Source organism: Notamacropus eugenii, chromosome 2 (genome assembly GCF_028372415.1).
Source record: "Notamacropus eugenii isolate mMacEug1 chromosome 2, mMacEug1.pri_v2, whole genome shotgun sequence".
NCBI lineage: Eukaryota > Metazoa > Chordata > Mammalia > Diprotodontia > Macropodidae > Notamacropus > Notamacropus eugenii.
This window is the reverse complement of record NC_092873.1, coordinates 465776709-465983106: the sequence shown is the minus strand read 5'-3', so window position 1 is coordinate 465983106 and position 206398 is coordinate 465776709. Positions and strand designations below refer to the sequence as shown.

General features: G+C 40.8%; 2 protein-coding genes across 5 annotated transcripts; one reads left to right on the top strand and one right to left on the bottom strand.

The window, feature by feature from the left end:
• The first annotated feature begins 41782 nt into the window (after positions 1-41782).
• On the top strand, positions 41783-164171 carry LOC140529685 (protein FAM163A-like). 4 transcript variants are annotated; one of them, XM_072648512.1, is made up of 3 exons: positions 41783-42027; positions 158118-158232; positions 162920-164171. In XM_072648512.1, the coding sequence occupies exons 2-3, from the start codon at positions 158140-158142 to the stop codon at positions 163313-163315; spliced, it is 489 nt and encodes a 162-aa protein (XP_072504613.1). In that variant the 5' UTR covers positions 41783-42027; positions 158118-158139; the 3' UTR covers positions 163316-164171. The 4 variants fall into 4 exon arrangements, with proteins under 4 accessions (XP_072504613.1, XP_072504612.1, XP_072504611.1 ...); XM_072648511.1 differs by lacking the exon at positions 41783-42027 and adding an exon at positions 42845-42932; XM_072648510.1 differs by lacking the exons at positions 41783-42027; positions 158118-158232; positions 162920-164171 and adding exons at positions 42850-42932; positions 122039-122124; positions 123839-126288.
• Positions 164172-166696: 2525 nt separating this feature from the next.
• Positions 166697-202068, bottom strand: LOC140523184 (ADAMTS-like protein 2). Its single transcript, XM_072638183.1, has 18 exons — positions 201789-202068; positions 197468-197610; positions 194982-195057; positions 193826-193928; positions 192711-192856; positions 189866-189989; positions 187424-187504; positions 186727-186902; positions 185169-185589; positions 181224-181665; positions 180137-180203; positions 179624-179817; positions 173961-174174; positions 173311-173466; positions 172724-172894; positions 169447-169623; positions 167561-167705; positions 166697-167465 (listed from the first exon to the last, which is right to left on the bottom strand). Exons 1-18 carry the CDS (start codon positions 201900-201902, stop codon positions 167347-167349), a joined length of 3069 nt encoding a protein of 1022 aa, XP_072494284.1. The 5' UTR covers positions 201903-202068; the 3' UTR covers positions 166697-167346.
• Between the last annotated feature and the right edge of the window lie 4330 nt (positions 202069-206398).

The following is a 206398-nucleotide window of genomic DNA, read 5'->3' as shown; positions in this document are numbered from 1 at the left end:
TCAGACATTAGGTCTCTGAATTCCATTTTCATTGATAAAACCCCTTGTCTTCCTATACAGTTTTAGTTGAAGATATATAATTGTTAGACATTTAAAAGTACACTATGGTTCACTAATAAAATTTCAGATAGACTACCAAATCACAAAAACTTGCCAAAAAAGTTCGTAGTGTGACTCTCTCACTCCATCACCAGCAGGCATCATCACTGCCTGAGCACCTAAAGCACTTTGCCATGGTATGGAGACTTGGGCTGGGTTCTTACTGAATCCAAGAGGGTAAGATAGTCTTCGTGTATTCATTAAAACAAGTGTTAACTATTTAGAACTTTCTATATGCCAGGTATTTCTGACTACAGACTCAGAAATTAAGCAGACCCTCCTGCAAAGGAAGGTGTTCTTTGAAGGGAAGCAATATGCACACATGTAAACATATGTACGTAGATGTATGTGTGTAGGCACCTATACACACATGTACACCAAACTGTACCCTAATCAATGGGCACTTCATTTCCAGTTATTTCCTACCACAAGAAAGACTGCTGTGAATATTTTGGCATATATGGGACTTCTCTTTCTGTCTCCAATATCTTTAAAGATTTGCCTAAAAATGTGATCTCCTGTTCTAGGGTATGGACATTTTAGACACTCTTTAACAATTCCAAATTGCTTTCCAGAAGAGTTGGACTAATTTGTCAACAGGGCTAAGTGTACATGACTTATATTACAGCACCTTTAATATTTACTGTTATGATCTTTTGTCAGTTTGCTGGATGTGAGTTGAAACCTCAGAGATTTTAATTTGCATTGCTTTTATTAGCTATTTGGAGCAATCCTTCATATGGCTGCTAATAGTTTGCTGTTCTTTTTTGAGAACTTTGTTCATACCCTCTGATTGCATGGTACTTGGTCATATAAATGTAATTTCCCTATACATTAATCAGGCACCATTTATTAAACCTGTGTTCTTGACTAGGTACTGTAACAAAATAATTCCCTCATTAGTTTCTGAGTGTTACTACTTTTCCAACTTTATGAGCCCTTACTAATTTTTTGCTAGTTCATGATACAAATTTTGTAAATGACAAGATTATCTATGTGTGCTATAATTACTAAGCTTTTCCTCCTTTTTCTCCTTCCCCTACTTCCTTTTCATTTTCTCCTTCCTCATTATCCTTGACTTTTCTGAGTCTTTCTTCTTGCTTGATTTGCTTCTGTCCGGGTTCTCCTCCTTCTCATCTATCTTCCAGTTCCTTAGCTGTCATCTGTCTCCTCCTGTTCCACCAAGTACAAGTGCCTCCCAAGGTCCTAAATTTGACCATCATCTCTTTATTCTTTCCTTTGGATTCAGTTACCACCTCCATGCAGATGACTAAAGAACACTAGATATGCATGAGAATATCTCTGAGTTTCAGGCCTATATTTCTACCCACATGTGCACTCAAACTCAACGTGTCCCAAACACCTCACCCCCAAATTTGCCTCTATCTTTTTGATGGTACCCCCACTCCTTTCCACACCCTGGCTTAAAACCTGGCTCCTTGATTTTTCTTTGATCTTCATCCCTCACAGCCAATCAGTTGTTGAGACTGTTAACTCTATACTTTGACAGTATCTCTTACATCCATAGCATCTCACCACTGCTATGGCTGCTATCCTTTTTCAGGCTTGTCTTTGACTCCTTGTGACTCCCTTTGGGTTTTCTTGGCAAAAAACTGGAGCAGTTTGCCATTTCCTTTCCAGCTCATCTTATAGATGAGGAAACTGAGTCACACAGGGTTAAGTGACTTGCCCAGGGTCGCACAGCTAGTAAGTTTCTGAGGCTGGATTCGAACTCAAGTCTTCCTGACTCCAAGCCCAGCACTCTATTCACTGCTTCTCACCTAGACTATTGTAATAGCTTTCTAACTGCCCTTCTTACCTCTACTTTTCCTTCTCTCCACCAATTCCTTCTGGGTGGCAAAGTGATCTTTTTAATATACACATCTGATTCCCTTGCCCAAACACCTATGATATCTACGATCTGTGAACTTAGGTTTTTTTGTTTTTTTTAATATTTTGACAACTGAATTTCAGCTTACTTGGTTTACTTTGGAATCTTGTGTTTTATGCATTTAAAAACATTTTCCTGAGGAGTTTGTCCATAAGGCTGCCATGACACACCAAAGATATATATAGCTTATTAGGCCCTAGCCCTATTAAATCATTGGCTCTACTAACTACATGTGCTCTATAGAGCAGAGGTCATGTAACCCTCAGGGAATCTGAAACGTTTGTGGATGAGACTGAAAAAACAAAAGCTTGGCATAGATTTAGAACTGGCAGGGACTTGCATTGAATCCAGTCCCCTCATTTCACAGATGAGGAAACAGTGGAAATTGAGTGACTTACCCAAGGTCACAGAATTGGTAAGTCGCAGAGGCAGGATTTGAACCCATATTTGCAGTCTTCTGACTCCAATTCTAATGTTTTTTTCCAGTGTAGCACATAGCCTGTGCCCTTGCCCTGAGATAAAAATTTAGAGGGGGTTGTTAGCTTATGTAAATTCTGTTTCTGTAAAATTATTTTTAGTTTCTCCCTCTCTGCTATGGAGACAATATCTGACTGTCCTTCATTTCATAATGTGTTTTGAATTCCAAGGGATTGTTTTACTGACCCTAGAAACTTACTACTGCCCCAATCTCATGCTTAAATTCCATATGCTTTCCCATCCTCTTAGTGTATGTCTGAGCTACTTACACTCCATCCAAGCATCAAAGGACTAAGCACCCTTCTCCTTCTTAGCAATTTTAGCTCTGTTCCAGGGCTTAAAAATTAAATTAGATCAGGCATGAGAGTAATCAACTTAAGGATTAGTGAGCCTACAAGAATGGAAGAATTCCAACAAAAACAACAAAACAATATTTGGTTGTGTTAAAGCTTCAAAGCTCACTGAGGAGAGGGGAGAATGACTTCTGAAAAAAATATTATTTCTAAATCTCCTTGAGCTAAAATTTCAGAAATAAGTTGCACCATTTGGTACACCTCTGCAGGAGGTCCCATCTGCCATTTGGGGGAATAAGGTGTCCAAGGAGCATCTTGCTCCTGTCTTGTCCTCGTGGTTCGTATGAAGATCCTTCCTCTCCCTTGTCCTTTCTGCTCTCCTCCCCACCCCAAGGTTATACCCAGGAAAAGGGGCGAATTCCAGGAAAGTCTGAGGAACAGTGAACATCGTGGAGATGAAGCGCCTCCTGCATGCCCACCACGCGTGACCTCGTGTGAAGGCGGCGGAGGGTGCGGAGGGCAGCGCGGGGTCCGCAGGGCAAAGCTTGGCACCAGGATGGGTCGGGAAGGGGTCAAGGAGCAGGTGGCTGATGATCGGAGCTAAAAGGGAGGGGCGGGAATTAGAGAGGGCAGAAAAACAGTGCTCCGAGGTGAGCCCGGCCAGACGGAGGGGACGGGTGCTAAGGGTCCTCGGTGCCAGCCAGGGAACGGGAACCTTTCTGAGAAGCGATGGGAAGGCTGGATCGGAGCGGAGCGCGGGGCCCCGGCTTCTCCGGCCCCTACCGCCTCCAGCCTCCTCCACCGCGCCTGGGACTGCAGAGCGAGGACTACACGTCCCGGCATGCCTCGGGGCCCCTTCCGCCTCCATTCCCGCCGCGCTTTTCCAGCTCGAACGCAAGTGCTTCGACCAGGACGACGTTGCCCCGCCCTTCTCGAAGTTTCCCGGTCCCCCGGGTTTGGCGTGAACGCCGCGGAAGCCGCTTCCTGCCGAGCCTGGCCTGTGGCCGCCAAAAGCCGGAAGAGAAGAGGCCTCCCATGTGTTGGGGCCGTTTGGAAGAGAAGGGGCGGGGAGGCGGAGGCGGAATGGAGGCCGCAGAGAGGAAGCCAGCCGCAGGGCGGAAGCGCGGCCCCGCGGGAGGGAGGGAAGCGGGGCCTGTGCTGGGGCGGGGGGGGGGGCAAGGACCGAGGGACAGAAGTGCCCTCCCCGTGGGTGGCACGGAAAGACTGAAATGGAAGCTAGCCAAGCCCCGGCCCTTGAAGCGCGTCCCCAACCTCGGACTCCGGAGACGCTGGCACTCCCCACAAGGGGGCACGCGCAGACCTCCCCCCAGCCTGGAGATGAGCGGCCCGTCTCCCAGTGTGAGAGCGACCGCGCACACTCGGGCCTGCCCCAGACGGTAGCCTCCTGCGCCGCTCCAGGGTTAATGGTCTGCACCCCGACTCCGCCGGTCCCTTGGACGAGCAGCCTGGCACCCTCACCTCTGTGAAACTCGAGTCTACAGAGTGATGAGCCTGGGGAAGACACGGACGGCAGTTTAGTTGGAGCGGTGGGTGACGTGCCTCAGCCCCGCCTGCCGTGACCGTCCGTGGTACCCGTGGGGCTGGAGGCCCAGGGAGAGAGGCTGCACCTGGAGAGTCACGGCAGCATTGCCTTGCACCAAGGCCGGGGGCCTGGATTGCGCGCAGGATGGTGCGTCCTAGAGGGCCACCGAGAGGAGACTGGTGACGTCAGCTTCTCCCCACGTGGGCACCGTAACGTGACTGGCAGTGGTGACGCTCCGTGCACAGTGTGGGGCCGGAAGCAATGGCTTTGTGTCTGACGGTACCATTCCCCAGGGCTAACGTGTCAGTGTTCCAAGTTACCTTCCTGTACAGATGTGGCAGACACAGTAAGTGTCGGGTTCGGGAGCCTGCGGTAAACCCAAAGCCTTGCTCTGTCCCAGGTGCCTTTGTTAGTGTGTGCTGGCTGACCTTGCTGAGCTGTGCACCTCACACCTGCTTCAACCAGCCTTGTGATGGACTGTGTCTGCAAAACATCCTGCTTCCGGGTCCCGTCTGTTCCTGGAGAAGACTGTCCACTCTCCGTACTGACCCTTCCCAAGGCTTGCCTTTGTTGTTTTCAAGCATAAATTGCCCCTGCCTCTCCTAGGCTGTGGGTCCCATTGTACTTTGGTAATTGGTTACCTCAGCATGTGTATCTAACCTCTTTCCCTTTTAATAAATAATTGTGTTTTGTTTCCTCCAACTCCACAAGAAATCTTTTATATTTGAGACGTGGGTTTTCACAGTTGACACATCTACACCATCTTCATCCACTAGAACTTTGTGACTGGAGTCAAGTTTGAGCCTATCCATGAGAGCTTCCTGCTCTCACAGCTTGACAACAAAACCAAGATCTGGATGCACCCTGGATGGTCCCCACTGAAGACCCTGGCTGGCGATGAGGGAAAAGTGATGGGCCTAGACATTTTCTCTAATGGTCAGTTTATAGCCACCTGTTCCTATGAGAGGACCTTCAAACTTTGGGATGGCTGAATAGAACAAGTTCATTGACTTGAACTTATATGAGTTATATATGAGTCTATAACTCAGATGTCTGCTTCTGAGCATTCCATTTCCTGCCAAGTTGGTCAGAAGAGGGGAGTCACTGTGCAATGTAAAAACTCCAACTTTGCCACTCACTGTGTGTACTAGGGGATAGGTTTGCCCCAAGGCAGTCAGTTCATTTCCCTAACTGGTCCTGGGCTATTCCACCCCAACTTTCAGAGACTCTGCAATGGACCATGTCAGCGTTACCATTAGTTTTACTTCTACTATACTGAATTCTTCCCTATCAGCTTCTGTTTCTGTGCCCTATTCCCTTCTCTACACCCCTGGATTATGCTTCCTTTTTTTCCTTTAACAGAGCCTCCATCATGGCCCCTGAAACCTGGCCCTCCAAGTCATGGTCCTCTTGTATATAGTTGGAAGTGACCTCCAAGACCACTTTCTGTCCTTTCCCTGAAAAGTAAAGGATGAACCAAAGGAACACAGAAAACTTCCAAGAGACTCTACAGTCAAGGAAAGTCATCCTTTTCCTTTTGAAGTCACATGGAATGCTGAAGCAAGTTACAAATTTGCCTGGGAATTCTGTCTTCCCTGCTTGTCCCCATGTGGCTCTAGAGCTGGGTCTTCCTTTTGTATCCCTACCTTACCCTCCAAGCAGGGGATTTTGTCAGGAATGAATAGTAACAAAAAAGATAACCAATGAAGCTTCAAAAAAAAAAGAAAAGATAGCCATTTAATAGTCCATTAAGGTACTGAGGAGGACCTGTAGTAGATTGGTAGGAATGGGAGGGGACAGATTGGAAAAATGTTCTAGAGAAATCAGTAATAAGTGGTGAGAATTTGGATTTGAGAGGTGGAGAGGAACCATTCAGACATACTACTAATTACATAGGTGACTAGATGAACTGGGGTGGGAGTGGAGATCACTCCAGGTAGAAGTGAAGTCAGAAGAAGTAGCACATTTAAGGAGAAAAGGCACTGGACTTGAAGTCAAAGAACCTGACCTTGAAGTCAAATTCTACCATAACTTACTACTCCTGTGACAAATTACTTTACCTCTTCAGGTTTCAATGTTTTCATATAAAATGAGGAAGTTGGATTACATGCTCTCTTAAGGGGCCTTCCAGTTTTAAATCCTCTGATAACTAAGATTAGTTTGGGCATATTTGCATTGCTGGTGAGACTTTCCACAGCATGCCCACAGCATCCCACAGATGATCATCCTTGATTCTGGTGGGTGGTTGAGGGCCCCCCCCCCCCCGCCCCCAAAGCTTTCACTATATTGTGTGAGAAAAACCAGACCTCTATCATTATTTGTTGACCATTTCCAAACCACCCTGCCACATATCTCCCAACTCCCTCTTGTCAAGCTTCCCTTTATGGGTTGTCATCTGCAATTAGAATATAAGCTCCTTGAGGGAAAGGAATCCTTGTTTGCTTGTATTGGGTGTTGCGAAACAGCCAGTTAAGGTTTATTCTACTAAAGCTCAAAACTGCACTAAGACTTTGGGCATAACATTTATATAGCCTCCTGCATGCTAGACACTGTGTTAAATACTTTACAGATATTATCTCATGTGATCCTCACAACAGTCATGTAAAGGAGGTGCTATCATTATTCCCATTTTACACATAAGGAAAGCAAGACAAGTGACTTACCTAGGGTAATACAGTAGATGTATGATGCTGGATTTGAAGGCAAATCTTTCTGACTCCAAGCCTAGCATTTTACCCATTGTACCACCAGCTGCCTCCTAGTGAAGTGAGCAGTCCATACAGAGATGCATGTTATTTACTATGTATTTATATCCCCAGTATTTAGCAAAGTGCCTGGAACATAGTAAATAATAAATGCTTTATCATATATTCATTCGTGTCCTGTAAGCAATTGGAAACATAGGTGTAGAGCTCAGAAGAAAAGTCAGTGCTGAAAATAGAAATTTCACAGTCAGCTGTGTTAAGGTACTTGAAACTATGGGAGTAAATGAGATTGCCGAGGTGAGAGAAGATAAAGAGAGAAGAGAATAGGATCAAAGATAGAACCTTGAGGAACTCCAACCTTAAAGTATCAAAAAGAGGTGCTAGCAAAGGAAAAACGGAGAACTCTAAAAGACAACCAAGAGAGCATAGAGTCTCTGAAGTCAAGGGAGTAGGAATGGTCAGTAAAGTTTAATGCTGCAACGAGATCAAGGGTAAAGAATGAAAGAGACCACTGGATTTAGAAATTGAGTCATTGACAGAATGTTGCCTAGCATCTAGTAGGTGTTTAATAAATGTTTGTTGACTTTGTGGTCTTTGAGAGTGCAATTTTAATAGAGTGGTGGGAGGTGTCAAATAAATTATCAGGGTTTTTGATGAGAGGTGTGGTTAGAAAGGGGAGGAATGCTATTGTGTAGATATCTTTATTCAGAAGTTTAGCTGTGTACAAGAGGAGAGAAATGAGACAAGTAGATGGAGATAAAAAAGTATTAGGAATTTTTTAAAGATTTGGGAGATGTCCATGTTTAGAGGCAATTTGGAAGGAACTAGTGACCAGAAATTAAAAATGCATAAAGGAGGGGGCGTGATGGTTTGAGCAAAGTCCCCCCTCCCCCAAAAAAAGGAGGATGAGAAGGTGAAGGAAAGGTCAGAAAGGTGCAGGTTAAAGGATTTAGTAAGAAGTAGGTGTACTTCTTAGATCACTGGGCTCATGGCATGACTTTGTAAGATCATAGAGTCCTCGATCTAGAGCTGGAAAGACTTCAAAGGCCATTTAGCCCAGACCCCTCATTTTATATGAGAAAACTAAAGCCAGTGAAGGTTAGTTGACTTGCCCAGCGTCCCACAGGCAGAACCAGATGTGGAGCTCATATCTGTTCATGGTACCATGCTGCTTCCAAGGAAAGGAGAGAATTAAAGAGCTGAAGCATTCTTGGATCATTTTTAAGGTGATTGGAATGACCATCCCCAGTGAAGACAATATCAATGTCATGGGGAGCAAGAGTAGAGGCAGGAAGAGAACCCCTGACGTTTTGGATGGGACAAGGAGAGAGAAGACTAGAAAGCCCATGAGGTAGCCCTGAGAAAGTCACTCTTTACTTCAGCTCTGCTTCCTCTAAGACTTCATGGGCATGCTACTAGTATGGTGCTGAACAAGGTAGGGGGAAAGAACAGATGCCTTCAGATTTCTTGAAGTAGAAAGAAAGCTGAATTTGAAGACAGTTGGATCTAGGTTCAAATCCTTGCTCTTCTTTTTACTTCCTATATGACCTTGGATTTGTCAGCTTCTGTGAGTCTGTTTCCTCAATATAAAATTAGAGGTTTGGACTAGATAACCTCAAAGGTCCCTTCTATCCCTAAATCTATGATCCTATAATCATTTTTATCCTTGATAGGACTCAAGTTTTTACCAAAAGGATTATTTTTGAATGAATGAAAGTACAAAGGAAAAAGTATACTCTCTCATTCTGATGCATCAATTAAACTTAATAGATACAGATTCCATTTTTCTTTGACACCTAAGGATGTTGCCTAACCTTTTCTTTGCCTATTTTTAATAAATAAATAAACAAAAACCCTTTGCTTTTTTTTAAGGTTTGGATTGGAGATTGTAATGTTAATGAGATGTAAGATCTTCCTCACCAATTAATAAGCCTCACATGGAGCCCATTAAGGGAAGCCTGCTTAGGGGAAGCTTGCTTGTAGGAAGACTTTCACACCTTTTGCCAATTTCTAATTAGGTACTGAGTCACAAGGGTTATGATGCCTTTTGGCTCTGAACCTATTAACTGAAAGAGTATACATTCTGACAGGTGAGGTTTTGCTTTGGGGTTTTGCTTATGAGAAGGATTTTGTGATTCCCTGGTCGAGACTCTGAGTGACCATATGTTCAGAGCTCCCTGACTGCCCAGAAGTAAAGGCTCTCTCAGTGCAGGGATTTAAGTAAAATGTACAGCAATATTGCTTTGATTCAGGCAGTAGAGTACTGTCTATTGATATTTATTTCTCTGCTTGTATTTTCTCTGTTTGTATTTCTCTGAAATTCAGGGTGCTGACTTTTCCCTTAATCTAGTGAATGTAATTAAAGAAGATTGTTGACCTCTTAAACAGGTATCTTTGCTAGTAAAGCAGATCTAAGAACCTGTTCTAGCAGCCATCATGAGTATGCCAGTGTGGTTGTCATTAAGAGATTCTTTCTGAAGTCTTGTACAGGATGCTTGAAGACAGGGTCTTCCAGAGTTGTTATGAATGATGATTCCTTTGGCAGTTGCAGGCAGTAGTTATATTGCAGGGATTGTAAATAAAAGTGCTTGGGCTTTAAATGGCCTGTCAGAAAGCATTTGGTGTTGGCAGGATGAGATTAGATGATAGCTCTTTCAGCCTAAAAAAGTTCTTTGGAAGAGGCTGCCAAGTGCTGGGTATTGCTCAGAAAGAACTGAAAAGATCACTTTCCTTTTGGCAGTTTTTCTCTGCTGTTTCTGCTTCATCCTCTTATGAGATTCAGATCAAATAGAGTGTGGCTGCCAGGACCCCTTGGGAATTTATTTTTGTTCAGGACAGATTATCTAGAGGTTCCATTTTCTTCATTAACAACTGGGGTTTTTTTTAACTACAGGTTTAAAAAGCCCTTTAAAAAACACAGTGTCCCACAGTGGAGGGTATGTGGGGAAACTGGGACACTAATGCACTATTGGTGGAGTTGTGAATTGATCCAGCCATTCTGGAAAACAATTTTCAACTATGCCCAAAGGACTATAAAATGGTGCATACCCTTTGATCCAGTAATACCACTGATTACAGCAAATGGAGAAGTTTTGAATGCCGGGAATAAGTTCACTTACCTTGGTAGTGTACTTTCCAGGGATGTACATGTTGATAATGAGGTTGATGCACTCATTGGTAGAGTTAGCTCAATGTTTGGGAGGCTCTGAAGGAAAGTATGAGAAAAGAGGTATTAGACTGACTACTAAACTGAAGATCTATAGAGCTATTATACTGACTTCATTGTTGTGTACCTGTGAAACCTGGATAGTATACCAGTGCCATGCCAGGAAACTGAATCGCTGAATTGTCTTAGGAAGATTCTGAAGATCACCTGACAGGATAAGGTATCGGACACTGTAGTCCTTACATGAACTAAACTGCCAAGTGTTCAAACTCTGCTTCAGAGAGTTCAACTCCAATGGGCTGGCCACATTGTTCGAATGCAAAATGTATGCTTGCCAAAAAGACTATTTTATGGAGAACTCAAACAGGGCCAACATTCACATGGTGGTCAGAAAAGATGCAAGAACACTCTCAAGGTCTCTCTAAAGAACTTTGGACTTGTGTGATGGGAGACACTGGCACAGATCCACTCAGCATGGTGTACCCACATCAAAGCAGTGTTCCCATGGACTAGTTGTGCATTCCAAGCTCATATTGGTTTGATCAGTCACAGTCATGCGCATTGAAACTTGACTCTGGCATACTGGTATCATTTTGGTTCTCCTTGAGAATGAAGGACAACCACCACCAACCACCACCACTACTGGCTCTGTATCCCAAAGAAAAAATTTTTTTTAAAAGGAGAGGTGGGAACGAAGGACCTATTTGTACAAAATTGTTTATAGCTGCTCTTTTGGTGGTTGCAAAAAATTGGAAATTGAGAGGATGCCTATTAAGTGGGGAATGACTGAACAAGTTGTGGTAGTGTGATTGTAAAGGAATATGATTGTGTTATAAGAAATGAAAAATAAGATGGTTTCAAAAGAACCTGGAAGACTTACATGAACTGATGCAAGGTGAATTTAGCAGAACGAGGAGAGAACATTGTACACAATAAAAGCAATATTATACAATAAATAATTATGAATGACTTAGCTATTCTCAGTAATACAGTGATCCAAGACAGTCCCAAAGGACTCATGTTGAAAAATAGGATCTACCTCCATAGAAAGAACTGATGATGTCTGAATGCAGACCAAAACCTTCTCCCCCTTCTCCCCTTTCTCCCCTTCTTATTTTCCTTCCTTCCTTTTTTGAGTTTTCTTTCACAAAACAACTAATATAGAAATATGCTGTACAGGTATAGCCTTTATTGGATTGCTTACTGTCTTAGAAAGGGATAGAATTTAGAACTCAGAACTTTTTTTTTAAAAAAAGAATGTTAAAAATTGTTTTTACATGTAATTGGGGAAAATATTACAACACTTGGCACACAGTAGGCACTTAATAAATGCCAATTGTCTGGCTGACTCTAACAAACTTTACAAATAAGTAAAAAGGACAAATTTTTCCTGACTACATCCTTGTAGATATGCTTAAAAGCACTTAATGGACCAAAATGAAGCCACTCTGAAGAAGAATGGAGAAAAAGGAAGAGATCTAGATAATCCCCAGATAAAATAATCAATTGCTGGGTAACTAAGAGTTAGTCATGACTTTTTTTCTTTACTAAGTTACTAGATTTTCCTTACCCAATGACATACAACAGCACATTTCCATGATCAATAAAACACATAAATGAAACTATAGACAATTTTAAAGCAAGATAATTAATGAGATAATAAGAGCACTTAGCTAATCTTTATAAATTCAAGTCACCAGGCCCAGATAAACAACAATCTAGGGTATGAAAAGAACAAGGAGCTGTGATTTCTGAGCCACTGTCAGTATTCTTTGAAATATCATGGAGGATGTGAAAGATGTCCCCTAATGCAGAAAGGTAGATGTTCTGATTTTTTTTAAAATTTATTTTCAGTTTTCAACCTTCACTTCCACAAAATTTTGAATTTCAAATTTTCTCCCCATCTTCCCCCCTCTCCCCACCCCAGGACAGCATGTATTCTGATTATCTTTTCCTCCAATCTGCTCTTCCTTCTATACCCCTCTGCCCCCATCCCTTTCCCTTCTATTTTCCTGTAGGATAAGATAGATTTCTATACCCCATTGCTTATATATCTTTTATCCTAGTTGCATGTGAAAACAATTTTTAACATTCATTTTCAAAGTGTTGAGTTCCACATTCTCTCCATTCTCCCTCCCCATCCACCCTCACTGAGAAGGCAAGCAATTCAATGTAGGTTATACATGTGTAGTCATGTAAAACACTTCCATAACAGTAATGTTATGAAAAACTATGTTTCCCTCTATCCTGTTCTGCCCTCCATTTATTTTATTCTCTATTTTTACCCTGTCCCTCCTCAAAAGAGTTTGTCTAATTGTCCCCTCCTCCCATTTGCCTTCCCTTCTATCATCCCCCACACCACTTTATCCCTGTCCCCCCTACTTTCCTATAGAGTAAGATAATTTTCATACCAAATTGAGTGTGCATGTTATTCCCTCCACAAGCCAAATCCTATGAGAGTAAGATTCATTCTTTTTCTCTCATCTCCTCCTTCTTCCCCTCCATTGAAAAAGCTTTTTCTTGCCTATTTTATGTGAGAGATAATTTACCCCATTCTATTTCTCCTTTTCTCCTTCTCCCAACATATTCCTCTCACTCCTTAATCTCCTTAATTTTATTTTTTTTAGATATCATCCCTTTACATTCAACTCACTCTGTGCCGTCTCTCTCTATATATACATAAATACATATAAAATCCCTCCAACTACCTTAATATTGAGAAAAGTCTCAAGAGTTATAAATATTATCTTTCCATGTAGTAATGTAATCAGTTCAACTTTAGTAGATCCCTTATGATTTCTGTTTAGCTATTCATGCTTCTCTTGATTATTGTATTTGAAAGTCAAATTTTCTATTCAGCTCTGAACTTTTCATCAAGAACACTTGAAAGTCTTCTATTCATTGAATGACCATTTTTTTCTCCCTGAAGTATTATACTCAGTTTTGCTGGGTAGGTGATTCTTGGTTTTAATCTTATCTCCTTTGACATCTGGAATATCATATTCCAAGCCTTCTGATCCCATAATATAGATCCTGCTAGATCTTATGTTATCCTGGTTGTATTTCCACAATATTCAAATTGTTTCTTTCTGGCTGCTTGCAATATTTTCTCCTTGACCTGGCAGCTCTGGAACTTGGCTACAATATTCCTAGGAGTTTTCCTTTTGGGACCTCTTTCAGGAGGGATTGGTGGATTCTTTCATTGTCTTTTTTACCCTCTAGTTCTAGAATATCAGGACAGTTTTCCTTGATAATTTCTTGAAAGATGATGTCTAGGTTCTTTTTTTAATCATGGCTTTCAGGTATCCAATGATCTTAAAATTGTGTCTCCTCGATCTATTTTCCAGGTCAGTTGTTTTTCCAATGAGATATTTTGCATTGTCTTCTGTTTTTTCATTCATTTGGTTTTGTTTTATAATTTCTTGATTTTTCATAAAGTCGTTAGCTTCCATCTGCTCCATTCTAATCTTTAAGGAATTATTTTCTTCAGTGAGCTTTTTTGGACCTCCTTTTCCATTTGGCCAGTTCTGCTTTTTAAGGCATTCTTCTCCTCATTGGCTTTTTAGATCTCTTTTGCCATTTTGGTTAATTTACTTTTTAAAGTGTTATTTTCTTCAGCATTTTTGGGTCCCCTTTGGCAAGCAATTGACTCGTTTTTCATGATTTTCTTGCATCACTCTCACTTTCCCCAATTTTTCCTGTGCTTCTCTTGATTTTCAAAATCCTTTATGAGCTCTTCCATGACCTGAGACCAATTCATATTTTTCTTGGAGGCTTTGGATGTAGGAGTTTTGACTTTGTTGTCTCCTTCTGGTTGTATGTTTTGATCTTCCTTGTCACCAAAGTAATATTCTATAGTCTGATTTTTTTCCTGTTTTTGCTCATTTCCCCAGCCAATTACTTGACTTTTGAGCTCTTTGTCAAGGTAGTTCTCAGTTTCCAGTGGGGGGGGGGGGGGGTACTGTCACCTGATCAATCTCCCCCCACAATCTGTGGGCCTAGAGCTCCAGAAACAACTGTGGCTTCCCCTGCTGCTGCTGCGACTGCCACAGTCTCCTATACCCCCTCTGCTGCCCTGGGGCTGGGGCCGAACCACTGTACTCTTTCACATAGGTCTTGCAGGTTTTTTCTAGTGATCTTCCAATTTGTCCTCAGCCTTTTGGGGTCATGAAGACTGGAAACTACCACAGGTGCCTGTGATTCAATCCTCCTGAGGCCTTCTCAGGTCTCATCCATGCCAGTGTGGCCCACACTGGACTTTGCTCTGTTTTCAACCTGAAGTGACAGACTCTTCCAGTTGACCTTCCAGAGTGTCTTGGTCTGGAGATTTCCTTCACTCCATCATTCTGTGGGTTCTGCAGCTCCAAAATTTGTTTAGAATCATTTTTTACAGGTATTTGGCTGGATCTGGGGGGAAAGCTCTAGAAAGTCTCTGCGTTTACCCCACCATCTTGGCTCCACCAGAGATATCCTGATGTTCAAAAAAAGGGAAGAGAGTGGTATCTACAAATTATAGTCCAGGGACTTCAACTTTCTAGAAAAATTTTAGAGTATATTATAGTATATAAAGAATATAGGTTTGTAAACATCTAGGAAAGCAAATAATGATAGCATTAAGTAGCAAAAAATAGCATCAAAGGAAGGGTGTAGATATAGTTTACTTAGTTATTAACAAAGTCTTTGCTATTCTCATGCTGGATGAGGGCTTGATTTGATACCTCCAACCCTGAGAGAGGAGACCTTTGCCCCTCTCCACTCATCCTCCCATGGGTCCACCACCATGTATCTGTCCTCACTTGTCTCCTATCTGTGTCTGTGTCAGACCCCCAGATATCTGCTGCCCCATCCCCCTAATCCTGACATCCTGCTCTTGCTTCTCTTTCTCCACTTGACCCTCACCTATCCTTGAACAGTGTGCTGACCCCTCCCTCCACAGGCCCCCTCCCCCCTTCCTGCCTCCCTCTGTCCCTCCCTTCCTCACATCAGCCAAATTCAAATGATTAAAATTAAATGGAGGTTTGTGGAAGGATCTATTTAGGTAAAGCAAAAACTCTCTGTAATAATGAAAGTAAATTTGAGGCAGATTGAATGACCAGACCCAAAGAGGAGTCATTACTGGCTTGATTTCAGCCTGGAAAAACATCTTCACTGGTATGCCCCAGGGATCTTTACTTGGTCCAATCCTAGACCTGAATGAAGGTGTAAATGGCATGCATGCCAAATATTCTGATGACAAAAATTTAGGAAACATAGCTAATACAATGGATGTTAGGACAAAAGAAAAAATACAGTGAGGAAGATCCAATAAGATTTAGTAGAGTTAAGGTAATATTCCAATTTTACTTCATAACATTCTAAATAACATAGTAGGAATTAAATTTAATGACTGAATAGGGATAAATAAGTCTTATATTTGGGTTAAAAAAATAAGCTTTACTAGTACAAGATGGGCAACTTATACCTCTACCACAGTTCATCTGCAAAAGATCTAGGTTATTTAGTGCATTAAATGCTCAGTATGAATGAGCAGGATGGTAACCAAAAATCCAGTACTAACTTAGACTACAATAGGAAAGACAGAGTTTCCAGGAATTGAGGGATGATAATACTGCTGTATTCTGTCTTAGTCAAACCGCACCTGGAATGGTTCAGTTCTTGGCACCATGTTGTAGGAAGGAGTTTGGCCATCTGGAGTGTGTCCAGAGGAGAGTGATCAAAGTGGCTAAGATCATACTATATGATGATTGGTTGAAAGAACTAGGCCTGTTTAGCCTGGAGATGAGAAAATTTAGGGGAAACATTCTCATTTTCAAGTATGTGAGGACTTATGTCAAAGAAGGAATAGACTTTTTGTGTTCAGCCCACAGTAGATAGAAATGGAAACAGTGGACAGAAATTGTAGGAAAGTTGTTGTTAGTCCTTTGCTCTCATCCTTGAAGAGGACCAATGACATCTCAAGGGTGATAGCTTGACTTACAAGTGAATTGGATTGGACAGAGCTGCACAAAGTTTTCAGCCTTCCTCTTTCCTCCACAGTCAGTCATAGCAAGTAGATTTCAGCTCAGAGTAAAGAATAACTTCCATACAAATAGGCTTATCCAGAGATAGAATGAGCTATCTCACCAAATATAGGCAGTTCTTACTTTACATAGGGTGAATTTGTCTGCAAATGTGGGGAAGGGACAGAGGGAAGCAGTAAGGGAGGGGATCATGAGCCCATGGAGGAAACTTGGTTCTGGGCCTGAACATGATTTAAGGATACTCGGGGGTTTGGGGGGAAAGCAAGAACAGGAGGAGGAACATGCCTGCCCAGAACCAAGAGGAAGGACACATGGGAGGCAGACATAGACAGGAGATAACAGGTGACACATAGGGCCGGGTGCAGATACATGGTACCTGAGGGAGGAGGGATGGAAGACAGAGATATTAGGGCAGGATACACCAGAGTATGGGCTGAGCAGAGCAAAGGTCTCCCCTCTCCAGGTCCAGAGAAGCCAAGTTTCCAATCCTACACAGGCAGCAGGGGTCTCTGCATGTATCTGTCCTTTTGCATTCACTTGGAGAGGGGTTTTTTGGGAGTTTTAAAAAAGTTTTGTTTAGGGGAGAGGTGGAGGCTACCTAGCTCTGAGTAGAGGGAGAGGGAGAGGGAGAGGGAGAGGGAGAGGGAGAGGGAGAGGGAGAGGGAGAGAGAGAGGGAGAGAGAGAGAGAGAGAGAGAGAGAGAGAGAGAGAGAGAGAGAGAGAGAGAGAGAGAGACCTACACAATAAAAGTTAAGGTGTTTTTTTTGGAATGAAGATTTCTTTTAAAATTCTTTCCATAAAGTCGATTTTGTAATGCAAATTTACATAAAGCAAAAACTATTTGTATTGAGTTTTCTCTGTCAAAGGGTTCTAGAAAAGGCTGGATGATCACTTACCAAGAAGGTTGTAGAAAAGATGTTTAGTCAGGTACAGCTTAAACTGGATTGCCTCTCAAGTCCCTTTTAATGCTAAGATTAGATGAACATGTGAGGTTTCATTCATTAAAAGACTGAAGCCAGATTTTCCAATATAATTCCTATTTTTCAGATCAAACACATGTCATTAGCCATTTCTCATTATTAAAAAAGATCTGTTTGGGTTGTTGGCCCTTTGCCCATCAGCTAAAAAGCAATGTTTCACTGTGTCTTTCCTGCTCTATAGCTTCTCAAAGCTACCTCTTATCTGTCTTATTCTTCTAACAAGTTTATTTTTCTTACAATAGAATTATTTTCTGAAAGAAACTAGGTTTCAGACACTACTTAGCATATTCTGCTTTGTAATTATTTGTTATCTTAAAATATATGGATCTTTATTCCAAATATACTGCAAGCTGCTTGAAGTCAGAGTCCATATCTTCGACTTTTTTACAACCTTCATATCACTTAAGACAGTGCTGGACACATAGTTGGGCACAGGAAATATTAGATTTATTGTGATAGACATGATAGGCAATCACATTGTTGTACCAATAATCACAATAAGAATTTTTGATACAATGGTTCCTTCCTAAGTGAGGAGGGGAGACCTCTGAGAAATCTCTCTGGGAAGAGAAAATATACATACTCATTCAATTAAACTTAGCATTTGTCCATTTCCTAATATGGATAAGGCATTTTACTAGATTCTGGTGTAACAGAGGCTGGGGAGGGGATACTATCCTGTCTTCCCTGTCCATAAAGAGTTTACATTTTGCTCAAATGAGTTAAATTAACCTTTTCCTGTCTTCAGGGAACCTAGAAAGATACCTTTCCACTGTGCTGTCTCTGCCTTATCTCCTGGTCTAGCCTGTTCCTGTCTGCCTGGACAAGAAAAAAGGCATTCTACTATGCTACCCCTCCCAATGTGGCCTAACACCCAAACTTCTGAGGATGTTGAAAAGCCACCTCAGGTCAGTCTTCAATGGTTAACAAACTCCCATTCAGTCATACCCTCCCTCTCCCAGTGACTCTGAATCTCCCTTGCCCTTGGCCATTATTCAAGCCTGTTCTCCACTGTCAGTGCCCTTATTCTCATCCTTCTGAAGCTAACCTTGCTAATGTCCTCCTTTAATACTCCCCACCCACTCCTTCCATTGTGCTCTCTGGAGTGCTTGCTCCATGGATGATGAGACTGGCTTCTCTTTTCAGCACCATGGCCACTTCCAGGTTCTCCTGCCACCATCACTCAGTAACTTCTTTGATGTTCACTCAATCCTTTATCTACTACCCAATCAAAATTCTGGTAGTTGTTGTCTACTGACCTCCAGGATACTGCTCTTCTTTCCTCAATGAATTCAGTGCCTGGTTCCAACTTGTCTTCGTCTCCAACTCCTACTTTCACGCTAGGGGACAACGACTTATATGTTAATACTCCTTCAAACACATTAAACTCCCATTTCCTCAACTTATTCATTTCTCATGACCTCCTCCACTCCACCCCAGCTACACAAAGAGGTGGTCATACTTGCTATCACTCACTAATACAGCACTTTTATGTTCATGAACTCTGAGATTACCTTGCTAATAATAATATGTTGTCATTTTGCCTTTTCCTATGTCTCATAACTCCAAATTCTGTTCTTTTTCCTCCAATCTTTCCTAGGTCATCACCACTACAATTTGTTACACTCTCCTTTCCCCATCTTGACCCTTGGTGAACCAGTTCAACTCTACATTGCCCTCTTTATCTCTTGTCTCTTTGTCCTCTTGCTAATCTTGCCCTGTCAAGCCTAGGCCTTGGATCACTCCCACTACCTGCACTTTCACTCCTCGTGTGCTGTTGTATAGAACTGGAGAAAATTACAGAATTGTGATGACTAGGTCCCCTACAAATTTGTGTTACATAATCTCAACTGGACCTTCCCTGCTGCAACATAATCCTTTTACACTTCACTAAACAATTCACTATCCCACTTACCAGAGTGGTTTTTCCAAAGTTTTCATCCCTCCTCAAACCTCCCATAACTCCCCGTCACCCCTACCCTCTCAACTTTGCCTCAGAACTTTGCCTCAGTTTCGCTAAAGTGAGACCATTCAATGAGAGGTCCTCTTCTTCCCTCCTCTTTTCACATCATTCAGAGGCCCTCTACCATTATGTCTTCTTTTATCCTTTTCTCATGTGAATAAATGGCTTTTCTTCTAACTCCTCCTGAATGCACAAATGATCTTATCACATCCTGTCTTCTTCAGCAGATTGTCCTCGCTGTTATTCCCATTCTCATTTATCTTCACTCTTTCCCTGTCTATTGGCTGCTTCCCTACTACCTACAAACGATGACCACCTACAATGTCTCCCCCATCTTCAAAAAAAAAAACAAAAAACAAACCCTTACCTGATCCCTCCATCCCAGTTATTGTCTCATATCTTTCCTGTCCTTGTGGATACCATCTACAATAGGGGCCTCCACTTCCTTTTCTCTCTTTCTCTTCTTACCCCTCTACAATCTGCCTTCTGATCTCATTAGTCAGTCACAAAGCTACTTTCTCCAAAGTGATCAGTGATCTCTTAATTGCTGAATCCAATGACTTTTTCTCAATCCTCATCCTTCTTGACCTCTATTCAGCCTTTAACACTGCTGATCACACTCTCCTCCTTGATAGTCTCTTCCCTTTAGGTTTCCATGACATTGTTCTATCCTGGTTCTCCTCCTACCTATAGGACTCTTCTCTCTCTTTTTGGATCTTGGAATTGATGAGAACTGCTCACAGTGGATATCCCCCAGGGATATGTCCTGTGGCTTCTCTTCTCCTTCTATACCATTTCACTTGGTGATCTTAGCTCTCACAGATTCAATTATCATCTCTATGCTTTTGATTCTCCAAATCTACTCATCCAGCCTTAACCTCTCGTTATCTCTAGTGCCACATCTTCAATGTGAACATGTCAAACTAAATGTCTTGTAGACATCTTAAACTCAACATATTCAAAACTGAACTCATTACCTTTTCCCCAGGAGTCAACCTGTCTTTCTAATTTTCTGATTGCTATCTAGGGCATCACTAACCTCTAAGTTATTCAGGCTCACAACCTAGGTGTCATCTTTCTCTCCTCACTCTCACCTCCCATATCCAATCATTTATCAAATCTAGTTCTTTCCACTTTCATAACATCTCTCATATAGGCCCCCTTCTCTCTTCTGACATCGCCACCACCCTCCTGAGGGCCCTTAAGTTCTCACACCTAGAATACTGCAATAGTCTTTTGGTTGCTTTCCCTGCCTCAAGTGTCTCCCCATTACATAACACTCTGCTGTCAAATTGATATTCCTAAAGCACAGATCTCATCATATCACACCCTTCCTCCCAAATATTGAACTCCAGGAATTTCCTGTTACCTTCAATATCAAATATGAAATCTGTTTGACATTCAGCGACTCTGGCAACCTGGGCAGTCTTTTTATACTGTACATTCTCTGGGATCCAGTGATACTACACTTGCTATTCTTTTTTCCTGACTCCACGTATTTTTTATTTTAAGATGAAAGTGGAATTTATTTACTATTTTAAAAAATATTTATTTTAAAACTTTTCTTTTTAAATTTTGAGTTCCAAATTCTTTCCGTCTCCCATTCCTGCCACACCCACCAAGAAGGCAAACAATGTATCAATTATATATGTGAAATCAAGCAAAACATCTTTTCATATTAACCATATTTCATAAAAAGCAAAAAAAATTATACTTCAACTTGCACTCAGAGTTCAACAGCTCTCTCTTTATAGGTAGATAGCATTTCTTCTCAGTGAGGCCTTTGGAATTATCTTGGATCACTGTATTGATCAGAATAGCCAAGTATTTCTCAGCTGATCATCATTACATTGTTGGTACTGTGCACAATGATCTCTCCCTTCTCATTTCACTTTGCATCAGTTCAAACAGATCTTGCCATGTTTTTATGAAACTACATCCCCTGTTATTTCTCCACCACAATGATATGCCACAACTTGTTCAGCCATTCCACAATTGATGAGCCTCCCCTCAGTTTCCAATTCTTTGCCACCACAAAAAGAGCTGCTATAAATATTTTTGTATGTGTAGGCCCTTTTCCTTTTTCTTTGATCTCTTTGAGGTACAGTCGTAATAGTGGTATTGTTGGATCATAGAGTATGTACAGTTTTACAATCCTTTGAACATAGTTCCAGATTGTTCTCCAGAATGGCTGGACCAGTTCACTATTCCACCAAGAGTGCATTAAAGAAGCTATTTTCTCTCATCCCCTCCAGCACTTTTCACTTTTGATAGGTGTGTGGTGGTATCTCACAGCTGTTTTAATTTGTCTTTCTCTAATCAATAGTGATGTAGGGGCTTTTTTCTTATGACAATAGATAACTTTGAATTCTACTTCTGAAAACTGCATGTTCATATCCTTTGATCATTTATGAATTGAGGAATTATCAATTGTCTCTTATTTTTATAACTTTGACTCACTTCCCCATATGTATGAGAAGTGATGTCTTTATCAGAGACACTTACTGTATATTTTAAAAATATTATTTCGTTATGGTACCTTTTATCAAAATGTAGTTTTGCTGATTATCTCTTTCAATGAAGTCTGGTTTTGCTTTTACTTTGTCTGAGATCATGATCGCCAACCCTGCCCTCTTCAGTTCAGCTGAAGCATAACATATTCTGCTCCAGCTATTTGTTTTACCTCTGTGTGTGTCTTTCTGTCCCAAGTGTGTCTCTGTATAGAATTGTAAACAGTTTAATTCCATTGAGACCTTTATGACTACTCTTTTATGTTTACCTTTTTATTATTCTCTTGAGTCTTTGAATGTCAAATTTTCTATTCAGCTCTGGTCTTTTCATCAGGAATACTTGAAAGTCAGCTATTTCATTCAATATTTTTATTCAATTTTTTCTCCTGAAGGATTCTACTCAGTTTTGCTGGATAGGTGATTTTTGGTTGTAATCCTACCTCCTTTGCCCTCTTAAATATCATATTCCAAGTCCTCTGCTCCTTTAATGTGGAAGCTGCTAAATCCTGTGTAATTCTGACTGTGGCTCCACAGTATTTCAATTCTTCCTTTCTGGTAGCTTGCAATATTTTTCTTCTTGACCAAGGAGCTCTAGGATTTGACTATAATATTCCTGGAAGTTTTCAATTTTGGGATTCCTTTCAGGAAGTGATCAGTGGACTCTTTCAATTTTCATTCCTCACTTGGGATCTAAGATTTGGGAGAGAGCAGTTTTTCTTTATAATTTCTTGAAATATGATGTCTAGACTCTATTTGATCATGACTTTCGGGTAGTCCAATAATTTTTAAATTATCTTTCCTTGATCTCTTTTCCAATTCAGTTGTTTTTCCAATGAATCTTGCATATTTTCTTCAATTTTTTCATTCTTTTGATTTTGTTGTATTGTTTTTTGAAGTCATATGGAGTCATTAGTTTCCACTTGTGTCTTTGAGGTACATTATTACAAATATTACCAAATATGTACCTCTTTGAGGTATATTACAAATAATAAAGAATTATTTTCTTCAGTGAGCTTTTGTACCTCTATTTTTCACTGGTCAATTTTTTAAGTTATTTCCTTCAGTGAATTTTTGTGCCTCTTTTACCAAGTTGTTAATTCTCTTTTCATAATTTTCTTGCATCACTCTCATTTCTTTTCCCAATTTTTCTTCTACTATTACCTCTTTCTTTAACTCTTCTAGGAATTCTTACTAGCCTTGAGTTCAATTAACATTTTTCTGTGAGGCTTTTCTTGTAGCTCTTTTCACATTGTTGTCTTATTCTAAGTTAATTTCTTAGTCTTCCCTGCCATTGTAGTAACTTTTTTATGATCAGATTCTTTCTTCATTGTTTGCTCATTTTCCCAGCTTCTTTCTTCACTTTGAACTTTATGTTAAAGTAGCTTCAGGCTTTTTTATGCTGCTCTTTTCAGAGCTAGTTCTGGGATTCCACAAGTTTTTGGTGCTTCTGAGATGGTGTTATCCTAGAAAAGGTGTGGTCACTCTTTTCCTGGTCTGAATTCTGGTCTTTACACAGGAAGGACTCCTGCAAGTACTGGTATTCCTATTGGTCCTGGAACTATGACTAGGTTCCCTGATCTCCTGTAGCCACAAGTACTACCACTTCTCTTGGCTCTGGAACTATGACCAGGGCCCCTGCTCCCTTGTGATCAATCACAAGCATTCATCTCCATATTAGAAATGCAACCCAGAACTGCTCATGGGCAATAGAGTTGCTGAGGAACACCAGCTGAACCCAGTGCCAGCAAAGGGTCCCCTGTAATTTCCTTCTGACCAGTTGTCTGACCCCTTAGCATCTCCAGGTTGAGAGCTTCTGAAGATGCTGCTGCTGTTGTTGGGATGGCTGCCTAGTGGTATAGACCTCTCCTGCAGACCCCCCAAATTTGTCTCCCTCTGGAACATGTCTCCCTCTGATCTTTTGTTGGCTCTACTGCTCCAAAATTTGATTTGAGGCATTATTTTAAAGTTGTTCAGAGGGGAATGTTGAGAGAATTCAGCTGGGTCCTGGACTATATACTCTGCCATCTTAGCTCCCCCAAATCACTCCATGTACTTTCACTGTCTGTCCCCAATGCCTTTCATTCAAAAGAATGAAAAAATTGAAGAAAATATGCAATTTTCATTGGAAAAACAACTGAATTGAAAAAGAGATCAAGGAAAGATAATTTAAGAATTATTGGACTACCCGAAAGTCATGATCAAATAGAGTCTAGACATCATATTTCAAGAAATTATAAAGGAAAACTGCTCTCCCCTAAATCTTAGATCCCAAGTGAGGAGTGAAAATTGAAAGAGTCCAAATTTCCTTGGGAAAATTCCCCCTCCTTATCTCTGCCTCCTGGTTTCTCTGATTTCCTTCACATCACAGCTAAAATCCCAACTTCTATAAGAAGTATCTCTCAGTTCCACTTAATGATAGTGCCTTCCCTCTGTGATTGCCTCCAGCTGATCCTGGATATATTTTTGTTTATACATAGTCATTTGGATGGATTTTATACATAGTCATTTGCATGTTGGATTCTCATTAGACTATGAGTTTTTGAGAGAGTGGACTGTCTTGGCCTTTGTAGCTCCAGCTTACTACAGTGCTTGGTACATAATAGGCACTTAATAAACAAATGTTTTATTTTGCTTTTTTAAAGTGAGGCTACAAGGTGGAATGTTGTTACGTACCAGAGACACAGAAAATGAGAGATGGATGGACTCTCAGCCAAAACAGCAAAGGCTTCATGGGACAGGTGGGACTGAAGAACAGGTGGATCCTCCAACTTTCTTAGCTGCTTGCCAGACTACGTAAAAGATCCTGAGAGAATGGATCAGTCATCTCTTTGGAGTCTGAAATAATTCTGCATATGAAACAAGAGCAGAATGACTCCTACAGACTATGACTTCTTAAATAATTATTTCTGTTGTACCAAACACACACACATACATGTATGTGTGTATGAACACATATGTATGTATGCATGTGTGTATGTGTATATATACGTATTTATGTATGTGTGTGCATGTAACTATATATAATTATATATATAACTACATATATATGTATATATACATATATATATATAAAACTATACACACATATCTATAGTTTAGGTAAATACAGCTTTGAATCTCCCCCTGCTGGCTCCTATAAAATATTGCAGTATGTTTACTGCTATCATCTTCCTTTCTGCCCCATCCACAATCCTCTATTATTCCCTTCTGTGTTTGGCTTTTGGTTATTGTTTAATGTTTTTTGAATGTGAAAATGCTTATATATTTTTCAAATTATATGTAAAAGTCATTTTTAACTTTCATTTTTTTAAATGTTTGAATTTTTTTACCTTTGCGAAAGTAAAAAAAAAACAATCTTAATTAACAGTCTATCTCCAATAAGGATAGGGCTGATAGCAATGGGGCTGGGAACAAGGAGGTGGAGGAAAAAGGAAATCTGCTTTTTCTGATACTTTCTGGGGACCTTGCTTGTGCTTTTCAATTCTGTTGCTGTCAAGCTCCATTAGGAGATTTAGGCATCATCCTGCTACCTCTGAGGCCTGGCCTCCCACTGGCCCCAGCTGAAATGAGGCCAGCACCAGGGCTCTGTAACCAGAAAAATTGATATAGAGCTCTTAAAACAGTCCTAGTTCACCTCATTGTCCTCTGGACCTATTTGTCTTTCACCTCATACTGGGTCCTTATCCTCCCCACATCAATCCTTCTCTGTCATTAGGCCGTTGGGTTGTACTGCCAGTAGGTATTCCTGTATAATATAGTTGCTATATAATATAGTATAGTATATATTACTATATAATATAGGTATTATAGTGTGGTTTTTGTGACAGGGTTAAAATATGTTGCTACGTGACCAAGGCTCAGCCTCTGGCATAGCTTTTTTGGTATACTCAGTGGAAAAGACTAGTAAAAATCAACATGTTGCAAATGAAATGGAAAAACAGGTGCCTACTATGTGTCAAGTACTGTACTAATAAGTGGAGATACAAATAGGAAATTAGACAGTCCCCTAGCTCAAGGAGCTTACATTCTAATTGCAAAAGACAACACAAAGAGACGGTGGATAGAGTGTTAAGTGTGGAATGAGAAGGACTTGAGTTCAAATCTGCCCTCGGACATTTACTACCTCTGTGACCCTGGGCAATTCATTTAACCTCTGTTTGTCTTGGTTTCCTTAGCTGTAAAATGGGAATTGTAACAGCACCTATCTTGATGGGTTGTTGTGAGAATTAAACGAGAAAATAAATAAACGCATAACAGTTCAGATCTTTGCAAAGGGACAGGCAGCACTTAGCTTGTGGCAGAGAAAGCAATGGGTCACATGATGAAGACTTCAGAAGTACTAGGATAGGTGGTTCCCAACTGAGAGGATAGTGGGTCTCAGAGTCAGAGTGGAATGGGTATGGAATACCTCCAGCAGAAGTAGGGCTATAAGGGACATCTAACTGACAATGGGTATCCATTGCTGGTTGGAATTAGTCAATGGGGTACTGAGGATTGGGTTGAGGAAGGGATAGGTCTGTGGTTCCACTCAGGGGTGGCAAGTGGTGGTAGTCTGTCTTGTTTGCTACTTGTTCACAGGCTAATGGGGGAAGGAAAGAAGAAAGTCCCAGCACCTTACCTTGGTACCAGTGGTGGTAGCTGATTTTGGCCATTGATTTTCCTATTGTCAAATAAATGAGGATATATTAATTTCCTTTTTTCTTTCTATTTCCAAAGCTAATGGTTTAAGTAAGAGATTCTGAGTTGCTCAAGGCATAACATTTTATGAGGTGATCCTAGTTGTCTGATATGTCCAACTTACATGAAATTAAAGCAAGTTTGGAAATTTTAGTTCAGTAAGTACAAGATATTATGCTAAAGCTAAATATCCTTTTATCTATTACTCTCAGTAATTAGCCTGGGAGAGGGAATCGATGGAGACTTTGGGGCAGAGTTTGACAAATACTAGCTGTGTGATACTAAGCAATTTATTTCACCTCTCAGTGTCCCCTCCAAAATTATCTTAAACAGTAAATGGCAGAATAGGTGTTGATCTGCATTTGTAAACTCTCTAGACCAATGACATCTGGTCCTAGATGGATGGATGGATGGATGAATGAATGGATAGCCTTAGCAACAAAAGCCAAAACAGAAACTGATTTTGTGAATGTGCTAAAGATTTTGACAAACTCACTCTGACACTTGCTAATGTGGTTCCGTACAGGTGTATTTCTTAGGATACTCATCCTCCTAACAAAGCTACGCAGCTCTGTCTCTCTTGTTCTCAGTATCTTCCAGTCTGTGGAGGGCTTGGCAGTGTAGGCATTGGTGCAAAGATGGCTAAGTTTAAGATCCATACCACCCACAAGCAGTCCCAGAAATGACATCATAATGGCATCAAGAAATTGGGTTGCAGAGATACATCTCTGAAAGAAAGTGACCCCAAGTTTCTGAGAAACACAAGGACTGATAGAGATCCAGTGCAACATTACTAAAAGCATCCATTTCCAAGCAGAAGTCTTCAAGGTCCTTACCACCCAAGTCCATAAATCCAAGTTCCTCAGGACCCAAATCACCAAGCTACCAGGCCCAAGACCACCTAGAGGCACTGGTCCTAAGATTGCCTCCAAACTCACAGGTCCCAAGAACAGCATTAGATCTGTAGGTCCCAAGATCTCCAAGTTTTATCTGAGGTTTTAAAGCCCCAACCAAACATCACTAAGTCTACTGTCCCTAAAGTCAAGGTTACCAAGTCTGACTCTAGTGACCTCAAGATTGCTGAGTCCACTGACCTCAAAACTGCCAAGACCCTCAACCCTAAGGGGATCAAATCTAAGTTAGCTACTTAGTTAGCCCTTGAGGCAAAGGCTATTAATCCTAAGCATTCAAAATAGATGCTTCATGACAGAAGAACCTGATTAAACACTAAACCATAGTTTTTCTTAGCCAAGTTAGTGAGTCACAAAAACAGGCAGAGAATAAACAGACAAAACCGTATTTTCAACAAAGACCTTCATACAAGACTTATAAAGAGATACTGAGGAAATGTGTGATCAGGGAAAAAGAGATGAGTCAGTCAGTCAATAAGAGTTTATTAGGTGTGTGTCATGTGCCAGGCATAGTGCAAAGCACTGGGACTGTAAGAAAGGCAAAAACATAGTCACTGTTCTCAAGGAGCCCACATTCTAAAGCGTAATAAAACATGCAAACAATGTACATACAAAATTATACACTGTAGATGGAAGGGATCTCAAAGGAAGGCACTGGCCACATAGGAGGAGGAAGGTGATCCAGAAAGGTCTCTTATGGAAGTTTGAGTGGAGTCTTGAAAGAGGTCAGGGAAGCCAGGAGGTACAGTTGAGGAGGGAGAGTATTCCAGGCATGAGATATTTACAGTGAAAAGTCACAGAATCAGGGAATGAAGTGTCATGTTTGAAGAACAGCAAAGAGTACGTGGCCAACTGGAAAGAGTAAGAACATTGGAAAGGAAGGAAGGAAGGGGTCAGGTTGCTATTTATCCCAGACATATTACATGGCATAGGTCTTCATATCAATGAAGTAGAGGAAACACATGCTGCTTTGCCTCAATTATACTCCATTGTAGATTACCACCAATCCCCCATTCCTCCCATCCCTATCTTCTGCTTTACATGTCACCTGTGCCCTCTCACCCTCTCCTCAACTGTGGTGCTATGGGGAAATTACTGGATTTAGAATTAGGAGACCCAAGACTGAATTCTGGATCTACCACTCAATTACTGGTTATATGATTTTAGTAAGTAACTTCTCTCTGGACCTTCATTTCATTACTTGTAAAATGAAAGGTTTTGGATGAGATGGTCTCTAACATCCTTTCCAACTCCAAATCTATGATATTATGATCCTAGAATACTTCCTCTCACATTCTTTCCATCTTCTGTTGTTCTCTGAAAGCAGGCTTTCTTCTGAAGATATGTCTCTTAGAACCCTTTCCAGGAACAGCTTCTTTCAGAAGGCATTGTTGAAAACGTAGTATTAGCCTCCTTGCTTCCCAGTACTTCTGACCTTCTCTCTGCAACCATTACTCAGCACCCACCTTTAAAGTTTACTCTGTCTTCTCCAGACTCTTGTTGCTGTCATATATAAATCTTTGAATCATTCTCTATCCTCCCCAATAAAAAACAGGTACATGATCATCAAGGCTACCACAATCCCTGTCTCCCTTCAAGAACTATTGATTCCTAGTACTATAGCCTCTGTTTGCAATTTCCTTCAACCACACACAGGAATAGTCATGCCTTATAAACCCCCACCCACTAAACTGAATGTCTCAGGATTCCAAGTTATATCTTTACCAATCACAACCAACCCCTAATTTAGTAGATAAGTCTTAGATTGTTGCCTGAGGTTCATAGAAGTTGAATGTTTTGTTCATGGTTATATACCCAAGTAAGACTTAGGATTACAAAGTCAGCACTCCGTTCACTATACCACATGCCTCTCATACAAATAGTGAGGAATATAAATTTGGTACGAAAAAATATAGACAGATGCTGAGAGGCAGACTGTATTACCATCCTCCAATACAGCACACTAAGAAGTAATCCTGAACTCAACACGTTAGCACCAACTATAAAGCGGTTATTGCTCATGTTATTTTTAGGCTCCAGCTCTGGTCTCAAGTCTGTCCTCTCCAGGCAGGTAGAAAGATGGCAATCTGAAGGAATGTGTGCTTCTACTGTGACTCTCAAAAAGATATTCTGCATTGGGGAAAATGGAGGGATATATGCCAGTAATACGAGTGGAAAATAAATGAGGAGTCAGATGCTCAATAGTACTTTGTAATTATAATTGGTTCTGAATTATAGTCATTTGAAATTCAATGAAAAAAATAATGCTGTACTCTCAAATAATGAAATATTGGGGAGGGGATTGCTGTGCTGCCAAGCTCCTGTCTCTAGGAAGAGTCACATTTCATTCCTATTAGGGAAATTGCAAAAGAGAGGAAATTGCCATAGAGGTTATCTGAAGAATTGAAAGTAATGTTTAAAAAATACAAGTATTGTTTCATTCTAAAAAAAAGTTTAATGGTATATATAAAATTTTGAACCTCCAAAATTGGCAAATGACCTTTATACATGGAGGCACCTACTGCTGAAGTGTTTTTTTTCCAATTTAGTTCCTATAAAGAAGATGGAGAAATTTGAGTAGTTAAGAAATGCCAAAGCATAAGAAAGTGTCTTAGCATCAAAGACAGGGGCAAAATGAATTTAAAACAGAGGGGAGATCCCTGGATCTGCCACGTGTTACAGAAGAAAAAAGGAAGGGCTGTGTGCAAGTTACAGTCATAGCCCTACTGCTGTACTGCAATGCCCAGGGTGACATAGGAATGGCCACTCAGGGCCATTGAGTCCAACCTGTGAATGAACAAGAATCCTCTCCTTGCTCACATTTCATCTCTGCTGGAACACTTCCTTATTATTCTAGTTTATTACCACTAACTTTTATATATGTAATGGAGCCCCCCTCCATTTTTACAATAGTGCTAATTACTATTTTTGCCTTAATCTGAGTTAAAATGTGCCTTTCTGTAATTACACCAAATCAAAAAGTTGGAAGGGGCCTCAGGCCATCTGATTCAACCCATTCTTGAGTAGGAATCCTCTCTTCAACATCCCAAACAAGTATAGTTATCTAACTTCTACAAGAAGACTTGTAGTAATAGGGGAGCTCTTGGCCTTCCAAGACAGTTCATTCCACTGGTTTTATCTTTTCTTCAACAAAATTTTTATACTCATTTTATTGAGAATTTCTTTCATGGGAATACATTTCCAATTTTACAATGGAAGTCTACAGAAAAATGGGTTTTATATCTAAAGATGCACTTTAAAATCAACTTTACTTTAGTGTACCCATTTCATAAAGTAAGGAGTACTTAGAGAAACCTTTTCCCTTGACCGAATCCTTCTTAAATGCTTCTTTTATTCAAAATAAAAGGGTTGATCTAAAAATAAGCATGTCTTCTTGCTTTTAAAAAAAAATGATGCAAGCAATTCTTTTACCTCTCCTTCTCTACCTCCCCCCGCCTTGCCTTCAAGAAGAGAAAAAGATGAGGAAGAAATGTGTCCTAGATTGTTTCTGGTTAAAGAAGAAGATATCACATCAAAAGTCTTAGCTCACCATTTAAACTAACAAGGGAAATAGGGACACGTTTGCAGGAATAAAGTCTATTGGACTGATTAGACACATAGTTTATCTTGTGAAAATGACTTTAGAAAAAAAGTAATGTATTACAAATTAAAGGACCACCCCAGATTCTGAATATATTTGCTATGATAATGACAATGGTGACTGTCACTACAACTGCTATGACTACTTCTCTTATTAATTTGTTATTATTCTACTTAATGTATGATCTAAAAAGAAATTAGACTGGTCATATGATGAGAGTGAGAGATAACTAATGGACAATTTATGTGCTCTGCTAGTTTCTTCATGATATCAAGAGAAATAAAGGGAGATCCCTAGAATGGTGGGTAGACCTTGAGTAGTAAACTTATGAGAGAACAGGGATGAGTTGCAGAGGTGTGATGAATTCATTTCATATCAGCTCCCAAGAACCAATTGTTAAATTTTCAATGTAAGTATTTACACCTTGGAAATCACCAAATACTATAAGTCAGAGCTTGAGTTATTATTTTGTTTGTTTTCCAGCTTAAGAGATAGAGAAAATGTTGAAAATGAAAATTAAACTTAAAAGTGTGTCATGCATTTTTGGAGAGCCAGATGTTGAACACTCCCAGGTAAGAATCTTGCAGGGTGGACAGACATGGATGGGTTGCAAAATTAGGAGAAACCTAATAGGGTCACACAATTAGTAAATGAGACTATGAGGACCAAAACCCAGATCTTTTGGTCCCTGGACCCATACTCCTTCTGCTGTACCATAGTAACTGTTGTGGGTTATTTTTTCATTCACTTCCATAAGAAGATGAGACTTTTTATCTTTGCATTTTAATTATAAGGACAGAAGCATCTAATGCCCCATGGGCATAGTTTTTCCAAGAGGGAGAATGCCATGGACTTTCATTATGGATGCCTTGATCACCTTGACCTCAAGTCATCACTCCTAGAAGCATTAAAGAAAAGAAAAGAAGAGAAGAAAAAAGAAAAGGAAAGAATACGGAACACTGATCCCCAAACAGAGGTGATGGAAACAGCACTGCCACGTGGAAAACCAACTTGGAGTGGAGTTAGGGAGGAGAGAAAGAGAAAAGTGTGGCTAAAGTATCACACTTGAGCACTGTGTGACAGAGGTAATGAAGATACAATATGTGCACAAAAAGTAAATAAAAAGGAAATTGAGAATGGAAAGTAATGGAGTGGGGTGGGGATGGTTAAATTAGAGAAAGTTTCATGGGGGAGGTGACTCTAGAACTGAAGGAAGATAAGGATTTTGAGAGGCAGAGAAGAGGAGCAAATGCATTACAGGTATAGACAGTGTGTAATACAGAGCAAGGTGTCAAGCTCAAGTAGAAAGGAGGGTCCATAAAAGTTTATAAGGATCCTTGGAGGCACATATTGACTTAGAAAACCACCTGTTATCATAACCTGTGCTTTATTGTGTATTTATTTTATTAAATGTTTCCCAATTATATTTTAATCTGGTTCAGTGGCACTTGGATGTATGCCTTGTGTGGTTCTCCACTGCTGTATGTAGAGAATGTGTCAGTTGGGGCACAGGGCTTGGAGTCTGAGAATAGTATTTCTGTAGGAGCTGCCAGTACCTAGGGCACTTTCTAGTTGACTTTGGTGCCAGGGTGGACCAAATTTGTTTGATCATGGTATTCACTTGGCATAGTGCATGAAGTTCAGAAGGCAAAGGATTGGAGACGTTACAGTGGGGTCTGCAGAGAGATTTAGTTGGAGAGCTTTGTGCTTGGTTGGTTGGTTGTTGTCCTTTGTTCTCGATGAGGACCAAAATGACATCATCAAGTTTCAACGTGTCTGACTGTGGCTTATCAGACCAATATGAGTTTGAAATGCTCTGCCACAGATTGGGCATAGATAGTACGTGTGAACATTTGGGGTGGATACTCCAAATTTGCACATCCTATAGTTACTTTGTGCTATCTCAGTTCTGCTTTTCTCATAGAGCACAGCACCCTTTCTGATGTGGGCACACCATGGTGAGCGGTCCTGTGTCAGTGTCTCCCATGTCCCACAAGAGACCTTGAGAGTGTACCTGTATCACTTCTTCTGACCACCATATGATTGCCTGACCCATGTGAGTTTTCCATAAGGGTACCATGGAGTCAATATAGAGTCTTTGCCCCATTTCTGGTGAGTGGCATCGGCCACTGTAGCAATCTAATTCTGATCTTCCAACCATAAGGAAGCAAGAGACAATGATGACTCAGATGAAGAAACTCAGTGTCCAGTCATGTATTTACCCACTGCTAAACTGTGATCCTCCTCCACGCACTTGATCACCCACTTCCTTAGCATGAGAGAAGGCTGTCACCACCTATCCCCTCTACTTGAGGTGGTAAGAGACAGATGAATATTCAGAAGGCAAGCTTCCTGATTTCTCCCTCTTTTAGCTTAGCAGGCTGAAGAGTTAAGACTGACTCCAACCTGAAAGAGAGGTAGCAGCTGGGAAATGACCAGTAATGTCAAAAATCTGGGGTACATGTGCCTAGTGCTGCTTGATTTTTCAACTGCTTTTTCCTAAAGTATTTAAAAGCAATTGCTATGAAATTGACTCTGAAGAGATTTGTGAACAACATACTAGATTCAGAAGGAGTTGGGGATTTATCAGGAAGATGGAGACCCACAAGTCAATAAGAGTGATAATGCAATGTGACCTCCATTGCATTTGTAGGACCCCAACCTGCTACAAAGGCATGGGGGGGGTGGCTTGTGTAAATGAATGGGCTATTTCCCATACTCATCACAAAGCCTCTCCATGCCATGCTTAGATCAATATTTGGAAGTAGGTCCTTTTTAGGAGAATCCTTCTTGACTCTTGTGGACCCTCATCAACTCTGATTGGATTCTGGGGCCCAAGACTGAGAACAACTCTAGTGCACAGACCCTTAACCTGGAGTTTGTGAATTTAATTTTTAAAGAACTTCGATAACGAAATGTCCTTTTTTATTTATTATTAACATTCATTTAAAAAATTTTTGAGTTTCAGACTCTCTCCTTTCCCCCCTCTTCCATTCAGAAGGCGAGCAATATGATACTCATTATACATATGAAGTCATGCAAAACATATTTCTAGATTAGCCGTGGATAATTATATTTCAACTTAATTTATTTCCTTCATATCCCTTATGGTTTTATGCATTTAAAAATATTATTCTGATGTTTCATTAGCCTGTCAAAGGAGTCCATAACACACAAAAAGGTTAAACCTCTGCTCTCAAGTGGCATTCCCAAACTTAGCATCATTTAAGCATAGAATGTGAGAGCTGGAAAGGACCTGAATGTTCTTGCCCAAGACAACATAAGAAGGGATTGATCAAGCATTTGAACCCAGACCTTTTGATTCCAAATACAGGACTCTTGACACTATCTCCTAGCCTCTTGTCCTCTCAGACACTTGTCCTGTCTCCTAGCCTCTGGGTTAAATTTTAAATACCTTGGCAAAACTTTTCTTGGCAAAGCCCCAAATGCCTCAAAAATTATAAACTTTATTTTTTAGTACTTTATTTGTTTTTTGTTTTCAACATTCACTTCCATAAGATTTTGAGTTTTAAATTTTCTTCCCCTCTTTCTCCCCCTCCCCTCCCCAAGATGGTGTGTAATCTGATACAGGCTCTATTTATACATTAATATTAAACATATTTTCACATTAGTCATGATATAAAGAAGAATTGGAATTAATGGGAGGAACCATGTGAAAGAAGAAACAAAACCAAACAACAAAAGAAAAGGAGAGCAAATAGTATGCTTCCATCTGCATTCAGACTCCAGAGTTCTTTCTCTGGATGTAGATAGTAAAAAATTATAAACTTAAAAACAATTAAAAACCCTCTTGTTTCTTTTCCTTCCCCTTAGCATCCAATTTCTTCTTCCTTGGCACCTTTCTTCCCCTAGTTTTGTCTTTGATCTCCAATGATAGTTCCTATTTCCCTGATGCACAGAGACTGCAAAGAATCAAACTGTCCACTGAAGAGCATGTAGATATGTAGATGTTTTATACAATATGGTCTGGAATGGGAAACACTGCTTTAGAGCATTTTCTCACTCCAATCCTTTTTAAGTCACTAGAGAGGCAGCTGGGTGGTATACTAGTAGATTGAGGACTGGGTCCAGAGGCAGGAAGACCTGAATTCAAATCTGCCCTCAAACACTTAGCAGTGTGATCCTGGGGCAAGTCACTTAACCTTAATTTCCTTCAGTTTTCCCAGTTGCAAAATGGGGATAATAATAGTACCTACCTCCCAGAGTTATTATGAGGATAAAATGATGTTTATAAAGCTCCTGGCATACAGAAAGTGTTTAATAAATGCATGTTTCCTTCCTTCCTCAAGGTCCATCATCTACATGAAGCCTTTCTTTATTCACCTAGCTGCTAGTGCCCTCTCTATCTGTATTGTATTTATTTTGTCTCATGACTTTTAAAAGATTTTTATGTATATTATATATACTATGTATTATATATGTTATATATAAAATATATATTATAGCATATAAGATATATTTTATATACATAAAACACAGTTCCTGAGACTGGGATTATTCACTTGTATGCTGAATTGTCACTTGTTGAAGATATTGTATCAGGGAATCAAGCATTAGACAACTTCCAAGCATTCCTGATGAAAAGTCCAGAGCTGATCAGAACTTTGAAATTAAAATTCAAGAGTCAAGAGGAACATAAAGAAATAAATACATTGAACAACTGGAAGGGACAGTGTGATGAGGATTTGTTTACAATCTAATGGGAAAGAATAAAGAAGTGTCTTTTCAAAACCCTAACGTCTTCAAGGATCGTAGGGAAAGTTTAAAACAAGGGACCTGGAGATAGTTTTGTTCTGTTTTGATGGTCTTAGAAAAATGATGAAAAGAGAGGGAAGGGGAAATATTCTGAAGAGGAAAGGAATCTTTATATGACATAATAAGATTCATGAGATTATAAGTATACAAACATGAAGAAAGGAGTTGTGGGGAAATGCGAATTTCACTTTCATCTGAACCACACAAAGGAAAGATGAAATCTCTCTCTCTCCTCTCCCTCTCTCTCTCTCTTTCTTCCTCTCTTTCTCTCACTGTCTCTCTCTCTCTCTCTCTCTCTCTCTCTCTCTGTCTCTCTCTCCCTCCTTTCCCTCCTCCCTTTCTCTCTCCTTCCCTCCCCCCCCCACACCCTCATGCATGTATATATACAAAGCTTGATGTAGATACACACTGAACTTAATATGGAAATAGATGGAGACAGGGTTTAAGAGGAAGGTCAGGATAGGTGAGGGATTGCTCATAAGGAAAACAAAGTCCAACACTGGAGAGTAGAGCAGGAAGTGAGGATGAAAAGGAATGGAAGAGTAAAAAGCTGTACTTTAGAATCTTAGGAAGAGAAGTGGGGCAATGGAATGGAAACATTGTTAAGTAAATTCTTCTTTCACCACATTCTTTTTTCTAAAGAAGTAGACAGAGATCAAAGAGAAGAAAAGTACAAGAGAACAAGATGAAGGAAAATATTCAATAACAGTCATACCCATAAACATGAATGAGATTAAGTCATTAATAACATAGAAATGCATAGAAGATTAGAAAGAAGACTCCAACAATATATTGTTTACAAGCAACACACTTAAAGCATAAAGATTCACATAGTGTTAAAACAAGGGGCTAGATCAAAAGCTATTATGATCCATATAAATTCAGAAAGTCAGGGGGTATCAATCATTATTTCAGATGAGACAGAAGCAAAAATAAGACATAAAAAGAGATAATCAGGAAAATTGTATTACGTTTAAAGGCACCATCAACAAAAATTATTACCAATCCTTAATGTACATGCACCAAATGACATGGTACCTAACTACTTAGAAGAAAAGGTCATTGAATTATAAGAAGAACTAAACAGTGAAACCATAACAGAGGAGTACCTCAATATACCCTTTTCATACCTAGACAAATCTTACCATGATCAATAAAGAACTTAAGAACCTATTGAATAGAACCTTAGGAAAGTAGACATGATAGATCTCCAGCGATTACTTGATGAAAATTGAAAAAAATATTTGCATATTTTCCAGCTGTGCATAGTATCTTTACAAAAATTGACCTTGTTTTGAGGTATAAAAGCCTCACAAACCAATTCATAAAAGCAGAAAAATTAAACATGTCCTTTGTTGACAACAATGAAATTAAAACATTAGTCAATAAAGGGTCTTTGAAGAATTATTAAAATTAATTGGAGATTAATTTGATCCTAAAGAATTGATGGCTCAAAGAACAAATCACAGAAACAATAGAAAATTTTATCAAAGGAAATGACAAAAATAGGACAACATACCAGAACTTAAAGAATACAGGTAAGGTGATGGTTTAAAATTTTTTATTTTTAAATACCTTTAACAGCAAGAGAGAAATAGATCAGTGAACTGGACATGGCAATTTAAAAATTAGAAGACCAATACATCCAAAAATACAAAAATATTTTAAAAATCAAAGAGGAAATTAATAAAATGAATTCTCCAACTAGGAGTTATACTTTTTGGCAGGGGTCAGGGAAGCACTTCTCTAGCCTAGCCTCCTAGAACTCTTGGTCACTTCTGTGCCACAAATGTATCAGTATAAGACATATGCATGTAGCTCATATTTTTAAAGGGTCTTCACACAATCCTTAGTTTTAAAACTTGAATTTAGGTTGTAAAAATGACCAAAATTTATAGGCAGATAATGGATAGATAGACATATAGATGTATTTGTATATTATATGTATGTGTGAATGTATGTATGTATAAACTGAGCAGTGAAGTTTCTTTTAGGTGAACTAAGATTTCAGTTCTACTAGCCGTAGTACAGTATCTCAGATAAGAATACATTTTGTACAATTTTGCATTGAAAACATTACTAAATTTGTTTTTAAATGCCACTTAAAGATGGTCTCTGTCATACCTACATCATAAGTTATTTTTTAAACTGCACAGGGATTTAATAACAACACTACACCTAATATTTTATAGATATAGATCTAACTATAGAAATAAATAACTATAGATATAAATTTTGTATAGATATAAACTATAGATAAAACAGATATTACCTGTCTATCTCTCAATCTATCTGTCTGTCTGTCTATGGAGAGGTTCTATAATCTATGATTTCATTGGTATAAGGAACTCCCAGGTCAGGGAACTTTCTACTCCCAATGCAGTTTGGCACTTATGTAATATATAGTCTTAAAAAGTTGTCTATGGTGCTGAGAGTTTTAAGTGACTTGTTCATTGGTGTTGTGTTTGTCCTTCATTCTCAAAGAGGACCATGACATCAAGATGATGACATGACTTGCAGCTGACTTTGATTTGAGTGAAGGGGGGCTGTGCAAGGTCACCAACCTCACTTTCTTCTCTTGAGCCATCTGGGTTCAGTGGTCTGATATTGATCAGGGCGACTGGATATGGACCAGGATGCAGTGTGAGACCCTAGTCCTTTCAGGCTAAGGTCTTATCACATTCTTACTTTGAGTGAGATACACCCATGCAATGAATAGCCTTAAGTAGTTACTCAAGGGATGGCCCCTTTAATAAAAAAAAAAATCAAACTGGGAAGGTAAAAGAGTAACAATTACTATTTAGTAATTACATTCACTCTGTGCTAGGTGGATGGGGACTTGTCGTCCAGTCCATGAGCTTCAGAGTGAATTGGGCTTAAGGCTTGATCTTTGTTCATTATGTATTAGAGAAAGAACTTGATCCCAGATCTTTCTTATTTTAAGGTCAGCAGTTATCCATCAATTATGCCATGCTGCCTCTATGGATACATGGAAATATGATATATTTAAATGTGAATTTTTTTCTAAATGTTGCTAAAAATTGGCCAAGAGATGCAGTTTAAAAATAAGGAGGAATCTGTTCACATGAAAGGTGGACATTGAAAGTGGCTATGCCAGGAGACAAGAGATAGGAGGCTAATACATTTAGAGATTTAGATTGCATTTAGAGAATAATTTCCTAACTCTATGGATCATAGAATTCTTTGTTCCATTACCAAGGGGTCCTGTGAGGCCATCCTTATTTGAGAATATTAAAGAACAGGATAGATAATGATCTTCCTAAGGTGACCTGAGCACATTTCTCCTTGAATACAAAGAATTCACTCCTTAAACCTCTCCCAGTTTTAAAATTCAATAATTCTTGAGGCCATGTTTAATGTTGGTCAGTAAAGTAAATTATTTGGAAGGTAAAATTCACATATTGCTTTCTCATGTCTTCATATCAAATATCGTATTAGAACTGTTACTTTCCTTTTTTCCACATAGGCTAATATAACTCATTATATGAGACAGGAACATAAACCACCTTAGGGCATTTAAAACTTTAAATATATGTGGGAGACTGACAATTTCAGGAGAAAAGAAGGAGCTCTGAAAGTATGTTTTTGGGAGACTTTAAAGTGCATCAGGGTTTGACTAGAGATGTCATATTTCAAAATTATGGTTTGACTGCATATTAATTACAAGGTTTTTTTTTCCTATTGGGGGGGTGGGAGAGAAATTTTTTTTAAAATTCTTGATTTTAAAAATGCATGCTTGTTAATTTTAAAAATAAAAAATAAAGTAAAATAGAGGGGAAAGCACTTAGGTATTGCTTTGTCTGCCTTCTTTTTCCCATAGTCTTGTCACCAAAATTCAGACAAATGACCACTTCTTTCCAACCTCTGGTTTCCATCAGTCAAACAAACATACTGAACTTGTGAACCTGCCATCCTTCCATCCCTTCCATGACAAGGAACTAAACAGAGGGCTGTATATAACTTCCTTGAGAGGCCAGACAACAGCAGAAATGGAATATCCAAGGTGTAGATGATAATGTGTCATCAGATATTCTGAAGCTTTCCAGGAAGCTGAAACCTGTTAAAGTGAACAAAAAAGGGGGAGGAGAAGGGGCAGGAATAAAATCAGATTGGAAAATGTATTTCCTTTAGTCATGTTCCACAAGAAAAGCACATTTTCTTTTTATTAAATAAATTTGATACTGTTTGTTTCAGCATCTCCTAGATTTCCCACTGTATCCCTACCCTTTCCATTCTTTGAAAGTCAGTCTATATAACAAAGAATTAAAAGAGAAAAAATAAAAATAGGAAGAAGAGGAAAAATCACCCAAACTGGTCAATTCATAGAAAAAACTGAAATTATATTCAAAGTTGCACATCTTTGGATTCCCTGCCTTTGCAAAGGAATGGGAAGAAGTATCTTCACAGCTCTTCTTTGGGACCAAGTTTGTTTTTTCTTATTTTACAACATTTTTTTTGTTCATTTATTTTGTGGTTGCTGTTTTTTCCATTTATGTTGTTGTAATCATTGTGTGTTTTTGAGGGTGCATGCTTACTTCGCTTTGCAACAGTTCATGTAAGTCTCTCCATCTTTCTCCATATTTATGTATTTGTCGTTTGTTATAACACAATGACATTCCATTACGTTCATGTTCCACAATTTGTTTAGCCATTCTCTAGGTGAATAGGTGTCTACTTTGTTTATGATTCTTTGCTAACACACATACATATACTGCTATAAATATTTTGGCATAAATGGAGCCTTCCTTTTTGCCAATGACTTCCTTGGCTATAGACATTTTAATGACTTCATTTTATATTCCAAATTGTTTTCCAGAACATTTGTATTAGTTCATAGCTCCATCAACAATTCATCAGTATATCTGTCTTTCCACAACTTCTCCATCATTATGTATTCCCATACTTTGTCATTTTTACCAGTTTCTTAGGTGTGAGGTGAAACTTCATTTCTGTTATTAGTGAATCAGAGCATTCTTTTATATAATTGTTTGTAGTCTACATTTTTGAGAGTTCATATCCTCTGACCATTTATCTCGGGGGGGAAGAGGGAATAAGCATTTATATAGCAGTTACTATATTCCAGGCACCATGCTAGGTACATTTTACAAATATATCTCATTTGATCTTCACAACGACCCTGGGAGGCAGATGCTATTACTCCTATTTTACAGTTGATAAAACTGAGGCAAATTGACTGTGAAGTGTTCTCACAACCAAATTCATAGTCACTAGCAGCTTAAATCTACTCTACAAAGGGGCAATAATAGAGCTAGAGTTGTCTTCTGTGGATGACACCAGCCCTTATACTTTCTTCTCCTTTTTTCCATTTGCCCTTCTCCTTCCAGTTGCCTGGGAATTCATCCAGGGGCTCCACCAGCACCAATCATGCTGTACAATACCTGTCCTCAGTCCAAGTCACCTGGAGGTATTACTGGGTTGTCACCATAGCATGCAAAATCAAGTAGTACTTGGGAATAGAGGAAGACTTCACTGTATTGACAAAGTGAAGGAAAGAGAAGAACACTTTGGATCTCTCTGAGTCCCCAGTGAATTTGTCTCTGAAAACTCGCAGAGTTCCAACCTTGCTAAGGTAAGGGATCTTCAGAACTATCGCCTGAATCCCCTTCCCTTTTCCCCATCCTTTATGGCCCACAGGGAGTTCCTTTCGAGGGAGAAGAAGCTGGATGTCTAAGGGCAGGGAGTCAGAGTAGAGAGAAGAGGGAAACGGGCAAAAGGAGCGTGGTAAACTGCTCTGGAGGTTGGGTTGTGGTTTGAAGAGCCTGAGCATTCGGGTTCGACCCAATACCATGGACAGCTCCAACTGGATTGAGTTTTTGGTAATCCCTGTCTCCTCCCTCAACCTCTCCATTCCTATCACTTTGCCAAATTTGTGTGTGTGTATGTGTGTGTGTGCGTGTGTGTGTGTGTGTGTGTGTGTGAGAGAGAGAGAGAGAGACAGACAGACAGACAGACAGACAGACAGACTGAGAATCTTGCTGGGAGCTCTTAGTTGATCCTTCGATTTCCATTAGTGCCCCGAAGGTGTCTCTCTCTCTTTCCTCGGATTCGGCCCTGGCTGTTGGCTGCAGGTCTCCCTCATCCCCCAGAGGACACGGGATGGACTTGGCTCTCCTTTCCCCGCCCCCAGACCACGACACTGTTTCTCCTCCTTCCCTCAACCGCCTGGCTGAGCCGGGGAAGGTGGGTGTGTGCCAAGGAAGAGAAAGAAGCCCCTCCGTCTCTTGGCTGCCTGTGCCCTGCCCCCAACCCCCGCCCCCTGCCTTTGAGCTCTGCGGTTCTGCTTCTGGCCAACCCCGACTGTCCGTGCGTCTGTCTGCTGGAGGAGATGCGGCAACACAGACGGCTGAGCGCTCAAGTTTTACGGAATAGCCAGGTGTGTGGGTGAGGGTACGCTCGCTGTTCATAGAGATAGTAGGGGCGGAGAGTAACCAGGTCTGTCAATCCTTAATCTCTCCTTCCCTCCTCTCTGTCCGCCTTTCTGTCTGCCAGTCTATCCATCCTGTCTCTCTCTCCCTCCCTCCTCCCTTCTATTTCTCATATCCATCTGTCTGTGCTCACTGAGAGTTTACGTCCCCACCCGCCCTAGGGAATCCTGCTGTAGTCAGATCTTCGTTTACCTTGAAGTTTTGTGCATTAGCCCAACGTCGGGACCGAAGTCTGTTTGTGTTGCTGGTTGCTGTGTCTCCCTTTCTGCGCGCTTGTGTCCCTCTCTGTCCCGATCCGGTCTCAGGGCGTCTTCCTGGGCGTGTTGACCCGGACTGTGCCTGTTGGCCGGCCGGCCTGCCTGTCAGTCTGCGCCCTGGGCGCAGAGCACAGCAGAAGGTGGGGCAACTAGGACCAACTCCGTTACAAAGTGTTTTCATGCAGATCACCCCCTTTTGCCTTGGGAGTCACTTCTCTCCCCCAAGCTACAGGGTCCATCACCCTACTGTGCCTTGCATCTCCACCCACCCACCCATCCCTGCCAGCCAATGCCCATTGTGAGCTCCCGGGCGTAAAACTGAATTCAGCCTGCTTGGGATGGGAGGGGGGGATAGGAGGGGGATATGGCCACTGGGTTGCAAGACTTAGCGGGGCGGGAGCCGGAGGGAGGCACTGGCCACAGCCAGAAACCCCGCGTTCCCCCTCCCTCTTTCCCCTCCCTTCTAGTTATCCAATTCGTCCGCCGCCTCTCAAGCGCTGCTGCCTGGACCGAGTTTGACTGGGCTGGGGAAGGGGAAAGAGGAGGGAAAGGGAGGAGGTAGGGACAGCTGCTCTCAGAAAACTAGAGCTTCCAGGGTAAGTAACTCATTCTCCTCCCTCCCGTCCCTTTGTCCTCTTGTCCCTTAACACGTCGGGGGGTGGGGGGGAGGGCGGTAAGAGGTGGACTGGGAGAACAGAAAAGAAACCTTTTCTATGCTAACTATGAAATGTTTCCATTTGCTGAGGGGTAGAGGTCGGAGGTAGCGGGGGAAGAAGGGAGGAGGACCTAACCTAGGGAAATGATGTTGTTCTATGATTTGTCCCTTTCCCCCTCCCCCTCCAGCATTTCTCTCCTATATTTCAACGCGTGGCTGTTGAGGTTCCCTGCCCCCCATCCCATATGAAACCCCGATGCCCTTGAATTTTGCATTTCGTGTCAAGTCTGACGTGTTTCGTGAGAGGTTGGGAGGAGAGGGAGGTGACAACAAAATATTCCCACCTGTTTTCATTCTGAAGCCCACAGTCAACCGCTGCCCATTCTCGGGTCCTTTCCTCTTCTCTCCTCTGCCCAGTCTACTGCCCTTGCCCAACCCCACTCCTTTCTGCCTAATGTCTAGTCACCCTCTCTGCTTGAGAGTTTTCTGCTGTGGTGGTGTTTTAAATTGTCTCTGTTATTTCTAATGAGAATTGTCCAAGGGCTGAGTTTTAGCCAGGCAAATTTCAGGGCCGTGCTTTACCCAGGCACTGCTGTTAATATCGTTCACACTTCAAAAGAGTGGGGGGAGGAGGAGGGGAAGTAAGTGATGGACAGAAGGAATCAAATAGGGAATGAGATTGCTTCAGGATTATGTTTGCTTTGACTGAAGGCAGGTTGGATTTAGAGTCGTCTGGGGAAAAGGAAGGATGTGCTCAGATGTGTTCTGTATTGACAAAGTGCTTGGAAGTGACACATATTTATACCCTTGTTTGGAGTCCTAGGGCTTTCCTGGAGAATGATTATGCCCCTTCGGGGAGGGGAAGGAAGGATGAGTCAGACTTTGTAGAAACTTGAGGAAGGTTGTGAATAGGTGGGGAATGGGGAAGTGAGAAAGGAATGGGATAAGCTGGATAGTATTCTCAAAGAATAGTTTTGAATTCCCTAGATCTCTGCTTGAAGAGGCCAGCTTTTATATTATACAGAACCTTTTCCAGGTTTGGGAGATTTACCTAATGATGATGAAGGCAGAACTCTCTTAGGCATCCAGAGAAAAGTGCAGTCCTGCCTCAGCTATGACATCAAACAAGTCAGTATTGACACATGCCTTTATGTCCCTATCCGTGTTAGAAAAATGGCAATACCTCTTCCCTCACCACGAGACTGGAGGAGTGAGGGGGTTATGTATATGCAATTAAAATGGTTGGTGATCTATGACCAGGAGAGTCCAATGTAAGAAGAAAAGTGATATGGTGACATCATCAATATTGCAGTAAGTACTAATAACCTGGGTCCATTTTAACCTTGGAATGTCTCCCCAGCCCCCTCCAAGGAAGCAACAAAATAGTCTGTTGATGTGGATCAAATAAAATCCCTTGTGTGTTTTGCCCAGAACTCTCTGCTTAGCTTCTGGTTTGCCCATGCATAATTAGAAATGAGAGTTGCTTTGTCCAGAAAGCACACATTAGTCTGGGCGTGAACATCTCCAGGCAACGGATGTACCATCCTGATTAGTACTGGGTTTAGATAAGAATCATCCTGTAGATGAGAGGTAGTTTCCGTCACCAAGGGACAGAGGGTTAACATTTTGACTGACTATGAATTTGATTTTGGAAGGGAGAAACAGGAATCTGTTGGACACCCACGAGCAGTTAGATACACCTAGCCTTCCACAATTTAATGTATGAGCCAAAGTGATACAAGGCCACTTAAAGAGATCAGCAAAATGAGTCGTTTAAGACTAAACTAAAATTATGTTTGGACAATCAAGACAGACAGATTTGGGAAGCAAGATATTTAAATTGTTTAACGTGAATGTAAGGAGGTATACATGGTCTTAAAAGAAAAGAAGGTCATTAAGACAAAGATCTCTGTTTTTGTCAATGTGGGAAGCATTCCATTCACTATGCCAGGTCTCCTCTCTACAAAAGACCACATGTGGGAGATGATACCTAAGCTATGCTTTGAAGAAAACTGGGGATTCTATGAGACAAAAATTGAAGGGGTGTATTCCAAAAGATTTCTTAGGCAAAGGTTTGCCATTAGGAAATTGGATCTGCTTCTGATTCTGTTGCTTCCAATTCTAAACCCTATGACTAAATTAATTTTTTAAAGATTACATAGCTAGAAAACATTGGATTCAGGACTTGAACCTAGGTCTCCTGATTTCAGATCTAGTGTTCTCTCTAACATAACATATTACCTTTGAAAAGATCATTGGGTTCCTAAATATACTTTTGAGGATTCCTTTCCCATGAGCCCAGATTTTCAGATAGTTGCTGTGTCTCTTCCAAAATTCCCCTCTGCTGATTTCCCAACTTGAAAGCAGAATAGTCAGTGAACAGATATTTGAAAGGTGCATAATAGGGTGCTAGGCACTATTTTCATTCCCTTGTGTATAGAAGGAGCCAAGGAGATGAAAGATTTGCTCCCAGGCAGAACAAGTCTGGTCCCTCAAACACCTTCAGATCACCACGTCAGCTCGGAAAAGACCTTTCTTCTCTGACTTCTCATATTAGTTCTGTCTCTCCACTAACTACATAATAGCCAATGATTTCCACCAAGCCAATTTCACAATATCCCACTAAATTAACCTTACCCATAGCAGTTTGTGCCAGCTCACTTTTATGGCTTTAAAGAACTCCGAGGACTTTCTTCCCCTTCCCCTTTTGCCAAGCCTTTGCTAAGTATAATCAAGTAAAAAGACCAGATTCTTTTGGATCTGAAATTTCATATTCTCTTGTGGCTTTATGTGTATACCTTATAGCAGGTGGTGTGTGTGTGTGTGTGTGTGTGTGTGTGTGTGTGTGTCTTGTTTCCTTTGGGCTTGACAGTTATTAAGACTAATGTGATGATGAACAGGTCTGTTGTGAAGCATTTGTGGTTTCATGTAGGCTGAAACCATTTTTAAGCCTAGGAGCTATTTGCTACTTTGTAAAAACCAACTCTAAAGGTGGTTGTTTCACTGCAAGCTTTCCTTTTCCCACACAGCTCATCTACAAAGACTCACCTTTGACTCTCCCTCAGATTCAAAGGGAAGAGGTTTGAATTCCCCCCCCAGCCTATAAATCCTGGAATAGACAGGGCAGCTGCATCATCTGGCTGCTGTTTGGTCCCGATGATGGACATGAAGTAGCACTGGACCCTAAGCAAATGCCAGAGCAGTGATGGCTGAAAGCTTCCACCCCATTAGCAATGTTGCTACTGACAGTGAACTCGTGTGTTTTTAAGTCATTTCTCTTAAAGTACCGCCTGACTCAGAAATGATCACTCACTTGTCTGCCTAATAACCTGGCACTATGGGAATTTGCCAGGTGATCTTTGTAAAGGGCATCCTGCCCCAATTCATGACACCTTTGTTCTTCCATTGTTAACATAGAAAGAAGGAATTAATGCATTTTATCTTATACTATTGAAACAAAAAGAGCAGCTGCAGCATTATAGTTATCCACACATACCCCAACACAGGATGGTCTTTGAAAATCCTTAGCAGTTTAGTGGCTTACTTTTAGGTGGATAGTCACAGTAATATTAGTGATGACTTCTTAGTTCTGATAACAAGATATCAAATTTTGACAGTAGCGCATAGTAGTGCACAGTAGGCATTGCTTCCTGACCCTTGTCAAATCACCAAGAGATTGTGGCTACACACAATAATAATACCAGTTCACATTTATATGGCACTTTACAGTTTATGAAGCATTTCCCTCACAAAAATCCTGTGGTATACATGGTGCAAGGATTCTTATCCCCATTTTATAGACGGGGAAAATGGTGATCAGAGAGTCTTGGTAATTTGCTTAAGGTCACATAGCAAGTTAATGTGAGTGCCAGAACTGAGACCCAGGTCTCCTGGCCTATATCTGGGGCTCTTCCCTACACTAACCTGCCTGGTCAATAAAAATTAACTCAAAATGGTTTTAGAAAAAATTCATTTTAGCATACAAATATTTACTATATGTATATGCTATTTTCATCTATTCTTGATCAATAAGAACAATTCAACATTGATTTGGAAAAGATTCTTTTTAACTTAAGATTCAATTTAACACACACACACACACACACACACACACACACACACGTGCTGCATTTTAAATGTGTTAAGCCAGTTATTTCACTCTATCTTAGATCTCCCTCAGTGCCTAGCATAGAAGACATTCAGTCAATCTGGAGCCAATAGATGGTTAACACCTTAGAAGTTTTAAAGTTATCCTGTACACTTTTCAGACTAGTTCATGCAACAAGATAAATTCCCTCCCAGTTTGATCATTTATTGAGGAATGACTTTTGGTGAGACTTGCATTTTCAAACCAGATGTCAAATCCACCTCAGAATGTTAGAGGCACGTGTAAAGATATATTTTATTTATCCTTTCCACCTCTAGCTTTCCCCTGCTGCCTGTTATGGTTAGTGATGGGGACCAAACAGCTCTATCATTTTTGCTTTCTTTGAATGCACTGCATGTCCTCCTCTACAGTAAGCTGTTAGGTTTACTGGGACTTTGTTTTTGAAAGGGGCTCAAGACAATCTTTTCCCCATTCAACAAATATTCAATTTTTTGTGTGCAGGAAACTGTGCTAGATTCTGGGAAAGAACCACAGTTCTGTTTTTATCCTTATGGAGTCCATGATCTAGAACAGAGATAAGATATCAATTTAAAAAGCAACTGTAATAATGATAGCAGCTAGATTACATAGCTGCAAGGTTTTACAAGTGCTCATTTGATCCTTACAAACAATCCTGGAAGGTAGGTGTTATTTCTCTCATTTTACAGATGAGAAAACTGAGTCACAGAGAGGTTAAATGACTTGCCTACAGTCATTCAACCAGCTAGTTCTCAGGGTTTCATGAGAGATGGATTAGAGAGGTAGGAAAATAGGGTTCTGTGAAAGGTACCAGGTAAAAACCATCACAGAGGAGGAGCCAGGGAGGAAATCTTTGAGGAGGCATTATTTAATTTGAGTTTTAAAAGATAGGTAATAATTCAAGTGGCAAACCTGGAGACATCACATTCTAGCCCTAAGGAATAACCTGATCAAGGGCTTGACAGCAAGAGAACAAAAAAGTGTGTCTGAGAGACAAAAACAGCAGCGTTATTTGGTCCAGGCCTGAGTGGCTTGAAAGAGTATAATAGGAAATAAAGCTGAAAGGGTGGAGTTCTGGACCTTTGCCTGCCTCGGTTACAAACGGGAGAGTCTGAACATACATGAGAGGAGCTTTTCAGGAGGACAGTAGGGTGGCCGATAGATCTAGGCATGAAGAATGGCAGAAACAAGTATTTATTAGGCACCTATTATGTTCCAGGTACTGTGCTAAGCACCTACAACTATTATCTCATTTAATTGTCACCACAACCCTGGGAGGTAGGTGCTATTATTATCTCCACTTTACAGATGAGGAAACTGAGACAGAGAGAGGTAAAATGACTTACCTAGGGTCACACAGCTAGTGAGTGTCTGAGGACAGATTTGAACTTCCCTTCCTGACCCCCGGCTTAGCCCTCTATCTACTGTGCAGCCAGCTGCCTCAGAGCTAGGGACCCTCAGAGACCAGAGCTGACCAAGAGTTACTTCTACAAAATCCTCCACAAGTGGTCATTCAGGCTTCACTGGAAAAACCCTCTCAAGGGGAACTTAAGACTTTCTGCAATAGCTCATTACTCTCTAGGGCCGCTTGGTTAAGGAGTTTTTCTTCACGTTAAAACAAAATCTGTCTCTTTGCAAATTCTTCCCATGGCTACTAGGTCTGCCTCCTGTGGCCAACTGGAACCAGTCTCTTCTCCACAATAGTCCTTACAGTCAAGTCAAGGCAAGTTATCACTTTTTAAGGATCTACTGTGTGCCAGGCACTGGGCTAAGAGCTAGAGACCTAGAGGAAGGCAAAAAAGAGTCCCCAGTCCCAAAGAGATCCCAGTCTAATGGGAAAGGAAACATGCAAACAACTATGTACACATTGTACATAGAGACATATGACATTATCTATGTATATTACAGGGTAAATTAGGGATAATCTCAAAGGGAAAGCAATAGTATTGAGAAGGATCAGGAAAAGGCTTTCTTGTAGAAGGTGGGGTTTTAGGTGGGACTTGAAGGAAGCCAGAGAAGTCCAGAGACAGAAATGAGGAGGGAGAGAATGCCAGGCATATGGGACAGCCAATGAAAATGCATGCAGTGGGGACATGGAGCGTCACATTCAAGGCCATGTGGGAAGTGAAGTGTGAGAATTCTGCAAAGGTAGGAGGGGGCAGATTAGGAAGGGCTTTGAATGCCAAACAGAGGATCTTATATTTGATTCTGGAGGCGAAAGGGGGCCACTGAACTTTATTGAATAGAAGGGATGCATGGTCAGATCTCTGTTTTAGGAACATCAGTTTGACACCTGAATGGAGGCTGGAGTGGAGTGAAGAGAAATCTGGGGCAGAAGACTGTTGCAGTCGTCTATGTGTGAGATGATGAGGGTCTGTACCAGGGGGGTGGCTATGCCAGAAGAGAGAAAGGGGCATAGGCAAGAGAAGTTATGAAGGTAGAACAGTAAAACTTTAAGAGACAGCAGATGAGTGATATGGGGCAAAGAGAGTGAGGATTTGAGGATGACAACTAGCTTTTAAGCCTGGGTGACTGGGAAGATGATGGTTCCATAGAGAGTAATGGAAACTTAGGAAGAAGACATGGCCTTAGGGCAAAGATGAGTTCCCTATCCATCCTGTTTCAATTCAACATGATTCAACAAATATTTAGAAAAGTCTGTGTGCAAGACACCGTGATAAAGCCTGCCCGTTGGAAGACAAAAATGAAATAGTCTTTACCTTTGAAGACCTTACATTCTATTGCTATGATAAAAATTTCACTCAGGGTCATTTGACATAGGAGAGAGCATCAGAGAAGGCTTCATGGAAGAGGTGGTATCTTGAAAGAAGAAAAGGATGCCCAAGAGGTAGAAATGAAGAGGGAATTCATTTGGAACATAACCTGTGTAAAGGAGAGGAGACCAAGAATGGAATGCTCAGTTCCAGGTAGTAATCCAATTTGGCTGGAATTCATAGTGCATAAAGGGAAATTTCATGAACTAAGACTGAAAGGGTGTACCCAAAAAGATCAATGGGCTTTTCTATTTCCCGGTGACTGAAATACCCTACATCTTTTTTATGTCCCCCTATTAAAATGTGAACTCCTTCAGAATAGGGATTGCTTTGCTTTTCTACTGCTGTATATAGTAAGTGCTTAATAAATGCTTCTTAATTCATTTGTTCAAAGATAGATTAGGGCCTATTACAGAGAGTCTTGACAGACAAGTTAAGGAGTTATTTCTGAATTTTAAGACTGTAAGGTCCATAAGGACAGGAGCTATGTTTTATGTAAATTTTGCATCTTCTCCCATCACCTTGCATGGTATTCTACAGGCAGCTGGTACTTAATACCTGTCTGTTGAATTAAACCGAATTTCAGGTGCCAATTACTTTTTTCTCTAAGCAGTTGGAAGCCCTTCCACTATATCCTGCAGAAGGAATTTGTACGTGGGGCTTTTAGCCAGGGAAGATTCTGTTAGGGATTCAGCAAGTAGGGCACTAGTCCAGGGCAGAAAGAAAGAAGCAGTTCAGTTAGTTCCATAGATCTCAGTCACAGCCTCCTCTGACCTGTTTCATCCAGAAATGGGAAAGGGGCTTCATCTGAATCTAATCCCCCAAAACAGACAAGGCTCACGAATATTGGAATCAATGATTTACACATGTCCACAGTCACCACTGGAGTGCCTTGGGACATCTTCCCCTTTACACATGTTCAGTGCAGTCAGTGCTGGTCTTCCTGTTCTTCTTATAACATTCCATCATTCTAGGGGAAATGTGTTCCTCTCCTCAGCTCAGTCTCATGGAATGCCCCCTTCCCACCAAAACTTCACCACCACCTTCTACATGTGGCCTTTCCTGATCTCCCCTCCCCCATCTGATGGAGCTTCTCCTCAGAATTCTACCTTGTATTGTCTATATATGTATCTATGTGTAAGTATGTATACATGTGCATATATGTATGTCTACATGCAAAATCTATACACACACATATATATATACATACATCTCTCTCAATAGAATGTTAACACTCTGAGGACAGGGACTGTTTCATTTTTGTCTTGTATACCCAGTGCTTAACACAGTACTGGTACATGGTAGATCCTTAATAGATGCTTAATTAATAATGATGATAGTGGTGATGATGGTGACGACAATACCTCACATGATTGTTTTCAGAAGTAAGAGTATAGGCCAGGATGAGAGAAACTTTTCCAGCTCTTTTTCAAGGTGACCTATGGAAGATCTCTTCTATTTTCAGGTCCTCCATCCCTCCACCCATAAGTAGGAATAATCATTGCCTCTGTTCAGATCTTGAAAATGTGTTGGGTTGATTGGCAAGCTTGCAGAGGGAACAGGAGGAGGACATCAATGCCACATGCCTGCCCAACTTCTGTCAGGCCTTCTCTTATCTCTTAACAGATAGAGTAACCCCAGGTTCCAGCTGCTACCAGTATGGCAGGTTCAATTTAGTCTATTCACTAAGCATCACCTTATGCACTAGGCACCGAGGGGATGGCAGAAGAACAAGGCACAGTCCGTCCACTCAAGGAGTTTATGATGTAGGTCAGGGGACAAGACCTAGAAACCAATTGGGAGAGTATAAATGGCAGTATATTATCCAGAGGTATGGCAAAGAGAATGTATCATAGAAATTCAACAAGGGAGAAATGGTGGAGAGGGGAGGTAGTGAGAGGTCTAGGTACTGAAGGATAGGTAAGATTTGATTAGGGCACTCTGCCTAGAAGCAGGAAGACGAGTTAAAATATAGCCTCAGACACTTTCCAGCTGTGTGTCCCTGGGTAAGTCATTTAACTGCTGTTTGCCTCAGTTTCCTTAACTGTAAAATGGGGATAATAATAGTATCTACCTCCCAGAGTCATTGTGAGAATCAGATGAGATAATTATTGTAAAACACTTGGCACATAGTCGGCGCCATAGAAGTTTTATTGTTGTTCTTAGATAGAGAGAAGGGGAGGGATTGCTAGGAAGCAGAATGAACATGGTCCATGTGGCAAGATGTGGAGGATGTGGCTAAAAGAATAATAACAAGATATGTATGACACTTACACTTTGTCTTCTTTGATGCTCACTTCCCCATGAGACAAAGTACAAGGATGATTATCTCCAATTTATAGATATAGAAACTGATGTATAGAGAAGTGGAGTCAGTTACCTAAGGTCTCTCAGTTAGTAAGTATCCAAAGTAGGACTGGAAAAGAGAACTTGCCTCTAAATTAGGTCAATTCAATAAATATGCTTATTAAAAACTTATTATGAGCAAGACATTGTGTTAAGGTCTAGAGAGACAAAGACAAAAATGAGAAGGAAAACAGAAGCCCAATTCCTACCCACAAGGTGCTTATCCTCTTTGGGGGAATACAACATCCAAACAGATGAGTAAATAAGAAATAATTTGAGGTGAGAACACTTGTAACTAGGGGTATCACTGAGATAATGATCCTGAAAGTGCTTTGGAATTATAAAACCCTATTTGAATATAGTAGTAATAGTAGTAGTAGTAGCAGCAGCAGCAACAGTAGTAACCCATGGTCCAGAACTCATGCTCTGGGTTTACCCAGACTAGGTTCACTCTTGGAGGTATCTCACAAATCATTCTTTTTGCCTTGTATCCCTGCTTAGAATCTTCCCTTGGAACACTGGAATATGGCTTGTATCTATGTACTAATGAATGGTAATTCTGTCTCTTGCTACTCCAAATTCTGTCTCCTATTTGATCCAAGAACGCCTCTCTGAGAGCCTTGGTCTGGGCATTCCTCCAATGGATAGTTCCCCCTCCAGGAATTCCTTCACTACTCTGCCATAGGCTTTTCTGGGCTGCTACCCTGAGTGCCAAGTCATTCTCCAAGTTATTAAACCATAATGATGTACTTTAGAAGGGTCTGAACACCTGTAGAGGCAGCCTTGTTATTGTTGTTTAGGATGTCATTTCAGCTCTTCTTATTACATGTTATTTTAATTTGTGGACAGACTGTAGTGTTAGAATGCCCTTGAGATCCATGGGGATGACCATGGCCCTGGATCTCTTTCAAGATTATATTAAGAAAAGGTACCATCCTGGAGATCCCTCTAGGTTTTACTGAGGAATTTGTAGGCTCTGAAACACCCTGGTGGTCACTATGGACATTGGAGAATAATCAATTAAAATAAAATCCTACCTTGATATCCGGCTCTTGAAGTCTATGCCAACAGAGTAGAAGCTTTGACAGGACACACATATTGAGTTTCAGAGTTGGCAAAACCCTCAGAGGTCATCTAGTTCAATGCAAACTTAAATAGGTCAAAATCCTTGGTTTTGTTTGAAGACTTTCTGTGAAAGAAGCTTCCTCCCCTTCCCCAAGCAGCCTTAACATGGTTAAGAAGTTCTGACACCAAGGCTAAATCTGATTCTGTGTAAACTTTAACTCACTGCTTCAAACTACACCCTCTAGGGCCAAGTAGAATACATCTAATCCTTCTTTCAAGGGACATTTTTTCAAATACTTGAAAATAGCCATCTCATTCCCCCTAAGTCCTTTTCTCTTGGGGCCAGACCTTCCCGTTTCCTCGAACTACCTCTCACAGGGCATGATCTCCCTTATCTTGTTCACTCTCAATTTGTATCCATCTGCAAAATGGTAGCCAGAACTGAGGACAATACTTTGATGTAGTCTGACCTAGATGCTATGCCTCCCTGTGCAGTTTAAGATCTAGTTGGATTTCTAGGTTGCCATGTTGACACTGCTCACTCATAATGAGTACTCTTGAGAGGCCCAAATCTTTCTCTGATGAAATGCTATCTAATCACTCCTCCCGCCTTTTGTTTTTCAAAGCCAAACATAAGTATTTACACTATTCTTACTTATTATATCCAGTAAATGCCAATGGGAAAGTTCTCTACTACCTTCAGGATCAAATACAAAAACCTCTTTTTGGTCTTAAAGCTCTTCATAACTAAGCTCTTTCACAACTTTCTGGTCTTCTCAAACTTCCTTCCCCTCCACTTCACTGCCATCCAGTGACACTGGCTTCATTGTCATTCTTCACACAAGACACTACATCTTCCAATTCTTCATTTTCTCTGCCTTTCCGCATGCCTAGAATTCTCTTCCTCATCTTCCTCCTGCCTTCCTTCAAATATCAGCAAAAAAAAATCTCACCTTCTACAAGAAGACTTTTTCAATCCTCCTTCCTTCTAGTGCCTACTCTCTGAGATTATCTCCAAGTTATCCCTTATCTATCTCATTTATGGTTGTCTCTATCATTAGATTGTGAAGTCCTCAAAGAGTTTGGTTTGTTTTGGTATCTAGCACTTAGCACAGTGTCTGGTACATAGTAAGCACTTAAAAAATAATTCTTTGCTTGACATTAGATTTGTCCCACTCTTCTAGCCTGTTGTTCTGACTCTGTTATCCAGCGTATTAGCTATATTTCCTAGGGTTGTATCCTATCTGTAAATCTGGAAAACATGCTAGCTATACCTTCATTAAGGTCTCTGATTAAAAACATTAAACTAACACAATGACACCCAAAAATCATACAACCAAACATGTCCCTGGAGTATTCAAGTGGAGACTGATTTTACGTGGACATTTAATCACTCATGAGACCTCTTTGGGTCTAGCCCTTCAACCAGTTCCAAAGCCACCCAACTTTATAGTCATCTAATTGACAGAATGAGTGCTTGGGAAGGAAAGGAAAGTCAAACATAGTCTGATGGGCCCTCTAGATTTTGAGAGCACATTTCAAAGAGTTCAGTGAATTGGTAGGATCTGATAGGTTACTATTCTGCAAAGGAAGTTGCCCCAAGACGGATTGAAAGCTTTCAAGAATGAAATATCAAAGACAAACTGAAATTATTCTAATAAGGAAAAGAGGGGGGAATCCACTTACAATGATGTGGCTGGCTACACAGAGAACGCAGCTTCACTCAGACTACTGCTAAGTCTATACCCAGAAGAGATCCAAGAAAGAGGAAAAGGAACCAAATGTGCAGAAATATTTATAGCAGCTCTTTTTGTGGTGGCAAAGAACTGGAAACTGAAGGGAGAATGATTGAAAATGTTATGGTATATGGATGTGATAGAATGTTAATTTACTGTAAGAAATGATGAAGGGGACAGTTTCAGAGAAAGCTGGGAAGACTTGCATGAACTGATGAAAAACAAAGTGAGAGAAGAGCCAGGAGAACAATTTCTACAGTAATAACAATATTGTAAATCTAATCATTTGAAAGACTTAGTAATGCTGATCAACACAATAGCCAACCATAATCTCAAAGGACTCTTGATGAAGCATATCATTCACCTTCAGAAAGAGAACAGATAGACTCAGAGTGCAGATTGAAGAGTATTTTTTCCCTTTCTTTTCCTTCCTTCCTTTCTTTTTTTTTGAACATAGCTAATGCAAGAACTTTTTTCAAAACTATACATATTGGCAATGGGTTTTGTTTTTCTTCTCAATGGAGAGAATTCAGAACTGAAAATCAAATAAAATTGAGTCATTAGGGAAAAAACTGGGAATTCAGCAACCAACATAGATTGTTAAAAGAATTCTATAGACGTAGAACAGACCAGCAAAAAATAATGTCAGGAACATTAAAGTCAAAACAACATAAAAACTCCTGATGAATGCTAAGCATGAAAATGGTATGTATGTTAAAAGCTATATTGAGGGCAAGAAAAGGATCAAAACAAACTTAGGACTAATAATAAAGGTGGCTCGGTGATTGTGCTGAATTATAGCAAGGAGGCTGAACCACGCTGATGTTATTTTGCTCCTGTTTTATCTTCTGAGGAGAAGGATCTTTGGATTAAGAAGGGAAGAACCAAATGATGAACAGTGAAATGAAAACAAAGACAGGTAAAGATGAAAAAGGAGCATTTCTCTGAATGGGTTACAGACAGAGGCTACAGCTGTAGCCATAGTCTTTTGCAACAGTGATTTCAGCTTTCCCATGTGTTTAGAAGGTAAATTTGCCTGGGATACAGAGCTTAAAGATGATGTGACTGAAGAATGTCACAGATGTGGAGGAGTCATCCATATTTATGTTGACTGCATCACTGTGCCTAGGTGAACTAAGTCCTAGGGTACAGAAAGTAATCACAGATCTTGTTCCTAAGCCAGTGATAAAAAAAAATCTGAAGAATCGTTAATGTCCCAGTTTTCAAAAGAAGGAAGAGAATGGAATCTGCAAACCATAGACCAATGAGCTTGATTTTTAATCCTGTTATAATTCAAAGACATATTTTAAAGGGAGATTTGTAAGCATATAGAAAGGGAAGCAGTGATCCCCCAAAGCCAGTATGACTAACAGGTCATGCTAGATTAACCTCATTTCCCTTTTTTGACAGGGTTACTCAGCTGGTAGATCAAGGGAGTTCAGTAGTTTTAGTAAACCTAGATTTCTGGGAAGCATTGGACAAAGTCCCTCAGGTCAGCCTTGTGTACAAAATTGGTAATATGGGCTAGACTAGGGACCAAAAGCAGATGCCATTTTTGTATCACCAGTGAACTAAGAATGGTTTTTACATTTAAAAAAAATAAAGTTTTGTTATGTTTAAAAATATGAAAACCACACTTAGCTTGGGACCCTGCCAAAAAAGGTGGCCAGAATTGACCCTTCAGTAGGAGTTGCTGACCCCTGGGCTAGAGGACAGTACAGTTAGGTGGAATTGAAACTAGTAGAATGTCTACAACCAAAGAGTGGCCATTACAGCAGAGGCACTACAAGATTGAATAAGGAAAAATGTTAACCTAAATTTCAAAAAAGGGAAGAAAAAAGAATTTGAAAACTGTAGGTTAAGGGACTTGACTTTGATTCCTTGGGAAATTTGGCAAATTAAAGTGAGAGTTGGAAAAAGGGAAGCAGTAATTACAAGGAGGCAATATGGCTTCAACAAGAACAGGTCATGTCTGACTAACCTTATTTAATTTTTTAAAAGTGTTACTAAACTAAAGGACTGGAGATTTCACCAAAGCCTTTGCTAAAGTACCTCACACTATTTTTGTGGAGAATATGGAGAACTGTGGATTGGATGATATTACAATTAGATTTCAGACTTCATTGGATGTCCTGATGCAAACAGTATTCAGTAATAGTTCAATGTCAACGTAGCCGGCAGTCTTTAGTGGAATACCCAATGGATATATCTTTGACCCTTACCCTATAACATTTTTATCATTAATTCTGATGAAAATACAGAAAACATTCATTGAATTTGCAGATAGTACAGTAGGAATAGAGCCAGCATGGAGAATTAAACCTGGACTTAGGAAGACTTTAGTTCCTCTGAGACCTGCTACCTATGTAACTGTGGCTAAGCCTCTCTGAGCTTCAATTTCTCATATGTAAAGTAGCACTCAATCTGCCTGCAGTATCATCCCCCCAGAGTTGCTGCCTTCTTCTCTAAGATTATTTTCCATTAATTCTACATATTGTAAGTGAACCTATTTATTTACATGATGTCTCCTCCTTGAAAACAGGGATTATCTTTTGTCTTTCTTTGCATTTCCAGCATTTAATGAGCACTGTCCCTGGCACATAGTAGGCACCCTATAATGTTTTATACCTCCCTTTTAAATTGATTTATTGTTTTGAATCTTAAATGAAGTTGTGTAGTTCAAATACTTTATAAATGCTAAAATACTTATAAATGTCATTTCCTGTTGTGAGAATTCCCAAAGATCTTCACTGGTTTGAATAATAGACCAAATTAATAAGATAAAATTTACTTAGGATAAAGATAAAATTCTACATTTAGGTTCCAAAAAGCAGCTTCACTGTTATAGCAGGGCTAAGCTATGACTTAGATAACAGATCCCCTGGGGGAAAATAATCTAGGGATTTTCATGGACTACAAGCTCAATACGAGTCAACAGTATGACTTGAAAGTCAGAAACCAAAATGTTACCTTCCATTGTGCTATGAAGCATAATGATAACGAAGATGAGAATCCGACTGTACTCTGCCTGGACAATTGTGCCAAACTGTAGGCACCACATTTTTAAAAGGACATTGATACACTAGAGCACATATAGAGGAGGGTAATAGAAATAGAGATTTTGTTTTACAAGGATTGTTGAAAGAAATTGGAGTTATTTATTCTAAAGAAGAAAAGACTATGGGGCAAAGAGGAGGACATGATGGTTAGCTTCAAATATTTGAAGGGCCATCAATGAAAGAACAATTAGATTTATTCTGCTGCCCCTCCTAGGGCAGAACTAGAACGCCTGGTAGAATTGGAAAGAGAAAGATTTAGTTTTGATCTAAGGAAAACATCCTGACCTTTGGTGGCATCCAACAGTGGAATGAGATGCCGCAGGAGGCATAGCTTGCATATATCTATATATACATATTTCAGTACACACACATCACATATATCATTATATATTGCTTTACACTACTGTCATTTAATCCTCAGCAACCATGAGAAGTAAATGCCACTATTGCCCTCATTTTACAAATAAGGAAACTGAGCTTAGAACGCTTAAGTGACTTGCCCGGGATTGCATGACTATAAAGTGTTGGGGGCGAGGCAGGGAAAGCGGTAGGATTCAAACTCAGGTCTTCCTGACTCTAAGCACTTGTACTGTTAATGGTATATAAAATTTTCCCTGCCCATTAGTAGACCTCACATGGAGCCCTGAGGCAGAGCCAATTAGACTCTGGGCCATAGGGACTCCCATACCTTCTCAATTAAGTGCTGATTTCCAAACTTCTCTAAGCCAATCAAGTGCCCAGTCTTTGACTGCAAACAGTATATATTGTATTGCTTGGAAGGAAAGGTGTGGGTGGAGAGAGAAATAGGCTGAGGGAAGAACTTGCGATGTTGGGGCTCCCTGGATTGGCGATGAGTACCATACTACATCTTGCCTTCTGGTATCCTAATAGCAATGTTCCAAATAAATGTTTTGGTTTTGTCTTGGAGGAGGAGAGTTTGTTATATTTTATGAACCAGTCATGGAGATATGCAGGTATATTCATAGGAGCTGCTATGGGTATCACTTTAGTGTTATAGCACTCTATCCACCTAGCTTCCAAATGAGTTTTCTTCCCCTCCTCCCCCATGAAAGTCTTTAAATGGAGGCCTGATGGTCACTTATTGGATTGGCGCAGAGTTGTCTTTTGCAGGTTTGGCTCAGATAGGCTTTGAAGCTCCTCCAGTTCAGAGAATTGGTGCTTCCAGGATTATGTGAGTCAGTAACTTTGATGTCTCTTTATTTATTTACTTGTGGGACTTTATATATCTGTCATCCCATGAGTTCTACTACAGGTAAATGTTACTGAACTTCTGGGTCTTGGTTTTAATCTCACTGGATTCAGTTCAGCCCAAAATTCAGCCCTGGGTGCAAGGTACCTTGGTAGATGTAAGGAAGGAAACTAACAGACTTACAATCTGTCCTGTGCAGCCTGGCCTAACCTAGGGATTGGGTTCATGGAAGGATGAAAGCAAGCATTAAGTCTCCAATATATGCCGGGCACTGTGCCAAACACTTTACAAATATTATTTCATTTGATCCTTACAACAATCCTGGGAGATTAGTACTATTTTTATCCTGATTTTGTAGATGTAGAAACTAAGGCAGACAGAGGTTAAATGATTTGCCCAAGGTTACACAGTGAGTGTCTGAGGCTGAATCTGAACTCAGGCTATTTCTAATTCCAGACCCAGCATTCTATCCTGTGCTGCCCAACTGCCTTATGGCAAAAGGGGCTAATGGTCATTCAGGCTGGTAACTAAGTCATTAAAGTTATATAGTCTCTGTTTTTTTTGAGGACACAGCCATTCTTTTAATCTTCCAAGCTCACAATCTCAACCATTCTAGACTCCTCAATTTTTTTTCACATGTCCAGTCAGCTACCAAGTATTGTCTAGTACCCTATAGTGTTTTTAGAATTTGTCCCCTTCTTTCTAGACACCAAGCTATCCCCTCCTCATTTCAGACTCTCACCACTTGTCTTCTGAACTATTGCAATAGCTTTCATATTGGCTTCTTGACCACGAGTATCACCCTACCATTCACACAGAACTGATAGAGTCCTATTCTTAAAGCGCAAATTTGACTACATTATTTAATAAACTACAGTCATTTCCTATTGGTGATAAAGTGGAAAGTGTTCCTGGAGTCAGGAAGACTCATCTTCCTGAGTTCAAATCCAGCCTCAGACATTTACTAGCTGTGTGACCCTGGGTAAGTCATTTAATCCTTTTTACTTCAGTTCCCTCATCTATAAAATGAGCTGAAGAAAGAAATGGCAAACCACTCCAGTATCTTTGCCAAGAAAACCCCAAACGAAGTCATGAAGAGTTGGACATTACTGAAAACAACTGAACAATAATTCTCTATTGCCTCTAGAATTAAAGTCAAAATTAAAGCCCTTCATAACCGAGTTCTACTCTATCTTTATAGGTTTATTGCATGTTACAATCCCTTTTCCCCTTTGTGTGCCAATGATCTAGAACAGAGGTATCATACTACCATGCCCCTGAAAAACTCCTGAGTGTCCCAACCAGATTCAAATGCAACTGGGAAATGCTTAGCAATAAATAAATAAAAATACAACACCACATAGATAATGTTAATCATAGTTTTGTAAAGCAATATGCCACCCACAGGGACTCGTTTCTATTTGAGCTTGACGCCACTGATCTGGACAAACTGACCTTGCTGCTTCGAATACCCAACCTTCCATCTCCTGTCTCATGTCCTTGCACAGGCTTGTTTCTCATCCCTGCCATGCACTCCTTTCTTACCTCCACTTATTGTTCCCACTGCATCTGGGGCCATCTCTAGTTGTCCTGATCTATAAGTTGTGGAGAAAAAGTGAAGTTGGTGACTTTGCACAGCCCTCTCTCACTTAAATCCAGTTCACTTGCATGTCATAGCATCACCTCCCTGATGTCATGGTCCTCTTCAAGATTGAACAACAAATAAAAACAACAATCTCCACCTATTAGAATTTCTGGTTTCCTCCAAGGATCAGCTGTATGAAGCCTTTCCTGATCCTTCCAGGTGCTAGTATTCTCCTCTACAAAGAATTTACTTTGTGTTCACTTTATAACCTTTCCTCTAACCTCTGGAGTAGAACTGGGTTTGTGTGTGCATGTAGGTGAGTATTTGTATGTATGTATAATGGTGTGTGTGTGTGGGTATAAAATATTGTTAGAATGAATGAAAAAGTACATATGCCAGGCACTCTACAGAAGCACAGGGGACATGAAAAAACTAGGCAGTCTCTTCTCTCAAGGATCTCACTCTCTAATTGGGAGAGAAGATGCATAACAGGAATTTTAGCATCCAGGTAAATGGAAAAGCCCACAAATCCTTAGGGAGTAGGGGAAGGGCTAATAGAAAGATCCAGGGGTACTTAGGTTGTTACCTCACTAAACCAGGTTACAAAGCCTAGGGTCTGCAGAGCATAGAGTAGGGGCAAATGAAAAGTCTTGAAAGACCTTTCGAGACTGTGGCAGTCAGAGGGTAAGACCTGGTGGTCTCTCCATCTTATCCGAAGAAATAGTTGGTGACTCCTAACATGGGAATCCAGGACAACATTCATAGAGAAGGAGGTGAAGGGGAAGACAGGGAGGAGGCTGTGAGGGCAGAAACTATTTCCTTTTTTCTTTTTTTGTCTTTGCATTTCTGGTCCCTGGCATATAGCAAGCACTTAGTAAATGCTTGCTGATTTATTGATTGATGTGATATTGCAATGACTTGGAACAGACCAGATGACAGCCCACTGAAGAAAGAGAAGATGCTGGGGCTTCCCTGCCACAACTAGGTTGAGAACCAATCAGCCAAAGTGAGTTTGAAAGCAGCAGAGGCACAAGGGCAAGTCCTTGTAACTCAGTCAAATGGCTCTGAATGCCAGGCAACAGCAGGATCCAGGAGCAGAGATGAACACGGTATCCTTGGCCAAAGCAGTAAATCAGTAAGACAGGAAATGAGGAGGGTTGAGAGCTGGTGCCAGCTGGAGCAGTTTCAAAGTGCTCAGGGCGACTGGTTGGGCTCAGTTCCTCAGGAGCCACTGCAGCATCGAGAGTTGGAGGCAGCAGGGGAAAGAACACTGATTCCAGTTATTCCCAGCTGTGTATCCTCGGGCAAGTGACAACCTCTCTGAGGCTCAGTTTCCTTGTCTGTAAAATGGGGATAATAAGCATGACTTGAACTACCTACTTACTTCCCCAGGAGTAAATTTTACAGTGCTATGTAAATGAGTGTTGTTCTTCCCAAGGCATGGATGCTAACCTGAGCCCCCTGATGAATGGTTGCCCCAGTCTTGAATAACATGGGTTAGGATTGCGTTAAGGTCAGTGGTATTTGACAACCACTAAATTTAGAGGAAAAAATATGCATAGACTAAAACTTTCCAAACCGTGCATAACACAACTGTTTTAATATTGCCTACAAAATGTATTCTTGTCTCTGAAGTAGTGTAATGTTAATTAGAGTTAAAAGGTCCCCACCCTAATAGGCCTTATCTGAAGCTCGTTAAGGGAATCTTTTGTTAATTTCTATGAGGCATTGGGTCAGGAGGGTCATGATGCCCTCCAGCTCTGAAAAGTGTTCGTATACTCCGAGATGAGGTTTTGCTTTGGGGGCTTGGAAGAAGGTTCATGTGCCAGCGGAGACTCTGGGTAGCCATTAAGGAGGCCCCCCACTTTGAAAACCCAGATGCTGTGCTGGTGCTTCTCTCTCTGGTAACCATGTATGTATATAACAGTCAGACAGTTGGATCTCTCTGTTGATGTGTGATGCATGTGCTGCTTATGGTCAGGCAGCTGGAAGCCCTGTGTATTGATCTTTATTTCTCTGTATTTTCTCTGAAATTCAGGTGCTGACTTTTTCCCCTGAACTAAGTGAATGATATATGTTCTTGATTAAGGTGATTGTTGACCCCTCAAAAGTTGCCTTTCCCTTTAGAAAAACAGGTCTAGGAACCTGTACAGCAGGCCCTTCTGTGTATGCCGGGGTGCTTGCTGTTACAAGTAGGGAAAACTCTGATTTCTCCCAGCCTACTTTATGATTAATCAGGGATTGGTGAGACATTATGATATAGAGCAGAGAATGCTCGACTGTAGTAATCAGGAACACTTGGATATAATCCTGCCTTGTTTGTTGTTGTAGAAATGTTTCAGTCATGTCTGATTCTTCATTACCCCATCTGGGATTTTCTGGGCAAAAATACTGGACTGGTTTGCCATTTCCTTCTCCAGCTCATTTCACAGATGAGGAAACTGAGACAAGCAGGGTTAGGTGGCTTGTCCAAGGTCATGAAGATAGTAAAGTGTCTGAAGTCAAATTTGAATTCAGGTCTTACTGATTTCAGGCCTAGTAGAGCTCTGTCTACTACACATGACCCAGCTGTCCAATCCTACCTTAGACAATAATAATAACATATAGTACTTAGAGGGTATATTAAGGCATATTTGAAAAGTACTTTACATGTATCTCACTTGATCCTCACGATAAATAGATCCAATTATCTACTTAGTTTATTAATAATCTGATATCTAATAAATAGATCCTATTATCACCCTCACTTAAAAGATAAGGAAACTGAAAGGTTAAATGTATTGCTTTAGGTCACACAACTAAGCGTTGTTTGAGGCAGGATTCAAACTCACTTTTTCCTGTCTCCAGATACAGTTCTCTTGACTGTGCCACCTACAAGCAAGTGAGCAAGTCACATAACCTCTCAGCCTCAGTTTATTTATCTGGAAGATGGGAATAATAAGTAGGTGCAGCACTCTTTCTAGGTTGTTGCAGCATTCAAATGATAAGGTCGGTTGTGATTAGAGGTGGACTGGAAGGTCAGTGATCAAATGTTGACAATTGGCAGCTCAGAAATCATCAAATGCTACATTTACTGTTTTGCTGATTGTCAAGATTTATTGTTTTGTTGATTGTCAACACTAAGAAAGTAATGGAGAAAATGTTAATGATATAAATTTAAAGAGTGTCACATAGAAAGTCAATTAAGTTTTCAGTGGAAATATTTGCATCTCAAAAACCAACAAATGCTGCAAATCAGGACTTGATGTGTTTATTTTTATTGATTATGGAGACTTAAGAAAGCACTGGAAAAAACTTTAATAATGCAGATTAAGTTTAAAAGCATCTCCTACACATACACCCCTGGTTATGATTCTAAGGGCTCTTGGCTTGATATAGAGGAAAGCCCATTGCTTCTGGAGTCAGAGGATCTAGGTTCATGTCCTTTCTCTGGGGCAAGACTGACCTCAGTTACCCCATCTGTAGAATGAGGGATTGGGATGAGATGGCCCCCAAGTCTCTTCATTCTCTAGATTGATGATCTGATAATCCTATTGTACAGTATTTCAAAGGACATCCTCAAACTGATAGAGATTAGGTCTTCTATTTGTTACCACTGGAGAACAGAAATTCTCATGGGATCTTCCTCCTCCTGCCCATTTGCCTAGCATGGGGGTAGAGAGGAAGGAGGAAAGGAGAGCCCCTCAAATGTCAGACAACCTGGCTCCTGGGAGGGAAGTTTAGGGGACTCATGGCAAGTGGCCCCACATAAAGGGACTGCCTTATTGTTAAGACTGCTCTTGCAGACACCAGAGCATTTTTCTTGAGAAGGGCTGTGAGCAAGGCTAATTCATTAAGTGCTCTCAAGTCCTGAAGATAGCATGAGCCAGGAAAGCATAAAGTCTTGTTACTAGGACAGCTGGTAGCCTTGATGTCTGTTAGCTTATTTATTAATTGAACTTTATGTATCCATCTTCCCTTGAGTTCAAAAAGCTCTTTGGAGGACTTTGAATCAGAGATTTTCCAAATGCTATAAGCTCTCAGGAAGAGGACAGGACATGCAGGCAAAAGTCATAAGTTATGGGGAGTTGGGAATCAGAGAAGGGAGCAGAAGGGGAAACAGAGGACAAAGGGGAGCTATAGAAAACTGGACATAGAATGGACAAGGCCAGGCCCAAATGGTCATTTCTCTAGGCCTTCTGATTCAATAGTTGCTGAGAGTCATTGTTGGGAAAGGAAACGGGAACAAAGAAGAATTCTGTGTACTTTTGCATATTAGTCACTTAGTTTAATTTTTGCAATGAATGCCAATGTCATGGAAATTTGCACCTGCTGATGCGGCCCATTTTAAGAATGCCTAATATATCAAAATCTGAATTTACAAGAATAGGTTTCCATCAGGAGATGGCTTTTCATGTTAATAAAATATTCCATTTCTCCCCCAAGAAACTTTGCTCGTGAGGTCTTTTTAGTGTTTTACTGATATCTTTTGTTTGTAACAAATAGTCATTTTCTAATTTGACACTTCCCCTTCCCCTCCCTCCTCCTCCTTTTCTTCCTCTCCCATTCAGTAATACAGGGAAGGACAAGGGGAAAGTGTTTCAATGCCTGGTCTTCATAGTGTCTTCAGATGGACAGCTCCCTTCCTTCTAGACTTCAGGTTAAGGGAAGGTCGTGAGAAACCTTCCTACTCCTCTGTATTAAAGCCCATATTGAACAATTGCCTCATCTTTCATATTTCTTGTCCTTCTTTCCAACAGACTCTATTAGAGTTCCCAGCCAATAGGATAGATGCCTTCCACTGGTACCTTTTATATGTATTTCTTAAGTACCAGGCTACGGGGTAGGGAGGAGAAATCTTTTATTCTTTACTTTTGTCATATGACCACAGTATCTTTTTCTTTTTTCTTGAGAAATATTTACTTACTATGTGTAAGTACCTATTATGTGTAAGTCACTGTGGCTTGGCCCTGTAGATACAAAGATTAACCAATCCCCTTCTCGAGTAGTTTATGTTTATGTGGGGGTGGGGGAAGGGCAAGGGGGAGTTTTACATGTATATATTGGAATAAATAAGTGAATAGAAAATAATTTCTTTTTAACCTTTAGACTGTGATTTCCCTGAGAGCAGGGACTATCTTTTTCTTTCTTTGTGTCCCCAATGCTTAGCACATTGCCTAGCACATAGTAGGCACTTAATAAATTCTCATTAACTTGACTTGATACCTTTTGTTTTTACATCACAGTCATTTTGGGGACATACTCTCTCTTCCATCCTCACACATACGCCTCCTCCACCCACAGATTGACTCTTCCCTTGTGACACAGAAAAACAGTTAAACAACTACAACTGATTTATTGACTATGTATGATAGTGTAACATCATTCTGCCTTATAGTTGGGTCCTCCTTCTCCTTCCGCATTTCTGCCAAGGGAAAGGTAGTATATTTCATTATCTGTTCTTTGGACCATTATTCATTTTTCAGTTATTCAAAGTTTGGCTTCCTTTTAATAATCTTTTCATTTCCATTGCGGTCAGCATGATGCATGTTGCTTTTCTAGTTCTGCTTATTTCATTCTGAAATTCCCATGTTTCTCTGAATTTCTTTCTTCATATCCCTTCATACATGGTACCTTATATGTATCTTTTATCCTGTTGCTTGGGTTCAGGTCACAATTGGCAATATTATGGAACCTACTTATACATGGGCATGCATCTTTCCATGGCCCATTGGGTACAGTTGTGTTTCTTTTAATATCATAGTCTTCCAGAATTTGACTTTCTTTTGTAAATGCCAGGGCAGCTGGAGTTGCCTGATTGTGAATTGTCAAGGATGACGCTGAGATTGCAAACCTGGGTTATTGGAAGGCCAGTGATGTCCTGAAGAGAAAGGGGGAAATTTGGAAAAAGGGATGCTTTGGGGGAGGGGGGGAGAGAACCAAAAGAATTTTTGATATTCATAAAAAGGGCTTTTATAACAATTAGGAGCGTGGAATTATTGAGAGTACTTGACTATTTCCCAAATGCAATTTAGCTCTTTTTCCTCTCCAATTCTGATATATGCTTATTGCTCAACTGTAGGGCTTGTCCAGGATATATATGATATCTGACTAACTCAATCTTCTTCCATTCAACTTGGTTCACAGTCTGGGCAATAGGCATTCTTCATCAGCTTTGTTTTTCCTGCATGGCTGACTAAACCGCCGTCTTTTCTTTTTCATGGAAATCCATAAAAACTCCCTTGGTACATTTAAAATAGGGTTCCATTTAGAAAAATTCTATCAAGACACAACTTCTTGTATCTGTTGAGTTAAGTGAATTACATCATACTTGGGTTCTAGTCTACTATACTTTAAAGGGTCATCCCTTGAGGTCACTGATTTTTTCCAGGGCCTTTTAAACAGATGCTATGACTTCTCAGACAGGAGAGAAGCTGCCAGAGTTTAAGTAGTAAGGAGACTATAATTTGGTCCAACCATTCTGGAAAACAATTTGAAATTAATCCACCATTTATTCAAGGTTAGTATCAATGAAATAGTGAATCACTGTGTGCCAGGCACTGTGCTAAGCACCAGAAATACAAAGACAAAGGCAAAACAATCTTTACCCTCAAAAAGCTGTCATTCTGATGGGAGAAGTAACATGTATACACACACATACACATACACACGCATTCATTCCTATGTACGTATATATATATGAATATGTATTATTATATGAAAAACTCATATAGCACAGATACAGTAAAAAAAAAAAAGTGGCTAAGATTTATATAACACTTTAAGGTTTGCAAAGCACAATAGAAATTATCTTATTTTACCCTCACAACCCTAGGAGTTTGGTGCTATCATTCTACCCATTTTACAGACTAGGAAACTGATGCAGGGATTAAGTGACTTGCCTAAGGTTGCATAGAGAGTGCTGAGGCTACTTTTGAACTCAGATGCTCTTTGACTCCAGGACCCAGTACTCTTTACTGTGCCTCCTTGCTTCCTCTGTTCACTAGATTTACTGCCTACTATGTTCCAGAAACTGTGTGCTAAGAGCTTCTTCCAGGTGGGAAAACCTGCTCTGATCAATGGAGATCAGCACCTACTCTACAAAGCATAGTCTGAGTCTTGGAGAGTTGTTTGAAGCATTGATTAGTTAAGGAGTCGACAAAGGGTCACAGGGCCAGTCAGGGTGTGTTATAAACAGGACCCAATCAGGGGTGGGGAAACTGCTGCTTGAGGCCACATGTGGCCCTGTAAGTCCTTTAAGTACAGCCCTTTGACTGAATCTGAATTTCACAGAACAAAGTTCTGTCAAAGGGCCACACTTGAGGACCTAGAGGGCCACATGTGGTCTTGAGGCCACAGCTTCCCCACCCTTGACCTGAGTGAACCTAGGGTTTCAGGGCCAGCTCTCTATTTTATGGAGATGAGAAAGTGGCCATAAGGGTAGGGAATTTTTGATGTCTTCCCCGTCATTTTATTTTTAATAACAATATTGTTCCTTATGTAGGGTGCTTAATTTTAGATGAGAGTGACAGCACTGGAATCCTTCCACGGGAAAGAAATAACTCAGTTTAGCACCTAATTTGAAGCATAATTAGGAAAGTAGGAAATTCAGAAAATACGAAATTCCAACTGCTTCCTCCTCATAACCTACCAATGATTTTGCCCCAGCTAAACATACAGTATTCATTCTTCCTTAATACAATGTCTAGTGCTGTTTTCTCCAGAGACAGAAATTTCTAGACAATAATACTGGGTTCAGAATACACAGGAAGGTGATCTGAGTTTTGTCCACTAGAAGATGCCCAACCAAGGAGCCAAGAGGGTCCAGTAGGATGCCAAAAGCTTAATAAAACAAGACTTAGTCAATTTCTAGCCTGGGAGAAAGTAACAACAGTGGCATCTACTTCTGGGACCTCATCTTGATATGTTGGCATTGGTTGATGAGTGCAGAATTGAAGTGAAAGTATAAACCAGACAGGGATAGTAAATTTAAAAAAAAATTTAATGCATTATTTATTTTAAACATGCTTTTCTTTTTAAGTTTTTGAGTTCCAAAATCTCTTCCTGCCTCTCACCCCTTTCCCTATTCACTGAGAAGGCAAACAGTGTATCAGTTATACATGTGAAATAATGTAAAACATCTCCATATTGGTCATATTTTTTAAAACAAGAAAAATAAAGTGAGAAAATGCTACTTCAATGTGCACTCAGAGTTCATCAGTTCTCTGGGAGGGAGGGGGAAATAGCATTTTTTTCATCATGAGTCCTTTGGAATTATCTTGGGTCATTATTGATCAGAGTAGCCAAGTCTTACATAGTTATTACAAAATTGCTATTACTGTGCAGAAGAACTACCGGTTCTTCTCACTTCACTTTGCATCAGTTCATATTGCCATGTTTTCCTGAACCTCCCACCCCTTGTCATTTCTTAGAGCACAGTAGTACTCCATCCCAATCATATGCCACAACTTGTTCAGCTGTTCCCCATATGATGGGCATCCCTCAGTTTCCAGTTCTTTGCCACTACAAAAAGAGCCGCTATAAATATCCAACATTTGTCATTTCTGATAGTTGTGAGATGATATCTTAGAGTTGCTTTAATTTTCCTTTTTCTAATTAGTAATGATTTAAGGCATTTTTTAATATGACTGTAGATAGCTTTGATATCTTCTTCTGAAAAGTGCCTATCCTTTGACCATTTATCAGTTGGGGAATGGTTCTTATTTTTATAAATTTGACTCAGTTCATTACTCATATATATACTCCAGAAATGAGGCTTTTATCAGAAAAAATTGGTATGAATTTTTTTGTATTTATTGTCTGTGGTACCTTTTAGTAAAATGTCGTTTCCCTGACTATCTCTTTTAATTAGGTCTAATTTTGATTTTGCTTTGTCTTAGGTCATGATTACCATGCTTACCTTTTTAACTTCAACTGGAGCATATTAGATTTTGCTTCAACTCTTTATTTTAACTCTGTGTGTGAATTTTTCTTTCAAGTCTATCTCTTGTAAACAACATATTGTTGGATTCTGGTTTCTAATTCATTCTGCTGTCTGCTTTGGTTTTATGGGTGAGCTCATCCCATTCACATTCATAGATATGATTGCTAACTGTATACTTCCTTCCCTACTATTATCTTCTGTTTCTTCCTCTCACTTCCTCTCTTCCTTTTTATCCTGTCCCTTGTCAAAAGTCAATTTTGCTGCTAATCACTGCTTCCCTTAATCCACCCTCCCCTTCATCCTCTCCCACTTTCTCTTACCCCTTTCTCCTCCTATTTTCCTATTGGATAAGTTACATTTCTATACACAACGGTGAATAGATATATTCTTCTCTCTTTGAACCAATTTCAGATGAGAGTCATGTTTCAGCATTGCTTGCTAACCTCTCTATTTTCCCCTCCATTATAAAAGCTCTTCCTTGTGTGCCTCTTTTATGAAAGAAAATTTTCCCCATTGTACTTTTCTCTACCCCCTTCTCCCAGTGCATCTCTCTTTCTCACTTTATTGACTCTGCTGCTCCAAAATTTATTTGAGACATTATTTTAAAATTGTTTGGAGAAGAATGTTGGAAGAGTCCAGTTGCCCCTAATCTGCCATCTTGGCTCCATCCTATCCTTTGACAGTAAATTTTCAGGAAGATTTTGTTGAGACTGTAGACTCAACTTTAGGGAGTTAAACCAGTAGTTTTCAAAGTGTGAAATTCCAATGCCTGGGGGTGACCAAAACCTTTCTAGGGGATCCTCAAGGTAAAAACTATTTTCATAATGGTAAGAAGACATTTGCCTATTAAAATCCTCTTCCCTTTTCCAACTACATACCTGTGTAAGGTCAAATTTTCTTCATATACTTCACCCAAAATAATATCACAACCAAAATTGAATGTAGAAGCAGATAGGTGAATGAATACAACTGTCTTCTATTAAATCAGACAATAAAGATCCATAAAAATATGTAAAGCATTGCCACTCTTCTCACTAATTTTTTTAAGAAAATATAGCTATTTTTGTGAAAAATATATTATGTTAACATGTAATAGGTTTATTATTATTTTTAAATGAGTTGAGAAATATTTCTAATTTATCAGTTTTACTTTCTAATATGGCAAATATTGATTGATATAACTAAAATATTAAAAAGGCTTTTTAGAGGGTACTCAATCATTTTTAAGAGTATAGAAATCCCTGAGTCCCAAAAGTTTGAGAACCAACTGCTGAGTTAGAGGATCCTAACAGGAAAGATGATGTTGCCTATGATGAAGATGATGGTGATGATGACGATGATTCTGAAAGTGTTTCAGAGGCTGAAAAAGAAGAAATCTGAAAAATTAAAAGCTGCTGGCCAGAGAAAACAGAGGACTTCAAATCTAAAAAGGATGCAAAAAAGCAATTATAAAACCTTACCTATTAAGTCCAGTGGGTCATAACTCCTAATAAGTTTTTTAAAAGAAGTGTTGTTATAATGCATAGTGGAGAACAGCTTCTATAACATAGTCCTTTGTATCATAATTATAATTCTTTTAAAAGAGTTTTCTTTTAAAGAATTGTAAGGAACATTTGCTTTCAAATGCTACAGATTATGATTGGGGGGGTTGATTATATCCATTTTGTAAAATGTAAGATTAGCATTGTACCAAAAACAAATAACCATGATTCCTAACTATCTTTCACATTGTTGTCATCTACCCTCTAACAATACCCTTCACAGGTTTAAAAAAACCCAAAAAACTTCCAGTACAATTTGGGGATCACAGTGTTAAAATTTCTTAGTAATATTTTGTGGGTATTTTGTTAGATTGACAGCTATATGTTACATTCTTTTGTCATTGTTCCTTCATGGCTTCTCTTATGAAAGATAATTTGGTTTTCTTAAAAGAGAAGAAGAAGAAGGAATAATTGATAAAGCAGACATGAGGGCAAAGGATCATGGGAACAGACATTGAGGCTAGTCAGGGAAAGGAGGAAGGATACCTCTTTAAGGAGGTTAGGACGTAAGAAAATGCATAGAGTTTTGAAGTAGGGAGGAAAGAAGTTGAGAGAACTCAAATCAGATCTCTTTTAGTTTCTCAGAGAAATAGGAGGCAAAGTCAATATGCTAAGGGGGGGTTAGGTTGGAATGCTAGAGGGCAGGAATTACTTCATTTTCCTTTCAGAATTCCCAGTGCCTAGGATAGTGGTGTTTAAAAATGCTTCTTGATTGGTTGGTTGATTGAAGCTAGAAAGCATTAATTTATAGTGGACTCAATCAACAATTTTGCAACTTTCTCCAATAAAACCTTATAGTCCAGCTGTGAGAGAAGAGAAAACAGATGATGGAAATTTCCTAAGGTTAGGATCATAAACGAGGTCAAAGTTAAGGGGACAAAGAAATCCAGGGTGTTAGGGTGAAGAGCATTGAAGTGACTGAAATGAAGTCCAGGATGGATTGGAAGACAAATAGAGAGGGGATTGGGCTGGTGGGCTAGGATAATAGATGGAAGGTAAGGGATATTGATGAAGGCTTGTTGAGTACGAGGCTCAGAATCCCAGAGTCACAAAATTCTAAGTTGAAAGGAACCTCTTTATTGTTCAGTCCTTTCAGTCGAGTTTGGCGCTTTGTGACCCCATTTAGGGTTTTGTTGGCAAAATTACTAGAGTGGTTTGCCATTCCTTCTCCATATCATTTTACAGATGAAGAAACTGAGGCAAACAGGGTTAATTAAGTGTCTGACCCAGGATCACACAGCTAGAGTAAGGGTCTGAGGCCAGATTTGAACTCAAGAAGATGGGTCTTCCTGACTTCAGCCCCAGCACTCTATCCAGTGTACCACCTAGCAGCCCCTGGAAGGAACCTCAGAGATCATTTTAATCTGACCCATTTCTACCCCCAAATCTCCCTTACAACACTGACAGCCTTCACTATTGAAAAGGAACCCACCTTCTCCAAAGGCATCTCATTCCACTTTTGGATAGCTCTAACTGTAAGGAAGTTTTTCCTTATATCAAACCTAAATCTGTCTCTAAAATTTCCAGCCATTGTTCCTCTTTCTACCCTCTGGCCTCAGGCAGAACAAGACTGATCCCTTTTTCATATTCAAATACTTGAAGACAGTTCTCATGCTCCAGTAAGTTGTTTCTAGGTAAAACCTTTCCAGTTCCTTGTATAGCATGATCCCTAGGCTCCCTCATGCACCTGGGAACTTCCCTCTGGAAGTCAATTCAATGAACATTTATTATGGACCTACTGGATGCAGTACGTATGCTAATTGCCAGGGACATAAAGTCCAAAACTAAAATCAGTTTGAGGCGCTGTGCCTGGTATACAGTAGGTGCTTAATAAATATTTATTGGTTGATTGACCAATAAAAGGAGGGAGACAAAACCTATAATGTAGTGGAAGCCAAGAGAGGAGGTTTCAGTCTGGGAAATCACAGGGGGCTGAAGGGAATCATGGAGTGACCAAGTGAAGAAGCTTTCTCAGAGGCAACGAGAGTGTTCATCTGCTCATATCTCTCAAAACAAGGGGCGAGAGCGGTGATGGTGGAGGGAGTGGCTGGGTGTGTGTGAGTGTGTGTGTGTGTGTGTGTGTGTGTATGAATGTGTGTGAGTGTGTATGTGTGTGAGCATGAGTGTGAGTGTGCATGAGTGTGTGTATGTGTGTGAGTGTGTGCATGTCAGTGTGAGTGTGTATGTGTGTGTGTATGTGTGAGTGTGTGTGTGAGTGTGTGTGAGAGTGTGTGTGTCAGTGTGAGTGTATGTGTGTGTGTGAGTGTGTGCGTGTGAGCATGTGTTTGTGTATGGTGTGAGTGTGAGTGTGAGCGTGTGTGTGAGTGTGTGAGCATGAGTGTGAGTGTGTGAGAGTGTTTGTGTATGTGTGTGAGTGTGTGTGCATGTCAGTGTGAGTGTATGTGTGAGTGTGTGAGAGTGTGTGTGTCAATGTGAGTGTATGTGTGTGTGTGAGAGTCTGTGTGAGTGTGAGTGTGTGTGAGAGTGTGTGTGTAAGTGTGAGAGTGTGTGTGTGAGTGTGAGAGTGTGTGTGTGAGTGTGTGTGTGAGTGTGTATGTGTGAATTAAATAGCAACGGTAGGGCAGAAAAAGGGGAGAAAGGATGAGAGAGTGCCCTGGAATTTGATAGATGACAGGTGTGTCGAATCAAGCAGGCAGTAAGGACTTCAGAAGAGGAGACCCAATGGCATGGTGGGTAAAGCACTGGTTTAGAAGCAACTCTGGGGAACAAGGAAGTGCTACTGACCTCCCCTCTGTAGCCAAAGGGAAGAAGTAATTTTCATTGGAGTTATGAGAAAAGTATTAAGAAAGAGAAGACAAATCTTACAGTGGATAGAGTGCCAACCCTGGACTCAGGGTTTGAACCTGAGTTCAAATTTGGCCTCAGACACTTACTAGCTGTGTGGCCCTGGCCAAGTCACTTAATCCTGTTTGCCTCAGTTTCCTCATCTGTAAAATGAGCTGGAGAAGGAAATGGCAAATCAGTCCAGTATCTTGGCCAAGAAAACCCCAAATCGGGTCACAGAGAGTCAGCCTCGACTAAAACGACGCAACAACAACGAGCCAAATTTCAGTTAAGGCAAATAAGTGAGAAGAGAACACGAGTGCAAAAGGCAGATTTGGTGGGGCTTGCTTGAAGGAAAATAAATGCCATTTTGTTTGTCCTTCATTCTCATGACATCAGGGAGATGATGTCACGACTTCATGACCTGCAAGTAAATTGGATTGAAGTGAGGCAGGACTGTACAAAGTCATCAACCTCACCCTGTCCTCCAGCACCATCTGGGGCCAGTGGCAAGACAGATCAGGACAACTGGAGATGACCTTGGATGCAGTGGGAGACCTTGGCTTCCTTGAAGGAAAACAGATGGCATAGGATCTTGAGAAAGGAACTCTTAGTGGGGTGGACTCTTGAGCCTTGGGAGACAGAGGCTAATATTGGTTAGGGCTGAGAATTACAGTGGAGATAAGAAGGAATAGGGGGGAAGGAAGGGCAGAGGAAACTTGTACTCAGTTTGATGATTTTTGATAAGCATAAAGGAAGCAGAAAGATGGGAAGTAGGCTTCAAAAGCTTAGTGACAGCAGAGAATTTAGTTACCTGAGTGAAACTATTGTTTGGCCATTATTGGCTGGCCTCTTCACTGCATGATCCCACCTTGCCTAATTCCTGGACAAAGATGACTTCTAAAGGGTGGTCCCCATGAGTCAGGACCATGCATACTACAGCATCCATTCTATCTGCTTTTAGCCTGAAGGGCTAGTGGTTCAGTACTTACTTATTGGGTTTCAGAATAAAAGAGGGATATATTTCTTCTAAAATAAAAGAGTTGGCCTCGGTGCTCTCAGAGCTTCCTCCTAGCTCTAACCTTCTGTGGTTACAGACTTTTCTCATCATAATTTGGTGGGGTTCATCAGGAAAGCCTCCCTGAAAAAGATTAGCTCCAAAAAAGGTACCAGGGACTGTGATGAAAAGATCTCTGAATTTGAAGTAAGGGAAAAGCATTTGAGTTCTGAAGCTGCTAATTCTTAATTTTGTGACCTTGGGCTAGTTCACCTAATTTCTCTGTGTCTCCACTTCCTCATCTTTAAAAAATGAGGGAGTTAGTCTAGCTGACTTCCCAGATCTCTTCCAACTCTAAATCTATGGTCGTATAAGGGGTGGCATGATTTTTGTAAGAGCTAGAGTTTGTAAAAGCTAGATATATTAAGTGACAGGTTATATAATGAATATCATTTTTCAGATGTGGAAATTAAGGTCCAGAGGGATGGTATATCTTACACAGGGTATTGATAATAAGCCAATCCAGAGTCCAAAAGCAAACATGGAAAAACCTAGAAGTTAGCCCAGTATTAAAAACCATTTGTCACATTGTCTTCCATTTACTAAAAAGAGATTGGCTTTCCATAAAAATTCCAAGAGTACTGTGGATCCCAGGCTGTTCATGGCCACTTTTCAGTCCCCTTGCCATTGCCCCTGACTGTCTCCCACCAGCCAATTTCAGTTTTGATTCAGGAACTGGTTTTAAAGTGTCATTTAAAAAACCCACACATATACTCTCTGAACAAGATCTTTTTCATTTTATTTTGGAAATCATCATGGCTCAAGGGCTAAATAGAAGCTTGAACCAATCAAAGAGCCTTCCCAGGGGCTCAAAAGAAACAGGAATCACAGAGCTGGCTGGCAGCACTGCAGAAAATAGACCTCATGGAAAGACCCATACGTGGATTTTGGGTGACCTTGACAATGGCAAAAATGGTTGTATTTTTATCTGGCCTCTTTCTCCAAGAAGCCCTAACTGTATTCTACAGACATGATTTCATGTATACCTATAGCATGGGAGAACAGTGAGGCAGAAAGGACTATACGCATTTGTGGAGTGGAGAAACTAAGATCCCTCAGTGTGGATAGGGAAAACAACTTGTTTAAAGTCATGCACCAGGCTTAGTTGTCCTGGAAATAGCAACAGCAAAAAGAAAACAATTAATAATAGTAACTACCAACATATACACAGGGCTTTAAGATTTACAAAGGGATTTTCCTGTATTATCTCATTTGATCTTCACAACAACCCTGTAAGAGAGACACTATTATCCCCATTTTCCAGATGACAAAACTGACCTCCCCAGGGTCATACAGCTAGTGAGTGTCAAATTCAAGGTTGGAACTTAGCTGCTCCTGATTCCAAATCCAGCACTCTGTCTGATTTCCATAAAATACTATAGCAACTGAGGTGCCATTGGTGATGCCCTGGGATTCCCCAAAGACTACAGCCTCAAGGATTTCAAAGTCCAGTGCCTTCTCTTTCGTTCTTTTTTTAAGCTTTCTTTTTCTCCTCCTTCCGCCCTCTGGGAATCATCAAATCAGAAGAAATTTCAGTGAGAACAGTGTTCTGACCAAGACAGGTTAGGTCAATGCTGCCTGATCTCCCCCAAAGCAGCCAGGGTGGTTTTTTGTCCTTATTTATCTTAGTCCCCCTGGATTAATCAGTGCAACTGAATTTCTCTTTGGCTATAAGGTACAACCTGTTCAGAACCTGAATGCTAGCTTCATGCCTCTCAACTAATCTTTCAAACAAACATCTCAAGAAATGTTCAAGCCATCTAGCCTACCTAAGTCTATTAGAACTTAGGGGAAAATAGAAGTTCAGGGAGCCAAAATGTCTTCCCTATAGTCATTAAGAGTGGCATAGATCTAAAAGAGACCTTAGAGGCCAAAAAAAAAAAATCTAACCTCCTTATTTTAAAGAAGCGGAAACTGAGCCCCACCAAAGTGCTCTAGTGGAAATACATGCTTGATTTAGGATCTGAGGACCTGCATTTGAACGCTGGATGTTATTGTATATGTGACTGTGAGCAAGTCATTTCATTTTTTGGGGACTAAGTGTGCCTCTCTGTGAATGAGAGGATTGAACTCAGTAGCCTTTGAGGTCTCTTCCATCTCTAGATGTATGATCCTATCAATGACATGCTTATAGTTATGTTGTTGGTAAATGTCAGAGACAGCACTCAAACCTCATTCTTCTGAAAGAAACTTCCAAGGAACTTAGAAGAAATAAGATTCCCTGAGAGGGAGCATCATATCAAGGAAAGTATCCTGGGAATAGACTAACAAGGTGAGGATGCAAATCTCAACTTTGCTCCTTCCTATCTTGACATAGACAAGTTGTAACTGTCCAGAAAAGGATTATCAGCATAATTCTTATTGTTATTCTTGTTTGTCCTTGGTTGTCGAAGAGAAGCAATGATATCAGGAAGGTGAGGCCATGAGTTGCAAGTGAATTGGACTTAAGTGAGGCAGAAGTGTGCCAAGTTATCAGCCTTGTCTTCTCCAGAGCCATCAGAGTCCAATGGCAAGACATAAGTCAAGATGACTGGCGATGGCCCCAGATGCAATGGGAGACCTGGGTTTTTTTTTTTCCATCATAATAAGAAGAGTAAGGTGGACCTCTTCTTTGCATAATCTATAGTTCAGCTATTACTGGCCTCAAATTCCATCTCCTGTCTTCATGCCTTTCACTGGCTGCCCTTCCTTTCTAGAATGCTCTGACCCCTCACCTTTGCGGTGTGATTTCCTTGGCCTTCTTCTAGGCTCAACCCCTTCTCCGCAGAAGGCTTTTCCTGGTCCTCCCAGCTTTCTTTGCAACAAACTCAAGAGCCACTAGATAAAGAATATTCCAGCTAATCTACATATATCTTATAAATAACTGGTTATTTACATATCATCTCCCTTACTAGAATGTACTCTTCTGGAATGCATAAGGACTGTTCTTTGTTTTTCCTTGTGTCTCCAGGGTGCCTAGTAAATAAGTACTTAATAAACGCTAGTTGGCTGACTTGACAACTAGAAGGAGTTCTTGGTCAGGTGCAGATTGAACTAGGCCTATTCCTGCTCTTAGATTTGGGGATTCTGACAAACTTGTGTGACTTCCAACAAATCACTTAACCTCTCTGAGTTCCAATTTCCCCATTCATAAATTAAAAATCTTGGACTGGATTGTCTCTATGGTTCCTTTTTGAGCCTATGAACTAGCTGGCACACTGCAGAAAATAAATCTGATGTAGACTCTGAGGAGGAGGCAGTCAGAGGCTTCAGGCTGGAAGGTCTCATTTTTATACATGAGGAGAGATTAAAGGACTTACCAATTGCCCCATGCTGGAGAATCCACATGGAAAGAAGAAGATAATTGAGTGACCATGTCTACTGCTCTTTAAATCAAGTCAAATGCAGTAGCCCCCAACAGGCTTCCCTACCTCAACTTTTCTTCTTCTTCCAGTCCTTCTCTTACCTGCTATGCTAAGCACATGCAGATAAATTATAATGGTCATACTACTTCCAGGGAAATTGGGCCAGATGTTTATTCTCCAGTTTTTTTGTTTCCTAGTAGATAAACTTTCAAATTCTATGCCTAGTTACCTCTGTACTCTCTGTGCTCTTTCTGAGGATGTCTTAGGACAGAAACAGGTGCCATTAATTTTTTGGATCTGTCCCCAAAGGAGTGCTGACCAGATCAAAGGATATTGGAGCTTATTGCAAGTTTCATTGTGGCAAAAGTTAGTTACAAACTAAGCTAAGACTCTTTTGAATGTCAACCCAGCAGAGGTCCTTGAAATGAGAGAGCCTAGCAAGAGGAGGGGTGATTTTCAGCATTTATTTTTCCTTTGGTCTTTCACTCAGTAAATGGGAGAATTCTTGAAATTTTTGAGGTGACCCTGGCAGAGAATAGAAAGAAATCCTGACTGAGATTTGCAAAGAACTAATTTGTCTTTTGCACTGCCTGGAGGGATGCTGAACTAAACATAAATGGCCTTCCTAAGGCATCACCCACGAAAAAAGAGAACCATCCTCTGAGGGGGCCCATTAAGAAAATATCACCTGGCCTGCTGAGCTACATGCCTGTCACCCCAGAAGGTGACTGAGGAGATTAGCCCTACTGGGCAAAAGGATGAAAAAATATAAGGAACACTGATAACACATTTTTATTGTAGCTTTTTAGAACTGGAAGAACCTCAGAAATCACAAAGTGTAAAGGCTGAAGGAGATCTTGGAGATCATCAGAAGTTTTCATTGTTTAGCCTGAGGACCCTGAGCATGCCCAAAATAGTTTTGGGGAATCTGCATGGTCAAAGCTATTTTTGTAATAATACTGAATTGTTTTCATTTCCATTATGGTAAATATGACCTATACTAACAAAAGCACTTGGGGGTTCCCCAATAATTTTGAAGAAATCTGAGAATTGCTAGTCTAGTTGCAAGCCTTCTTTTTACAAATGAGGATACTGAGGACCAAAAAGTCAAGTGAGTTGAGCAAAGTCACTACACAGGAAATAAATGGCAGAGTCGGGATATGATTCTATGTCTTCTGACTCTATTCGTAGGTTTTCTTAGTTCTGGGTCATTTGAGCTTACACATAGCTAATGGCAGAATTGTGACTTCAATCAATCAAACATGTATTAAGTGCTTACTATGCGCCAGGTACTGTGTTAAGTGATAGAGATGCAAAAACAGGCAAAAGATAGTCCCTGCCCTCAGGGAGTTCATTCTCTGATGGGGGAGACAGCCTGCAAGTCTATACAAAACAAGCTTTATACAAGATAAGTAGGAAATAATTGACAGAGGGAAAACACTAGAATTACGTGAGTGCGGGAGAGGCTTCCTGAAGGAGGTAGGTTTTTAGTTGGGACTTAAAAAGCCAGGGAAGCCAAGGGTAGAGATTAGGAGGGAGAGCACTGCAGCATAAGGGACAGCCAGGGAAAATGTCTGGAGCAGAGAAATGGAGAGGCTTGTTCATAGAACATCCAGGAGGCCAGTGTCACTGGATCGAAAAGTACGTGTCTGGGAATAAGATGTAAGAAGACTGGAAAGGGAAAAGAAGGCTAGGTTATGAAGGACTTTGAATCCCCAAAAGCATTTTGTATTTGATCCTGGAGGCAATAGGAAGCCATTAGAATTTATTAAGTGCAGGGGCAGGGGAAGGAGGGAGATTATGATCAGACTTGCCTTTTAGGATAATCACTTTTGTGGTGAATGGAGAATAAATTGGAGAGGAGAGACTTGAGTCAGGCAAATCCACCAACAGCCTCAAGGTGAGGAGAGGGGTCAAGGACCTACGCTTACCCCATTTTTCTGTTTCCCAGTCTTCTGCTCTTTCCAATATATCAAATTTCCCTTGGATAACAGGTGGTAACATTTTACCAGTCCCAGAATCCAAGAGGTAGTAAGGCCAAGGTCTCACTCTGTATCTGAGACCATCTCCAGTTGTCCTGCCACTGAACCCAGATGGCTTGGGAGGAGAAAGTGAGGCTGGTGATTTGGCATAGCCCTCCCTTAAATTCAATTTCCTCACAAGCCATGGCATCACTTTCCTGATATCATGGTGCTCTTTGACAATAAAGGACAAGCAACAGCTAGCTGCATTCCCTTCTAGTCCCCCATGTTCACAGGCTCAGTGAACATCATTGTTTCCTATGCAATCAATGTTCTTCCCTCCCTGAAAACTCTCCAGGAGAGAAATTGCGGAACAAGGCCAAGCTTGTTAGATTTCTTTTAGGTCTGATGTTGGAATTCCCTTAGGTCTATTGCTTGTGCTAATTCGCAAAATGGACTGACTCTCTTCTGAGAGTTCTGAGTACTCTTCAATCATTGTCTGGAGCTGGGATTGAGGGATTTAGTTCTTCTCCATCTCAGCCTCCACTCCTCACCTCCTCCCCCCGCAGAATCCATGCCCTTTTAATCTCCCCCATGTCCACAGAGTGTAGTACACATTTGTATCTGCCACATTGGATCCCCCGCATGGTTGCTTCCTGGTCAACTGGGAGCTTTCTCCTTACTTCCCAGAATGTTCCCTGAGGATATCTCATTATTTAGTAAAGGTTTTATGCTTTATCTTTTTTTTTCTCTTCCATTTTCCTCCTTCCATCAAACTATAACTCTCATCTTGCTGCACTCTATCCTTCTTTCAGGAGCTTTCTGATAGGAGTGAACTGGGAACATCAAATATGGAGGAGATCCAGAGAGAAGGAGGTACCTGGCTGAGACTTCAGCACAGCTGCCTACACACTCATTTCTTCAGACTATTCCCCCAGAAGCTGGCCAGTCATTTTCCAAGATCATCACCTAGCCTTCCCTTCTTCCAACTAGCCATGGGGATGAATTGGGACAATGTTGTAGAATCATACCTTAGTCAGACTTGAAGGGCTTCACCCCAGTACTCCAATGGACAGATTATTTTCTTTCAGTGATGTAACAGTGCTATCCATCAACCGGGCCTTACTAAAAGCCTCCTATGTACCAGGTATTATTCTAAGTATTGGGAATAAAAACATCAGCAGCAGCAGATGGCAGCCTCATCCACACCTGTCCTACCTGTATGACTGCTGTCCATGTCTTCCTATGAATTTGCAGTAGAAGGTCTACCCAATATGCTAGGGGCCTTCCCTCTTTTCTCTTTTTATGAGCCCTCTATAACCTAGCCCCATCTTGTCTTTCCAGTCCTCATAAATCTTAGCTCCTCCCCCAACATACTCTTAGATCCAGTGACAACACTGGCCTTCTTACTGTTCCTTGAGCAAGACACTCCATCTCTTAACTCTGAGCATTTTCCCTGGTGGTTCCTCATGTTTGGAATGGTCTCCCTCCTCCTGGCTTTCCTGGCTTTCTTCAGGTCCCAGCTAAAATCCCACTTTCTAGAGCAAGCCTTTCCCAAATTTTCACTTAATTCTACTAATCATTTCCAACTTACCCTGTATACAGCTTGTTTGTACATATTTGTTTGCATGTTGTCTCCCCATTAGATTATAGGCTCCTTAAACACTGTGAACAGTAACAGTGAGATTGTAAGAATGATTAACTGTGAAAGACTTAGCTACTTTGATCAAGACAATGATCCAAGAAAATTCCAAAGGACCCATCATGCAAAATGCTCTCTGCCTTCAGAGAGAACGGCTGAACTCTGAATAGAGATTGAGGCATACTTTTAAGCATTTCTTTAATTTTGTTTTATTTTGTTTTTATTTTCTTTTGCAACATGCCTAATATGGAAATATGTTTCATATGACCTCATATGTATAATCAAAATTAAATTGCTTGCCTTCTTATAGAGGGGGAGGGAAAGAATTTCAAACTCAAAATTTTAAAAAATTATTGCCAAAATTTCTTTACATGTAATTGGGAAATATTCAATGAAATAAAAATAATTTTTAAAAATTAAGATTAAAAAATTTTAAAACTCTACTAGCTAAAAGAAAAAAAGATTATAAGGCCCTTGAGAGCAGGATGTGTCTTTTGCCTTTTTTGTATCCCCAGTGCTTAGCACAATGCCTGGCACATACATGTTTGTTGACTGACTGAATAAATGCGATGATGATGCCAATGGAGCATGTGGACTGTCTATCAGCTTGTTAAATCCAACCTGCTATTTGTTTGTTTGTTTGTTTTTAAGACCAGATGTTCTCACATCTTCTGGGCTAGAACTGGATCTCTCTGCTGACTGGCACAGAAATTTTGACTTGCATTCTTTTCAGCCTGGTCCAGCTGACTCCTCCCTAGACAACCTGGTGGCATCCTGCTCCCAGGGACTCATCATATTAGTACTAGATAGTAGAGATATCCAGTTAGCTTCATTGCAGCTCAGGATTCCAGAGATAACCCACCAGCCTCAGCATTCCCTGTAAAAGGGACTACAGGTGTGTGCTACTAGAGCCAGCTTAAATCATTCATTTCACAGACAAGAAAACTGAAGGGAAATTTGGAGAGTGAGCGACTTGTGCAAGGTCATGTCGTTGAACTCTTGTGCTTCGTGGGGCCCTACTGGTGCCTCTGTTGTTCTAGCATGATCAGTCTCATTATATCCACATTTCCTGGGAACAGCTAAGACGCCCATGACAGGCAGGCCCAACAGCTGTTGTAGTTACAGGACATTTACAGAAGCTTGAGCCTCAATAATCAGCTCACGTACAGAAGAGTCCATACTAAACTACACAACAAAAATGGACATGTGCTAGGCTTTGCGGGCTTTACCCTGGGAATCCATGCCTGCTGCTCTCAGGCTCTATGCCTTGGATGGAAGTCTGCATCCCCATGTTACATTCTCTGGACACCCCCCACGGTGTCTTGCATCTCAGGGGAGCACCATGGCTATCCCTTGCAACGAGGTTCTCCCTCCTCAGACATCTTTGCAAATGGACTTGCTTGAACCCTGCCCCCAGACTCAGTGCAGTGCTTGAAGGTTCTTATGGCGGCTAATCACTTCCCATTCTAGGGCATCCTCATCCAGCGCTTGACACATGATCCAAGACTTCTGTGGATCACAGAGTGGGCTCAGGATCAGTGGGAGGGAGTGGTTGTATAAGTCATAGAATAGTTTGATTCCCTCCATGTTTGTTGTTGTTTTCAGTTTGGTCACTTCAATATACAGAGTGTCCCCAAAGTCTTAGTGCATTTAAAGTTCATTAAAGCATAAAATGGCACTAAGACTTTTGAGACACCCTGTATTTAGAGGGACCATGGCTGTACTTCCTGTAGTTTGTGTAGCACTTGCTACGTTATTAGTGTTCAGTGAAGACAAAAGCAAATAATTATTATTTCCTAGGTGTATGATTTCATAGAAGGGAAAGGAAGCATTTATATAGCACCTATTATGGGCCAGGCATTGTACTGAGTGTTTTTATAAATATTCTCATTGGACCCTCATCACATCACTTTGAGTTAGGTGCTGTTATTGTCTGGGACTGGATTTGAATTTTAGACTCAGAGTGCTATTCCACTGTATCACATAGCTGTCTATAAGAAGGAAGGAAGGAAGGAAGGAAGGAAGGAAGGAAGGAAGGAAGGAAGGAAGGAAGGAAGGAAGGAAGGAAGGAAGGAAGGAAGGAAGGAAGAGGAAAAAAGGGGGAAGGAGGAAGCAAGGAAGGAAAAGAAAGAAAAAGAGAGGAAAGAAAGGAGGGAGGAAGGAAAGGAAAAGGAAGGAAGGAAGTGAGAAAGAAAGAAAGGAAAGGAGGGAGAGAGAGAAGAAAGGAAGGAAGAAAGAAAAGAAGGGAAGGGAGGAAAGGAGGAAGGCTTTTTAAAGTACTTACTATGTGCCAGGCACTGTGCTAAATGCTGGGATATAAATACAGCAAAAAGACAATGAAGATCCCTGGCATGGGGTCATAGTTTGAACTCCAGGAAATCAGGAGCAGGGCAGGGAGAGAAATGAAGGCAAGAAGGCAAATTGAAAGTCCAGGAGGAATTCACAGATGGAAGAATGGGGCAGTCTGGATAGAGGGATATTCCAAGGTGAGTGGGCTAAAGGGCAAGGAAGCTTGGACCTGGCACTGAGGAAAGTCCCAGGATGAGCCAGCAGTTAGAGGGGTCATAGTTCTGAAGTCCAGAGAGACTCAGGAACAGGACCAGGAAGGCCTGGTACAGATGTTCCCCAACTACACCCTCTCATTCTGTGTAGTTTCTTTTCTACGTCTTGCTTTAAATCCTCTGCAAAGGATCCACCCAAAATGCTAGAGGCCTTCACTAGTTCTTTTAATATTTCATGGATCCCAGGCCTACACTCAAGCTCTCCATGTGTTATCTCATCCTTTAACTATATAATTGACCTACCTCCTATCCCAATTAAAAAGGCGTCTGATATTGTCTTTTCACCACATCCAATGCACAAGTCAATAATAGGTTATCAGCCGTAGATACTTTACTAGCTGTGACATCCTGGGCAAGTCACTTAACCTCTTTCTGCTTCAGTTTCCTCATTTGTAAAAAAAGAGGATAATAATAGTTCCTACCTCCCAGGGTTGTTATGAGGATAAAATGAGATAATATTTGTAAAGTGCTTTGTGAGCCTTAAAGAAGTATAGAAATGCTACTTGTTTTATTACTGTTACTATTGGCAGTATTTTTCTGATGCGACTCCATGGCTACAATTGATAAAATACCTGAATAATTTAATAACTGAATTAAATATCTAAATAATTTAAGGTGCAGTGCACCCAAAGGACAAGGGAGAAGTATATCATGGGTATGAGGAAGACTGAAACATATCACTAATGAGTTATATAAAGCAGCATCAAGGATGTAATCAAATAGGTGTGTGATTGGAAAAGCAGGTAGGTTGCCCATGTAGGGAAAGGGATGAGCAATGATGACTCTCCTGGAGGAGACAGAGGGGAGGGGAAATCCAGGGGTGATCAGGTAGAGCAGGAGGGGTGGCCGGGCAAGGGGAGGCAGAGGATAAAACATAGAGGAGAGAATGAAAGGGAGACCAGAGTTGGGATAATGGGCTGGGAGAGCAGGGAGGGAGGGATGATGTGACTGGAAGTTCCCATTGTTTAGGAAGAATGAAGGAAAAGAGAAGAGAGAGGGAAAGGGCGGTAGCTAGTTGGGATAGAAAGAAAGGCAAAAAACAGTCCCTACCATCAGAATGCACATTCTAATAGAGAAGAAAACATGTAAAAAGACATACAGAGCAGATGAAATTAATCTGAGAGAGGCGAGCATTAGCATTTAGGGGAGAGGAAAAGTTTCATGCAGAAGATGATGTTTCAGCTGCATCTTTGGTAAATTTTTTGTATATATTTGTTTAAGGTTTAATCTATTTTATTTATTTTGTTTTTAAAAATTCCCAATTAAATTTAGAAAAAAATTTGATATCTATTTTTTTAAATTTTAAGTTCCAAATTCTCTCCTTCCCTCCTGCCTTTCCTTCACCTCTTGAGAAGGCAAGCAATATATCAATTATACATATGAAGGTTGAGTTGCATCTTAAAGGAAAAGAGGGAATCTGAAGCAAAAAAAAGGGCAGGCTGTGCAGAGCTTTAAAAGCCAAACAAGAGTTTTTATTTTATTCTAGAAGCCACTAGATTTGATTGACTATGGGAATCACATGGTTAGGTATGTGTTTAGGGAAAATCATTTTGGCAGCAGCGTGGAGGGTAGACTGGAGTGAGGAGAGACTTGGGGCACAGAGAAAGAACAACCAGGATTTCAACAAAGTTATCTGGCAAAGTTTCTCCTGTTAATCTTGTGGACAAGATGGAAAGATATTGGCTAGATGATAACACACTTAGTTACATACAGAACTGGTTGAGTGGCTAGACTCAAAGAGTAGCCATTATTGACTTGATGTCGATTTGTAAGGAGGTCTCTAGTGTTGACCAGGGTTGTTGAGTAATCTAGGCAAGTGGTGGTGAGGGCCCGAATTAAGGTGGTAGCTGTGTGAGAAATGATACATAAAGGCAGAAGTAGCAAGATTTACAACTGATTAGATGGGGAAGGTAAAGAATCAGATATATATCAAGACTGAGACCCTGAGATGCTAAAAGGATGGTGGTGCTTTCTACAGAAATTGTTGTTTGTCCTTGGTTCTTGAAGAAGATTGTGATATCAGGAAAACAATGCAATGGCTTTGAATTTAAGTGATACAGGACTGTATAAAGTCACCAGCCTCATTTTCTCCTATAGCACCATCTGGGTCCAATGGCAAGATATAGATCAGAATAACTGGAGATGGTCCCCTTTCTCCAGAAATAAAGAAGTTTGGAAGAGGGGAGAATTTAGGACGAGTTCTTAACATTTTTTACATCATGGACCCCTTCGGCAATCTGGTAAATCCTATGGTCTCCTCAGAATAATGTTTTTAAATAATTGAAGGAAATGTCAAATTTCAATCAAAAGTTAGTGAAAATAGAGATGTAATTTTTTCCCCATTCAAGTTCGTGAAATCTGAATCTATTCTTGGGCTTAGAAGTTAAGAACCTATCACTTAGGAGGAAAGAGAATAAGTTTAGCTTGAGGTATATTGAGTTTTAAATATTTCTCTGGGACATCCAGGTTGAAAACTATTTCCTGTTTCTTTTGACATCGCTATCATCCTTCGAGTCACCCAGTTTTGCACACTTGGTGTCCTCCTCAATTCTTCACTCTCCATCACCCCAAATATCTACTCACTTGCCAAATCTTGCTATTTTTCCTTCCCAATGTCTTGAATCTGACACTATCTCACTACTCACAAATCACTTCCTTAGTTTGGGGCCTCATCACTTCTCAAATGGACTATTGCAATGGGCTCCCATTTCCCTAAATGAGAACATTTTAGGTAACTTGGAGGAGGAAGAGAACCTAGCAACTGGAGGACCAGGAAAAGCTTCATTCAGAAGGTGGTGCTTGAACTGAGTTCTGAAGGAAACTAGGAATTCCAAGAGATGGAGGTGAGAAGTGAGAATATTTCAGGCATAAGGAATGGTAAGAACAAAGACACCGTGTATAAGGAACAGTGAGTTGACCAATATAGCTGGACCATCAAGTAAGTGAAGAGTAATTCTGTAATAAGGCAGCAAAGGCAGGATGAGGATTGTGAAAAACTTTCATTGACAAACAGGAATATTGACCCAGGAGTTAATAGTGAACTTGTGAAGTTTACTGAGTTAGGAAGGGAGAGCATGATATGGTTTTCAGCTATTTTTCAGTCATGTCCAACTCTTCATCACCCCATTTGGGGTTTTTTTGGCAGAGATACTGAAGTGACTTGCAGTTTCCTTCTCCACCTTATTTTGCAGATGAGGAAATTAAGGCAAACAGGGTTAAGTGACTTGCCCAGTGTCACACAGCTAGTAAGTGACTGAGATTGGATTTGAATTCAGGGAGATGAGTCTTCCTGACTCCAGGTCAAATACTCAATCCACTGTGCTAATTAGCTGTCTGCCAGCATGTCCTGCATGACATGGCAGACCTATGTTTTAAGAAAATCACTTTGGAAGCTGAGTGGAGGATGGACTGGGGAAGGGGAGATACTTAAGACAAGAACACAAATAGGATGCTATGGCAATAAACAGTTCAGGTAGGTGGTGGTGGTGGTCTAGACTAGGATGATATCTATAAGAGTGGATAAAAGGGAATAGATATGTGTCATAGAAAGGATCAGATCTATCAATTGATTGGCATGAGCAAAAGTAAGAATTTAGGATAGTGTCAAAGTTGCAACCATGGGTAACTGGAAGGAGAGGGTTGGACAATAATAGGAAAAACTTGAGGGTAAGACTTTACATATACTTCTACTAAATTTCATCTTATGTGATTTCCTATGTGGCATCTTATGTGACATCCTAGACTGGGAAGATATTTTTGAATCAGGCTATGTCATCTACTGTGTTAGTTGTATTTCTTATACTTCTAGCTTCAAATCTTCTGCAAATTTGATAAGCACTCCACCTATTCCTTTAGGTGAATCATTGATAAAAATGGTCATCAGGATAGGGCCATGCCTTGATCCCTGGTCACTGCACTGGAGACCTCCTTGCAAACTGACATCAAACCAATAATGACTACTCTTTGGGTCTAGCTGTTCAACCAGTTCTGTATGTAACTAAATGTCCTATCATCTAGTCAATATCTTTCCATCTTGTCCACAAGATTAACAGGAGAAACTTTGTCAGATAACTTTGTTGAAATCCAACTATAACATTCCCATCATATATTGGTGTGTTCACTTGAAAAAAAATAGTTAATGATCATACTGAGATTATGAGCCTGAGGCATAGCAATTGGAGCTGTCCACAGCTGAAAAGGGCTGCCTTGGGAGAAAATGGGTACATTCTCATTAGTGGCCTTGAAGCTAAGGCTGAATGACTACTTGTATATTGTAAGGGGAATTTTTGTTCAGGTATAGTTTGGACTATATGTCTTCTGAGACCAACTCTTAAATTCTGTGAATTTAAGGAGCTAGAAGGACATGGTAATTGTGTATACCTAGTGGGCCACTGGAAATCCAGACTAGAGTTCAGGGGAGAGGTTAGAAATGATTACTGGAGCTATTGTAGTTGATTAAATCACCAAGGGAGAAAAGGGGGGAGGGGTCAAAGGTAAGAGGAGGACCCAAAGAGCAAGCAGCACAGAAGTCAAACAAGGAAAGAAGGTGGAATGGTACAGTGTCCAAAACTACAGAGAGGGTAAGGAGAATGAGGTCTCAGAAAAAGGCTGCTGGATTTAGCTATGAGAAAGTATTTAGTGACCTTGGATAAAAACTGTTTCAGTAGAATTAAGGTGATATAAGCCAGACTGAAAGGGGTCAAAGAGAGAGTAGATTATGGCAAAAGGAACTTTGTTCTTAGAAAAGCTGTCAACTGAAGTATTACTGTAGTGGGTTAGTTTAACTAGAATTTCAAAATATCCCTGTCTCCATAAGCTCATAGAGAAGACTGTGCAACTTGTTTTGTGGTGTATCTAATATTACTATGCACTTGATACATAATTTTTATAATGATGAAGTGAGTATATACAGACAATGTATATACTATATTTTTCATTATTTTCCTCAGCATTTATGAAGCCATTTATTTACTATTATGCATGTATCCTTGCACAAAACAAATTAAGCACATGGGCACAGCTGTCTAGATGCTTACTTACAGTCTGAGGCAGCACCAACATGGACATACGTATTAGGAAGCAATAGAAACAATTAAACCAATTTAATGGATAACTAAAAGGTGGCAGTGCATTATGTCTGATCCAAGGGGGAAATGCACTTAGTGGGCTATTGAGTGAAGAAGAAATAGTCATTGGAGGGTTTGCAGTAGAGGAATGACTAGAGCTGTGTAAAGGATGGTTTGGAAAGGGGACAGATTTTTTTCATTCTTTGTATTTGTATTTCTAGCCTGGCATATAGAAGACAAGAAATGCTTCGAATACAAATGGTGTCTTGGGATAAGTTTGTTCTAGGATGGTGATAGAGATTACGTAAAAAAAAAAAAAAAAGGTATCAGAGACATTTTGAAATGAAAATGGAGAGATCTTTAATTCCAGTTAAAAATCCAGAAAGCCCAGTCCTTATCTTGCAAATTTTCCCCTTTCTATATAACCCTGGTGCATCAGCTTGTGGGAATGCTATTCTCTCCATTCAGTCCTCTATCCTGGAAGGGCAAAGCTGAATTGCACCCAGACCCATCAACCAGACTTTGCTTGTCTCTAACCATGGTGTCTTTTCTTCTCACATTGGAGGCTGGAGCTTTAATTAATCACACTATCACAACAATCAGCTTGCTTGTTAGCCTGAGTCAAGATGATGGCCCTCAAGTCCATGGGGTCCTCTCTTCTTCTATTTTAGGGAGTTGATACTAAATGAAACAATTTTGTACAATCACAAAGCCTCAGAGCCCCCATTTAGGAAAATTCCTAACATTCAGACAAGGGTTTATTTCTCTTTATTGTTCTTCGGTCATGTCCAACTCTTCTATGGCCCTGTGGACCACAGTGTTCATGGTGTTTTATTGACAAAGATACTGGAATGTTTTTGTCATTTCTTTCTCTGATGAATTAAGACAAACAGAGGTTAAGTGACTGGCCCAGGGTCACACTGCAATAAGTGTCTGAGACCAGATTTAAACTCAGGTCTTCCTGACTCCAAGCCTAGCACCCTATCCACTGAGCCACCTCTGCCTTCATTTACATTTTTAGTATCTCCTGCTAACACCTGATCTCTATATTTGAAGCAATTGGAGCATACCAGAAACATTTAAGTAAAAGAAGCAAGCTATGTATATTCCAATGTCTATTCCTAGTCAGAGATTCCTGGTCAGAGCCTACCTCCTACCACCTTTTTAAAAAATTAAAAAATTACCTAAGTCCTTGCTTAAAGTGAGTACCACTAATAGGTTCAGCCTGGGTCTTCCATTCCAAGATGGTGGCAGAATTCTGATGGTCCAACTTGATTCCCCCTTCTCTGCCGCAGTCCCACCCTCTTTTCAACTTCTTCTTTGGTTGATTCTATTGGCTGTTATCCCTTGTGCTTTCAAGGCTTAGCTCAACTCATCCATTCTCAAGCAGAGCTGAGGGTCCTCGCTCTTACTCACTGCTCTCAGTCTATCTTCTTACAGACTGTTCCTATTTTTTCAAAACTCCAAAGCATAACTCAAGTTCATCTTCCAGCTCAAAGATCGCAATAGTCCAAATCACTCTGACGACTCAGAGGGAATTCTTGCGTCTTTGAACTACAAATCTCAGAATCCCAGTTGATTCTCAAATCTCCATTACACTGTGAGTACTACTTTTAGAGGAAGCAACCATATATATTGGAGTTATTAGAAGATAGCTAAGATCCAGGCTTCCCAGCTGTTACTAAATTGACACTACATGCCAACCTTGTTGCCTTTGGGATATACATTTTTGTGGCATATCAAAATGGACTCCCTTGGAAGATTGTGGGTCCTCTTCTCACTGGAGGTCTTCAGACAAAACTTGATGTCAGATATATTATAGGATGAATTCTTGTTCCAGTACAGTTTGAAGTAAAGAGCCTCTGGAGACCCTTTCTGTGATACCCTTATTTACCATAATAGTTATCCTTGTAGGTTGAGCAGAAAAATCAACCATATTTGCCCCCATTTTATACTTTAGTATATTTTATTTGGGACCAGATGATAATGCAGATGTCATATTAATGCATCTTTGTTTTCCATGTGGAATTAGGTTAGTAAATTAAAGGATATGGATACCGTATCCTTTCTAACTTAGCCAGGAGTAGGATAGGAATATATGTTATTATTCAGTCATTTCCATAATGTCCAACTTTTCATGACCCCATTTAGGGTTTTCTTGGCAAAGATACTAGAGTGGTTTGCCATTTCCTTCTCCAGTAGGAATGTATAAAATATTCCTAAATTACTAAAGAATATTTTTTAAGTGACGTTGTAAAATTACCTATGAACTTCATACATTCCTACCATTTTCCCCTGAATTTCTTTTTCTTCTCAGTGTTGCTTTTTTTTCTTGCAGTATTACCTGGCACCAGCTGTTTTCATCCTCTGAGGGCTTTGGGAAGCTTAGTCATAGGCCCCTAAGGGCTTTTGTTCAATCAGAACCCCCCTTCTCTTTCCCAGCATTGCCTCAGGGTTCCTTGGGAATGCTCTAGAGGTGAACTGTTTTGAAGATTTTGGAGGATGTAAAGGATATAGGGAAATTAGCCAAAGGAAAGGGAGCCCTTTGGGCTTCGAGTGCATGAAAATGATCAGTGCATGAAAGGATCAAGAATGCTGAGAGAAATGGAAAGGGAACCTATGGCGAAAGAAATGAGTGGGAAGGAAACAAGGGATGGGGGTTGAGGGGGAAGGATGGAAGATTAGGTTAAGCAAAGCCAGTGATGAATACCCTGCCAAAGACTGGCTAAAGAGCATCTGAATCCCATCTAGCAGTGATATCTGCTAAATGAACTATAAATTAAATCAGAGGCCTCAAAGCAGGCTTCCAAGCACATTCCAGGGCAGGTCTGGATAGCCAAGGTGAGCTGCTTAGGCAGGATGGCTCAATGGAAAATTTATCAATTCGGGGGAGAAGAGGCTGTGACAGTGAGGGGCCCCAGCAGCAGGAAGTGCCTTACCTGTCTCCCTGCCCAAGCAGCCAAGGGAAGAAGCAAGTGTGAGTCACCCCAAGATTTCAGCACAATGACTGTGTTTTAGGCTATGCTGGGGGCAGTTAATGCCATTTCTCAGCTAAGGGCATCAGGCAGTCATTGACCTGTCATGGGAGAGGCGATAGAGATGAGGTCCCCTGCAGAAGAGACCTTATACTAACCCAGGAACCTGTTTCTGATAGTAAAGGTAAAGGTACCTGAATACCTCTGCCTTGTGGGCCACCTCTGACAAATACAGGCTGTGTGACCCTTGATAAGTCACTTAACCTCTTGGTGGTCCCAGGCAACTGTCACTTTAAAGAGCAGAAGAGTCACTGATGGAAATTGGTAGAAAAAATTTCTTCCATCGGGGTCTCCTACACTGTCAAATCCCAGGTCCAATCCGCCCCCCACCCAGAGAAAAAAATGAACAAGGAATGACATTTAATATTACAGAGAGAAAAGGGAGAAAGTAGATTAGAAACAGTAGTACTTTTAGTAAGGCTTCTAGCAAAGCTGAGTAAGCACTTGTTAAATATATGTATAGCAGATGGTGCTTTTATGGTTCAGGTTGGATTCTATGACCTGTGGGCCTATCATGTAAGGCAAGAAATTGTCATTAGGTGGGCTTGTGGTGACTTTGGTCACTGATTTGGAATTGGAATTCAAGAAAAGAAAGGGCACTTTCATTGAGATTTTGCAAAAGACCCATCCTTTGTCAGACAACATACCCTATTTTAGACATTCGTTATCATGGGGAAGGGGGATAGGGAGGAAAGACAAACATGAAGGTATCAGGAAGTGGGGAAAATTGGGGGCAAATAGCAAAAACTGTTGTTGGCAGAGAATTGTTTTTTGACCTAGACCTATGATTTCATCAAATTTCCCAGAAAAGCTACTTTCATCAGAATTCCTAGTATGGAAACTCCCTCCAGAGATGCAGATCAGCAACTCATCCCTAATTTACAGTCTCAGAATAGAAAGGGAATAAGAATTTATATAGTGCTTACTATAAGCTTAGCATTGTGTGTGTATGTATGTATGTATGTATGTATATATACATATATGCAGATATATATGCAAGTATATGTATATATATGTATGTGTATATATGTATATATGTGGGTCTGTATGTGTATGTGTGTACATCTATATCTATCTAGGTAAAATTTGATCCTTACAAAAACCCCAGGAGGTAGGTGCTGTTACTATCCCCATTTTAGAGTTAAGGAAACTGAGACAAACAGAGGTTAACTGATTTGCCCAGGGTTACATAAGTTATTAAGAGTCTGAGGCTGCATTTGAACGCAGATGTTCCTGATTCCAGGACCACTGTGGAACCTACCTGCCTGAAGAAGGCTCAGGAAAGGCTTCTTATAGTAGGTGGAATTTTAGTGGGAACTTGAAGGAAGCCAGAGAAAGCAGAAGGCAGAGATGAGGAAGAATATTGCGTGAATGGGGGACAGCCAGTAAAAATGCTCAGGGTCAGGAGATGGAGTGTCTTGTTCTGTCCCCCTGGGATAATAAGAGTAGTGATAGCTAACATTTATAAAGCCCTTCCCAGTTTGTAAAATACCTTACATGCTATCTCATTTGATCTTTATAACAATCTTGGGAAGTAGGTGCTATTATATCCCCATTTCACAGATGAAACTGAGGTCCAAAGAAGCTAAGTAACTTGCCCAGGGTCATACAATTAGTAAGTGTCAGGATTCAAATTCAAATCTTCCTTACTCCAAGTCCAGCGCCATTAGATGGTGAGATCCTTGAGACTAGAGACTGGCTTCTTGTTTGTTTGTCTGGTTGGTTTTTTGGCCTTTCTTTGTACCCCCTACAAACGTCCTACTGGCCTGTGTTCTCGTCTATGCATTTAAATAAATGTTTTAATTATTCTCTTTCCTTATTTTTTCACTTTTTTCTTTTTGGTAACCCTGTCACTAGCCTCTTGCTCTGCCCTCAAGTCCCCTCAATTAAAAAAATTACACAAAAGAGAAAGAAATCCTTGATATCAGATATGTATAATCAAGCAAAACAGATCCCCACATTGACCATTTCCAAAAATGTATGAATCATTCTAAACCTTGAATCCATCACCTCTCTGACAAGAAGTTGGTAGTATTTCATCACCAGTCCTTTGGAATTGTGGTTGATCATTACATGGATCAGAATTCTTAAGTCTTACAGTGTTAACAGTTAAATAAAATCTCCAGGTTCTGCTCACTTCACTCTGCATCATTTCATGCAAACCTTCCCAGGTTTTTCTGAAACTGCACCTTTCACTGTTTCTTAGGACGCAATAATTCCATTACCTTTACATGCCATAATTTGTTCATCAATTCCTCAATTGATGGGCACTCCCTGAGTTTCCAATTCTTTATCACTACAAAAAGAGCTACTATAAATATTTTTGCACATATGGGTCTTTTCCCTCTTTCTTTGATTTCTTTGAGGCATCTTCCTAGTAGTGGTATCACTGGTTTAAAGAGTACGCATGTATGCATTGTTTAGTGACTTTGAGAATATAGTTCTAAATTGCTTTCCAGAAGGATTGAATCAATTTACAGCTCCACAAGGATACCTGTTTTCCCATAGCCCTTGCAACATTCATCATTTTCCTTTTTTGTTATCTTTGCCAATCAAATAGATGTGAGATGAAACCTCAGACTTATTTTGATTTGTGTTTCTCCTGTTATTAGTAATATGGAACATTTTTCACATGATTGTTGATAGCTTGGATTTCCTCCCTTGAAAACTGCCTATCCATATTCTTTGACCATTTATCAATTGGAGAATGGCTCTTGTTGATATATATTTGAATCACTTACCCTTTGTATCAAAACCCTTCTGGATTTTCAGACTGGGTTCTATAAAAGGTTCTTAGGGGCCAGTAGAGGCATTGCACAATTACAGTGAGGTTTTTAGTATTTGGAGGAAACAACGTTTTCCATTTGTGTGAGGATGCTATTTCTGACTCCAATTCCTTTCTTTCATCTTCAACCTGTAACAGTGTATTTGCTCCAAAGTGCAAAGACCATCCTGGGGAAAAAACAGTGAAAGTGTTGCCACCCACGAGTGGAAAATGATTTATGTTTATTTTATCATGACCTTAATATGAAACAACATGAAAAAGAAACAGAGGCATTCTGTTGTAAACCCTGACCCCAGCTTCCATTCCCAGCCTTAGTATACCATAATAACCCACATTTCTATCACAGTTTAGAGCTTACACAACAGTAGAGGCACATTACCTCTCCCATCAGATTTGTGGGGCCAGTCTTGTAAATACAAGTATCCTTGTTAATGTTCCTGTTTATTGGTGTTTGTCAAGTTCAGAAAAAGTAAACCTATTTTTGCAACATAATAAGATAATAAGGGAGTGTTGTGCTAATTGGCCTGTGAGATTCCTTGCAGCTCCAGATCTGTGATATTCCGTAAATCAAGGATTTTTAGGCTATTTTTGCATCATGGCCCCTCTTTGGTAGGCTGCAGACCTTTTGTCAGAATAATAACTTTTAAATTAAATTAAATGAATAACAAAATATATAGGATTGCAAAAACTAAGTGAGTGTAGTGGATAGAGTGGGAGTTTGCAGTCAGGAAGATCAGAGTCCAAATGCTGCCTCAGACACTAACTGTGTGACCTGAGGCAAATCACTTAACTTCTGTTTGCCTCAGTTTCCTCATATGTAAGATGAGCAGGAGAGAGAAATGGCAAACCACTCCAGTATCTTTGTGAAGAAAGCCCCAATTGGGGTCATGAAGAGTCAAATATGACTAAAACAACTACCTCAATAGATATTTTGATATTTTTTTTAAAAAAACAAGTTTATGGACCTCTGGCTCTAATCTAGATGATTGTTTTGATTTTTTTATAATTCTAGAGTCCTTGAATATTCCCACTCAAAAAGAGAAGATTAATATTTGTATTTTATACGTGATTAAACTGGCAGGGCACAAAAGTTAATCAATGAACAAAGTATGTATTAAGGATCCATGATTTGTCAGACACACTCAGAACTAGTTACACCAATTAAAAAGTTAAACAGTCCCAGTCCTCAGGGGGATTACAGTCAAATAGGAGAAACAACATATACATATAGAAATATAGGTAAGATGTATACAAAATTAGTATAAAGTAATTTGGAGACAGAAGACATTAGCCTCTGGCTAGTAGGTTTCAGGAAAAGTCTCATAAAGGAGGTGGCTCTGAAGATGGGTTTTGCAGGAAACTTGTCTGAAGTCACAGACTTGTTAAATTTTTTGACAGTTAGAACCCAACTCTAGTCTTGGATTCTAGCGCCCCCTTTCAGACATGTCATGGGCCATAAGCTAGTAAAAATTTTGCTTTATTACCATTGGCTTTGTCTTTGTCATCAAAGCTTATCCATTTAACCGTTACAAATAATTTGTTCATCTGTTGCCCAATCAATGAGCTCCCCTTTGGTTTCTAATTCTTTATCACTACAAAAAAAGCGCTACTAGAAATATTTTGATACAGATGTATCCTTTTCCTCTTTCTCTGGTTTCTTTGGAGTACAGGCCTAGTATCACTGGTTCAAACACAGTTTAGTGACTTTGGGGGTATAGTTCTCCCAAAATTGCTTTCTAGAATGACTGGACCAGTTCGCAGCTCCACAGTCATCCCTGTTTAAAGGTTCTGTGAATTTGCTTCTCTAACAAAAAGGTTCTCAATTGAGTCACCTAGGTAGTGCAGTGGATAGAGTGCTAGACCAGGAGTCAGGAAGACCTGATTCTAGATCTAGCCTCAGACACTTAACTGCTAGGTGACTCGGGGCAAGTCACCTAATCACTGTTTGCCTCAGTTTCCTCGACAGTAAAATGGCAATAATAATAGCACCTTCCTCCCAGGTTTGTTGTGAGAATCAAATGAGATATATTGGCAAAGCACTTAGCATAGCGCCTGGCACTTAGTAAGTGCTATGTTGTTGTTTGGTCAATCAGCTGTGTCTGACTCTTCCATGACTCTGTGGAACAATTGTCCATTGGCTTTTCTTGGCAAAAATACTAGAGTGGTTTGTCATTTCCTTCTCCAGTGGATCCTTTTGTCAGGCAATCAGAGGTTAAATGGCTTGCCCAGGGTCACACAGCTAGAAAGTCTCTGAGGCTGGAATTGAACTTAGGTCTTCCCAATAGAGACCAGTGCTCTATCCAGTGAGCCACCAGTTGCCTCAAGTGTTATACAAAAGTTAACTATTAATATCATTATTATAATTTCCTAAAGTTACAAACTGGCTAAGCTGCATAGAGCACAGAGTGAGATACCAAGAGCAAGGTGAAGGGTGAAGAACCATAGTGAGGCCCACTAAAAAAAAACCTGTGGGGTCCAGCCCAATTGTGTAGGGTAGGCCACACAAGTCAACCAATGAATGTTTATACAGCTCCTATCATGTGTAAGATACTGGCACTAGAAACGTAAAAATGTAAAACATAGAACTGTAAAATCTTGCTTATTTTTTGGACACAGCCAATGTGAGAATTTTTTTTTTTTGCTTGACTATGCATATTTATTACAAGGATTTGATTTTTCTTTCTTTTTTTCCTAATAGAGGACACAGTAGTAGGGAGAGAAAATAGATTCATTGAAAAAATGAAATTTTAATTTAAAAAAAGACAATGAAAATAAGCAAAAATAAGCAAAAATAAGCAAAAAATAATCAAAAAAAGGTCTTATAAGTTCTTTGAGTTTAGGGACTATTTCATTTTTGCCTCTGTATTTATATTCCTGGAACCTAGCATAGCAATTTGCGCATAGGAGGCATGTAATAATGCTTTTTGAATGCTACATAGAATATGTGACCAAAAAATTCTCTGGTTAGAATCTGGGGGTTCCAACTCCCTAACAGTCTTCTTACTATGTTTGCTACAGAACTAGAAGTTGCACTGAAGAGAAAGAGGGGAGTGATAGAGTTAAGAGATTGTGGATGATGTGATGGCAGACTTCATCACTATTACCGTATTCAGTCTATCAATTGACGAGTATTTTTAAATGCCAGCTATATGACAGATATTGTTCTAGAAACTGGGAAAGCTTCCCAAATGGCGAGGCCCAAGTAATGAGAGGAGCTGATTTATTAAGTTCTGTCTCTGGTTCGCCATTTTCCCTCTTTCCCTCCATAATAATCCAAAGTGAAGGAAGTTTTGAGGTCAAGGACAAATCAGCTAGCCAGGAGAGATAATTCCTCTGTAAAGGAAACCTAGTAAAACCCTAGAAATACCACTAGGATCTAGTCAGAGGATTTAGGTAATGAAGTCCATACAGAGACAAGATTGAATTTCAGCTAAATGAACAGACAAAATTGTTGTTGGGAACATTGTCTTGACTTCCAGAAACTGAAAGCTAGAAGTCTTACATGGCCATACACTGATGTTTTCCTACTGTCCTATTCCCAATGGACTTCATGCATCATTGAGGGAAAGTAATACATTAGATATAGCTTGTTGTAAATCACTATACCTAAACTTTCCATAAAAATAATCATCATTAACTCTAATTTTTAAAAAGTCATATGGTATCGTGGAAAAAGTGATGAATGTTGAGTTGAAGGAATTGGGTTCGAACCGCAGTTCTGATTCTTAATTACCACCATTAAGCCATGTGCTGCTTAAGAGCAGGGATTGTTTTTGATTTTTCTTATTTCCAAGTGCTAAGTCACAATATCTCTGGACCTTAGTTTCCACATCTGTAAAATGAAATGGTTGGACTAGATGAACACTAAGGTCCCTTTCAAGTTTGGAAGTTTGTATATATCTTTTATATAGTTCTTTGCTCCATTAGAATTTAAATTCCTTGAGAGTGGAAAGTGTTTTTACCTTTCTTAATAGTGCAGTACCCAGCACATAGTAGGTGTTTTAAAAATGCTTCCTCACCCAATGGAGTCTTGAGGTAAAACACCTTCCCATCTAGAGAAAGAACTATGGAACTGAATCGCAGATAGAAGCAGACCATTTTCTTTTGTATTATGTTTTGTTTTGTTTTATGGTTTCTCCCATTCATTTTAATTCTTCTATGTAACATGTATTTAATAGGAATGTACATGTAGAAGCTATATAAGATTGTACGCCATCACAGGGAGGAAGTGGGGAGGGAGGGGGAATGAGGGGGAGGGGGAAAAATCTAAGATATATGGAAGTGATTGTCAAACACTGAAAACAAATAAAATTATTTAATTAAAAAATGCTTCCTCACTAAATGAAAATGACTGACTAGAAGTGATTCTTGGGCAGAGGAAAGTTGCCTAATTCTACTTCTTCTCTCCGATTCTAGCTACTTGTGTGACCTCTCACAAATCTTTGAACCTTACTGGCTTCCAGTTTCCTCATCTATAAATTGAAAGAATCAAGCTGGATTATCTCTCAAGTCCCTTCCTGATCCAAAAAACTAGCTGGCAGCTGTGTAGAAACAGAAACTAGACTCTCTCTGTCTGTCTCTTTCTTCGTGTGTATGTGTGTGTCTCTGTCTTTGCTCTCTGTCTCTGTTTCTGTCTCGGTCTTTTTCTCTGCGTTTCTGTCTCTCTCTCTTTATCTCTCTGTCTCTGTCTTTGTCTCTCTCTTTTCATATAGATAGATACATAGATACATAGGTGTATGTATATATACGTATATGTATATATGTACATATATACATATACGTATATATACACAAATATCCAAGAAAGGATCATAGACTTAGCCCTGGAAGGGACATTAGAAGTCTCATAGTCTAGTCCCCACACTTTTTCATTTGAGGATCCTAAGGCCTAGAGAGATTAGGGGATTTGCCTGACTGACAAATATTTAGGTATTCTGAGATAATGCAAGGTTTGGATAAGAAAGATTCCCAGGTTCAGAGTGTAAAAGTGATGGAATTGGGGACGGCTGGGATATTGCCTTGATTTTGGTAGCAGTAGCTAAGCCATCTCCATATAGAACAGGGATTCTTACCTTTTTGTGTGCCATGGACCCCTTTGGCCCTCTGGTGAAGCCTATGGCCCCCTTTTCAGAACAATGGTGTTAAATGCACAAAATTAAATACACAGGAATTTGTACAAAGGAATTTTATAAAGGAAATTGATTATATTAAAATGCAGTTATCAAAAAAACTTTTTTAACAGGTTCCTGGCTCCTGGGTTCAGAATCTCTGATATAAAGGCTACTGCCGAGGAGAAGGTTCTGGTGCTGACTCGGGTTCTGACCTCCAGAGGTCTTCTTGTTATTTTGTCCAGTGGACCAAAGGACAGGGTAGGAGGGGCAGAGGAGGGCAGTAATGATGCCAGTGTGGATGGTGCAATGCTAGACCTCATTGCCACCACCATCTCCGATGGAAAGCTCCCCAGATATGGAGACAAAAAAATAACAAAGGCGTGGTTGTGTAGAATGATGGTAACAATGATAACACATCCACCTCATTCACAAACTCTCTCTTCCTTGCACAGCAGCTGCCTTGTTAGGAAATGTACATACTATTGTCCTCCTTTTGCAGATGATTCAGAGATGGTAAGTGGCTCACAGAGCTAGGACTCCCAGCCAGGTCTTCAGAGTACAAGGTTTGTTGGTTTTATGCCATGCTCCTTCTTCTGTGGGCACAACATATCAGTCATGCTTTAGCCTTAGGAAAAGTTTGAAAATCCCACCCCCTTTGTGTCTATTCCTGGAACCTGTCACTGTAACATGCAATTTATTGCAAAGAAAATCTCAATGTAACATGGATAGCAGACTTTTCCAGCATAAAGTATATGTGCATTTATTTAAAAAGCTAAGAAATATCCCACTTTTGCCTCCCTCTTACCTTGTATACTCCAAGCCCCACTCCTGACTCTACGTTCTAATAAAAGTGGACATCAGAACAGATGAGGAAAATAATTAACCAATTCATTAATTGTGCTTTTGTTCACATTTCTCATTTGAAAGCTAATTATGTGTTATTTAAGGGTTTCTGCCAAACCTATTAAAGAATTGCTGATCCTGACCCCTTAATGTGAAATAGAAGACTTTTGAAAGTCAGATATATTTGTGACATATCTTTATTTACAGAAATAAAAATAGAACTTCTTGCATAGACAATTGAATTTATAACAGAATCCTAAACAAATAGCACAGATCATGAAATGCTATTGATTCTTATGGCCATGGACCCACTAAACTGTGAGGTATATTCACATTATTGACCAATCATTTTATATCTTTCTTTAGCCCCATCTCTGACATATACTGGCTGTGTGACCCTGGGCATATCACTTGATCTCTCAATACAATAAGCAGTTATTTAAGGCTATAATTTACAATTCATAGCAACTCTTTTTTGGTGTTGGCACAGAACTGGAAACAACTTAAGGGGTACTCCTAAATTGAGGAATGATTGAATAAATTATGGTCTATTAATGTGATGGAATGCTACTGTGCTATAAGAAATGATGAAGAGGATGGTTTCAGAGAAACCTGGGAAGAGCTATATGAACTGATGTAAAGTAAGAATCAGGAGAAAGATTTATACAATAACAACAAGACTGTAAAACAACTTTGAAAAACTTAGGATCTCTCATCAGGACAACCTTGGAGCCATTTTGACTCTTCATTCTCCCTCACATCCATATCCAATCATGCTTAGGTCTTATCCCCAAAGAAGAGATATGGGAGGATAAACCCTGCCCCGTCCCCTATTCCTTTGCAGAGATGGGAGGTCAATGGGTATGGAACATTGTCAGATTTCTTTTCAATGCAATGATTGGTTTTACTGATTTTTTTTCTCTTCTCTTCTTCAGTAAAAAATTTCTTTGTACATTGGATGACTCTGGGAGGGGAGAAGTGTATTTGAAGAGAAATGAAATAGCTATGTAACCAATGAGTTTATCAACCAAGGACTGATAAAAAATACCTACAAAAATGTCTTGAGACATTTCTCAGAGACATTATCTCTGAACTAAAGGCATCTTACAAATACCATGTAAATGACTTTTGCTTGTTTGTAAATAGATTTGAAGAAAAGGCAGTAAGAGTGTAAAAGGCTTTCAGATCCAGAGATTTTAGGGAGCTCAATGAGAACTGGTACCATCTCCAACTTTTCTTGTATTCTGCAGAGCACCTACAGCAGTGTTGGTTACACAGTAGGTAATGATTGTTGAATGCAGTGACCTCTGAAGTTATGAATATGAATTAATCCTGAATCATGAATGTGATTTGGAGAGCTCACTACTCAACAGATCAGTCCTTCCCTATCAGAGATGTCCAAAAATGGAATGGATTATGTTTTCAGGCAGTGAATTCCCTATTACTGGAGGTATTCAAGCCAAGTGGGACAAGCATTGTCTGATTCAATAGCACTCAGTCAGAGAAATGAGGAACAGAGGGAACTGGAGCAGGATATGTGTATGTCTGTGTGGCACTCCACTAAGCCTGAGAGAAAGAGTCTAGCATCCATATAAGGCCAACTCTGTCCTCCTAAAAGTCACTTGGAACAGAGACTGTGAAACAGTGTAGTAACAGGTTGAGATGACTTTGAGATCTAGCCCTCAAGGAGACCACCATCAAAGTGGAAGAAATCAGAAAGTTAGCAATAGGAGAATATAAGGGAAAAGACTGAAATTACCAAAGATCTAAGAAGGAAGAAAACTCAGTTGAAGATCTTGAGCGTATGCAGATAACCCAAAAGGGGAGATATCAATAATGAAAGGGAATATAGCCTCCAGATCAACTAAAAGAATACAGGCATGAATGAATGAATGAATGAATGAATGAATGAATGAATGAATGAATGTTGTTAGACAAAAGAAAATTAACCATCCTGATAAGGCATTAATAATAATAATAAATTAATCAACCTGAAGACCCTAAGGATTTCCAAGATACCATGGAACCACAAAAAGGTATTCCTGAAAGGTTTATAAGTATTGTAAGAAGCAGAATTAATGGCTTACAAGGGTAGAAATAATGGCAGAATTCAAACACTTGAATCCATCGTGTCAAATCTCCCAAAAGAAAAAAGAGAATAATTAGGAATGCAAATACACAGAAATTAAGGACAATCTAAAAGAAAAGCAAAAGCCAATAACATTTAAAGGAAAGATCTCCAATACAAGCAAAGCAAATTGATCTTGATAAAAGGAAGTTTAGAAACAACTTAAGGATTATAAGGTCTCCCAGAAAAACATGGCAAATCAAAAAAAAAAAAAAAAGCCAAACAAACAAACCTTAAGTACAACGATGCAAGAAATAATAAAATTGCCCAGAATTTCTAAATACAGAAAACAATACCAGTTAAAAGAATCTACAAGCTGCCTCTGGAGAAACAAAACAAACAAAAGCACCATGCTGCAAACTCCAAGACACATAATGGTTAAATTTAATAATTCCCACGACAAATAATTCTGCTGGAAAGAGAATGCTTTGTTGCCTAAGAACTACATTTCTTTCCCTCCCCCCAATGAGTATTATTTTATTTTTTCCAATTACATGTAAAGATAGCTTTCAGCATTCACTTTTATAAGGTTTTGAGTTCCAAAATTTTTTCTCTCTCTCTCTTTCCCTTCCCCCCTATTCAAGATGGCAAGCAATATACATATATAATCATATTAAACATATTTCCACATTAGTCATGTTGTGAAAGAAGAATCAGAACAAAAGGGAAAAACCATGAGAAAGAAAAAAAGACTGAGAAAATAGTATGCTTCGATCTGCATTAAGACTCCATAGTTCTTTCTTTGAATGTGGATAGCATTTTCCATCATGAGTCCTTTGGAATTGTCTTAGATCATCGTATTACTGAGAAGAGCTAAGTCTATCAAAGTTTATCATTGCACAGTGTTTCTATTACTGTGTACAATGTTCTACTGGTTCTGCTCATTTCAGTCAGCATCAAGAACAACGTTTCTTAAAGTGATGAGCCTTCTAGCCCACATCTAGCTGTACTAACAAAAGCTTCATTTTTGAGGTTACACTAAAAACTTTAGGGTTCAATCAATAAATAAACATTTATTAAGCACTAACCATATGTGTCATATGTTTATGTAGTATTTTAAGGATTGCAAAGCACTTTATGAATATTCTTATTTGATCCTGACAACCACCCTGTGAAATAGGTGCAATAGATCAGGAAATTGAGGCAAGTGGAGGTAAAGTAACTTGCCCAAGGTGACACAGCTAGTAAGTGTCTGAGGTAGAATCTGAACTTAGTTCTTCCAGTCTCCAAGTCTAGCACTCCATCAACCACCTAGTTACTTAGGGTGTCAAGCATCAAGTAAGATACTGGCAATAACGAGTCCAAGAGTAATGACTAGGAATGGCCACTATGACCCAGTTAAGTATCCTGTCCTTATGTAGAAGTACACTGAAGGAGAAGGAGTACTCAGAAGGTAGCTCTCCAAGGTATCTATCCAACCAGGGCTGGTGCTGAGGAGGAAGGGCAAAGAATTTACTATTAGTTGGGTTTTCTGATTGCCTTACTCTAGTCCTAGGTGTACCTGACTTCCATCAGCCCTCTGCTTTCACCCAGTGTCCTCCTCTCAGGAATCTATGTGAAGGATGACTTGTGATTTCTTTGGTGAAGGGAAGTAGATATGGTGCAGTGGATGGAACACAGAGTCTGGAGTCAGGATGCCTCCTCTTCATGAGTTCAAATCTGGCCTCAGACACTAACTGTGTGACCCTGGACAAGTCACATAACCACGTTTGCTTCAGTTTCCTCATCTGTAAAATGAACTAGAAAAGGAAATGGCAAATTGCTCCAATATCTCTGCCAAGAAAACCTCAAATGAGTCACAAAGATTCGGATATGAGGGAACAACAATTCTACCACAGCCATTCCTCAAGTGTTCTGTAACCTAAAATCTTTTGAGAGTTGCCTGGGGCACAGAGAGTTGAAGTACCTGACTCCAGGGTCACACAGCCATTTTGTCTTAGAGGCAGCAAGTTTTTCTGACTCCAAAGTCAGCTCTCCATTCACTATGGATCCACAGTGGCAGTTACCCTGACAGTCACAATGTCCAAAGAAGTTCAGAAGAAACAGTCATTGGTGGTTGGGGGTGGGAGAGCAGGGATTGGTTTCTTCATTTGCTATCCCTAGGGGGAAAAAACCATAAGAAAACCCCTAGTTCAATGACAAACATCATGTGTTTAGTCCCACCTCAGGATAAAACTCCAAAAGAAGAGATTAATTTTATGCCTGGAACATAGTAGGTGCTTCATAAATGCTTGTTGTGTGGTTGATTGCAATATTCCCCAGGAAAGGGAATTGATCAGCCACAAAGGCTTGGAGAGTGGATGAAAGGAACACAAAAAGAAATAAATTACCTTAGAAGGCTGGTGATGAAATATGCTGCCCACCTCTTGGCAGAGATGATGGACTACAGATCTAGACAGAGAGACATAGCCAATAAAGACATAACCAATGGGTTACTTTGTTTTGCTTGACAATTTTTTGGATATGAGGGAGAGTTGGAATTGGTAGATTGTGATAGTGGGACATGGAAAGAGGGAAAGAGAAGGGACATCAATGAAGTATTTAAAAATACATGAGAGAGCAAAAGAAAGTTCAAGAAGTGACACCAACAAGCAGGATAGTTTTGTCACTATTATATTAAATTTAGCACATAATTCTAAAAAAAACCTACATGTAGCATGAGTTCACAGATTTATATATGATTATCTTTTTTATTCTTTGCCTGTGGAAATGTTGACGTCTATTAAGTTGATAATACTCAAATAGATCTCTCATCTCATTCATTCAGGAGTTCTCCCCAACCATGCCTTCCTATCCAGTGAGACTATGGTTCATGTCCTTTCATAAGTACTTCATGTGGAGTTCACCCAACATTCTGGAGTCCTTCCTTGCTTCCCTGATATTGCAAATGTGCAAGTGGAACCCTCTAGCTAACCACTTGTCATCCCTCATTCTTGACACAGGACCATCCTATCTTTTCCCATTATACAATTCCTTAATGATGCCTTTTCCTCTAGTTCTTCATTACTTTTTTGATGAATAAATGCCACAGCCTGCTCCCACTCTCCATGTGCCTTTCTGTTGCCTTCTAAGTGATACTCATTTTAAGAAGGTAGCACCTTGGATATAGTACTGGACTTGGAGTCCCAAGTTTAAATCTAGCCTCAGATACTTTCTAGCCCTGTGATCCTGGGCTAGCCACTTAACTCTATCTACCTCAGTTTCCTCATCTGTAAAATGAGCTGGAGAAGGAAATGGCAAACCACTCCAGCATCTTTGCCAAGAAAACCCCAGATGGGGTCATGAAGAGTCAGACATGACTAAAATGACTGAATGAAAACAACAGAAAATTAAAGTAAGAAATGTAGGAAGAGGTACAAGAATAAATGAGTGCATTTAGAGCGCTTAAGGTAAGGGATTGGGCCTGATGTATAAAGACATAAAGTCCTTTTGACTCCAACCTTCCACCAAGGGGTCTTATCTCTGTCCTTGGAGGTATTCTTGTGGTGTAATAAGTGGGAAGCCACTCAGGGTAGGCTCAGCTGTGTTTAGCAGGGGAAATGAATGAAGGACTGAGAGAAAATTGCTTGCTGTGAGCCAACAATGTCCAGCTCTTCTTCATTTTCCTCTGCCAATTCCTCCAGCTTTGGTTTGCTGAGGGCCTGCCAAGGTTCTCTTTGGGGCTAATTCCTTTGTAGCAGGCAGAAGGCACCCAAGAGTAAGGGCTGAGATGATATCACTGAGGCCTAAGTGCTGCGTGAGCAGCCGGAAAAGGACCAGGCCCCAGCTGTATGCTGATATAATCTGTTTTGAAAAGGCAGAAGCTGGAGCTGTTTTTCCAATTAGGCCTGTTAGATGACTCTGGTAGGAGCAGTAGTGGCTTTAATTTAACAGACAGACGTCTCATTGAATTAGTCCACGCAATGGAGAGTTAGAAGGGAACTAGCATCAGCCTTGCTGGTGCAGTGGGAGGCTGGATAGGGTAGCAGTAAGGCTCCCAGTGACGTGGTCAGGGAGGCTATATCTAATTTTCTTCTCATTTAGCACTTGGTAATTAGGGAGGATGTGTGAGCCAGGCAGAGAGGGAGAAAGGATGTGCGTAGCTGGGCAGAAAGGGAAGGAGAAGGATCAGGAGCCGCCTCAGGTTAGCTGGCAAGTTGACCTGGAGCTGTTTGCCAAGGTACGGCTTGTCTCTTTCCACAAGTCAGAAAGTTCATTCTTCTCATTTCTTCTTCCCTAGGGTTGTTGGTGACCCAAAGGCTCCGGATTATTGGTGCCTGCCTGTCCCTCTCCTTTTATCTCAGATGTAATCCTGGTATCTCTAGGATGTCTTAGACAGAATGTTATATTTCCCATTCCTCTTCACTTATGGTTAGAGGGATATATAGCCTTTGGAATGGTGAACCTGGATTTGGAACAAATGCCCTTATTTCCTCTGCCTCTCAACATCCTCCCAAGCATAGCTTAGATATCACCTTATATATGAAGCCTGTCCTGATATCTCCAACTGATGCCTCTCCCTCTTAAAATGCCTTTGTGTGTGTTTATATGTGTGTGTATGTACATATACATGTATAGATACATTTAAATGTGTATATATGTATACATGTGTGCAAATGTATGCATATATATCTTGTATCGATGTCATTGTGAACATTGTGTCTACCTCCTTCCCAATATGATGAAAATTCTTTGAAGGTAGGAATTTTTTTTATCTTTGTATCCTCCCTGCCTGGCACAGTACCTGGAACATAGAAGGCACGTAATATTTGTTGAATTGACTTGTGTTGTGAATTCTGACTATGTGAATTACGACTATTTCTAACCTCTCCAAGCTTCAGTTACCTCAGCTTTACAATCCCGATAAATTTTGGCATAATTGGATGTTAATATTTGCAATCACTCCCTACACACACACACATACACACATACACACACACACACACACAGCATTTTGTAAACCTTAAGGTGCCATGTAAATGCTAATTAATATCATCATCATCACCATTTGACCTCCTTGGACCTAATTATCATCATCTGCAAAATAAGGAGATTGGACAAGATAGCCTCTAAGGTCCTTTTCTTCTCTACATCTATGATCGTACACGATTCTTACCTCATGGAATTTACAATCCAGTGGTGGGAGGTAGGGGGTAGAGATGACAAAGACACAAATATGCGGCATGGTGTGGTAGGAAGACCATTAGACTTTGTGTCCCTGGATCTTACTATAGTGCTTGGCACATAGTAACTGCTTAATAAATGTTAGCTGACTGACTCAACTTAGAGTCAGAAGACATGGAAAAAATTCCCAGTTCTGACACTTGGTAGTTGCTTGACCATGGGAAAATTATTTAACTTCTCTGGACTTTGGAAAAAATTCAAATACTTACTACCCACCTTACAGGGTAGCCATGAGAAAAGTCTTTTATCATCTGGGTTGGTTGGTTGGCTCTCAAAGAGGACCAGAATGACATTGCTATGTTGGAAGCAAGGTACAATGTGTCTTGACTATGGTCGATCAGACCAATACAAGCTCAGAATGTTCTACAGGCATAAATATGAACATTTGGAGTGGAGATGTCTCTAAATTTGCACATCTCATCTATCTTCTGAGCTACTGCAGTTCTGCTTTGCTCAAAGCATAGCACCTTCTTTGGGCAGGCAAGCCATGCTGGGCAGTCCTGTGCCAGCATCTTCCATGTCACACAATCAATTCCAAAGTTCTTCAGAGAGACCTTGAGAGTGTCCTTGTATCACTTCTTCTGACCACCATGTGAGCATCTTCCTTGCAGAATAGTCTTTTAAGCTAACATATATTTGACATTTCAACAATGTAATCAGCCTATCAGAGTTGTAGTAGATTTTGAATGATTGGCAGCTTAGTTTGAGGAAGGATCTCAGTGTCATCTGGGATGTGCTATGTCAAGGTGCAGTAGTAGTTGCAGTCATCCTTATCACCATAGCTAGCATTTACATACCACCTACTATGTGTCAGGCACTTTACGAATATTGTCCCATTTGATCCTTACAACAACCTTGGGAGATAGGTTCTATAATTATCCCTAATTTGACAGTTGAGGAAACAGAGGCAAACAGGTTGGCATCACCACCACTATCATCATGCTCATCCTCATTGTAGCGGTAACAGGAGCGATAGTAATACCAATGCTTCTAGAAATCTGTAATTTCATTAGTATGGGCACTCCCTCCAACAGTATGGATCAAAACTCAGTTTATTCTAGTAGAATGTTTGCATGAGTTGCTTTGGCCAAAACGATTGACTTCCTGGTGGCAGACCTTCTGCTCTCTTAATGACAGACAGAGTACATTGCCAAGCTAATATTCAAGGCCTTTCCAGCATAGTAAGACCTGCCAAAGCTTGGTCACTGCTGGCTTAGCTTTCAATAACCCAAGGAGACCTCAATTTGATTCAGTTCAGCAAATGTTTAAGCACCTCCTGTGTTCCTGGTATTTGTGCTAAATGCCAATAACACAAAGACAAAAGTGAAACTGTCCCTGTCCTCAAGAGGTTTACATTTTAAAGGGTGAGGGGGGAACAATATGGCTATTCAAGGTGCATGAACAAGTATATCTCAAAAAAATGTGAAGAAGGGAGATAAAAATAACAACTAAGCAACTTGATGGACCAAGAAAAGTTTAATGAAAGTTGATCTGAGTTGATCGTCAAAGAAGAATAAAATTTATTAAAGGCACATAAGAAGAAAGGCTACATGCCAGGCATGTGGAACAGCTTATGCAAATGTTATTTCTCCTTCATTTTGAAGAAGAGCAATGAGGTCATGGGGTGATGTCTTGACTTGAGCATGAATTGGATTTAAGTGAGGCAGAGCTGCACAAAGTCACCGGCCTCATTCTCTTTGCTAGAGGCATCAAAGTCCAGTGGCAAGACAAAAGTCGGGACAATCGGCAATGGCCTGAGATGTAGCTGATGGCTTTGGTATCTCTGATGTCTGACCAAATCAGAGCACTCCACAATGCCTGCTTCAGCTGCCTTCAGGGCTGTGGGAACAATATGTTCTCATCCAGCCATTCCACTAGGGGACATCTTCACATGCTTGGAGTAGATCACCCTAATTGACTAAAGGCTTTGAAGTGTGTTGGTCACCCCTAGTCTGGTTTAGCCCATCTGCTGAGGCAGTTTTACTGGGGTGTGGCCACTGCACATGCTATAGCTTCTTGGAACCACAGGGGAGAGTTGGGTGAAGATGGATACCAAAGGGAGATGAACAACCCTATAAAGGATTGGCAAGCCCTCACACCAGAGGTGCTAGTCCTCTCTCAATACCCCATAAACCTCATACAATATACAGAGGTGAATTCAGGGAACTGCTAACAATGCAGTTTGGCTCGAATTTAAATTGTGAATTAGATTGTGAGTTCATTGAGGGAAGGCACTGTCTTTGACCTCGGGAGAATGAAGCAACAAGTATCCAAAGTGCTTAGCACAGAGCTTGGCACATAGTAGGTGCTTCATAACTATTTGGTGACTGACTAAATGAATGAATTTAGAGTTCATAAAAGGGAATAAGCACAAAATGAGAATGTTCATGTGAGTGGGAGCCAAACTGGGGCAAACCTTGAGTGTCAGTCTGAGAAACTGAGAGTTTATCCTATAAATAACAAGGAGTCACTGAAGATTTTTACAAGAGTATAACATGGTCAGACTTAGATCTTAGGAACACAGAAGCAGAGAGTCCATTTAAGAGAGTTTTACAATAGTACTCCAAGTGAAAACTGATCAATTTGTAGACTAAAGGGTAGATAAAGAGGGAGAACTGTTGTAGAAGCCAAGTCAATAAGGCTTGACAATTGAGTGGATACAGAGGATGAGGGAGAAGGAAAAATCAAGGATGACTCCAAAGTTGTGAACTTGGGTGAGTGGGAAGATGGCTGTGTCATCAAAGTCCAGAAGAGGAGCAGGTTTAGGTGGGGGGTGATGGGATTTTAGTTGGAAGAGGAATTCAGTGGAGAATTATTATTACAATTAACTATCATTGAGCTGTCATCCAACTTCTGAACAACTTGGAATGAAATGAAAAGAAGCCCAGGACCTTTTCGAGAAGTCGGTTCCATGTTTTTCTTATATCAATCTTAAATTTGTCTTTCTGGCAACTTCCACTCATCTCCTTTGGTTCTGCCTTCTGGGGCTAAGTAGAAGAAATCTAATACCTTTTTGACATAACCACCATTCAAATACTTGAAGGCTAGTTTCATGGGGAAGAAAGGAAAGAGAATGGTGTCATATCTGAAGGAATGACATGGTACATGATGATGATAACACTAATAATAATTAACACACATATAACTTCAAAGTTTGCAAAGTGTTTTGCATAATACCATCTCATTTAATCCTCACAACAGCCCTGACATATAGGTGCTATTACAATCCTCATTTTCCAGGTGAGGAAACTGATGTAGGCAGAGGTTAATGACCAAGGTCATAACAATAGTGAATTAGTGGAAAAATTGGGACTCAAACCTGGCTTTGCAATGCAGCAGCACATAGGTGGTACAGGGCATAGAGAGTTCAAATCTGGCCTCAGACACTAGCTATGTGACCTTGGTCAAGGTCTGGGTGATCTCTCTGGGCCTTAGATTCTTTATCTTTAAATTCTGATCTATCAACTGAAAAATATTCATCGTATTCCTGCTGGAGCACATATTCTGGGCTCAACTGTTCCAGCCCCGATTGATAGGCAGGGTGCCCAGAGAACCACTGATACTTATCCCTTCAGGACTGTGGGGGACCCCAAGGAGCTGGCAGTATTTTTTCTAGTACCTGAAGTTCATGAGCCCCTAGTGGTATGCTTCCTCATTAATTATCATTTTATATCAATTAGCCAGACAGAGTTAATTAACTTTTAGAAATAAGTATTTAATAAGATAGGGTAGTAAAAACAGTTGATGCTGTAGCCCAAACATAGACCTGGGGACTAGGAGATACAGAAGAAATATGACATGTTCCATGTCTTTGAAGTGCTTACAATCTTTTTCGTTAAACAAAATGTACAGATAAGAAACAATTAAAGAGAAAAAAGAGAAGCTTTGTGCTAGGAACCAGAGCCAAAACTAGGGCATCGTAACAGGTGTCTTGAAGCAAGAAACTAAAATTTAGGGGGACGGTACTGATAGCACTTGTGTTCCTACAACAACATAGAAATCACTGAGATTAGGACCTAGTTAATAAGAATAATTAGCTCAAATAACTCAAATGGAGTGATGCACTCCATTCCCCTGGCAGGTATTCAACATGCAATCCCTTCCCTTACCCATCCTCTCCTGTTTCACTCCCACCAGCAGCCTTGCGGAGTCTTTGCATCTCCACTGGTGAAGGCCTGTGTCTCTGATACTCTGTCTCCTCATTAACTGATTTCATTTTGAAAAGTTAATTTGAGGGTTCATTTGGGGTCGCTAACCCCAGGTGCATTTTGCGAAGCTTGTCCTGGATGCCAAAATCACTTAGATATAACTCTGTGAGGAACTAAGTGTCCACATAAAAAACAGCACCAAAATAGCATAAAATATAAGAAGTTATAGACCCATTTCCTTCTGTCGAAATTCCAGCTCACCCCACTCTCCTTGAGCTGCAGTTCTGTCATTTACACAGGTGGACGGATGGATGAATATGACAGCTCTCCCTGCTTCTCTCAGTGAAAAGGGTCTCCACAGTAGACATGCATTTGTGCTTCGTGATTTTGATTAAAAATGGGAAAGAGAAGATTCTTTGGGTCAGAGAATAAGGGTGCCTAACACCAGACTCTCTGGATCAAACCATAAATACCTCTGTTTGTTACCTTCTCTAACAAGCATCTTAAAGCATGCTGTCCCCATCACCTCAGTTCTGCTGGACAAAGCCAAATCTTCTGTTTAGCCTGGCTACACAGCATGTGGTTCAGGCTGTTGCAGAAGGGTTATTGAGCTCTGCAAACTATGGACGTCACTAGAGAGTAAACAAATACAGAAAACCCGTCAGTCACTTCTAGGTGAGTCACGGCATCAATGAGTGGCAAAGTAATTTCACCTGTCATTGCAACCAGGAAGAAGAAATATTATGCAGCAGCCCGGTTCCCTGATTCTCCTCTGATTCCCTGGTCTCCTTTTCCCATGTGATATGCTTAGCACTGCCCTTGCCTGATGTATGAGATTGAATGCATGCTTGTTGCACGGATTTCAATAAAAAAATAAACAAATCATACGCAACCACAAAGGTCTCTGTGCACAGACTCTAAATACTGACTTCCTTTACAAATAAAGAAGTCTGGGAAAGTGTGAGAACTTATTGTCAGATTCCCTCCTTCACATCCACCCCTCTCCCATGACAGTTTTCCAATATCCTAATACAGGATTGACTGTCTTAACATGAGAAATCATCCTGGTGGAAATGCAAAAAACAAACCAGATATTTTTTGTTCTGGCCCAAACCACCTCAAAATGTACTTGTCAAGAGTACACCTTAGGGATTCCCAAGTTCCTAGCAGAGTTGGGTGGTGCACAGTGGAAGAAGTGACTCCTCTGGAGGGAAAGGACCTGGGTTCAAATCCTATCCTTGATGTTTCTTACCACTGTGAACTCGGGCAAATTATGTAACTTTCCTGGGCCTCAGTTTTCTTATTTGCAAAAATAGGCAGTTGGACTGGATATCTCTGAAGTCCCACTCAGCTTTAAATCTATGATCCTTAGGAATCTCTCACACACTCAACACTCCCTTAAGAGCCTTACATTTGAAGATGAAATCCATAATTTCCTTACCTTTTAAAGAACTTACTGGAACATACAGACAGGTACATGAACCTTGTTATATCCTCTGTCCCCCTTCAGTCTGATCTGCACAATGCTCTTTTTCTTTAGCTTTCTTTATTTTTAATTTATGGAATAAAACAAACATTTTCACAACATAGTATAATTTTTAAAAGATGATTGCTCATGAAACTGCAAATCTATTATGCACAACTTCTTTTTCTTTTAAAATATGATAAAATTATGTAAATTTCATTCTTTTCCTTTTTTTCCTCCCTCCATCCTAGAATGGCTACTATTAGACACAAATATGTGTGTGTGTATATGTGTGTGTGTATGTACATATATATATATATATACACACAAAAATATAAACCATTCCATACATACTTCTGTTTATCAGTTCTTTCTTTAGATGTTGATAGGATCTTCCTTCATATGTCCTTGGTAGTTAATTTGGATATTTAAAGTTGTTCCTAAAACAGTGTTGCTGTTACTGTATACAATATTCTCTTGGCTCTGCTCATTTTACTCTTCGTGATTTTGTGCAAATCTAATCATGTTTTTCTAAGCTCATCAAGCTCATGGTTTCCTGTATGTTATTTCATCACAGTGATAGACCTCAACTTGTTCAGTCATTCCCCAATGACAGGCATCCTCACAATTTGGGGTTCTTTGTCACTACAGAGAGCTGCTTTAAATATATTAGAACATACAGGTTCTTTTCTTTTTTCCCTAATCATTTTTGGGAATATACCTTATAGTGATATTGTTGGGTGTGACCTGTACTTTGAGAGTCCTAGATTATAATGCTGAGACAGCAAGAAAACCAGAGAATGTGGAATGCTTAACCAAATGGAAAAGAAGCCTGGAGAGAGGTTGCTGAAATCAAGCCCAGTTTGGTTCTCTGGTGTGCCTAGCTCATAGGGGCTTCACAGGGTCTTAATTTCTCCCTTCAGCAAAAATTGCCTGTTTGTGATCAGCTTGTGGAATTCTCTGTTTCTTGTCTTGAACTACGATGGTACTGACCCACCTATTCCTTGAGAACAAAGAAAGACAAGAAATGGGTGATTTATAACCAGGAACAAGAAGAGTCCCAGCTTCTATGCTTAGATCTGCCACTAATTCCAGGCCTGGAACTGAGCCAGGTCAGGCTCACTTTCTGTGTCTTCTACTTCTGAATGAGAAAAGGGGTATTTCCCCAACTATCAGGGATGTGGAGAAGATGAATTTGATAAAGTCTATTAGATAAAGTTTTGACTTCCTCATACAAAGAGGTTCTATTAAAAACAAAGCAATATCATTAATAATGTTGGCTATCATAAGATCATTTCAAAGGCATTAAATAGCTGTGGTACAAAAGTGGCATGGACCAAATGCTCTTTTTTCAGTCAACAGAGCATTATTAAGTGCCTACTAGGCACTAGGGATACAAAGAAAGGCCACAGATAGTTTCTGCCCTTGAGGATATCACAATCTAATGACAAATGTTTTTGGATTCCCAATCCCTTCTTAATGTAGAATAAATCCAGATAAAGTTGTTTCAATTGGGTCATAATATCACCAGTTAAAGAGGGAGGTTCCACTTCCCCCCATACTCTGGGTGTGTTTGTGTGTGTGTGTGTGTGTGTGTGTGTGTGTGTGTGTGTGTGTGAGACTCAAGCCAATTTCTGAAGTTCCATCATGATGTAGATGTAACCTCAATTCCTAACCACCATTCCAGTGGAGACCAAGTTCTTATAGGTGGTAATAATTTGGAAAGACTGTATGAATGGATCTGGTGAAAGATTGTCTAACTGTAGTTAGGACCAGCCTAACTAAATTTAGACAGGTTCACCACTAAGTTGACTGCCGAATGATGCTTTTGGGAGGGGGGCTATAGCAAACCATTGAAGACCATCATCCAAGTCATAGGCCACCATCTGAATCACTGGAGGAAGGTCCCTGTCTCTATTGAAAACACAGATCCTTGGGGTATTGAAGAAGAGTATTTTTCAATTATCTTTACAGTAAAAAGGAATGCTGTAGAGACATCAATGGCAACATATTAATAACTCACTCTATGATCCCAGCTGAGCTTTATGGAGTAATAGATAGCATCAGAAGCCTTAGAGACCACCTAGTCTAGACCCTTCATTTTATAGATGATGAAACTGAGGAACAAAAAAGTTAAATGACTTGCCCAAGGTTACATAGGTAGTAGGTGGCAAAGCCAAAAATTAGGACTGGACGTTCACATACACACACACACACACACAATATATATTTTTATATAGTTATTATCAGTGTGTAGCTAGTCCTGAATTTTCAGTATTGTATTTGTAGAAAAAATGTCCATCTTTTCACTGATCACCTTCATTGGCAGCATCACCTGGATTGGTTGGGTTACTGATATGTCAGCTGCAGAGTCAGTGGAACCTTTGAAGGACAGAGAGAGAAATGACAACCAAGATTACTGGTTGATGGATTACTGAAGAAGCCAAGAGCAGCTCTTGCTGCTTTGGCCTTCCAATTGGTTTGAGAGTTTATGACTTTTGATGGTTTTGTTCTTCCTCCTGTATTCTGGCAGCCATCATAAGACCAAGAGTATGGTTTGAGTGAAAGCAGATGAAAGGCTGCTTCATCTCTCACCTACTAAGGCAGAGCAAAGAGGACCTTGGAAATAGCAAACCTCCTCTTCCCATGGCCAAAGGAGCAGTAATGACCCCTAAAGAGAAGCCCCACATTCTGTGACTATGATTATCCCCTGCATGATTGGGTCCCTGCTTTCCTAGAAAGAATCATGTGTGATATCTATCAGTTGCCCTCCACCTGTAGAGAGAAAATGGGAGGCATCTTTAAGCAAGTGAATGCCCCAAATGAAGTTTAGAAAATTGAAGAGGATGAAAATAGATTCTACCTTTAGATGCAGAGTTAGCCTTATAATTGGAGCTGTTAATTGTTTGAAGTATCAGGGTTTATTATACAAGTGGCTGATGCTTTGAGTTTTGCTATGCTTTTATCTAATATAAATTAAACTTTAACAAAAAAAAACTATGGTCATTAAGGCAGTGATGATCCAAAGGAAGATAGCCATGGTGGAACTGGACCCTGGAATTATGCATTTGAGAATCAGTTAGAGGATATGGAAGTGGTTAGCTTGAAGACTTAAAATCCTTGATAGTTGTCTTCAAGTATTTGGAGGACTGTCATCCTCCAAGTAAACAAGGGCAGGATTATCCTTGTTCTTCTCTGTTCCAGAAGGCAGAAATAGAAGAAAGAGATGGCAGTTGCAAAGAGGCAAATATGGGCTTCATATGAAAAAAAATAATCTGAATAACTTGAGTTGTCCAAACAACTGTCTTGGAAATTGATGGGTTTCCCTTCATGAGAGCAAAGTCTGAATGGCCACTGTCAGTCACATAGTAGGCGTAAGTATGTATAACACATTTCATTAGGGAATGCATCCTTGCATTTTTTTAAGCAAACATTTATAAGTACTTAAGCATAAAAGTTGTTGTTCAATAGTGTCTAACTCTTTTTTTTTAACTGAAAGTCATTTTATATTTAACTGAAAACAAAGCTTATCATAAAAGTACACAGAGCAAATAAATAAAATTTAAGGGTTAGCAATGTTAGTTTGCAGGTCAGGTTGGGGAAGTGGAGAGAGGATAAATTAACCAGGTCTCATTAGAAACAACAATCAGGAAAATAACAAAATTCTGTCCTAGCAGATCAATTCATAAACAGATCAGTAAACTACACAAGGCTCCAACCATTCATGATTATATTCAGTTTGAGGTAGCAATATGCTTAATTTTCAATTGACAGGTATGTACACCTCCCGGCTTCTCCCCTTTCTTCAAAGCTCCCCCTTGGCCCAAGTTTCTGCCTCCCATCATGCTTTAGTTCTTCCTTTAAGCTAGAAAATATCTATACTTCCCATCAGCCTACTTAACAATAAGGGGTTACACCTATATTCATACTCTTCAATTCTGGGATTGAAGATGGTTTTATTTATTATTAAATTGTATTTATTTTCAGTGTTCTACAATCACTACCACATAACTTAGATTTTTTTCTCTACCTCCCTCTCCTTTCCCCTTACCTCCCCCCTCCCTCCCCAAGGCAGCATACAAGTTTATATAGGTTCTACACATACATTCCCATTAAATACATTTTCACCATAGTCATGCTGCATAGGAGAACTAAAATGAATGGGAGAAATCATATAACAAACCAAAATGTAATACAAAAGAAAATGATCTGCTACATTCTGTGATTGAATTCCATAGTTCTGTCTCTGGATGTGGAAGGCATTTTGCCTTTAAAGACCATTGAAAATTATTTAAGTTCTTGCATTGCAATGAAGTTCTAAGTCTACCAGAAAAAATCCTCGCATACTGTGGTTGTTGCTGTGTATAAAGTTTTCCTGGTTCTGCTCCTTTCACTCAACATCAGTTCCTAGAAGTCTTTCCAGGCCTCTCTGAAGTCTTCCTGTTCATCAGTTCTTATAGCACAATAGTACTCCATCACATTCATATACCACAATTTATTCAGCCATTCCCCAATTGATGGGCATCCCCTTGATTTCCAGTTTTTGGCCACCACAAAGAGTGCTGCTATAAATATTTTTGTACATGTGAGACCCATTCCCATTTTTTTGATCTCTTGGGGATACAGTCCTAGAAGTGATATTTCTGGGTCAAAGGGTATGCACATTTTTGTAGGCCTTTAGACATAGTTCCAAATTTCCCTCCAGCATGATTAGATCAGCTCACAGCTCCACCAACAATGAATGTGTTCCACCTCTCCCACATCTTCTCCAACATTTATCATCTTCCTGTTTTGTCATGTTAGCCAGTCTGATAGGTGTGATGTGGTATCTCAGAGTTGTTTGATTTTGCATCTCTTTAATCAATAGTGATTTAGAGCATCTTTTTATATGACTACAGATATCTTTAATTTCTTCACCTGAAAACTGCCTGTTCATATCCTTTGACAACTTATCAATTGGGGAATGACTTGTATTCTTGTACATTTGACTCAGTTCTCCATATATTTTAGAAATGAGGCCTTTATCACAGACACTAGTTGAAAAAATTCTTTCCCAGTTTTCTGCTTTCCTCCTAATCTTGGTTGCATTGGGTTTGGTTGTGCAAAAACTTTTCAGCTTAATGCAATCAAAATTATCCATTTTGTACTTCATAATGCTTTCTATCTCTTGTTTAGTCAAAAATTCCTCCCTTCTCCATAAATCTGATAAATACACTATTCCTTGCTCCACTAATTTGTTTATAGTATCAGTCTTTATACCTATGCACCCATGTACCCAATGGGTACATTATCATGTGCCCATTTGGACTTTATTCTTGTGTATGGTTTCAGGCATTGGTCTATGCCTAGTTTCCGCCACACAGCTATCCAGTTTTCCCAGCAATTTTTGTCAAACACTGAGTTCTTATCCTAGAAGCTGGGGTCCTTGGGTTTATCAAACAGTAGATTGTTATATTCATTGTCTACTGTGTCTTGAGTACCTAACCTATTCCCCTGGTCTACCCTTCTGTTTCTTAGCCAGTACCAAGCAATTTTGGTAATTGCTGCTTTATAATACAATTTGAGATCTGGTAGAGTTAGGCTACCTTCCCTACCATTTCTTTTCATTAGTCCCCTTGATATTCTAGACCTTTTGTTCTTCCAAATGAATTTTGATATTATTTTTTTCTAGCTCTGCAAAATAATTTTCTGATAGTTTGATTGATCTGGCACTGAATAAGTAAATTGATTTAGGTAGAATTGTCATTTTTATTGTATTGACTTGGCCCACCCACGAGCAACTGATGTTTTTCCACTTACCTAGATCTGACTTTGTTTGTGCAAAAAGTATTTTGTAATTGTGTTCATATAGTCCCTGGGTTTGTTTTGGCAGGTAGACTCCCAAATATTTTATAGTGTCTACCATAGCTTTAAATGGAATTTCTCTTTCTATCTCTTGCTGTTGGACTCTGTTAGTAATATATGGAAATGCAGAAGATTTGTGTGGGTTTATTTTGTAACCTGCACCTTTACCAACGTTGTTTATTATTTCAAGTAGTTTTTTACTTGATTCTATGGGATTCGCTAAGTACATCATCATATCATCTGCAAAGGTGAAAACTTAGTTTCTTCTTTGCCTATTCTAATTCTTTCAATTTCTTTTTCTTCTCTTATTGCTACAGCTAACATTTCTAGTACCATATTGAATAACAGTGGTGATAGTGGGTATCCTTGTTTCACCCTGATCTTACTGGAAATACATCTAGCTTATCTCCATTGCATATAATTCTGGCTGAAGGGTTTTTTTTTTATACTGCTTATTATTTTATGGAAAGTTCCATTTATTCCTATGCTCTCTAGTGTTTTTAATAGGAATGGGTGTTGTGTTTTGTCAAAAGCTTTTTCTGCATCTATTGAGATAATCATGTGGTTTTTGTTAGGTTTGTTGTTCATATGATCAATAATACTAATAGTTTTCCTAATATTGAACCAGCTCTGCATTCCTGGTATGAATCCTATCTGATCATAATGTAGTATTCTCATGATAAATTGCTATATTCTTTTTGCTAAAATCATTTAAAATTTTCTCATCTATATTCATTAGAGAAATTGGTCTATAATTTTCTTACTCTGTTTTGGCTCTTCCTGGTTTAGGTATCAAAACCATATTTTTATCATAAAAAGAATTTGGGAGGACTCCTTCTTCCCCAATTTTCCCAAATAGTCTTTAAATGATTGACAGAATGCACTTGTAAACCATCTGACCCTGGAGAATTTTTCCTAGGGAATTCATTGATGGCTTGTTCAATTTCTTTTTCTGAGATGGGATTATTTAAGTATTCAACTTCCTCTTCTGTTAATCTGGGCAATTTATATTTTTTAAAATAATCATCCATCTCATTTAGATTGTCAAATGTATGTGCACAAAGTTGGGCAAAGTAATTTCTAATTATTGTTTTAATTTCCTCCTCATTGGAGGTGAGTTCACCCCTTTCGTTTTTGATATTGGTAATTTGATTTTCTTCTTTCTTTTTTTTAATCAAATTGACCAAAGGTTTATCAATTTTATTGGTGTTTTCATAAAACCAACTCTTAGTTTTATTTATTATTTCAATAGTTTTCTTAATTTCAATTTTATTAATCTCTCCTTTGATTTTCAGTATTTCTAATTTGGTATGTGTCCAACTCTTTAGGACTCCATTTGGGGTTTTCTTGGGAAAGATACTGGAGGTTTGCTATTTCCTTCTCCAAAACATTTTGCAGGTGAGGAACCTGAGGTAAACAATGTTAAGTAACTTGACCAGGGTCATACAACTAGTAAGATGAGTCTTCCTGACTGAAGGCCTAGCATTTAATCCACTACACCACTTAGCTGGCTCAAGCAGAAAAGACTTGATTTTTATTCATCAATGAGCAAAAAATTAAAAATTTTAAAGTTGACATCAAAGTTTTATTTTAAAAATACAAACTTTAAAAATGTGACATAAAATGCCAAATTTTTGCTGTAGTGGGAATCAGGTGCATACAAAGATAGTTAATTTTCGTCTCTTTTTAACCTTACACAGATTGACCAAAATAGATTATAAGATTTCTTCATCTTTTTGTCCTAGAGAATGAGACATCACATACCAGGTGTTGAAGATATAAATTCCTCAATCCCATCTTTGCAATTAACTGATGAGGCCACTTGTTCAAGGTATAGTCATGAGTGAATCAAGACGCTATTGATGCATTGCACATCTTTGTTTTCTTTTTACATGTGCTATCTTCAAAAAAGCTATTTTCATGAACAGCTTATAAGAAATAAGATTGCATTGAATAGATTTGTAAAAGGCCTGGCAAGTAGCAGATAGATCTACTTCCTTTCACCAATCAAGTCAAAGTGGTGGTGTTTGTAATGCCACAAATCTGTCATAGCATTAAATACAAGCAAACTTCAATTTCCAAATCCTAGAATCATTGATCTAGAGCTTGAAGGGACTTTGGAAACCATCCTTCTCATTTTATGAATGAGGACCTGAGGCTCAGGTTAATAAAAATAGTGTTTATATAGCACTTCTGGATTTTTAGTGTGGACAAAGCAAGTTGTTCCAATAATCTCTTAGAAAGCTTGGGAAATGATAAAATTATTTCATTTTACAGCAGTCACTGCTTTCTCCTGTATGTTCATCTTATGTTTGACAGTGACTTCCAAGTCACTGCTCTCCCATTTCTGGCAGCTAGACAGAGCTCTAGAGATGGAGTCTTGCAAAATCTTCACCATTGTTGCATATCACTAAGGATTACTTTCCATGAAAGAATAAGAAAGCCTGACAACCCACCCAAAAACAAACAATTCTGTTGTTTACTTGAAGCGTGTGCAACTGCTAAGCTGAGGATCAAATAAGGAGGGCAACATACACCAAACGTTTCATCCTTTCTTTACGTTCCTGTACTACTAGACGTAGTAGATGTGCTTTCAAAACAGATATCACTGATGACCAGTTTTAAGAATGCCAACTGATCAAAAAAAGATGGAGCAGTAAGAATTCATAGCTTTTGGACAGACACAAAGTACTCAACACCTTTGTGTTTTTCATTTTCAAAATATGGTATCACAAGACATCTGCATGTGATGTCCACAGTCAGGAGAGCCATTAGCGATTATGGAGAGCATTTGTAGAAGATAAAATTTTTCATTGTAAAACATTGAGCACAGCCACAATTAAATCCTTATGTAGGTGATTATTAAAATAGGTAGCATTTCAAGGAGATGTTCACAGGATCCTCAAGCTAGAGCTGCAAGAGACCTCAGAGTGTTTCTCGTTATGTTATCATAGTTTTAGAGCATATTGACAAGAATTAGAACTAAACCTTTCTCAAGACCATCCCCATTTTCATTTCAATCCCTGAATGTTCTCTCAATTTTCACTAAATATGGAACAATGGCAATCAGTGGTACCATTATGCTTGTTAGGACATTCATCTTCAGACACATTAGCTGGTTTGTCCTCATCCAATGAAACATCAATCAATCAATCCATAGTCATTTATTAAGTGCCTACCATAGCTAAGGCACTGTACTAGTGTGCTGGACATGGGATATAAATGGATGAAAGTCCCTACTCTCAGGAAACTTATGTTCTAATACATTTCTTTTCATTCAAACTTGACCATGGAGAACTGGTCAGCCCACAAGATCTGGATAGTTAGTGGTTTTTAAAACATTCATTAGCCCCATGCCAGTTTCTGAATCCTTTCTCAATAATAGATCAAGTTCAATGTACTCTTTGATACATCACTAGAGAAAAAAGTAAAAGTGGGGGCGGAGCCAAGATGGCAGAGTAGAAAGACGCACATACACATAGCTCTGAACCCACAACACATACAACGGCTACAAGGAAGTAACTCATGGCGAATTCTGCACCCAGAGGCCATGGAACATTGGAGCGAGAGAGATTTCTGTTCCGGAGAGACCTGCAAACCTCTCGCGGGGGGTCCTTCGCGCTGAGGACTGGGCGCCAGGACTGGGAGCTGAGTGCAGCCCTGCCGCGGCCACCGAGAGATACAGATCCGAGCAGGCTTCAGGGACAGGATCACCAGCGGCCGCACAAGTACCTTCACCCACAGGTGACGGGGTCGGTGAGAGAGTCTCTTTGGCGGGTTGAGAGGGGAGTGGGGTGCCCCCATAACTCAGCCCCCCCCCCCCGCCCGAGGTAGAAGCTGAGAGGCGGCTACAGACCGGGGCTCCCCAAGCGGGTGGGAGCCTGAATCCATTGTGGAAGGTCTGTGCATAAACCCCCTGAGGGAACTGAGCCTGAGAGGAGGCCCTGCCCCGACCTCAGCACCGAAACTTAATCTCATACTGAATAGCAGCCCTGCCCCCGCCAAAAGCCCTAAGGCTGGAAGCAGCATTTGAATCTCAGACCCCAAACGCTGGCTGGGAGGATCAGGAGGTGAGGTGAGTGTGAAGAGAATATTCAGAGGTCAAGTCACTGGCTGGGAAAATGCCCAGAAAAGGGAAAAGAAATAAGACTATAGAAGGTTACTTTCTTGGAGAACATACATTTCCTCCCTTCCTTTCTGATGAGGAAGAACAATGCTTACCATCAGGCAAAGACACAGAAATCAAGGCTTCTGTGTCCCAGCCCACCCAATGGGCTCAGGCCATGGAAGAGCTCAAAAAGAATTTTGAAAATCAAGTTAGAGAGGTGGAGGAAAAACTGGGAAGAGAAATGAGAGAGATGAAAGAAAAGCATGAAAAGCAGATCAGCTCCCTGCTAAAGGAGACCCAAAAAAATGTTGAAGAAATTAACATCTTGAAAACTAGCCTAACTCAATTGGCAAAAGAGGTTCAAAAAGCCAATGAGGAGAAGAATGCTTTCAAAAGCAGAATTAGCCAAATGGAAGAGGAAATTCAAAAGCTCATGGAAGAAAATAGTTCTTTCAAAATTAAAATGGCACAGATGGAGGCTAATGACTTTATGAGAAAGCAAGATATCACAGAACAAAGAGAGAAGAATGGAAAAATGGAAGATAATGTGAAATATCTCATTGGAAAAACAACAGACCTGGAAAATAGATCCAGGAGAGACAATTTAAAAATTATGGGACTACCTGAAAGCCATGATCAAAAGAAGAGCCTAGACATCATCTTTCATGAAATTATCAAGGAAAACTGCCCTGAGATTCTAGAACCAGAGAGCAAAATAAATATTCAAGGAATCCACAGAACACCACCTGAAAGAGATCCAAAAAGAGAAACTCCTAGGAACATTGTGGCCAAATTCCAGAGTTCCCAGGTCAAGGAGAAAATATTGCAAGCAGCTAGAAAGAAACAATTCAAGTATTGTGGAAATACAATCAGGATAACACAAGATCTAGCAGCCTCTACATTAAGGAATCGAAGGGCATGGAATAGGATATTCCAGAAGTCAAAGGAACTAGGACTAAAACCAAGAATCACCTACCCAGCAAAACTGAGTATAATACTTCAGGGGAAAAATTGGTCTTTCAATGAAATAGAGGATTTTCAAATTTTCTTGATGAAAAGACCAGAGCTGAAAAGAAAATTTGACTTTCAAACACAAGAATGAAGAGAAGCATGAAAAGGTGAACAGCAAAGAGAAGTCATAAGGGACTTACTAAAGCTGAACTATTTACATTCCTACATGGAAAGACAATATTTGTAACTCTTGAAACATTTCAGTATCTGGGTACTGGGTGGGATTACACACACACAGATGCACACACGCACACATACATAGAGACAGAGTGCACAGAGTGAATTGAAGAGGATGGGAGCATATCTTAAAAAAAAAAATGAAATCAAGCAGTGAGAGAGAAATATTGGGAGGAGAAAGGGAGAAATTGAATGGGGCAAATTATCTCTCATAAAAGAGGCAAGCAAAAGACTCATTAGTGGAGCGATAAAGAGGGGAGGTGAGAGAAAAAAGTAAAAGTAATACGGCAGGATGATACACAAAGCAAAATGTTGCATCCTTTGATGGACAATATTCTAACCCCTCCACTTTTCCTACTAATCTGACTGAAAATGTCTTTGTTTATTCCCTAGTTTGCTTTTAGGAAACATTCTCTATCTAGGCTGGTAAAGTCCATTGGATAATCAAGACTGATATTCGAATCTACTTTTTGGAATATCACAGAACCAGGTCCTGTGATGGAATGAATGTTGAATGATTTTGTCTAGGAGCCACACTGACCTGAATGAAGAGATAAAGGTTATTCTGTTCATCATTACTCAGTTTAGTGCATGCCCTGGAAGTGGCAGCAGCATTATCTTCATGTAATTTTTCAACCAAAGAGTTTGAGTGATGTGCACTGCTATCACCACATTCATTAAAATTCAGTTTGTCTGCTCCTTTTATTGTCTTAACATTGAACTGATCCATATTTCAAAATTAAAAGAGGATACTACGTGATCAAAATAAAATGTAAAACTCTGCTTTTGGTGTGCTATTTCAAGAGAGTATATGAAGGATGGAGAAAGGGAGGGAAGGAAAGGGATTGAGCATTTATATGGCATCTACTCTGTCAGACACTTTGCTAAGTGTTTTACAAATAATGTCTCATGTGATTCTCATACTGACCCTGGAAGGTGCTATTATTATCCTCATTTTACAGTTGCAGAAACCGAGGTAGACAGAAGTTAAGTAACTTGTAAGTGTCTGATGCCAAATTTGAACTCAGGTCTTCTTGACTCCATGCTTAGCACTCTATCCACTGTGCCACCTAGTTTCTGTGACAAATATTTTGTAATACAATATAGTATAGATAAGTCAAAGAATTTTCTAGAATAATAGAAGAGAAGAGGATGACTAAGTGCCACCATAGGAGGTGGAATGAATGCTGTGAGTAAATGACAGCTTTCTATACTTTTCTATGACATCTATGTTACATAATATAGTACTTATTGCATAATAGAATAATCCATACTAAAAGAATGTATCATGCAATTAAATTAAAGCACAAATTCCTTGGTTTTTTTGATATATTAGCACATGCCTGGTCATACCTGGCATGCCAGATAGACACAGTCTTGGTTGTAGAGAGGATTTTTACTCAGGCCTGGGTTAGACTAGATTACCTCTGAGGCACATTTTTTTTCCAAGAGATTCTGTAATTCTTTGATCTTCCTAGAAATAATTCTCTTTTCCTTTCGCATAATTTCCTTAGGATATTTCTAAGATGTACGATATTGAATCAAAGCCTATAACCAGTTTTATGGTTCTTATTACTCCGCTACCTGATCAACACAATTTGCACTATCACCAACAATGCACAAGATCACCTTGTTTTCACTTACCTCTGCCATTAAGACCTATATGATCTTTTATTTTTAGCGAATCTTACAGATAACTTCTCTTTTTATGTCACCAACACATCCCAGTGATATCTCTCTTACCTCCTCCTCCCAGAGAGCATTTCCTATGACAAAGAATTTTTTTTTAAAGTGGCCTCATTCGGGCATATGCCTAGCAGTGGAATCTCTGGCCAAAGGATTTGGATGTTTCAATCACTTTATTTATATAAATATAATTCCAAACTGCTTCCCAGAATAATTGGACCAATTCACAGCTTCACCAACGCTACATCACCGCACCTGTCTTTCCACAGTCTCTCCAGCATATTACCATATGTTGTTTGTTCACATCCTTTAACAATTTATCCATTGGGGATTAGCTTCTAGCCTTGTATATTTGTTTTAGCTCCCTATAGTTTGCATCAGTGTGACTGTCTACAATCCTGTCAACATTGACTATTTTTATCTTGTGAAATGGAACCACAGAGGTGTTTCGAATTGCTTTCTCTTAGTATTAGTGATTTGAAGCATCCTTTTATTTTATGGTTAATAGTTTGAAATTCCTCTTTTGAGAATTGTTTATTCATATCCTTTGACTCTTCTCTCACTGAGAATGATTTTTGACCTGGACAGCTAGGTCCCAATGAGTTCCAATGACGAAGCCTACTAGTGAAGTAGTCACATGGAGTAGAATTTACACTATTCAGAATTATAATTTTGGGAAATATGGTCATTGGTCCCAGCTCATTTTTGAATATTTGAATAGTGTGACAACTTCATGGGATTCATTATTTAAACTGTGTTTGCTGTTTGTCCTTCATTCTCAAAGAGGACCATGACATCAGGAAGATGATGCTATGGCATACAAGTGAAATTAGATTTAAGTGAGAGAGGGCTGAAGCCACCAGCCTCCCTTTCTCCTCCCTAGCCATCTGGGTCCAATGGCCAGATATGGATCAGGATAAATAAGAAGGCTCAGGATGCAGTGGGGGACCTTGATTTTTTTTTCAAGTTTAAGTCTTTAACAGGTCTCAGTTTGACTGAAACAGGGTCCATTCAGTAATTAAAGCTTAATAAAAATGAGGCTAAAAATGGCCTCTTTAAAAAAAAATAGATCTGGGAGGGAAAGATCCTCAGGGTTTCTGGTGGAAACAGAAACAATTGTTATTTACATTCATTCTGAGCCAATTAGGGTCCAAACAGTGACCAAGTAAGGCTTGGTGTAGGACCAAACTGATCTGGAGTTAAGGCTGACCTTTAAGAGGAAAAAAACAAAAACAAGAAAGAAAAGGTTTCAGAGATTAAAATTTATATTTCCTTTGAGCAAAGCACCCACAGGTAGGGGCGTGATGTTCTATGTGGAGAGAGAGGAAGGAAGGAAGGAAGGAAGGAAGGAAGGAAGGAAGGAAGGAAGGAAGGAAGGAAGGAAGGAAGGAAGGAAGGAAGGAAAATTTTTATTCAAACCAGGAACCGGCTATATATTTTTCTTTTACTTGCCTAAATATCTTGAATATCAGACCCTCATCTGTGATATTTGACACAAAGATTTCTTCCCCATTCAACCACTTCCCTTCTTATGCTACCTGCATTAATTTTGTTCATGAACAAATACATTTCATGTCAAAGAAATTATCTATTTTTATCTTTCATAATCAATCACTGCTAGCCCTTATTTGATGAAGAATTCACCTTCTAGTTACAGCTGTGAAAGGTACCTAATGTGGTTGTCTTCTCTTTTTTAATGGCTGGATCTTTAAGATTCAGGCCATATACCCATTTTTGAGCTTAGTGTATCAAATGCTTTTTCATTTCTTCATTTCATTTCAGTCATTCTTCCACATCATAGAAGACATTAGTCTAAAATTTATTTTTGTCCAGTTGCTTTCCAGTTTTCAGCAATTCTTGGCAAATAAGGAATTCTCATACACTACTTTTTAAAAATATTATTGCTGTCTTTTGTTTTTTATCATCTCTTATTTTTTTAATAGTTCTTTGCCCTCTCCTTTGCTGAACAAGTAATTTCTTATAACAAAGTACTTTAAAAAAAAAAAAAAAGATAGTTCATTAAAACTAATCAACGTATCAACAGACTTTGAAAGAAGCTACCTTGTTCCACACTTACAGTCCACCACCTCTACAAACAAAAAACAGAGGTGCATTTTATCACTATTTCTCTGAGGCCCAACTTGGTCAATATAATTGCACAGAGTTCAACTATCTTTGGTTCTTTCTATTAATATTGTTGTAGCATTTGTGCATATTACTTTCCTGGTTCTACTTACTTTCCTCTGCAGGAGTTCATACAAATTTCCCCAGGCTTCTCTAAAGTCTATATAGTCATCATTTGTCATGTACATTACATTCATGTACCTCAATTTGTTTAGCCATTCCCCTTTCCATAGACATCTAGAATCCCATTTTTTCTTGAAGGTGGATCAACCTAGAACAAAACTCAAGAACATCCTAAGGGACCAGGCTCTTACAAATCCTGGTTTCTTCATATCAGTGGCAGGAAACCCACCAACAGACATGTTTCTAGAAAATTCTGCTGTGAATTGAACTTCGGCAAATGCTAAGTTCATTGACCTCTTATAATTTCAAATATGTTTTATCTTCATTTCTGATCTATTTCCTTAGTGTTTTCTAATCTGTTAGCTATAAATTTCTCAGGCTCTCAGACTCTGCCAAATAATGATAATTTAAAATGATAGAACTTTATAAAATGAAGAATCTTTTTATAGTGTGAATAATCACTCCTATCACACTTTTCTGTTTGGTAAATTCCAATCAGCTCTCTCTCTCTCTATCTCTCTCTCTCTCTCTCTCTCTCTCTCTCTCTCTCTCTTTCTCTGTCTCTCTCTTTCTCTGTCTGTCTCTCTGTCTCTGTCTCTCTTCCCCTCTGTCTCTCTGTCTCTGTCTTGCTCTGTTTGTCTCTCTCTTTCTCTCTTCCTGTCTGTGTCTCTCTGTGTCTCTCTTTTTCTGTCTGGGTTTAAAGTAGGAATAACATTCCAAGAATACATTTTGACCATTCACAATTCAACATTTCAATCTCTTCTTCCCAGTTGAGGCTTTTTACTCCCTTGCCTCCCTCATCATCAGCTAGTATTATGATGTCCCAAAATCACAGACTTTCAGAGCTAGAAGGATCTTAGGAGTGATCCAGTCCAACCCTCTCATTTTGTAAATTCCAACGATTCTGAGGTGACTTGGCTCAAACGAAGTGGCAGAAACAAAGCTAGACTCCATTCTCTAATGGAGAGTTTTCCCATCCAGTGTTATTTTCATTACATGATATTGTCTCCCCTTCCTCTGCCGCTTACTAGCCATGTGGCCTTGGGCAAGTCTCTTCATTTCTCTGGGTCTCCATATCCTCATCTATAAACTGAAGAGCTCTGGCTCTAAGTCTACAGAGTTACGATATCATCTCACTCTGCCAGACCTCAAGGCAAACCACCTCTTCCTTCCTTCCTTCCACATGATTCTCTGCAGCCAGGCTACCTTCTCTGAACTGAGAGATAATCATAGGCTGTTCTCATGACCGGAAATCAAATCAATGTCCCCACAAAAGGAAGTCCTTCAAGATACAAACAGCCTTCTCCTTAATCTCGTAAATCACCACATTTTCCCAGGGGAGGCCAGATGCTGCTTCCTCTCCCTTGTAGAAACATCAGTTAAAACCTCCAGGAGAATTGTGACCTCATGATTTTCCCTTTGGTTTCCCAACCTTGTGTTTTTAAAGGGATGAGGGGGAGGGGGGGAAGGGGGGGAGGAGGAGTGGAGGGACAGGGAGGAAGGGTTGGGAAGTCACCCTGTGCTAGCTTCAGCCTTTCTCTGGGATTTCTCCTAACATTAATAGGCTCTGTGTGATATAGAATTTATCGGGAGGCTTAAAGTGGGATTATGGACAGGTCTGCCAAGGCTCAGACAGGACTCAGCAGGCCCAGAAATGTCACAAGTAGAAATGAAAGGGGGTGAGGGGAAAGCACTAGGATGGAAGAGAGAAGACGAGGGACTAGAAAGGAGAGGAAGGATGAAAAATGGAGGCTAGTTTCTTTCAGTGAGAGGAGGGGAAACCGATGAAACGCTGAGATAAGTGTTTGGACAAAGAAGTAGAAATCTCAAAACTAATACATAAGAAGCAAGATTCAGAGCAGTCTATCTGCTAGCACTGGCCAGTCGAGGAGTTGAGAATGATTGGCCCCCAAGATCCTAGCTTGGACATGGGTATAATAAAAATTGCTGACATTGCTTAGGCTTCTTATCCACCTTCAGGTGCTAAGGCTGTGATCTTGAGCAAGTCACTTTAAACAGAGCCTTAATTAGGGTGAGATGATCTGGATTTTGTTCCAGGATTCAGTAGGATTTCCAACCCTTCAGCAAGTGTAGAAACAACTGAATTTAGCCTTTAGTTATCAAGGACAAGCAGCTGGCCTGCTTTCTCCTTCTGGGTGAGCACTTCCACAGCCTACCTCACCCCTCTCTCCATCTACCCAGTGTGCCAGATGGAGAGATATTCCTAAGAATGTCCCCTTTATTGCCTCCACTACCACAGGGTGGTATTCTGGGCCCCCTTTCAGTGAACTGTCCCATGGAACCAAATACACTAGTTTTACGGTTTACAAAGCATTTTACATACGTTATCTCCCTCAAACACCACAAAATAACCTTAGTGGAGTAGATAGAGTGCTGGATCTGGAATCAGGAAGACTTGAGTTCAAAATCAGGCTCAAATACTTACTAGCTGTGTGACCTTGGATAAGTCACTTAACCTGTTTGCCTCAGTTTCTTCTACTGTAATATGAGGATCATAATAGCACCTACTTATCAGGGCTGATGTGAGGATCAAATAAAATAATATCTATAAAACAGCACTTAGCCCACTTAGCCCTGGCACATAGTACGTACTGTATAAATGCTTATTGACTCCCCTCTTTTCCCCAGTCCCTACTTACAGATAAAACTGAGGAAAGAAATAAACATATATTAAGTGTCTATTATGTGCTAAACGCTTTACAAATATCTCATTTTATCCTCACCACAACCCTGGGAAGTAGGTGCTATTATTATCTCCGTTTTACATTTGAATCAACAGAGGCAGACCAAGGGTATCTTGCCCAGGATAGTACAACTAGTAAATAAGTATCTGAGGTTGAATTTGAACTCAGGTCCTCCTGATTCTAGGTCCAACATTCCATCCCTCCATCCACTGCACCACCTACCTGCTTACTCATTAGCCCTAAGACTTGTTCTGCCTGACCTCGAAAGGCAGGGCTAAGAGCAGTGGGTGAATGCTCACTGCTCGGGATTATTGTAGAGGAAATGACCATGCAGGCCTTGGTTGGACTAGAAGGGAAGATGGTGGTGTTATTAAAAGAAATAGAGAAGTCAGGGGAGGAAACCAGTTGAAGAGAAAGGGAGAGGGAGTAAGGATGGAACTGACTTTTTTCTCTGTTGGCGTTGTCTTCCCAAAGAGACCAAGTTCATTGTCAGAGTGATCTGGGTAAATGGAAAGATGTAAATTTCATCTTTTCAGGTTTTCTCTCATCCCCTCACGGAGAGTTGATCCTCAGTCTCAGTTGTATGAGTCACAAAGCTCATTAGAGAATTAAAAATAGGGAGCGGAGAGGGAGCCACAGAGTCTACCTCAACCGAATTCATGTGGCTTTGGCCATTAAGTATATCGGACAAAGAGAGAAGAAAGAGAGGCATGGTACGGAAAGGGGGAAAATCCTCGGAAACAAAAAACACAGGGGCTTTTATGTGTATTGAAGACTTTCTCTTTTTCTAAGGCCAGTTTGAGCAGCCAGAGAAGAAACGAGAATGTGTTTGCCAGCAGATACAGAAATGAAACTAGGGCAACTGCAATCAATTCAATTCAGTCAACGTGGGCATCTTCTGGAATATGAAAATCATTCCCATTTTAGCCCTTCCAGTTCGAAACCTAGCAGCAAAGCTGTTAAACTAGCATCGGTAGGTTGAGAGGCCATTGCCTCTATCCCAAGGCGTGGCAGTAGTGTATAGCATATAAAACCCCAGCTAATTGAAGTATTTAGGACCATGACCTACTCCCTAAGAAAGAAGAGGTGAAGGAGAGCCAATGGCTTCAGAACTAGAAGGGCCCTTAGAATTAACTGGTTCGATATCCGCATTTTATAAAGGAGGAAACTGAGAGCCAGAGAGGTTGAGGGATTTGACCAAAGTGATGTAGTGGAAAGTGTCATAGATAGGATACAACCCCAAAGCCCTCTGTTTTGAGAAGGTCCTCTGGAATACAGGAGTCCCTCCTGGGAGGACATAGGTTCCCCCTCTTGACCTTTGCTTTCTTTTTTGGGGGCGTGGGGGGAGTCAATCAGTTAAGTGACTTGCTCAGGATCATACAACTAGTAAGTATCAAGTTTCTAAATTCAGATTTGAATTCAGGTCTCCCTGACTCCAGGGCTGGTTCTCTACCCACTGCACTACCTAGCAGCCCCTGCACCCTTGCTTTCTACAACTGGGTTCAGAGTATCGGTCCCCCTACCCTCTCCCAGTGTCGATGTGGCTGTCAATAGGTTAAGTCCTTGTTCAGGTACCGAGGTTACATCTAAGGAAAGGCCCATGGGCAAGCCAGAGACATCAGGGAAAATAACCCCTTAATGAGTTCAGGTGCTGAGAATAATATGTAAAATAATAGAAATCAATTCAAAGCAAAATTTTATTAGAAGAAAGGTGGAAGAGGAGAGAAAAAAAGGGAACCTGACGTAAAAACACGCACACACACTAACAAGGTATAACTCACATAAGGCCTGCGCTGCATTGGGCAGCACAAAGAAATGGGTCCATTCAGCACAATGGGGATGCTCCAGCTGGAAGGCATGCTTCTAATGGAAGGGAGGGGGTACTCCAAAGCACTCTTCTGGGAGTAAGGTTCTTATAACTATGATTTTGGATGGCCTCCCTGGAGCTGGTCAAATTGTCAGAGCAAAAATATTACTTTGTGGGATTTGTTATCAGAGATAAAAACAATTTGGTGCTAGACAAAATACTACCTAGGAAACACAGCTATACCAACCTTCAAAAAAAGGTTATTGTCAATATTTTTCCATGAATATGTTCTATAAGCTTACAGCCTCCCTTAAGGGAAAACTCTCATGGTGTCTCTACCAGGCCCAGTCTTATAGTACTCTTACTCCACACTGCCTCTCAGGGACTATGTCAGGGAGCATCCCAATTTCAGGGAGCTTGTGGGCCTCTGTCCCCTCTCTTTAGGTAGGTTTTCAGCAGTACTCTGCAGCAGTGGAGATGCTTTTGACCATAACATAAAGGAGAAGCAATGTGGCATAGTGGAAATAGAACTGGTTTCAAAAAGGAGAAGATAAGTTCAAATTCCGCTTCAGACACTTAGCTGTTTTAACTGAGCAGGTTGCTGCCTCAGTTTCCTTATCTGTAAAATGAGGAAAATAATAGATTGACAAAACCAAAAGAAAAAAAATTGAATGAATAATTTAAACTAGGAGGTTAGGTGTTGTTGTTGTTGGGTTTTTTGCGGGGGGGGGGGGAAGATTTAAATAGATAAACTATTAACTAAATTGATTTTTTTTAAAGAAAAGGAAAATCAAACTGCCAGTATTAAAAATGGAAAGGATGAACTCACAACAAATGAAGAAGAAATAAAGAAAAATATTAAACTATTTTACTCAGTTATATTCCAATAATATTGATGATCTAAAAGAAATGAATTAAAGTTCACAAAAATATAAAGTGCTCAGATTAATAGAACAAGAATTAGACAAGTCAAATAATCCAAGCTCAGAAAAAGAAACAGAACAAATCATAAAAAAGCTCCCACAGAAAAATCTCATGGACCAGGTACTTTTCCCAAGCAAATTCTGTCCACTATCTAAAGAACAATTGATTCCAATATTCAGTTAGGGAGTAGCTGAACAAATTGTGGCATATGAATGTTATAGAATAATGTCAGACTGTGAGAAAGAAGCTTGGTAAGACTTATCTGAACTGATGCAGAATGAAGTTAGCAGATCCAGGAGAACAACTTATATAATAACAGCAAACAACTTTGAATGACGTAAGAACTCCCATCAACACAATCAACAACCAACCACGACTCCAGAGAGTCTGAGTCCTGCTCTCCACCTGACAGAGAGGTGATAAACTCAGGGAAAACATTGTGATGGATTTTTTGACATGGCTAATGTGGGTTTTGGTTTGCTTGACTATACAGACTTGTTACAAAACTTTCATTTTCTTTTTCCTTTTTCCAATGGTGGGGGGAGTGGGAGAAAAAATAGATTTTTGTTAATTTTTTATAATTAATATGACTAAGAAAAGTTGCCTAGATCCTCAATACCTTAGTAGCCTCCACTGAGGAAATGGGAATACCACCACCTTCACTGTTTATCTTCTAGGGTTGTTGGGGGTTTTATTATTAATCGAGAGAATGAAGATGAAGAAGTAGAGGACATGTGGAAAGAAAGTGTACACAACAGTATCCAGCACTTTCTAGAGTTAGGGAAGGATTATTACTAGGAGGGAAAGGAGGTGGAGGGTAGAGACATCTATTGTATTTGACCCTTGGGAGGTGGCTGTTGCTGTTACTTCTTTCTTGAAGAGGACCATGACATCAGGAAGATGGTGCCATGGCTTGAAAGTGAATTGGATTTTAGTGAGGGAGGACTATGCAAGGTCACCACCCTCACTTTCTCCTCCTGAGCCTTCTGGGTCCAGTGGCAATATATAGATCAGGATGATTAGAAATGGCCGCAGCACTTGGGAGTTCATTGACTTTGGACTCACTAGAATACATAGAAATCCAGCCATGAGATATGGAGGAGATAGTGGGTGATGTGGAATTGGGGACATTGGGTCTAGACAGTTTATTCCAGAAGTATGGCAATAAAGGGGAAAAGAGAGGTGGAGGATAACTGCTGGAAAAGGGAATAGGGGTCAAGATAGGTAAGTTTGATTTTTTTTTTTTTTGTATTGTAAAGACATGAGCATGTCTGAGATTCTTCTTCATCATTTGCCAAATTAAAAGCCTCATTTCCCTGCTCTCCTATTCCCATCTCTATCATATGCCTACCCTCTATAGATCATAGTATCATAGCTGCTACACTGCACCACCCTCCCCTTTCATGGTTCGCTCTGGAATACCATTCTATTTTTAACAAACTTCCCTTCCTCCTTGACTTCTACCTCTCATACGCCTTCTTACAGTCATCAAAGACCCAAGAGATTCTATATCCATGACCACACCTTCTGGTACTAGGAACGTATTAGGACTATCCTGAGCAGTAATAGAAGTCTTAGTTCTGCTTGGCTGTGCAGTTATTGTGATATTATAGTAACTGGCATTTATGTGGCATTCTGAGGCTTATAAAGTATTGTATATACTGTATCTCATTTGAGTTATACAACAATCTTGTGAGGAAAGACTATAGGTGTTATTACTCCTGTTTTACAGATGAGGAAACTGAGGCTCAGAGGCATGAGTAACTTACCTATGGTCAGATAGCTAGTGATTCAAAGAGATGAGAATTGAACCCAAGTTTCTTCTGACTCCCTGTCCTGCATATGTCAGGGGATTTAAAAAAAAGCCTTCTCATGGGCTTTCATGTCAATGAGAAACATAAAAGGGTCAGTCATTTATGTCTATATTTAGGGGATGTTTATCAAATTTGTGGTATAAATAAGGCTCTTATTGCATATATCATGCCTCAGACCCAAGTGTAGGAACCAATAATATGTGTGTGTATATCTCTACCCCAAATTGGATGTAGTCATAGAGGTGATAGTGTTCACATGCACCTAGATATATTGTCCCCTGATACATCAGTGTTAGAATTCTACTACATCTGCTCAGAATCTTTCTTGCTTTTTCTTTCTCTAATATATTTGTGTGCACACACAGAGGACAATTAAACTTCTGTCTTTAAATAGTGCACAGCTATTCACAAATTCAAGTTTTGTTTGTTAGTCATCCATCCTGCCCTTGTGAAGAATAATCATTCATTAGCTTGAATCATTTATGGGGCTTAAACAACTGGTGTTCCCTGAAAGCCTTGAGTGATGCTCAGTGCTTGCAAAGAAAAGCAAGAGATGTGTAACAGCAAACTTTGGGAAAGTCCAGCATTTTATTTCTTACGAATGGGCATCAATGATGATGTTTGTTTGCTTGTTTTTCAAGGGAGATATCAGCTAAATGATTAGAGAGGAGGTTCAGGGTATAAATATGTCTCACATCAATGACTTTGCTGATAACTATCCCCTGTTCCTATATATCAGTCCATATTCTTTGGTAATACATAAACATTTTTATAGGTATAGGACTGTGATTTTTTTTGATAAAAGGAATTCCCAGGTGATGTGACTCAGTCTATCAATACAGGTTGACCCCTTCTCAAGAGTTGCCTAGGGCATAGAGAAGTTAAGAGACTTACTGAGGAGAAGTCCATGGCAAAGGTGGTCTTCCAAGGTGGTCTTTCAAGGCTCATCTATCCACTCTACCATTGATATCTCCTAGCATATCATGGTATACTATCTCTACCTCCTGCACCATGATGTCTCATGTATAATATATATTGCTATGTGACCTAAATTTATATAGTATTTTGTAGCTAAGGAAAGGAGGCTCCTCCCTCTCCCACGAGGATTAAGTGGCTTGCCCAGATCACCCAGACACAGCTGGGATAAACCATGACCTAAATTTACATAATATTTTCCAGTTTGCACAGGACTTTATCTTACTTTAATCCTCACAAAAACCCTATAGGGTAGCCAGATAGGTGGCATTATTTCCATTTTAAAGATGAAGAAACCAAGGCTCAGATAAGGCACAGGATTTGCGGAAGATTATATGGTTAGTGAGTAGCAGGGTAAGGGCTGGGTCATCCAATGCTTTGTCTACTATACTATGTATAGACATATATGTATTATTAGCTGTGGTTTACAAACATCCTTTCAACAAGCCATGTTGTTTTCCTGGTCAGCTGATGGTGGTTATTTGTAATTTTTGTTTAAATCTCAGAGAGTCCTTGTGGAATGGATCTGGATCTGATATTTTGGGTACAACTTTATAGGTCTTGTTTATTGCAAAGGTTTTATTGTTGGTCTTGGTGCTGCTATCTATACTTTCATCCATTGTAAGTAAAAAGAAGAGAAAAGACTAAGATGGATAAAGAAATCCTGTTGGAAAGGGTCAAAAAGAGCCTGAGGTGAAGCTTCCTGCAGCTCTCCCGTTCAATTTTTTCCTCCTCTCCTGGAAACCAATGCTGGAAGCCAACAAAGGCCAGAGGTCACTTGTGTCAAGGTTTTGTATGGTTCCTTCAAAATCTGAGAATGCCAAATTCCATTTTGAACTCTAGGGAGGATTAACTTTGCCAGCCTTGGATTCTTTAGGATCTCTGAATTCAGTGTGCTACAAAATTATGCCCTCCTGTTGGTCCAACTCTCTAATCTTCATCATCTGGTCTCTCCCATCATTTGAGATGCAAGTTTCATTCCCACAAGGCCTCAAAGGATGGATGAAGGCTATGGAATGAAAGGGTGGGGGCGGGGCATAGGGAATGGGGAGGAGAGGATGTTAAATAAGGATAAGGCCAAAAAAAGATCTTTATGCTTGAGGCAAAGGGTGAGGTGCAGACCAGGGCTTGAGAGTGAGCTCTGCTCACCTCCAGGGCTAATAATTCATTATTTGCTATAGCACAATATGCTTCATTATTTTGGTGCATCTATAATCTCACCAATGTGAGCTCTGTGGTGTGGCACAATGAATGCTGGATTTGACATCACAGGATTTATGTTCAAATTCCAGCTCACTGTGTAGTCTGGATAAACCACTTACTCCTTGGAGGGAGGGAGGAACCTCCTTTCCATAGCTACAAAATAAGAAATGGAAGGACCACTCAGGTTGCTTTTAAGATAGAAATCTACATTCCTATGTTCTGTCCTATGGTGCAGATGACCACCTATCCATACTTCATAATTCTGTGTGATTTTTGGTTGCATCCCTCGGTGAATATTCCATAGAGAATCTATCCATCAAACCCAGGAGAGGGGCTATTTCATTTTGGTCTTCCTATCCCCAGCACCTAACACAGCACCTGGCAATAGTAGGGGCTTAATAACTGCTTGGGAAATTAAATGGAATTGAATTTTCTCTTTCCATGTTTAATATATCACCACCCATCTCCTTTTCTCACCAGCAAGATAAGCTTTCAAATGAATAAAATGCTCCAGCACATGGATAGAATCAGGAATGAGAGAGCTGGATGTTAAATTTTCGTGTAAGCATTTACCCCTTGGAAATCCCCAAATGCTACAAATCTAGGCTTAATTTATTTTTTTGATGATTGTCTAAGCTAAAGAAAGTGATGGACAAAATGTTATTGCAAATTCAATTTTAAAGTTTAAAGATGGAAACAGGGATTGTTTTTGTTTGTCTTAGAGAGCCAGTTATTAAACTTCTATCAGCACACCCTTGGATATAATGTTCACTATTTATTTTGCTTCAAAGCACTAGAAATATGGACTTAGAAAGCCACTGGTAGCTAACTCCTAAATACTCTCTGAGGTCCCATTTCTCATTTCCTCTAGTGAATCTATGATGATTTGGCTGGAGTTTATGGGACACAGAGAACCAGGCAAAGAAGGAGCTTAACAAGAAGAAATAAATTGTAGGGGTTTCTTTATTAGAAATGTAAACTGCTGCTGGTACCATGTAAGGTGGCTACATACCTACCTAGAAACTCCAGGGAGGTCCAGGCTGTTACCTAGATTCAGTTCTGAGTCAAGGCCTGCTCCTTTTAGCAAGGCTAACCTCATGCCTTCTGTGCTTCTCATCTCCAGGTCTTTCTTCCCAGTGGCAAGATCTGGTCAATCCCACAATTCCAGAACCTGACTCACTATAACACTGTACTGCAGGATTTGTTGTATGGGCTCTTCTCTGTCTTTCTCAGAAAAAAAAATAAGTGTCTTCTTTCTCATTGAGGCAGAGGTTCATATTCTATCCTTATCTACTTACCACACACCCAAGAAATCTTCCCCTCCTTTGACTGATGGAGAAGTCAATAGTGAGTTGCTCCCAGATGTGTAAGAAAAATGGCTCAGGACCTCCTGTACTGGGCCTGGTGGGAAAAAGAATTGTGACCATAACCTTAAAAAACCTTACATTGGCGGGTGCCTCTGCACAGCTGTGCCTGAGCACAGTGATTAAGCACAAAGCCAGAGGCTCGTGTTCCAGATGCCCATGGCTGGAGGAACGCCACTGTTGCTGTCTCAGAACATAGCCTGCCCCTGAAGCTCTGCTTGGGCTGCATTCAGAAGGCGAGGTAATCAGCAGGGCACAATTTATTGCCCCAAATTGCTGCCAAATCTTTCCCCCTCTCTTGTCTTTTTCTGCTTCCTTATCTGACTCGAGTTTAAATTCGTTCTCCTCATTCATAAGCCCCTGCCAAGAGAGTTTTCCATCTTTTGTTCCCAATTTTTCTATAGGCCATGTGATGTAATGGAAAGCACACTAGCCTTGGAATCAAAAGACATGGGTTCAGTTCTCTACTTCATTATTTACTAGCTACGAGACATTGTGCAAGTCATTTCTTGGAGCCTTGATTTTTTTAGAAAGTTAATAATTCAGAGAGGGTATGATATAGTAGATAAGGCAGTGGAATTAGAGCTGGGAAGGCCTGAGTTCAAATCCAATTTTGGAAACCCTGGACAAATTACTTAACCTCTCTATGCCTAAGGCAACTCTCCAGATTTTACATCAAGAAATGAAATTGCTTCTTCTTGGTAGAGAATTTTATAGCACTTATGAAACACTGCAAGATTTATAAAGCATTTTCATAGTTCTCAAAAACCTAGAATCGCTTTCATGATCTGAGGATGTGAGGTAAGTCTTTACCATTCCCTTTCTACAGATGGAGAAACTGAAACAGAGAGATCACAGGTTTCCAGCTGAAAGAGATCAATTATTTCAAGTCCCCTCTTTCTATAGATGAGGAAACTGAGGCACAGGGAACTTGGGTGACTCATCCATTTCAGTTTTTATTCTCCTTAACCTTTCTGTAGCATTTGCCATTATGGTAACATCCTTTCTGAAATTCTCTCCCTCCTTGGTTTCTGCAGTCCCATTCTCTGCTGGTCCCCATCATTCTTCTAACTTATTCTCCTTTTCCAGTTCTTTGTCCTCCAACATCAACTCCCTAAACCATTGCCATAGTTTCATGATGGGTGACACGAACTATGAGATCACATGGCTAGTAAGTGTTGGAGTTGAATTTCCAACTCAGATCTCCTGATGTGAAGTTTAGAGAGCTTTCCACTATGCCCCACTGCCTGTAACTGACCTCCAAGGTCCCCTTCATCTTCCACATCATGAGCTGGTGGTGGTAGTGGTGGCGGTTGTGTTTGTCCTTGGTTCTCAGAGAGAACCATGACATCAGAGAGATGATGACATGACTTGCAATTGACTTTGATTTAAGTGAGGGAGGGCTGTGCAAGGTCACCAGCCTCACTTTCTCCTCCAGAGCCATTTAGTTCCAGTGCGAGTATGGGAGTTACAAAATTACTTCCTGAGGAGAGATAGAGGATGACCATCTAGATCATCTAGAACCTCAAAGGTCCTCCAAAAGAAGGTACAAGTATCTCTTGGCCAGGGCATTTACTGTCAGAATAAGGGTGCCATACAAACCACGAACATACCTACCCTTACCAATTCAACAATAAAGTATCTGAAAAAAAGGGATTGGTTCTACAAAAAAAATACCAATCAATTAACAAACAATAAGCATTTATTAAGCGCCTACAGTGTACCAGTCCTTGCAATTCAAAGAAGGAAATTATTCTTGTTCTCAAGGAGCTTATAGTCTAATTCTTTTTTCCTTCCTTCCTTCCTTCTTTCCTTCCTTCCTTCCTTCCTTCCTTCCTTCCTTCCTTCCTTCCTTCTTTCCTTCCTTTCTTTCTTTCTTGTCTTCCCTAAAACCTTAGATCTAGTGTACTCTGAAGTCCCTAGATTGAACAATGGGTCCCTACCCAAGCTCCACTTGATGGCTGTTTTTGGAGCCTCCTGGCTTAGAGTAAATGTCAATAGTAACAGTTTCTCTTCCAAACAATAACCCTGAGACTCTTGCCCCTCCCAGCATGATTTATTTACTTATTTTTTTCTTTTCTATTTAAAGGGGCCATCCCCTTGACTATGTTTTAAAGAGGCCTATTCACTGAATGGGCATTATATCACTTTAAGTGAGTACCTGAAAAGACCTTAGCCTAAAAGGCCAAGCTCTCCCATTGCATCCTGAGCCATCTCCAGTCATCCTGATGAATATCTGGTCACTGGATCCAGATGGCTCAGGAGGAGAAAGTGGGGCTGGTGACCTTGCACAGCATTCCCTTACTCAAAACAAAGTCAAGTACAAGTCATGTCATCATTTCTCTGATGCCATGGTCCTCTTCAAAAAGGAAGGATGAACACAATTCTAATAAGAGAGACAGCATATGCAAACATAGTACAGACTGTATACAAATATGTGCAAATATAAATATGTATAGATATAAATACGTACAGAGTAAATTCAAATAAATACAAAGCAGCTCAATACAAGGAAGCCTGTGAGGGAGGGCTCTAGTCCTTTCAGAAAAAGCTTCATGGAAGAGATGGACCTCAGTCTGTATACTGAAGGACAGAGATGAAGAGGGAAACCATCCCAGACGTGGAGGATATAATCCAAAGACACAGAGATAGAAGATGGAGTGTCTTACGTGAGAAGCAGAAACCATGCCAGTTTGACTGGATCATCAAGTACAAAATGGAGACTAATGCATGGGTATCTAAAGCATATCAATACTTTTGTACCTGGGTATGGACCACAGAACATCAATCTGGAGCTAAAAGGGACATTAATGGTTAGCTAGTCCCACCTCCTCATTTGACAAACTGAGTCCCAGAGAACATAGGTGACTTTCCTGAGGTCACAAAGGCAGTAAATGGCAGAAATGGAGTCAGGTTCTGACTCCAAATCCAGCATGTAATCCTAATGAAGAGAAAGCTGCCTATGAGCATTCTCTTCACTAGGATTACATGGTTACTGTGATATGGACCAACAAGCCAGGCTGCACAAACTGAGTAAGAGAGAAGGGATATAACCCATCAATCCAGCATGACAAGAGACTCCCTATGCATCAGAGCTATAACAAGGGTGCTGTAACTGGAGCCTTGTCCTAGGGTGCTGAAATTTCAAGGTCTTCAGAGCATACTACTTCCCCCTAGTGGTTGCATTGAAGGTCAATTTCCACATTCCCATCCCCACCCATCCCACTCCCCATGCCCCAGGAGTAAAAATTCCTAGTTACCTCTCTTTTGTGGATTGGGAGTTTCCCAGACTCAAGGTGATATCTGTGTAAGTGCAAAGATAAGAGACCCCTAATAATCCACATTTTTTTTTTACTTAACCAGTTTATTTCCCACTCTCTCCCCCTTCAAGATCTCTAAGCATGGCTTCTGTGCCTGCCTGCTTCCCAAACACTCTCCCCCACACTGTTGGACAAGCTCCTATCACTCACATTAGCCAGTTGCTTTCTTTTCCTCAAAAATAGATCCTGCCATTCCTAGGTTGCTGCTGGGGTGTCTTCCAGGATGTTGACATCATGCTAGTGCAGAGACAAGAACAGCAGGGTCCTCTGCAGCCTTGCAGAAGGTTTGGCATTCACTGGCATGAGAAGCCTGCTGTCGTGAGTTCTCCAAGCACTTTCCAGATGGCTCTGGATGTCAGGTGCATTTGGAAAGAAATTGAAACACGTAGAGGCTAAATAACCTACCCAAGGTTAATAGTCAAAGTGTAGAAAGAACTCCCTTAAGGATCAGTAGGCACTAAGCTAGAGGTTCTCATCCTTTTTGTGTGTTATAGACTCCTTGGCAGTCTGATGACCCCTTTCTTAAATGAATAAAATAAACCACATAGGTTCTCAAAGGAAGCCAATTACAGGGAAATGCAGTTTTCTATCTATTTCTATATCCATCTATCAATATTAGTTCAAGGACCCCAAGTTAACCCCCACTTTATGCGATGGTGTCTTCCAGTCTTACTAAGTATATGGAACAGTGTCATGCCTAGGGTATCCCACTATATCCAATACCCTGAGCCTTGCCAATATATTAAATAGTCAACATATTGACTAATAGTCAATATATTAAAAGTTAACCTGGAATTTGGGCCGCATTGACAGCTTCCAGTAGATAATTAAAGGAAAAGTTTCCCCTTTTCTCTGTGCTTGAATTGTCTGTGTACCACTGTCCAGCAAGAGAAAGAACCAAACAGTTTTCTGGCCCTCTCTTTGCCATACATCACCTCATTCTGTCAATTTTTATGAGTTAATAAAACATCTACAAGGACTTAACTGGATCCAACAAAATTGAGATCAGCCAGTGCTCAGGTCCCACTCAATTAACTTGTGCTCCTGAGGGTGTGGAGGCAGGGAGCAAAGGGGCAGGAAGACTGTTAATTACATTCAATCAGGCCAGCTGTGGCATACATTTCTTGCCAGAGCACTCTCTCTGAGTCCGTGAGGTGACCCAGGCTGTTGTAGAGTGGGTTTGCAGAGGGCCTTGCAAAGGAGAGCAGCATTCTGCCCCAACAGGACTTCCTCAGTGGAAATGAAATTCAAGAAGATGCCTTACTTACCATCTGCTTCCCCCTAAAGACCTTGGCACCTTTCCCTCTGAGCGGCAGCTGAAACTTTCCGTAGGTGATGTCTCCCCTGTTAGAATATAAACTTCCTGAGAGCAGGGACTGTCACTTCCATCTGTAGCCCCAGTACTTTGCCCAGTGTTCAGTGCCATAATATGTATGTATGTGTATCTGTATGTATATATGTATATACACATGTATATACATGTGTATGTATACATACTTATATGTGCACAGTGCTTAATAAAAGGGGGCCATCTCCAGTCAACCTGACCTCTGTCTTGCCACTGGACCCAGATGACTCTGGAGGAGAGAGATGACTTTGCACAGCCCTCCCTCACTTAAATCCAATTCACTTGCAAGTCAAGAAGACATCACCTCCCTGATATTATGGTCCTCTTGGAGAATGAAGGACAAACAAGAAGCTTAATAAAAGCTTTTTCATTCATTCATTCATTTGGGGAAATAAGAGATGCTGACTCCCAGGACATTCATTCAGTGTGCTTCTTTTAACTTTTCCCAGGGCTCTCTCAGCATGCAGATAGGTAGCTGTGCTCTCCTATCCCAGCTCCTGCTGATATTACATTAGGTGTGAAGCCTGCCCATAACAGAGATAATAGTTTTAAAGCTAGAAGGAACCTCAGAGAACATTTAGTCCAATCCACTCCCTTCATTTTTACGGATGAAGAAACCAAGCCCCATTTATGTTAAGTGACTTGCTCAAGGTCACAAGGTAGTCATCATGAGAGATGAGATTTGGACCCACCTTGTCTGATGCCAGAAGTAATACACTTTCCACTGTACCATGATGCCCTCTAAAGCTGACAAGTCTCTCCCATGCTCCCCTTCAATTCCATGATTATCTTAACACTCTCTGGTTCCAAAAGGTGTCAGTCTGCCTGACATGATATTAAGTCCTTAGCAGAGGCAGAATAGGCAATGGCCTACATGGTACAATTTTTTTAAGGCTTCTGGAAAGGTCTCTCTGGCTTATTCATTCCCTTAATTCTCTCACATGCTTTTTGGTGCCTGAAACTTCAAAGTCCTTCCTTCTTTCATCTTCTGGGTTTGATCTCTGCTTAAAATGCATATCTAGGAAACTGAAGTGGAAAAAGTCCTAGATTAGTTTTGTTTCCCACCCTGCCACTGACTAGAAGCATGACCTTATACCGTTCATTTACTTCTCTTAGACTCAGTTTCTCTTTCTATAAAAAGAAGGATCACAGGACTTAAAGTTGAAAAAATACTCTAGAGATCATTGAGTCTGCCCTCCCCTTACTCTACAGATGAGGAAACTGAGGTCTAGAAACTTGTCTTTAGAGCAGCAAGGAGTATAGTGGATAGTCCTCAATTTGGAGTCAGAAAGACCTGGATTTGATTCCTGCATCCCAGACTTGAATTAGTTGCTCAACCCTGTGTAAATCATTTACTGTCTTAATAAACATTTATTAGATGTCTACTATGTGCCAAGTACTGTGCTAAGTCTAGGGAGACAAAGTCAAGAAAACAGTCCCTGCTCTCAAGAAGACCACACTCCAACAGGGCTGATAACATGCAAATGACTCTGTACAAACAAACTATATACAGGATACATTAGAAATTATCAACAGAAGGAAGGCACTAGAATTATGGGGAATTGGGAAAGGTTGACTGAACAAGGTGGGATTTCAGCTGGGACCTGAAGGAAGCCGGAGAAACCAAGAGCAGAGATGAGGAGGAAGAGTATTCCAGGCATGAGAGATGGTCAGAGACAAATGCCCAGAACCAAGGGAGTGTCTTGCTCATGGAACAGAAGAAAGGTCAACGTCACTGGGTTTCAGAGTATGTTGTCAGGGGGTAGGAGAGGAAAAGGAAGAGTACTGGAAAGGAGGAGGATGTTCTAAAGGATTTTGAAAACCTAACTTTGATATTTGATCCTAGAGCTCATAGGGAACCACTGACATTTATTGAGTAGAGGGATGTCTCAGTTTCTCCATCTATAAAGTGGGAATAATAATTCCTGAAACATATACTACTTTTCAGGCTTATGCTTGAGTTTCGTGTAAAATAATATGCTTTGCATATAGTCAGGATTTGACTCTGGGTTCTCCTGAATCCAAAGCACCCTTTCCATTGCACTATGATCTATAGAAATTGGACTAGAAGACTTTTTTAAAACCTCTGTCTGATCAGACATTATGATTTATGCCTTAGTGTCAATGAACTTCTGAACTTCCATCATATCCTCATAGATTTAGAGATGGAAGGGACCTTAGAGGTCATTAAATGCAACCTACTCATTTTACAATTGAAGTTAATAGTAGAGGGAAGGGACTAGTATTGGGGGTGGGGGAGGAGATCTGGCAAGGTTTCTTGTAGAAGGTGGGATAGCTCAGAAGCCAGAAGACCTGAGTTAAAAATCTCATCTCTGAGTTAAACCTCATCTCTGACATGGTCTGTGTAATGTTGAGCATGTCACTCAACTTCCCCAGGCCTCAGTTTCCTTATTTGTAAAATGAGAAGGTTGGATTCTGTGGCTTCTGAGGTCATTTCTAGCTGTAGATCTATGTGTCTATGAGATTTCTGCATCTTCAAACTACTGTCTAGGGCATTTTTGTGTTAATTGGAGGAAGAGATGAGACAGAGGATGCTTCTGACATCCTCCCAGTAATCTTATGTCCTTGTTACAGCCAAGCTGATCTATCAATCAGGCAGGAAGCCAGTCAGTACAGGATGTTTGATGATGCTGTGGCAAATCTAAAATTGTATCATAAGGGTACTCCCCATAATGATGTTGATCATAACTCTGCTAGACTTTCTCAACCTGAATAATTCTTCTCCATGTATTTCCCTAAATCCTCATTAGAGGTTCCACCCAACACACTGGAAGCTTTCTCTGTTCTTTTAATTTTTTTTTTTTGAGGCAATCAGGATTAAGAGGTTCGCCCAGGGTTACACAGCTCTGATATTTTTAATATTCCAGGGGTACCAAGATAGCATCAGATTTTCTGTCCATCTGTTATCTCTCACAGTCATAACATGAACAACCGCCTTCCTTTTCCAGTCCTACAGATCTTCAGCAGTGTCTTTTTGTGAACTCCTCACTCACGGATCATTGGTAATATGCTATACAGCTCCTTAGACTCACCAGATTGCTGTTTACATTGCTTGTAAATTTGAATCCTCTGCAGTCATGGTGTTCAGTGATTTACAGCCACAAGACGTCTTTGAAAGAATACTCATGTGAAAGAGAGTAGGGAATAGATAGCGAGTCATCAAAAATACTGAAGTAATGAAAACTGTGAAAATGTAATGTCCCAAATGTCTCAAAACTTAATCTCTTCCGATTTAATTCTGGTCTCAGTCCACTGCCCCTCGGCAGAAGTAAACAACCAATAAAACTATTGCTGTCCAGCTTGATTCATAGCTTGACCAGTCAGTGACCTTGATAGGAAACAGGAAGAGGGACTGGTCTTCCCCCAGATTTTTATGTCTCTATTTACCATTCCTAGGTTCCTATTAGTACAAAATCCTAGATGTTTCAGTGGAGAGGGCTCTGGTCCTGCAAATCAGAAAAACCTGAGTAGGAACCCTGCTTCAGACATTTCCTAGCTGTGTGATTCTGGGTAAGACACAACCTCTCTGCCTCAGTTTCATCTTTAAAATGGAAATAATAAAAGCCTCTTTCTCCCAGGGTTGCTAAAAGGACTAAAACTAAAAGTGTATGTAAAACTCTTACAAGCCTTTAAGATTTATATGAACTTTAGCTATTAGTGTTACTACTACTACTACTACTACTACTACTACTACTATTACTACTATTACTACTATTATCATCTAGGAGAGGTCTTCCAGTCCTTTCCATTAACAGAGTTTAGCAAAGAGACAAGTTAACACCTTGAGGAAATAAGGTCACTTTCCTTGGGGTAGGGAGCATAGCAACAGCCTTCTTTGGGTGATGCTCAATGAGATAGAGAAGGAGGAGGCAGGTCTAGGGTGATGCCTGGAGTGGGAGGGGCAAGTGAAAGGGAAAGGAATGAGCAGTTGTTGAAGTTTGATTCACTAAACATTGATTTACTATTTTACATGAAACACTGTGCTAGGCACTGAAGTACCAAGATGAAAAATAATAGCTCCTAACCTCAGAAAGGTTACAATCAAATGGGATGTTATTCAGTAGTTTTTTAGTTATGTCTGAGTCTTCATGACCTGATTCAGAGTTTTCTTGGTAAAGATACTGGAGTGATTTGCCATTTCCTTCTCCAGTTCATTTTACAGATGAGGAAACTGAGGCAAACAAGATTAAATGACTAGCCTAGAGTCACACAGCTAGTAAGTGCCTGAGACTGAATTTGAACTCAAAAAGTCTTCCTGACTCCAGGCTCAGCATTCTATCCACTGTACCACAAGCTACCCTAAACATGTGATATGATAACACAAATAAGTATGATACAAGATAGAATGTGACAGACAGGAGCAAAGGAGAAAGCCAGACATAGTTGTGTATCATCAGGGATAGATATGAGGCACCCCTTTGGATAAGCATTACCCAAATGAAAAGCCATTGGTAACGCTCAGCAAATGAGATATTTACATCCCTGACCCATGCTCTATGTATGCCTATAGATCCAGACAAAGTACTGTAGAAATATTTGAGATGCTATCACTTCTATGTCATCCAGTCATCAATCCCAGTTGTCTTCCTGCCATGTGGCTGTTTCTACAGCCTCTGGACCATGCAACATGCAGATACCATGCTCTGGAGGATTTATCTACTAAGTTTTGCAGTTGGGACTAAACTCTCCTGATTGGTAAATAAGTTAGTACAAACATACCTACTCATTGCAGCTAGTCAATTCCAAATTATATTTTACTTTTCATTCCATCTATCTTCTTATCACCCACCGTTTGACTGCCACACTGCTCTTACTCCCTCACAATCTCTTATTCTTGGAACCACAATTACATCAGTGCGGTCATTGCTTCTGTAAAAAGTATGTTGATAGACTTCTCTATGGTTCCATTCACCAGCCCAAAGATTTCACAGAATAAAACACCCTTTCCCCTGCCACCACTTTCCTATATAGCTATCTCCTTTTATTAGATATAAGCTCCTTGAGGTCAGGGACTGTCCCACTTTTCTGTTTGTATACCCATAAAGTAAGCACTTAATAAATGTTTTTCATCCGTTCATTCTCTTTCGTCTAGCATGACCAGGGAAGGCTTGTTGGGGTAGGTAGCATCTGAACTGAGTCTTGACACTAGGATTTCAAGATGCAGAGATTTTGTTTTTAAGTTTCTCCATACTTTATACAAAAGAAGACTTGTATTGAAATCAAAAACCAAAAAGAAAATATCTATTTGGAAACAAGTCACATTTACAGAATGCTGATCAATGAAATAAATTATTTTGCAAATAACATAAAGAAAAATAATTGCCACATTTAATTATAGTTCTTTGAAGAAAATGGACTTTCTTCAGAAGTCCATCCTATCATCTCAGGAAAAATATAGGGTTTCAAGAGGATGAGGCAGCCTGTTGGATGGTATAGAGGTTAGAGAACGGACAGTGACCAAGGAACAGCTTTGTGGTACAATTTGGCTAAAACATAGAAGCATGAAGGGGAGGGATATAAAATCAGACTGGAAAGGAAGATTGGAGCCTGCTTTTTAAGAGACTGAAATGCCAAGTTCAAGCAGCTTATATTATGTCTTAGAGTCCATAGGGAGACACTGAAGATTGTGAGGCATAGAAGTGACACATTCAGACCTATGCTTCAGGGAGGTAATTTCTGTATTTATTTGAAGGCAAAATTGGAGAGGGGAGATTATGGAAGAAAGAGGGCTATTACAATACTCTATGGGACAGGTGATAAGATTTTGGCAATGTAAGTGGAACTAAGATAAGAGTCAGAGATATTGCAGAGGGATAATTAAGTGGTACAATGAAAAGAGTGCCAGACCTGGAGTCAGGAAGACTCATCTTCCCAAGTTCAAATCTGATCTCAGATACTTACTACTGTGTGACCCTTAACCCTGTTTGCTTTGATTTCCTCATCCGTCAAATGAGCTGGAGAAAGAAATGGCAAAGCACTCTAGTATCTTTGTCAAGAAAACCCCAACTGGAATCATGAAGAGTTGGAAATGGCTAAAACAACTGAATAACAAAATAATTCAGAGGAAGGAAGAAGTAAAAAAAAATGATGAGATTTCAAACCAAGATGATTGTTGGGACCATGATACTGCCATCAACAGAAGTAGAGAAGTTAGGAGGGAGGACAAAGTTAGGGGGGAACTGGTGAGATCTGTTGGGGATATGCTGAATTGGAGGCACTAGTGGACATCCAAGTAGAGATGTGTAGCAGATAACTGGAGCTTGGGGAAGTAATTAAAGCTGGATATAAGATGTGTGAGTCATCTGCTCAGAGGTGATCATTGAAACTATGGATGAAATTGTCAAGGGAAAGGGTATGAAAAGAGCGGGGGAAAGGACAGAGGAATTCTAAAGAGCATTCACATATAGGGACTGTGTAGGGATACTGTGGTTGGACTCTGCTCCTTCTCCTGCCCCATCTACCCCCACATTCTATGGAGCAGACTCCAAAAGGTTAATGCCAGTGCCCTGGCACATGTCATGAATTACATTGCTGTTTCAAGCCATCTCCACTCATCCTGATCAATATCTGGGCACTGGACCCAGATGGCTCTGTAGGAGAAAGTGAGGCTGGTGACTTTGCACAGCCCTCCCTCGTTCAAATCAAAGTCAATTGCAAGTCATGTCATTGCCTTCCTGATGTCATGGTCCTTTTTGAGAACAAAGGACAAACCACACCACACACAACCACAACATTGACATTTATCAGGTCAACAAACATTTATTAAGAGCTTACTTTGTGCCAGGCACTATTCCAAGTTGTGATTCTCAGCACTACTTTCCAGGATGAGGCTCAGTCAGGTCCCCTTAGTTCCCAGTATAATGTTAGGTCCACTGCTATTGGGAAATGGTTCCACCATTATGTTTTCAGAAGATGTACATTGGGGGCTGATCAGATCAGAGAGGTGAGCTGACCAGACAAAGTAGTGGCTGCTGCCCTCTGGTGGTAGACAAGAGTTATGGTGAATGAGTTAATCAAAGTGCTGAAGTACTAATTGAACAATCAAAAAAAATTCTTAATTGAATCCCCTACCATGTGCACTGTGCTAGGTCCTTGCCTGGGAGGTGGGGAGAAGCATACAAAACTTAAAGTTATAGTGCTTTCCCTCAACTAACTTACACTCTATTGGGAGACCGATATGTGTGCCAGGCATTGTATCACTGTAGCACTAAGGCAGTCAAAGTGGTTGAGAGAAAACATTGAATTGAAAATCAGAAGACCTAAGTTCAAATCTCATCTCTGATACTTTCTATCTGGGTAACTTCAACAAAATTGCTCCTTATCTCTGAACCTCAGTTGCCTTATTTATAAAATGAGGGCAATGCACCAAGTCATCCCTGAAATCTCTTCCAGCTCAATGTTCTATGGTACAAATGAATGGGACATGGAAATGATGCAGGAGCTCATAAGAGGGAGGGACCGTTTGGGGACTGAGACAGTCAAAAGACCTTCACTGAGGACAGCAAATTTGAGCTGAAGCTTGAAGGATGAGAAGGATTTGGACAGGTAAAGAGAATGAAGGGAGTAATGACTTTCCCCTGTCCCCCTCCCAGATTTCACATAGCACTTTGTTTATACCTGTAGAGTTTATCATGTAATAATGTATATAATAGGAACCTTTCTTTGTGTTTTATTCCTCTACTAGACGATAAAGTCTAAGAGGACAGGGATAGTGTCTTATCTAAGCTTTGCATCACCTCCAGTATCTAATGCTGTACACTCTGTAGGTACTAATGTGTGTGTTCATCCTTCATTGCCAAAGAAGACCATGCCATCAGAGAAATGATGACATGACTTGAACTTGACTTTGTTTTGAGTGAGGGAGGGCTGTGCAGGTCACCAGCCTCACTTCTCCTCCAGAGATATCTGAATCCAGTGACCAGATACTCATCAGGATGACTGGAGATGACCCAGGATGAGGCAATTGGGGTTAAGTGACTTGCCCAAGGCCACACAACTAGTGAGTGTCAAGAGTCAAAGGTGAGATTTAAACTCAGGTCCTCCTGAGTCCTGCACTGGTGCTCTGTACCACCTAGGTACTAATACATGTGTTTTCAATGAATGAAGGCATCCAGCAAGGACATAACCAAAGGTAGGAATGAACAAGGCATCAAGCAAAATGTAAATGCTTATTGAGCTCACACTATGTGCTAGGTACTTTGAGATCTATAAAGTAGCATAGGTGCAGTTCTTACCCAAAAAAAGCCCTCAAAGGCATGGTTGAGTGACATTAAGTAGATTCTTCTAGTTAATTGCATAGTGTACATTTGTACCAAGATTCTGAGGAGGGTATTAATCGTTTGAAGGTGAATTGGGCCAGATTACGGAGGGTGTTGAAGGTCAAGCCAAGAAGTGTGGAAGTTATCTCAAAGGCCATGACAAAAGCAGTATTTTAGGAAGATTGACTTAGGACTGGCAACAGGGAACAGAATAGATCACATGGAGGAAGAGGACAAAGTAGAGAGACCAGTTACCCAGGTAGGAGATGATAGAAGCCTCAACTAGTTTGATGATGATGACAGTGGAAATGGAAAGATGAATCAATAAATATTTATTAAGTGCCTATAATATGCCAGTCACTGTGCTAAGAGACAAAAGACAAGGTGAATGGCTGGATAAGTTGTGATATGTAGTCTGGTATCTAGGGCCAGCCAAAAGACACAAGGGTCTAGTTGGTACACAGCCAGTCACGAATTAACGGGCCCCAGGGGTGAGAGCTCCAGATATGAATTAACCTCCCCAGAGCCTGGGAGTTGAGGGCTACAGAGCAGGCAGTGAAAGAGTAAGGCTCAAGGAGAATTGGAATGCGGAGGATCAAAGACATTCTGCCTCATCCTCCCTACCCTCAGCTTCAAGCCCTTAGGAAAGTATATCCTACTTGGAATGTGCTTAGTTGGCAAGCCTGAGAATGTTGATCTTGAGTTATGACCTAAAACTGCCTTCTAAGCAAACTCCAGCATTTATGGTTCTCTCTCTTGTCTTGGTTGGCCTGGATTCAAAGCAGTAACAGAATAGGCTATAACTCCATAGGACTCTCAACCTCCTCTGAGCCATCCCACTCTGCACCCAGAAACTGCAAAATGTATTGTAATGGGCCTGAATGCTGAGATTCCCCCTCTCCCAAGGCATACTAGCAGAGTATGCCTCCTTAAGGCATGCTTTTCTGAGTTCTTCATATTCATTGGTTTTTTGTTTTGTTTTGTTTTGTTTTTACAAAGAAATGACATTCCATTATTTGTGTAACAAAATTTGTTCAACTATTCCCCAACTGATGGGTATTTATGTTGTTTCCGGTTCTTTGCTATCACAGAGAGTGCTACTATGTATATTTTATTGTACATAGGGCCCATGTTTCTAACTTGAACCTCCATAGTATATATGTCTAGCATTGGGACATCTAGATTAACAGTTATAGATACCTTAGTCACTTTTTTAAAAAGTATAAGAAGCATTAACTTTAGTAAATGTTGCCTCCCTATATGTAAAGGATAGGGAAAGAAGCTGGGATATGAGCTTGGGGACCTGGACTTCTTTGGGTCAGTTGACCATGAAGGATTTCTACAAATCCACATGAGTCACAGGATCCTAGAGGGGGCACCAACAACTGAACTATGTGATGGGAGTTCATATACCTTCCTGATTTGGGATGGAAAGAGTGCTGATCACAGCCAGTAATCTCAAGATGTCTCTTATTTGGAAAGTCTAGGCAGAATATGGAAGCAGGATTGTTGAGGTTGGATTCAGGAGAGCGGTTTGAGTGTGAAAAAATTCACTTAGATGACCTTGTCTTAGCTATTGATTATGAGTCCAGGATGGACCCCAAGAAGGTTGGGGTGCTACCTGAAATGATGAGGAATAGATGTGTGAGTCCTAGTGTCCTGAAAGATTTCACTTGAGCAGTCTCCATGTTTAAGAAAGGCATTTATTGGGGTGATACACCCAAGTAGACATGCTCCCCATGAGGTAGAGCGCCAGTGGGCTCTATTCCACATGGGGGGCAGAGCATAGGCCACACTCCCTGCTCCCCTAAGGGAACAGAGCAGCCCCTGCTTCCCACAGAGGTCAAAGTCAGGTAGCCAGTTTAAAGGTATGGTTTAAATACAATTTTATGAAATGGGGGACAAGAAAATGGCAGGAGCAAGCCTGGCTCCAAATGTCTGGGATATCAGGTAGTCAGGAGATGCCTTTATTATAGAGACAAGCAAAGAGAACAGGAAAGGGGAGGAGAAGAATTGTTCTGGAATTGGGGATGCTTTGCAAAATTAGACAGGTTAAGTCCACAGTGGGGAGACTTGGATGCATGGTCTTCTTTGATCATTTTTATGACTGGTCACATCCTGCATCTTATCCCATATCTCACTTCCTGCATCCTGCTTGCTCCATCTGCCTTGGGCACTCCTTTCTACCTCATTAGAAATGATGAGTTAGGAGAATAGTTGTTGATACCAGTCCAGAATCAGAAGACCTAGGAAACTTCTGAGCTCCCAGTCAAACAAAAGCCAAAGGAGGGAGCCAAGACAAAAACTCAGGAAAATAAGATGACCGAAAGAGCAAAAGGAAGAGAAATATTGCTCACCTGTATGGGTGCTAGTCACTTATCCCCAAAGTCTTAGTGCCATGATGCTGGCATGGCCCTTTGAAAGGGGTGACATGGGGGCAACTATGTGGCACACTGGATAGAGCACTGACCCTGAAGTCAGGAGGAGCTGAATTCAAATTTACTAGCTATGTAACCCTGGGCAAGTCGCTCAACCCCAGTTGCCAGAGGGAGAGACAGAGAGACAGAGAGAGAGAGTGAGAGACAGAGAGAGAGAGAGAGAGAGAGAGAGAGAGAGAGAGAGGAGAGAATAAAAGGGTGGTATGTGTGTTGAGCACACTTAGGTGGCTAGGTGGTTAGAGTGCTGCTTTCGGAGTCCTAAAGATTTAAATTCATATACCTCAGTGAGACTCTGACGGTATGACCCTGGTCAAATCACTCAAAAGAAATTAAGTGAAAAATGGGGATAACAAAGAGGGTGCCTACTCCAAAGCATTGTTATAAGGATGAAATGAGAGGATATTTTTAAAGTATTTTACAAACCTTAAAGTGCTACCTAAAGGGTAGCTTTTATTCTTATTATCCCCATCAAACTCAGAACCCAACTGGCCTTCTCTCTCTGTTTCTTACATGTGACACCCCATTTCCCTTTCCTGTGCCTTTGTTTACCATCTCTTCTCCTGAAATGTCCTTCCTCCTCCCCTTCACCTCACCCTTCTCTTCTTCAAGACACAGCTGAAGCGCTGCCTTCTACATGTAGTCTTTCCAGATTTCTTCCCCCCTCCCCAGCTGCTAGGGCACTCCCTCCCAAATTACCTTATACAGAGTGTCCTGAAAGTCTTAGTGTATTTTAAAGCTTATTAAAGATTAAATTTTATCAAAATTTTTAAGCATATTAAATCTCTAGTAAGCATTAAAATGCACAGAGATCTTGGGGATATACTGTACTTCACTACTTTGTATTTATTTCCATTCTCTTTTTTGATTCTGCATATATTCATATATATACTGCTTGTCTCCCTGTTAGAATCTCTGCTCTTTGAATGGAAGGATTGTTTCATGATTTGTATTTTCATCCCTAGAATCCAATATATAATTTTAAATTATTCACATTATAATTATATATATACATACACATGTATATATGTATATATGTATGTATGTATGTATTTATATGTGTGTGTATGCATTGTGTATATATGTTTGTGTGTGTGTATGTATGTTGTTTCCTCCCTTAGACTGTAAGCTTCTTGAAGGTAAGCACTGTCTTTTGCCTCTTTTTGTATCCAGGCACTTAACAGTGCCTGGCACATAGTAGCACTTAATAAATTGACTGATTGATGTCTCCTTCGTAAATGCTGATTGGTTGACTCACCTGATAATGGCTTGCTTATCAAGCTGTTGGGTAACAAATGTGAGGTTCTGAGACTCAAGTCTACTGGGCCTATTCCTTGCTCTGCTCTCTCTGCTGGTGTGGGTTGGGATTTCCCCATCTGCTCCTATGTGTCCTACCTCATACATATAGAATAAGGGAGAGTATGCCCAGGACAGTTTTGGCAGGACTGGAGGGTTTAGGATAGTAAAGGAGGAGAGAGAATTCTCTCACCCCATCTGTCCCTTTGACTTGGCGTTAGGGAAATGAGGAGAGGAAAAGAAGAAGGAAAGAACATCGGATTTAAGAGTCCAAAGATCTGGATTTGAATTCATCTGGGTGACCTAGAAAAGTTACCTCTTTACTCTGGGCTAGTTTGCTCATCAGCAAAATGGGTAGGGGATTGGGGGAGGCCAGGATGAGCTAGGTAACACCTAAGCTGTCTTCCATATCTAAAATCTTATGATCCTCAGGAATAAACAAGCGACCTATCAAAAGTGGGAGAGTGGAATTGGAGCCTCCAAAAGAATTGGAGAGGTCTTTCAGCCCTTCCTCTCCTTCCCCACACCAGGCCCTTAACTTCTCCTATTCTGAGTCCCCGAAATCAGAGTTGACCATGAGCCAGTCCCAACCAGCTCTTTCTTAGTCCTTGAACTTGGCAGGTTTATCATTCTTTAGAGGCAATGACATGGTGCAGTGAACAGAGTGCTGTTCCAGAAGTCTGAAACATTCAAGCTGAAATCCAGCCTCAGTTATTAGCTTGTAGGCACCTCTGTGGTCCAGTGGAGAGATAAGAATGCCAAGCCTTAAGTCAGGGAGGACTGAATTCAAATCCAGCCTCAGACACTTACTAGTTGTATGACCCTGGACAAGTCACATAACCTCTTTCTGCCTCGGTTTCCTCATCTGTAAAATGGGGGTAATAATAGTACCTATCTCCCAAGGTTGGTGTGAGGATCAAATGAGATAATATTTATAAAGTTCCTTGTACATAGTATGCATTTTCCTTCCCATCTCTGCCCTCTCTACTGTGAGTTTTCCTGGTTTTCGCTCCTGTGTCCAGTACAGCATGTGCTTTAAACGTCCATCCCAGAGGCGTCCATCCCAGTGTCTCTTATTTCCAAGGGACTCCACCTCTCCATGGCCTTTGTGCTTGTGCTTTGCAGAGTTTGATGGAGAATCGTTCGGATGACAGCGGGAACAGTTGTCATCACCGGCGGAATCCTAGCGACTGTGATCTTACTCTGCATCATTGCTGTCCTGTGCTACTGTCGCCTCCAGGTCAGTAACTCCCTGTGCCCCCAGACCGGCCTCATTCCAGCAAATTCCATGACCTTGGGAGTTGAGCTAGAAATCATACCATCAGCTCAAGTACCCTGAGATGTGGATGGGGTGCTTTAAGAAGTGAAAGTTATGGTTCTGAAACTCTTTTTTGCTCATGACATAGTATTATTTTTTGCAATAAGGAATCATAGTGCACTGAGCTTGGCACACTGCCCTCAAACAACCTTTTTGTGAAACATAGGGTCATAGATTTCAAGCTGGAAGGGATCTTAGAAGCTATTAAGTTTATTTGACAGATGAGGCAACTGAGGTCCAGAGAAATTAAGTGACTTGCCCAGGTCACATAGCCATAAGTGCCCAAGGTAGGATTTGAACCTGGGTCTTTATAAATCTAAGCCCAGACTATCTACTACACCACACTGCCTTTCAGCTACTGATATAGGGATGATAATAATATTAATGATAGCGGTTAGCATTTACGTAGTACCTACTGTATACCAGGCATTGGAGCTAAATACTTTACAAATATGATCTCATTTGATCCCCACAATCACCCTGAGAGGTAAGTGTTATTATTATCCCCATTTTACAGTTGAGGAAACTGAGGTTAATTGATTTACCCAAGGTCACATAGCTATTAACTGTCGGAGGCACTTATTACCTTCTTGACTCTAGGTTCAGTGTTTTATACACTGCACCACCTAGCTACTTAGGGAGGAATGGTCTTCTCCAAGGGCCTGGGGTACCTTGGGTGTTCAATGGAGAGTATGAGAATAGATGGTCTTTGCATTTTAGGAGTGACAGGAAAGGCATCATTCCATTTCCATGACCTCTAGATACTCTTTAAAAGCTGCATCCAGAGATTCACAGCAATGTCTTTCTCCACCAATATGAATTATAGGACATTCCCTTCTATCTTCAGGGGAAAGAGGCTGGACTTATGATCAGAGGATACATGTTCCAATCCTAGCTCTGATGCACTGAGGGCTATGTGAATGTGGGCCACTGATTCCCCACTGAGCTGAAGACTCCTCCTCCTGAAATAATAATACTTTATCTCCTTCGGGGAAGAAAGTGCTTTGTAAGCTAAAAGGCACCACCACAGAATTATGAACTATTGAATTCTTGTAAATGGGAGAAATGGAGCTGGGAAGCTAACACACTGACCTTTCTGCACCGGGGAATATGAGTCACCTTGGAGAATGAGAGGCGGTGTGGTAGAGTAGATCAGGCACTGGTCGTGAAGCCAGGAAGATGAGGGTTCAAGTTGCAGCTTAGATAACCTTAAACAAGTCACTTAAATTTTCTGTACCGTAGCTTTAGAATCTTCAAAATGAGAAGGGGTTTGCAGAAGATTAGCAAAGTTGACAAAAATGGGAAACAGAACATCCTGGAGGAGTTATTAGAAAAAAAAAACATCAATAGACTGTCGGAGGAGCTGTCCACACCATTCTCCTTCATTACTGTGAACAGTAGTTTGGAGCTATGCCCCAAAAGCTATAAAATGCAACCTACTCTGATCCAGTAAGGCTGCCACTAGGTCTTTACCTTAAAAAATTCAAAGAAAGAGAAAAAGGACCACATGAACAAAAATATTGGAAACTGAGGGGGTGCCCACCAATTAGAGAATGGCCGAGCTGAACAAGTTATGGTATGTAAATGTGATAAGATACTATTGTGCTGGAAGAAATGACAAAGGGGATTGGATTCAGAAAATCCTGGAGAAGGCTTGCATGAACTGATACAGCGTGAAATGAGCAGATTCAGAACAATTCATACAAAAACCACAACATCGCACAAAGCAACAACTTTGAAAGACTTAGAAACCCTGTCGATAAAATGACCAAACATGATTTCAGAGGGCTCATGATGAAACACGCTACCCACTTCCAGAGGCGATGCACTCAGAGTGAAGATTAGGACATAATTGTTTTGGACACACCCCAAGAAAGCAAGAAATTGTTTTGCTTGACTAGTCATATTTGTAACAAGGGTTTTGTTTTTCATGCTTTCCCAATGGAGTGGGGGGGGGGGGGGCAGAGGAAGGTGGTATATAGATTTTTGGAAAATAAAATTTAATTTAAAAAAAAACACAGGAAGAGAAGCATATTATTGTACCATTAATAGACAGCTATGAATTGGTCCAGCCATTCTGGAAAGCAATATTGAACCACGCCCCCCCTCCCCCCAAATCCCTTATATGCTATGAACCTTTGTGCCAGTAATAACATTAGTAAGCCTATATCTGGAATGGACCAAAGGCAGAAGGAAAGGACCTTTGTATACAAAAATATTTTTTGCAGCTCTTCTTATAGTAAAATAAGCTGGTTGAACTTAATGGCTTCTAATGATCCTACGAATTTGGCTTTTCATTGTAAGCTCATTAAAACAAAAAAAGCATCAAGGGAGACACACTGAAGGTGAAACAAGGAATTCTCTAGGTCAGCCCCTCTGGCTAAATTCTGATTTAGTTCCTTGAAAGAATTATTTCGCCCTTTCCCTGCTTAAAGAGATGATCTCAAGCCTCCCTTTTAATTTCTTTTTTTTCCCCTTCTAACTTAGTTTTTTTAGTATTATTTATTTAAAACATTCTTTTCTTTTTAAGTTTCAAGTTCCCCCTGCCTCCCACTCCTGCCCCTACACATGGAGAAGGCAAACAATATATCAATTATACATGTGAAATCATGCAAAACATATTTCTATCTTAGTCATATCTAAAAAAAAGTAAAAGAAAAAAAGCAAAAAAAATTATACCTCCATTTGCACTCAGAGTTCACGAGTTCTCCCTCGAGGTAGGCGGCATTTTTCCATCCTTTGAAACTGCCTTGGATCACTGTTTTGAGCAGAGGAGTCAAGTCTTTCACAGTTGATCATCAGTACAACATTGCTGCTACTGTGCACAGTGATCTCCCATTTCTTCTCACTTTACTTTGCATCAGTTCATATAGGTCTTGCCATGTTTTTTCCCTAAAATTATCCCCTCATCATTTCCTTATAGCACAATGGTATTCCATCACAATCATATGCCACAACTTGTTTGGCCATTCCCCAATTGGTGAGCATCCCCTCAATTTCCAATTCTTTGCCATCACGAAAAGAGCTGCTATAAATATTTTTGTACATCTTTATCCTTTTTCTTTTATCTCTTTGGAATAGAGATGTAGTAGTGATACTACTGGGTGACAGCAAACAGCTGCTTTGAAGATTGGGCAACCAACTGGCACTGTCTGAATTCAACTGATGGAACTGATTTAATTCACATGTGCATACATGTACATACATGGCACACAAACACATTCCCCTTCTCAGACAACATAAGCTTTTTTCCTCATACAACCAATGAGGAATTTCAAAGAGCAGGAATAGATAGAACTAGGGAAATGTACGTAAGGAAGAAAACATGAGCTAGTACATGGGGAAGGTGAGAGTAAAGATATAAGAGGAACACATGAGCTGTCCCCTTGAAGGAGGTGGCCAGAGAGTAGTAAGGACACTGGGTGTCCCTCCCATACCCTATATTCCTCAAGTGGAAGCTCACATGCTCCATTAGCATCCTCACAATGTCAGGAGAAACAGGAAGTGTCTAGCACTTTGGGGGGACCCCCTTTGAACTTATAGAAGGGTATGGACGAGATGCACAGACTGGGAAGGCATGGGTGGATCGTAAATGGCATCATTGTAAGCAATATTGGCATTGTAAGGAATAGCGAAATAGAGGAGGAAGTTCACCACTCCATTTGAGCATCCCCAGTGATTTAGGTGCTGAAATATGCTTGTTCAATAGGATTCTCTCTTAAATATGTGAGACAAAGGTAAAGACTAAGGATGAAGTGATGGGACCAGGACTAGGACAGTGTAGCTTTCCTTTGTGTGGTTAGGAATTCTCCAAGACAATCCCTTCTCACTTATCACTTCTGGACAACAATGTGATGTTTTCTTTGCTGGAAACCACACCAGCACTGCTTGCCTCTGGAATGTGAACTTCTAGATATAATTGAGCACCTCAAATAATGGTACTCTCATACCACAATGACCGTGATACACATGAGTATCAGTGCTAGGCCAACACCAAGCTGCAGAAAAGGCAATTTATTGTCAGGATACTTCCAATCATCTTTCCATCTTCCTTCTTCCCACCAAATACCCTCATACTGCCCTTGGCTACGTTCTTCAGACAATGTCCAGTGCTCCAGATCTTTTTGGATTTCCTCTTTTCCCTGGACCCCTAATCAAAACTAACCTGTCTTATATCTCTTACTTGTTCAGGACCCTACTCCACACTAGGTGGAAGCAAGCTAGCTAGCTAGATCTGATAAACTAATGCCTGCTAAAGCTTGGATGATGATAGTAGAAGCTTGAAATGTTGCCTTTATCAAATGATATATTTCTATTTTCAACAGAAGTCTTATTGTTTTAACCCAAAAGAGTGACCAATGGTAGAATTTATGTCACGTAACAGACTGAGAATTTAGGCAACCTTTTGAGCCTCTCCAATCATTCCTCATAAGTATATACATACTCCACCTATATTTGGAGTTGATGTTGTGCTTCGGTGGGGCTATGTGGCTCATGTACATATGCTGGGGGTGGGTCTCATGCACCCATGGAAGCGTGCTTGGAATTGAGTGTGCAAACAGTGCTTCATGCTCACTAATCTGGACCTTTCTTTCTCCCTCCTGGTCAGTACTACTGTTGTAAGAAAGATGATTCTGATGATGAGGAAGAGGAAGAAGGACACGATCTCTCTGCTCCATCAAGATTTTCAACCTGTAATTCTTGCAACTCCCACGTCCGGGATGGACAAGGTGACCTGGCACCACTCCCCAGTGAGCCCTCCGACCAACATCGAGGTGCTCAGAGCCACTGCCCCAGCTGCGGCCCCTACAGCTCCCCCTTTTACATACGGACAGCTGACATGGTCCCCAATGGTGGGGAGAGGCTCACCTACACTCCAACTTGCTACAAGGAGCTGGGGCCCCCACCCCTCAAAATGTCATCGCTCCAGAGTTTTCCGGTGACCCGACCAGGCCTTGGACGTGAGGCCTTTACCAATCCAAGGGCTATTAGTACAGAAGTATAACCTTACCCACCCACCACGCCTTGTTGCCCCCTTTGGAACAAAGCAGGGCAGTGAGAAGCCCTTGGTCCATGGATGGTCTGTTTTCTTAGGTTTTCTTGCTACAGAATTTAGGGTATTCTGGGATGCATTAATGGGTAGCCTGAGAACAAAGGAGATATTGACACTCAGGCACCTGACCACTGAAAGGACATTGCAGCAGGAAGGGAGTGGGGGGACGGGAGACCCCTTCTCTGGATGGGAAAAGTTTGCAACTCACTACAACTTTACCTACAATGCCACTTGTATCAATCAGTGGGGCTTCTTCACCAGGCTGTGCGCAAAACAAATACACCCATGGCTATCCCCACCTGAAATAATAAGACTTTGCAGAATCAAGAGTCAGGGCATACCAGGGTGAGCTGTGCTAAGACCCTGGAGCCCTCAATCAAGTCCTTGTTAGAAGGAATGAGCTAACCCAGAAGATGGGAGCTAAGGAATTCTGGGGCCTTGGATCTGGTGGAGTATGGGGAATGGGGAGGTTCACTTTCTGGGAGGAAGAGGTAAAAGTCATTTCTAATATAAGCATTTTGTAATTCTGGGATTGTAACAGTTGCAATGACTGCGTACTTCTAACACTTAAGAATTGAAGAGGAAGCCCTGTGACTAGTTCCTTTATATCAGACACAAAGATGTCACACACAAACTACCCCTATACCTCTCCATGGGCAACAGGTGGCATTGACCTCATTGTGGGGGAGAGACTTACAGAGGGGATTGGATAATGCAAACCATTTTTTAAAATAAAAAAAAACCCTGCTTTGATTTGGAGACCTCGTGATGGCAGGGTTTTATTAAAAGGCTGAAACATGTCCTAGAAGATGCAGGATCTTTTTTTCATTTTGGTCACTGCACACAGAAGCCTTAGACTTGCTACCCCTCATGGAGAATCAACATACCTTCCTACTTTGTTTTTATTTGTGTCCTTTTCTGCCTCTGTCTCCCTATCTGCCAAATCCCTGAGTCTATGTCTATCTGTCAGGATGCGACTGTCTGCCTTTTTTCTGTGTATGTCTCTATATCTGTTTTCCTGTCTGTCAATTATCTCTGCCTAGTTCTCTGTCACTGTGTACAATTGCTTCTGTGTATGTGTGTGTGTGTGTGTGTGTGTGTGTGTGTCTAGCCACCAGCCCAGCCCCCTCCATCTTTCTTTTCCTTTCTCCCATTCAGTTCTGTTCAGAATTTAATTGGTTTAAAAAGATGAAACTTTGGCTGACTTTTCCTTCAATTGCCCATTAATAAGAATGGATGAAGACCTGTGGCCCCATCCAGGCACACCAGTCACCAAAAAGTCAAACGGTATCTACCAAATCTCCTTCAAGAGGCCATGATGTGCACAGAGATAATCTTACAGTCTTAAACACGCAACTTCCATTTATCATTTGAGTTGAGTGATTAAGGCAGATCAATCCCCATAGCAACCCACTGGGATAGCACAAGCAGAGGAATAAGCCATCAGCCCTGCAATACCACCAGCTGTCACCGCTCCCCAATAAGGAAGGTGCTGGTGAAGGGTACCCGAGACCAGCAGCACATGTTGCAAATTACTCTAAGGATGTTGATCCACTGCCTAACACAGTGGCCACAATCCTCCTGTCTTTGTGACATCACCACTTGTTCTCTCATGGAGGCCCGAAAGGCCCAGTCTTCCAACTGGCTCATTGCTTGTCACTGGGCTCATTTTTGGAGCAGATGCTTCTGAGAAGCTTAGTAAATGCCTTGGGACTAAGATAAATGACTGAGGCCCCCACTAGGTATTAAAGTCAGTTCTTCACACTTTTATTGAACACCTTCTTATGCCCCCAGCCCCATATGTGTAGGTTTCAGTAGGTCCCACCTCACCCAACCCATGTATTATTAGAAAGTGAGGGCAGTGCCCAGTGTTGTCAACTGAGTAATAAGAAACATAGCAGAGACTCCCTGAAAACCTTCTGCCATGGGACACAAATACCTAAAGGAGAGCCTCAGAAGGAGGCTCTGTGGGAGACATATTTATTTTGTCATTTTAAAAGGACAAGATTTTCTTCTCTCAAGTTCTTTCTTGGCACCTAATAGATAATTTTAAATTAACTGACTCTTCTTGTTAATTGTGTCAGCTGACGTAATCAACTGATCCTGTGTTGTCTGGAGGCAGAAGACAATAAGATAAATCGGGCAAGATCCTTAATTCCTAAGTGAAACAGAAATGGCCTGATTTTCCTGCTAATTACAGTGAGTAGGGTTCTTCACCTTAACTCTGAAACATCTCTCTCTGGGAGTCTCCACATTTAGTGTGTACCTGGTGTGAACCAGTTAAGATAGGTGGCTTTCGGGTCCAGCCCCTCACTCCCCATCAGGGCTCCTCAACTTCAGCCACTGGGCCAATCAGTGCTTAACAGCCAACCAACAACAACCAACAGGTGCCAGAGCCTTGCTTATCCCATCCCCCAGTCAAGGAGCTCCTCTTTATTTCCTTCTTGCCTTTGGGGGAAGGGGGGAGAAACTCCCAGATGATGCACCTATAACATGATACTATACCTATGGGACTGTTCCTTGCACCTTCCCACCTCCAAAACTTATCTGGGAACTTCTCTTGGTCAAAAGCCATTAAGTGCACATTTCTTCCTCCTTCCAACCTGACCAGCTTAATCCAGGTGTTCATAATCTAAATTTGGGGAGTGGAGAAGGTTCTTAGAGCTCTCAGGTCCCTCCCATATATGCCCAGGTCCACCTTACCTCTGGGGATTCCCGCCTTGATCACATCTCCTAGACCAGGGGTGGGGAACCTGTGCCTCAAGGTCACATGTGGCCTCAGGCCTCAAGGCTACAGGCTCTCCCCCTCTGAGCATCTCTCCTTTGCCTCTACTAAGCTTGCTAAAAGGCCGGGACCAGTTTGGCCAGGTGGGGATGAGCTGTGGCAAAAGATAAGAATTCCACTCAGTCCCTCTGCAGATTTGGTTTTTGTGGGGTGTTTTTTACACTTTTCAAGCCACATCCTAAATGAGTAGAAGAGACCTGGGGACCACTGCAGGGTTCAGTTCTGCTCCAGTCACTACCCCTGTTCCAGATGTCTCATCTCCTTGTTCTGCATCTTTGGTGACTTGGATGTGAATCCAGGTTGGACACCAGAAATAAATTTAGAATTTGAAATACAAGATGAGCACTGGCCTGCATCCTTGAAAGTTCCTTGAAAGGGGAGGGCTTGAGTCGAATTGGGATCTCCCTTTTCCCCTTTCCCCTCCCCTGCCCCCACACTTGGAACCTTTTCACCACCACAAAACCTTCCACTCTAACACATCAACACAACAATCTGTTCTCATCCCCCTTTCTCCTCTCCACAAACACACTCAGAGCCTCACACCCAAATGAGATCCATTGTTTAATTACAAAACAGAACTTTTAAATGTGTGATTGAGCTCACAACCAGAGGTTACAAAAGCTGAGGAATGAGGGCAAAGGGACAAGGGGCAGAAAGCAATGAGGATCAGCTTCCTCCATTTCTTTCCCCTTGTCACTTAGACTTGGTGACTCCAGGCCACAGTCACCACCCCCCTTAGTACCCAGTAAAACCAAATAATCCAGTTCCATTATTTCCATGCTGTTGAAGGAAAAGGGAGAGAACAAGGTCCTTGGAAAGAGACAACAAGGTAGGGCTCTAGGCAGAGATTAACAGGAACAGGTAGCTTATGAGGGAAGGTTTGCAAGAAAGGGGACAGATGTCTCTGAGACCTTGCTGATTAGAAAGAAACTAGAGAGGCAGAAGTACCAGAGTAGTGGACAGGGCACCAGACTCAAAGTCAGAGAAAGCTGGGCTCAAGTCCTCTAGACAAATGTGCTTCAGTTTCCTCATCTATAAAATGAGGGAGTTGGCCTCTAAGATTCCTTCCAGCTGTAAATCTATGCTCTGTGATACTAGAGAAACAAGTAGCTTTTTTATGTGAAAGGTTACAGGGGAATCTTTCCTTTCACACCCACTACCTGGTAAGAAGCAGGTCACAGACCAGCCTTCTGACAAGTCAAACAGCTTTACCACGGCAGGCACCACAACAGGCTTTTCGGTAGTACCAATGTGTGCACAGCTTCACCTTCAGCACCAGAGCACAGTTGGCTGTGGCTTTGTCCTCACAGTCTTCATCTAGACAACAGAAATCAGGCCATGAGACAATTCATCAGCCCTATCCCTACCTGCCTTATGCCCCAAGGCAGAAGCCAGTCTCCCCATGCCCTCACCTGGCGCCTCCGTAGGACACACCTGGACCTGGCACGTCTGCTTGGCCTCTGGCTTGGAACTCAGGTCACATCCCTGGCCCAACTCCTCTCCTTGGTAACATTTGACCTCTCGTAGCCTCAGCCCCACACCGCAAGTCTTACTGCACTGTCCATAGCCCAAGAGGGACAGGGCAGGAAAAGCAAGAAGTCATGATTAAAGGAGGGAAATTCTAACTTGAGTCTATATCAGAGGATCATAGATTTAGAACTGAAGTCTAATCCTCCCATTGTATAGAATGAGAAAATTGAGGCACACAGAGTTTAAGTGACTTTCCCAGGGTCCCATAGCTAGTAAACCATCCAAGACTGGTTTGGAACTCAGGTTTTCCCTACTACAAGTATAGTTCTCTATCTACTGTGTCACCTAGTTACCAACCAAGTCACATTTATCATGCACCTATTATGTTGCAGAATCCTGAAGTGCCAAAAATACAAATAGAAAAGTGACAGTCCCTCATTTTAAGACTTCAGCCATCACAATTCCCACTCCCTTATCCTGATCCATGAGTTTAATATACCAAATCCCTCTATCTAGCACAAGACACTAGGACCTTGGGGGAGCCATAACAGAATGACTGCATGGTATGATAGACAGGACTCTGGATTTGAAGTTAGGAAGACCTATGTTGAGTCCTGCCTCAGAACAGACACTTGCTAGCTATATGACACTGGGTCTAATCTGTACAATGAAGGAGCCTGATGGCATTGGGTGACCTCTAAAGTCTTTGGGTCCAGTTCTAAATCTGTCTTCCTATAATTCCATTCCCTTTTCCTTTCCCATTAGCTTAACACACAAAATCCATCAACCCAACAAGAGCCAATGAAACCTTAGGGGAATTATGATCAAGTAAACTCTGCCATCACTCCTGGAAGAGATGTGTCAAGCTAGTCCTCAATGGGACCCTTCACCATCCTTGTTATTTTCTGGCCCAAAGTGCCCTTCTCTGACTATCAATGCCTCATTTGTGTGTTTTTTCCTCCTGTTACAAGATAAACTCTTTGGAGGCAAGACCTATATTTGTTATCTGTAGCACCTAGCACAGTGCTGGGCACACAGTAAATGCACAATAAATGCCTTTTCGTTAATTGATCCATATGTCCATGAGCATCATCAAATTCAAGATTCACCAACCCTTCCAGACTCCTTCATCCATGCCAACATCCATTATGCTTCCCCCACTTTCCAGAGAGAGTAACTCCAGAGCACAGATTTATTCCATCAGAAGAGAAATCTTGCCTCATCCCCAAACCCACACAGGATTGGTTCATCCTCTGCACGGTGTTCTGCAAAGGTGTTTGTGCCACTCAGAACCCAGAGGTCCCTAATCTTCCCCTAAGGACTGAGTGACTGGCAAAGAAGAAGGGAAACCAGCCTAGCCTGAGTTTCATTCAGAAACATAGCAGCAGTGACAGACGGACCTTCAGCTGACTCTGTCCAGCTCCACAAACTATGAAGAGTGGTGGCCAGTGCTTTAATGTCAAAGGTTCATGAGCTGTAAGGGACCTGAGGGGTCACCTGGTCCAAACTCTCATTTCACAGAGGAGTATACTGAGGTCTAGAAAGGCAAAGTGATTTGCCTACAGTTGCACAAGGGATTTTAACCAGGTAATACAAAGATCACAAAGGGAGTGGCAACTCTGGGATTTGAATCTGACTCCAGACCCAACAAACTTTCAACTAAACCATATTCATGGGAAAGATAGAAATAATGAAAGCAGCAGCCTGTCCTACCCTAACCCCATTCCTCTGCAATTCCCCCTCCACCCTCTATGGGGAAACGTCTCCTTCTATCCATAATTCTCCACCCTTTTACCATTACTAATTATATCTCCCTCCATCTCCTTACCTGAGACCAAGCTGTGGTGAACCAGATGGAACAGGGTCTCTTGAAACAAGGTGCCTGTACCTCGGGTTTCTGGGAAACATCACAGTGCCTTTCTGGGTACTCATGATACACTCCATTCTCCAATCCTGCACACAGCACCCTGCGGATCTTCACCCCTCGGCCACAGCTGGCATTACACTAGGGTCAGAGGAAAGAGAGAAGTGCCCTGGGAGCAGCAAAATCTGCCCCTACTGTCACTCTGCTACAGTCTGTCTTGGTGTCTGGTCCTTCTCCCTGTGGGACAATGGAACTGGCAGGTTTTCATTTAGGAGAAACATAGCCTCAGACTAAAATTGTTTTGCCCACAGTTCTCCCCAGTCCCTACTGTGCAGGACCTCCCTTGACCTCTCTCACCTTACCTTGTCCTCCTATGTTTCTCTGTACTCCATTCATTCATTGATTCATTCATTCAACAAGCTTTTATTAAAGCTACAGTAGTCAAGGGGGAGAAGTAGTATGCCCGAAGGATAGAAAACCAGCCTTGGAGTCAGGAAGACCTGTCTCCAATGCCAACTAGCTGGGTAACCATTGACAAGTCCTTGACCTCTCACTGTCTCAGGCAATTCTCTAAAGGGAAGCCACCTAGCCCAAATCAGTCTCATTTTAGAGCTGAGGAAAGTGTCTTGGAGAGATGAAGGGACTTACTTAAGAGCATCTAAAATTCCCAGAGGGTGGGTTGGCAGGAGATGAAGCCAAGGGACGAGAAAAGTGACCAGAAAGGCAGAGTTTAGAAACCAGTGAGTTGACGAGTAAAGGTAACCATTCTTGGAGCAGAGTAATATGATGAAATTGGAATGAGCTTTCTGGGGGTAAGCCTGCTACCTACACCTGACAAGTCCAAGGGGAGAATGGGGAGAAAACCATCCAGGCAAAGGAATGATGCTCTTGCCCCCTAGTGGGAATTTGCTGAAATGGCCACCTTCATTCCCTGACAAAGCACTCCTGCCTACTCCACCACTTTCCACCAGTCTCCAGAAAGAATAAAGAGGAGACCAACTGGACACTCTGCCTGCCTGAGTCACATCTCTCCTGCCAGCATTTCCAGGAGAATTCAAGTTACAGATGAGCTGCTGATCTGCATTATGGGAGGGAGGTTTCACACCAGAAAGTCCTCAAACCAATAAAATCACAGGTTTAGACCAATAAATATTTTTTAATGTGCCATGTGGCTTTGCTAAGTGCTAGGCACACAAAGACAAAGAAACAGTCCCTGCCCTTGAGTTTACAATTTAATGACGGGAAATCTACTATACTTATTTCTGTCACAGATGGCAAACTGATCTTAAAACACAGATCATGGGACCCTCACCCCCATGTACATATACACTCAATAAACTCCAGTGGCTCCCTGTTATTTCCAGGATCAAAATTCTGCTTGGCTTTTAAAGTCTTTCCTCACCTGGCCCCTTTTCTCTTTCCAGTCTTCTCATATCTTATCCCTTATGACACTTACTCTGTGGTCCAGTGACCCTGATCCTGGAACACAACACCCTAGCTCCCAGCTCTTGGGCATTTTCACAGACTGTCCCTCAGGTCTAGAGGGGCTCTCCTCACCTTGACTTCCTAGCTTCTCTAGTTTCCTTCAAATCTCAGCCAGAGTCCCACCTTCTGTAAAAAGCATTTTCCAGTCCTCCTTAACCTTAGTGTCTTCCCTCTGAGATTATCTCCAGTTCATCCTATACATACGCTGTTTGGACAGAGTTGTCTGTATGTTGTTACTGTTAATCTGTGAGCTCCTTGAGGGCAGGGTTTCTTTTGGTGGGGGGGAGTAGGGTATGTTTTTCTTTGTATCTCCAGCTCCACTCAGCATGGTGCCCAACACATAGTAGATGCTTAATAAATCCTTGACGGCTATTTGATGTGGCTTGTCTCAATGTCCAGAAATCCTCCTCTTCATTCCCTTCTCCCCACCAACTCAAAAGGTTTCATGGTTCAAACCATTAAAAAAATGAAAAAAGAAATAAAGGGAGGGTAGGTTTGAGGAGACTATATACTGAGAGACAGGTCTTTCTATACTTTGTCTGGTTCTTGATCTGAAGAAAGGACATTTCTGAAGAGGTCTAGACCTAGGTTTTTATTTCCTTTCCATTTATCTCCATACAATGTCTCGCATGTAGAATCATCGACATACAGCTAAAAGGGACCTTAGAGGTCATTTACTCCAACTCCTTCACTTTACAGATGGAGAAACTGAGAGCCCAAGAAGTTAAATGGCTTCTCCAAGGTCACACAGGTCCTAGAGGGCAAACTTATGATAGTACTTGGTATTTTCGTTAATATCCTGAGTTAGTCCAACTTCCAAAATGCCCAGTCACCTGCATTACTGGCTGCTGGGATAAGGGCCCTTGGTTAGAACATAAGCCAGAAGGATCTTCAAAGTTCATCTGATGCTTTACCCTGAACCATTCCCATTAGCTCATCAACTTTCCCTGATTCACTGGGACTCTTCTTAAGGGTATCATTCAGTCCTTGGCCTACGACTATTTACAGAATAAAAAGTTATAGCTCAAAGAAACTCTAAGACAAAAGGACACCTAGCCCAACTCAGTCTCAACTTAAAGATAAGGAAACAATGGCAGAGAGAGGAGGAAATGATTTACTGAAGAGCACCCCAAATTTCCAGAGGGTGGGTTGGCAGGGGACGAAGAAGCCAGAAAAGCAAAGTTTAGAAACCAGTGAGGAAAGGTAATCATTCTTGGAGCAGAGTAATATGAGGAAATTGGAATGAGCTGTAGAGGGTAAGCTGGCTACCCATATGGGGAACAAAACCACTCAGGCAAAAGAATGATGCTCTTGCTCCCTAGTGGAAATTTCCTGAAATGGTCGTGTTCAGTCCTTGACAAAGCTCTCTTGCCTGGCTCCACCACTTTCCCCAGAAGTCTCCAAAAAGGGTAAAGAAGAGACACACAATTGGGCACACTGCCTGCCCAAGCCACATCTCTACTGCCAGCATCCCCAGGAGAATACAAGTCCCCAGATCTGGGTCTTATCAATATGGCTATCTATCTCATGACTCTCCAGGCTTTTTCCAACAAGGTGACAGTAATATAAAATCATCCTGATCCCCCAGACCACCCTGATTCTCCATAGTAGCATCCTCAAGGTCACTTCTAAAACATATATGGACCTTGTCTTGAAGTTTTACCCCCATGTCTCTAGAGCAAGATGACTTAGGCCACCTTCAACCTGCTACCATCTTACTTCCCACACCAAGTAACACTTTCTTAATGAGACTCACCTGTTCCCATGCTTGTTCCACCCAGTGGGCAGGGCAGTTCCAGCCCCCACAGGGGTAAACAGCTAACGGCTTTGTGGCTGGGTCACACTGGGAACTTGAGATCACCTTCCCCTCCAAATTTCGACATGAGATGATTCGACTCATCCGTCCCTCACCGCAGGTACCTGAGCACTTGGAGAAACATAAGATCAAGGGGTGGGTCATTCTGGAGCTTTGGGGAGGCAAAATAGAGTTCTGATTGCAACTAAACTTGCTTTCTCACTCTCCCTTAAATAGCTCTCAATGATGATACTTAACTAGCAAAAGATATCTTTCCTTACGAATTTGTCCTTATTTGTCTAGCAGTTCTTCAGATCTTCACTATGCCCCACTCCCTCACAGAAAACCATTATTTCCTTTGAAAAGTGGGGCACTGTGGGGCACTGAGACTGTGGGGCACTGAGCTCACTGACCTGAAACTAAGGGTAAGGTGGGTGTAGGTCTCTTCCATCTTCATCATTTTCAACTGAGACCTCATTTCTTCCTTTCATCTGTATATATTTGTTACCCAAGGATCATGAAAGGTTGATGGAACAGGCTGGACTCACCGGTCCCCAATCAGAAGCAGTCCACTGCCGATCACAGGGTGGACCCAGGCACTCCTTCTCACTGGCTGGCCTTGTGGCCTCATTACACAGGGACAACCCCACAGAGCAGCGTACCTCTCTCCTCATGGTCCCTTGCCTACCACATCGAGCTGAGCACTGGACCCCATGGAGAAAGAAGAGAGAAGAGGCAAGATAACACATGTTGTGGTTATAGTAGACCAGTTTAACTCTAGCCAGAGATCCAGCATCACCACACATAAACCCACACACAAACCAAGCACAGCAAGGATGTGAGTGGATCCTTCTCACTTTTTTTTACTGAATGAACTCATGTTAATACAGCTAAGGAAGACGTGTGTCTCTTACTCCTTGTCCAGTTTTGTGTTTGTCCAAATCTTTCCTGCTCACCACACAAATACAAGGATAGAAAAAAAGGGTGCCCCTCTTTCTAAAGAAAATTAATTCATCATATGAAAGCACCTTCAGCATCCCACAGGTGAATTCCTTCAGTGGTCATACCCAAGGTGAAGGGAATTCAGGTCCACCAGGAAATTCATAAGTCTGTGAAAGGTCTAGTCAATAGCACCACCCCCTCCAACCCTACAGACCACCCATTGCAAGGATGTCCAACCAAAGGCACGCGCCCATACCTCAGACCATTCGGAGAGCTCCCACTGAGGGCCACAGGCCTTGTTCGTGCACACCTTCTTTTCCACAGGCCGTGCCAACCCAGCTGCCACACATAACTCATCATAGACTGAGCTGTCAAAGCCAGGGGCCAACATCCTCCAGCATCGGACCGTGCGGGCCTGGTGCCCCTCTCCACAGGTCCTCGAGCACTCACTCCATCGACTCGCTTCCCACCTCCATGCGAAGAAAAACAGACAATCCACAGACACAGAAGAGGCTGAGCCATGGTTCTCAAGAAAAATACCAGGCCATTAAAGCCTCAGTCCCAGAGAGGAAGTAAAAAGAGCAGGAGAAATGAACTAGTAGAAAGACTTCTGGGTTAGGGTCAGAGCGTTTCACTGCCACTTTATATCTGTGTAAATATGGATGTAAATCTGTGTAAATATGGAAAACTTTTCTGACCTTAAGGTTATATTCATTTGTAAAATGAGGATGGTTGGACTAGATGACCTTTAAAGCTCCTTCTAAGTGGTATAGTGGATAAAGCACCTGGCCTGGAGACCGGAAAACCTGAGTTCAAATCTGACCTCAGACACTTAGCTTTGTGACCCCGGGCAAGTCATTTAACCTTGTTTGCCTCAGTTTCCTCATCTGTAAAATGAGCTGGATATGGCAAAACATTTTAATATCTTTGACAAGAAAATCCCAAGTGGGGTCACCAAGAGTCAGACATGACTGAAATAACTCAACAATAACAATCCTCTGATCCTAGCAAGAGGCCTTAAAGATGACCAACTGGGCCATGGAACAGCTATCTCTTACAGGATACAGATAGTACATGTCCTCCGTCCCCAAACTCTGTTGAAGAAGCTGTCTCAGGAATTCTATCAAACATTTAAAGAACAGTTAATTCCAATACTATATAGACTATTTTTGAAAATTGGGGAAGAAGGAGTCCTCCCAAATTCTTTCTATGATACAAATATGGTTTTGATACCTAAACCAGGAAGAGACAAAACAGAGAAAGAAAATTATAGACCAATTTCCCTAATGAATATAGATGAGAAAAATTTTAAATAAGATTTTAGCAAAATGAATACAGCATCTTATCATGAGATTAATACATTATGATTAGGTAGGATTCATACCAGGAATGCAGGGCTGGTTCAATATTAGGAAAACTATTAGCATTATTGATCATATCAACAACAAAACTAACAAAAACCACATGATTATCTCAATAGATGCAGAAAAAGCTTTTGACAAAATACAACACCCATTCCTATTAAAAACACTGGAGAACACAGAATAAAGGGAACTTTCCATAAAATAATAAGCAGTATCTATCTAAAACCTTCAGCAAGCATTATATGCAATGGGGATAAGCTAGATGCATTTCCAATAAGATCAGGGGTGAAACAAGGATGTCCATTATCACCACTATTATTCAATATGGTATTAGAAATGTTAACTGTAGCAATTAGACAAGATAAAGATATTGAAGGAATAAGAATAGCCAAAGAAGAAACTAAGGTATCACTCTTTGCAGACGATATGATGATTTACTTAGAGAATCCCAGAGATTCAAGTAAAAAACTACTTGAAATAATAAATAACTTTGGCAAAGTTGCAGGTTACAAAATAAACCCACACAAATCTTCTGCATTCTTATATATAGGCAACGAAGTCCAACAGCAAGAGATAGAAAGAGAAATCCCATTTAAAGCTAGGGTAGACACTATCAAATACTTAGGAGTTTACCTGCCAAAACAAACCCAGGGATTATATGAACACAATTACAAGACACTTTTTGCACAAATAAAGTCAGATTTAAATAAGTGGAAAAACATCAGTTGCTCATGGGTAGGCCGTGCTAATATAACAAAAATGACAATTCTACCTAAATTAATTTACTTATTTAGTACCATACCAATTAAACTATCAGATAATTATTTTCTAGAGCTGGATAAAATAATATCAAAATTCATTTGGAAGAACAAAAGGTCTAGAATATCAAAGGGAATAACGAAAAGAAATGCTTGGGAAGGTGGCCTAGCGCTACCAGACCTCAAATTGTACTATAAAGCAGCAATTATCAAAACCACTTGGTATTGGCTAAGAAACAGAGAGGTAGACAAGTGGAATATACTTGGCACTCAAGACACAGTAGGCAAGGAATAGTGCAACCTCCTGTTTGATAAACCCAAGGACCCCAGCTTCTGGGATAAGAACTCACTGTTCAACAAACTGGGAAAACTGGGTAACAGTGTGGCAGAAATTAGGCATAGACCCATGCCTGACACCATACACAAGAATAAAGTCCAAATGGGTACATTAGGCATAAAGATTGATACCATGAGTAAACTGGAGGAGCAAGGAATAGTGTATTTATCAGATTTATGAAGGAGGGAAGAATTTTTTACTAAAGAAGAGATAGAAAGCATTATGAAATGCAAGATGGATAATTTTGATTACATTAAACTGAAAAGTTTTTGCACAACCAAACCCAATGCAACCAAAATTCGGAGGGATGTAGTAAACTGGGAAAGAATTTTTACAGCTAAGCTCAGGGATAAAGGCCTCATTTCTAGAATATATAGAGAACTGACTCAAATGTACAGCTATACAAGTCATTCTCCAATTGATAAATGGTCAAAGGATATGAACAGGAAGTTTTCAGAGGAAGAAATTAAAGATATTTATAATCATATGAAAAAATGCTCTAAATCACTGTTGATTAGAGAGATGCAAATCAAAACAAGTCTGAGGTACCACATCACACCTATAAGATTGGCAAACATGACAAGACAAGAAAATGATAAACGTTGGAGAGGATGTGGGAGAGTTGGAACACTAATTCATTGTTGGTGGAGCTGTGAGCTCATCCAACCATTCTGGAGAGCAATTTGGAACTATGCCCAAAGGGCTGCAAAAATGTGCATACCCTTTGACCCAGCAATATCGCTACTAAGACTGTATCCCCAAGAGATCATAAAAATGGGAAAGGATCCCATATGTACAAAAATATTTATAGCGGCACTCTTTGTAGTTGCCAAAAACTGGAAGTCAAGGGGATGCCCATCAATTGGGGAATGGCTGAATAAATTGTGGTATATGAATGTAATGGAGTACTATTCTGCCATAAGAAATGATGAACAAGAAGACTTCAGAGAGGCCTGGAAGGACTTACATGATCTGATGCTGAGTGAAAGGAGCAGAACCAGGAGAATTTTGTGCACAGCAACGACCACAGTGTGTGAGAGTTTTTTCTGGTAGACTTGGAATTTCATAATAAAGCAAAAACTTATTAAAAAAAAAATCCCAATGGTGGTTTTCTAAGGCAAAACGCCTTCCACACTCAGAGAAAGAAATATGGAAGTCATTTGCAGAATGTAGCAGATCATGTTTGTGTGTGTGTGTGTGTGTGTGTGTGTGTGTATTATGTTTTGATTTGTTATATGATTTCTTCCATTTATTTTAGTTCAACTACATAGCATGACTATAGTGAAAACATACTCAATAGGAAAGTATATGTAGAACCTATACAGAATTGTATGCAGTAGTGGGATGGGAGGGGGGTAGTGGGGGGTAGGCGTTGGGGGGATAAAATCTTAATTTTACGGCAGTGATTGTAAAACATTAAAAAAAAAACAATAAAATTAAATTAAAGAAGAAGAAGAAGAAGAAGCTGTCCTCAGCTTCTTGGCCTAACTCTACCCTGGCAAATTTCTCCCTCTGACCCCTTTATGCAATCGCTTAACAGCTGATGATCTGACTAGCTCAGCTCCATGCTCTGAATACTGACTTTTCCCAAAGCTTAGCACTTGTAGGGAAAGCTTCCTACTCTATGGTTTAGTCCTAGTGTGCTAAAGCCCGGCTGCAACTGGTCTGTCAAGGGTATATGCTCCTATTGATTAGGAAGTACAGGGTCAATAACTATGTCAGTCAACAAGAGCTGGCTAAACTCCACCATATTTACAGCACCCTGTTAGGTACATGAGGCAAAAAACACTAAAATATACAGCAATACCTTCTACAGATCTGGGTGCATGGTAGGTGATCAGCATGTACCTGTGGAATAAATAAAAGGGAAGACACAAACCCTGCTCCCAAAGAACTCTGGATGCATGATTGCATTGGATACCACCCTTTTCTATCTGTTAAAAGCAAAAACTTATGAGGTATGAAATTTGAGGTCAAGAATAAATAACATGAGGTATGAAAAATGGGGTCTGTGACTCTGGGGTAACACTAAGCAGAAAAGTAATGAGCATTTGGGACCCTTAGTGCAAGCGCACAAGTCACGTTCTCAAATCAGTATTTTAAGATAAATTCAACTCGGAGGGAAGAGACTCTGGGACTCAATGGGAGAAATCATTCATGAGTAGGGAAGAGCAAGGTGGGAAAGGTTTGGAGAAGAGTTCATAATGGATACAGGCCCAAATATGGCAGGGTGGAAGGAGAAAAGAAGAGCACATTTAGCCAGCTATTTGGAAGCTGCCTATCAATTAATTGTATGATAGGAATCCCCATTATCCCTTTACACTAAGAGTTTGTTGTTAGCTTTCTAAATTTCAGCACCCCTAGACAAAGCCCTAGTCACTTTACTTTAGTTACGTCTCTGATGTTAGGGGAGCCATAAAGCTGACAATAAACGTGTCTCTTTTGAAAAAAAAATAGCATCGTATTAACACTTTACATGGTAGTAGAAAGCTAAGGACAGAGGTCTGTGAACCTCTATTCAAGTCAGTTTCCTCATCTGTAAAATGGGGATAATGATAACATCTACTTCCCAGGGTGAAGATCAAATGAGATGAGAGTTGTACAGGGCTTGGCACATTTTTGTTGTTAAGCCGTTTTTCAGTAGTGTCAAAATCTTCACTTCCCTATTTGGGGTTTTCCTAGCAAAGATATTGGAGTGGTTTGCCATTTCCCTCTCTGACACATATTAAGCATTATATAAATGTTAGCTATTATTATTATTATACAAGTCTACAGTTCTACTCCTAGTATTAGACCTACTATACTTGGTCTATAACTCTGAACAGAATGAGAAATGTTAGGTGATATGGATATTTTTTTAAAGTTATTTTTCTCCAAACTCTAACCTCAACTCTCCCATGCTCTATGTCTGAAAGTTGGGGGCCACATCTTTCAGGGGATCCCATGGTGCAACCATCCTTGTCTGGGACTCTGCTCATTCTCCAGTTTCTACCTCTGAACTAAGTGACACAAAGCCAGTCTGAAAGAAGAGGAATTGGAGGAGGAGGAAGAAGCTGATAATTGTTCCACGCTTTAAGGAAGGCAAAGCACTTTTACAAGGATTATGTCATTTGATCCTCACAACAACTCTGGGAGGTGACTGCTATTATTATCTTCATTTTACAAATGAGGAAACTGAGGCCCAGAGAGGTGAATTGATCTCCTTTGTAAAATGAAGAGTTTGGATGATCTCTAAGGTCCCCAGAACTCTGTATCTATGGTCCTACGACTTCTCCTGGACTGTATGGCTAGTGTTTAGGGCAAGATTTGAACCCAGGCTTTTCCTGACTCCAGGTGCAAGACTCTATCCTCTGTGTACATCGTATCTTGTCTTCTCACCCCCAATTCTTGAGAGTTGAGTGATGCCCTCCTCCCCCACCACACTTGCTCCATCCTGGCACTTTTTGCCCTGGTAGCTCACCTGGGTTGGCAATCCCTCCCTGTGCAGAGCTCATAGGCAGGCTCTGGGCGGGTCACAGCATCACAGTAGGCTTCTTCCACCTCCACTCCATCATAACGCACACACAGGGCATGGGAGACACTGATACCTGCTGGACAATCAGGATGGCCCTCAGCCAGGAAGCCCCTGTTAGATCCCATGGCCAAACCAAAGTTCTAGATTCTTCCCACACTGGGTTAGAGCTGGAGTTTGGCCTCCTGCAGTTCAGATCAGCTGGGAAAGAGGCCCCAGATTCTATCAGCTCATAGATGGTCATCCCCAGGCTGATGTGTTAGGCACAGACAGCCCTTGAAGAGAAGAAAAACCAATGAGTAAGGAGCCAGACAGACTTCTCCCTTCACACTCTAGGAAAGGCCTTTCTCCACCCTTAGCCCAAAGAGTTCTCCCTCACTTCCCCCTCATAGCTCAACAAGAGGCTGTTCATTTGGACCTACCCGAAGTACAAGTGGAGCTGCAGGGGGCCTGGGCAGAGACCTTCCAGCGGTACATATCAGCCTGGCTGATGTCATCATGACCAGGAGGACTCACGTTAAAATCATTGCTGAGGAGAAAGGCCAGCGTGAGGCACCGGGTGAGGAGCAGCTAAAAGCCACTGTAAGGCTAGGGATGGAACCAAACAAAGCTTCTTCAGACATCCCTGTGTCCCAGCAGCCCCTCTCTCATGCTTCATGTGGCCTATCTGGGTTACTTGTCTCCCTTCCTGACCCAACAAAAGAAAATATTTCCACATGGATTATTAACTTTTCTCTTTTCTTTATTTCCTTCCCTCTTTCTTACTCAAGAAAAGCAATGTTTGCCTTTCATGAGGCCCTAGAGTACCGTGAAAAGGAAAAGTGGAGCCTTGGAGAAATGTGATTGATTGTTGAACAACGTAATCAGGCCTCGTTATTCCCCTCTCACCAATGAGCTCAACTTCAGTTTAGAGACCCCAAGCCAAATACACAGAAAGGGTTTCCCCAACATGATTGCCTGGTGTAATAATTCCATATTATTACCAACATTCTCAATTTGTCACTCTTTGTTAAGTGATAAGCTAGATGGCACAGTGGATAGGGTTGGTTTAGAGTTAGGAAATTCTAGTTTGAATCCTGACTCCCAACACTTCATGAGCCTTGTGACCCTGGGCAAGTCACTTCATCTCAACCTTAGTTTCCTTATCTATAAATAATTATGAATAGCCCCTGCTTCCCAGGGTTGTTGGGAGTCTCTGATGAGATAAAATATATAAATAATTCTGCAAACCTTAAAAGTACTATTATATGTCATATCATATTATATTATTATAACATAACATAATATGTCATATCATACTATATTATACTATATCATATCATAAACTAGACTATATCACACTATCAATCATGCTATATCATATCACATCATACATTATGTTATAATATTATATTATGCTATACTATACCATACATAAAAGCTAGCTGTTTTAAGTAGCAAAGTAAGACAGATTCCCAAATAAGGAGGGGACCTTATATCCCCCTCTACCCCATGAAATGCTTGGTCCCTGTCATTTCTGCACATAATAGATTCCAACAGTGTCTCTCACCTCTCCATGCCAGGGGACTGGAGGGGCTCTGCCTGAAGTTTGAGGCCTAAGCCCACCTGGAAGCTTGAATCAGATGGAGGGCTTTGTTCAGCAGTTACCATGGTGGGGTTCACAAAAACCACCTCCTGCTTCTCTTGTTTGCCTATGGCCTCAGCTTTTAGCAAATCCTCTAGAAAGACCTCAGAGGTGGGTATTTTGGGTAGTCCTTTCTGCCAGCCTTTGGTTGGCTGGATCAGTGGTTCTGGGGTTGGGCTTCTCCAATGCATTGGAGTGGTAAGCTGCTGCAGTTTTCGGCAGAAGGCAGACCGCCAAGAGTCCCGGTAACACAGTTTCCGAAAGATGTGCAGTTGGGTCATCCCCACCTGCCTCCTCTCCAAGAGCCCAGGACCAATCATGGAGTAGGGAATGGCAGTGCTGCTGGAAACCTGGCTCCGTTGGAAGGCTAGAAGGTAAAAGCCGGATAGATCACAAGGACATGCATAAGGACTTACCATTTACCAAACTGGGGGCACCCAGATCTCCAGGACCCAGGAGAGACATATATCATCTCCCAATGTAACCTGATGACAAGGTGGGGTATTAAGAGGAAGAAAGTATTATCCATGTCATGGATGGGCAAAGCCGGTTTATTTGATGGTTTGAGGTGATATCCACCCTTACTATTGCCAGTGTTTTGGAAGTCCATTAGATGTGATAATGGCCCATAGTTTAATCAAAGCACTGTGGTATAGTAGATATCATGTCAGGCTTAGAATTGTTTGACCCTGGGCCCTTAACCTCTAGTCTCAGGTCCCTTGGCCCAACCTCCTAAGTCATAGATGGGTTTTAGAATGGGAAGAGACCATCTAGTCCAGGTCCTTTGTTTTATAGATAAAAATCTGAGTCCTAGAGATGTCAAATGATTTTCCCAAGATAACACAAGTAGAAAGTGACACAACCAGGATTTGAACCCAGAACGTTTAGATTCCAAATTCAGGGATCTCTCTAAGATACCATGCAAAGAGTTCTCCAAGCTGACAAAATCACAGATCCTTCATGTATTCTTTGAGTTTACCTCTATGTATAAGATCTGGAATCAGAGATGATACTTTTTATACACCTGTAGAGCTTGCTTGACGAAGGATTTCCTTTCCCTATGAATTGTTTTGGTTTTGGGTTGTTTTTGGTTTTGTTTTTTAGGATACGAACAGGCAATTTTCAAAAGAACAAATATAAATTGTTAGTAATCACTTGAAAAAATACTCAATCTCATAATCAAAGATATGTAAATCAAAAGATTCTGAGATATCACCTCAAATCCATCAAATGAGCAAAACTAATCAACAGCAAGAAAACTCAATGATAGATATTTTTAGATATGGCCAAATATGTCCATCAACTTTTCTTCACTGTGTTTATTTGTTACAAGGAGATTTTTGTTTTGGGGATGAAGGTGGGTTACAGGGAGGAGTGAGGGAAATGACACCAAAAAAAAAAAGAAGAAAGAAAAAAAGTATCACTGAAACAGTTAAAAAATACAAAGAAGAATGCAGAGGAAAGTTCAGAACATAAACAAAAGCCATGCAGGCTTGGCGCTGATATGTTGATTTTAATACGTACTTTTAAAAAAGTATACAACTGAAATTAAGTTTCAAGTATTATCTTCTTTTCCTCTTCTTTTATGAGAATATAATTTTGTTTGATGTTTGACATATTCATAATAATAAAAAAGAAATGATTTTTAAATTGGGTGTAACAGGTAGATTGATTCATTGCTAGTAAGATGTGCAAATCACAAAAATAACCATCTGCTTTGATTCAGTAATACCTTGGGTATATGCCCTGAAAGCATTATTAAACCATAAAAATAGCTACCTGTTCAAAGATTTTGATAACAGGATTATACAATTTCAAAAAAAGCTGGAAGTAACTTAAACCTAAATTGGTTCACTCAGTCACCAAGGTTTATTAATTAATTCTGCCTCTAAAATATCAGTAGATAGAACACTAGATCTAAAGTCAGCCTCAGATATTTCCTAGTATGTGACCCTGAGCAGGTCACTTAGACCTCTATTTGCCTCAGTTTCTTCATCTGTAAAACAGGGATAAAAATAGCACCTACCTCCCGGGGCTGTTGTGAGAATCAAGAGATAATAATTGTAAAGGGCTTAGCAAGGAATATGGTATGCAGTAAGCACAATATAAATGCCAGCCAGCATCATCATCATTATTCCGTTCACATGGCCACCACCCTAAGTTAGGTCTTCAGCACTAATCACCTGGATATCTGAAGTGGCCTCCTGACTGATCTCCCTGTATTCCCTCACTCATGTGTGTGTGTGCATGTGTGTGCGTGTGTGTGCATGTGTGTGTCTGTCTGTCTGTCTCTGCCTCTCTCTTTGTCTCTGTCTCTCTCTTTCTCTGTCTCTTCCTCTCTCTGTCTGTCTCTCTGTCTCTGTCTGCCTCTGTGCCTCTCTCTCTGTCTGTCTCTCTCTGTCTGTCTCTCTCTGTTCCTCTCTCTCTCTGTGTCTATCTCCCTCTCTGTCTGTCTGCCTCTCTGCCTCTCTCTATCTCTGTCTCTGTCTCTCTCAGTCTCTCTCTGTCTCTTCCTCTCTTTGTCTGTTTCTCTGTCTCTGTCTGTCTCTCTGTCTCTGTCTGCCTCTCTCTCTCTCTCTCTCTCTCTCTCTCTCTCTCTCTCTCTCTCTCTCTCTCTCTTCTCTCTGTTCCTCTCTCTCTCTGTGTCTGTCTTCCTCTCTGTCTCTCTGCCTTTGCCTCTCTCTTTGTCTCTGTCTCTTTCTTTCTCTGTCTCTGTCTGTCTCTTCCTTTCTTTCTCTGTCTCTGTCTCTGCCTCTCTCTGTCTCTGTCTCTGCCTCTCTCTGTCTCTGTCTGCCTCTCTGCCTCTCTCTATCTCTGTCTCTGTCTCTCTCAGTCTCTCTCTCTCTCTCTGTCTCTCTCTCCCCCCAACTCTTCTCCTCTCGAAACAGTAACTCCTCTGACTGGCATTTAAAGCCCTATACAACTGGGGTCTAGCTAACCTTTCCAGGCTTGTTGCTCATTTTTCCCCTTCATATAATCCATCGTTCAGTAATCTGGCCAACCAGGAAACTCACATACAACATTTCATCTGTGCCTTGGCACAGGCTGTCCATACAACGCTAGAGTGCCCATCCTCATCTTCTCTCCCTCATAGAATCATTAACTTCCTCCAAAACTCATCTTGAGCATCACCTTCTTCATTGGGGCATTTTCTGATACATCGCCCCTTATGTTATAACACATTTAAGATGAATAAGTATGAAGAATACAAAGAAATCTATAAGTTGCCTTTTGAAATTAGAGGAGAAAGGGGAAAACACAGGACAAGAATACGGTACACACTGTGATCAAAAAAAGAGGAAAACAATGAAAATTAAAGAAAAGGAATGCATGAAAAACTATTAGATGCCATATGCACTGAAAATTAATTTAAGCGTAAATAATTACTAAGCAAATTTAGTTGGTTGTACTGATGTTCAATTTTTTAAACCAAACATTGAACTTAAAAACAAAGGCAAATTAAGTCACATTTCTTCACTCTTGAGTCTTGATCATGTGTAACTCACTACTAATTCTTCAATATATCCTCTCTGTTCTAATAAGATAGACCTCTTCACTCTTTTGCACACAATCAATGCTCGTTCTTGCCTCCCTGCCTTGGTTCTCCCCATACAGATCGCCCTCACTTGTGCTTTGATTTATCCAAATCCCATGGAGAGCGTTATTACTAGAAGGAACTCAAGTCATCTATCCAATATTCTTTCCGTTATACAACACTAGCTTTTTACTAGCTCCATAACCCAATGAGCTAAAGAGCAGAAACCTAAATATAAATATTCATACCAAATACAATATGAAATCCTATTTACTCTCCATAAGAACCCTTACTATTGCTTCCCACCCTACCACAGGTCAGAGAAATTCACATACCCAAGTTGGCTTCTCTACCAACAGTTGCCATCTCTGCTTCTCCTCCCCTGATAGTAGGATATACTTGTTCTACTTGAAAACCAAATTTCTCTTCCTCTTCTCCCATGGACTGGTCCCAAGCTCCAGCCTGAACAGCAGCAGTATTCCTTTGAACAAAGCTTCTGTGGTCCAAGGTTATCTTCCTGATGTCTTCTCCTAGTGAGATATGGGCATTCACCTCCCCTGGGGAGATGGCAGAGATCCAAGTGGTATTGAAGTCAGTAGTTGGCTCAGGTGAATCAAAATCCTGGTTCCGGTAGCCATAGGAATCTGGGCCATGGAGAGAGAGGGAAGGATCTGGAGCAGGAGCGGCTAGCACCTGAACCCTCGGCACTGTAAAGTCGTAAGATATGTGGGGTACCTTCCCATTGAAATTATTATACTGAAAGTAAAAGTCAGAAAGCAAGTTTTTAGTAATGCCAGCCATGGCCTGAGAGAAAGTATGTCCCTCTTTCCCCAGTTCACATCATCTCCTCCTCCTCACTTGAGACATGAACATATTTATATTTATATACAGGCCTGTGATTTCATCAATATAGGGAATGCTTGGAATGGGAGCTCTCTCCACTGATGCAGTTTAGCAATTCATTTGCAATTAATAGTCCTAGAGAGTTTTCTGAGGGTACTAGAACTAGTGACTTATCCAAAGTCACAGGGTATGTATCAAAAACAGAACATGAGCCTAGATCACCCTGATTCCAGAGCCAGATCACAATCTAAGTTGAAGAGGCTCATTGCCAGGAGGTTGGACACCAGGAGATATTGGGTTGTTTTATTTTTTTAAACCACATCAGCTCATGAAATCATCTATAAAGTCATATAGGGAACACATAGATATTTCTCAGGTCTTCAAGTCACAAGACCTGAATTTGAGATCCTCAGTTCCATATCGTATAAAGTTGTGTGACTCTGGGTAAAGCACTTACATTCTCAATCTCAAATTCCTCCCCTTGTGAAATGGGAACAATAATAACGTTCTCACAAGATAGCTGTAAGCAAAGTGTCTTGTGAACCTCCATACAGGAGGAGAAAAGTGAATTATTATGGGTAAAATCATAGATCACAGGAGCATGGATTTTGAATCAGAAAAGACCAGAATGATTGGCAATTCCAAACCCATCATTTTAAAGAGGGGGAAGGAGACAGATAAGAATTTATTAAGTTCTTCCTACATACCAGGCACTATGCTAAGGTCTTCACAAATGTTAACCTCTTAACGACCTTACAAGGTAAGTACTATTATTATCTCTACTTTATAGTTGAGGAAACTGAGACAGATGGATGCTTAGTGACTTGCCCAAGGTCACACAGCTAGGAAGCATCTGAGGCCAGATTTGAAATTGTCTTCCTGACTCCAGACCCAGTACCCTAACCATTAGGCAGACAGCTCCAACTCCTTCATCTTCGTAATAACCCCTTCCCCCACCTTTTTTCAGGTTATAGAGTCTACTGCAGCCAGCCCAATCACTCACTGCACATTTCTCCTCTCTCTGCCCCTGTCAGTGTCTCCCTTACACACCATGACATTCAAGGACTGGTTGGTGGGGCCCTGGGCTATAATGTACTCCAGGCCCTCTGAGTGCAGGCTAGGTGGGCGCCGGTATTTAAACACAGTTCCAGCCACTCGGAAGTTCTGAGGAGGGTCCACAGCAGCATTTCCATTAAAGAAGAAGTGCCCAGTTTCATCCGCCAATGCTACAGAGAAAAGAGGACACAAAAGAATGGAGTAAGAAAGCAACCGCATAGATAGCAGCCAGCAAGGGCATAGGCTTTCCCAAAAGGATTCTAAGGGGATGCTCAGAGATCCCTGACCAAGTGCCCAGAGACAGGCTGTGATGACAAGAGAGATTTACTTTGGAGTCTGTTGAAGGAAACCAGTAGTTCCAAACTTTGACTCCTTCTCCAGCTCTGCTCTGTCCCCACATCAAAGTCACCAGGATCAGCACCTTGTTCTTTGTGCTGAGGATCCTGTAAATAATCAAAGGAGGGGCTGATAGAGGTCAGAAGATCGTAGGCTTTGAGTTGGAAAAAGTCCATCTTGACCAACCCTCTCATTTTTCAAATGAGTAGCAAAGGCCCAGGGATTGAAATTAAGGTGAAGGCTATTATCCAATCAGAGGGGGGATCACAGTGGATAGAAGGCTTTGCACCACAGAAACATGGAGCTGGTATCCTAAGGAAGGGCAGTCCCAGGCCCGTGGCCTTGGGTCCTTTACCAAGGATGTTTTCCGTCTTCCTGCGCTCGATGATAAGGATATCAGTGGCACCAACAGGGATATTGGTGATAAATACATAACCTAGAAAGATGAGAAATTACTTTGTTGGGAAAGAAGGGTCTCACACTCAGTTTAATTGCTGAGTATCAAGTCAGGGAGGAGCCAAGGGCTTGAAGAAAGGCTTGGACACAAGGACACCAAGTGGAGAGGAAAGGGAAAGCATCCAAAGACTTGGTGTATCAATGGGAAGAGCCCTAGATTTAGTCAAAGAACTAATGTCAGAGCCTTCCTCTGCCACTGACTACCTATGTGACATTGGGCAAGTCATTAAACCTCTGTGGGCTTCAGATGAAGGCTGTAAAGGGAAAGGGTTGGACTCCATGACCCCTGAGATCCTTTTCACTCTAAATCTCTAACCCTATAAAAGTCTCTCAAGCCATTTGGCACAGAACCACAGCAAAGGTGACATGAACCATTGTACCCCATATCAATTAAAATTCATTAAGTACCTACTGTGTGCCAAGCCCTAAGCTAAGCATCAGACCCTTGGCTGTCTTAGGCAGTCAAAGAAAAGGAATCAGGCAGTTCTACAGAGAAGAGACACCCAGAAAGCCCAACAGCTCCAAGGAGCAAGGGAACTGCAGTAGTAGTAGTAATAGTAGTAGTAGTAGTAGTAGTAGTAGTAGTAGTAGTAGTAGTAGTAGTAGTGGTGGTGGTGGTGGTGGTGGTGGTGGTGGTGGTGGTGGTAGTGGTAATAGTAGTAGTAGCAGCAGTAGTTGTTCCTTCATTATTGAAGAGGACCAATCACATCATCAGGATGATGTCTTGACTTGCAAATGAATTGAATTTAAGTGAGGCAGAACTGTGCAAAGTCATCAGCCTCACTTTCTCCTCCAGAGTCATTGGAGTCCAGTGGCAAGACATAGGTCAGGACAAGTAAAGATGGACCCAGATACAGAAGGAGACCTTGGCCTTTTTAATCTAAGGTCTTAGATTATCTGAGGTAACACCCATTCAGTGATTGAAGGCGAGGTAAGAAATGAAGCAGTAGATGGCCTAGTTTGCTACTGGGGTATGGGGCAGGGAATAAATTTAGGAGAGGAAGACCCTCAAGGTTTCTGGCCAGAACTAAAACAATCACTGTTTATACTCACTTTGACCCACCAAAACCCAAGCAATGATTAAGTAAGGCTTGGTCTTGGACTACTGTCAGCCAATCAGTGAGAGCCAGAGTGATTTGGATTTACGGTATAGTCAAGTAGCCCCATTTGAATCGCAATGGACTTTCTCAAAGCCTGGTTTTCCAGAGCCCTATTTCAATAACTCATAAAGGAAACTACATGAGACAAAAGAGTTAATTGTCCCAGTTTTTCGGGAGAAAAATGATAGAATAAATAAGTAGGGAAGAGAAAAAATTCTAACCCCCAAATCCCAAGATATCCTACAAGGGTTAAGTAGAAGTAATAGTAGTAGTAGCAGCGATATTAGTACTAGTAGTAGGAGTACTGATAGTAGTAATAGTAGTGGTGGTGGTAGTAGTAGTACTAGTAATAGTACTAGATAATAGTAGTAGTGATAGTCATAGTAATAGTAGTAGTGGTAGTAGATAGTAGTAATAATAGCAGTCTCAATACTAGTGATAGTAGTACAAATAGTAATAGTAGTGCTGGTGGTAGTAGTCATGAAAGTAGTAGTAGCAATACTGGTAGTGGTGGCAGTGGTGGTAGTAGTAGTCCTAGTAATACTAGTGGTAGTATTAGTGATAGTTATAGTAGTGATAGGAATAGTGTTAATAGGTAACAGTTTAAAGTTTTCAAAGTATTTTACCAATATTATCTAATTGGATCATCACAACAACCTTAAGAGGTTTATTATATCCACTCTATAGATGTGGCAGATAGAAGTTAAATGACTTACCCAGGGTGACAAAGCTAAGAATTATATACAGCTGGATTTGAACTTGCCTTCCTAACTCCAAGTCCAGCACTCTATCCACCAGGCCACTTAGCTGCCTGGGGAATGTCAGACCTGGATGGGGTCAGAGAGGTCCCCTAGTCCAGCCCTATTATATGACAGATGAGGAATCTGAGCCCCCGAGAAGTGAGATCACACAGCTAGTTAATAGTAGAGACAGGACCACAGCTCAGGTCTCCTGTCTCCATAGGCTTTACTCTTCTGTCTGTACCACACTGCCCTCTTCAGTGATCTGGGAAGGTCAGAGTTACGTACAAGGTAATTGGCCCCCTACACTAAGACCTAAGAGCAGGAAGGGAAGAGGGGAAAAGAATCTGAACTGAAGGCAACTTCTCTGTAGTTTGAACAGTTCCAGGACCAGAAGACAGGACATATGGGCTCTGCCTCCTCCCCAGCCAGATACAGCTCCTCCTCCTGTCCTCCCCACAGCCCTTTGAGGAACCCTGGCATGTCATCGGTGGGGTATACCTAACTGTGAGATCCCCTTTCGGAAGCTCCCTGAAACTCGGTAACATGTGCTGCCATCCCCACCACAAACGTGGCACCTGTCCATCATCTGGAGGGAGTGGAGGCCACCATCACACCCAACTGGCTGCAAAAAGAAGAAAAATAGGATGATTTCCAGGATTTGCATAATCCTGGCTTAGAATCCCTCTTAGGAGTTCTTAGAAAAGGTTATTTTTTTCTACAGTATCTTTTCTCTAAGATTTTATTTCTTTAAGGCTTCTTGTCCCTTCTAGAGGATTACTCCTAAATGACTGTTTTCCTCCAGTGATGCTTACTCCAGAGGAGGCAGCATGTCATAGTAGAGAGCATGATGAACATGGAGCCAGGAAGATTTGGGTTCAAATCTCACCTCTGACACTTACTTCCTGACTAATTTCTCCTCAGTGTCCTTTGATGGTTCATTATCCAAATCACACGCTCTAAGTAGATACTTTCTATACTACTTTTCTCTTTCTATACTTTCTTTTTGTCACCTCATCTACTCCCATGAGTTTAATTATCATCTCTATGCCAATTAATCTCATATGTACATATCCAGGCCCAGTCTTTCTCCTGACCATCAATCCCACATCATCAATCAACTATCAGACATTTCAAACCATATGTCCCAGAAACATCTCAAACTCAACATGTCCAAAACAGAACTCATTGTCTTCTCCCCAAAATGCTGAGCTCTTTCAGACTTCCTTCTTCTCTTTGAAGACAATATCATCTTTCCTGTCTCCCAGGTTAAGAAGCTCACCGTTATCCTCACCTCCTCCTTCTCTTTCATCCCATACAGCCAATCATCTGCCAAAGTTCATTCCTTCCTCCACTATATCCCTTTTTTTTATCTGACCCCAGCTCACTACTAGTATAATCACCCTCTTAGGTCAGGCCTTCATCACATCTCACTTGGACTAGTGCAATGACTTCTGAATTGGTCTGTCTTCCTCAAGTCTCTCACTACTCCAGGCCATCCTCCACACTGCTGCCAAAATAACTTTTCTTCAGTGCAGAGTTGGTCTAATTACTAAAGTCAGGCAGCTTTCCATTGCTTCTAGATATCTAATATAACTGCTTCTCCCTAGCTTTTAAATCCCTTCCCAACCTTGTCCTAAATTTATCTTTCTATCCTCATGGTGCATTACCCTTGCTCCCACCCTCTGTGGCCCAGCCGGACTGGCCTTCTCTCTACTCCTCACACATGACACTGCCATCTCCCTCTCTTTGCCTTTACACAGGCTGTACTCATTACCTCAATTGTTCTTCTTCCTCACCCAAGTCTCAGAGGATCCCTCTCTTCCTTCAAGACATCACTCAAGCATCATCGCCCATGTGAAGATTTTCCTGAGCCGAGCTCTCAACTGCTAATTCCCTCCTTCTCAACCTACCTTATATGTAACTTATTACATATAGCAGTTACTTTGTATTTATTTCTATTTATTCTGTACATACATAGGCCCCTATTGTTTCCAGGTTAGAATGTAAATTCCTTAATAAGTAGGCATCATTTCATTGATTGTATATGTATCCCCAGTGCCTGGAGTAGAGGCTGGCATACAATAGGCACTGAATAAATGCTTGTTGACTGATTGATTTTGTAACCCTGGACAAGTCACAATCCCCTGAGAAGCAGTTTCCTCATCTGTAAAATGAGAAAGTTGAACTAAATGACTCTTCAGGACCCTTCTAGCTCCTCCTGACCCCTGACCTCCCTGATTTCCTTCAAGTCCTGAATAAAATCCCACCTTCTACAAGGAGTCTTCTCTAGCCCCCCACCCCCACCCTGCAATTCCAGTGTTTTGCCTCTTTTCACTCTTTCCTCTTTATCCTGTATATAGTTTGCTTTGTGCACACTTGTTTGCATCTTTCTCCATCATTAGGCTGTAAGTTCCTTGAGGGTAAGGATTGTCTTTTGCCTCTTTTATTCCTATCCCTAGCACTTAGAACATAATGCCTGGCACATAGTAGGTGCTAAATAAATGTTTATTGATTGATTAATGACCAATGGATAGCAGGAAGCAGGGTTCTCCCATAGCTTGATCCATGTATCCCATGCATAGAAAGTAACATTGGAGTGATGCTCGGGATGGTCAATGCTCAACCTCAGAGAGCAGAAAGGGTATGGGTTACCCATCCTGGTTATATGTTTTGTCATTCCATGGGTCCCCTTTTCCACACCAATTTTTCCTAGGTTAGCGAGAGTCAAGCCTCCAAAGGTGGCTATTGGATTCCTATGATGACCCATATAGCCAATCATCTGCCAATGATGACCAAAGGGATATGCCCTAAACTGTTCTACTACCCAAGTTCCAGAGACATGAAGATGACATAGAAGAAAAATTGGCTGATCTCCCCTGACTGGACCTCAGTTTCCTCATCTGAAAAATGAGTACTTTGAATCAGATGGCGTCTGAGGTCCTTTCCATTTTTAGACTCTATGATGCTATTAGAAATGCCAGACAAGAGATTTAAAATGTTCACTTTTGTAGCAATTGGCTTGTTGTTCAGTTGTGTCCAACTCTCTGTGACCCCATTTGGGGTTTTTTGGCAAAGATGCTAAAGTGGTTTGCCATTTCCTTCTCCCACTCACTTTACAGATGAAGAAACTGAGGCAAATGGAGTTAAGTGACTTGCCCAGGGTCACACAGCTAGCAAGTGTCTGAAGACACATTTGAACTCAGAAAGTTGAGTCTTCCTGACTCCAGACCACACCCTCTATGCCTCAGCAACTGGCTACTAAGAACAGATTACTTAAATACTATGTAAATTTTCCAACTGGTGAGGAAGCAGCTCTTTGAATTCTCCTCTTAGAGGACCCCACCTCACAATGGCCATTGATGCAGACTCCATGATACATCCGGTCCTTGCAGGAGGTCCCATCTCGTGCTTGTACCATCAGCTGCCTCTCCCCACTCTTGGTGGTACACTGGAGGTCACATGGTCTATTAGAGATGCTGATGTAATCATCTAGGGTTGGGGAAGAGTAGGAAGGAAGAAAAAGCAGACTTATAAGGGTAGGCAGCATAGTACAATAGAAAGTGTGATGGATTTGGAGTCAGAGAACCTGAGTTCAAATCTTGACTCTGTTAACTAACACCACCTTCATGGCACTCCTTCCCCATTTCCATTCCTTGCTACAGAAGATTGAAGCCACCTAGCCCAAGGTTCCTCTTGGAGACACAGTGTGGAACAAAGGCTTTAGAGTGACAGGATATGTCTCTGGCTCTGTCATTGACCATCTATGTGACCCTACGTAAGTTTGAACTTCTCTGGGTCTCAGTTCCTTATCTTTAAGGAATTCTGGAGAAGAGAAGGTATAGAGAAGGTCACTGAGAAATTGTATGACTAAAAGAAAACATGATCTGGTCACGTGGCAAAAACAGGGGAGAAATCAAGGAAGAACCCAATATAGATGCCCTATGATGCACAGCTTGAAGCACCTGTCTCCTCACCTGAATTGCTTCTGAAAGAAAGAACTCCTGAAAGAACTCCACCATTTTGTTAAACCCATATATACAATGAAAATCTGTCTAAACTCTTTCCTCAATGATTAACAAACTCCCTCCTGGTCATCTCCACCTCAGTGATTCTGAACCCAGAGTGGCCAACATTTAAAACTCTTATTCCCTTCAAAATCCCTTATTCCCATTTCCTTTAAACCAATTCCCTCCTTCCATTTTCTACTCATCCCTTTTGCTGTGCTTTCTAGAATGCCTGCTCCATAGACAACAAACTTACTTTCCTTTCTCTTTCTCTTTCATTTTTTCTTTCTCATTCCTTCTGTCTTCTGGCTCTCACTGAGACAGACAACTCAACCAATCCCAGAGCCTATGCACCAATGCGTCAAGGCTGCCCTCTGACTCTGGCTTCTCCTATGTCCTATGTTGCAGAGGTCAACAGTTTTTAGATGAGAAATGCTTAAAGTTGTGGGGTTACCTGGGTAGAGAGGAATCCAGTGGTAGTGGTGTTTTCCAAAGGCTTTGCCATTGAAAATGGCGCACTGCTGTTGCTTAAAGCTGTCTGAATTTGCTGGGCAAGGCTACAAAACACAATGAAGATGATAATGAGAGCTAGTAATGATACCTTCTTATCTCACTTGAGACTCACAACAACCCTGTGACGTGGTTGCTATTATTAACCCCATTTTACTGAGAGGGAAATTGGTGCTGATGCAGATGTAACTTGCCCAGGGTCACCCAGCTGGTAAGTATTTGAGGTGGAATTTGAATTTAAGTCTTCCTGATTCCAGGTCCAGTGTTCTACACGCTATATCACCTAAGCCTCCAAAGAGAGGACTTTCAAACATATAGGAAGGAGCACCTCACACTTCAATGGGGTGGTTTTTTTCCCAAGGGAGTAGAGGAGATTAAAAAGGAAAGGTTCTCTTCTGATTTCCAAAGAATGACAGGGGAAAGGCAGCATGATATCCTAAGGTGGGCACTGAACTAGGCACCAGGAAAACCTGAGTTCAAATTCTACCTCAGAGAGTACTTAGCTATGTGACCTTGAGCAAGTCACTTAACCTCTTAGCCTCAGTTTCCTCATCTGTAGAATAAGGGTATTGGATTCAATGGCCTCTAGGGTCCCTTTTAACTATAGATCTATGATACCATGACATCTATAACCCATATGGGAAGGATTAAGAAGGAGAGTGATCTGATTGATAATATCAGTCAGGGGGACCAGACATCATCCCTAACCCAGTTAACAATGCGTAAGTCTCTTGCCTTTTCATGGAAGGAAAGGAAACAAGCATGTATTAAGTGCCCATTGTATATACTATGCACTGTGCTAAGTGCTTTACAAATATTCTCTCCATCGATCCTCACCACAACCTGGAAGATAGGTGCTATTACTGAAAGTGAGACATATAGAGGTTAAGAGACTTGCCCAGAGTCATACAGTTAATAAGTGTCTGAGGCTATATTTGAATTCAGGTCTTCCTGATTCCAGGCCCAATGCTCCATCCTCTGTACCACCTCACTACCAGGTAGTTTTAACTACCTGGAAGCCTTGCTCTTGCTCAGATGCCAGTCTCGGTGAGGACCCAGGGTGGGTTGCAGAAATGCTAAATACTGATATCAGCTCTTACCTGTTGGTGACAAAGGTGGTAGTCCTTGGACTGGCCTATGCACATGATGCTGCTTGTCCCCTGAGATGTAAGAAGCCTGAAAGACAAAAAAGAAACAGGCAGAAGAGGAAGGAAGGGGAGGATGTCACTGTTTCATATAGATAGATGGTGCCAAAAGAATAAGTAAGGGCCCCTCTGCAAGATAGAACCAACCAGTGTCTTTCTCTGTCCCCTATGGCTAGTCATCACTCCAACTAAAGGTCAAGGGGTGTGTGTGTGTGTGTGTGTGTGTGTGTGTGTGTGTGTGTGTGTGTGTGTGTGTGCATGTGAATGTCTGTATGCTGTGTGTGTATGTATGCTATGTAGTAGAAGTCCACTGTGCTTATAAATTTTCAGTTCAATAGGCATTTATTAAGCATCTACTATGGAAAGGAAGGCACCTATGTGGCACAGTGGATATAGTGTCAGGCAAAGAGTCAGGAGGACCTGAGTTCAAATCCAGTCTCATTCATTTACTAAGCTGTGTGTCCTTGGGCAAGTCACTTAATCCTGATTGTCTCAGCTTCCTTATCTGTAAAATAAGTTGGAGAAGAAAATGGTAAACCACTCCCAAACAGATCATGAGAAGTGGGATGTGACTGAAACAACAATTAGAAAGGCACTGTGATAGGAGGTGGGGATACAAAGACAAAAATAGAAACAGTCCCTGCCTTCAAGGAACTTATGTTCTACTGAGGTGCTACAACATGCACACACATAAATCAATATAAAGTAATTTCATGAGGGAGAGTGCAAAAACAATCAGGGGATTCCATGGTGGGGGGAGGGGGAAAGGGGGCTCATAAACTAAAAAAAACTAGGGATTCTAAAAACAGAAGTGAGGAGGAAATTATTTTCTGGCATGGTGGGCAGTCTGTGTGAAGTCACGAAGACAGGAGATGGAATGCCAAGTTCAATGAACAATAAATAGGACAGTCTGGATGGAAAGTAGAATATGTGAAGGAGAATAATAAGAAATAAGACTAGAAAGGTAGGCTGGAACCAAACTGTCAAGAGTTTTAATTGCCAAGCTGATGAGTTTATATTTTAGTCAAGAGGTAATAGGGAGCCACTGAAACTTCTTGAGGAAAGGAATGACAGAGTTAGGTCTGTGCTTTAATAACATCAATTCCATGGCTACATGGAGGACAGATCGGAGAGGGAAGAGGTTGGAAGCAGAAAAATCAGTCAGGGGGCTATTGTAATAGTCCAGAGAGGTGATGAGGGTTTGAATGAGGATGCTGGCTGTAGAGCAGAGAAAAGGGGATGGATCTGAGATTGGTCCGCAAGGGCTTTACAATTATTATCTCCTTTGGTCTTCATCACAACCTTGGAAGGTTAGCGATATTACTATCCTTGTTTTACAGTTGAGAAAACTGAGGCATACAGAAGTTAAGAGACCTCTTCATTAAGAGCCTACTATGCATAAGGTACGGGGGACACTAAGGCAGAAGTCAGTTAGTTCCTGTCCTTACCAGAAGCTTACATTTAACCAAGACAAACAACGCATACATATTTAGGTACACATACAAAATAGATACCAAGTGATGTAGGAGCTGGGTACATCAAGGCCAGCTCCAGAAGGGGACACTGGACTAAGTCTTGGAGGAGACTGGTATTCCTAAGAGACAAAGGTAAAGAGGGAATGCACAGGTTCCAGTCTTTGGGCACAGCCAATACAAAGTCATAGAGACAGGAAATGAAGTGCTGTGTGTGAGGAGAGTAATATTGCCACTCTGAAAGATGTTATGGAGGTAGAATGCATAAGAGATTCTTACAGAAAGATTCACCAGAGGGTTCTTGTAGTTATCCAGCTCCCATGGAGTATTTAAACATTTTATTGGCTATTAACTCCTTAATAGAGAGAGAAAGAGGCTTCCCTAGGGGGATATTTAACACCAAAGTTTTAAGTTAGGCATCTGAACAACAACAGGAGTTCAGAGGAGGGGAGCTGTTAGGCTGGGGTGGTCAAAAAAGGCTTAACCAAGGACATGGGAGGTGAGCCAAGCCTTGAGTTAGAGTATGAAAGCAGAGAAGATGGACGAGATCATGTCCTCCTCTGGTCGAGAGCCACACAAAAAGGTTGTCAGGAGATCAAAGGAGGCTTTTTACAGTCAAATACTATGAAAATGTTAACTATATAAAATGAGACTTCAGGCTGGGAGGTGGGTGGGAAGAGCTCAAAATAGGGACTCAAAAATAGGAATGACAGAACCTATAGCTTTGACGTCATAAAACAAAACAACCATTCAGGTTAGAGCTTCGGTCAAGGCCAAGTTCGGTTCATTTGAAGCAACTTCCTAAAAGAAAAGCTAGTAAAGAAGCCCGTTCTCATTAGCCTTCTTCTGAGGTGGTCCCCCTGTAAACCAGGGTCCTCTTTTCAGAAGGTGGCCCATTCCCCTTTTCCTTTCCTGGAGTTCCCTTGGTCCTAAACTTCCCCCTCCCTCCACTCAACTACAAAGACTTACTTCTGCTGAAGACAGTGTCTCTCCCGAGACATTACCCCTCTTCCACAGGTACGTGAGCAAGTTGACCAGGAGCTCCATTCCCCCCACCATTTCAGGACATCTTCATTCCAGGCAATGGTCCTTTCGGATGCCTCACTGCTATCCTGGCCAAAACAGAAGACAGCTTGAGAACTCCAATTTTTTTTTTAAGTTTCACCGAACAAATCCTTTTATTAAGGGGATTTGTTCTGTGAAGTTTAGATTTAGTCAAAGGTACCCATTTGAGGACCTACAGGGCCACATGTGACCTCCAAGGTCCAAGGTTCCCACCCCTGATCTTGTTAGAGTGGAATGTAGATTGAATAAAGGGAAATTGAGTGAGATAAGGCTGGAAAGGTAGAGATAGGGGCCAGAATATAAAGGATCTAAAGGGTCAGGAGTTTTCACTTCATCAGTGGGGAACCATTGAAACCAAGCAGTAACCTGTTCAGACTCATGCATTAGAAAGATTATTTTGCCATCTTTCTGAAGGACAAATTAGAGGAAGGGGAGACTAGAGGAAGAAAAATCATTAACTGATCCAGGACTGCTGGGCTATAAAACTTTATTGAGTGTCTACCAAGGGAGCAGGAACTGACATCTCTATGTCAGCCCTGAGAATCAAGTACCCTAATTCTCATTCAACCATAGTCTAGGTCAAACAACCAGTGTTCTTGAAAATAAAATCGAAATAAATAAAAAGAAAATACAGGCTGTAGCTTTCCAGAGGGAACCAGGGCATCATTCTATTCAACTTCCCAGAGTCTATTCACCTCCAAAGGCTGAAACCTTTAGCATAAAAAGAGAGCAGGATAGCGATTGGTCTCACTGATATTTCCCCACAAAGGGGCAGCTAGGTGGTGCAGTGGATAGAGTACCAGTGCAGGAGTCAGGAGGACCTGAGTTCAAATTTCACCTCAAACACTTGACACTCACTAGCTGTGTGACCTTGGGCAAGTCCCTTAACCCCAACTGTCTCATCCTGGGTCATCTCTGGTCATCCTAATGAATATCTGGTCACTGGATTCAGATGGCTATGGAGGAGAAGTGAGGTTGGTGACCTACACAGCCCTCCCTCACTCAAAACAAAGTAAAGTGCCAGTCATGTCATTATTTCTCTGATGACATGGTCTACTTCGGTAACAAAGGACGAACACACACACACATTTCCCCACAAACCCACAGGTTCATGCTAAGTTTGGTAAACCAGGAAATCAGGGGCTGAAATGAAGACTCTGCTTCTAAATTTAAGATAGCAGTTGAGTGGTATCTAAATCTAATACGGATAATTGGCTTATAGAGAGGGAAGGCCATCTGCTTGTGAAAAGGTCCCCACTACAGATTTTTTTTTTTTTACTGAGGACTAGACTCTATCACTCTTACAAAAGGCCACAGCTGGAAGTGTGTACACATACACACACACACACACACACACACACACACACACACACACACACACACACACATGCACTCCTCAAGTGAAATGGGCCTTGGGTAACAGAAGTTTGCTTCATACTTCACCTAGGGGTGGAGAGGCTTAGGAAGGAGTAGATCCTCACAACAACTTTTTGCAGGCTGGTGCTATTTCACTCATTTTTTTTCTTTGTAGCCCTAATGTCCAGGGTGGTGGCACAGAGCAGGCACTTAAATGTTTGTAGATGACCATGCATATCTGCTACAAAGCTTTTTTTTTCCTTTTTTTTCCCCAACAGGAGGAAGGTGTAAGAAAAAGAAAATAAATTTTTAACTGAAAACAAAATTTGAAAAAAATGTTTATCGAATTTATTTGAATTGAGTTTAATTGAATCAAATATTTGTCCTTTCTAACTGATTAACCATGGGAGCACAGGAGTAACTGACCCACAAAGAAAAGAGAATGGCCAAAAGGAACTTCCTTCCTCCTGAAGGACTTTAATGATTGGGACTGGGGGATTGAGGTAGATGGGGCTGAGAAGCCTTGCTGTAACCAGGCTGTATCACTTCGATAGTTATTTAGCTCTTCTGTGCATAAATTCTCCAGCTTCTATATTGCATTCCTTGGGTACACAATTCATACAGTCAATTCCCGAAAATGTGCACTACTGAATGGTGTGGAGAATTTGAAACCACAGAAAGTGGATTGTGTCCTACCTGTAATGCAGCTGGTGAAAGTAAAATTGGCCCAAAGCCATGAGGGCAAAGAGAAGATAGCTCTCTGAACAGATGGAGAGTGGACAGAAACTTGCAGATAATCAAGAATTGACCATATTCTAACTGATGGGTTCATTTAAAGCCCAGATGGACATGACAAATTGCCACACTGAAAAATTGCTATCATGAAAAGGCAATATGTCCAAAACAGTGGGTCTTAGACCATCTTTTCCCAAACAACCTGATTTTTGTTCCCTAGGAATTGGTTAAAAGCAGGCTGGGTGAAGATTAGCTCTCCTTTAGCAGCAGATGCATTTGTAAGGGGTGGGGGAAGGGGAAAAACAACTAGAGACTTAGAACTGGAAGATGATGAATGACCCTTCCCCCTCCTTTCCCAGGATAATTCTTTCTGAGTTGGGTGAGGGTCTGAGAAAGGAGGTTTATTTGCTTGGGGGGAAAGTTCCTGTCTGTTGTGCCCTCCCAGTTTCCCAGCTCAGGTTCATTTGAAGCAGCTTACTGGAAGAAGGCTAATTTTGAGGAATCCAGCACTAATAGCAGGGGATTCGCCACAAACAGTAATTATGCTCACAATTGCATACTTTCTCTTCCCCAACACCTGGCCTGACTTAGACAAGAGGTGAGCTGTGTCTGCATTAGAAGACCCAATTTGCCCCAGGCCTCTGACCCCAGAGGGGCTCCTAAATATTGATCTTATACAGACATCTTTTATGGGGAAGAGATGGAGAAAGGGAGAAAGGGAGCAGTCAAACACTACAAATGACTAAACCTCACTTCAAGTGATCCGAAATATTCAAGGAGTAAGTTCAAATCCTGCACTTTCTCCTCCCAAATAGTCAAATCCTCCTTGTCCTGCATCTAGCTCCTTGCCAAGTAAGAGAGTCAGAGAGGGAGAAAGACAGTGACTATGTTTTTCAGATGGGGCATGAAAAAGACGATGGTCCTTGGATAGAAAAACTCAACAAGAGTATAGCCAATAAACAAATTATGTAATATTAATGTAATGGAATATTATTTGTTCTGTAAGAAAGGACAAAAGGAATAGTTTCAAGACATTTAAGAAGATGTAAGACTCAAAGCAGAGTGAATTAATATTTATAAAAAATATAAAATGTTCAGATTAATAGAAAAAATTACAGAACTTACATAGCCAAATTTTAGAAAAAGAAATCCAAAAAGTCATAAATGAATCCCTGCCCCCCAAAATACCTGAGACCAGGTGGATTTACAAGCAAATTCTACCAAACATTTAAAGAATAATTAATTCCAATATTCACTTGGGGAATAACCAGACAAAGCTAGGGTATATGAATGCAATGGAATACTGCCATGCTATAAGAAATGATGAAGGGGAAGAATTTCAAAAAAATTTGGAAAGACTTGAATGAAGTGATGAAGCATGAAGTGAGTAGAGCCAGAGCAATTTGTACAATAACAATAATATTGTAATAAATGAGAAACTTTGGAAGACTTTAAAACTCTGATCAACACAATGGCCAACCCTGATTCCGGAGGACTCCTGATGAAACCTGCCCCCCAGTTCCTAACAGACGTGATGAACTCAAGGCACAGAGAGAGCCACGTTTTTGGATGGGCCCATTCGTGACTTTGTTTTGTTTAGCTATCTATATTTGTTACAAGAGTTTAGTTTCTGGTTTCTTCTTTTTATGAAGCGAGGGAAGGTAGGAGAGAGAAAATGTTAATTTTAAAATAAAATTCAATTTTAAAAGATGAGAAGGAATAATCATGATCATTTATAAAGAAAAAAGGCATACAAACCAATAAGAACTGGGTTTTTTTTTTTTACTCACACGAGGTGACTGAAACCACATTAACTTGGTTTTAGAAAAGGGAAAACGAAGAGATGGGTGGAGGAACAAGGTCAAGACTCAAAAATAGGAAAGACGGGGAGGAGAGAGAAGGGACAAAGCTACCTTTGTGGTCAAGGCTGCGGGTCAATCTAGAGCTCTAGGGGAACGAACAAACAAACAGAAAAACGCTCCGTCCTCTCCACAGCCTCAGGTGCCATTCGAACCAGGTTAGAGGGAAAGGACTTCCAGAAGCCCCGGGCTCGAGGGAGGTCGAGTGAGCGCCCCACACCTCCCCCGCGCCCTCTCCCTAGCTCTCGGCGTGGCTCCGATCGTACAGCTCTTACCTTAGCTCGGAGGGCTGCCGCAGGGGCCCGGGAAAGCCCAGTCCTGGACAGCACCAGGAGAGAGAGAAGGGGCAGAAGGCGGCGGAGGCTGGCAGAAGGCAGGCGGGCGGCCATCCTGTGCTACTGCTGCAGGAGCAAGAAGGCGAGGCGGCAGCCTGGCAGCGGCTTCAATGCGAACCTGCATGGCTGAGTAATTAATGACTTTACAACCTGCTCCACTCCTGGGAGCCAGGGCGGCCGCGACAAGCGGTGACTGACAGGAAGCCCTGAGACACCCAGGCCTGCAGCCCAAAAGAAGGGGGAAGGACTGAGCTGGGGTGATGGGACATCTGGGGGGGGATGGCGAAAAGAGGATAGAACGGCGTGGGGGTCGGAGGAGGGGCTGTGTCATGCCCAGAGCCTTGATGATGTACAACCGTAGGGCTTCTCTACAAATAAAATCAATGCAGTTAGAATGAGAAGGGAAACAGTTACTGAGGCGACAAAAATCTTTGTAGTAAGTTTTTCCAATAAAAGTCTGATACCCAAGATACCCAAGAAAACTGATACAAATATAGAAGAACAAGAGCCATTTCCCATTGTATAAATGGTCAAAAAATTTGGACAAACATCTCACAGAAAAAAAGCAAGCTATCAACAACCATATGAAAAAATGCGTCAAAACACTAAGGGAAATTTAAAAATTTTGAGGTTTCACACTCCATAATTATCAGATGCACAAAGGTGACAAAAATATAAGATTTCAACTGTTGGAAGGGCTGTGGGAAGACAGACCCAAGTGATCCATTGATCCATTGCTGATGATATGAGAGGTGACAGGCTGAGGGACTTAGTGGATAAAGGGTTGGCCCCATAAAATCAGAAAGATTCAGGTTCAAGCCTGGTCTTTTTCATATACTAGCTCTGTGACTGATGAATGATTTACAACCTCTTCCCCCTCTCCCCACTTTTTTAAAGCATGCTAGTGTTTTTTACAGTGAAGATTAGCAGCAAGTGATGTAAGAGTCCCTAAACAATGAGAGGAGTGGGCTAGAGCCAAGGGAAGAGTTGGAACCAGAGAGAAAAGATACAGGTATCATTGATCAGATGCTATTCAGTAGAGGAAACACACAAAATAGCCAATGAGAAGCCATGAAAAAAAATTGTTCGTCTCAACAAGGTACCTTTTTTTCTACTGATAATAATAAAGATAATAATGTGATGTGGTAAACAGAGCACTGAATTTGGAGTCAAAGGACCTGAATTCAAATCCTGTCTTTGCTGCTTACTACCTGTGCCTACTCAGTTTTGACTTTGGAGGGGTCTCCAAAGTGAAATTTCATAAAAATGAAAGCATAAGCATGAGGACAAAGAGCTGGAATTATGGTAGATGAACTAGTAGAGATATAGCGTAATGAAGTGAAAAAAGTATTGGACTTATAATTAGGAGACCTGAATTTTAATTCTGATTCTAACATTTACTACTTGTTGGCCCCCACTCCCATCCCCCGAAAAATTCCTCAGCTTCTCTAAATCTCAGTTTTCTCTTCCTTAAAATGGAGGTAATAATGCTTGCACCACTGACCTCATAAAGTTGGGAGAAAAAGTGTTTTCTTATCTTTGCAGAGTCCTGTGGGTTATTATTATGCAAAGGAAAAGAAAAGATGTTGAATCTCCCTTCCTACACCTCATTCTTCAGAGAAAACTTGGGAAACTATTAGTATTTCTAATACTAATAACAAAAACAATAATATTGAAAAGTAGCTGGTTTGTCTTCAAGATCTTAGAGTCAATTTATAAACATTTACTTTCAGTGCTGCCCCGCCTCTTCTTTCAATGAGGGGTCAACTCCTGCTCTGGCCCCATTGTCACCACCAAAGAGTTGGCTCAAACCTTTTAGATATTACCTCTTCCAATAATATTCCCATTTTAATAAAAGATTCTTGAAATCTCCCAAAACCAATGGAATAAATCTTTATTTGATGGTGAAGTTTCCAGTACCACCATAAGCAGGGAGAAATCTTTTGGTCACAGAGTCTCCCTCCAAGTTATATACCTCCTACTTATAAAACCTTCTGAAAGATGTGTTTTGATGTAGGGAGAATAAACAAAGACCCAGGCTGTTGGGGTGCTTCTCTAGGAGGGCAAGCCCAGATGGGTTACTCTAAGGAAGGGAGAGTGTCCCATGCATGGAGCTTGAGAGGGGTCCTGAGATCACTGGGTATTTTTGGAGGAGATTCCATCACATTTGGGTGGGGCAGAATTTGGGGACTGGTCCACTGTCTCCATTTGCTCCTTGTCTTTTCCCTTTAGGAATCTGAATATCATTCTCATTTTTCACTGCTCCCTTCCCTCAACACAAATTCTTTTCCCTCCAGTCCCTGCCTTCCTGGGTGACTCAGAGTCATTCCTGACATTTCCCTCTCACTAACCCCCCAGATGCAATAATTTGTCAGGTCTTACCACTTCTGTCTCTCTATCATCTCTCACATTGATCTCCTCTCCATCCACATTTAATAACCTTTTAAATGGACTCTCTGCTTCCACATTTTCTCCTCTCTAATCCCCAGAATCATCTTCTTAAAGTTAATCTGTCTTTGCAAGCTGGAATGTCATTGTTCTGTTCAAGACCCAGCAGCGGCTCCCTATGTTTACCTGTTTGCCTATAGGATAAAATTCACATTTGTAGGTCTATCATTCCCCTCATCTGACTCCAGTCTATTTTTCCTGACACATTCCCCCCACAATTCTCCCCTTCATACTCTCTTTGTTCTAACTCAGCTAGCCTGCTTGCTGAAGTCTTCACTCTACCTCGCTTTCTGGGCCTTTGCACCGGCTACCCTCATGTCATCCTCAAGGAATTTAGTCTATGACTAGTGTGTGACTGAAAAAGACAAGATGACCTTTGTAATTTATTATACTATATTAGTGTAATACAGTAATGCATAGATATTTTCAAGTTCAAAGAAGTCTTCAAAATAGATGACCCAATTCCCTGATTTTACAGATAAGGAAACTGAGGTTTAAGGAGCTTGCCTAAAATAAAGCGGTGCCAGGATTAGACCCCAAACAGACTAACATCCAGTCTAGTGCATTTTATACCATATCATATTGCTACTCTAGGGCATGCATGTAGATATCTATTTAGAAAAGTTTGAACCATAAAAATGTTGCAGTTATGTTTGTGTATAATTATCTTCCTATTAATCAAAATGCTATATCAAATGACCTTCCACTAAATCTTCAACTTTTAAAAAGATTCTAAAAAAACAAAAATAAAGATTCTACAAGTTTGCAGTTCTGCCAGAAATGAATGAATATATTCATTCCTCCACAACCTTACCAGTATTTTTCATTGTTTTTTTTAACCAATGTGATTAAGTGTATGAAGTAAAAGTTACAAGAATAGTCATACTCTTTGACCTAATAATTCCATTATTAGGATATAATTTAACAATATCACCCTCTCCTCCCCCCCAAAAAAACTATCAGTTCGAGGATTTTCATGGCAAACAAAGAAGAACTGGAAGAATGAAGTGAAAGCTAATTATAATTATAGGAGGAAAAGTGAATGGGAATTGGTGAACAAAGGACTCTGATGGTGAGTTGGAGAAACCATTATCATTATTTATGTATTTATATTAATAAATTTACATATGGATAGTTAGTAAGCAAATTTTTGTTTGATGTTTTATCTAATAAAATACTGGTTACCCCTCAACATAGTCCCTCTCATATACTATCTCATACAACTTCCTCATTCTTGGAATTCCCACGTCTCATCTTACTTAGTTGTCCTCCCCTCCCCCCAGTCAATCACCTCTAAAAAAAAACTAACCCAAAACTCATCTCTTCCCCAACTCCACTGAAGTGATTTACTCCATACTTTCAGCATTTTTACTTCTTTTTTATGCCTGTATACTTATACTTACATAGCACCTTGTACACAGCAAATCCCAATATAATAAGTTACAAAGGACATCTTGTCTTTTTCAGTCATATACTAATTTTCTAAAATAAAATATTGCTTATGGTGAGAGATATTGACTAGAACTTAGCACTTTTTTCCACTTATTGACTTCTGTTGTTGTAATATTTGTCATAGTGGCTATGTCACTATGGCTATTGAATTGACTCTTATAATTATGTTCTATGCACAACTCTATGCCTTCAACTGTCCCTTTGTGACTTGACTCCAGATGCAGACTGAGGATTTAAAGGGTGAAAAATGGAATCAGGTGTTTTGCCCTCCAGTTGGGGGATTCAGCTGAGGATGGATCTGCATGCCAGATGTGGCATAATTGGTGAAGGAAACTGATCAGCATTTCTCTCCCATTCTGGCCTCAAGGAAAGAGAGAAGAGGAATCACTGAGTGAGGGCAGGGCTGGAAATTCCTGATCAAAGCAGTTTGCTGAAGTTGGGGATGGACTGGAATGCAACCAAAGATGACCAAAGAAGAAAAAAGGATGTACTAGCCCAAGGGAGCTATCAAAGAGACACAAAGTGGGGAAGAAAGAACTGAGAAGACAGAGGAAGGAAGTTGTTGCTCAGTCGTGATCCCATGGACCATTCTGTCCATGGAGTTTTCTTGGCAAAGATACTGAAGTGGGTTGCTATTTCTTTCTCCAGTA

Excerpts from the sequence above, each read along its gene's own strand:
- LOC140529685 (XM_072648510.1), top strand. The coding sequence starts at position 124,415 with ATGCCCAGAAAAGGGAAAAGAAATAAGACTATAGAAGGTTACTTTCTT.
- LOC140523184 (XM_072638183.1), bottom strand. The coding sequence starts at position 201,902 with ATGGCCGCCCGCCTGCCTTCTGCCAGCCTCCGCCGCCTTCTGCCCCTT. Across the intron at positions 189,990-192,710 it reads GCATCAATGGCCATTGTGAG|CCAGTTGGGTGTGATGGTGG; the intron begins GTGGGGTCCTCT and ends TTCTTTTTGCAG. Across the intron at positions 186,903-187,423 it reads GAAGACGGAAAACATCCTTG|CATTGGCGGATGAAACTGGG; the intron begins GTAAAGGACCCA and ends TTTTCTCTGTAG.